The sequence below is a fragment of the Eptesicus fuscus genome, chromosome 17 (genome assembly GCF_027574615.1).
Source record: "Eptesicus fuscus isolate TK198812 chromosome 17, DD_ASM_mEF_20220401, whole genome shotgun sequence".
Classification (NCBI taxonomy): domain Eukaryota; kingdom Metazoa; phylum Chordata; class Mammalia; order Chiroptera; family Vespertilionidae; genus Eptesicus; species Eptesicus fuscus.
Genome location: NC_072489.1, coordinates 43331156 through 43541135, shown reverse-complemented (window position 1 = coordinate 43541135; position 209980 = coordinate 43331156). Strand labels below are relative to the sequence as shown.

At 40.4% G+C, this 209980-nt stretch overlaps 1 protein-coding gene and 1 long non-coding RNA gene across 6 annotated transcripts in view; one reads left to right on the top strand and one right to left on the bottom strand.

Moving 5' to 3' along the window:
• Nucleotides 1-17447: 17447 nt before the first annotated feature.
• Nucleotides 17448-181729, bottom strand: BTRC (beta-transducin repeat containing E3 ubiquitin protein ligase). 5 transcript variants are annotated; one of them, XM_054728656.1, is made up of 16 exons: nucleotides 181586-181729; nucleotides 132983-133090; nucleotides 91762-91839; nucleotides 75859-75948; nucleotides 54945-54983; nucleotides 40621-40852; nucleotides 37569-37755; nucleotides 33047-33143; nucleotides 32081-32218; nucleotides 31524-31642; nucleotides 29623-29872; nucleotides 29072-29190; nucleotides 27822-27932; nucleotides 26342-26420; nucleotides 19680-19872; nucleotides 17448-17782 (listed from the first exon to the last, which is right to left on the bottom strand). In XM_054728656.1, the coding sequence occupies exons 1-15, from the start codon at nucleotides 181631-181633 to the stop codon at nucleotides 19711-19713; spliced, it is 1857 nt and encodes a 618-aa protein (XP_054584631.1). In that variant the 5' UTR covers nucleotides 181634-181729; the 3' UTR covers nucleotides 17448-17782; nucleotides 19680-19710. The 5 variants fall into 5 exon arrangements, with proteins under 5 accessions (XP_054584631.1, XP_054584632.1, XP_054584633.1 ...); XM_054728657.1 differs by lacking the exons at nucleotides 54945-54983; nucleotides 181586-181729 and adding an exon at nucleotides 134421-134504; XM_054728658.1 differs by lacking the exons at nucleotides 54945-54983; nucleotides 91762-91839; nucleotides 181586-181729 and adding an exon at nucleotides 134421-134504.
• Nucleotides 181730-208280: 26551 nt separating this feature from the next.
• LOC114232543 (uncharacterized) overlaps nucleotides 208281-209980 on the top strand; it is a 6551-nt gene continuing 4851 nt past the window's right edge. Inside the window, exon 1 of the long non-coding RNA XR_003618618.2 lies at nucleotides 208281-208455. This is a non-coding gene — a long non-coding RNA (uncharacterized LOC114232543). The remainder of the gene's footprint in view (nucleotides 208456-209980) is intronic.

The window sequence follows — 209980 nt, the reverse complement described above, 5'->3', positions numbered from 1 at the left end:
TGTGAGAGGAACCTTTCAGCGATGATGCGGTGCTACTCCTGTGGTTATGTTACCTTCTACGGCAAAAGGGGAATGATCTGGGCAGGCCTGGCCTAATCACATCAGCCCTTCAAAAGCAGAGTTCTCTCTGGCCAGTAGCAGAAGGCGCAGTCAGGGAAATTCAGAGCACGAGGAGGATCCCCCTGCCTTTGCTGGCTTTGCCGATGGAGGAGGCCTTGTGCAAGAACCAGGGAGAGTCCCCAGGGAGCTGAGAGCAGCCCCAGCTGACAGCCAGCAAGTCCTACAACCACAGTGAACTGTATTCTGCCACCAACAAGAATGAGCCTGGAAGCTGATCTTCCCCAGAGCTTCCAGATAAGAGCTCCGCTCAGCCAACACCTTGATTTCAGCCCTGTGAGAACTTCAGAAGTGAATTCAGCTGCACCTGCTGGGACTTCTGACCTACAGAACTATCTATAATCATAAAAGGGAAGCATGCAGCCCTGGCCGGTTTGGCTCGGTGGATAGAGCATTGGCCTGCGGACTGAAAGGTCCCAGGTTCGATTCCGGTCAAGGGCATGTACCTTGGTTGCGGGCACATCCCCAGTAGGGGGTGTGCAGGAGGCAGCTGATCGATGTTTCTAACTCTCTATCCCTCTCCCTTCTTCTCTGTAAAAAATCAATAAAATATATTTTAAAAAAAGGGTAACATGCAAATCGACCGAACAGCGGATCAACCGGTTGCTATGACATGCACTGACCACGAGGGGGCAGACGCTCAATGCAGGAGCTGCCCCCTGGTGGTCAGTGTGCTCCCACAGGGGGAGCGCTGCTCAGCCATAAGCTGACGCCTCCACCACATCACTAAGGATGTCCGACTGCAGCGTAGGCCGCTCCCTAAGCCCTCAGTCGGACATCCCCTGAGGGCTCCTGGACTGCTAAAGGGCGCAGGCTGGGCTGAGGAACCCCCACCCCCACCCCCAGTGCACGAATGTCGTGCACCGGGCCTCTAGTGAGATAATAAATGGGTCTCGTTTTAAGGGGCACCTTCAGGGTCTGGCCCCGGAGTGAGGACCCAGAGGCCATGCCCTTCCTCTCCCAGCCAGGAAACAGTCCTGGAGCTCTGGGCAGCCCCAGCTTCCCACTCAGGGGCCAAGGACTGCAGTCCCCACGTCAGGGCTGAGAACCGATGTCCCCTACCTTAAAGGCCTCCCGAGCCTCCCCGACCCAAGTTCCTGTGGAAGCCACAGGCCCTGGTGATGGAGGCGGGCCCCAGGGAGATGGCCTGGAGGAACCCCACCTGCCGCCCTGCCAAGTGTATGGACTGCAGACTCCCCTCCAGAACCTGGCTCCACGGGCCAGAGAATGCTCTCCTGCCCTGGCTGGGTAGCTCAGTTGGTTAGAGCACCAACCCAATACACCAAGGTTGTGTCCCCCCACAGGACACATGCAAAAATCAACTACAGCAAATCCATGTCTCCGAGTCTCTGTCTCTCCCCGCTCCCCTCTAAAATCAATAAATAAAACAATTTTAAAGAAAATGGCTCTCCACTCCACGCTTCGAGTGTGTTTTTCTGGATCTCACTCCCTCCATCCCATAGGAAAGGCAAACGGGCCTCCCTGGGATGTGGAGTGGGGGTGGCTGCTCCGAAGCAGGGGGATGGTGGGACAGGGGAATGCCCCAGGGGGTATCCTCAGGGGCAGGGGAGTCCCCCTGAACGGGTATTTGGAGGCGGAGGCGGCCGCCAGCGGAGTGGGGCGGGTATTGAGGCCAATGAGCGCGTTTCCCGAAAGACGCCAGCAGAGGGCGCGCGAGGACCGGAGAAGAGGTCCGGCGGCTTGCTGGGGCGGGGGGTGGGGGTGCAGTAGAAGGGGCGGCCCGTGCGGCCGAGGAACCGTCCAGGGGGGCTTCTCCCGGAGCTCTGGGGGTGGGGAGTGGGGCTGGAAGGGTCCGGACTACGCTATGGCAATGCGGCCCCTCGCTCCTCTGCAGGAGGCGGCCCGGCCGATGGGGATGTGGCCCAGCGCGCCCCACCGCGGGGTGACCCTCCCCTTACCCAGTAGGGGAGCAGGGTCTGCGGATCCGGGACTGGAGATGTTGATGCTGAACCGAGTGGGACCCCTTTCCCAGACTCGCCTTTGGTCTGGACTCTGGGCTTCCGTTTTCCCCCGGGTGAGTTCTGCTCTTGTTCCTGGAAGCTCTAAATTGAGACCAGGTGGGGTGAAACGGCCCAAGGAGAGAAAACCGGTATTTCCCGTGTCCCTACCGCCTTCCCTCCTCAGCCTGGGACACGGAGCTTGGGGGAGGGGGTGGGGAAAGAGGGGAGAGGAGCAAAAAGTGAGTGACGGAGGGAAAGAAGCAATGGAAGGGGGGCGTGGAGGAGGAGGCCGGGGAGGCAGGTGGAGTGGGTGGGCCAGAAGAGGGACCCACCTCCCTCAGGGAAGCTCTCCTGAGATCGGGGCCATCAGCTCCCACTGTATCCTTGGAGCCATCACTCTGCCCAGGGCGCCCTCCAGCCGCCGTGATTTATGGCTGGGCCCGGCCCGGCGACCTTGGACGGATAACGAATGACGGGTCAATAACGCTACAGAAAGAGTGAACGGGGCGGGGAGGAGGGGCGCGGCCCGGTGGCCGGCTGCCCCTCCCGGCAGACGCCTTGCTGGCGGTTCCCCAGGGCTCCCAGCAGGTCCGAGGTGAGCGTTAGCGCAGCTGAAATAGTGGGCGAGGAGGCAGGGACCAGAACACACTGGAGAGACCCGCAGTGGATCCCAGGTGGGTGAGGGAGACAGGTGGGGTCCCGGGAAGTCTCCCTCCCATTCTGTACACGGGAGCAGGAAACGTCACACGTTGGGAAGTCTAAGTGAGCAGGTGGAGGCCCTCTCAGGCAGAAATAGAAACAATGGTGTTCGCTCCCCGCTTGTGCCCCTTCCACCAGGCTCCTACCCCCGCCTCCATCTCTGGAGGTGTCCTCGGCCTACCCCAAGCTACCTGCAGTCCTAGTGTTTACTTTAGCTGTGGGGCACCTCATATTTGCCCTGTGTCCCTACTGGCAGGTGGGTTGTGGGAGGTTTGGGGCCCGAGTCTCAACTCCTAGGTCGTCTGGCTCTACTGGGAGTGGGTCAGAGCCTCCGCATCCAGGTCTGCCACTCCCCTTCTTCAGGTCCCCTGGGTAGCCCCGGTCCCCAGTCTGTTTTCAGCACCCCAGGGAACCCAGAGTTGAGGGGAAGGAAGCAGCTCTTCTAATACCTGACTTGATGAACTATATCTCTAACAATCTCTGTTAGCATCAAGGTGCCTGTGTAAATGGCAAATGTGTTTCCATCTCGTCGTCCCATTTTGTGGATGAAGTTGAAGCTCAGAGAGGGACAGTCAGCAGAGGGAGGAGCTGAGGCTTGAGTTCAGATCCTCTTGATCCAAATCGCAGCTTCTCCTGCCCCATCAACCCAGGCTCCTGGGCTCCTCCCTCTGCAGGCTCATCCTTAACTCACGCCCAGCTTGGTCTGCAAAGGAGATACCCAATGCGGGGGCCACTAAGGCAAGGGCATGCTGACCTCAAAGTGGACACAGGTGACAGAACAACCCTGGAGCAGCGTGGGGCAGCGGTGGAGGCTAGAGCAGCGATTTTCAACCCTTTTCATCTCATGACGCACATAAACTAATCACTAAAATTCTGTGGCACACCAAAAAAATATATTTTTTGCCCATTTGACCACAAAAGGTATAATTTTGATTCATTTGCACCAGATGGCTATTGTGTTGGCTGTTGTCATTTTTAAAATTTGACAATCTAAGAGAAAACAGGTCAGTGCCCCTGACTAAATAGTCAGTTATTGCATGAATTAAAAATTCTTGTGGCACACAGGTTGAAAATTGCTGGGCTAGAGGAACATATTCAGGCATGCATGTACCCCTCCTGGTGGGTGACTGGATGCCCAGGGTGTCCATGTGTGGACTTGTGTATGCTCATTCACTCATGTATCACTTATTCCTTCAACAAACAGGTATTGAGTGGCAAGCATGTGCCATGCCCTGGGGATAAATGGGCAACACTGTGGAGCTTATATTCTAGCAAGGAGCGGACACAGGGTAGGTATGTTTTAGGGGGCACCCTCGTGGTGGGTAGCCTTGTGTAGACTCACCGCAGAGTAGAATCGAGCATGGCAGACATATATGTGAGGCCGCAGCTCCCACTCCGGGGATGGAGACACTGAATCCTCACCCATCACCTCAACGCCTCACTCCACATCCAAACTCTCACACACCCCTGGCCCCAGCCAAACGCACCATCCCCCTCCACCTGCTCCTTCTACCGTCTTCATCCGTGGGGAAACCTGAGAGATCCCAGGCTCCAGGGCTGCTACATAATGTTCAGGGCCCAGTGCCCAACGAAAACACAGGCTCCTTATTACAAGGTTGTACACAATTCCAAGGCAGCGTTAAGCCCAGCATAGGGCCCTTCTCATGCAGAGCCCCTGGGCCTCCACAGGTCACACAGCTGTGAGGTTGGCCCTGCCTGCCCCTCCCACAGGCTTATTTTCACATCCATCGCCCTCACGGTCTTCTCCTTTGCTAAGTCCAGGGCTAGCTCCCGCCTACTGCGTCTCTCCTGTGGGCCTGCCTCCTTCTGGCTCCGTAGCCTCCAGCCTCTTCCCTGGCCCCCACCTATCTGGGTCTCATTCCCATCACATTCACCCAGCGCCACTCTCCCGGACTCCCGGCTTCTTAGACTCGGCCCCAGACACGCCCTCTACTTTCCCATTTTCATACCCCTCCCTCATCATTCAGTTCCTCTGGAAAATTCACTCTTCCGTTAGCCACCAATTTTTCTGATTTTCCACTTGGAAATCTCACATCACAAACTATGTACTTGGGTCAGAGCACAAATCATCATCTGCCTTCACTCGGAGCCATTTGTCTGGTCTCTCTGGTAGACTTAAAATTCTAGGCGACAGGGATGGTGTCATATTCATCACTGTAACTCCACGGCACCTAGCTGACGTGCACGGTAGGGGCTCCGTTAATATTTGTTGATACAGCTGTTGGTGTCTTTTGTGTGTGGGGCCCTGAATTGTGTGCACAGAGCTGTGTGTAAAGGCTTGTGTCCACACACAAGCATTTCTGCTTATGTGTATACACATGATCCATGCATGTGCAGGCATGTTGGGAGCATCCATGTGCCCAGACATTACGTGGTTTCTATAGGCCCGCGCACAAATGGCAGGTGTCGGGGTATGCATGGCTCTGTGTGCTTGGATTTCTGTTGGTGGGTGTGCACCCAGATCTGGTGGCAGATGTATGCCCATGCATGGCGCAAACGCATGTGTCTGTGGTCCTGGGAGGCGGGGGTTGTGCCTGGACAGGAGCTGCAGGTGCACCGCGCAAGGACACAGGCGGCTGGCGCGTGTGCAGGCCATGTGTGTGCACAGCTGCGTGTCCTCGCCTCGGGCAAGCCGGACGCCCAGTGCGCCCCCTGCTCCTGCTGAGCTCGCCGCTTTGTTCCTCCGCTGCAGGCGGCTGCTTGGGCTCCAGGCTCCCGGCCTGGGCATCTTGGCCTGGCCCACCATGATTGGCGGCTGGGCCGGCAGCGCGGCTCCCTCCCGGGAGGGTGGAGCCTGATGGGCTCCCGTTACCGGCGCTAGGGGTAGGCGGGGGGGTTGGGGGGGGGGGCGCTAGGCCATCCATCTTCTGTTATTACAGCGTAATGGGGCTGCTCGGGCGCCCGCCCATTTGTCATCGGCCTCGTTCGCTGATAACGGGCATTTGTCATCACTTTCCTCTGCGCCAATGTCATCAGCGCGGCTGACAGGCGGGGGTGGGGGTGTCGCGTGCACGAGCACAGGCGCGCGCACAGGCAGGTGGGCCTGCTGGACAGCGCTCATGCCCGTGTAACAGGCCCCCGGAACCTGAGGGGCACGCTGAGCCCGGGACACATGTCCCCGCGTGTGGATCAAGGCTCTCTGGAGAGGGCCGCACATGCAGGCACACAGAACAGCCTCATCTGTCAAGCAGATATTCCCAGCTGGAGGCCTCTCCCCAGTTGAGGAGACGTGCACGGGGGGGGGGGGGGGGGGGGGGGGGGGGGCTGGTGATCGTGGCTAATGGCAGTTTGAGTGCAGGTGGCCCTCTGCCAGCTCCCTGTGTGCACACGTGTGGCATCAGCCACCAACATTTATTGAGGCCCCCCCCCCGCCCCGGCTCTACAGGCTTGTGTGTGACTGTGTGTCCCATCGGCAGTGTGGCAGCACAGGGACAACCAAATGGCCATACTCAGGCCTCCCACACCTCACAGACACAAGGACTTTGAGCAAAATGGCAGGGCTGGGTAGGGGGTTCTGGGGTGCGGATGGGTGGTGGTCCCCACAATGCCTTCCTCTCAACCCTCCAGAGACACTGTAGCCTGGGAGTCACCCTTCCACTCCTGGCCACACTCAGGCTCCGAGCCTAGACTGATCTGCAGCACGAGGGACTCAGGAAAGAGTCAAGAAAGAACTTCCTGCCTGGAAAGGGTGTGGGACAGGTTGGGGTAAGGACGGCGCCAGCAGCCAAGAGGGGAGCTTGGAGGGAGAGATCTCTCGTTCATGTCGGGGCTGCGTCGGGTACCCGCCCACTGGGGGGGGGGAGGATGATATGTCTTCCTGGTGCCGCCCTCTAACACATTCCCTTCAGGATGGCAGAGGGACTCCTTCACCCCACCCCATCTCTCCGGTCCCTGGTTGTCTTGGCACATATCAGCTGCTCAATAACTAACTGTTGAATGAATAAATGATTGAAGATAGGGGGTGTGGAGGAGGTGGGAGGTGTCTTCCTAGTCCCTCCCTTCCTCCCCCCAACTCCCTTCCTCACTGCTTTGCAGCCCCCCAAACTCCCCTTCTCCCTCAGCCTCTCCCTGCTGGGCTGAGGGAGAGGCTGGGGGAAGGTCCCCTGGCAGAGCAGGGCTTGCTTGTTCCTTGTAAATGAAGACCATAATTAACATTAAATTAAGGTAATACAAATGAAGGCAACATAGAGGCTGACAAGATGAGCGTTTGGGGAGGCAGTGGGGAGAAGTGATTCATATTTTTAATTTACTGTACGGATGGGCCGTGTGGCTGGGGAGCGGGCGGCTTGCGTGGAGGGGGTGTCGCCCCGTGATGTTTGCTGGGCTCCGAGTGAGCACACAATGACTATTAAACTCAACTGTCCATATAATGGGACAGATTCGACATGGCGCCCACCGGAGCACCAGGAGCCTGGCCGGCGGGCTGTAAATCCTGCCCACACAGTGCCCGCCTGCCACCTGCCCGTCCATCCTGGCTTGGCCCAGGCCTGGGGTCGGGCGGGCACAATCCCCAAAGGGCCCGAGAGTGGCCTTGGACCTGGAGAATCCGGGGGCCAGAGGGTCCAGGCTCTTTGCCCTGGCTGAGCAGTGTTGGGGGCACCGGAAGGTCAGGTCTTGATTGAGGTGGGGGTGAGATGGGCCCTCATACATCCCTCTCAGCCCAGGGTCTTGGTGGCAGGATGGGGCTGGAGCTCTGTGGCCCACATGTGGTCTGTCGAAGAGAAGACACCGGCGTCCAACCCCAAAGAGGGGGGCTAATGGTCCTTACCACCATGGCTCACACTTAGCAAGCACTTCTCGGCACCAACCCTGACCCGCGGAGTTCTCACAGCCGTCCAGGAGGGAGACGTTTCCCCCCACCTTACACCCAGGGAGCTGCCGCTGAGACAGGAGGTAATTTGGTCACAGAGCTTGTGAATGCCCATCCCATCCCACACCTCCAAACCCCAGAGCCTGGGCGACCCCTTGGTCCTGTAAATGTCACACGTGGATTGAAAGCCGGCACCCCAGGTGTCCCTCACCCGCCGAACCCTGAGGCCTCAGACCTGGAGCTCTCTGGGGACTCGGGGTGAACTGGGACACGGGCCTGCGCGCACGTCCTCCCACCCTCCCCTAGTCAGAAGGAAGGTGTCAACAAGTCCCAGGCAGGCCAGGAGGGACCCTTGCTTACTCACTCAGCACACGGAGCCGAAAGATGCGCGTCCCCGAGATGAGAGACGCAGTGTAATTTAGGGTTTGATATTATGAAAGTCTCACTGCTCTAAAACAGCGGGGCACTCGGTGCCTCATTAATAAAGGATAAACTCGGAGTCTATTTACAAGGCGCTTTTTGGGGTTATTTACTCTCCAATATACATATGTAATGTTGCGCATACTTACCGCTAGGTACAGCTCATCCTTCCCGCCTGGGCCCTGGAGTCACCCTGGGGAGGGGAGTCCTGTAGGATGGAGAGAGGGTCCCTGGGGAAGAGGGAATGCAGAGGGGGCTGCTCTGGGAGTGGGGAGGCTCCTGGGAGATGACAGGGCCCCATGGAGAGAGGGGAGTCCGAATTTTAGAGCTGGAAGGTAGCAAGGGCAGAGGATGCAGCTCACCCGTCTCCCCAGCCCTCCTCCATCCTTCCTCAAGCCCAGCCCCTTAAAGACAAGGTCCAGGCTAAACTCCCTGCTGAGCTCCAGGCCTCCCAGCCCCTCCAGCTGTTATCAGGTGAGGGCATGGTGGCCTCTCTTACCAGGGTCCCCGTCTGACCAGATCCTTCCCCTGCAGCTGCCAGCACCTCAGCCTGGCTCCTTCACATTCCGAACCGTGTCTCCGCGACTCTGCAGCCATCTCATCAGGTAGGGAAGGCACTGCTTTCATCTCCACTTTATAAATGAGGAAACCGAGACTTAGGTTAGGGAACTCACCCAATGTCACACAGCCAGCAGGTGCCAGGCTGGGCTTTTAAACCAGATGAAGGCTGCGGTTACCCCCGAAAGGTCTCCTTGAGGGCCTGGGCCTTGGTTGCCCATTCTGGCCCCTCTGCTCAGCATGGCCTCTGACCCGCCCATAGCCCCCACCGTCCCGCAGCAAGGCTCTCCCTGGCTGACCTCAGTTCACTCACTGAGTTGTTGGACACCCTCCACGTGCAAACTTGGGCCTGGACCTATGGGAATGGAGACCTTGGTCAGAGACCCTGGCGAGCTTTGGAGATAGGGCCACTCACCCATGCACCCCCCAATTTAGAGTTGTGAGGCTTTCTGAGCTTATCACTTCCTCAGATGAGGAGTGTATGGCCCAGGGCCCAGCCTGGGGGTGGTGACGCTGGCAGGTGTGTGAATGGGGCACCATCAATAAGCCCCTACCCCCACTACCAAAATCTGGTCAGTTTGGACCAAGGAGACACCTGGTGGCCACTAAGAGACCCGCAGCCTTTTTGCAGGGAGCCCTGGGGGGGTCTAAAAGGACATAATCACCCTGGGGATGGAGCTCATGGCTGTTCCAGGCCTCAGTGGGGGTGACCATGTTCTCTGTACCCTTCCCAACCTGAGAGCCCCGAGTTGGGGGAGAGCTGACCTGGAGAGTGCTGGACAGAGGGAGGCCGGCAAGCAGGAGGATCTGATCCATCATTGTTGGTGAACAATGAGCCGTCACCACCCTAATTAAAGATGTAATTACAGCAAATACATTCTGGGCTGAGAATGAATGACGGATGGCGGGAAGGCACCTTGTAGCCAGCAACCAGGAGATGCTGCCGCCTGAAGCTCCCCATTCCTAGTTGGGGAACCCTCCTGTCAACACTCATGCCCACCACCTCCCCATCCCACCCCACCCCCGCCCCTGAAGCTGGTTACAGGGTGTCCTGGTGCCTCCTGACAGGAACTGAAGCTGGAGCTGAGGGGCCAGGCAAGGGCCAGGGCAGGGTTTCTTGTTGGAGAAATGAGGGAGGGAAGGAGGCCCAGAGGCCAGAGGAAGAGGGCCTGGGCTGGTGTGTCTGTCAGGCAGGGGCAGGCCCAGCAAGGAGGGGGTATCTCTGTGAGAGCATCACTAGAGCACAAAACCATTTTCCAAAGCGCCCCTGCAAAGGCCAGAGGGACGGATGGCCATTGATCCTTGGGCCTGGAGAGAGACTGCAGGGCCAGGCTGAGGGACTCGTCCTATCAAGAGTAACCATAGCAGGGATCTGGTGGGCCATATCGGCTTTGTGTCTGGCCCAGGTTCTGGGGACTAGGTGGCGAGGGACTCTCCTAAGGTCTGATTTGTCCTGGGGGTCAGGGTACAGGGCGGGGGACTGGCCATTGAAGGGAATAGAGGTGGGTTCCTCCTACTGCCCTGGTGGCTGCTGTTCCCTCCTTCTGCAGGGAAGGCCCCCAGGCACCTCCTACCCCCCATCCCAACTCCTGCCCGGGACCCCCTCAAAGGTGTGGGCACTGGTTGCCCAGGGTTGCCCGGGTCTGGGACATCTTCCTCTATTTGGGATCTGCGCGTCTTCAAGGCCTCTTTGCCCTGGGCCCCACCCCCACTCATGCTCAGGGAATAGGAAACCCTGAGCACAGGGTCAGGTCACTCTGAGGCCAGCCCGAGTTGTGCCGGTCCCAGGGCCCAGGCATGAAGGCCTGCCCGGATGGGGAGCTTGGTGGCCTCAGCCTCTTGTTTCCACCTGCCACTGTGGCCCCTGGCCAGGGTCCTTCAGGGTGTGTGGGCTGACCCCCAGGGAGAGAGGGCTGGGTAGGGGGCGGTGGGGAGCCCAGGCAGAGGCAGAGGGGAGGGAGGGAAGGCCACTGACAGCAGAACAAATGCTTGTAATTTTATAACCAATCTCAGCGTGTCCATGGGGGGCCGTTTGTGCCTCCACTCAGGACCAATCAGCCTGACAGAGCTATGAGTCTGCCTGAGTGAATGTGAGCAGCTTCCCCCCCCAACACCACTTACTGCAATCTCATTACCCGCCCGCCCAGCCCAAGACCGACCAGAGCTGAGGGGCTGCAGGGAAGGGGACCCAGCCCACGTGGAGCAGCGCCTGGTCAGAGCCAGGGCTGGGCCTGGTGCCAGGCGGGCAGGGTGGGCAGGCCTTGGACATCAGGTCAGAGGGAGTGGGAGGCAGGCTCAAGACATTTATTTTGCACCCATTGGTTGCTGAGCTTGTAGGACGGGATAGGGCACATGCCCCTGCCCTCAAGGGGCTTGCAGTCCGCTAGGGGCAGGTGGAAAGGTTACAGAGGGACGGGCCCTGGGGAAGGTAGAGATGGAGAAGTGACAGGAGGGTGAAGAGGCTGAAGGACAAGAAAGGAAGGCAAGGAGGGCAGAGCCCCAGAGCAGAGCTGGCCCTGGGCAAGAGCAGGAAGGAGAGGGTAAGAAATCAAAGGAGAGGGAACCAGAGAAGCCCTGGGCAGAGGGATGCAGGCCATGGTAGAGAAATGCCCACCGAGGAGAGAAGAGGCCGGTTGGGAGGGGCTGGCGGCCAGTGGTGGATATTAAAGGACGGCCTTGCTGGATATCTGGCTCTGGGGATGGCTATGTGCCCATTAGTCTCTCTAATTGTCAAAAATCTAATTTAGTGTCTGGAGCCCAGGCCGGCCTCAGGTTAAATGGAGAGAGGCAGGCCTAGCCATAAATCTGCCCTCCCAGCCTGGGCTGGTGCTAATTCTGCAGTTAAGTGAGGGGGTGAGGAGGGCAGCAAGGTGGGACAGGGAGGGTTCTAGAGAGGGGTTATCTCTGACCCTGATGCCAGCCCCCTCTTGCTGTCATGGCCAGGCCCCCCTTTTGCTGGAGGAAGGGGACTGCCTGGGGCTCACTTGAACTAAGCAGGGGAAGTACCTCAAATGTGTGAGGAGCTCTGGAGTCTCAGGGTCCCCGAGACCCTCCTCCTCCTGAACCCACTGGGGTCTGCGGCCTAGGAGGGCTCAGCTCTTGGAAAAGGATTGTTAGGAAGGTCACGTTTCCTAATAACATTGTGAGCCTTTGGTGCGGGAAGGGACAAGGAGGTTCATACCATGTGACCAAGTGACCGGTCATCCTATTTACTAGGTGGCTGCTAGTGATGGGTTCAGACATGGGACCCGCGGGGCCATTCCTCAGTGGGGATAACAAACCCGACCCCCAGGGCACCACTAGGGCGGCTCAGACACCAAACAAGGTGTGTGGGGACAGAACAGCCCTCCCCTGCCGGGACGTGTGGCCTGAGGCAGGGGAGGGCTCTCCACCTGGGCTTGGTAATGACCTCACTCCCCTCAGAGATGCTAATTGAAAGCAAGGGGTGTGGTAGGCGCAGCGGGAAAGGTTGGGGGACTGAGAGGTTCCCTAAGAGGCTCTGCTTCCATGGGGGGAAGAAAACGATTTCTCCTGGCTGCAGCTCCATCTCACCAGGCACCCACCCGGCCTCTCCTGCTGCTAACGAAGTGCCTTTAATTAGCAGCCTAATAAAATGCTCTTAATTGGCAAGAGCCAATCAGAAAGAAGAGAGGTCTCCTCCCCTTCGTCATTGTCGATGGTGGCGCAGCTATAGGTTTCAGGGGGAGAGGGATTCCAGGCCTAGCCTGGCTTTGGGAAACGGTAACGTCAGGGCTGAGTCTTTCAGGGACGTACCCTCGACCCAGCCATCCTGGAGGAAGCTGCCACTGGGTTTGGTGAGACCGTAGACCCGCTGGCCCAGCCTCTGCTCAATACTGGCTCTGGGGCCCAGCTGGCGAGTACAGCTGGTTAGATGCTGAGCGGTCACTGCTGACTCCTCCCTCCCTGTCCTCAGTTGTTAGATCTTGGATGGTCTTGGGCAGTGTGGGGAGCGCCTGTTCTTGTGCAGGCTCCCCATGTGCAAACACGCTGGGTGCACCTGAGGCCCTGCTATGCCTTCAGCTCCAGCAGGGATAGCTCTGCACTGGGGCCCTGTGGCCTCACAGCCTGAGAATGCTGTCGTGACTGAAAGTCCAGAAGTAAAACAAGGATGGGTTTCTTGTGACTGCAGGAGGGGTGGAGAAGAGCGAGATGATGTGTAACCTCGTACCTACTTCCCCAGGTTTGGTTAAAGGAGAGAAGGCAGGTGGGTCTCTCCCAGATGGTCAGTGCCCCCTTTATTTTTACAGTGTGTTGGAGTCTCTGAAAATTGCGCCAGAGTAGTGAGCTCACCTATCTACAAGTCTTCCTATCCTCTCGGGAGGCAGAGAACTTAGCAGTCCTGGGTGTGGGTAGGGTTGTGGTAAGCTGAGAAGGCTATGGGGACCTGTACCCAAATTAGACATCAGTTTGGCTTCAATTTAATTTAACATGGAACATTAATTATATGCTAGAGGTCCCATATTTATTCACACCATTTGGCCCCGACTTCTCTCAATGTTGTTTTCTCGCACTCTTTCAATTTGTATATTGAAAAACTCACTGTCCTATTGATGTTAGGGCAAAGAGACAAGACACTTGGAAAATTCACTTTAATCTTATATTTGTAATTTAAGTTACTTTTTTCTGAACAGTTAAAAAAACCAAAACACACTATATTACCATGATTCTAGGTTGTGAACATATTGGTACATTGACTACACATCACCAAAACAGAATCACAAAAGTCAAAGCAGTCAGTACTTAGAGTCTAGAGAACAATGAGCAGAACCAACTGGAAGCTCTCAGGGAAGCTCACAATTGCTGCCAGGCCTGCCCCATGGCTAGAGTCCAGTGAACACCCCTCAGAACAGTCTGGGTTGGGCTCGAGTGATCATTGATTTGGGAAGGTGTTAGTTTCCTTGGTACCCAGAGGTCTAACCCTTCTCGTTTTTTTTCCTTCAAGAAGGGAAAGGGATAGAGGGGAGGTGATGCTTTAAAATGCTATTTACCGCACTCATCCTTACATGCACACACAACAAGTCAGGAGCTGAGCCAGCCAGCTGGGTGGGCTTAGAGCACATAGTTTAATGCCATCTGCCTCCAGGAAACTTTAGTACCTAATCATAGGTACTCAACTTCCAACAGAAAAGGTTTCAGGATATCAATGCATTAAGTTCCACTTGAAATCAGGTTGCCATAATCACGTTCTTTTGGGTTCTCTTCTCAGTCCCAATAATTTGGAAGTCCCAAATGAAGTACAAGTAAAAACAAGAAGCAGAACTCAGCCTTATTCCCCTAAGAGACGGCTGTGTGGATAGAGCCCAGGGAGGACTCAGCCTGCAGGCTCTGGGGCCCATGATAAAGTGAGTTACTCTGGGAGGGAAGAGAGGGAGGCAGGAGGAACAAGGGCACTTTTCATGTTCTTCAGCACTTGGAAAGTCTGCTGAACTCATCTAAATGGGGAAGGCGATCAGAAATGTGGATTTAAGTCAAATAGTAAACCTGATCATCAAAGAATGTGATGGTCACAGGTGGTGGGTATCTAAGCATCCCTTTTTCTCCCGAAAAGTACCTGGATTCCTCCATAATCAGGCTTGCAGCCTAGCCCCTAGGCCGGCACCCTTCGGGCGGGAAGGTATTACCTTCTAAGGTAAATGGAGGACACCAAGAAGGTCAATGATACCAATGTAATATAATTTAATTCTAGGAAAGAAAAATATGCCCTCATTATTTCCAATATTCCCCACCCCCTCCACCCCAAGCCTTTGTTTCCACACACAATCAAACGCTAGATAAGGACACCAACCCGTGTTCAGACCAGTGGGTACCAAGCGACGGCCAGGAGAAGAGTGCGTTTTCTTCTCTTCAGCTTCTGATTTTACAAAAAACAAAACAAAACAGCATTTTTCTTACTCAAGCAGAACGCAGAATGATTTAGGGGTCCCAGGGTCTTTTCCAGTTCAGAAACAAGTTATGAGGGCCAGACTTGATTATCTGTCAACAGTGTTTCAGAGAGGCCCTGTCTCTGGAGTTTCTGGCGAAGAGTCACCAGGATTTTGCCCAGGGACAGTGTAAAAGGCTTTCCATTCACAATCCACATCTGCTTTCAGACTGCACACAAGGAAGTGGAAGGATGTTCTCAGCGGTGGAAACACACACACGTGCAGCAAGGCATGCTGGTGTTGTCCAAGCAGCCCCAGTGGGAACGGAGCTCACCCGTGCCCACAGAGCTCCCAGGTGAGGGGCGTGCACACACTCCTTGCCCACCTGTGAAGGGGCTTCCTCCTGTCTTTAAGGAACATTTCTTTCAAACCACACCGAGATTCTAGTGAGAAGAGACTAATCTACAATGGAGACATCTCAGTTCAGAGCCCAGAGACACCCTCGGCTCCTTTCCTACCATTCCTTTAAATGTGTTGAGACTTTCTTTGTTTCTCTTTTTTAAAAAGGTCAAACTTTACATTTATTCTAGCCCAGTTGGGGATTAGTGATAATCAATTCCCACTGAAATCATGCAGAGATGGTAAGTGGGGTTTACTTTCTCTGGAAATGAACTTTTACTTACCTGATTATTTCTTCTACAATGAACTGGTAAATGACCCCCCGAGCTGAGGAATGTGACTGACTCAAGTTTTTCAGACCACTTAACTTCATTCCCATTTCCATCAGAGCGGAGGACAACTTGGGGCATATCCTCGACAGAGCTCACCGCTCCAGGCTGAAGGGCCCACCTCGATATCACTTCTGATGTATGGACAAGCTTCAGAACAGTCTTAAACACAATCTACCTTCAAGTGAACTTCGATGGGAGAGGAAAGCCCCGTGCACCAATGAATAGTCAACAGCTCTCACTTCAGAACAGCAGCATTTAACAGAAGGGCTAGGAAAGTTATGGCTATTGGACAATACTTTTAAACAGCTGAAAATCCATGCCTCTTTAATGCCTGAGCTATGTGTCTTTCAGGCTGATGGTCTTGTGCCTCATCCGTAGCAAAACCCTCAACCAATCAAAAAGGCATTAATAGTCAACACAATGGACAAGGAACCATGAGAAGCGACTAGATAGAAAACATCTCTCTGTAGAATGGGTAGTTGGGAAGGGAATTATTCTCAAAAAATATTTCCTAGGCAATGACATTATCATCACACTGGGAAATACCTTCTGAATATAACCTGGAACTAAAAGCTTAAAAGCACTCATAAAGCAGGAAAGAAAAATGCATATGCATAACCTGCCTCTTCATATGTAATAACAACATTCAGTCTGGGCACATTTTGGGAAGAGGACACCTTTTTACAAATCAGAGGGAAGATTGCTTTCTCTTGCCTTCCCCCTTTGCAGAACTGAAGGTGGCCTAGCTGTGAGGTTCCTTACAACTGGCTCCCATTCTGATGTTTTTTACAGCTGCCAGTTAAAAAGGGGCTTTCTTTTGCTCAACTGCTTTGATCAGGAATGGAAACAACAGGCCAGACAGCTCAGCCTCCAAGGGAAACCTGAGACTGTACCGTGGCCTCAGGGCTTGGGATGGGTGTGCCCATGCCACCAGAAATGGCTGGTGCAGGTCCACTCCCACCCCCAGGACACAAGCTGGGCACACGCTGGTCGTATTCCCTGTGCTCCAGGTTGGGTGGCACAGGTGCCTGCACCTGAATCCCACACAGCTGCCTTCCAAGTGGCCGGGTCAGCCTGGCCCTTGCTGAGGTCCATTTGTTTACATTATTAACTAACTCCCAGAGTTATTGGTTGGGGGAGAGTGGAGAGTAAAATATGACCAGGAGGAGGAAGAAAAGGAAAGAGAAGGCAGTTTCTGCCCAGTATTAAACCCTGTGTGCCAAACTTCACCCTGATCTGCTCTCTCTGGCAGCTTTGCCCTTTGAAAATACCAGGTTTGGGAAAAGCAAGAAGGTTGGTTCTGCAGTGCAAGGTTGAGATGACTAGCTTGATTTTTGGAAATGGTATTTACTGGCTTAAATGAAAAAGAAATAAACTTTTAATCCCTACCACCTCTTAAGCTACTCTGACGGTGGTCTTGGCAAAGATACAGGTGCCTGGGTGCTCACAGGCCCTGATGAGGAAATCTGAGATGGGAGATTATGCAGAGCGTACCAAGCGACTGGCTCCGGCCATTCCAAGCCTTCCTGTAGGCTGAGCCTTAGCAGTGATTTAAGATGAAGTACAATGCTTTTTATTACACATCTAATTGTTAATGAGAGGAAATGCAATCAGCAGCTCCTTTTCACACTCTACATGGAATCGAGGAGACTGCTGAGTCCAGAAAAGATGTGGCCATTGATGGAGCCCAGGAAATTTCGGCCCCCCTTTTTGGGGAGAGGGTGTTAGAAGAAGAGAGGAGAGTTGCAAATATGAAAGTACCATGTCTGAGAACCCATTATTGTCATATAGGGTCACTTGCAGCAAAAGCCTCGGTTTGAAATTTTAACTGAACAGCATTTAACTCTTCCAAGTGTTGCGTTTTCTAGCTGAGTTGCCTCATGCTAACTGATGACACTTTCTTCATCCTCGTTCTTCTCAGGTGGAGCAGAGAACAGTTGAAGGGGTGGAGGGAGGGGGAAGAGGGACAGAAACAGAGAAAAGAGATGGAGGAAAGAGGCCCAGATCGTCAAGTGTGCTCATTCTTCTTGTCTCTCTTTCTTGCCTCAGAGGCTATACAGGACCGCTGTCTCCTAAGCACAGTGGGGCTCGCTGAGCTTGCCAGGCGCTGGGCATTCCTGTAGTTCACGGGGAGACACTGGGTGCTGTCTGGCTTGAAGTTGTATCCCCCTCTCCCCTAGAAGTGGGTCTCTCCCAGCAGGCTATATAGGGAAACTAGTTCTTCTGCTTAACGGCAAAGCAAGAGAGATTCTGGCAAAACATTAAATATATTTATAAGTCATCTTTGTCTGGAACCAAATGAGGGAAAAACAGGTGCACAAGGGAAAGGAGGAGGGGAAGTGAGGTGAGGTTTAAAAGTTCTAATCATTCACGAAAGATAAAAGACATCTGATAGCAGCACGGAAGCAGTCAGCTGTGCTGAGTAGACCCTCCTGAGTCGACTGCAGACCACTGTGTCCCAACAGGAGTCTCAAAGCCCCACTCCTCGGCTAGTCCGGGGAAAGTGGGTAATATTTTGATTGTTACTGTTGTTGCTCATCCTGGTATTGGCAGATACGTTAAATACCGCAACTTTAATGAGTCCTGTGTGAAAACAGAGCAAATAATCATTAGTCCCTTTCCCTGTATTTCTCACTTGCTCTATGAGAAAAAGAACTAACTTAGCTGTCAAATAGGAGAAAGGCTCAGAGGTCCTTCGTAATGCCTGCTCTTGGCCTGTGCCAAGCAGGAGCTTCTGTTAAAGGCTACATGGCCTGTCTGAGGACTTGGCAGGGGGCTCAGTGGCACGTTCAGGGCCATAGCGCTTACACAGAGTGACTACAGTGGGTGTCTTCAGAGAGAGATGTGTAGGTGGTAGCTGGATATGTGGCTTGGAGACTAAGGCAGAGGTTGGGACTAGAGATACAAATTTGAGTGTCATCTACACTGAGATGAGAGCTGAAGCCTTGGGAAGAGACAAGGCAGCCGAAGAAGGGAGCTTAGATAAGGAAGAAAGGCCTGAGACAGACTCTTAGGGGATGTGTGTATATTTTAGGGGTGAGAGGGGAAGGAGACAAAAGCCATAAGAGCATCAGGAACAAAATGCCATAGAAAACTCAGGAGCAGAAAATTTTGGCAAAAGGAGGGGATAGATAACATGATTACAATATTAACACTAATAAACCACTTTTTACTAAGGACTTGTTAGGTGCTAGGCTCTGTGCCAAGCACTAAGAATTTTACATGTAACATTTCAATGCAATCCTCACAACAGCTCTGTGTACTATGTACTGCAACCCTCATTTTGAAAGTGAGGAGACGAAGGCCGTGGGAAGTACTTGCCCAGGGCACACAGCTACACTTCTCTCCAAGGCGTGCCTGTGGGACCTGGCTGAGGGCTGAGGGCTGAGGAGGCAGCCTGTCCTCTGTAGGAAGTGAGCACTGAAATGAGCCCAGCAGGGCACAGACCACCCCTCTCAGAAGAACCAGGCAAGAAGATGTGCAGAAAAGTGCTCAATGTGCACTTCTTCCACAAGCATCGAGGCAAGTGTGGGGAATGAGGAATCACAATGATGGCCAGGCCCCCAGCAGTACTGCAGTTTCCCCCAAACAACGATCACAATGTATGTGAATATACCACAAAACAGATAAAGATGAATTTTAGGATCTCTGCTTGCCTCCGAGGGAGGATGAAGACTTGAGTGGGAGAACATACGGAGTTCTCACCAACTCCAGAGCCACTTCCAAGGTCAAAAGACAGTTCATTTTTAGAGGAGGTGGGGAGTGGGGATAAGGATTTTAAAAAGCTACCCTTTTAAAACCAAATGACACTGACAGAGCTGTGAGAGGCCAGCACATTTCACCATGAGATTTCCCCACTGGTACATTAGACTACCTACTTGATTTAAAGGGTCTTTATTACAGGTACTGGTTTAATCTGGGAACTACAGAGCCACAGGCTTTTGAGTCATTACTCTTAGTTTTGAAACTGATTCAAATCGTTCTTTGGCAAGTTTTTTTGAATATTTATTTATATATTTATATATTTATTTATTTATTTTGAGAGAGAGCATTGATTTGTTGTTCCACTTATGTATGCATTCATTGGTTGATTCTTGTATGTGCCCTTACCGGGCTGACCTGGGATGGAACCTGTAACTAGGCGTATCTAGATGATGATCTAACCAACTGAGTTGCCCAGCCAAGGCTAAATCTCTTCCTTTCTGAACAATTCTATTAGACAACTGGGGCAGGAATTACTAGTTCTACAGCACAAGGGTCATCCAGATCTAATTCCAGGATCATCTAGAACTGAGGCTGGCTTCCTTGATGAAGGCAGCATCCAGTATGCAGCCCCGGCCCTGTCTCATGGTGGCAGCTTCCCTGCTTTACAGGACTTGGAGAGATAAAGGACGTGAGAAGGCTCCATGAGCTAGCAGCACCTTACAGCCAACATCCCATCTCCTACCCACAGTGCCATGCACACAGTTCTTTTTCATACCTGGGCAAGTATGAGGTCAGTGTATGATTATTTATCTGGAGATATAGGTGTATGTTCGAGAAGGGGAGCGGGGGGGTTCAGCTTGGGCAGTTGGATCATTTAGAAAGTCCCAGATGAGGATTGTATCATCGTGTGAACTACTGACAATCTGGAATTCATCAAACTGGAGTCGGAAAACTCTTCCAGAATGCTCCTAGAGAAGGAGAAACAAAAACTTATGAACTACTCAGAATCAAAAGGACAAATTCAGCAACATGTCAAAAGGAGTCTAGGAAAAAGTTATGTTATCCTGATAGGTAATTTTCTCTATCATTTAGCTATTTCAAGAACACAGAGAAAAAAACTTAATTTGAATTAAAGGCAGGATGAAAAAGTCAAATACTGGGCAGTTGATTTCATACATAATCAAAGCAATATTCACTAGAGCTGAGGCATGCCCAATCGTATGCTAGTTTCTCATTGCCAACTCTCCTAGGCTGAGCCTGAACCAGACCATTCCTCAGTGCTTCCCTGGCCTTATCCTCTCTCTGTACCTCTAGGATTCTTCTACAATTAGAGGCCGAGGACTGATAAGTAATAAGAAGTAGTGTGCTGGTAAGAGTTTATCAGCTAATTAACTCTCCCCAATTGTAAAAGCATCTGCACATTTTCATGGTGTAAATATTCCTACCCTGGCTCTAGCTGGTCTGGCTAAGTGGATAGAGCGTCGGCCTGTGGACCAAAGGGTCTCGGGTCCGATTCTGGTCAAGGGAATGTACCGTGGTTGCAGGCTCCTCCCCACCCGGGCCCTGGTCGGGGCTCGTGCAGCAGGCAACCAATCGATGTGTTTCTCTCACATCGATGTTTCTCTCTGTCTTTCCCTCTCTCTTCCACTCTCCCTAAAAATCAATGGAAAAATACCCTTGGGTGAGGATTAACAAACAAACAAACAAAAAACCCCACAAAAATTCATATCCTAGCCATTTTCAAGCTACCTATATGAGGCCAACCAGCTTGCAAAAATCATGATATTTAATATTTGAATCTCATAAGCAGTTATAAGTGCATTTTGTATACCATTGTAGTAACCACCATCCTGATTACTTCCAGTATCCCAAAAAGCACTCTCATGCCCCTTACAAAGTCGATATTACCTTCACCCCAATGCTGTCATCAATTCATTTTTCCTGTTCTTCGTTTCCTATAGATACACTCATAACAGCATGTATTCTTTTTGCCTGGTTTCTTTCATTCAACAGTGTAAGATTACTCTCTGTTATTGCATGCAATAGAAGTTCATTCTTTTTTTCATTTATTTATTACTGGTTGATATTTCATTATATGAACACACTATAACTTACCATCTCTTTTTTTTTAAAAATATATTTTATTGATTTTTTACAGAGAGGAAGAGAGAGGAATAGAAGAGTTAGAAACATCGATCAGCTGCCTCTTGCACACCCCCTACTGGGGATGTGCCCGCAACCAAGGTACATGCCCTTGACCGGAATCGAACCTGGGACCCTTAAGTCCACAGGCTGACGCTCTATCCACTGAGCCAAACCGGTTTCGGCTAACTTACCATCTCTTATGGTTAATAGGTTTTGACAAAAATTTGCAAAGGCAATTCAGCCTATACAAGGTTGATTATAGTTTTGGCTATTATAAATAAAGTTCCTATGAACATTTATGTACATGTCTTTTGATGGATATATGCACTCATTTCACCTAGGAGAACTGTATGTGTAGCTTTAGTAGATATGGTGAAGCAATTTTTAAAAAGTTGTGCCAATTTATATTCTCACCAGCCATGTATCAGAGTTCCAGTTGCTTCACATCTTCAACAAATTGATAGTCAATCTTTTAAATTTTAGCTATTTTGATAGATTTGTAGTATAGTGGTATTTTATTGGAGTTTTAATTAGCATTTTTCTTTATGAAGCTGAAATAGTTCCTCTCTATTTCTAGTTTGCTGAGAGTTTATCATGAATAGATGTTAGATTTTGCCAAATGCATCTATTGATATAGTCATGTGATTTTTCTTCTTTAACCTTTGATGTGATGGATTACATTAACTGGTTTCGGAATATTACACCTGCTTTTGCATAACTGGAATAAATCTTGATAATGATGTGTAATTCTTTTTATACACTGTTGGATTCAATCTCCTAATATTTTGTTGAATTTATCTTAATATAAGTTACTTCATTTTATTGAGATTTAAAAAATACTGAAATACCTTTAAAATAGTTTCAGAAATTTTCCTTATTGTGAAATCACTAAACATAAGGAGAGTAAAGATCACACTTAAATCTGAAACAAATGGTTTAAAATATTACCAAAAAATCCTACCTAATAAACTCATATTAGTTATGAAATTGTGTGTTTTATTTTCTTATAATATTTTTGTCTTGTTTTGGTATTGTGGTGATTCTGGCCTCCCAGAGTAAGTTAGGAAGTATTCACCGTGCTTATATCTTCTGAAAGAGATTGTGCAGAACTGGTATAAAGTCTTCCTCAAACATTTGGTAGAATTCACCCGTGAACCCATTTGGGCCTGGTGCTTTCCGTCCTGGAAGGTTATTAATTATTGCTTCAATTGCTTTAATACGTATAGGCCTATTCAGATTGTCTATATCTTCAGATGTGAGTTGTGGAAGATTATATCTTTCAAGGAATTTGTCCATTTCATCTAGGTTATCAAGTTTGGAGCATAGAGTTGTTCATAGTATTCCTTTATTATTATAATTTTAATGTTCATGAAATTTGTAGTGATGCAAAGTTGTGCTTAACATTCAAAAATCAATGTAATAACCAATTAACAGAATAAAGGTAAAAATATAAGATCATCTCAATGGATGCAAATAAAAACATTTAACAAAATCCAACATCTATTTCTAATAAACACTCTCAGCAATCGAGGAAGAAAAAGGAACTTCTAATACCCCTGATTTTATCTATGAAAAACCTAAAGCTAACACACACACATACACACACACAATGGTGAAAGACCAAATGCTTTTTCCCCAAGAGAAGGACATCCACTGTTAATTCTTTTGAACATTGTACTGAAGATCTTAGTCAGTACAATAAAACAAGAAAGAGAAATAAAGGTACACAGGTTGAAAAAGAAGTAAAAGTGTATTTGTACATACTTGCAATGAGCAATCCAGAAATTTCAAAATACTATTTACAATAGCATTAAAATATGACAAAAGACGTATGACCTTTAACATTGAAAGCTATAAAACATTTTTGAGAATTTTTTTAAAAGACCTAAACAAATAGAGAGATATACTGTATTCATGGATCAGAAGACTCAGTATTGTTAAGAAGTTACTTCTCTCCAAACAAAATTGATCTGGATTTAACACGATCCCAATGAAAATCTCAGCAGATTTCTTGGGTGGCGGTGGGGGGTAAAATTGGCAGATTCTAAAATACACATGAAAATTCAAAGGACCCCCAAAAAGTTTTAAAAGTACCAAGTTGAAGGACTTACACTACTTGCTTTCATGAGTTATTAAAAAGCTGCAGTAACCAAGTTAATATGATACTGGTATCAAAATAGACAAAAAGATCATTGGAACTGAATAGGCCCATAAGTAGACCCCCACATATATGGTTAACAGGTTTTGACAAAAATGTAAAGGCAATTCAGAGGAAAAAGGATAGTCTTGCATAAATAGTACTGGAACAACTGGCTATCCATGTGAACTTTGAACCATACCTTATTCCAGTGGTCGGCTAACTGTGGCTCGAGAGCCACATGCGGCTCGTGAGCCGAGGTTTGCTGTTCTGTTAACTAATGAGTCTGCCGACCACTGACCTAGACTCTCAATTCCAATAATTACAGGCTGTTGTTGTTCCTTGTGATTAAGCCCCTATCCAGTGGTCGGCAAAGTCATTAGTCAACAGAGCCGCAGTTTGCCGACCACTGCCTTATACCATCCACAAAAATTAACTCAAAACTCAATAAGAAACCCACTCAATTAAAAAATGGGCAAAAGATTCAAACAGACACTTCACCAAAATAGGTATCTGGATGGCAAGTAAACACATGAAATGATGCTCAACATTAATATTAGGAATATGCAAATTAAGACACAATGAGGTGCCACTGGACACTTAGAATGACTCAAATTAAAAAGACTGTACACTAAGTATTGGTGAAGATGTGGAGTAACTGCACTGTTGTATTGCAATGTTAAATGGTACAACTACTTTGGAAAATAGTTTGGCAGTTTCTAGAAATATTAAACATACATTTACCATATGATCTAGAAATTCTGCTCCTAGGATTTATCTGGGAGAAATGTAAGCATATGGTCACATAAAGATTTGCACATAATGTTTATAGAAACTTTATTTGTAATAGCCCACAACTGGAAACAATCCAAATTTTCATCAACTGGCAAGTGGATAAATTGTGGTATAACCATACAATGAAATACTACTTTGCAACGAACTACTGATTTACATCAACAACATAGGAGAATATAAAAATAATTAGGCTTAATGAAAAGAGGCAAAAAAAGAGTACATACTCTTTTTTTTATTCCATTAATTAAACCATAAAAAATGCAAACTAATCAATATTGACAAAAAGCAGATTAGTGGCTGCTTGGGGACTGGAGCAGGGGGAAATGGGCAGAATGGGAAGGGAGGATTACAAAGGGGGCATGAGGATACATTCTTTATCTTGGTTGAAGTGATAGTTTCGTTGGTATGTACATATGTTAAAATTCATTAAGTTGCATATTTTATTGTATGTCAATTATATTTCAATAAATCTCTTTTTAAAAATTTAAGACAACGCAATAAATGAGGACAAGATTTGAACAGACACTTCACAAAAGAACATGAAAAGATGTTCTACACCATTAGTTACCACAAAATGCAAATTAAAACTATAACCATTACACACTCATTCAAATGGCTATTAATTTAAAAAAACACACCGGATAATACTAGCCCTGGCCAGTGTGGCTCATTTGCTTGGGCATAGTCCCATGCAACGAAAAGTTGCTGGTTTGATTCCTGGTAGGGTGCATGCAGGAGGCAACGGACCAATGTTCATTAGCATCAACGTTTCTCTCTCTCTGGCTCTTCCTAAAAATCATTTAAAAAAATCTTAAAAAAACACACAAAACTGACAATAGTAAGTGCTATCAAGGATGTGGAAAAGTGGGACTCCCATACATTGTTAGTGGAAATGTAAAGTGGCATACATTTGCAAACTCCCAAAATGCCACTTTGGAAAATAGCTTAGTACTTCTTTTAAATTTAAACATACAATGACCATAGGACCCAGAAATTGCAGTTATAGGTATTTACCCAAGAAAAATGAAACAATATGTACATACAAAATCCTGCATGGGAATGTTTTCAGTATCACCAAAAGCTGGAAACATCCCAAATGTCCTTAAATTGGTGAGTGAATAAACAAATTGGTTCATCCGCACAATGGAATACTACCCAACAATAAAAAAGAACTTAGTACTAACACATGCAATAACATGGATGAATCTTAATGAAGTAAAAAGAGCCAAAGGCAAAAAGCTACATACTGTATGATTTAATTTATATGACATTCGTAAGACAATAAAACTACAGGGACAGAAATGAGATGAACAGTTGCTAGGGGTGATTCTAAGGGACACAATTTTGGGGAGATGATGGATATTTTCTATAATTTGATTGTGGTAGTTACACATCTGTAAAATTCATAGCAGTATGCTAAAAATGGACAAATTTTTCTGTATGTAAATTATACTTTAAAAAACTAGATCTAGATTAATTGTAAATGAATGAAAGTACACATTTTAAAAAAACATGTGTGAAACATGAAAGTAAAGCATGTATGGTACTGAAATGATGAGCTTTAAATCCAACAAGGAAGACAAAGAAACATCTCTCTCTTTCAGAGCAGAGAATACCTAAATGTTGAGCAAGGATTCAGAATACTGGGCCTTCAAATGCTTGCTCTCATCTTTTCCCTGAGTTGTGCAAAAGGCTGTCTTCTCTAGTGCCCCAGCTAATCTTTTTCTAATCGAAGCAGCTTTTATACTTGGAACATTTTCTAATCCAGGCCTTTGGCATGATAAAGAATTTAGTGCTTTTGAAGGTGATATAAGTTCTTTTTGAGTCACTTCTTCTTCCAAATGTCAAGATGTTCAGGCAAGGGAGTACACACAAAGAATAAAAAAGATGGGATTCAAGTTGCTGGAGGCAGCATGCCTTGAATAGGATGAAGAACTAAGGGGCTGACCAGGGGTTCACACAGACTCCCATGGCACTTTTTGTAGGCACAGGTGTGCAGGTCCTCAGATTCTGGACAGGTTCCAATTTGAGCAATTACGTTCCTTCTCCCTAAGTACCCCCTACTGTTTCTGGTGGATACAGAATTCTTATTCACTTCCTGTACTAAACTGATGTGGAGAGTTGCTGTGCAGCTGTTAAACAGCTGCCACATTTCTCTCCATATATAGTCTCTAAAGCACTTTTGGATGAAAGGCGCTATATAAACATATTTTATTGTCATGTATTGGCTGCCTTTCCACTTAGTAGTAGGTTTTGTGAGGTTCTAACTATCAAATCCAGATCTGTATTCCACAGCACATCAGTGTTTAATTTTTTCTCCTTCCTACCCCCCAACTTCCCTTAAACAATTAGACTCTTACCACAAGAGTCCGTAGACAAAGAGTCCCTGCAGGAGCACGGGGGTCCAAAGCAGCTACAAGATCCCACACTTTAATTTTCCTAGAGATCAAAAAGGGGACAAAAATCTTAATTAAAAGCAAAATTAAGGGAGCACAGGAAGAATAGCAAAACGTCATGGCAATAAGTATGTATGGTGACTATAGTTTATATAATAAATGCAGCTCACAGGAATATATAAAAACTTTTTTTGTTTTGGAGACTTGGTTCTTATATTCATTCTTGGTCTTAACAGGGAAAATATATGTAGTTAACCTAAAAACAAGAAACAGGTTAGCTTTAACCAAACTGATGAAGACAGTGAATGGCAAAGCTACACTATACTTTGGGGCTAAGAGAAGATCTTATACAGTAGGCCTCTTAATAACGTAACAGATGACTTAAACCTGTAAACCTGTAACTCTGAAGCATCTTTGTTTTGGTCAGTTTTAAGAATGGCACAGGTCACATGTACCAGAGGACTGGGGTCCATTTAAGAGTTCTGGAATTTATATTAAGAATCCTCATATTTTGATTTAAGTAAGAAAAGTTCAGCCCTTCTAAACTTTTAATTATAGGTCATGTTTCCTCATGATAAATTACACATAAAACCCACGAAAGGTGGATACAGATCAAAACCATGGGAATGAGAAAATGTAACCTTGGACCTAGCTGGAACATGTCATCACATCCTGAACAATTTCTCAAGGGTATGAGAGTGATGGTTGACCCAAAGCAGAAGTAGTAGGTCTGCTACACTTTCTGCTGCTTGAATTGTCTTAACATATCAGTATAGTCAATTCATACACTAAGATAATGTTAAGTTTCTGATATTTAAAAAGCTGCCAATATTCAAACTGTAGCTTTGTACCCTGACAAAAAGAAATGATAAAGAGGTCTTCATAAGTGAATATACTTTTTATAAGAATTTACTATGTGCTTAGCATTGCTAAACATGGGATCCATCCATATGAATGGATTCTATATTCACCGAAAATCAGACTGAATAAAATAAAAATTACTGAACTCATTGTAACTGAAATGCTAGAAGAAGCAAAGACAAGGGAACTGCACTTTTGGAAACATTCAAAGATATCAAAATTTAAGATCCGACCATATGAAGCCCCATAGATATGGCCCTCCAATGTTTTAGTTTTATAGTAAGTCACTATTTTATATGCATAACCTGTTATACTGGATTTGTCCAATTCTTTGCTTTATAGGGAAAAACAGAAAAATATATAACCAAAATCCCAAATATCAATAACAATCATGAGCAAAAAAGTGCAATTAATGGGAAGAATATTTTTGAAAGAGTAAACAAAGGAGAGGTGAATACATAAATTAGACACAAGGACTATTGTACTGGGTCCTTTCTGTGAAATCTATAATCTTTTAGACACAAGGAGAGGCTATATTTAACATCCTAAGGCAGGAGAGATTAAGATGTAGATACAAACTCACCCATCATAGGCCCCACTGACTATCCTTTTATTATCAAATCGAATACAGCGCACCAATTCCTCATGGCCTTCTAACACTCGTAAACATGCACCACATTCTATGTCCCATAATCTGGAAAAGAAAACTGAGTCAAGTGAATTTTCATATATTCATTCCTAAGCTTGGAATGTTATAATAATATACTTCAATGTTTTTTAAAACGTCCCCAAAATAAATCAACACCCATGCAAAAATGTACTGCTTTCAATGTAATTTATTTCCTTTCTGCCATATAACTCAGGTAGAAAAATGTATATTTTAAGTTCAAACATAGTATATAGTTTCAATGCTTTATATAATTTTGTAACCAGGGTCTCCAAGGCATAAAAAGGATGACTTCAATGCACATACCAGTAGTTGCCTGTGAAGGAAATGACCAAGCCAAGAAAAGCAATGCTTCCTGAAATCACCAATAAGAACGAGATGAAGAATGTCAGTGACATCCTGACCTCACAAAGCATGTCCACCTCTTTCCTGAGGACACTCTCTGTTTTCACCCATTGCAGGACAGTCTTTCTCATTTAATGGAAACGCCAAAGAAGTTCTCAAAAACTTTTATATGCTAATATACAAAAACTGTATGCTTTCAGACCAATCCAGATGGTTTCTAGGAATGATAATTTCATCCTCTTAGTACTTTGAAGGAATTGAGAGGATTGATAAATCATCCAAATACAATTTATATCTGTGTTGTTCATCTTTGTGACGGGAAAACACCAAAAATACTTCAATTAGTGGATTCTTTATAATTTCAGACTGGTAACTCCCTGGCCAATTATGCAATACCAAGAAAATAAAATGCACGCTTGCTAGCAGGTAAACAAATCTTGTTTCTTTTTTTTAGACCATGAGCAGACAGAAATGGCCTCTAGCTATTTATTAGCACTTTCCAACTGTAAACAGGTGAAATTTAAAGAGAAGGGCTTTCAACCTCAATCTGCTCATCTCTCTTGCCCACTTCCTCATTCAAGCAATACCTTTTAAATAGGTCTATCTGGTGATAAAACTATTATAGGAAGGAAATACATCAACAAAAGGATTTGCTGTGCTGCCTCTCTGCTTGGGGCAAACTTTTGACCTGCAAGAAGCTACAGAAAGAAAAAACATTTTATAATAAACACAACACAGTTGAAGATTTGTTTGAACTGTGCACAAACAAATGAATGGTAGGATAATACTGATCCCTTCTAGACAAGGCACCTGGTGCTCACCTGATAGTGTTGTCAGATGAACCACTAACGACCAGCCTGTCTCTGTACTGCAAACAGGCGATGCCACGTTTGTGTCCATTTAAGGTCCTCACAAATTCACAAGTACTAGTGTTCCATACCTGAAACAGAATATGGCATTTGGCAGTTGATTTGGTGCTCTCACTAGTAATATCTACGGCAAGTGGAGTCCTGGGGAGGCAAGGACTACTAAACCAAGTCAAGTTCTCAAGCCAATGACAAGTTTGATTCATGGTAATATAGGGCTAATTTGTAGCTTGTTGCTATCACATAAGGATTTCTCAAATTGATTTACTCTATGGTGTTAGTCTGGCCTTATAGACAAATTTTCTTGAACCTAAATTTACTCCTGCCCTTCTTACACTCACCGTTATTTATAGTACTAAAATACCTAACCAAAATTGTCACACAACTTAGCTCATTTATTACCTCTTTACTTAAATATTTAATTAGTCTACAGTGATGTTTTAATATGAAATAGTCCTTGATCAGGTTTTCACATGAATTCCCCTACTCTTAAGTTGGAAACTTACCTTTATAGTCCTATCTCCAGATGCAGAAACAATGTACTTGTCATCAAAGTCTACAACATTGACGGCAGCTCTGTGTCCGACTAGCACCCTCCGGAGGGTGATGTCAGTTGGGGAGGCCATATCCCATACAGCAATGGAACGGTCTTTGGAGCAGGTCACCATCATGCCATTATTGAAACGTAAGTGCAGAACTGCTTCACAATGATGAATCAACGTGTTTAGCATTTCACCTGTATTTACATCCCACACCCTGGAACAAACAACATTAAGAAGGCTATCTGAGATTTTGATGGTACTGATGCTACAATGTACTACCAATATTTGACCACTGTGCTTCCCACCTCTCCTACCCCACTTTCATACTAGTACTACACCCTACTCTTCTGCATTTTTAAAGTTGACCAGAGGTAAAGAATACTGATGGATCACAGGGAAGTGGTAGATAGAGGGCTGGGATAGGAGAGTAGGGAAAGCAAGAAGACAGGATGCTGCCAATGTGAAATGCTTAAAGACACACTACTTCAAATATGGGCATGTGTAGGGAGTAGGAATGAGGTAGCAGCCACCATCACCTACTAATTGGGCTCAGATCAAGATTATTATAAAACTTCAGAAATTCAATCTGATACCATTAATAAGATACATTTAAAACTGGGGATCTGATTAATAATAGCAGCATTATGTCCTATGGATAGCCCTCAGGAACTAGAACTGATATAGGTCAAGAAGCTTCTGCAACAGACTGATTTAATGCTATGGATTTGATCTTGATGTCCCTGAATCTAAGATTTTACCACACAAGTCAAGGCCCAATATTACTTAGACCTTAAGTCTAAGGCTCCACTTCTGAGCTTTGAATGGGGGTTGGCATCAAGAAGGGCCACCAACTGTAAACATGGGCTTCACAGTAGAGAATAGGACCCTTAGATAGCTTGAGAATTTTATGTGACGAGATATAGCATTTGGCTTTGATACTCTTATTTTTGTATATTTACTTTGGTTTTTGTAACACAAGTTATTCCTTTTTCCAGATTAACCCCCTTTTTCAGAAAATCATTTTTTCCCTTATCCTATAAATGATGTTAGCCTCTACAATGTTTCAGCTTCCTTGAGGCATTCCACATGCACCAATAAATGTTAAATGTCGATAACTGTAAGAAGTAAGTTTGCTATGCCTTTAAGTCAAAAGACAAGAAACAAGAACAGTCTTTTCTAATCACAGAGGATAACTGAGAATGGTAAACATTTAACTTCAGAGAATCTAACAATGCAGTTAACTGCTTCCCCCCCCCCTATTTTTAAAAAAGTTACTTCTGATGCATTATGTTTGCTAAATCCTTTAGCTTAAGGCAAAATTTCTAACAGAGGTTTCCAGCAGTGCTTCTGGTACCCAGAACTCAAACTACACTGGACTCCAGCAGCATAATGGCTGTGTCATCAAATTACTAATGCCTCTGGAAATTGAAGGCCCCTCCCTGAGTGAAGCTTGCAATTAAAAACTGCAGGGACAGCAGGGGAGGGGCTGGCAAAGAGAGAGCATTTCTCACCTGTACACATTTTAAAGGAGATAACACATGCCTACACTACAGTTATAACCCCGAAAGGAAGGCTTCATTTCATTCATGTCATTCCCTTGTGAGGTGGTTTTTGTAAGGAATGCAAGGTTTACCAAGTTTCTGTAATGGATGATTCCAGCAAATTAAAACAGAATGTGTAGTTTCCTAATTCAAGTTTTTTAGTTCTAGATTAACACAATGATGGGGGGAGCTGATGGTTTATTCTTCTTTAGTTATGAAGTTTTAGAATTGTGCTCATGCAGATACACACAGAATTACTATCTATGACAAAGACAGAGTGGATCTGATATTTCAGAGCTCAAAAAATCGTTTGAAATTTCCTACCTGACTGTAGAATCCGATGATCCAGTTATAATCACCCTCTCGTCATACTGGAGACATAGGACAGAACCCGTGTGGCCTGTGAGAATTCTCTTGCATTCCAACGTGCTTTTATCCCAGATCTAGGATGGCAAACAAGATCCTTTTGATCACTGTGATAATGGGGTGCTGCAGAGACTTGCTGGCTCTATTATGTGTTTGACACCCCCAAAGAATCAAAGCTCAGAGTAGTGTGGAATGCATTCTTTTCGCTAAGCACCTACATATATGTGGCTTCAGTACTAATGCAGACTTTATCCTTTTCATTAGGGAACAGGGATAGCCTATAATTATGTGAGGGCTAAGAGTAACAGCTTATTCAGTGAACTTCAAGAAGAGAATTTAACAACCCATTTATATGCTCTTCTTGAGGGAAGCAGGTGTCTGTCCTTTAAGGAACTGATTTTGGCTTTGGGACTAGAAACAACCTTCAATGCTCACTTACTTCCTGGAAATAAAACTTAGAATTTATGCTTTGGATTGCTTCTTCAGCTACTTTCCCACACCTGAAGAAATCTCACCTTGATAGTGTTGTCTCGAAGGCCGCTTACTATCTTTTGATCATCATACTGCAAACAGTAAACTCCTTTGCTTGTTTCACTTCGGCAGTGGATTCTCTGTAAACTATGTCTACCACATCTCCAATTAGATTCTATTGTCTGAGAAGAAGGAATGGTAAAGAGGCAGTAATTAGGAAAAGAACAGAACTAAACACTTATCTAACTTTCATGCAACCAATGACAAATGCTCAGTGCTTCACTCTATTGGCTATTTAAAACTTAAGGCAAACTAAAAATATGTTTTTTTCCTCTCTCTCTCTCCCTCTGTCTGTCTTTTCCCCTCCCTTCCACTTTCTCAACAGAAAAATATCCTTGGATGAGGATAAACAAACAAACAAACAAACGCCACTACTTAAAATTATAAAACATTTTTTCATTTGTGAAGTAATTAAAGATTTATTTTCTAGAACTTTTCATACAATTCATTCAATTAAATAATAAACCTGGTATAAAGAGACTGCTCACTGATAGAAGACAATCTGTGAACCACATGAAGTTATGTGCTCAGTGGGCTTCCTACATGGTGGTCATTTCTACCAGTGAATCTCCGTGGAGGCTCAATTGAGAAGATATCTGAATATCAGGTTAAGAGTGCAACTTTAGCAGTCTCACTGATATTATATGAAGACATTATAATCTCTCTCTCTCTCTCTCATCTATCTATCTATCTATCTATCTATCTATCTATCTATCTATCTATCCATCCATCCATCCATCCATCCATCCATCCATCTATCAGTAAATGACTTTTAAACACAAATCTTTGCCTGGCAATTTGCTATATTTTACCTACTCTATTCTCTTACAAAGAAATTGATTTTTAACTCACATCAATAAACCTTAATGGATTTGCAGTAACAATGCTGTTACTGAAGAATGTTGATTCTCTAGTATTTGGCAAATACCCAAATATACATAGATTCTTACCTCAATGTCTTGTATGATTTTAGGATAAAGTGCTCTATAAAAAGAGTTGGGAGGAGCATTCCCATCAGGAGGTTTGTTTTTGAATAAATACTGTCCCCTAAAAAAACACAAATATTTCATAATAAAAATCATAATATTATGCATTCACAAGGAGCTTCATATTTCTTCAAAGTGTTTTCACAATCATCATTCCATATAGTCTCCATAACTAGCCTGGAGAGGAATGAAGTTAAGTCTGGTTTCAGGAGTCCCACATCAAGGAGTAACTTTCTGGGCTCTAAGGAACTGGGCCAATATTGATTTGCTTTTGGGAAAAACATGATTTCCAGTGTAGAACATCGAGTATCAGGCCTTCAGGAATATTATAATGTCAATACTTAAATGAAATACATATAATCAGAATCCAACTATCGGTCTATTAGACCTCTGGAAAGACAGATTTATTGGCCTTATCTTTTGAAAATGTTATTCATGATGATATCTATGTACTTATCTTTGAACTACTAAGCACATGTTCCACAGCCTTTTTTTCACTGAGTAAAGCTGTGCTAGTCAGTGGAGCCTCGCATCATGGGCAGTAGGAATGCCTCTGTCACAAAGAACACTTTTTTTGTCTTCATTTATGGGGTTAAGGTTTGGTGGCAACTCAGGCACCCTGGTGATCAGTGTAGCTATGCTTGAAAGGAGCAATTCAGTTCATTTGCACAGAAAACAAAGGGATCACAGGAGTGTTCAGAAGCAGGTATGGAAGAAGATGAAAAGAAATGCCTAAAAGCACTGTGCTGTCAAGTCTAAAGCATGAAATTGACTTTCACAGGTGTGTTCCTGGCTATGTACATACATACACACATTTTACTGCCTTTCCTTGATTCCAGTGAGCAACATTTGTTAGCATCTCCTTCCTTATGACAGTACATCTTTGGAATGCTTATATCCCAAGCTAGATCTTTCTACAAAAAAAAAATCAGTAAATGGCAATCACTTCCTGCTGGGTAAAAAATTTAATTCCTTATCCTGAAGTTAAGAACCCACCAAACACGGTGTGGAAGCTAGTAAACCCCACTATGGGTGTACTAACTGCTGTTCTCACTGGCACTGTGCCTTGCAAAGTGGAGATAGGCAGAAATGCCTCTGAGTGTAATCCTGGCACTAGAGAAATCATGTTTTCTCTGGGCCAGTCATCTACTCCTCCCTCTATAGCTCCATTACAATATAATTAATTGTTCAATGTCTCTAGGAGCGCTTCTCTCCTGCCCTCTTCCTATTATACACCTTGAAAATTAGTTGAGAGAATTTCCTATCAGAAAGGTAGCTGCTGGCTCTGACTTCTGTGTTAATACGGAAAGGGAAATCTGCAATGGAGATACTAAAAAATAGTTTTAAGAAAGGGACAAATAGGAACAAGCAATAGGATACACCAACATAAAGAAAAGGGCAAACAAGATACACTGAAATAATTCTGGCTTTAAAAAGTTAAACTCTTCTCTAAACAATCTTATTCTAGCAACACACTGCAGACAAACAATAGATTCTGAATGAAGAAATTTTAAATCTGGTTAATAATTATAATTTAATAACTTCAACTCCAACATCCTTTAATGCGGTAGGAATCACTACATTAATTTTACAGATAAAGAAATCAAACATCAGGGAGGTTAAGAAACTTGCCCAATGTCACATAGCTAGTGAGTAGAGCTGAGGTTTGAATCTAAGTCTGACTTCAGATCCCATACTCTGAAATACTTTATTGTCTCTCAATGTCCACCATTCTTCAGAGATTCCTGTCCTCTTTTTAATCTCTGCAATTATACACAGGCATCCCAGGATTTCTTCATAATTCATGAAACTATTTCTATATCCTAAGGAAAGAGAAATTATATAAACCTGTGATCATTTTCTACTGCACCATAGTTACCATGGCTTGCTAAAGTATCTGAATTTCTTCAAATCAGAGGTGCAACAAAAAAGGGTGACTAGGTATTTAAAACTGGTTTCCCAGTCTATAAGTCAAAATCTTTTATGATGGAAGCTCTTTGACAACAGGTAACACTTTTATATGAAATGCCTAGTACCTCTGAGAGTGTGAGTACATGCTAAATGCTAAATATTAAATTCAGAATGTTTTCATAAAATGTGACCTGCTAATTAAGAAAATAGACTTTCCCCAAGTTGTCTTTTATTATACTTTTAAGAGTTAACCATTACTGAGCAGAGAGAGCACATTCAGTATTATTCAAGAGAGAAGATGGAGTTCACATAGGGTCAGACTATCTAATTCATTTAGATATAAATTACAACAGCAAAGCAGAAGTTAAACCCAAAGCTTTATTAGAAAACAGTATTTACTTATTTAAATATTTTTGGTTGGACGACATGGGCAAAACTATCAATGACAGCATTTGGGGGACTTGATTGACATAGTAGGCTTGGTAAGCTAACTTAAAGAATAAAATGAATAACTGACCATGCACTAAAATTTTTTGTTTTAAGTGGGGGAAGGACACTAACACAGGAAGAAAGGCAACATGTAAAAATAGAAGCAGCCACAGAAAGTCAAGGTGATACTGGAAGTGGAAAAAAACTTGTAATTTTATGGGGTTACATTAGGCTAAGATGACAAATGTGGCCCAAGACAAAGGAATATAATAGTCAGAACTCTGAAGGATACTCAAAAGAGCAGGAGTGGGTTCCTGTGGTTGAAGAGATAGGGGAAAGAGTGATAATTATAGTTGGATCCTGGATTATTTCTCAGTTATACCTTCACACACCCCTTTTAAAAAGCCCCAAAGCCAATTTTTCCAATGATCTTATATTTTTTTCCTGTATAATTAACATAACAGATCTTGCTGTTTAGTGTCAACTCTAAGCAAAATTGTTAAGACTATGTTGATTTTTGGTATTTTTACATGCATCTGCTCAAATCTGCCCGAATACTTCTTGTTCTCACTATCTTAAAAAAAAAAAAAAAGACTGTAAACTCCCAATGTCTGATAAAGGTTCACTATCCTTTATAGTCCAAATGGGACCAAAGTGTATTTTAACAGGGAACAAAACCTTTATAGCTATGGGGATGAATCTCTATAACGGAAATTTCAGGTCAGGAGTGATTTGGAGGAGAGTTTCTTTTCATTCCCTCCCCCCCTTGAGGGGCAGAGAAATAGTCCTAGCTGCCCTAAAATGTTCCCATGTAAGCAACTGCCTGCTCTATTTCTAAGGTTGGTCTTGGCACGCTTAACAAAATGATGAACTCTGAATACCATACAACTACATACTATTTTGTTTTTTACACTATAAGGAATTTATTTCCAAAGTATGGCATAAGTTATGAGACATAAGGTTTCTATTTTTCTATATAGTGAAATAAATGAGGATAGAAAAAATATTTGGGGAAGGAGAAATAATAGTATGCTTTCATTTATGCAATTTTTACATAGCCAAACAATTGCCTGGAATTTTCTCCCCTTTACTGAATTTGAGAGAAATATTAAAGTCTTCCTAATAGCCAGAATGACAGAACTCTCTTGCAGTACTTGGTATAAAATTTACAGGGCATTTTGTTTAGTATATACTAATTAATTTCAAAGGTAAAAGGGAGCCAATTATATTATAATGAAAATTGCTAAGAAAAGCTGATCCTTCATTTTTAATTGTTTTATATCTCTTTATGATCTAAGGTAAACAACTGATAAAATTCATTGCTCAGAATAATATCAAGCACACATATGCCTGCTGATGCATATCTATCAACTAAAATATTTAATGTCACTTTCATTTTATGGAAATATTCATAGCTGACTTTCTTATAGTGACATTCTAGAGACATCCTCTGAGAGCAAATTATATACAGAAGAATCTTCCAGAAGTTCTAACAAAATGGTACCATTACATTAAGAAAACAACAAAACTGATAAGTCTCAGACTGCTAACTATAAAATGCCTTAAAGAATTCAAGCTTAAGCAGTAAAATCTTGAAAAAATATGTCTTATGAAAAAATCATTGTTTATACCAAATTCCATTTTTCATTTTTCTGATGGCCATAGTTCTTATTCTAGTTGGGCATAAAAATAATTTTGATTACAAAGGCAATAAAATACCCCAGGCATGGGCTAAAGGCAAGAAACCTTCTAAAGGAGAAAATAATTATTTGTTCTGGATTGTTTTAGGGGAAAGTAGATCTGATGGCTTCTACGTGATTCAAAGTCATCTACTTGCCTTATAAATTGCCCCTCAGCCCTTTTTCAGAATACTGTTTCTGCCCAGAGAACAGAATGCTTTAAACAGGAAGGCTAGTCTGGTTTTTCGTTATTTTTTGCAAAGCAGTATTAACATATTATGTCATTTATGTGTGATTGGTCAGAAGAAAAACTGCCTAGTACATGAGCAACTATTCTACATTTTTTGCTATAAACCAGCAAAATCACTGTATTAAATGAGAAATGGTCTCACTGGTTCCCGACAACATTCCAATGAATGAGTGGCCAGGTCCTGAAGCTCTAATAGTAAGAAAGTTAAAAGGCTCACCATCCTCTTCGTTCTGCCAGGCCTCTCCACAGAGAATCTGTCCTGACCATTCTCTCGATGAGCTTTTTCCATAACATGCCATCAGATGTTACTCGGTACCATTCTTTGCACACAAGTTCAGCAGCACATAGTGATTTGGCATCCAGGTATGACAGAATGTTCTCAGCAATGTGATCCAAACCCCGAGCTTTTGGTGGGGGAAGGAGGCAAAGAAGAACATAGATGGTAAATGATTTTTTACAAAAGGTCTTTGAAACAAAACAGCGTTTATTCTGTTATGAAGGCACATCACTGTCCCTAGTGTGGTCCAGTTTCTTTTTCAAACAGAAACTTAGGTCAAATGAGTGTCAATAATTTTTCCATAAGGTTACAGAAATGAACAGTATTTTCTATCTTCCTTTAGATAAGGAAGTTAAAGCTAACATCCAGCAAACCCCCCAAGACATTAAAAATAAAAAGGATTCCAGAAAACAATTCACATCTATCTGTATGGATTTCAGCACTAGGGGATGTTCTATGGATGGCATCTCAAACTCTGTGATTCAGACCCCCCCAAATCTCTATATTAGGTCCATTTCTCATTCTGTTTCTATTACTGCTGCAGTTCCAAAGCTGTTCAGTAAAAGAAATATCCTTTAAATGTACTGGGGGAGAGGCACTAAGTCAGAATGTGCTGGCCTATAGAATTTTGGGCATGCAGAAAGGAGAGAAGAAGGAAATACAGATTTGGTATAGGAACATCCCAAGAGGAAAGACAGAAAGGAATGTTTAAGTTCAAGGATGAGTTTAATTTCAGATGTTTAAAGAAAACTATATTTGAGAATAGTTGCTGCTATAAAACCTAAATGACAGTACAAAAAAATGAAAATAATCCCAGACCAATAGATAACTTGGTTAGAATTTCAGAGACTATTTTGTAGGATGTACAGAGCAAAACACAGTGGAAGTAGATCTTGAGCTGAGTAAACTAGATGGGCTTCCCAATTAAAACTTTTCTACCACTCAAAGCCATACAGAGGCCTCAAGAGGAGCAGATCCTATAAAATAGGATGCTCTCACTAATAAACTTTTGGCTGCTGTTCTAATTCACAAGTGAGACAAAAACATTCAAAGTTCTTTCTTTTTACATGTTACATATCAAAAGTTTGCTAAAGACTTAAGTAGTACAGAAGGATTCCTTCAAACTTGACTCCCTTATGCACAAACTTAAACAGAACAGAATGCCATATTCCATCTTGTGGCTTTCCTCTGAATCATATGAAGACACACTTGGATGCCATTAGCAACAATCCAAATGTGTTTAAACATTATTGTAATTATAAAGATTGTATGGATATTATCACACTTTTCAGAAGATTTAGAAAAGAAAATGTCAAGTGGATCTTGTTTGGCTAGCATCACATTCATATATATATATATGTATATGTATTATTTTTAATCCTCATCTGAGGATATGTTCACTGATTTTAGAGACAGGAATAGGGGAGAGGGAGGGAGAATTGGAGGGAAGGAGGGAGGGAAAGGGAGAGGGAGAAACATCAGTTGCCTCCCATACAGGCCTCAAACTGGTAACCTCGGTATGTGTCCTGACAGGGAATCAAACCCAAAACCTTTTGTGTACAGGATGACACTCCAAGCAACTGAGTCACCAGGTCAGGGCAATCACATTTCATATTTAAGCATAAGCAGATGGAAGCACCCATCACCTCATTCTTATTAAAGGAACGTGATTATAAGCCAACTAAAATATAAAAATTAGCTCTTCATGCAAAATACAGTGATGGTGCAAATCCTGCATCTTTATACTGAAACTTTCTACACCATCAGAAGTTTCCAAAATCCATTCCTGTGCTTTTAATGGCTGCCATCAAATTGCTCCTGATCTTTCACAATGTCCCTATAATAAGTCTTTGGAAGTAATTTCACCTAACACTCCAAACAAACCCATTACATTAATGGATTACAGGCATTTTTTGAAGTAGTTTGGTTTACTAAATGTAGCCAGATGGTATAGGTTTATAAGTCAAAATGGCTGTAAAGCATTAGACTGATGATTTAATATCTTATAAAGTGGTCAGCAGATACACACCAGGAATCACTATTAGGTAAAGGGATACACTGGTCTAATCAACTCCTGTTCAATTCACAGTGGTATATACTTGAGATAGTGACATGTCTCAGTGAAGGGGGAGAGCACAGTACTGAGGTACACACAGGTTGTTCGCACAGAAAACTGCCTGTGGCTAAAACAAAATCCAATGAGTGAAGAGGGGGCAGAAATCTATTCTATTTAACAAAAGATACAAGTACAAATTCAGCTTTAAAATGGTTATTTCTAAGTTATAAACAGGCATTTCTTGTTTTAAAGGGCAATTTAAAATGCAACTTTAGAAAAACAAAAATTTTTTAAAGTTATAATTGGCAAAGATTAAGCAAGTGGTAATAAGCAGTTTTGGGGAGGGTGTAAGTTGGTATATTTTTCTTAAGAGGATTAGTTTGGTACATGTGATAAAAGCTTTAAAATGTTCATATGTGTGTATGTGTGTATATATGTATACAATAGGTATTTGATTACTGTGCACAGTGAGATTGTAAAGCCTGGAATTTACATATTTAATGTCACAGCAACGCTGTGGGGATACTCTTCTTTCTAAAATACTCAAAAATGTTTCTTATTCATTCCTACAATTTAAATATTCTATTGATAAACTCTCTTAGAAATCCAAAGCCAAGTATATATTAAAACTAAGATACATCTTAAACCAGATAATGCTTCAGAAAAGATGTTACTTGGACCAGTGGGTGGGTAAATAGGGTGAGTAAAAGAGCATGAGATAGGGAGAAGATAGGGAAAAGAGCAGTTTCTATCTCCAGAATTTGATATATATATATTTGGTATTTATACTCCAAGAAGGTATGATTAAAGGACTCAGTTTGTAAAAATGAAACCAAAAAAGACTTTTAAAAAGATGTATAGCTAAGATCCAGTACCATTACCATTGTAACATATCTTCCAGGCAAATTAACGGCTCACAAACACCCATAGACATACCTGGCAGAGCAGTTATGAAATCCCTCTGCAGCATAGGTTTAAGGTACGAGTTTATGTGCCCATGTTGGTAATGACACATTTGGGATATAAGATGTTCCACAAATTCCACTTGATCGGACTCTGACCACTGCTCAAAATATTTGACACACAGTTCCTTTTCCTTCTCATAGCTTGCCGAGAGTTTCCGTTGTTTGGGCACAATCATACTGGAAGTGCCATTGGCAAGTTTTGTCTGTAGAAAAGGTGGATTAAAAACACACACATAACAATAAGTATTGAAAATGAGGGAAATATATAATTTGTTGGTCTTGCATGCTATGTTATGTCTATAAGATAGAGCTCACTGTTACACTTAGTAATTGAATGTTTGTGAACAGTAATTACAATGAAAGACAGAAATACCATAGTAAGTTGGTACATTGGGAATATTCTGGATGAGTATGCATCCATTTCCAAAAGTTCATAGGAAGACATTATTTGGGGATATATATAGATGAAAACCAAAAGCTGAAAGCATGTTGTTACTATTACTAGCAAGCCAAAAAAGCTAATTTCCTTTTTCTTTTGCCAGGCAAAAAAATTTGGCCCTAATTCTGCAGAAAATGGTTCAACAGCAAAGCTTCTTGGATAAGAATAAGTAGAAAATGCAAGAAATGGCTTTGCAGTTAGAGCAGAAGTGGCACACAGCTCTGCACTGAGGTGCCGTAGGATGGAGGCCTGGTGAAAAGAACCATGAGCAAGTTCTGTCTTCACTTCTGTTGGGGATGTAGGCTGGGTTAGCTCCTTATTTTCATTCTTCCATTGATTTGTCCTATTCTCTTTAAGGCTTATATAAAACCTTTTTTTTTTCTGTTTTAAAATACATTAATTTATAATTTGCTTTTTCTTGTATATATCAGTTACTAAGTTACTAGACATTTATACAATCACCGACAACTTATTTTTCAATAGTCAAATAAGAAATCCTCCATACAAAGAAAGGCCAATGACTAATTTGAGACTATGGTACTTTGGAACTAATGCTCAAATAACATTTATATGCTTCATCTACCCTTCCTCCCCCCCAAAAAAATCCCATCTCCACTGTCATCAAAATTAAATGCCATAAAGTCTTTTTTTTTATTAATTGGTTCAGTCAATAAATATTAATTAAGCATTTACAACATGCCAAACATTGTCCTAGGTCCTAGGAATACAACACTGAACAAAAGTAACAGTCTATCATTGGGGGAACTTATATTCTAGTGTGTACAGCAAGTTAAAAACAACCAAATAAATAGAAAACATGTCTACAGTGCTATGAAGAAAACTAAAGCAGGATAGGGGATAGGCAAAATTATACGATGGTCCCAAGAAGCTTGGCTACTGATGTACACACATCTTTCAGTTTTTCAAACAAACATGTAGATACTGCTGTGATTTAATTAAGGTCCCAAATTAGTTGACCTTAAGGTTGGGAGGTTTACTCTGGTGGGTCTGATCTAATCCAATGAGCCCTGTAAAAGCAGAGCTGGTGGCAGAAGAGGAAGGAGACCATGTGGCAAGGAATGAAGGCAGCCTCTAAGAGCTGACAGCCAGTAAAGAAATGGGGATCTCAACCCTACAAAGGCAAGAAACTGAATTCTGCCAACAATAATGAGCGAAGAAGAGAATTTCCCCCCAGAGCCTCTGGATGAGAACTGGCCAACCCTTGATATATATTTTTTAATCCTCACCCAAGGATATTTTTTCCATTGATTTCCAGACTCACATATAGTCAGTTGATTTTTGAGAAAGGTACTAAGATAACTCAATCGGGAAAGGATAGACTTTTCAACAAATGATGCTGAAACAACTGGGTATCTGTTTAGAAAAATGAACTTGCTCTTTACTTTAGATCACAAACAAAAATTAACTTAAGTGGATTCTGGATTTATATGTAGAACTTCTAGAAAAATATATAAGAGGAAATCTTATTGCTATTTGGATAGGCATACATTTCATAGATAAATCAGTATGTGGTAAAATTTTAAACTTATAGTTTAAAAAAACCCAAGAAAATAAAAATTCAAATAATAAACTATGAAAAATATTCTCAATATATGTATTTGACAAAGGACTTGTATCTAAAATATATAAGGAACTCCCACAACTCAGTAAGAAAAAAAATAACTCTTTTTCTTTAAGACTTGGAGAGACACTTAAAAAAAGATCCAGGGATGGCCAGTAAGCACATGAACATCATTAGTGACTAGAAAACGCAAATTAAAATCACAAAACACCACTACAAACTTACTAGAAGGGCTAAAAGTAAAGAGACTGACCATACCAAGTATTGGCAAGAATGAGGAGCAATTGGGTCTCTCATACATTGCTGGCAGTAATGTTTACTGGTACAACCACTTCAGAAAAACCGGTTGACAGTTTCTTATAAAGTGAAACATACTTATTACATGAGCCAGCAATTCCACTCCTAGGTACTTATTCCCCCAAATGAAAACATATTTCCACACAAAACACTTGTACATGAATATTCATAGCTGCTTATTAATAAGAGTCCCAAACTGAAAGAATCCCACTGTCCATCAAGAGCTGAATTGATAAAGTTACAGATACACAAAATGACAAGGATAAATCTCAAAAACATGCTGAACAAAAGAAGCCAGGCACAAAAGAGTACATACTTTATGATTCTCTTTATATGAAACTCTAAGGACAACAAATCTAATTTATAATAATAAAAACAAATCAGTGGTAACATGGGGCTGAAAGTGGGGGTGGGACAGACTGAATTAAGGGCAGAAGAGTTTTGGGGGCAATGAAAATGTTCTACAGTTGTTACACAGGTATACTAGTATACAGTTGCCAAAATTCATCAAACTGTATACTTTCAATGGGTGTATTTTATTATATGTAAATTACCTTAATAAAATGGATTTCAAAGCTTCTAAGGATAGGGTATGTCTAAGGATAAATGCCACTGTAATATTAATTTGATTTGTAACGAAGATATTATATTTGTAGAGATAACAAAGGTAAAGGCCTTTGTTATCAACCCTCTTCCTTCTATCATTCTCTCATACAGATTTTTCTACTAATATCTGAAGTAAATGTAGCAAAATTTCAATTTGAGAGCCTTTAAAAATCCACAAGGGTACAGTGAAAAAGTTCACTTATTAAAAACCCAAAAGGTTGTATATTAGAGTGTATGGGAGAGAGGGTAATGGTTATTGGTGGCAATAGAATTGATTTGGCCTTCCCAACAAAAACCCAATGACTCAACCACTACTGTTCAAATGTCTAGGAAAGCTGACAAACAACCTCAGTTTAATGGTAACACTAACTTTCTGCCACCCCTGCACATCTCCTTTTCTGCTTTTCTGTTTACAATGAACAGTTATCTCCAAAAGAAAGAAGAAAGAAGCTGTCAGGAGACAAGCACACAAAATGAAAGAAAAGTATTTATATGATTGTCCACAGCTTAGTCCTCAAAGGCTAAGGGCTAGCATTCCCCACCCACGCCTCCTCCTCCCCACCCCCGAAGACATAGTACATGCATCACTTTCAAAATTACCATAAATTTCTCTGAAGCTGCCGTAAGGGCCAGGATAGAAAAATACACACTTGCAGACACCAACTGGTCTAACCAACACACCACTGTACTATTAAGTGTGCTGACTTTGCTACCTGTATAGGTTGGAGGACATAGCATGAACTGGCTAAACTTGATGCTAAAATGACAGATGTTTCTAATTTGCATGCAAAACCTTCTTTATTTAACCAATAAGAAGGGGCATGGTAAGTAGAGAAGGAAAATGTTCCAGACGTAGAACACTACTTGCAATTAGGAGAGCAAGGCCTAGGTAAAGAGTAATATTTACGACTAGAGAGATGCAAATGATATTTAAGGATTCTGTTTGGCTTTAAGAAGGGCTTTGAAGAAAGAATGGCATGAAACCCATAGTAGGGGGAAGAAGATATAATGATTAATAGGATGAAACAATGTAAGAATGAAATGGGCAAGGGTTGTGCTGGGGGTAAGGCTATATGTTTCTCTCATGAAACTTTAGAGTTATCAAGCAACCAACAACCATTTACTGAGTGACTACTCTGTTCTGGGCATTTTTCTAGGTGCTAGGGAAACTGTAGAGAAGAGGCATACAAAGTGTCTTTACCTTCTCTGGGGAAGGGTAGAGGCAGAATCCTATATAATAAAAGCCTAATATGCTAATTGACCAAACGGTGGAACAACTGGTTAGTGGGGGGCGGGGCTGGCAAGTGGGCAGTGTCAGGCCAGCCAAGGTGGGTACCAATGAGCAGAGGGAGGGGACTGCGATCAGGAGGTGGCGATGACTAGAGGCGGTGGAGGGGTGATGTGGGGGGGCAGGGCTGGCTGCTCGCCAGCTGGAGCCATGCCCCGATCGGCCCACTGGTTGCCTTCTGCAAAGGGAGGTCAGACTGCGGCTTAGGACCTCTCCCTGCGGGGAGCAGGCCTAAGCTGTTAGTCGGACATCCCCCAAGGGGTCCCGGACTGCAAGAGGGTGCAGGCTGGGCTGAGTACCCCCCTCCCCCTGAGTGCAAGAATTTTCGTGCACCAGGCCTCTAGTATATAATAAATATATTAATTCCAGAAACCAGTAAGTATTGTGAAGAAAACAAAAGATGGTACATTAAATAGGGAGTGAGTAGTACAGCATACTTTAACTGAGGTGGTCATGAAATGATGCTGAAGGCGATAACATATGAACTGAAATCTAAATGTAAGTCAGTCTTCTGAAGATCTGGGAAAAGGCCTTCCAAACAGAAGAAAGAGCAAATCGAAGCTGTGCTCAAGTGAAAGACAGAAAGAAGGCTAGTACAGCTGGGACAGTGAATGAGGGGGACACTGGTGGGAAATGAGGTTAGTGAGGTGGCCTGGGGCTAGATCATATAAGGCCTTCTGGGCCTCAGTAAGGAGTATGGATTTTATCCTAAGTGTAAAGGAGAGCCCCTGCCTGAGGTTTTGAAGTAGTCAAATATAATATCATCTGATTTATGCTTTAGAAATATTTACACTAGCTGCCACAGAGAAAATGGTGCTGAGGGATGGGAAGGTAGGAAGAGGATAACAAGAACAAGCTGTGAGAGCAGAGGCAGGAAGACTAATCAGAAGTCTGGTAAAATAATCCTGAAGTGGTGATAGTGGCTAAAATTAGAAAATTAGAAGAAAGGTATTTTACCCTCACAAGAGAGGAAGGAAGAGAGAGGGCCTGTTGAGAATATAAGTCCAGGTTATAATACCCATTTATTTCAGTAGAGCTATGTACTGATCCTTCAAATATTTAATCTGATACATTAACTTGAATGGGGATTGAACCCGGGTTCTTGCTCCTACAGGCAAGAGAAACAAGAGTCTTGAGGCAGAAGGGAGGATTTAAAAAAAAAAAAGTGTTTATTGATTCTAGAGAGAGAGGAAGGGAGAGGGAGACAGACAGAGAAACACCGATAAAAGAAACACAGATTGGTTCAGCTGCCTCTCACATGCCCGCCACGGGGGACCAAGCCCATCTGGTAACCTCTTGGTGCACAAGATGATGCCCAACCAACTGAGCCACACTGGCCAGGGCAGAAGGGAGGATTTTTAAAGGTCTATACTATACTCTCTATTGGCTATTGCCAGGCTTTATTTAGTTAAATAAGAATAAAAAAATACCGCCGAAACCGGTTTGGCTCAGTGGGTAGAGCCTCGGTCTGCGGACTGAAAGGTCCCAGGTTCGATTCCGGTCAAGGGCATGTACATTGGTTGCGGGCACATCCCTGGTAGGGGGTGTGCAGGAGGCAGCTGGTCAATGTTTCTCTCTCATCAATGTTTCTAGCTCTCTATCCCTCTCCTTTCTCCTCTGTAAAAAATCAATAAAATATATTAAAAAAAAAAGAATAAAAAAATACTGATTTTAAAGTTCTTTTTTCTATTGTTTTTCCTTGATTTATATGTAAAAAAAAAAGTTACATCTCTTTAAAAAAAAAAGTTAACATTGTCTTGGTTGAATTAAGAGGAAATGGTATAGTCAACATTTTGATTAGAATTGAAAGAAACAAGTAGGCACACCTCGTCATGAAGATGGTGATAGCAGGGAGGTCCAGAACAGTTCCACAACTCCTAAAGAGCCAGGGTGGAAAAGAAAAAGGGACCCAGAAGAGAGAGCCCATTAGCATTTTGGCATCTTTTAACAAGGAGATTTCAAGAGAAAAAGAATTTGTCCATAAATTGAACATGCCGAGTAAAACGTAAGGAATACTCAAAAGTGGGATAAAACTTTTAACATTCCAGTTTTCAGTTCTTAAAAACCCTTTAAAACTTTCAGTGACCAAAGAAGTAGTCCATTATCTTTCTGGGGTGAGAGTGCAAATGAAAAGAAAATGGAGGCTGTACATATAGATGGGATATACAGTTCAACCGAAGTAAACATAACATTTCACAGTGGGATTACTGCATTAATATTTTAACAGCTTCTACTAAATATGATTACATATTAGGTGAACTCATAAATATGTCAGATCTGATTAGTGAACATGGAAGACGGGAAGGGGCAGATTTGTCAGCAGAAGGAAAGTTTACATTATGAATCAGATTTCTAATAACCAACAAGAAAAAGCTTGCAATCACTTCAATTCTTTTAAATAAAACTCACTAGGAAATGAACTCACAAATGTACCAGTATAAATGATTATTTGAAGACTGGACATTTTTTTCTATTTACTAATTACAGGAAGAGTCGTATAAAAAAATTCATCAAGCCAAGCCATTTTTATTAGTTCTGAATTTTTGAGGTAAAGGGATAGGATAGTCACTTAACATTTTTAGGTTTCAAAACTGGGCTCTTCTTTCTGTAGTAGGTTCCCGCATGCAACTCTATAGCTTCCAGGGCGATAGGTTCTTTTGTTCTAAATCAAGAAACTCACAGCAGTTTAATTTACTGCTGCATTATTATAGCTACTAACTACGCACACCTCCAAGGCTAGTAAACCCAGTGATGTAGACAGTGCCACCTTAAAAGGATTTTTGGACGGGTCTTAGTAATGGGGAGGAAAAAAAAGGACATAATGTTTAATTATAAGAAATGATTGAAATAGGCACAGACATACCCCGGGTGCCTCTGCACTGCAGCAAGCTCTAAACTTGTTACCGTTAATGGTTTAAATTTCACTGTGCTAATCATTTCAGGACACAAGCCTTTCTTGATAATCTAATGAATTATTCCAACATCCTTCAGCAAAAAAAATCCTCCATGACAGCACTAATTACAAGACGTTTTCCCAGTGCTTATGTAAAATATGACAGAGCAGCAGCTTAGGGAATTGCAGAAAACTGCTTCTAATTTCCACTGAGAAACTGACAAACACCTCTCTTTCATCTCTCCCAGCTCTCAAGTAAGATTTAACTTTCTCATTTAGTTAATTACCGAGTGAGGCTCATCATTCCCCGGATCGGAGCGGCACGGAGCCTTTATCGTGTTAACTTGTGAACTTGATCGATGGCTGCTGCTAAAACTTAATAACTTCACCCCCTGGCAAATTGTAAGATAAATATAATAGGAGAAACTCTGACAGTAAAAACCTGCCAGAAATGAGCACTGTGTTTATGTTTCTTTGCAGGCAGCAAAAAAACAACCAACAGCTTATTACTGGTTGCGTGTTACTTATATTTAAAAGACTCCAGGCACTTAACTTCCTATGTACTGCTAAAACTTTGCTCATCAGATGGGGAAGAATGGGAAAATGCACCAGTGATGCAGATTTGGGGAAGTGAGGAAAGAAGGGGGTAGGACTGGGAGAAAAGTAAAGCAAGGGAACAAATATATTGTGTAAAATTTTTAAAAATGTCACGTTTATCATATAAAATGTCCAACCAGCATAAACAGGCATAAATTTTTTTTAAAAAATCTGGACTTCTAGGATACTATATGAACTATATCAGGTAGCAAAGCAAGAGAATTTCGCTCACTCAAATTTTTTCAATGACCCTAAGTTCATGCCTGAAGAATTCAATTAACTGCAGAATTCCTAGATCTCTTTTCAAAAACCCCTGCAGCTAGAAAACCATTCACTAACTACACCAGTTAACCCTTTCTGAACCAAGTACCCTACAGCTAGGAAATGCATAACTGTGTCTAGAACACGTCATCCAGTCTTATATTCACTTTCCACACCTAAGCTAGTCAAATGAGAAGGAAATAATCTGGAAGTTCTTTTTACCAAACTTGAATCTGAACTTGGAATTTTAACACTTACCTGTGGAAGAGTTCATATCATTGCCTAGGACAGTGATGGCGAACCTATGACATGCGTGTCAGCACTGACACGTGTAGCCATTTCTGATGACACGCGGCCGCTGAGGCGGCTGCATGCCGAGGATGAAACATTTGCAAAATAATGTTTTTTCCTCAAAGTGACACACTACCCGAGTTATGCTCAGTTTTCTGGCAAAGTTTGACACACCAAGCTCAAAAGGTTGCCCATCACTGGCCTAGGACATCATGAATTTTAGCAAGGACAACCGACAAGGTATAACAGTAATACAATGGCTGCTCACACATGCTAGTCCCCTCCCCTCCCAAGACTGATTAACTGGGCTGAAAACAAATCTATATATAAATTGCCAAGTCTGTCACACTGACCATCCTCATAGCATAGAAATATTATAGAAAAACAAAACACGAACTACATTTTGGTGAGGGTAGAGAAAGGCAGAAGAAGTCCTATAGGACTTAAGAGTTTAAGCCTACCTTGTGAGACAGTATTTAACATCCATTATTCGGTGTGAGAGCACCAACAGCTGAAGTCTGAGGGGCCACCATTTTGAAAGTTGAAAAGATTTGGACAAGTGAATATCAAAATGGCAAACCAAATTCATATTCACTGGAGGATCAAATCTTATTCCTCATTTTATTTTGTTTTTACTTTCATTAAATGAGGATCTATTGGGGTCAGGCACAGAAAGATCAAGTGATTTTTAAAACACAGCATTTATAATAGACACACTTTAGAAAATATGAAAAACACAAAAGCACGAAGAACATAAAAATTATCCATAATTTCCACCATCAACAAAATAAACAATGTTCACATGTTGGTGGGTATATATCTTTCTGGTCTTTAGAAAAATCATTAGTCACTTATTTGATATGGGGAGGATGTTTGTTATCTAGAGTATTCTTTGGCTCTAACACCAAATTAATCATAGCAGGCAAAATTAATCTCCTTTGCTGAACACCTCAGAAAAGTCAAGATCTGATCCTGGAAGATACAGAGTTATAGGTGATTGTGACTGTGGAAAGGAGGGGAAAGAAGAGGATGAAGAGGAGGAAGGAGAGAGGAGGAGAGAAAGAGGAGAGGAAGGTGAAGAGAAGAGGGGGAAGAAAGGAAAGGAAAGCAGAGTCAAGAGGGAGAGGAAGGAGGAGTAGAAAAGAAAAAGGAGTAACGAAAGTGACTGGGGGTGGGGTGAAGGAGAGCGTGGTGACTGGGGAGCGAGGTTAGGAGAGAGACTGAAAGGAGATGAGAAGGGGGAGAGAGAGAGATGAGGAGCTTGGGAAGAGGTGGAGGGATTAGGGGTGAGGTGGAAGAAGTGAGGGGGGAAAGAGTAAGTATAATCAAATGCAAAATGGACCTAGCATTAACAAGCTCATCTGCTCCAAGAAAAACAATATGCTGTTGGACAAACAGGTCCTCTCCTACACAATAAACAATAAACATCAAAAGGGAGAGGAGAGGAAGAACTATTTTCCTAAACCACTAAATGTTTCAGGCAAAGTAATGAAGTTTAATTGTCTGGACTCTGGTTGCTCTTTCTGTAAACTTCCTCGGATAGAGGTTGCTCATCTGAATGTTAAATAATGTTAATATTTCCAAAGTCAAATTTCTGTGATGAAGCAAGTTTAAACTAAGAGTCTTCTCCCTAACTCCTCCCTCACATCCTCCCTTTATTTTAGCATCAGAAAGTTAAGCTCTACCATAAATAACAGGAAATGATGGAAGCACTGGCTGCCAGAAGAAAACACAGAGACACACTTAAAGCACAATTAAAAACATGGGAAAAATATCAGTTTTAAATAAAAAGGAAGAACTACCTTCCCCCGCCTTTGTGCGCTAATGCTTACATTTTTGTGTCCAATAAAAAGGTTTCAATGACTTGGTAAAACTTGGTCCTGAAGAAAGCCTCTGATAAGCTATATCTAGAACCTAGATTATGAAAATATAAAGTTTTGGGGATAGGATCTCAAGAAGCCAACTCAGCTTTCTAGAAGAAATTCAACTCTTTCCAAATGCTTGTTAATGCATGTTAAATGCAGCAAGAAATAATCCTATGAGGCAGCAGCACAGGCCTCTCTTAGCTGCAGTGAATGAAGTAAATGACTTGTGACTTCGGGAAGTCTTGGTTATCTGCAGGTAAAACTTTAATAACCCTTGGAGCATCAAGGGACTAAAGACATTTCTCTCTGGAATAGCTGGGTAATTGTTTTCTTAATTTATCCAAAAAGCTTAGTTTGGATGCAGCATCTGTTTTTTTTTTAGCAGAGGTGATCAAGATAACTTGCTCAGACTCATATTAAGTTAGTTGCGTTCAGACAAAATTTTAAAATGCAGTTGTTACATAAAGTATATACTTTTTCTTAAAATGAAATTCTGGCTCTTGTGGTTTTTTTTTTAATGACAATGAAGCTCCATGTTAATGAGCTTAGTCAATGACTAAGACTAAATGCAGACACATAGGACTGCTTTACCATAGATGGATAAATATATTTCACATGAACACCTACAAGTTCCACATTGAAGACAGTCCTTCGAAGGAGTTATGTTTATGTAGTAGAATATCATAAACAAATAACACGGGAGTTTGGAGCCAAGTCTATCCCAGATCTGCCATTTACTTGAAGTGTGATCTTGGCTAAAGTTACTTAACCTCTCTGTGCCTCAATTACCTTATCTGTAAAATGGTGATTGTTACAATACTTACCTGGAAGGGTTGATGTTAGGATAAAAAAAATAACACATGAAACGGCATTTATAAGAATACCTGGCACATCGTAAGGGCATTAGCTGTCTTTATGCTTTTAACTAGATGTACATATTGCTGATTAAATGCAATGTTCTTTGCTTTGACAATAATTTTAGGTCCAGAAACCTTTACTTTTAAACTCTGAAGGACAAAGATTATGACGTAAGCCCTTTATGTCTATGTAAAAGCAGCTCAAAAATTGGTAAAATGAATTTTTAACCCAAACAAATATAAAAAGTGGATATTGCTTTTGGGGAGCGCAGTGGTAAATTGCCTTATGGTGTAAACATAATTGTAGTCCCCCTTCTCTCACCAATAAGGATGATCCTATCACTACATTGACACTTTGTTCATAAGAACTCTAACTTGGTAACCTTTAATCCACTGTTTTCTAAGGTTAGTTTGAAGTTTGAACACTTTTATATAGTAATAAAATATGTAAAATATTATCATGAAAAATTTAGGAACCAAAGTAAAACTAAACTTCCAAAAGGAATAATGCTTGATATTTAACAATTGGAGAAGACAGAAAAGAGCAAAAGAAAGACCTCAAAATGTATTACAATATGGAATAAAAGACATTTGAACTTCAATTTTTTTTTTTTTTACTTTCAAAGCAATTGACAAAACATATTCCTATAAAACTCAAAGTTATTGAGAGAAGAACAGTATGGAAATTATTAGAATGGTCACAAGACTCTCAATGTATTGCTGGTTTCTACCGAAGAGCTAACGTCCTGTAGGTACAGAGTACAGTTTGCTTCCTTCAGACTCTGTAGCTTGCTTTAGTAATCAGCAAAGAGAGCTGGGGCAGAAACCAGACTAAAATTTTAGCTGTCACCAGCATCCATTCTCCTTTCTCTCAAAAACTGGCAGAAAAACTATGAACTTGTAATTTTGTCTGAAGGTTATTTACATTTCCCTCACATGGGTACTATTTTTATGGAGTTCCATGGGCCAGAGATTGGCAGATTTTTGGTGTTTCTGAGGGAAGACTGAATTTTGAGAGTTACAAAAATTTTTCTTTTTCAGAATGGGACCAACTCCCACCAGGGATTTTTGTGTGTATTTACTGGGAGGGAAGGTGTGATAAAAAAATAAAAATCGGGAAGACACTTACTTTCATAATATACTTGATTTAGAAATAGGGATTGTATTCTGCCTTTGCAGAATTTGGCTTTCTTAAAGCATAAAATGGTTTATATAAAGACATTTCCTGGTTTACTAACCAACCTTTTTACTTCCCTTGGGTGTAGCCTAAGCTCACATAAAGGACTAAAAATATGAAACTCAAGGGTAGCAATTTTTTCCCATGAAATTTTTCTACTAGTATGTGTCAAATGTTCTGTTTCTATTTAAGAAATACATAGAGAAATTTGATGATTTGGAAGCAAACCACTATGAAAAAGTTTTCTTGTAGTTGACAAACATGTAAATAGTCCCAAAACAAAAATGAGGCAGCATGATGGCCCGATCCTATCACTAATTAGCTACATGATCTTGGTCAGGTCTTTACTACCATGAGCTGTCATCTGTAAAATGAGTGGGTAGAGGGGATAATTTGTGGCTTAGTCTGGCTTTTATATTTTGAGTCTATGATTCAGTTCCAGGGTATATTAAAAGAGCTGAGCAAAAAAATTTAAAAATTGAGACTCAGGCTTTACATTTTCTTATTAAAAAAACTAACATATTAAGAGTTTAAGGATACATCTCAAGTAAAAAGAAAAATATTTGTCATAATATTATTTGGGTAAGCAATATATTTTCAAAATTCCAAGAATAAGTCAAACATTTCTGCAACAATTGAGTCTTTTATGCAAATAAATGCTATTATTCTGAGTGACAGGTACACAGGTAACATCATTATTCTGACTTTTTGATATGCTAAAAATATTCCATAATTAAGAATTTAACATTCTAGACCTGGCCAGTAGCTTAGTTAGTTAGAGCATCATCCTGAAACACCAACGTTGTGGGTTCGATCCTGGTCAGGGGACATACAGGAATCAACCAGTGAATGCATAAATAGGTGGAGCACAGCAGATGGATGTTTCTCTCCTCTCTCTTTCAAATCAATAAAAAAATTTAAAAGAAAAAACAAATTTAAAACTTATCAGTGTTAACCTTTTCAGGGTTGACACTTGGATCTGGAGACCTAATAATGTCTTCTTGAAGTTTTCTGTGTTTCAATTTGCCTCATTTCTTTCATATCTACTCTCTTGTTTTTCCCCATCCATCTTTCTTCATAGTTCCCAGTATTTAAGGGAACATTTTCTAGAAAAATGCCAATAAATGAATATCTCTTTATTAAAAATCCTTTTACTTCACACGATGGCAAAAAAATTATATCAATTTAATACACCAACTTGTCTTATTTAGGGCCAAATCAAAGCAGTATGGCTGCATGAAAAGTCTGCAAATAGATATGAAAAGCCTACTGGGATCCTCTTAAAGCTTTATCAAGGTTATAGTGGTCATGATCAGATGGCTGCTGTTCTCTGCCAATTTAATTCTCAGCACTATAGACCATAGTATGCTGTATCTTAGAGACTTTTTCTTTCAGATTCCAAAGGCCAATGAGTGGCCTCAGGTCAAGGTAGCATATTAGCTATTGTAATAGATAAATGAGTATGGAAATAACTGGAGCTCAATTTCCATTTGAAAAATTAAGTTTGATTGAAATTTACAAACAGAATTTGTGACTTCAACTTCCATGATGATAGTATTTTTTGATAGTGAGCCATCTAATGGGCCTACATTGTAAGTAAGTAAAGCTGGAAGAATGGGCTGATATTAGAATGGACTTAGACTAAGAGAGCAGCAATGACAATGTGGGGTGGGGTTGGGTGGCAGACAGAATCAAGACATTTTGGAGGACACAGTCTTAGAGATAATAGCTAGGAGGCTGGGCATTACTTATGAAGTAAAATAAATTATTGTTTTAAAGGTAGTACACTGCATAGTGTCAGACAAGCCCAGTTCAAGCTCTGTCTGTAATGTACAAACTATGTAAGCTAGTTCTCTGTAAGCCTCAATACTTTTTCACATAAAAAAAGGGATAATACCACCTATTCCCCATGGTTATTAAAAGAAATAACAGATTATATATAAATTGCTACGCACATTAAGTCTGGCACATAAATGCTCTAAAAAGGTAGCTCTTATTGTTTGCTATATGTAGTAACCATTACAGCAATTCCAGTCGTATTAGGACCTGCCTACCAAACTCTGAAACTGAGGTTTTAACAGAAATTTCTTACCAAATTCCCCAAGAGGAATTATTAATTTTAGTATTTTAAAATATACTAACTTGTTGGGCCACCATTAGCTGATGTGACTGGAGATAGAACTGTGAAGAAAGAAAGAAATAATTTAAGATGTGAATAGATTGTAGGAGCAGCCCAGTAAGCCAAGGCTCGAAGGCTCTGGGCAAAATCGAAGGAAACTACAATTAAGGAATTTTTCCGAATACTGAGTTATCTCACAAATCTATTAGAACTTTCTATGTACAAGTGCTACACTAGGCAATGCAAAGGTCACAGAGATGGTAAATATTGACAAGTTGACTCTAAAATTTATATGGAAATGCAAATGGCCAGGAATAACCAAGGTAATATTAAAGAATAACAACAAAACTGGAGGGCGTACTATCAGAAGTCCAGATTTGACAAAAACCATATACATATATGGCCATATAATTTATGACAAAGAAAACAATCCAGTACAGAGGGAAATACATACTTTAATAAATAGAGCTGGGTCAACTGAGTATCACATTAAGAACAACAACAACAATAAAAACTTCTCACCTGTACCTAACATCACACACAAAAATCAAATGGATTGTAGAAAAACATGTGAAAGGTAAAAATAATAAAAATTTAAGAAGAAAATGTAAGAGAATATCTTCATGACACTGGGGTCGACACAGATTTTTTTAAAATATATTTTTTATTGTTTAGACACAGATTTCTTAAGTAGAATGTTAAAATATTAATTATATATGAAAAAGATTGATAAATTGGAATAAAATTAAGAACCTCTGTTCATCAATAGATCTCATTTAAAAAGTACAAAGGTGAGCCAGAGTAGGAGAAAATATGTTTAACACACATATCAGACAAAGGATTTGTACTAAATTCATTAAAAAACTACAAATCATTAAGAAAAATACATAAAACCCAGTAGAGAAATGGCAAAAGACTTCAAATTTAAATGGTCAAACAACATATAAAAAGATGCTCAATTTAAAAAAAAGAAAAAAAAAGATCCTCAATTTTAAGTGTTAAGGGAAATGTAAATTATATTAACACTACTGACCTGTACACTTAAAAATGGTTAACACTATAAGTTTTGTTATATGTCAAAAAACCCCAAATAAACTATAATGTGATATGGGTGCTACCCAACACCAGAATACTACAAAGAAAAAGCCAGACAAATGTTGGTTAATGAGGAAAAGGAACAACAGAACTCTCATTCACTGCTGGATAGAGTATAAATTGGTAACACCAGTTTGGAAATTCCAATTCCCTTCCTAGTTACATACCCAATACCCAATAGAATATATGTATTCATTGTACATATTCACCAAAAGACACATACAAAATTTTTATAGTTATCAAAATCTGAAAGGAACCTAAATGTTCATCTATAGTAAAATGAATAAATACATTTGGTATCCTATATAATAAAAGCGTAGTATGCAAATTGTCCCCTCAACCGGAGTTCTTCTGGGAGTTTGACCATGGGGCGGGCTGGCCAGGGGAAGGGAGAGAGGCCCCAGTACTGGCAGGCGGCCGGGGGGGAAGGAAGGGAGTACAAGGCCGGTAGCCACTAGGGACCCGACCAGTGCATGAATTTCGTGCACTAGGCCTCTAGTATTCATATAATGAAATACTGCACGAGATGAGAATTAAAAAAAAGCACAACTATCCTATCTAATAAAAGAGTAATATGCAAATTGACCATACCTAGGCTACACACAGGACAGGCCCACCAGCCAATCAGGAGCGAGTATGCAAATTAACCCAACCAAGATGGCTGCAGCCACGGAGAGAGCAGGAGGCTTGGGTTTCCCCGGCAATGGAGGAAGCCAAGCTCTCTGCCTGCCCTGGCCTGCCTTGGCCTCCACTTAAGGCTACAAAGTTTCAATTATCTAACCTAATAATACCCAAACATGCAAATTGACTGCACCTTCGCTACGCCCACAGCCAATCAGAACGAACAAGATGGCGGTTAATTTGCATATGCGGGTGCTGAGCAGCCTGAGTCTGTAACCGTCCTCCGGACCCAGGCTGCTCAGAGCCTGTAGGCCTGTGCTTAGGTCCTGAGCAGCCTGGGTCCCATAAACATCCTCCGGACCCAGGCGGGATCGCTTAGGTCCTGAGCCGCGGGGACCCCAGAACTCCCCCTGGCCACTGGGAGGCTTGGTGGGCGGGAACATTCCCGCGTCGCCACAGCGACGCGGGAATGTTTCCACCCCCAAACACGTGCAGCAGTCTGGGGTCTGGGACCTAAAGCCGCTCAGAGCCTGTAGGCCCGCGCTTAGGTCCTGAGTGGCAGGGGCTCCAGAACGCCCCCTGGCCACTGAGAGCCTTGGCGGGGCGGGAACATTCCCGTGTCCCCATAGCGACGCGGGAATGTTTCCGCCCCCAAACACTTGCAGCAGTCTGGGGTCTGGGAAACATCCTTCAGACCCAAGCCTCTCAGATCCTGTAAGCCTGCGCTTAGGTCCTGAGCAGCCTGGGTCCCATAAACATCCTCCGGACCCAGGCGAATCAGAGCCTGTAGGCCCGCGCTTAGGTCCTGAGCGGCAGGGTCCCAGAATGCCCCCTGGCCACTTGGAGCCTAAGGGTTCAGGCGCCAAGGGGCTGGGTCCCGCAAACATCCTCAGGACCCAGGCCAGTCCAAGCCTGAAGGCCCCTTGCTTAGGTCCTGAGTGGCAGGGTTCCCAGAACGCCCCCTGGCCACTTTGAGCCTATAGGTGCAGGAGCCAAGGGGCTGGGGGCGGGGCGGGGTGGAAACATCCCCTGTCACCATTGTGCCCCCAGCCGCTTGGGAATGCTCCAGCACCAAGAGGTAGTTTGGGTCCACGCCCCCAGCCTGGCGCACATGATGGGGGGCTGGCTGCTGGCCTCTGGGGTGTGTGGAGACCCTTGGGGGCCACCACTGCGTGCGGCCCAGGGGTCCCTGCATGCCCCCCAGCCTGGTGCCCATGGTCAGGGCTCATACAGGAGGCAACCAATCAAAGTGTCCCTCTCACATTGATGTTTCTCTCTGTCTCTCCCTCTCTCTTCCACACTCTAAAAATCAATGGGAACATACCCTCAGGTGAGGATTAAAAAAAAAAAAAAAAGCATATCCTATGAAAGACACATCTTGAAAATGCCTAAAGAAAGTTGTCATTTTTTCTTGGTGAAGGGACTGGAGTCCGTGTTGATGAAAACACCTTCGTGGCTGTGGTGACTGGTAGTGGCTGCAGCAGTGGGGTGATGGGGCCGGTGCCTTCCCCTGATCAGCCCAGTTGCCTCCCACAAAGGAGAGTGGGGAGCGGGCCTAAGCCATCAGTAGGACATCCCCTGAGGGCACCCAGTATGTGAGAGGGGGCAGGTTGGGCTGAGGGACCCTTAACCCCAGTGCACGAATTTCGTGCACCGGGCCCCTAGTAGAAGATAAATAAATCCCAACAAAAATGGCAGCAGCCACGGAGCTGGAGAGAGCAGGAGGCTTGGCTCCGCTCAAGGCTACAAAGTTTCAATTATAGAAGATAAATAAATCCCAGATACCAGGGCCTCTGCTTGGGTCGCCGGGGGGCGTGGCCAGCCTGCAAACCACCACAGGCCCCTCACCCAGGCTGCCCCACGCCCCAAGAGAACCCCCACCCTGATCCGGGACACCCTTCAGGGCAAACCAGCCGCCCCCACCCGTGCACCAGGCCTCTATCCTAGCTAATCCTCCTATCTAATAAAAGAATAATATGCAAATTGACCGTCACTCCATCACACAAGATGGCTGCCCTCATGTGGTCAAAGATGACTGACCCCATGTGGACACAAGATGGCCACCACAAGATGGCCAGCAGGGGAGAGCAGTTGGGAGGGACCAGGTCTGCAAGGGAGGGCAGTTGTGGGTGATCAGGCCAGCAGGGGAGGGCAGTTGGGAGGGACCAGGCCTGCAAGGGAGGGCAGTTGGGGGAGATCAAGCCTGCAGGGAAGGGCAGTTAGGAGTGACCAGGCCGGCAGAGGAGGGAAGTTGGGGGCAACCGGGCCTGCAGGGAAGGGCAGTTGGGGGGGTGGGGGGGACCCAGGCCTGCAGGGGAGAGCAGTTGGGGGGGGGACCAGGCCTGCAGGGGAGGGCAGTTAGGGGTGAGCAGGCCTGCAGGGGAGGGCAGTTAGGGGCAAACAGGCTGGCAGGGGAGCAGTTAGGCATCCATCAGTGGTTAGGGGGTGATCAGGCTAGCAGGCAGAAGCGGTTAGAGGCAATCAGGAAGGCAGGCAGGCGAACAGTTGGGAGCCAGCAGTCCTGGATTGTGAGAGGGATCCCAGATTGGAGAGGGTGCAGGCTGGCCTGAGGGACACACACACCCCCATGCACGAAATTTGTGCACCGGGCCTCTAGTATACAATATGACTCTTAAAACATTGCGCTGAGTGAAGTAAGTCAAACAGTAAATAATGTATGATTCCACTTATATGAGGTTCAAAACAGGCAAAACTAATGTATGATGTTAGAAGTGAGGATAATGGTTACCATCCTTGGGAGGGGAGTGACAAAGAGGGCAGGAGTAGGCTTTTGGAACATTCTTTTACTTTTCTTCCTTCTTTCTTTTAAAAAGAATCATGGTGGTGATTACATAGGTGTGTTCACTTTGTGAAAGTTCAGAGTCAAATTCATGGTCTCCTGAATAACTATTAGAAGGAGATGATTATATTCATAGAAAGAGAGAAAAGGGTGAATAAAGTCCTGTTTGGTAACAGAGAGTCCTAACCCTTATTTTCCGATATAAAAGAAAGAGGAAGTTCTAATAAAAACGATTTAAATTTCTACCAGGGAACAGCATTAGCCTCTGTCTTCAATTGCGACCCTACGGCCACATACAGACAATTGTTCCCATATGCCACTGCTCTGAACAAGGTTAGAGCTCCCTCTAGCACTTTTAACTAAGGAAACACCACAGGCCCTTATAGAGCTGACACATTTTGGTGCTGCCCATGGTTAAATGCAATATGGCTATTTTTATTTTTAATTTGCTTTAATTGTTGCTATGATATGAATAATTAATAGGCTGCCTAAGCCAGTTTTATAAAGTTCACAATACAGAAAACCAGGAGAAAAACATCTACTTAGATAGGAGGCTTAAAAATGGTTGTAACTGTTATAATATTAGAGCATTTGGAATATTTATTCATGATTTGTGGCAACATTATGTCTCACCAACAAAGAAACAAGCGCTTCCTACAAAAAAATTCTTTAGGTCTTCATCTATTTTTCTCTACATGGCTTCGTAACAATTGTACCTATAGTACTGGATAAGAACAAAGTAGGTCAGTGTTAGGAGAACCTTGCTCTTTGGTGGAAGAGAAAGTTTTGGCTTTAAAAACTTAACCTAGTTCCATCCATTCTAAACAAGTATTTATTAACATTAAATAACCTCCTGGAAAACAGAGGCCTATTCAAATTGAAGCCTGTATTCTTTTCCCATGCTTGTAAACTTCCCCTCTCCACTGACACCATAACCATTTGAAATTATATCGATGCTTCCACTCAGCAATGTCTATTTCATATTTGGGGATAGCCAGAAAGTATAAGGTAGACATTATGTTGTAATCCTATGCAATCCAGGCAGAATTTGAGCAGGCTCTAAAAGTCAATGATTGTAAATAAAACCATCTGGGAATGCAGTCAGAAATAAAATGGGCTTCGTTTCTTACTCTTCTCCACCCTGAAAGAAACACTGCTTTTGAAGACTCTTGTTAAAATTAGTACAAATATAAAATTAGCTATAATTAATCAAGGAGAGAGAATGAGAGAATGAAAAAGAAGAGAATGTAGAGTCACCTTAAAAGTTCATTTTAGTGAAAACTATTACATTACTCATTATTCTGCATTCTAATTTTAAAAAATATTTTTTGAGTTATAATATAAAACAAGCATTTCCTATCAACCTGTTTTTAGCATATAGATCCCTCAAAAAGTGTGACCATAATTAAAACTTGAGCAGTTTCTAAGGGAAATTTATACCATTGCTTTTTTTTTTAGCATTCTAAATGGAGATTAATACAAATCAGTACAATATCCTCTCTCATGCTCTGGTTACACACAGTCATCCCTCTGCCACAGAGAGAAGTACACCATGGCCTGGCCTGTGATGCTCAGTGGTAGAGCGTCGACCCAAGAGGTGCATGCACCAAGAGGTCACCAGTTCGATTCCCAGTCAGGCATATGCCTAGGTTGCTGGCTCAATCCTGGTGGGGGCCATGCAGGTGGCAGCCGATAGATATTTCTCTCTCATTGATATTTCTATATCTCTCCCTTCCTATCTCTCTAAAAATCAATAAAAGAAAACAATAAAAAATAAAAGAAGTACACCATGAACATTAGTCCTGGATCTTTCCTGCACATACAACAAAATCATGATGCCCAGTTACCACTTAGATTGGTTTTGCATCATGTCTGCTGGTCACATTAACACAGCCACATTCATTTCAAGGGCAGCTCAAACTAGGAGTAAAATATTGTCTGAAAACAGTTATTCATTAACCTACTGAGAGCCTCAATCATGAATTGTATTTTTCCTAAGACAGGATTCACTACTGCTCCTCTTTCAATTCACCTAGTATCTGTTGGGAGCCGTATATCATGAACTAGAACAAGAATGACAGATCTAAATTAACATGACAGAAAAGCTCTTTGATGCTGCCTCTTGGTTTCTCCACTTCACTCTCTTCTGTGGCATCCAAAGGCTTCAGAACCCTGGCATTAATTAAGCAACAGTTTTATTACACACAATCAAACCCTGAAAAGAAAAACCTAACAGACAGAAGAAGAGAGTACAAGGTTCAATTAACTGTTTTACTTTTTTGTGGTTGCTAATTGAGGTATTTTTAATTTTTATCACCTCACATGGAATGTTGCAAAGGAAAATACTGTAAGTGCAAGAGAAGACAATAAGCCTAAAATATATTACTGTATCATGATTTTATATAACCAATTTACATACTTCTATATTTTCCAAATCCTGGCTACATGTTAACAAATTGTTAACATATAATAGGCACCATAGAGAACTTTTTTAGATAAAACCCCCCCCCCTTTGCTACATCTACACTAATTTCTATATACTAAAATTTACAAAATACAGTGGTTGAAAGCACAGGCCCTGGGGCTAGTCTGCGTTCAAATTCCAGTTCTGCAATATACCTTGGGCAAGTTGCTTGATCTCTCTGAGTCCTATTTTATTAGTATTAATTGACAATCAACAGCAACCTAAACAGCTAACTCAAAAAAATCCTATATAATAAAAGGCCAATATGCAAATCAACCAAATGGTGAAATGACGAGTTGCTATGATGCACACTGACCACCAGGGGGCAGACACTCAATGCAGGAGCTGCCCCCTGGTGGTCAGTGCGCTCCCACACAGGGAGCACCACTCAGCCAGAAGCTGAGCTCACCGCTGGCAAGTGTAGTGGCGGTGGCAGGAGCCTCTCCTGCCTCCGTGGCAGCGCTAAGAATGTCTGACTGCTGGCTTAGGCCCGCTTCGTGGGGAGCGGACCTAAGCCAGCAGTGGACCTAAGCTGGCAGTCGGACATCCCCCAAGAGCTCCTGGACTGCGAGAGGGCACAGGCCAGGCTGAGGGAACCCCCCAAGTGCACAAATTTCATGCACTGAGCCTCTAGTAGTTATATAAAGCTTTGCTTAGTATGTACCCTTATTGCATGTTGCCATGTTATAATGTTGAGATAGTGACTCCAATAGAGCACCAGGCTACATGTATTCAAGTTTACATTACTCAGTAACCAAACCTTTGAAAAACATCCCATATCCAAAAAAAAATGTATCACTGCAAGTAAAATGTACTGTGATCTGGATACATGTAATGTCTACACCTGCTCCTTATCATTTATAACAAAATATTAAAAAAGCTATAATTCTTGGATTTAATTTCAGAACCTTTAAGTATTACCCAGAGAAAAAGCTAAAGAAAACTCTTTGACTTATCAATTTTAAAGTCTAAAATGACACTATATTAATCCTACCAAAATTATGTACATAACGAACATATATATCAGGATTCAGGGAGACCGATTGTTTTTTTTTAAGTTCCCTAATTAAACTGTCAGGTTTGTAAGTATGCCAATCACAAGAATAAGAGAAAATAGCCTGGCTAGTGTGGTTCAGTGGTTGAGCATCGACCCATGAACCAGGAGGTTGGGGTTGAATTCCCGGTCAGAGCACATGCTCAGGTTGTGGGCTCAATCCCCAGTAGCGGGCGTGCAGGAGGTAGCCCATCAGCGATTCTCTCTCATCATTGATGTTTCTCTTTCTCCATCTCTCTGAAATATATATACATATATTTCAAAGAAAGAATAAGAGAAAATATACAAATTGAAAGTGAACCTCACACATCGATGTAAATAAAGCCACTCTTTAGGTTGCCCATTAATCCACAAGTGGCATATTCATCTTATTTACAGTATTATACCCCCTGCCATGATATTCCATTACAGAGTCACGCTACACACTCCATAGTTAACACTGTAGGAACCATCTCTTTTTAAACATGGATTTTTTTTCCTCCGTTTCCCTTTGGCTTGCTTCCCAGGTTTAAAAAAACAACTTTATAATTTAATTTCTAATGCTATTAGATATTAGTAAGAAAATGTGGATAAAGTTAAACAAGTGATGTCTGAAATATAAAACATAATTAAATTTATATTCAATCTTTTAGAAAGATTTCAGTATTACTGTTTGTCATGGTCTTAGTGTTCCATGTGAGCAAGTGCTCCTTACATATTTTTATAAGCCTGAACATGAAGTTTATGTTAACCTTAAATATCAAAAACTTCTATTCTTCCCATTAGAGAATATCCAGGGAAGTTTTTACACACACACACACACACACACACACACACACACACACACACACACATATTCATTTTTGTTTTCATTTGCTTTTGATGAACCTAATTCTTCTTAACTACTCACTCCTGTCCCAAGCCTCCTCTCTCCTATTTGAAACAGGATCTCAAGGTCCAAGTATTAACCCTCATAATGTTTTCACAATCACTAAACTATATAGAAACATGCACTAAACTGTGAAAATATTTACTGAAGTTCAATCAGAGCCTGGGCTTTGAAGCCTTAAGGGATATTTTTTAAACTGACAAAATTAATTACTAAGCTTAACCAGGAAAAGTAAATTTTTTATTGTAAAAGGCCTGCCAATGTATGCTTACATTGTAAATCCTAACTCAAACATTAGGATAAGATCTGTATTCAATAACAACTTATAAAACAACTGGAGGCCTGGTGCACAAAAATCGTGCACTGGGAGGTGGAGGGGGGCGGTGTCCCTCAGCCTGGCCTGTGCCCTCTTGCAGTCTGAGAGCCCACGGGGAGCGGGCCTAAGCCATCAGTGGGACATCTAGTGCTGCTGCAGAGGCAGAAGAGGCTCCTGCCACCACCGCTGCGCTCACCAGCTGTGAGCCTGGCTTCTGGCTGAGCGGTGCTCCCACCACACTGACCACCAGGGGGCAGCTCCTGCGTTGAGCGTCTGCCCCCTGATGGTCAGTGCATGTCATAGCAACCAGTCGTTCTGCCGTTCGGTTGATTTGCATATTAGCCTTTTATTATATAGAATTACTAAGGTCTGAATCAGCACTTTGAACAGTATTGGCACTCATATCATTCCACTTATTTTACATGTAGAACAATGGAACACAGAGCCATGAAACCATCTCAGATCCTTTAAGGCAGGGGTGGGGAACCTTATTTGGACATTTAGAACATCATTTGAGGGCTCTACAAAATTATCAACTTAAAAATTAGCCTGCTATGTTTGGTCAAACATTTAATTAACTCACCCCTAATGCCTTGGTAAGGCCAGACCAAATTATTTCTCACGGAATGCACCCTTCCACCCTTATTTAAAGTTCTTATGTATGGAACCAATTGAATTTCGGAGGCCTTTATAATCCTTTCTAAGTGCCCTTCCCTCCCACCCCCCACCCCAATTTTTAGTTTGGAAATATATTCCTATATAAGGAATTGAAAAATGTCCATTTTTGTGTATGTGTTTCTTCAGGGGCTTTTATCTTCCCCCCTCTCCCCCCCCCCCCGGTTTTGTACTACTCAAAGTTTGAGGTATAGAGAGAATACGTTAATATTTATTGCCTCTATGTTTAGGCACTATAGTGCTAGCTATGTGGTATATTTCAATCCTTACATAAACCTGATAAGATGGATATTACCCTTATTTTACAGATAAGGCCCACAAGCTGGATGTTCCTCACCCCTGCTTTAAGGCCTCTGTTATAAGGTAGGTGATTATTACTGAGTAAGTCTTTAAAGTAGAATCACTGAGTAGGTAATCCAAAATAGAGATAATTAAGTTTTCTGAATATAGTACTTGGCTCAGTTCAGTCAGAACAAGATATTTTATAAGCAGTAGAAGGAGGGAGGGCAAAAGGCTGGAGGGATAGAAATAATATTTGTTAGACATCAATAATGCTATAGGGATCAAATGGAGAAAAGCTATAGGTGCTTCTTAGTGTGAGACCTGGTATAATGGTAGGAGAGATACACAGGTCCTCCAAATACTATCTGAAAGGCAACTGGGTATAGGAGAGCAAAGGACTCTGAAGTCAGACAGATTTGAGTTCAAAACATGACTCTACAACTTAAGAGATATGAAAACTTGGAAAAAGGTTTAATTTCTCTAAGCTTCAGGTTCCTTATCTGTAAAGTAATGGTAATATCCATCTTATCAGATTTATGTAAGGATTGAAATACACCACATAGCCTAAACACAAAGGCAATAAATATTAACGTATTCTCTCTATACGTCAAACTTTGAGTAGTACAAAACTGGAAAAAAAAAAAAAAGATAAAAGCCCTTGAAGAAACACACACACAAAAATGGACATTTTTCAATTCCTTATATAGGAATATATTTCCAAACTAAAAATTGGGGTGGGGGGTGGGAGGGAAGGGCACTTAGAAAGGATTATAATGGACTCCAAAATTCAATTGGTTCCATACATAAGAACTTTAAATAAGGGGGTAAGGGTGCATTCCAAAGACTAGACTAATAAAAATTTCTCTAAAGTGAACCCTATTGATGAGGTTAGGGATTAGTAGAATTTAAAATGACTTGGTAACTCTAGCTCTGTCAGGAAATAAAAAAAGAAGTTTCTTGGTCATTCAGCCAGTTAGACATTTCTGTAATTACTAATATAAACCAAAAAGATGCACTCAAAAAAAAGTGATGTCTTTTTAAAAAAAATATTTTTTTTTTATTGAGTTTAGAGAGGAAGGAAGAGGGAGAGAGAGAGAGAGAAACATCAATGATGAGAGAGAATCATTGATTGGCTGACTCCTGCACGCCCCTTACTGGGATCGAGCCCACAACCCAGGTAGATGCCCTTGACCAGAATCAAACCTGAGACCCTTCAGTCCGTAGGCTGATGCCCTATCCACTGAGCCAAGTCGGCTAGGGCAAAAGTGATGTCTTTTAACACTGATCTTAAGAAGTAAATCTTACCAAAAAAGAACTCTATAACAAGAACAAATATTGGGAAGATCACTAAATCAAATGGAATTCCAGAATCATAGGAAAAAGGGAAAAATACAATTTTTTGGTAGAAACTTGGTATAGAGTAGAATAGTCATTTGAATACATAGCTCATTTAAATTCAACAGTCATTTGAATTCATGTCTAGTAAGCTGAGTCATGACACAAGAATAAAATTTAACATATATGGATCCTGAGCTCATGGGTACTAAAAAGTTCAAAAGAAGAGCTCGGGTTTCACAAGCTTTGTAAGCGATCTATTTATACCATATAACTAAGAACATATTTATTCATGGATAGCTTATAAGCCCAGGCTGCTGAGACTGTCAAACTAGGAGAGAGGAGAATGAAAAGTCACAAAAATCCATAAAACTATAAGAATAAAAGTCTCTCTTCCAGATATCATGCAAAATTCTAACAAGTGGCCTTTAAAACATTAATATGCACAATAACACCATTTTCTTAAAGAATGGGGGTGGAAATTCCTAGACTATTTAGTATTAAATCACTGATCCTAAAATACTGATACATATCAGTCTAAATAAATATGTGCAGTAAAAGCTCACTATCAGTAATAAATAAATAAATAAATAAATAAATAATGTTTCTGACAGAATTCTGAAAGCTATACTAAAGATTTTGTGTGTGTGTGTGTGTGAGAGAGAGAGAGAGAGATGGGTCCTAGGGGGAAGTAAAGTGCTTTTGTTCTGAGTTTTGCATAGAGGTATAATATCAGGTATAATTTATTCCATAAATACAGTATTTTAGGGCTACAAGGCTAGAATCACCATTATTATATTTATATTATAAAAAAGTCTTATTAACTATAATGAGAAAAGATCATCTTACATTTAACCTGCGTACTGATAACTGATTTTTATTTACTAACTAGAGGCCCAATGCACAAAATTCGTGAAAGAGTAGGTCTTCCTTCCCCCCAATGCCGGCACCGGCTTCCCTCCAGCCCCGGCTTCGTCTGGAAGGACATCTGGAATGTCATCCGGTCTAATTAGCATATTACCCTTTTATTATTATAGATTATTATTATAGATACTTTAAATAAATGCTTAAGTCCATTAACAGTTAATATCAAGAAAACAAATTTACTTGTATATCTTTGGAAGATACCTGGATTCATTTACTAGCCTATTAGTTGCTTTTACAGGAAGCCAATAAGCTTAAGGTATAAAGACTAAAATACCTCAAATCATGATGGACTTATATACTTTCCCAAAGTTATACCTTACTAAAGAAGGCCCAGAAAACTGATATGGTAGAGAAAATTTGGCTCATTAATGTCTTCAATAGCCTTCTGCCATATTTTCCAATATTATAGGGATGATTAACAAGGTTACAATTTTAGTATAACTGAGTGTTAAATGGATGAATCAGTCTTTAGTCATAGTTATTGCATAGATTTTCCCTCTCTTCCTCCTATAAACACCATTCATTGATATTCAATTCTCAATTACATAAATTAAAATAACACAGCCCCTAATATTGAGGTCAACAGCATAGGGGGAACCTCCCCTCCACCCCGAAAATTTCTTAATAAACAGTATTAGGAAAGGAACACAATTTAAATATGCTGTAGCTTACTTGCCTGGATTTTGTTCCTCTTTTAAGCAACTCAAAACGTGACAGGAGTTGCTCCAAACCAGAAAACCCTCATGCTACTTGCAACTAAATTGGAGGGGTAGGTAGTGGTAGGCTGACAAGGCAGACCTTTTAAAATTTTTTTTTTTTGTTACCCAATTTTTTTAAAAAATATATATTTTATTGATTTTTTACAGAGAGGAATGGAGAGGGAGAGTTAGAAACATCGATGAGAGAGGAACATCGATCAGCTGCCCCCTGCACACCTCCTACTGGGGATGTGCCCACAACCAAGGTACATGCCCTTGACCAGAATCGAACCTGGGACCCTTCAGTCCACAGGCCAACGCTCTATCCACTGAGCCAAACTGGTTAGGCTACCCAATTTTTTAAAAAAATTCAAAAGTTAAAACCCAGAATGGAATGCCAAAAAAGTGTGCTAGTAATCAAAATCCTAACTGACCCATGATAGAATGACAGTCTAAAGATCATCAACCATATTTGTGACACTACTTTGGGAAGTAGGCAGTATTTTTTAGCCTGTGAACCAACTCTAGAGTGGAAACACAATGCCTGTAGACTGCAAGAAAAGTGTGATGTTAAAACCCACAGATTTTCCCTCTTTTTCAGGAATTGTGCCTGGCATTGTGCAGCTGTGGTGCTGCCTTCCTCACTCCCTCCGTTTCCAGTCTGCTAATTAAAAGGTTGATCACAGAACAATGCTCTTCTCATTAATTTCAGTGTTCTGATTGGAGAGAATCCTTGCTTACCCCACCTGATCTTTTCATACAGCTGAAGTTAATGTGACAGGAGCCCGAAGATGGATTATCTGCTGCCATATTGCCCATCGCCTCCAATCAGGAGCTATCTGTGTAAACTGATTGTTCTAATTTGCTCTCATTATTTTTACAATATCAGGAGAAAATAACGCACACAGCTCACTGTCAAAGCCATGAAAATCAGCCATTAGTTAAACCCAGACACTGAGTGGCTTTATTAGAGGTACTGCAGTTTATTGATGCAGCTCTCGTCAAACAAGGCAGCATTTGCTTCAGAAGGAAATGTTTACACTGAAAGTAAATATTCATTGTAATAATACCCACAGCAATATGCTATTTTGAAGAATCCTGTTCTTATTTCAAAAGCTTGGCTCTGACATAAATTAACAACAACGAAGAGTTGGGTTGGCATAAGAAAGTAGATAGCATTTAATGCACTCAGTTGCATGAAAACCTGTTTATTAACTAAAATCTCTGAGTACTCTCCACATCCTAGAACTCATAAAGAAATTGTGTTCTGTGACAACAAATGCCAATCAATTAATAATGGAAGTTCCATTTTCTCCACACAACAAATATTTTTACCCCCCAAAATTTACAACTTAGGAATCAAAATTATTTCTGTGATAATCATACAGGTATAGTTTTAAACAAAAAACTGTATTCTCATACAATGTAGTGTTCAACAAGAAGAAATACTAATCCTAGTATCATATACATTCACAATATATTTCAGAAGTAGAAAATAAGCAGTGTGTAAAGCCAGCTAAACGAACAAGCTGGGTTTTAAAACTCTTCAGTAAGAGACGGTTTCTTAAAGCAGAAGACAGAACTCTCCAGAAAGGTTTGATATTCAATGAGATAATTATCTTTAAAAAATGTGTCTTGGGCACAAAGAAACTATATTTTCCTGTTATAAAGAAAATGCTAAACTCTAGAAGAAAATAGATTTAAACTTCGTATTTCAAGGCTTGCTTGGCTATGAACATTTTGTAAAAATGTTACCTAACTGCTGCCTGAACAGCATTTTGGAAGGCTGGAGGAGGGTAAAATAAAAGAAACAGATGCCTTTTAAATATAGGAATTTAATCCACACGCTCCCCCCTTTAGTATTAGAAGGAAACATGGCTTCCTCCAGTTTTCTTTCTACACTAAGATTCGTAGGTAATGTGAAGGCAAGAGTATGCCCTTCTTGCTGCTCCCCTTTTAATGGCCACTTTTCTTTTTTCTAAGAAACATGTGCCATGCTTTCTCCTTAAAATTCCTGCACTAAAAGACTGCACCATACTGCACTCTGCAAAACGTGCTGATGGCGCCAATTACAAGCCCCCAGCCGAACGCTCCAGCCCCCACCATTCGGGCAGATTTATGCGGACTCTTGCCGACGTTATTACAAGTCAGAGTTTATTGGGAAATTGTTACATTATGCGGAGTGTCTAACAAATTGCTTATGCTGCTATAATTGGATTACAACAGCCGCTTGCTCCCACCGGTAAGATTAGGCAAGTAGGACTCCTGCCGATCTCTGAGCGTTAGCAGTAATTTTATTTGCCTTGCCTCTCTCTTTCCTAACAACATGCCTCTCTCCCTGCCAGCTGTCTGCTGAAAAGGCACAGGCTTGTTCCTTGGCCCTAACAATGCAATTACAGCCCTGCAGATCGCACTGTTTGTGCATTAAGTACAGAGCCAAAACGAGGCGAATTGATCGTTTGACTTTTGGAGAAGCCATGTGATCTCTCCGTGTGGGTGATCTGACATGCATCAGCAGGCAATATTGCAGTCAATTCTTGAGGAAGAACTTTCTTCCTTCACCCCTCTCTCCCCTAACCTTCCCTTTTTCACTGAGGAAGACTCTGACTGGGCTAATCTCATGCTAATCTAGATCAATCCACAAAGACAAACTCAATCTTATTAGCTCCCTGGCTAGAAAGAAATGCGAATAGGTTCTAGCATCTTGAAGCATCTCAGTCAGATATATCAGTGGTTCCCAACAGTTGAACCACTGCTGCTATCTTAAAAAAAGGTTCATAAAGAGTTCAAGGAGGAAAAAAAGTTCACAGAAACACTATAATTAAAAAAAATAAAAAACTACAGAAAGTTTTAGATTTGGGCAAATAAAACTGCCTTGGAAAGGCTTTGTTATAAGCTCTGTCTTATAGTCAAGGGGCCATCAGGAAATCAGCACTGACACCCGTGTCCTGCCTTTCTCCGAAGATCTGCTCTGCTGAAAGATGCTGGCGGCCAACGTGCAGAATCAATGAAGCTGACTTCAGGCTTAAAAACAGCCAGACTGATCTCCACTCAGCACAGAGTTTTAAACATGTTTTGTCAACCACTTTCAGTTTCTTGTTTCTTTCTCTTGTATGTTTAACAATAAATGCAGGTAGCAAGGAGACTATGCAAGCAGTTACTCCGACTCTCAAGCATAATTCACGAAGACTCTCACTGGGGTCTGGACTTTTTAAAAAAACAAACAAACACTCTTGAAATGGTAGAAAGTGACTTCGAATTTTACCAATTTTAATATAGACCAGGATTCCTATTTAAACTTTCCTCTCCAATGGCATATTCCTAAAGGGTTCATAAAGCTGATTACACAACAAATGTGCAGTCAATCTGCGGATCCCTTTTGCGCCCTTTGTATTCCTAAGTAGCATACACATCCAGAAGTTTATGTATACTTGTATCCTTAATCTGACAAACACACAAGCTCTTGTTTGTAACAATGGCCCTTGATTCTGTTATTACTTCAAAAGTGAACTTGGAAAAGCCACTCTACTAGTATTTCTCAGAACCTCTCTGTAACCACCCACATCATTAACACCCATTATTCATAAGAACACTTGAAGATGAAAGGGAAAATATTACTTCTAAACTTTATTCCTGCCTTAGGAATAAGCCAAATGTGTAACACGTTACACTTCAGAGTTTTTCCAACCACATTGGCCTCAATGATATGGTTACATTTAAATACATTCTCTAAAAGCTAATTGTTAGACCCAACAGAGGAACCTGTGCAAAGAATGGACCATCTAATGTGCTACTTGAGGAACAGTATATATTAAAGAAGCCTGTTAACACGTAGTTTAAAACTCAAAAGAAACTCTGAACAGCTGAAATGCCTTATAAATAGTACAGACCCAGAGGAAGTGCAAACGTCTGCATTGTGAATTGTAGATCTTAATTACCGACAATGGCTGGTACAGCAAGTAGCACGGAAAAAAAGTGAAACAGTTGCACTGTTCATGGTTGGCAATAATTCTTCAGGAAAATATTTACTATCAATCAGTTATGAGAAAAGGGACTCTGTGCTCGTAAAACAGCACGTTGCTTCTCATACCAGGACCATTTTGCTTCAGCATAATCTGAATTTAAACAGCTTGTTTCCTGCGGATATAATTTTGGAAATAAATAAAACAAGTCTTCTATCAAAATCTGGAGTAAGTGGAAAGGAACATCACATTTTTCTGTCTCAGTCAGTTACAAACAGATTATTAGTCTCAAGTAAAAAACAATAACAACAAACAACAACAACTATAATAGAGAACACATCTACAAAGGACTACTGAAGTGGCTTATTTTCCAAACATAGAGGCAGTACTTCTTCCTACCTGGACAGAAATCTAGGTAGATATGTTCAAACAACTCAATTTTAACTGTGTATGTGTGTATAAGGGTAAATTAGAGAAATACCTGAAATCAAACTTTTCAGTAATATTTTTAAAAAGTTCAATTAAAAGATAACAAACGATTAGTGCTCTTCATTTTTCCAGTTAGTTTTCTTTATCAATTAAAAAGCATCATGAAGGTTGACAATTAGGTACAATGTAATTATTGATTTTAAACACTAAGTTGGCAGTCAATAATGACTGTCCATTTAAAGGTACAATAAATACAAAGCTCATCATGTTCCAATCACAAATCTCATAAAATACAGGGTTATAATTATTAAGAAGGAAGAAAATAAGACATTTCAGTGCCTCCAAATATTACCTGGATTAAGTTATACTGATAAAATGACCCCTCCTTCATTTTTATTTTTAAACTAGAGGCCCAATGCACGAAATTTGTGCAAGAGTAGGCCTTCCTTCCCCTGGCTGCCGGCACTGGCTTCCCTTTGGCACCTGGGACCTGGGTTTTCCTGTGGCTGCCGGCAGGCACCTGGGACCTGGGTTTCTCTCGCAGCCCTGGCTTTGTTCGGAAGGTTGTCCAGAAGGACGTCTGGTCTAATTAGCATACTACACTTTTATTATTATAGATCTTTTTTAGGCATCATTCTTCAAGTTAGAGATTCAGAAGATTATTATTAACCTAGGGTGACTGTAGTTTGTCTTACAAATTTGTGGGGGCATTTTGTATTCTAAATAGGGCCAATGGGTTTCTTTCCATAGACCTATTGTAAAACACTTATTGTAAGGTATTTCCAGCAATGAAAAGTCATATACAATGCGCTATAAGTGGTCCGAACATAACAACATTGCTATTTTTAAGGGAATAACTGGTAGTAAAGTTTTCTCTAAAACTCATATAAACAGTTTTCAATAGTAAGGTTTTAGACTTTAATTACCATCTCCATCTAAATCAAAGTCACTCCTATAAGAATTGACTGCTTTGAACTAGAGCCCCAAATGGTTGATATCACTGTATTATAGTTGCTCTCACATGGAGATGGCTGGACAGTCAAGGCCACTTTGGAGTACAATCTGAGTCAACAGACACTTGTACCAACTTAAAAACCATGCAGCCATATCAAGTGTAGCAGATGAAACTATTCCATTAAGGGCTAAAGGTGAAGAATAGGAAAAAGGGACAAGCTTGCAGACCTACAAAAATAGTACCAAGTCATTATTTTTCAAAGGTCAAGCAATAAATGAGGCCAGCAGAAATAGTACAGAATCATGATATACTATAACATGTAAATGAAAAAGGGAAAATTCTTCCCTTATTCCCATGTTGTTGGTACCTCACTGAAGGCTGTTGCAAAAAGAATAGAATTCAGCTACATGTTTTTATTTGCCATTGATCAATAGTTTATTTAGCTCAACTCTGAAGAAATGAACCAGAAGACAGCCCATGAGCCAATAAAAGGAATGATAAGCCTTAGCTGGTTTGGCTCAGTGGATAGAGCATCGGCCCGTGGACTGAAAGGTCCCGGGTTCGATTCCGGTCAAGGGCACATGCCTAGGTTGTGGGCTCGATCTCCAGTGTGGGGTGTGCAGGAGGCAGCCAATCAATGATTCTCTCTCATCACTGATGTTTCTATCTCTCCCTTCCTCTCTCTGAAATCAATAAAATATGTATATGGAACCAGAAAGTTAGGTGGGTTCCAATAGAAAATGATAAAATCATTATTCAATTAGGGTATTTAAGGAATCAATGAAAGGATATAGATGTCAGAATAACGTTAAAATAAGCAAGAATGGGATGAGAGGGTCACCATCTGGGAGCAAAGGAAACAGACTGATGAGCAGCAATGAGCAAACTTAATTCCTCACCCAAGAGCATAGAAGAAATTATGTCATTGTGCCAGATGCCAGAAGATTTCTAACCATGCACCACTTAAGTAGAGAGTGGGAGAGAAAAAACACACACACCACATCATACAGACACATAACAAAATAACTACATAGTTTTAGAGATCCTGGTTTACAAAGTATGGAGAAAACAAAAAAGGACAGATGTTCTCTTGGCCAGCTCTCAATGAAACTCATTAAAATTGTCACCTTGTCCTTGGGTCGGTGCTCATGTTAAGATTTTACCTTGGTTAGCCAGAAGTCACCCACTTGAGATAAAACTGAGAGCAGTGTGGCCAAAAAGGAGATAGATTATTTTTAAAGTCCCAAATAATTGGTCCCCCATCTCAATGTACAAATGCTAGGTATAACATAGGATCAATTAGCACTTGCTGGCTGTTACTAAGTGACTGAAACATGAAATATATAAATATAATTTATAATATTCATATTTTACAGTAAGTCATTAAGACAGTCTAGTTTAAGAGACACTTAAATGACTAAATATCTTTTTTAAACTATAATTTTAAATAAATTCTGACATTTCTTATATGGATCATTTCCATTGATTATATTTTCTATTATATATTTTCAGTTGACAAAATACTGCATGTTTTAAGAAATAAAATAAAAATAATAAAAAATATTGCTGTCCTTTGATTTTTGTAGCAAAGGATGATACCAGCCCTAGCTCTAATAATAACAGTAAGTAATTAAGAGCCTAATTATATAATACAATAGATTAAACTTAAAGTAGTTAAAATTGAGAATGTTGTAACAGTGCCAAAACAGTTATTGAAGGCAGTAAGTTTGCAGATATGCAAAGTAAAAGTCTAGAAACAAAGCCCATACTGGAATTTTACTTATTCTTGGAATAATCAAAATGGATGATATCTAAATTTAGGTCAAAGCTCCTGAGTAATTAAAGATACTTAGAAAATTTGAGTCATAGTTATATGATTATTAGATTGTAAAATCTCTAATATGTAAGATTATTTTTTTGTATCTAGTCTACAGATATGGCACATTTATACATAAGAGGTAGCTCATATGCATGATTTAAATATACCTGTCCACGCAGATCAAGATCACCAAAAGGAATATTTCTACCATTAAGCCACTTAATAAATAACAATAATGATATAATAATTGGATTTTCTATAGCATATTTCACAATCCTTGCAATGGTGTACATTATTCTTAATTATACTTAGAAGCCATGAACAAACATAAAAATAATTTGTATAATTTCTTACATAAAACTTTACTTTTTTGTTACAATCCATAGCTAGTGCTAAGCAACAAATATGATTTAGACTAAAGTGTGACCAGAATACATAATCAAAAAATTCTGTTGCAATTAAAGAGCTGGAGATTCCAACTTGTAATCTAATTTGGATAAAATGATGCTTGCTATATTCTTTTTAAAATATACTAGTAAAATCCTGTAATAAACTTTATAGCAATAATTAGTGAAGACCTCTATAGATAATGCATTGTTATGAAGTAGTATAATATATATTGAGTAATATTACTTACTTTGGCCACACAATTTTCAGTCTTCATAGCAGTGCTTGCTAGACATACTGTTTCTTGGTTTAAGCAGAGTCTGGCACAGCTGTTATAAGTCTGTAAAGAAAGGTGTGGGTTTTTTTTGAAACAGGTTTAAATATTAAAATATCATCATATACAGTTTTTAAATTCTGCCCTATTTCTCAAAATCAATACACAAATAGATCCTATATGTAAATTCCAGATTTATGAGTACTGAGGGACAAGGAAGACAGGGGAAAACCCAGGAGAGCCATTGATGTCCCCAAAGTATGTGAGCAGCAGTGGTTCACTATATGTATGGAATGTAGGGGTGTTACTTATTGAAAAATGGGTAAAGGACTTGTGAATACATATTTCTCCAAAGAAAATATACAAATGGCCAACAAGCACATGAAAAGATAGATGGTCAACATCACTAATAATTAGGGCAATGCAAAGCAAAACTATAATAAGATACCACTTCACACCCATTAGGATAAATATTAGTAAAACAACAACATCCAAAACAAAAACCCACAGAAAACAAGAGTGGGCAAGGATGTGGAGAAATTGGAACCATTATGCACTCACTGTCAATGGAAATGTAAAATGGTACAGCCATTGTGGAAAACAGTATGGTGTTAAACAATTAAAAATAGAAGTACCATATGATCCAATAATACCACTTTTGGGTATATACCCCAAAGAATTAAAATAATCCTGAAGATACTAGTATACTGTATTTGTATGTAGTGCTCATAACAGGATTATTCACAATAGCTAAAATGTGGAAGCAGCCTCATTGTACATTGATAGGTTACACCAGGCGTCCTCAAACTATGGCTCGCGGGCCACATGCGGGTGTTTTTGCCGTTTTGTTTTGTTTTTTTTACTTCAAAATAAGATATGTGCAGTGTGCATAGGAATTTGTTCATAGTTTTTTTTAAACTATAGTCTGGCCCTCCAACGGTCTGAGGGACAATGAACTGGCCCCCTGTTTAAAAAGTTTGAGGACCCCTGGGTTACACCTTAACCATTAAGGGATAAGCAAAATGTGGTATATATACACAATGAAATACTATTAACCCTTTGTACTCGCTTGCTTTTTTCTCGATTCCTTTATTCTACTCGGGATTTAATTTTTTAAATACCCCAGATTTTACAAAGTGCAGCAGAATAAAAAACTGGAGTTTTTTTTCATACAAACTTATTTATTTGGATTTTTTTATATTTCAAATTATTGATACATTCAAAGAGTAATTTTAATCTCTGTAATCTGCTAACCATGTTGAGTCACACTCGACATCCGAGTGCAAAAGGTTAAGCCTTAAAAAGGAAGGGAAATTATGACACATCATATATAATAAAAGGGTAATATGCAAATAGATCGAATGGCAGAACCACCGAACAACCAATCAAAGCGTAATATGCTAATGATATGCTAAGGCTGCTCAACCGCTCACTATGACATGCACTAATCACCAGGGGCCAGATGGCTGGTGAGCGCCAGCCTCTTCCGTTCAGGACTGATTGGGCGCAAGCCCGCGGCAGGCACAGTGGGGCTGGGATGAGCAGGAGCAGCAGGTAGGAGCTGCAGGCGGCATTGGACTGCGGGTTTTGGCCAGATCCCTGCAGGCCACCCAGAGGGACCCCACCTGTGCACGAATTCATGCACTGGACCTCTAGTACTATATAACATGGATGAATCTTGAGGACATTATGCTAAGTGAAGTAAGTCCATTACAAAAATATAAATACTATAATAGTTCCACTTAGAGATTTAGAGTAGTCAAACTCATAAGAGACAGAAGTAGAATAGTGGTTGCCAGGACCTGGGAGAAGAGGGAAATGGGGAGTTATTGTTTAACAGGTACAGAGTTTCAATTTTACAAGGTGAAAAGAGTTATGGTGATGGTTACACACAATGTGAATGTATTTAATACCACTGAACTGTACATTTTAAAATGACTAACATGGTAAATGTTATGTTACATGTATTTTACCACACTTAAAAAGTACAACAATTAAAAAGAAAACTGGTTGTACTTTATGGTAAGCAAACATTATTAACAACTGGCCAATATATTAATAAAAATATTTCCCCCTTTTTTTTTATTTTGTTACTGATGGTACAAATCACGGTCCTCAAATTTTAGCATGCATGAGAATAATCTGGTGATGATTGTTAAAACACAGATTACTTGGCCCCATCCCCAGAGCTTCTGAAAATTTGCATTATTAACAAGTTCCCAGCTGATGTTAATGCCACTAGTCTAGGAACACTCCGAGAACTACTGGTATAAATATGTGTGTTGAAATTAAAGAGAAAAATCTGGAGATTGATTTCTTATGTGAATGTCTTACATAACTACAGAACATTTATCAAAACTAAGGAATTAACGAGGTACAATATAAAAAACTTGAGTTTTCCCACTTTTCCCACTAATGCCCCTTTTCTATTTGGAATCCAAGCCAAGATTCCACATTGCATTCAGTTGTCATATTTCCTTAACCTCCTCTAATCGGTTACAATTTCTCATCTTTCATGACTGTCACATCTAAAGAGTACTGATTAATTAATCTATGGAACATCCCTCAGTTAAGGTCTCATGTTTTCTCATGATCAGATTGAACTTATACATTACTAGGAAGGAAAGCACAGAGGTGATGTGCCTGTCTCAATGCATCAAGTCAGGAGATATGTTGATGAATATTTCTAGTGATGTTAGCCTTGATCACTTGCCTAAGATTGTGTCTGCCAAGATTCCCAATTGTAAGCTTATTTTTTTCTTCCTTCAGAAATTACTAAATATTGGGGGAAATACTTTGAGACTACGCAAATATTATTTTCTGCTTCAGCTTTGCTCGCTAATTTTAGCATCCATTGCTAGATCTTGCACCTATGGTGATTTTTACTGTGGTGTTCTATTGGTAATTTTTAAATTTCTCCCTTTCCTTCTACATTTATTAACTGGAATTTTTCTGTAAGGAAGACCTATGACTTCTTTGCCAATTTACTTACATATTTATTCATTTATTTATATCAGCAATGGTTGCATAGGTATCCTATATAATAAAGAGGTAATATGCAAATGGTTGTTACGCCGTGACATGTAACGACCTATCACCAGAAGGGCGGGGCAGCAAGCTACAAGTGGGGAAGAGCTACAGGAGGGCGGGGCAGTGAGCTACGAGCCACAGAGAGCTACAGGAGTGCTGGGCAGCGAGCTAGGAGCCGCAGAGAACTACAGGAGGGCTGGGCAGCGAGCTAGGAGCCGCAGAGAGCTACAGGAGGGCTGGGCAGTGAGCTACGGAGAGCTACAGGAGGGTGGGGCAGCGAGCTACCAGCAGTGGAGAGCTACAGGAGGGCGGGACAGCGAGCTACATGCAGCGGAGAGCTACAGTGGCGGTGGGCAGGGCGGCCAGCTGAGGCAAGCGGCAGCGAGCTACTCGCATATGGATTCGTGCACAGGGCCACTAGTTTTAAATAATTCATTTTTGGTCAATTATCATTCTTTGGAAAGAGAATAGGTAGACAAAAATAAAATATAAAAAACAGAAAAAAATTATAAAATTGGTTTCCAGTTAAACAAGTTAAATTTTTAAAAAGGTATCCACTTAACTGTTGTATTCTTAAATTATTTAATTTGAAATTATTTTAAAACATATTTTAAAAGAATCAACTGGATCATTTGACATTAGTGTATAGGACCTCTAGTACATTTATATTTTGGGATCAGGGTTCAGTACTTCTTTTGCAACTATTAATACCACAAACATTTACTATTCCTATACAGACAACATAGAATTTTTAAAAACTAAACTGTGTTTTAAAAAGACATTTATGCAATAATTGGTATATACTGAATAAAATAAAACTTTAAGCCAAAAAATTCTGGCTCCAACAATGGTAGAAATGTTTTGTTTAAATTAACCCTCTTGATATAATAATTATAAACCATAGAAAAATATTTTAAAATAGCTACATTAAAGGCAGGAGGTTGACCTAAAGTAGGCAGAAACTGGGGGGAGGAGTGGACTGACCTTGAAAGAGGGTAACCACTCTGGTGAGATCCATGTTTATGTGCTTTTCCCTAAGGGTACTACTACTCAGGAGTCCACTTGGTGCAGGGTGACTAAAATTCAACTAGAAAGCCACAGTCTATTGGCTTGAGATGTCAGAGGGTAGAGTTCAGGGCTACCATAGTGGCTGGAAAATGAGAAGAGAAATCATAGAAAATAGAAAGAGCTATGGACAGGGAAGCAGCATCAAAACATGCATACAAGTTCCCCTCAAATCCATGGCTAACCCCAAGCTACACACATGAGTGGGAGACTCCAAGCATTCCAATGGAAAGTAACAGCTGGAAGACTAAAAGATCTGAGCAGAGATTCTAGCTGCTGCCCATGAGCGGAGACAAGAGTTTATAATTTGATTCCTACTCAGTTAGAGGGGCTTAATGAGCACCTCAAACTTTCCACTGAAAACTCAGAAAACCCCCACATTGAGACTAAAGAATAAATCTTAGGACTAAGCGATCTTCTTTAGGACTAATGCAAAATCAAAACACATCTGTCCCTAATGGACACAAAAATCAGACTCTATGAAGTCGCAATTACGAGCCAGAAAGTTAATCAGAGGGAGATAAAAGAATCCATAGTCTCTGCTATGTACCATTTATAATGCTCATTATATAATAAAAAAAAACTTCTGTATATGAGAAGCAGATAAATGGAACCCATAGTCAAGAGAAAAAGGAACAAACAGAATACGACCATGAGAGGACCTAGTTGTAGAAATTAGTACATATAGGCTCTGCAGAAGCTATAATAAATACGTCCAACAACTTAAATAAGAAATATGATTACAACGAAAATTTTCAGATGAAAAACTTCACCAGAAAAATTAAAACCTGAAATGAACCAAATAAAAATTCTATAATTGAGAAGTATATTATCTAAAATTAAAAATTTACTGGATGAGTTTAAAAGCAGACTGGAGATGGCAGAAGAAAAGGTCTATGAAATTTAAGACTGATCAATTGAAATGATCTAAACTGAAGAACAGGGAGAGAAAAAGAAAAAAACAATAAACAGAATTTCAGTCATCTGTTGGGCAATTTTCAATGATCTAACAACATATATTCACTTGGAGACTCAGAAGAAAGGTGAGAATGGGGCACAAAAAAATTATAAAAATAGTGACCAAATAGTTCTCTAATTTGGTGAACACCATTGGATTACTGATCTAAGATCAGCAAACCTCAAAGAGATTAAAAACAAAGAAAATATAACTTAGATCCAACACAGTAAAAACTGCTGACAACCACAAAGACAAAATCTTGAAGCAGCCAAAGGAAAAAGGGGATTCTGCATATATGAAAGCATATAAATAGTGGCAGACTTTTCACCATAAACAAGGAGGGCTAAAAGATAAGGAACAACACTTTTAAAGTGCTGAAAGGAAAGAAATCTCAAACCAGGTTTCTTTTTTATAGATTTCAGAGAGGAAGGAAGAGGAAGAGAGAGAGAGAAATATCAATGATGAGAGAGAATCATTGATCGGCTGCCTCCTGCACACCCCCTACTGAGATCAAGTCCGAAACCCAGGCATGTGCCCTTGACTGGAATCGAACCTGGGACCCTTCAGTCCGCAGGCTGATGCTCTATCCACTTAGCCAAACTGGCTAGGGCTCAGGTTTCTTACTATTAGAAAAAATAATTACAAATATGAAAAGGAAGAAATCTAGAATAAACTGTGGTGTTAGATTAGAATTAGAGGCATTAATGTGAACTCATGGTTTTAAAAAATATAAATATACTAGTAGCCCTGCGCACGAATCCGTGCACCAATAGCTCTCTGAGGGGCCTGGTCGCTCCGTGCCTGCTGTCCAAAGGCTCTCTGTGGCCCAGAGGCCCATCCGCGGCCGGGCAGGGAATGCTTGCCTTATTGCCGCAGCGACAAAGCAAGCATTCCACCAGGCCGCTCATGCTGCCCACTCTCAGTGGCCGCCCCCCCCGGGACTGGAGGACTCCAGCGGGGCTGAGAGGACTGGGCACCACCATCTTCTGGCTATGGGTGCCGCCAGCTTTGTGACGGAGTGATGGTTAATTTGCATATTGCCCTTTTATTAGATAGGGTGTGTAAAATAAAGTTAATGTTTCAATCTTGGCTTCTCACTAAAAAGAAACATAGTGCTCCCCCAAGCAATGGCTGAATCCAGGATTGAACAGGGAAAATACAAGATGAATCTGGAAATATTCAAGGAACAATGGAGATATGTCAGGGAAAAAGCATCAAAGCATGGAATAATCTGAGTATTAAAATAAAAGATATTAACCCTTTGCACTCGCTTGCTTTTTTCTCGATTCCTTTATTCTACTCGGGATTTAATTTTTTAAATACCCCAGATTTTACAAAGCGCAGCAGAATAAAAAACTGGAGTTTCTTTTCGTACAAACTTATTTATTTAATGTAAGAAAAGCCCAAATAAAGGAGGAGGGATGGAGGGAGGGAAGGGATGGGCTACCGATGCTAACCGTGTCGAGTCACACTCGACATCCGAGTGCAAAAGGTTAACAGATTGCAAAGTGTTATACATTTCTTAAAATATACAAATTATCCAAACTGACATAAGAAACAGAAAATTTTAATAGCACTAAAAATTGAAATTGTTATTAAAAATCATTCCACACAAATTTTGAAATATTTAATTTTTTCCACCACAAGAAAACACACAAAACTACTGGCCTAAATGGTTTCACTGGCTAATTCTATTAAATATTAAGAAAGAAATAACACCAAGATCATACACAAACACTTTTAGAAAATGGAGGAGGAGGGGAAGACTTCCAAACTCAACTCTGACACCAAAATCTGACACCTCTCCCACCCCCCAAAAGAAAGCTAGCTATTTCTCATGAACACAGACACAAAAATTCTAACTGAAGTCAATTAATGTAATTCACCATATTAACAGAATAAAAGGGGGGGAAGCACTTGACAAAATTAAACATACATTCATAATTTTAATAAAACCACAGCAAGGTAGAAATAAAAGGGAACTTTACTCAAAAGGAAACTCAATCCCATTAAAGAAATCTAAAAAAATTCAACTAACATCAGAGTCAATGTCTCTCTAAGAGTGGGAACAAGGCAAAGATGTCCTCTTACCACACCTATTCAACATTCAAATAAAGCAAGAAAAAGAAATAAAATACCTATAAGTTGGAAAAGAAATGAAACTGTCTTCATTTACATAACAGGAGACAAGGTCGACAGTCAAAAATCAACTGTATCTATAATAAGCAACAAGCAGAATGAAAAAAAATTTACAATGGCATTGAAAAACTTTTGCTAAATTGATTCTAAAATTTAAATATAAATGCAAAGTATCTAGAATAGCCAAAATAATAAAAATATGGAAGACTCACACTGCCCAATTTTAAGACATATTGAAGCTAAAATAGTCAAGACAGTGTTATACACAGTCTAGACACAACCACTGCAGGCCTCACTCTATATAGCACCTGTCAGCAAAAAGGTAACTTTTCCCCCCAAATATTTTTCATCTGCCATTGGATGAATCCACAGATGCGGAACCTGTGAATATGGAGGGCTGACTCTATCTGTTATAAGAGCAGGCACCTCTAAAAACAGAGGAACAGAGGATCCTGCCCTGGCCGGTGTGGCTCAGCTGGTTGAAAGTCATCTCATGAACTAGAGGGTTGCGGGTTCAATTCCAGTCAAGGTTCGATCTCAACTTGGATGTTTCTTTCTCAACATTCTCCCTCCCTCCCTCCCTCCCTTTCTCCCCCCACCCCTCAAATCAATGAGCACATCTTTGGGTGAGGATTTAATAAAACAAAAATAGAGGAACCTGAATTCATCCTCTATATCACGCAGGGACTTGGAGTAGGAGTAGGTCAGAGCCTCAGTGGCTATCACCCTTTGCTCTGCATCCAACAGCAGCCTCTTTTCTCGGAGGTTCAGAAATAAGATGTCTATAGACAACTATACAGGCTTTTCAACAATGGTGCCCAAACAACTGGATAAAAAAGCATGGGGATGTTTTCATCTTTGTTATTACAAGCAAAATGAAGCTAACTGCAAAAATAAAAAGTAGAAAGCATGGGGAAAATAATGAATCCCAAATTTACTTCACAACATACATCAAAATTAACTTGAGATGGACCATAGACTTAAAGGTAAAAGCTAAAACTTACAAAGCTTCTAGAAGAATATATTCAGTCATAGGGTAAGAATTGGTAGATGGACTTCATTAAAAAATTAGAAACTTATCAAAAAAACACCACAAATAAACAGGCAAGACACAGGCTGTGAGAAAATATTCAGAACACATCTAGCACTCGATACAGTTTAGTTCTGCAACTCAATAAGACAGACAAACCCATTTGTTCAAATGGCAAACAACTTAAGATACATCACAAAAGAAAATATGTGAATAGCCAATAAGCACATAAAAATTATTAAACACATGCTCACTGAAAAGGCTTTATAAGAACATTCATAGCAACTTCATTTATAAAAATGGAAATTGTCCATCAAAAGAATAAAAAATAAACTGTATTATACTTATTTAATGGAAATACTATATAACAAGAGAATTACTGCTATACACAGCAGCAAAGATGAATCACATATATACTTCGTAAACCAGACCCCCCAAAAAGTATGTTATTATTACATGAAATTCTAGAAAAGGCAAAACTAATGTATGGCAGTGAGCTGACCATATTTGATTCATTGGGTTTGGGGAAGTTGTCTGGGAAGGAGACCAAGGAAACTTTCCTGGGTAATGAAAGTGTTCTGTAGCATGATTGGAGTAGTGGTTACATGGTGGATAGACTTATCAAAAATTAATTGACTTATGCAATTAATATTTACATAATTCACTGTATGAAAATTTTATTTCAATAAAAATATAAAAGTAATCAGTTAATGTATTAGGGGAATAATACCAGAGGTTTATCCAGTTAATTAATAAAAATATTATGCTATATTTTGGGGGCGGGAGTAACAGCAGGTAGAAAACTGATTTGTTTTCCTACAAAATTACTTTTCTCCTTGGAAATGAGTATACCACACTCAGGGGAACATTAGATAGATTCAGGAAACCTATTCTAGGTTTATAGAAGTTTCCAGAATAAGGCTATATATGGGTTTTTATTTTCTAGACATTCCATCTGTAAAATGGGTATATGACCTTGTTTAGCTCCCAATGAAGTTACATAGATTAGTAAAGTAAAACTTGTCACAGTCCTTAGATCACTTTGGCATAAGAAGGCTAAACAATTCAATATTTTACACTCACTATTTTACTACTGTAAGACTCCCTCCAGGCTATAATTAAACTAGTGAGTGTAATAGCCACAAGCAAGATAGGTTCTGTCCCCATGCAACATTTGAAAAGGTAGCTTCACCGCTGAACCAGAGGCAGAGGGTTTTGCGTTGGAGTACTTTAATATGTTTTTATATTGCATATAAGGCACATAAGCGTAAACCAGTAAGATGCCTTGCTGAAAACTACCTTTGTGAAAGCAGGCTGTAATTCTGAACAAGTTTTCAATTTTCAGACTGCTGCTAGGGTAAAACATTTTAAAGAGTTTAATTTTTTACAATGGATTCAATGACACAGGATTATCTAACAAAGTAATGGCTAATCAATAGAAGGTTTAGTTGTCAGGTGAAACATATAACACACTAAAAGGGATTGATTGCCAGACTTCTCCTTATTTACTAGAAGGTATATATTTAAAATGACACAAACTTGTTACTAGGCTGCATTCTTTTAACCTTGCAAAAAGCTGCTTAAGAAATCTGTTCAGCAGCCCTATAGCAAAACAAGATATAGTATAATGAAAATGGCTAGTGATTGGGGGGTAGGGAAGAGGGAGACAGGGACTATCAGATATATGGTAACATCAAATCAAGTCCCCAGCAAGAATATGGGTCAGAAAAGGCAAACTACAAAGCGACATCTAAGAAAGCTGGAATTAGGCTTTAAAAATGTCACACAGATCTACTGAATCTCATCCAATAGATGCAAAGCTATATCTGCTCTCATTCCATGTTGCTCTTAGGGCAGATTTTTAAGGGTTTATACAACTGGGCACAATAGGCTACCCTCCCACCCCATTTTCTTTTCTTTTTAATGGTACATCCAGCTTTAGCACTGAACACAGAATGAATTGGACCCATATGAACTTCAATCAGCATATAAGCTGTTTCCTTTATAATTTATTCACAATATCTCAAGTCTCTATATGAAAATACAATTTTTATGGTCATTGCAACCCAGGAGTTCAATAATATTTTTTCTACTAAGTCACTGATTACATAATTTATCAAAGCATGATTACACTGAAATAAAACAAAACACCAACCCCCTATATAGTTTTCCTTCCTCAAAGTAATTTTAAGAAAGCTGATTATTAAATTGCTGCTTTTTAAAGAAGGGTTTTTGGAGCTAGACACAAATTGCCAAACCATATTTTTTTTTAAAAAAAAGTTATTAGACTCTGAAGGATTCAGCTGAAGTGGGAAGTTAAATAAACAAATCACTTCATCAGACTTGGAAAGATCACTTTTGTCTTACTTAAGAGACCTACATTAATTACCTTTAAGGTCTTTTACATGAACTGTTTAAAATAAATACAATTGATTTATTTATTTCAAATGAGGTGCTTCTTCCAAAGTATTAAATAATGTCTACAAATGCAAAAGCATTTTTATAAATAGGTAATTAAAACAGATGACTAAAATTAAGTCAAGCTGCAAAACATTACCCAGGATGCACTATGATTTTTTTTTAATAAACATCTCAGGCAATTTTTCCCCATCCAAAGCCCAAAGCACCTCAGGAAAAAAAAATACACAAAAAAACGGAGGTAGGAAGTTTCACAGGGGGAAAAAACACATATATAATGAAATAATGCCAAACCCCAAACTAAAGTATTTACAAGATAGTCCCTTAAGCATAGTTTGTCACATTACAATTACACCTTGCCCACTGCCAAGTCAAATGCTTACTATTGCCACTAGGGGGAGAAATGTCTTAACACAAAGCAACTGGCAGATAGAGAATGGGTTTTCTTGAGCAATTATCAGAACAAAGCTCCCTTGGCTGTGTGTACCTTCTAATTACTCAACACAATTAAAATGACTAACCTAAAACAAATAGAAAAAAACCCCTGCCTGCCTGATATCAGGGACTTCATTAAACCTTTCCCTCATCAATCAAATCAGAAAGAAGGGAATGAAATCATATACAAGCATTACAGAGCTATTAAAGGAAGTAAATCGGTGAGTTTGTTTTTAAAGAAAGAAAAGAAGTGGCTCTCTTGAAAAAAGAAATGTCATGGTATTCACCCATCTGGATGCTGCTTGAAAACAAATTGTCCTCTAAAGAGCAGAAATACAGTATGTTTTCTCTCAGTTCACTGGCTTATGAATTACTTTTTGTTGTTGTTGTTGTTTTGTTAATACACACTATAATGTCATTTTCTGTGTCAGTGATGTACTTTATCCTCCTATTCATCCAACTGTATAAAGGAGCTATGCCAATCACTTCCATGCTTATGCTGGATGTTTTCACTTTAAGTTCTTCACTGCTTTTTTTGTGGGATCACCTCCAAGGTAATGTTTAGAACATAGTAATTTGGGGAGGGGGGTTGTGATAGGCAAGGAAAACAGCTACTTACTCCTTTTAAAGACTTATGTAGTTCCTTTGATAAGGCCCAGTCATTAACAGAAGATGACAACAGAGTCATTTTTCTTTTAGCTGACAATTGTGACATTTTTCCAACAGTGTGCAAGGTGTTGAAAACCTGGCAGCTGTTACCTCCTGGGATGAAGATACTTTTTTATCCTCCCTTGACAGTTTAACTCAGTGGGTCAGCACCTTTAAAGACTGCAAAGTATCCTTGAAGAGGATGGAAGCTTGAATTACTGCTCCCTCCCTAATCAATGTAAACCCTCACTGCAGGTGAAGTCTCCATCTATAGAGGTGCATGGGGGAGGAAAATGTAATGCCCTGAGCCAGATGGTTTTTATCTTGTTTTGAAAGAATAAAGGAACAAGCTAACAAGGGAGACAGCTACTTTGTTAGCTTCTTGGCCTCTCTCATGGCTTTGCATCCCCAGGGTTCCAGCTACACAAGAGAAAGAATACAGAAAAACGTAAACACTTAAAGAAATATAACTAGAGGGCTGGCATCATGCTGCTTTCAAAGCATTGAGAGAGCTCTACTCAATGCTTTATTTATCACTGCCCACGTTCTCAGGATGGTAAGTGGACACATACACAAAGGGAATGGGGGATGGGGGAAGGATTAGACAGAGGTCACAATTTACTCAATTACAAGAAAGGCAGGGCTGACAGATCCTATTAGCACCAATGTGAAGCAAAGAAGGAGTTGCATGTTGTAAGGCTACATTTTAAAAAAGTAATGAGCACTTTCATGTATCCTCCCAGGCCTTTGCCCTTGTTTGCAGATATGAATAAAAGCTATAAAAACAGTTGCTATGGTTTCCTTGGCTTCACATTTTAGGAATAAAAGTAGAAAAAGAATTGTAGCTACTCTGTACATCCTTTAAGTAAAAGTTCACGCTTTACTTAGTGCCAAGAGGTAAGATTATTCTGAAACTTAGAAAATTAAAAGGATACATTGCTTTTCCCTGCCTCACACATCTCTCTCCCCAACTCTGCTGCCTTCTGATGTTGGAAATGAAATGGAAAAGCAGGTACAAAAAATGACTGAGTGGTGCAGGAAGCAGTGTCTCCTGCCTTTCTCCTTCAATATTTTCCTTTTCTGCTAATGTCTTTTGTCAGGTTTGGAATTATGATTATGGTGGCCTCACAATCAAGCCAAGAAGTGTTCTATTCTTCTCTATATTTTGAAAAATTTGTAAAAGACTGGTATTATTTATTCCTTAAATGTTTGATAGAATTCACCAGTGAAACCATATGGGCCTTTCGATAGTTAATTAAATTTCTTTCACAGACATGGGGCTATTCCAATTTTGTTTCACCTTGTGTTGGTTTCAGCAAATTGTATTTTTTAAGGAATTTGCCCATTTCATCTAAGTTGCCAAATTTTTGGTTTAAAGTTGTTTATTCCATTATTCTTTTAATGTCTGTAAGATCTGTAATAACCCCTTTTTCAGCTCCTACAATAATTAAATAACTCCAGATTAACACATAGTGGTCATGTCGTATCAACAATGGTAAAATCGTACTTTAGAATAATATGTGTAAACTATAAAATTAGTTTAAAATATTACTAAACTTGTTAGAATGTAACTGAGCATTTTAAAATCAATGGTGAAAGAGTTCCTGAAATCCCATTAAAAATATCTGCAAAAGAATTTCACATTAAGGGATTGGCCTACAAGCAAATCCTACTTACACCAATACTATGTAAGAGGCAGCCTTAGCTCCTTTTTATCTACATAATTTTACTAACGCAGGAGTGGGGGTAACACAAGCAAATGACACTTCATTATTGTCATATGCAATAGAGAAAAGAGAGTTTAAACCGCTTATATAGTATGGCCTATATTTTAAAAAATCAACAGTGGGGTAATCAAGTTCAGGGCAGTCTTGGACAGCTGCCCTGTGACCCACTTCTATTGACCCCTGATATTCATCACTCTTCCCTAAGATTGAGAGGGCAAGCTCCTAGGGAGTGACCACCACAATAGACAGACACAAGCCAACAGTAATCTGGTTCGAGCAAAAAACCAGATGGCACTGCAATAAATTTACAAATCTGCATTCATGGGGCTGTTAAAACACCCAGCAGCTAAGACTCCGCGGGCCCCAGGAGGATCTCCTACTTCCCTGTTTCTAAAGGCCATTTCTCTTTCCAAGAACACTGAGTTCATGCTCTTCACAAAGAGAATGGAGATAAAACCCTTTACAAAGAAAGGGGGTGGGGAGAGCCTCATGACCTAAATAATCTCCAGAGCTTGGACCTCAACACTGACAGTATCAGAAAAATCATTTTGGAGCACTAGGAGGGAGAAAAAGACAAAAATGGCTAAATTAAAGTGGAGTGAACCTGCTAAAAAGCAATGAAAACAAAACAACATTACATTTCTTTCAAATATTGCACACAACAGATCTTGCAAGTAGAAAATGATTTAATAATGTATGCATTTATTTTTAAAATGAATAGATTAGTCCCATGTGTGACCTGCTGGTCCATCTGTATGTGCTGGACTTAATAGGCACGATTCTCTCTCTTGCTTCAGTTTGAAGTATGAGAGAGATAAATTTAGTTTAATTTTCAACAGATCAGCCTATCCATTTTCCAAATGGACCATCTGGATCAGCCTATTAAAATTAATTTATAACTTTGCAGAGTGAAAATTCGTTTGTTAGCTTAAATAAAGTTGCCAAAACTTTCTGTCATGTCATTGTTTGCTGACAGTTGTTTATCTCCAAATTTATCTTATTCAATATTGCTCTAAATATTGAATATCGTTATTTATTTACATTTACAGATCAGGTGTTTATCTCAAAATAAAGGTGTAACATACAGCAAATAAAAATGAGTGTCACAGTTTCAAGTACCTTTCCCCTAAATTAACACTGTATACAAACTGGAGTCAGAGGGCAGAAGTAGAAACATTTTGACAACAGAGATCTGGGTTTCAAATTACTGACTAGCTAAATAAGCCATCCTATTTCTTTAAGCCTCCATTTTCTTTATCAATCAATAAGAAATAACTAACAACTTTACAGGATTATTATGATTAAATGAATATGAGGTTCATGGTGGTTACTCAACAAATATTAGATATTTTTCCTAGAATAATGCCATAAATGCAAGTAAATTAAAATTATTCTTACTAGACTTCTGGTGATCATCTTGTCCAATGTTATATTAAAAAATGAATAGATGGGATAATTTTTCAATTAAAAAAATACAAAAAAAGATGTCACATGTCAAAAAAAATAAATGAATAGGTGTTATACCTATTCTCTGACAACACTGTAAGAATTTGTTTTTGTTGCCATTGGGAGATTGAAGATGTTAGAAGTTGCTGCTACAGGCAGTTGAGAAGAACAAATATTTTTGACCAAATTTTTTTAACATTTTAATTTTTTTAAAAAAGCACTATGGAATTGAACTTTCAAAGAACTTTCAATGTGTTATATGCGGAGAGTGTGAGGACAGTGGTGAGTAAAAGAGTTTTTTAAAGTTGTCATCAATAATGGCCTTTATGTCTAGGAAGGCAAACAAATATTGATCAGATTAGAAGAAGCTAACTCACTATAGGCAGATTCCCTTCTGATTATTAATTTTTTTTAATGTATGGAGAATCTTAAAGGGGAAATAAAGTTTAAAGGCAACTATTCTGCTATCTGCACTTAAGAAGCATTTCAAGTTATTTTTCCTAAAAAAGAAACATTTCCTTTGATTTTGTTTTCACTACTGGTAAGCAATTGTATTCCTAAGATATATACTATATAGTTTTAATCCTCACCTGAGGATATATTTATTGGTTTTAGAAAGAGAAGGAAGAGGGAGAGGGAGAGGAGGAGGGATAGGGAGAGAGAGAGAGGGAGAGGAGAAACATTGATGTGAGAGAGAAGCGTCCACTGGCTGCCTCCTGTATGAACCCTGGCCCAGGATGGAACCTGCAGTCTTCTTGGTGTATGGGATGACACCTCTACCAACAGAGCTACACAGTTGGGATATCTAGGATATTTTTAAAGACTGGGAAAACAATGTTACCTGATTGAAATTGGTGGCTATAGCCACACCAACTTCAAAGAACTCTTAATTTAAGCTCCCATGATTAATGAATGGCAAATTAAGGGTTTCCTGTCTTTTGTTTAGTTGTTGATAACCTTTTAAGTAAGACTGAATTTCATACCTGTCTAAGTGAATTCTTCTCTGGTATTATCTTCCTAGGGGGTTCGCCATTATTACAGTCTTCTCTCTCTGAGGAATTCTGCGAAAGAAAGTAAGCTTTAATTCACTTCTCATTATCTTCAATCTTATTCTGCGGGAGTAAACTAAATTACATTTCTAATCCTGTAAGCTAGGTACCATGTATACTTATGCATTTGTTTATTTGAAGATTTATATACATTCAGACATACACTTATGTAAAAGAAAACATATGCCCATGTATATAAATATGTATGTTGGGGTCTAGGTGGAAAGTATTTTATATATATTTAAGCACTGCCCAGCAGATCATATTCATTAGAAGTCTGGTTTATTGCTCTTTGAAAATGCAGGTTGACACTGGGCACAAGAAAACTCCAGTCTACACTTAGCTCACAAAAACTTAAACCATCACTGTTATCTTCATTTGTAAATAGTTTTAAACTATAGTAAATGTTTGGTAGGTACAAGTTCTCAAAGTCTGGACCCTAAAAAGTAGTTCTTTCTCTTCCTTCTCTTCTCAGATTTGATTTTCTTTATTAAAAATAGCATAGTACTTAGCTCAAAACAATTTAACTAGTAGTTTAGGATCAGAGTCCATTCTTGCTACTATCAATTCAAATAGTAGCTAGAAGACCCTAAAATGTCAATGAAATTTTTAAATACTTAAAAAGAGGGGGGTAAAAGACAAGTTCACTTGACAGCAAGTTTAGAATTCTAAATATCAACAGTGTGAAAACAATCCATGGAAAAAAATATTTGCAAATAATATATCTGATAAAGGATCAATATCCTGAATATATAGAGAAACTGTAAAACTCAACAACCAACAATAACAAACAAACAACCCAATTAAAAAATAGGCAAAAGACTTGAATAGACATTTCCCTAAAAAAGATATACAAATGGCCAAAAAGCACATGAAAAGATGTTCAACATCACTAATCATTTTGGAAATGCAAATCAAAACTACAAGGAAACATCGCCTCACAAAACTACAAGGCTACTATCAAACAAAGAAAAACAGAATGGTGAGGATGTTGAGAAATTGGAACTCTTACGCACTCTTGGTATATAAAATGGTACTTTTTTGGAAATATACTGCTCTGGAAAACAGTATGGTGGTTCCTCAAAAAATTAAAAGTAGAGTAACCATATGATCCAACAATTCTATTTTTGGGTATATGTACCCTAAAAAACTGAAAACAGAGTCTTGAAGAGATATTTGTACATCTGTGTTCATAGCAGCATTATTCACAATAGCTAAAATATGGAAGCAATCCAAATATCCATGGATGGATGAAGGGATAAGCAAAATGTGGTATACATACACGATGGAATAGTATTCAGCCTTAAAAAGGAAGGAGATTCTGACACATACTATGACATGGATGAACCTTGAGAACATTATGCTAAGCCAGTCACAAAAAAGATAAATATTGTATGATTAGACTTATATGAGATACTTAGAATAGTCAAAATCATAGAGACAAAAAGTAGAATGGTGTTTGCCAGGGAATGGGAGAAGGGGTGAATAGACAGTTATTATTTAATTATAGAAAATTTCAATTTTACAAAATAAAAAAGTTATGAAGATGTACGGGTGCCAGAAGCCAATTCCAGCATGTCATAATTGCAAGAGTTTCATCGAAAGGTTGATGGAACTTGGAGACTCAACAAGGGCTGAGTCACATATTATTGCCTGTTGGAATGGCTAAAGGCATTTCCCCAAACCTGAAAAGGATGATTGTTTGCTGCCAGACAGCTCAGGGCATCTTAATCTACATGTTACTGCCTCCTACTGGCCAAACTCCTGAACAGCCACAAGCAATTCCCCAATCTGACAATGGATTCTGTCCCTAACCCTACCCTTTGAAGTGTATATTTCCACCTTGCCTTAGGACAAATTATGTTAATAAAAAGCAAGGGGTCCTGAGACAAGGAGAACTTGGTTTCTTCAGCGAAGCTCCTCTGCCCCTCCAAATGCCTTTCAAAATTAGGTTTCCTCTCTGGATACTTATTTAATTTATGCACAGCTCCTTCTCCAGGTTTCCTGAACCCTTCTAGATGCTGGATCAAGACCCCCGTCATTATTTGGGGGTAATGAATGTATTCAATACCACTGAACCATTCACTTAAATGTGGTTAAAAAGGTAAATTTTATATTATGTGTATTTTACCACAATAAAAAATAATTGAAAAAAATCTGGTAATCAACACATATAAACCACTATCTGTAAGGCAAAATACAGAAAATCCAAACAGGTATTATTTGGATTCTATTTTCCACAATTACATTTATAATGTTAATATTTTAAAATTAGCAGTTGGGCCTGGCTGGTATGGCTCAGTGGTTGAGCATCAACCTATGAACCAGGAGGTCACAGTTCAATTCCTGGATTGCAGGCTCAATCCCCAGTAGGGGGCATGGAAGAGGCAGCCGATCAGTGATTCTCTCTCATCATTGATGCTTCTATCTCTTTTTCCCTCTTCCTTCCTCTCTGAAATCAATAAACATAGATTTAAAAAAAAGAAAATTTATAGTTGATATATTCGTTATATTACATATATTCATCACATTCTAAGTGGTGAGTGACTTTATTTTTAGATCTATCAATTCTTTCCTGCACACGAGTTTACCTGAAAATTTTCATATAGGTATGAAATCATTAGTACAATATAGGATCATAGCTGTATTTTAAACTTAGATATTAGTTATACTTTTTCAGTTTGTATCAAATATTTTTAAAGACATTAAAGGATAAATAGCACATATTTTATATATATATATGATTTAAAGGCCCTTGCACCGCTGTGGCTAATATCTGTGGGTGCTTCATGCGCTACTGTTAGTTTGCTTGATAGGCCAATACTGATCCTTTGTACACTGTTGAAACTAAGGTGTTCATTTTGGACAGAAGTCTCTTGTGAGGTTTAACTTGATATTTATATTTGTGATGGTCACTTTAAGGTAAAGGTCCCTAAAATTAAGACAAAGAAAAAAAAACATGCTATGGTACAAACGAGGGACAGATAATAACCAAAGAGTTCTAAGTGCTTTTCTCCCTGTTTTGAAAAAAGGACTATCTACCCAAAAAATGAGGAAGAGATATAGTTAATGACTATTATGCATTCCAAATAAGGAAACTAGCAATATATACCATTATAAGAGAATCAAAGAAGGGCAAAGGTCAATTTGTATAAAGGCATACCTAGTCTTATTACAAAATGAAAGCAAGACACTCCACCAGCAAAAGATTATGGCTTGTTTTACAGAGATACTCACTATTATGGTGGCCTGGAATCAAATCCGCAATATGTTTGAAGTATGCCTATACTCACTTTATTGCGACGGCCTGGAATTGAACCCGCAATATCTCCAAGTATGCCTGTATTAAACTTTTTTTTTTTTTTTAAGTATAGATCACTGTTTTAAATACTAAAATTAAATGTCTTATATAATAAAAACTTAAGCCAGTATTCAATTATAACTGTATTCAATTAAGCCAGTATTCAATTATAACTGTATTCAATTAAGCCAGTATTCAATTATAAACTTATAATTTACAAGTAACTATTCCCTAGATCATGAAGTTGTACCTTTCTTTAAATAAAATACCTTTTCAGATAATCAAAACCTGTTTAATTCAATGTAAGAGCCCATATTTCAAAATGAATTATGTTTTGTTAAAATGTCATTATAATAAACTTGGAAGCCTAATTACTTTTTGGTGGAAGTTTGTTATATTAAAGATATTATAAATCACATTTTTATTCTATATGTGCTTGGGATGAAACAAAATTGATGGTAAACTCTCTATACTAAATTACACATTGAAAAATAGTGATCTGACCCTGGCCAGGATGACTTAGTGCAGTGGTTCTCAACCTTTCTAATGCCGCGACCCTTTAATACAGTTCCTCATGTTGTGGTGACCCCCAACCATAAAATTATTTTCGTTGCTACTTCATAACTGTAATTTTGCTACTGTTAATGAATCGTAATGTAAATATCTGTGTTTTCCGATGGTCTTAGGCGACCCTGCTAGCGGTTCTCAACCTGTGGGTCGAGATAGTGAAGAGATGAAAAGCTGTACAGTCTTGAGGGTGTTGGTATACATGAAATGGCCATGTATGCCTAAGTGGTCACCTCTGGTTCTCAAAGCCTGTGCACTCTCCAACATCACCCAGAAGAGTTCAGCAGCACAGTTATTCCTTGTATATTTAACTATGATGCATCCTAATAAGCAATGTTCACAACAGCCCTGGGTCATCAAGCTAAACTATGTTCAATAAGTTCTATTTAAAGGTAACTAATTAATGCAAGCAAGACTCATCACACAAATTAGCAGGTGAAAGACAAATAACAGTATAGTTACATAATGCCAAAATATTTTTCCAGAAGATATTTAATGATTACAAAAGTAAAAGCAGTAACCACACAGTGGAGAGATCTGGTAGATACCACCTCTGAATATGATGTACTGAGAACACATTGCCATATGAGATAACCTTGCCAAAAACACACAACCTCAATATGATCATGAGAAAACATCAGACAAAACCAAATTGAGGGAAAAACTATAAAGTCTGTACTTAACAAAAAATGCCAAGGTCATTAATTCAAAGAAAGACTAAGGAATGGTTGGTTTCAAGTTAAAGGAAACTAAAGAGACATGACAACTGAATGCAACTTGTGATCTGAGATTATTTTGGGGGGCTGAAACAAAATTGATGGTAAACTCTTCTATACTGAATTATACAGTGAAAAATAGTGACCTGAGCTAACAGGATGAGTAGTTACCATTTAGCCGATATCCACAATTTTATTTCTCCTTACCCTTTATTTTATTTTGACACAACTTCTGAGCAGGTATCCTATATAATAAAAGCCTAATATGCTAAGTGTCCGGTCGTCTGTTCAACCAATCAAAGCGTAATATGCTAATGACTAGAGGCCTGGTGCACAAAATTTGTGCACCAGGGAGAGGGGGTGTCCCTCAACCCAACCTGCATCCTCTCCAATCTGGGAGCCCTCAATTTTGTTTCATCCCTCTAGTAATCCGGGACCTCTGGCTCCTAACCGCTCACCTGCCTGCCTGCCCTAACCACTCTGCCTGCCTGATCCCCCTAACTGCTCTCCCCTGCTGGCCTGATCCCCCTAATTGCCCTCCCCTGACGGCCTGATCCCCCTAACTGCCCTCCCCTGCTGGCCTGGTCACCCCTAACTGCCCTCCCCTGCCAACCTGGTCACCCCTAACTGCCCTCCCCTGCCAACCTGGTCACCCCTATTAACTTTTTAAAAAAATCTTATCCCCTTCACACACAATTGTATTTGACTTCCTTATTGGCTTCTCCCTCACACAATTTTTCTCTCTCCTTTATGTAACACTGTTTCCTACTGACTCATCATTTATAAACTTTTCTTTCCTCCTTATTTCCTACTTCTGTTCCATCATCCTTCTTCCCATATTTCTCCTACCCTCCCTCCCTGCCCACATTCCTTCTTTCCTTTATCTTTACCCCTGTCCTCCCTCCCCTTTTCCTTCCTTCCCACCTTAATTTTTTTCTTCACTTCCTCCCTCGGATCTGCTTTGCTCCCTCCCCCATTTCTTCCTTCTTCCCATTCTCCTTTTAAGCTCTACTGGCTCCCCTTTAAAACCTTTCTTCCCTCCCTCTTTCTCTCTCATCCTACCTTTCCCATACATTCTTCTCTACTTATTTCCACTGTTTTAATATCTATCTACCTGCCTAATTATTCACTATCATTTATCTTTTTTTTTTCTGACTCATGCTTTTAAAATCTGTCCCCAGTACACAACTATACTTGATTTTCATTATAACTCCTACAGTTCACTCATACATCCTCTTTCCTTCTTTAACTCTGCTCTCTACTGACTCCTTTATAAAGTTCTTCCCTCCCTCCTTCCCTTCTTCCCCACCCTCCCTCACTCTTTTTTTTTTTTTTATATATATTTCTTTATTGATTTCAGAGAGGAATGGAGAGGGAGAGATAGAAACATCAATGATGAGAATCATGGATCGGCTGCCTCCTGCATGTCCCCCTACTGGGGATCGAGCCCACAACCCGGGCATGTGCCCTTGACTGGAATCGAACCTGGAACCTTTCAGTCCACAGGCTGACGCTCTATCCACTGAGCCAAACCGGCTAGGGCCTCCCTCACTCTTTTACTCTTTTTACAGGCTAATTAAAAATTCTCTGCTCATAGTCCTGTCTTAGTACTGACTTCTTTCCTCTCTGGGACCTGTAGCCGCCTCTGTTTGGGCATTTGGGCCCCTCTCACACTGGCTTTGATGGACCGAGTGACGATGCAGCTGTGTCTTGCCTACCAAAGGCCGTGCCTCCCCCCCTCCGAGTCAGGGAAGGGTCCCATTGGGCCGGGGCCAGCGTCCAATGTGGGGACTGCTGTGTTACATGCGCACGTGTGCATTCGTGTGCGCACGAGGCTTTTCTCCTGTTGAGTGCCAAAGGGGGTGGGGGGACATAGAGGCCTTTCCCGCCCCCCAGCGTGCCCGCTCCCACGCCTCAAGTGGCTCTCTGTCCTCTCCCGTCTGGAATTCACAGGCATGGTTGGAATCCGGCTTGTCCTCCGGGGGTGTTCTGCCCAGGATGCGAGCCCCTGTCCGGGCAGATGAATGGATGGACGGCTGGAGAAAGCCAAGGGCGACTTCCCTGTGGTGTGAGGGTCGCCTGTTGTCTCGACGGTGGCGGGGCCGGGGCCGCATGGCGGGAGGAGGCTTCGAGGTTGTGCACTTGGGAGGACTGACCGGTGTCCTTGGCGTCGCGAGGCCTGTGTGTCTGTGACAGTGAGATCACTGCGTTGTTTACCCAGTGGCCCGTCCAGGTCTGGTGCCTTACCTCGACATCCACTCTCTGTCGTCGCACCCTGGCCCTTCCTTCGTGTTGGGTCCACACCCTCTCAATTTGTGTGCGCAACCCCTCTCAGGGGTCACTGCTGATGCGTGCACCCCCAGGTTGGCATCTTCCGACTGTGCCCCGAGAACCAGCCTTCTGCCATGCGGATGTCGCCCCTCGGCCCCCTCCCACCTCGAGGGGAGGGGGTTGGTGGCATCTCTGGGCAGAGTGCTCTCGGATGGGACACGGTGTTGCGGGGGTGTTTGTCGGGCACATGCACTCGGGAGAAAAAGGAATCAGGCGCTGGGGGCAGGGAAGTGAGCTTCACATAAGTACCCCTGCTGCACACCCAGCCTCCTGCTGGTCTGTCAGTATGCAAATTGGTCGTTACTGTGACACCATTAGGACCAATTTGCATATCACCTCTTTATTATATAGATATGCTAAAGCCACTCAACTGCTCGCTATGACATGCACTGACCACCAGGAGGCAGACGTTCTGACCAGTAGGTTAGCTTGCTGATGGGCTGGCCGATCGGGACTGAGCGAGATGAGCTGGACACGCCCTGGAGACCTCCCACGGTCCCTCCCCGGCTGGCCAACCTCCTACGTCCCTCCCCTGCACCAGTAGGGTCCCTGGACTGTGCTCTCTTGCAATCTGGAACCCCTCAAGGGATGTCGAAGAGCCAGTTTCAGCCCGATCCCACAGGCCAGGCTGAGGGACCCCAATGGTGCACGAATTCGTGCACCAGGCCTCTATTATGACATAATGATATAAATGATACTATTGGAACTGGAAACTTTTGAAAAAGTATTTAGATAAGCTAATATCATTGTATCGATGTTAATTTCCTAATTATTTCCCCACTTTTAAAATTTACATACAGAAAAAATCGTTCTTTTTTTGGTGCATACTTCTGAGGTTTAACAAAAGCATACAATTGTGTAACTTCTGCCACAATTAAGATGTAAAGCAGTTTCACTTCCCAAATTCTCTTGCACTGCCCTTTTATAGTCAACCCTTTTCTCCAGTAATTACTTATTTTTTGTCTCAATTGCCTTTTCTAAAATGACATAAAATGGAACCATATAGTATATAATTTTTTGAGGCTTTCTTTCTTCACTTAGCATAATATATTTGAGATTCATCTGTGTTGTTGCATATATCAGTAGTTCTTTTCATTGCCAACTAGTATCTTTTTCCATTGCCAACTAGTATCATTGTATGAATGTACCACATTTGTTTATACATTCAATTTCCTGATTATAATAATTTGTACTGTGATTACTTAAAAGAATGTGCTTGCCCTGGCCAGTGTGGCTCAATTGCTTGGAGCATTGTCCCGTACACTGAAAGATCTTGGTTTGATTCCTCATCAGGCTCTTACCTAGGTTTCCAGTTTGACACGCAGTCAGAGTGGGAATGGCAGGCAGAGGCAGCCAAATGATCGATGTTTCTCTCTCTAAAAAGACATTACTACCCTGCTCAAAAACCTTTTATAGCTCTGTCACCTATAAGATAAGTCCAACCTTAGTGTAGCATCCACAATCTGGCCCACTTACCTTTCCATCAAAGTCTCTTGACCATTTACATGACATTATCATTCTCCAAAATAAGAAAAACAACTCTATACTTTGCTAGTTCTAGTCCTTTGACATGTAATAGCCTTCTTTTCTCATCTCTTTATTTACTAAAACCCTGATTCAAGAGTCAACTGACATGATACCTTTTCTGAGAAGTCTATGCTTATGTCCTGCCTGCCCCTCCCGTTCTACGTAGCCACAGTTGAAATTAATTACTCTGAATTAGCATTTTATTTCTATTTTGGCACTTACTCTTTATATTCTACTAGAGGCCTGGTACATGGATTCGTGCACGGGTGGGGGTCCCCTCAGCCTGGCCTGCAACCTCTCGCAATCCAGGACCCCTCGGGGGATGTCCAGCTGCCAGTTTAGGCCCAATCCTGTAGCAGTGCTTGAAGCAGCAGGAGGCTGGGGAGAAGCCCAAGCCGAGCAGCGCCAAGCTTGGCACTCAGCGCTCTCTCACTGCAACCTTAGCACTGCCACCGCTGCTGTGCTTGCCAGCCATGAGCCCAGCTTCTGGCTGAGTGGTGCTCCCGCTGTGGGAACACACTGACCACTAGGGGACATCTCCTGCATTGAGCGTCTGCCCCCTGGTGATCAGTGCGCATCATAGCAACTAGTCGTTCTAGTTGTTCCAGGGTCGTTTAGGCTTTTATATATATACTAGAGGCCTGGTGCACAAAAATTCATGCACTCGGGGTGGGTGGCTCCCTTAGCCTGGCCTGCGCCCTCTTGCAGTCCGGGACCCCTTGGGGGATGTCCACCTGCTGGGTTAGGCCCGCTTCCCGGGGCATCAGGCCTAAGCTGGTAGTCAGACATCCCTTTGGCAGCCTGGGAGCCCACGGGGGATGTCCAAATAACGGCTTAGGCCCGCTCCCCCCGGGAAATGGGCCTAAGCTGTTAGTCAACTTTAGCACTGCCAAGGAGGCAGGAGAGGCTCCTGCCACCGCTGCTGCACTGGCCAGCCATGAGCCAGCTCCTGCACTGAGCGTCTGCCCCCTGGTGTCAGTGCATGTCATAGCGACTGTTTGTTCCGCCATTATGGTCAATTTGCATATTATTCTTTTACTAGAGGCCCGGTGCACGAAATTCGTGCACGGGGGCGTGTGTCCCTCAGCCCAGCCTGCACCCTCTCCAATCTGGGACCCCTCTAGGGATGTCCGACTGCCCATTTAGGCCCTACCGGGATCGGGCCTAAACGGGCAGTCGGACATCCCTCTCACAATCCAGGACCGCTGGCTCCCAACTGCTCACCTGCCTGCCTTTCTGATTGCCCCTAACCGCTTCTGCCTGACAGCCTGATTGATGCCTAACTGCTCCCCTGCCAGCCTGTTTGCCCCTAACTGCCCTCCCCTGCAGGCCTGGTCACCCCTAACTGCCCTCCCCTGCAGACCTGTGTCCCCCCCACCTGCCCTTCCCTGCAGGCCCGGTCACCTCCAACTTCCCTCCTCTGCCGGCCTGGTCACCCCTAACTGCCCTCCCTTGCAGGCTTAATCGCCCCCAACTGTCCTCCCTTGCAGGCCTGGTCCCTCCCAACTGCCCTCCCCTGCTGGCCATCTTGTGTCCACATGGGGGCAGCCATCTTTGACCACATTGGGGCAGCCATCTTGTGTGTTGGAGTGATGATCAATTTTCATATTACTCTTTTATTAGATAGGATAGAGGCCTGGTGCATGAGTGGGGGCCAGCTGGTTTGCCCTGAAGGGTGTCCCAGATCAGAATGGGGGTTCCCTTGGGGCGTGGGGCAGCCTGGGCGAGGGGTCTGTGGTGGTTTGTAGGCCAGCCATGCCCCCCGGCGACCCAAGCGGAGGCCTTGGTATCTGGGATTTATTTATCTTCTATAATTGAAACTTTGTAGCCTTGAGCAGAGCCAAGCCTCCTGCTTGCTCCGTGGCTGCAGCCATTTTTGTTGGGATTTATTTATCTTCTATAATTGAAACTTTGTAGCCTTGAGCGGAGGAGGCCAAGACAGGCCAGGGCTGCAGAAGATTAGCTTCCTCCATCGCTGGGGGCAACTCAAGCCTCCTGCTCTCTCCAGCTCCGTGGCTGCCGCCATTTTTGTTGGGATTTATCTATCTTCTATAATTGAAACTTTGTAGCCTTGAGTGGAGGCCTGGGCCTGTCAGTGTGCGGAAAGCTTGGCTTCCTCCACTGCCGGGGAAACCCAAGCCTCCTGCTCACTCAGTGGCTGCAACCATCTTGGTTGGGTTAATTTGCATACTTGCTCCTGATTGGCTGGTGGGCGTGGCTTGTGGGCGTAACAGAGTGATGGTTAATTTGCATATTGTTCTTTTATTAGATAGGATTATATATGATGATAGATCTTGCTATGTTATATTTCTACATGAATGAGCTGCTCCCCCACTCCACCCCACCCTACACTGTAAGTTCTTTTAGGGCAGGACCAGCTTCTTTTTCATCTTTATTTTCCAGTGTCTCAGCACAAAGCTTGAGAATATAATGTGAGTTTTAAAATGTTTGTTGGATTAAATACTATTGATAGATTAATCTTTCTTAAATACCACTACCATCGTGGTGGCCCTTTTTTCCTCAAAAACTTTTAGTGGCTCATGGTTTCTATAAAATCATATATGAAGTTCTGGGCCTGGTTTTCAAGACCTTCCAGAATTTCTGCTGCATTACATTGTTACTTCCCTCAACATACATTTTCTGACCGAGTTAAAGCAAGTCTCTTCATAGTCTCATAAATATGTGATATGATCTTGAAACTTTTAAGCTGGAAGAACCTTTAATTCTAATCTAGTTCACTCTACAATTATAAATACAAGAAAATTATTTAATCTATTCAAGTCCTACCCATACTTAAAATGTATTTCAACTGTTACCTCTAAAAAACCATAAAATTACTCCATTTTACTCTACTGGAAATTCCTTAACATTTTTATCTTGGTCCACACAATTTGACACTTTGTTAGATAAATGTTTGCATGTTATGCTAACTATCCCTAAAATTGAAAACTGGGCAAAGTCTTTGTGGCTCCCTCTATCTCCCAACACATTAGATAATATATAGATAATAATAAGGGCTTAAAAAATAATCGAAACCCTATACCACACTGTCCAGCTAGCTTTAAAAATTATTTTCATAGCAGAGAAACTTCAAACTGACAGCCCAACTACAGTCCTACCATACCACCACTTATAATGCCAGTATATTAATTTAGAGCATGAGTTAGCAAGCTCCTGCTTTAAATAAAGTTGTTTCTTTTTTGCAAATAAAGTTTTATAGAAACTTAGCCACTTCATTCATTTGTCTTCTGTCTATGGCTGCTTTCACATTATAATGGCAGAAGTGAGTAGCATGACAGAGATCCTATGGCCCATAAAGCCTCAAATGTTTATTATCTGGTTCTTTATGGATAAAGTTTGCAGACTCTTGACTAAGAAGGAAAAGTTCTTCTGTGGATAAGCAAAGCATTACTAACTTTTCAGAGTCTAGAATAAGAAGTTAGAGAGGGTCTGAAAGTAGCAAACAGCAGTTTCATGACTGGGGCAATATTCTCCATGATCTAGTAAGTGGCTTATTTACTGTTTTCAGTTATCTATTTGAACACACACTCCTGATGACATGGATAATTAAGAGTTGATTATATAATCAAATGAAAAACTAAACTAATTTACACAGAGACGAAAAGTCAAGCCACTCAAAATGACTTATAATAATCTTTGAGTAAGCATCTTGCTTAAGGTTGGATGGTGCACCAGAGCCTCAGCCTGTTTGAACAGACATCTATTATAAATGAAATAACTAGCTCTCAAACTAAAAGTAACATTCTCCACCTATGCAACATTTTTCATTGGGAGAATTCAAAGGACTCTGTAACCAGGGAAATTATATCATTTTAGCCAAGCAGGTAAATTGTGGTGAATTATAACTCAGATTATAAACACATTTTAAAAATTGAATCATTTGTTCATTATCATGTTAAATGAAAACCCACATGAAAAAAACACCTTGAGACCAATTTCTAATAGCTAGTTGTAAACATCATGGAGTGGGCTTTGACTGGTAAATTAGTAATTGGATTAGTATTTTCCCTAATAGCTTATTATATAATTTGGAGCTAATTATAACCTTAATATATGTTTTACAGTTTTCAAAAGTAGAAACAATTATACTTCTACAAGGTTAAATCGTAATTTAGCTACATAAAAATCATTCAAGATCTTCAATGAAAAATGACATAAATAAAACACTCTGTGCATATATATGTGTGTTCAAAAAATTTTTAAATTAATCCTCTAGGGTACAATAGGGAAAACTTAGGCCACTTAAGTTCAGAAGCTGACTGAAAAATCCTACTCAAGAACCAGTTTTAGGGAGGGCCTCATAAAATAATGTTTTCAGGCATGTTTTCATGAACACTGCTTCTCCAGCATGTTTATCATTTGACATACTCTATTAAACCACAACCATATCAAAGCCTCCCTAAAGTGTTAAACTTCAAGATCCACCAGTTAAAGCTTTCAAGAAGTGATATTTTTTTAGTAATACACCAACTGAAGCACAGATATAATGGAAAGCACTCTCAGGGACAACCAAACACACAGTACTTTCATTAGTACTATTTTACTCTCTATGACAGAAGTAAAAAAAAATGCCAAGTAGGATTTCCCCCCCACTATACACTGTCCGACACTAATTATAAAATACTACAGATGCAACCTTTCTCAAAATGCAAAGGGATTGTGTATATTTGCAAAGAACAACTATTTTTTATGCTTCCAAATTCTTAATCCTGTTGGAGCTGTCAGTGGGGGTTAATGGAAGCCTTGGATAGGAGAATTCCAATCTGGTTGGCAGATGGATAGGTTGGTTATAGCTGCATAACTATGTCTTGCCTGCAGGCACAATTCAGAACACTGTTAAAGCAATATAAAGTCTCTGTCAAGCTGAACCATTTGGATCAGTAGCAAGGAGAAATAATAATAAAAAAGAAGTTCATTTCTGGGCCTTGTGCATTTATGCTAGTATGCAGAAACTGATTAATTGTCATAGTGTGCTGGTCTTCTATACCTCAGATTTCTACTTCTGGAGTAGGTTTTGCATGCTAATATAATCATTCTCCCTCTTGAGACATTAGCAAATAATCAAATGAAAAACAGGATCATAATTTACTGAGATTCAAGCAATTCTCTATGCAAATTTGACTTGTTATTGCTGCTGCCTCGTTAATCTGAATGCCTTTGACAAACTCCTTTGATTTATGAACTCGTGACAACTCCAATGTGTATATATTTTGCTAGATTGACATTATCATTAAGAGTGGGTGGACTGAGCTCACATGAATGGCTGATTTTATTCGCTGGTGTCTGCTGCTCAACAGCTGAGCATCTCCTCCTCACAAAGCCCCTGAGCGTCAGGCTCTTCCCATCTTCCCATCCATTCATCATCTCGATGTTAATTGGCCCAGGCTTTAAGCAAATTTTCAACACGATTTAAAGGCACGATGACACTGATTACTGACCCTCTGCCATACGGTGCCTATTGATTAACCTGACAGAGATGATGAGCTTGAGGGAAACTAGGTGTGTGGGGACCTCAGGGGAAAAAATATATTGTCTATTCAGGCAAACACTTGTCATTACCTCACAAGCCAGAATTTGCACAGCACACATTCTTAAAACACACTTCTGCTTCAACACCTACAGCTAGTGCAGAAAGTGCTTTCTGTATTCAGAGATATTACAGATATGTCATGTCAAAGCACATGACACGTTCAGTATTTAGAAGAACTCCCCAGATAGATGGCTACCTTTCAACCAATTATGCTTGTGCTGGCTGATGTATTTTAGGTTAAATTCAAAGAAAGTGCTGGGTGGCCTGGTAGTATTGTCTCATATCAGAAAATAATTAGAATAGGAAAACAAACTAGGTTCTTGAAATTAGAGAAAGGAAGAAAGAAAGGAGTAAAATTGTCTGCTGCCATTCCACCACTACTATAATAAGCTGCTATTCTATCATTATTAAAATAAGAGGTACTCTTAACATTGTTTTAATTTAATTATACAAATTATATTTTCTGTTCTTTAAATACTGCTTACCTGATTCCAACTGTCAAACTATAAACTATATTTTCAAATTATATTTTCTGTTTTTTTTTTTTATATATTTTTATTGAGGTATTATATGTGTACATATCTTACTATTACCCCCCCACCCATTTTCTGTTCTTTAAATACTGCTATCTTATTCCAATTGTCAAACCACTCCTGGCACAGAAATTACCAATAACAGTATATTTAAAAATAAGCTAAGTAACAGTTAAGTCTAAACAAACATACCCCTTAAATTCTTGCTTGCCATTTTCAACAACTGCTGTACAAACTTACTTAGGGAAATTGTGCAGGACATTTGAAGTTAAGCTTCATGAGAAAACTAATAAATGTTTCTTATTCAAGGAAAAATATGAAAGCTCATAATTAATAGTTACTGAACATACACATTAGTAACAAACAAAAATATGCTTTAAGATATTACAATATCTGCGAATTTACACAAGCAAAGCCATGCAGCACAGTCTCAGGGATCAGTCAAAAACCATCTTTAGATAGGCAAGGTTATTTAAAACAAAGCTAACAAAATATGCTCCCTATGGCCACACATATCACCTTGTTTACTTACGAGTCCTGGGGGGACAGCCAATATACAATTTTAAACACGAAGATTTTGGAGCAGCACTAACAGTTATTTCAAAGCTAAAATAACAGAAAACTGAACAACACCCCGGCTGTAGTCCCTATTACAGTGACATGGGCTGTTAATGTAAGAGATCAAATGTTTTCCAAGTCAAACAGCATTGGTGCCTGTTATACTGGAACATGTAGCTTACTCCCTAAAAGCCTGCCTCCTGCTCTTTTAAGATAAACAAGCTCAAGTACTGAGATACTCTGATAAGGGGGATGGAAGAGACAAGCTGCACCAGAGTGACAAGGCAAGGGCATGAAGAGCAGCATTGCTTTTGTTAACTTTTAAGTTACAGAATATATCACAATACAGCATTTTAATATTTCATCATTAAAAGCATAGCTGTAGGTGGGGGAGACGGAGGAGGGCATATGGTGATGGTAGGAGACTTGACTTGGGGTGGTGAACACACAATACAGTGTACAGATTATGTGTTGTGGAATTGTGCACCTGAAACCTGTATAATTTTATTAATCAGTGTCACTCCATTGAATTCAATAAAAAGAAAAAAGTATAGCTGTAGGAGAAGGACAAATTTCTACCAATAAATATAGGGACAAAAAAAAGGTAAAACTAATCTCTGCTTTGAGAATAGGATATTACACAGCTGTCTGAACACATTCAGCCTTGTGACTTCTTAATCAAAGATTTGAACATCAACTTAGCAATAACTCCGAGTATATAAGAGTTTGTAATTATGTTAATATGCTCCATATCAAAAGTTATAGTCCATTTAAACTCTAAAGGTTTTCTGACTCTAAAAGGCTTAATTTTAAAAACAAACAAAAATACTTCATAACTTGCCCTTTCAAGTAGATTTTGTTTTACATTTTATTCTGCTTAACATCCCAATGAAGTCATCAAACAGCACCTATTTATAACGATGTGGGTTAATATTTTTAAAATCCCAATTGGCTTGCAAATGGGGCATTTATATACTACTGTAGGTTGTTTTTCTTGACAGAACTGAGATGACTATCATTCGTTCAGGGGGAAAAATGAGTTTCATGCCTATGTTTTCACTGTTTAAAATAAAATGGCAGTATACAAAGTAGTTAACCTGAATAACAGGAATAAAAATTCATCAGGGGAAACTGGGATAGAAATACATACATAATAAAAATTCCCCTATCATGTGAATCTATATAAATCTTTTTTTTTGCCTTCAAATCTACATATACCTTAAATAATTTTTTTCCTTTTTCAAGATATAATCTTTATAATTAAGTATTTAGGGCAGATCCTTTCATGCAACAATTTTCTAGTGGCCATATTTACACAATATTTCTTCCAGAGATCCTCTGCATATAGTTTTGTGTAAATTAAGATGCAAACATTTGCTTCTACTAATAAGGACATCTGGTTATTTTTGTAACTCAAAGACATCTGCATTCTGTGGATCCTCTTGATTTCTCAAAATCAAGAACTATAGAACCCTTAGGACATATGCCTAAATCCTTTCTCTCTGCAGAATAGTTATTTCTGTCATCTTTGTTCCTGATATTTTTCTGCTTTTAAATGATTTTCATCATCTTGGATATCTTCCTTCTTTGGTATTCCAATTTTATTGCAATCAACAATACTATGAAAGAAATGTAAGGCTCCTATAAGTTGATAAACTAATATTCCCCAAATGTCTACCCACTTTGAAATGAAAATAAAATCGTCTCACGTAAATAAGTAAATTTCTGAAAACAAGATTGGTCTAGGTTAAGATGTGTGTTTAGGTATATATTTCTACTATGAATGTTCCCTTATTTAATCACTCTGGTTTTTTTCTTATTATTATTTACTTATGCTCTACACCTTTATAATATTGTATGTCAACTGTAATTGAAAAATTAAAAAATTATTTAAAAATCATTTCAACCAAGTAAAAAATACTCTATAGAATTATTGTCCTATAAATTTTCCCACTAATTAGACAGTCTTAATGAATTTTCAGGTCTTTAAAATTATAAATACCACTTCCTCTCATTGATTCATAAACTTCTGGTTCTTAAAGGAAAAAAAAAAAAATAATGTGGTCCAACAAAGTTCTTGAAGGGTAAAGAATAACATTTTATGCCCTAGCTGGTTTGGCTCAGTGGATAGAGTGTCGGCCCATGGACGGAAGGTCCCAGATTCGATTCTGATCAAGGGCATGTTCCTGGGTTGCAGGCTCAATCCTGGCCCTGGTCTGGGTGTGCTGGAGGCAACCAATTGATGTGTCTCTCTCACACTGATGTTTCTCTATCTCTGTCTCTCCCCATCCCTTCCACACTCTCTAAAAATCAATGGAGCCCTACCTAGCTGGTTTGGCTCAGTGGATAGCGCATTGGCCTGCCGACTGAGGGGTCCCAGGTTCAATTCTAGTCAAGGGCACATGCCTGGGTTGAAGGCTTGGTTTCCAGCAGGAGGCGAGCAGGAGGCAGCCAATCAATGATTCTCTCTCATCATTGATGTTTCTATCTCTCTCTCCCTCTCTGAAATCAATAAAAATATATTTAAAAATCAATGGAAAAATATCCTCTGGTGAGGATTAAAAAAAAAAAGAATAACAATTTATCAATAAAAAAATCAAACATCACATTTTGCTTTATATCCCTTGCTTTCCTCTTCAAATTCCAAGTACACTAACTATACCCCTTATTCACGATACTTGAGTTTAAGCTATATCTTTTGTTTTTATTGTAAATTCTGCTTTCTCATATTTTGCTCATCACCACTACAAAAATTTTAAAAAGTACAATGAGGGAAAGTATGTTTTTAAACAGAAAACAGCTAATATAATGCACACTGACTGCATTCTCATAGGTCTCTAAGTAGCCAGACATCAAAGTAGAATTGGCTTAAAAGATTTAAAATTTAAGTGAAAAGGCTTCTATTTCTGAAGGGTCAAAGGTTATAAACACCAATTAATGTCTTCAGTTTTGCATATGTTAATATTGCCCAACATCAAAATGAAAATAAAACCAAACAGATTAGCTTAAGATTTCTACCAGAAATAGTTTAATAAATTTGTTTGGGAACATGGTTAATTTTACTGCCCCAGGGATAGACAACCCTGTAGGTTTGTTTTTTTCTAAAACAATGAAAATGGTTTCTTAAATGATGTGTTTGTGTATTATCCTAACTAAATTATTTCTCTTAAGCCTATGATCTTAAATTATTAGAACACTAGAGAATGGTTATATACCTTTAATTTTCCATTTTTGCTAAGTATACAGAATTTTGTTTGTGCATTTCTGTCAAATTCTACAAATAGTTTGATTATGGTGTGTTCACTTTCTCCACCATAACTGTTCTTAATCTAAAGAATAATAAGAAATCTACATTATTTTCTTTTCTCAGAATTATTTGATAAATCACTACAGTTACAAAAAGCAAGTTTTACTATCATTTAGCAAGAATAAAGAGTTTTCTTTGGAAATATGGGTGATTTTTTTGTTGACTAAAGAAAAAAAGTGAGAAACATTAATTCACATGTTCTAGATTTATTTTGTCCTGGGTCAGCATCTCAATTTTAAAGTGGCCTTTTTATTTAAATGTTTTAGCTTGATTATTATTTGAATAAATAATGATTAGACAATTTAAACTGGGCTAATTTTACTCAATGATCTTTTTAAATCTGTTATTGGTATCATCAATAGCATTATGTGTTATGGAAAAAAATTGCTTCACTAATTTCAGAGTTTGGTAATGGTGATTTGTTTGACAGATCTCAAACACTAGTTTTAATACCATAATACTTGTTCTTATAGTACCGAACCTGTGAATACCATACCATCATAGCCAACTTTGGTATTAAAGTTTGTTTTGCCACAAGTCCCTTTTGTGAAGACCAATGTACCTCTTGCTCCTGCAGACAATGAAGGAAAGTTGACTTCAAAACCAGTTGCCTATCACTGACTGCTGTACAAAGGACATTCAAGGTAGTGGTCGGTAAAGAAAGTACAGCCATTTCTAAATGCCTGTAGTTTCCAGCTTCTCCTTTCCTTCTGGGTGGAATGAAGTCTGCAAGCACTGACTGGTGGGTCATTCAACCCACGAGGGCCTGGAAAGGTTTCAAGAATAAGAGAGGTCATGTAATTGCCAAAAGAGCATTAGCCACTCAATCATAATGGATAATTAAATGACCTACATGATTCCTGAAATAGCTGCTCTATATTTGGTCTATTACTTACGTCCCTCAAGATAAGCTACTCATCTGGTCTGCCTTGACCCGCAAAAGTCCAACCTGTGCCTGAAAATCAACTGTATGCTTCCATTGCTTTGTAAACCCTCCACCCCTGCCACACACACACACACACACACACACACACACACACACACACGTAGTCATGCCCCAGACTATGCTTTCAAGAGGACACACATAAAAAAATCAATCTTGTATCCTTCTCCCTATTGTGCTCTCTGGAATACAAATGACTAAAGCAAAGAAAAAAAAATTAGTAAATTCCTGGTTTAGATCTTTGGGGGATAGAAGGAAGAAACATAAGAACTACAAAGAAGGAAAGTCATGATAAAAATTTTGAAATTTTGCTCAATATGCCTCCAAAGAATTTTACATTTGATTATAAAGCTAGCCAGGGATTTTTTTTTGTGGGCAGCGAGTCATTAAAACTCCAATTGCCTGGACTGCATTTTTGATGGTGTGGGCCATTAGATCTTTCCTGGCCTAGTTTTTTAGTCCATACAGAAAGCAAACTGCCTCTCAACAAAATGAAATATACATTAAACTAATTGTTTATATAATAGCAGTAGAAAAAGCAACAAGAATCTAAATATGCTTCACATTTTTATCTAAGTAGTTAAACAATCTCACTGTAATATTTGATCAGAAATACAACCAAATAGAAGCCAGCTGCATGAAATAGCAAAAATGTAATGAAGAATATGCTTCTTTAGGAGAAAAAGGTCTGCCTGTGGCCACAGAGGTTGTTGCACATCAAGCAAACACTACTGAGAGAAGCAAGACACAAGTAAGCAAAGACAACTCTACAATAATAGCAAGGGACAAGGGATATGAGGGACAAAAGAGCTCACATTTAGAATACCTTGGAGGCTAGTATGATTTTTCCGTTTCCACAGGAAATTATGTAGCTTGAGGCTACTGACTACCTTGATATTTTACTAGTACCTGAATGGCTTATTAAACTTAGAACATATCTTTTTTAGTTAACTTCTGGGCAGGGAGGGGGTTAGAGGGAGAGAAAAAGAACAAAATGTACTTAAATGCTGAATTTTTTCTCCAGGCTGAATGCCTTTCATCCAATAAGACATTCAAAGCAGTGACCCAGCAAATGGATTGAAAAAGCAATCTTCCGTCCCAGTGCCACATTATCATTCCTATTCAGTATTCTCCATGAGATATCTCAATCAGCTGTGTGTAAGTGACAACGCAGCCCGTTGCTGGGTTAATTAAACATTTGACTTTAACACCCTCCCCGTCATTAAGCAAATAAAAACAGATAATTCAAACTGCACTTCATCCTCAGGGTACACAACACACATGTCAAAATTAAGAGAGTCCAAGGCCTCTGGGGAATTCTGTTGGGGCTATAATCAGTTTAAATCTTATCTGGTTTATCAATTATTCTATTGATTAAACCAAAGCGGTTATACACAACTCCTCTGCCACATGGGATTGATGTCAGCAGAGCAAGAAAATAACTCCAGGAGGTTCCAAACTGATTTAAAAAGAGATCAACAGACAGACCAATAATAGTCGATTATTACATAGCAGTGATACATATACTGAAGAGTTGATTCTTAGTTTCAGGTGGGTGAAGTGAACTGTTTCCAATCACTATGTCCCTCCTGCTATACCTTATGTTGGCTTGAGCAAATTTATATCATGGAAGACCCACGTATTTTCTACCGATTTAAACATGCTCAGCAGTTAAAATATTTCATAGATACGGACCCTAAACTGTAACAGAGAAAAATCTCAAACAAGGAAAACAATTTTTTTCTAATCTTTTTACCTGTCTGCAGGTGACCAGGAACATGCAGGGATGAAATGGGGCATACTTGAGAGTTGATTTCTTAAATATATATCATCACCCAGCTATTCCAGTATCCTAAAATACTATATTCTTGAAGAAAGAGAATCTAAGAAATAAATGCCTTACCATAGATACAGAATGATGACTCCTTTTATTAATTCCAAAGGCAAACATCTTCAAAACCATTAATAACAGTGAATAGAGCTGTAAGCTGCATCTTCAAATGAAATGTTGATATCCAAAAAATAACATACAGAGTTTCTACTGGATTTTTAAAAACACAATTTAGTTATTCTCCTACCCAATTCATTATATAATATCCCTTATATATCCAGAATCCTATCACCTCAAGGCTATGCCCTACTATATGTGAGAAAAGCACTAATAAAACCTACTAACAAAAAGGGGTGGGAGTGGGGGGCAGAGTAGATTACTCCATGCCTGAAATTTGTGTACTCATAGATGCTCTTCAGAAATAAAATTTGTTCACTGTTATGTTGGCACCACATGTGCAATCAACCATAATTTAACTTCTCTCCTTCAGATTTTTTGTTTGCAGGCAGACTAAGAAACCTGCATTAGCATGCTGTTTCTATGTTCACCACTAGAAATACTGAGGGTGCTATTTGTAATTGTATTCTTTTTAAGAGGTTTGTTCTCTGCAGCTGTTTTCTGCTTGCAGTGTATTTTGTGTAATCAGCACATCATCATAAATACATTGGCTGTTCCCCTGAGGGTAGCTGTCAGTGTTTAATTTACAGAACAACCTGGCCAATGTGAATTTTAACACTATAGCACTATGGCAAGAAGTTACCACACTCTGTGAAAAACAGGTTTCTATGAATTTTTATATCAAGGGCTGGTCTCAGGACAATTTAGGTTCTAGAAATAGACTGTTTAAAGAAGCACTTTATACCTACTATGCAATGGACTCTTTTCCATTTATAGCTTTAGAAGAAGCCCTCAACTAACTACCAAACCACAAGTGGGCACTACCAATTCTGAAGACAAGGACTGAAAAAAACTATGATCACCAGCAGGAGGCTCTGTAATAAATGTTACCAGTCTTTTTAAGCTAATGTAAAGCTATCAAAAACAAAAACAAAAAACACTGCTCCCTTAGAAGGTGTGTAAAGGCAGAAGGGAAAATATTTTAAGAGACAGACTAGTCTGAAATACGTGTATCACTCTTCTTGCTGAGATGAGCTATATCTGATATGAACGTAAGTATATTGCTTCCTTAGGGCTGCTATGAAGTCAGAACTCTAGCTCAATGAATGGGAAAAATACATGAAACTGATGGTTATTCACATAGTAGTACATAGGCTCTCAATAATATCTAATAAGTAACTATAAGCTCCTTGAGGACAGGGTCTCTTAATTTATGTCCAATATTTTGTACAGTACTGGGAACACAGAAGGTACTCTATATATGAATTAAGTGGAATTGTGGCTAATTGTGAATGGCAATGTTATTTGTAAGGCTTTTGGATCTACATGGTGTCAAAATGCATTTTCAGTCAGTAAAATGCCCTTAAAGCTTATCTAAAGAATACATATCATATATTTTAGTGATTTTAATCTAAGCTATTTGTAAAGAAACCTAAGTAGCTCAATCTTGCAATAAAAAGCAAACTAGCCTAGCCCGGCTGAATGACTCGGTTGAACGTTGTCCAGTACATCAAAAAGTTGCAGGTTCAATCCCCATTTAATGGATAATTAATCACATTCTTTTTTCTTAAATTTAGAATTACAAAAACACATCCTGGGATTTTTAAAACTAATGTTTCTTTCACACATTGACGTTTTTCCCTCTTTTGCTTCCTCTATCTATAAAAACCAATCAAATTATCCTCCAGTGAGAATAAAAAATTTTTTTCAAGCTAGCTTACAAGATATTGAAATATTCAAATGTAGATTTTTTATTTTAATAATAAAGATTACATAGAAGAGATTAAAACTTTTTTTAGACCTTATATTTGTGTCTTTCATATGACAAGACTGAAAGAGATCATTTTAAATGCTCAAAAAGGTAACCATTAGCACTTTTCCATTGTTGAAGTGGTATTACATGCACACATAAACATTTTATAAAGCAAGTGATTATACACATATATTTTTCTGTTAAGGGCTATTTTTATAAGTTAGAATGCCTAGAGTTAAACTGAATCAAAATATATTTATGCTGAGTCCTCCTCAGTGTATTTGCTTTTACTTTTCAAATTGTAAAGAATTCTATTTTTATGTTTTACAAAAATTATTAAATTGTGACTAACAGATTTTTTCGGAAAAAAAAGAAAATTACCTACATGCTCAGAGGATTTCAATTACCCACATTTGTGGTAAAGTTAAATTTTAAACAACTAACTGGATTTGCAGAATTTGCTCTAGTACATCCATAATTAAAATATTTTTTCTATAACAATTTTTAAAATTTTAGGCAAGTATAATCATGTATAGCAAAATTTGATAACACTCTTAAATTGACTCACCTCAGTATTTTGACAACCAGAAATAAATTTTCTTTAAGAACATAAATCCTATATCATTCTTTCTTCCTGTGACGCTAAGACATTTCATAAAGGTAATTCTTTTTTACATTTGTCATATGAAATGCAAAATGAGAAAAAACATGATCCATTGACTCATTTGGGTTTATTTTCACCAATTAAATTAGAGGTTAGAAGTTTTTAATTGAGTTGAATGTTTGCAACTTCGTACTTCATAAAATAGTATGCCTAATAAAACATATCTTAATTTTTAATGAATAATTAATCACATTCTTTTTTCTTAAATTTAGAATTACAAAAACACATCCTGGGATTTTTAAAACTAAACTGGATAGGGTTAGACTAAGGTTACACTAGATCAGATGACTGCATTCTTTCTTCCCTGGAGACCATGTAGTAGTTCCATAGGCTGCCATTAGATAGCAGCACAGTACATACCATCAGTCATATCTCCCACACTCTCAGGTTAAGTTTGGGATTGAACCCGGACACACAAAACACACACACACACACACACACACACACACACACACACACACACACACACACACACAGATTCTAATTCAATTAGTGCAGTCGGCAACTCAGAAAAGAGTAATTCAATTAGTGCATTGTGGAGCTCTACAATATCTCTAAGCAGATGTTCACCATCTTCAGGAACTCGCGCTAGGTTTAAAATACCTGTACCACTCAGATATGCCACTACATTATGTCATTTGTCAAGGTGCTTACATATGCTTTTCTGGCTTCAAAGAAAAGGTGAAGAAACAAATTCAGTCCAAGTTCCTAGAGATTTTTCCATCATCTACATCAAAGAAGAATGTGAAACTTTAGGCTGCAGTAATTAAATTATATAATCCAAGTTATGTTCAATAAGATGTATCACTTATTCTAAACTATTACACACGTTTGCAGCACTGCCTTTAGTTATGCATGCCATATTGTAATGAGGACACTGTCAAGGTGGAATACATTCACAAGGAAGGACAATCAGAATGATATCCTACATGAATATAGATTATGAAAATGGCAGGAATGATTACTAATATTTTCCAAAGAATGACTAACAGAACCAGGAGTATTCACTCTGGGAACAGAAAATATGTTTATAAGCAACATGGTAGCTATCCTCAAACATGAATATACGAAAAAGAAGACAATTACTACAAAAGGCAGAACTAGAATCAGTATGCGAGCAAAACAGTTTGATTCCTTCTTAAGGGAAAACTTTCTAATTGAACCAAGAGTAAAGAAAACAAGATGACTCAAAGAAGTTCAGCTTGCCAAAAATGGTCGTGATCAAGCATAGATTAGAAGAACCCCTGCAAAGAAAACTTCTTAAAGAATTCCTGTATGTGACTAGATGGGCTTCATGTCTCTTCCAATGCTGAAATTCTATGGTTCTATAAATGTACTGATTTTTGCTCATGAGGCAAGCCTGGACTTTAACCATTTGCCTGCCATAAGTGTCTATAGACCAACTTTAAAATCATTTTTTCATGAGAATTTTCAATTGAAAATATTCAAGAACACCCAAATTCTGAGTAATATATTTATTTTTGTAATATTCATTAAAAATTGACTTTTTAAATTAAATTCAAAATATCATGGCATGTGGGGATGGCTTCCGTTTTGGATGCATGGCAGTTAACTGGTTAATAACGCTAATCATTATTATGGAGGTGTGGCTATATAAAAATACGGGCTGTGAGGCATTTTCATAGTAGTTGATGCATTAATAATACACTGGGGGAAGAAGAAATTTTGTAGTTTCTCTGTGTTAAGGTTTAGGAGATTCCATAAATGTACATATGCCTACCTAGTCTTATTTTTTAGATAAACACTTGCACTTTTATTCTTGCAAGATTGAAAAAAAATGGTTTGTTTCAGAAAATCAGCCAATGAGAAATCAATTTCTAGAAGAATGATTTCCACAGGTTGAGAACCGCTAGTAGGGTCGCCTAAGACCATCGGAAAACACAGATATTTACATTACGATTCATTAACAGTAGCAATATTACAGTTATGAAGTAGCAACGAAAATAATTTTATGGTTGGGGGTCACCACAACATGAGGAACTGTATTAAAGGGTCGCGGCATTAGAAAGGTTGAGAACCACTGAAAGGCAACAGTAATTAATTCTCCATAACCCCCGCCTTTGGTCTTTCTTTCTGTTCACTGTATTTTGTAAACAAGGACATAATTCTGAGTACAAAGGAGCAGGATATTATTTTAAAAATACACTGTCTTCTCTTTCCAACATGACCTCAAAGCAGGGAATTAAGAAATGTCAGGAATGATTACCAAGATTTTTGCACTGCATTTCACTAAAATGATAGAGAATAGCAACTGCCTTTCACATTTGCAGAGGGAGAGGGCTAAGCTAAATAGCTGTCCTTTAAAACTATCAATAAGAGTTTAATTCAAGTACTTTAAAAATATTTTTATTGATTTCAGAGAGGGAGACGGATAGAGAGATAGAAACATCAATGATGAGAGAGAATCATTGATTGACTGACTCCTGCCCACACCTTACTGGGGGTGGGAGGGATCGAGCACGCAACCCAAGCCTGTGTCCTTGGCTGGAATCAAACCTGGGACCTTTTAGTCCACAGGCTGACGCTCTATCCACTGAGCCAAACCAGCTAGGGCTAATGCAAGTATTTTTAACACAAACTTCTACTTTTTCATACTCCAGAAGAATTGCAAAATGTCATTCTCACTCAAAACATTACTTGTAAGGTCTATGCCCCAAATGGATCAAAGCACCCATCTAACAATAGTGCTGCTTTCTTAGAAAAAAGAAAAATTTTTAAATATAAAATATTTATTGTTTTAAGATGATTGCAACTTAATAGCAATAGAAAACTCGTTCTAGTACTAGAAAATATTTTCAATCCGTATGCCATTAAGCTATAGTAATACAAACATAACGGTTCTTCCATGTATAATAATAAAAGTGTAATATGCTAATTAGACCAGATGTCCTTCTGGACAAAGCCACGGCGGGAGTGAGGCAGAGGCGGCCTCTGAGCGGGTGGGGGCCGAGCCCCTTGCACGAATTTTGTGCATCGGACCTCTAGTATTTACCTATTCATCAAATTTACTACAAATACAAATTTTTCACATTTTATAAAAAGTTATTTTCTTGCCAAAATTTTTAGTCTTTCATAACGAACCACTTGCCAAAGACATTGGGTAATTAGAGAAATAAATAACATGGCTGTTTATTTGACGGCAATACTGCATATAGTAGGCTATCAGTCTAACAAACTATGTCACTCATCTTTACCTACCACTGCCTTCCTAATTTCCTGTCTCCACAAAAACAGACCAGAACCTAAGCTGATTCTTCCTTACAATATGGTGTTCTATAAACTCCAATAACAATGTACTAACCCAATGTTGGTCTCCTTTTGCCCACACCTCACAGCTTGCATTTATGTTCCAGTGTTAAGTTTATTTGGCTCCATCAGCACCACTTCTCTTTAACATTGTCCCTTTTCATGCATTAAGGCAACTACTTCCAGCCCTATCAATGAAAGCAGACAAATGGGGGAGAAAGGAATGAACTGCAAACACCTCAAACAAGAAAGGTTGCTTAAAAAACCAAGTGTCACACTCTGACAGTTCAATATTTCATAGCCAATACAAGGAATGTGCAACGACACTGCAACTTTAAATCTTTTCCTCTATGTCAGTCTCTCTTTCTCTCATTGTAATGCCAAAGGGAACAGCAATCAGAGTAGAGATGTTCAACGTGATAGAGGTCAGGACACCATCGGATCAACGTACCAGAAACACGACCTTGTTTATTTTTTTTCCACAGTATTATTGTTTACAGGGTGCTTTGCTCGTGTACCTTGTGGTTCTTAGCTAAAAGATGAAATTACAGCCCAGGATGAAGCACTCAGGCACACATCCAATTTGTGTTTCCATCTCAGAAAACAAAAAGCTTCTAAGGCCCTCAGGCTGCCATTCAAACTTGGAGGCTGACATTTTTAACAGCATGAACCAGAGACTGGCAGAGAGAATGATCTAATGCATTTCTGACTTGTCAATCAAAGATCTCACCTCTGCTGTCTTGTAAACAGTTGGGGGCCATCTAACTACATTCATAAACCTAGGGAGAGCTTACTGCCAGCTGGGATGCTGGAGCCACATGCTCTGGCTTCTATTCACCAAAATCGTGATTCAGTTTTATAATCTCACTGTAAATAGTCCATAGGCACGTTTCCAGGACTACTGGAATAGAACCAGAGTAGGGAATACAAAAGAGATTTTGGTCAAATATGGCGTTATTTTCAAGCTGTTGGAATCCTGTACCCATTTTATCCTCATTTTACCAATTCCTCCCAAAGGATTGCACTATGCTGCAAATGAAATGCTAAAAAATTAATGGCCTGCCAATTTAAAAATCTGGGAGAAATATACTAATATTTTACTAGAAATTTCCCTTATGTTTTATTACTGGGGGCGGGGGGGAGAGGGCGGGGGAGAGACAGACAGGCACTCCTCAAAACACAGTTCATACCAAGCATAGAAACTACAATGAACAATAGCAACTATATTTTAGTAAAACTAATCATGCACTTTCTTTCAAATATAAAACTTCCCATGCTCATATACAAAAGCTCTGTATTTACTAGTTTGAAATAGTACAATATATATTTGTGTGTGTGTTTTTAACATGAAAACAAAATGAGCACTTATCCCTCTCTTCTTTCCTTTCTGTTTATGACCTTTAACACACACACACACACACACACACACACACACACACACACACTCCAATCAGGCTAAGACTTGAACTTTTTGCTAAAGAACATAAATGAAAATGAATATAGTCTTTTTAATGTCAATTTTACAGGGCACAGAATTCCAATTTAATTCATACCAAGCTACAGATACTAGGTTTGCAACAAAGGTCTCGAGGATTTAAATGGTACACCTGAGAACTTTAAAAAGCAGATGACAGATAACCCAGCAGGGGAAAGACACACTGCAAAATCCTGTTTCATGATGATGTACTACATCCTAGGCCCAAATATCTATTTCAAAATATAATAGACTTGGTCTCCAGAGGACTGGAACAGAGAATATAGAAAAGCTCAAAGCTACTCAACATCACTCTCAGGGAAAAAAAACTAAACTCATGGGTATCACCTCCCAATAGTAAAGTATTACAATTCGTAGAGGCCTATGTAGCTAAACAAGAGATTCTTCGTCCCCGTCTGCCCCATAGTGAGGTCGTTGTAAATAACCTGGGTTTTCTCTTCATGAAAAATGAACCAAAAGAGTTTCCTTAGTGCTGCCTATCTATCAAGATTCCAAATCTTGATAGTCCATATAAAATACCAAGTCTAGAAACTAAAAAAAGGAAGGACAGCAACATAATAAAACACCACCACATAAAGCACAACAATAGTGAAAGAGGGTACAAATGGCGGTAGTAGTCCCAAAACAACCAAAGTGGGTGATTCCTGAATAGCACAGAAAGAACTCCTTTGGTACTTTGGCACCTACTCAGTCCCAAGATGGCAATGACAAGAAGGTAATCATGGACTATAAAGAGACTGATATGTACCTATCCAGAAAATACAGGTGCATCTTAACTGCCCACAGCAAGAATTTATCTGGTAAGGGTAGTGCATCCCATCACGCTTAGAGTTTTCATCAATTCCATTCTTCCAGTCTGTGCTTCTTACACTGGGGCAACTCTAGACCTCCTGGGATAGTTGTACTCTCTTCCTTCTGCCATTAGTGATCATGTTGAAGTTAGGGCAATTAGGAAAATCCAATATTATTCAACATAAACAAAAGCAATAAGTATTTGCAGTGTGAAGAGTTTAATTTCTCAGATTCATCAGGAAAAATACAAAAAAAATTGAGGATATCTGATAATCTCACAATAAGATGATTTGCTTACTCTATAAACATTAAACAATGTTGCACATTAACCCTATAAACATTACCTACATCACAGACATGTCAAAATAGTCAGCAATAGAGGGATCTATTATTACAAAACTCAAGAAATAAAGATTATTTAAATAACCAAATAGGCATCTTGGAACACAAATAATTATGTCATTTCTCCAAGACAGACTACTGTCTTTCCAGGATAATGCAGTAAACTCAGGTCATCTCTACTTTTCTTGTTGAAATGTATATAAAAGTTGAAAAGCTACAAGCTGCACAATAAATTTCAATGTTAGTTGATACATTTAAAAATCCAGCCCAACTGGTGTGGCTCAGTAGTTGAGCTTCGACCTATGAACCAACCAGGAGGTCATAGTTCAATTCCGGTCAGGGCACATGCTCAGGTTGCAGGCTCGATCCCCAATGTGGGGTGTGCAGGAGGCAGCCGATCCATGATTCTCTCATCACTGATGTTTCTATTTCTCTCTCCCTCTCCCTTCCGCTCTGAAATCAATTAAAAAATTATTTTTAAAAGTCCATAATTATATTTTCTCTTTAAGAAGCAATCTTCAATAATGTATTTCCAAAATTTTGTAAAAGTACTTTAATTTTGTACCTAATCAAGACTAAAGGGTCACTTTCAGTGTGCCTAAAGATTTCCTTCTTTTCTCTACACTGTTATCACTACTATCATCATTTTAATTTTCCCAGTATCTATTCTTTTATGGAATAAGGGTAAAATGCAATAAAATAGTCAAATAATTGCACAAATGTACACTGCTGTGAAGATAAAGAGGTTGACATCATTGAAACTGAGCTGAACTGTTAGCTGGCTTGCAGTGCCACTATTTTAATAGCTTGAAATGTGCATTTGTTCATCAACAAGAGTCCAAATTCAGCATATAAAATCCAATTCACAGGGGATCATCATGGTGTGAGTTGCATGTAAGCCAAATGTATAAAATTTGAAGACTGTCCGTAAAATCAGACTCAGCATGTTTTCCTTTTTTCCATGTAAATGTGTGGATTTTTGAATAATTGTTTAAGTATGACTTTTTCTGAATACAGAACATTTTTGTGTATGTATATGCAGGTACTATCAACAATCCAATGTTTTCTCTCCTCCCATCCCACATATGTTAGTTGATGATTTAATTCAAATTATCTAAGTCCATTAATTCATTTACTCAGCAAGAATTCATAAAGCACACACTCTGTATCAAGCACTGTACTTTTTTAAAAATATATATATTTTATTAATTTTTTACAGAGAGGAAGAGAGAGGGATAGAGAGTTAGAAACATTGATCAGCTGCCTCTTGCACACCCCCTACTGGGGATGTGCCCGCAACCAAGGTACATGCCCTTGACCGGAATCGAACCTAGGACCCTTGAGTCCGCAGGCTGACGCTCTATCCACTGAGCCAAACCGGTTTCGGCTCAAGCACTGTACTTGACACTGGAAATATAAAGTGACCAAAATATAATCCTACTCTCAAGGAACTCACAGTCTGGGGAATGATTAGAATAGCTATCAGTGCTATTACAAAGGTATCCATTACATGTCCTGAGTACAGATTCTCTGACTAGGTTAAGAAGGAAAGGGAAAAGATCAGTGAGGGCTTTTATTCTCAAGGTAAAACAATTTGAGCTGAATCATGGAGATAATTAGAATTAGCCAAATAGATAAAGTTGGGAGGCAGAATGTGGGGGAGGATAGATGTTTTTAGTAGGGTTTTCCAACTAGGGAGAACAGGATATGCAAAGACACAGATGTATGAGAGAACACAACACCTTAGGAGAACTGGTGTTGAAATGGCTAAGAACTACATTAGAGGGGAATGGTAGTAAACCACTCAATTACTATACCAAGTTCAAACTTTATCCAAATTACAAACGTATGAGCAACTAGCCATGAGATAAAGAGTGACCAAATCAATGTAACCACCAGTAAATGAATTTGGACAAGAATATGGTATTTGGTAGTCCTCCCTTATTCGAGGAGGATATGTTCCAAGATCCCAGTGGATGTCTGAAACTGCAGATAGTGCTGAACCCTATATATACTATATTTTTCCTATACATATATAACTGAGATAAAGTTTAATTTATGTTAGGATCAGTAAGAGATTAACAATGACTAATAATAAAATTGAAAAATTATAATAATACTAGAGGCCCAGTGCAAGAATTTGTGCAAGGTGGGGTCCCTCTGGGTGGCCTGCAGGGATCGGGCCGAAACCCGCAGTCCAGTCCAACACCGCCTGCTGCTCCTGCTCATCCCAGCCCCAATGTGCCTGCGGCGGGCTCATGCCCAATCAGTCCCAATCAGGAGAAGCTCGCACTGCCACAGCAGTGCTCACCAGCCATTAGCCCTGCGTCTGGCACCCTCCCAAGGGGGGTGGCCTATGAGATCAGGCTGAAACCGGCTGTCTGACATCCCCCGAGGGGTCCCAGATTACAAGAGGGCACAGGTCAGTGCACGATCAGGCTGGGAAAGGACCACGGAAGGGCTCCAGGGCGTGTCCGGCCCATCTCGCTCAGTCCCGATTGGCCAGACCCCAGCAGCAAGCTAACCTACCAGTCGGAGCATCTGCCCTTGGTAGTCAGCGCATGTCATAGCGAATGGTCAACCAGTTGACTGTCTGCCCCTTGGTGGTCAGTGTACATCATAGTGAGTGGTTGAGCAGCCTTAGCATATTAGCATATTATGCTTTGATTGGTTGTTCGGTTGTTCTGCCATTTGGTCTATTTGCATATTACCCTTTTATTATATAGGAATACTGTAATAAAAGTTATGTGAATATGGCACCTCTCTCAAAATACCTGGAGTTTTCCACTTAATATTTTCAGACTACAGTTAACTGTGGGTAACTGAAACCACAGAAAGTGAAACCAAAGACAAGGGAGGACTACTGTAATTGAAATTCAAAAAGTATCAGTATCAATAAAACGGTAATGCCTAGAAGGACATTTAAATTATTTCCTTTCTTCTTTCTATGTCTCTGTATTTTCTACAATATTAAATGTTTAATTTTTATATTTTATAAGAAAATGATAATACTAAAAATATATTTAAATAAACTATACTTATCTGGGTATGTCTCTGTGTGTACATGCATGCATGGATGGATAAGTAATTCCAAATTGAAGGACACTAACATATTGATAATTACCTTAAAGTGAAAGGATTATGGGTGATACTTTCTTATTTATTTACCAAATAATTTACATATTTCATAATAAACAATTTGTTTTATACCCAGGAGAAAATGTGGGGTTTTTTCCCCCTCCCAAAACAAAAAACATTTTGCTTTGTCACTATATTCAAACTCCTAATGTAAAGGGTGTAGGTAGGATAAATATAGGTCAAATGTCAACATATGTACAAAAAAGAACTGAAGTTTTACACAGAAATTGTGCTACACTGTGATTATCTATATACCTTATATATATAAAAGGCTAATATGGAAAGTGTCCCCTCAGGAGTTTGACAGGGAGACCAGGAGTTCGATCGCTTGTTATGATGTGCGCTGACCACCAGGGGGCGGCACAGAATGAAGGAAGGCCCCGGCCCTGATCAACCCTGATTGCCAGCCAGGCCTAGGGACCCTACCCGTGCACAAATTTCATGCACCGGGCCTCTAGTTTATATACAACAGGGAGACTCACACTCATCAGCTATCTCATTTTTGTCATGGGATAATTTTTCTTATGGTTTTTTTATAATAAGATTTACATGTTAATTTATACTCAATTTGATCATTCATATTTCCCTAAAACCTCCAATATATGGTGAAGTCTTATGTACATACATACATAGATTCTGAATAATGCTTAATTCTCCCAGTATTATTGTATTTAACATTTTACTTAGTAGATGGTAAGATTTAGTAGACTTCTAAATGTTCTTGAACAATAAAATACATTATGTCTCCTGACATCTACCTTCAGCAACTTTAACTTTGACAAGGGACTCTAGCTAATGTTAAAATATTATATGGTACATTTAGCTCAAGATTTCCCTAAAAGGACTAGCTATTCTTGACACATAAAATATATTAAGGTCATATAAATCTACTTTTCTTTAAAAAAAAAATTTTTTTTTTAAATTTCTTTCAGAGAGGAAGGAAGAGAGAGAGAAAGACAGAAACATCAATGATGAGAATCATAGACTGGCTGCCTCCCTACACACCCCCTACTGGTGATCAAGCCCACAACCCCAAGCATATGCCCTGACTGGGAATTGAGCCCTGACCTCAACTACTGAGTCACTCCTGCTAGGCTACTTATCTTCTTATTGTTAGAATTTCTCTTTCCTTTCAATGTGTATAGAAAATAAAGGATCTTAATTACTCTATTTTTAAGCACTTTCTCTCTACTGATCATTGTCATTTAATATTATAGATTATAAGATCACCATTTGCTAAGGATGAGCAAGTGATTCCACAAAATACATCTACTGTTAATCAACAGACATCCTCTTAACCACCCATATACTTTACAGGACAAACCAATGCAATGATGAAAATGAAAATATGTATAAACTAAACATGTCCTCATTAAATCTACTTAAACAATATTTTCAGCATCTTCTGTCACTAGTTTAAAGTGTGTGGGATAAAATAATAATCAGTTAAACTGTCTCAATGTTGACATTTCCATCTGAGTAACTGAGCATAATCCAACAAATTCAACAGCTCCATGGCACTTCCTTTTCTACTGCCATAAAATTTTGACTTCATAAGATGCTTCAAACTTCCTAAAAGAATGATATTATTTCAAGGGGGGGGGGGGAATGTCATGAAACTATTACTAAATCACTTCCTTAAACATATTTGGCAATACTGGTAAATGAATATTCCTACTGGGGCACCTCCTTGACTGTCTTTTATTTTTAATAATATATTTTTATTGATTTCAGAGAGGAAGAAGAAGAGGAAGAGAGAGAAACATCAATGATGAGAGATAATCATTGATTGGCTAGCTCCTGCACACCCCCCACTGGGGATTGAGCCTGCAATCTGGGACGCTCAACCACTAAGCCATACCAGTTTGGCCTTAACTGTCTCTTTAAAAGTTAAAAGTACAGCCCGGAGGGCAAGGCTCAGTGGTTGAGTGTGGACCCATGAACCAGGAAGTCACAGTTCAATTCCTGGTCATGGCATGTGCCTGGTTTGTGGGCTTGATCCCTAGTGTGGGGCGTGCAGGAGACAGCCGATCAGTGATTATCTCTCATCAGTGTTTCTCTCTCTCTCTCTCCCTCTCCCTTTCCCTCTCTGAAATCAATAAAAATACATTTAAAATAAAGAAAGAAAGAAAAAAAAATTAACTCTGACCCAGCAATTCCACTCTTAGGTATTTACCCAAGAGAAATAAAAACACATGTCCACAAAAAGACTTGTATAAAGTAGCTTCTTTCCATAGTAGACAAAAAAATGGAAATAATCCAAATATCTATGAATAGATGGAGATAAACAAATTGTGATATATTAATGGGAGATATTCAGCACTAGAAAGGGATTACTAAAAAACACTGCAAAATGGATAAATCTAAAAAACATTATGTTGAGCAAAAGAATACAGACAAAAAAGAATGTGTACTATATGAGTGCATATATGTGAAGTTCAAGAACAGGCAAAATTAATCTTTGTTGACAAATCAGAACAGTATTTGCATATGCGGGTGGGTAGCCATTGGATGGAGGTACAAAGGAACTTTCTCAATTATGGAAATGTCCTTTATCTTGAGAATGAGATTACACAAATGTATGCATATGTCAAACTCATCCAAAGTACACTTAGGATCTGTGTACTTCACTGTATATAAATTTTACATACACAAAAATCTAATCCTATATAATAAAGAGCTAACATACTAATTAGACCAAACAGCAGAACGACCATCCGGAGGACCTTCCAGACGAAGCCAGAGCTGCGAGGGCTGAGGCAGCCAGGGCTGCGAGGGCTGAGCCCCTTGCACGAATTTTGTGCATCGGGCCTCTAGTAATAAAATAAAACCCAAACCAGAAGGATGCAATTCTACTAAGATTGTTATAGTTCTAGCAGTGGGAACAGGAAAGACTAGATTTAAATTCTGTATCTGCCATTAACCAACCAGCAGTATTGAGCACCTGAGCACACTGAACCTAACATAGAACAAATTTTGGAATAATAGAATAAAAATATCATGTATGCCTATTTCTTCCATTTTTGCTACATACACATAATGGATCTCTCTGAAGATAAGAAAAGAAAACTAAACATTCATACTTATAGTAATGTTGGGAAAAGCAAAATTTTTCATCAATACCTGAGCCAAGAATAGGCTTCCCTGTGATACAGAATTCCACTGTAAGGAATGAAAAATGTAAGATTTTATTTAATAGGATACTGTTTTATACTAAGATGAAAAACAGTATTTGCTGGAAGCTTCCAAATCTAGTCTTCTGTACATTCTTTCTAATAATATAAAACCCAATAATCTGCCAGGCATTATTCTAAGGACTTAATATAAATCAACTAATTTAATTCTAACAACAATTCTATAAGAGATCCTATTATCATCCCCAATGTAATTAAAAGGAAACTGGTGCATAGAGAGTTCAAGTACTTGCCCAGGGTCATACCTAGATAGAGACAGGCTCAAACCTCAAGCAGTCTGGTACCAGGGCCCATGCTCTTAACCACTGTACCAAACCCTGGCCTCTGGGCTTCTTTTCTAAGATATTTCTTAAGTATCTCTTTTCTGTCTGTACCACACAATCTCACTCTTGCAATATAATTCAAGGACCATACACTCAAATATATTCCTGAATTTTCCAGTAAAATCTCTAAGTCAACCTTTCTTCAAATATATTCTAGAAGTAGCATCTTATAAGAGGATTCAACAAATTTTTTAAAATATACATTTGTTGACTTTTGATTAAAACCAGAGACAACCCTGACAGTGACAGTGAATTTGTTCAGAATTCTTAGATTCAAGATTGCTTTAGACCACATGAACTTTTGGATTTTTCTTGATATCTTGGTTCTAAGACAGATGATGTTAACTTGTATAATTTTTAATTGCATACATAATCTTTACCATTTACCTAGTAGAGTTAAAACCATCAGCATTTATTGAGTCCAAACTACTAAAAGAGTATGGTGGAGGTCAATGGATAAGTGTAAGAATTCTGCTTTCAAGGCATTTTCTATTTCTAGCACAACATTTCTCATTATTACACTAGGAATGTATTAATTATCTAGGGTCTACTGAATTCCCATTCCACATCCCAGGGTCGGAAGAGGTATCGGGTGGCAACATAGTAGAGTCTCACTGTGGTTTTAATTTGCATTTCCTTGATGACTAAAAATATTGAGCATCTTTTCATATGCTTATTTGCCATTTGTATATCTTTTTGGTAATATATCCATTCAAATTTTTTGCTAATTAATTACCCATTATTTTATTGGGTAGTTTATCTTACTACTGTATTGTAAGAGTTCTTTATATACATATTCTGAACAAGTCTTTTTATCAGAAATGTGTTTTACAAATGTTTTCTCCCAGTCAGTGCCTTACCTGTTTGTCTTCTAAACAGTGTCTTTTGAAAAGCAGAGGTTTTAAATTGTGTTAAGTCCAATTTACCATTGATTTCTTTAAGGCTTATGTTTTTTGTGTTTTATCAAAAAAATCTTTTGCCTAACCCAAAGCCACAATGATTATTTCCCCTCCCTCATTTTCTTCTGTTAGTTTTATAATCTTAGCTCATATTTAGGTCTATGATCTAATCTATGGTATAGTGTAACAGTTGAGGGTCATTATTTTGCACTTAGGTGACCAATTGTTCCAGCATGATTTGCTGAGAAGACTGAGACCAATTCATTTTAATATAACAGAATATAAGTTCAGCCAGACAATTTCAGATTTTATACTGCAACTAATCATTTAGCAATTACAACTACCTGAAAAGGTATTAAAATACCTCTCCCTTTTGTGTGAGGCTAGATTTTCTTCATATATTTCAACCAAGACACTACATCACAACCGACTGAATGCAGAAGCAGAAATGAGAATCCAGCTATCTTTTATTAATCTAGACATTAAAGAGATTTATAAATAGCATTGTAATACAATGCATCTTAATTAATGTTTTAAAAAGTTATTTTTATAAAAATATTTTATTTGAATATATAATGGGTTTATTATAGCTATTTTTAATAAATTAATAAATTAATATTTAATTTTTTTCTCAGTTGTAATTTTGAGCATAGTAGCTATCAATAGATATAAGCAACATAGACAAAAGCACTTGGGGTCCTCAATAATTTTAAGAATGCAAGTAATGCATCTAAATGCCTATAGGCCAAACTTGTGTTTAAATCCTTTCAACAACTCACTACTCTTCTTAGCATCAAGACAAATCCTGCATGATCAAGATTCTCCATTCTCCTAATTCTCTGATACAACAGTCTTTTTTCAGTTGTCTTTAAATATACCAACTTCCATCAGTTCTCAGGGCCTTTGCACTGCCTCTTCCTTAGACTGAAATGTTCCCCCCTTGTCCCCTTTCCCTAATTAATTCCTTGTCAAACATTGATTACCTGAACATCCTTATACCCACCCTCAGATTAAATCAGGTTCCTCTTTTATATATTCCATGGCTTCCTGCATATTTCCTTCATAGATTTATCACTTTGGGAGATTAGTTTTAGGATTATGTGATTTAATAGCTCTCTCGTAGTAAAATCCTATATAATAAAAGCCTAATATGCTAAGTGCCCAGTCATCCGTTAAACCAATCAAAGTGTAATATGCTAATGATATGCTAAGGCCACTCAACCACACGCTATGACATGCACTGACCACCAGGAGCAGACAGTCAACAGGTGGACCAGTCGCTATGATGTGCATTGACCACCAAGGGGCAGACACTCCGACTGGTAGGTTAGCTTGCTACTGGGGTCCAGCTGATTGGGACTGAGGGAGATGGGCCGGACACACCCTGGAGCCCTCCTGCAGTCCCTCCCTGGCTGGCCAACTTCCCACGTCCCTCCCTGGCCCCAATCATGTACCGGTGGGATCCCTCGACCTGGCCTGCCCCCTCTTGCAATTCAGGACTCCTTGGGGGATGTTGGAGAGCTGGTTTCGACCCAATCTCGCACGCCAGGCCAAGGGACTCCATTGGTGCACAAATTCGTGCACCGGGCCTCTAGTATAAATATAATAATCCTATATACCAGTGATGGGCAACCTTTTGAGCTTGGTGTGACAAACTTCGCTAAAAAACTGAGCATAACTCGGGTAGTGTGTCACTTTGAGGAAAAAACATCATTTTGCAAATGTTTCATCCTCAGGAGCAGCAAATGTTTCATCCTCGGCATGTGGCCGCCTCAGCGGCCGCGTGTCACCAGAAATGGCTACGCGTATCAGTGCTGACACGCATGTCATAGGTTCGCCATCACTGCTATATACAAAACTACTAAATAAAATTTTGCCTATGTGTTGCAGTATTTTTCCAAGATCAATAGTTATCATCAGGTCGTCAAAGTAGTCCCTAACCTATGTGTAGTGGAAAATTACCCTTATCCAAAGAGAGTTCTGGCCTTTGACCTTGGCTACTGGAAGGTGGTATCTAGGCCCCTGGAACTTCTTACCTAAAAGGAGTGTTTTTTCTTGCCTGAGGCCTTTGGCCATTGGACATATGTGATTCATGATGGGGGCTTTGTGCCACACTTTAGCAGTTCCAATCCTGTGAGGAAATGGAGACTAAAAGCATTAGTATGATTGACAGGAGGGGCTAAAGACTAAAGGTCAGTATGTGGGCAGTTTGTAATTGAATCCGAATAAAAACTCTGAACACCAAAGGCTTGGGTGAGTTTCCTTGGTTGACAACATCCTATGTATTGTCACATAATGTGGCCTGAAAGCAGTAATGCCATCCACAACTCCATGGGGAGAGGATGACAGAAAGTTCTACATTTGGACCACTCCAGATTTTGCCTATATATTTCCTCTTTTGGCTAATTTTAACCTGTATCTTCTTCCTGTAATAAGACGTAAATATAATAGTTTTCAGTGAGTTCCGTGAGTGTTTTCTGGTGAATTGTCAAACCTGAGGGTGGTAGTGGGAGCTCCTAACCCTGAAACTGGTGTCTCAAGTGAGGGCAGTCTTTTAGGAACTATTCTTGCAGACAGCAGTTTGGTTAAACTCATTGCAACCCCCCCGGCCCCCCCCCCCAAAAGATTAAAAACCAATAAACTAAAGTTTCTTGAGAGCAGAAACTTTATTAATATAATACAATGTAAAAAATATAAGATATTTGAAACAATTGATATTATCAGGATATCAATATTCTGTAACAATAGCAATAATGCTAATGATGATGTTAAAAACAGCAACCATTTATTGCATATCCTTACTATAGTCTTCATTTACAGATGAGGAACATGAGGATTAAATGACTTCTCAAGACCATATCACTAGTGACAGACAGTATGCAAGCCCTGATTTAACTAATTTTAAAGCCTATATACTTTACTATATTACTATACTCAAAAGACAAGCAAAGGAACTTTAATATTATATTTTGCAAAGGACAATTAGAAATATATAGCATTATCATCACTAAAATAGTATCATTAAAGACTAGCAACTGTTAGCACTGTTCAGGAGTGTGGAATACTTAAGTTCCCCTCTTTTAACTAAGACTTAGTTATAAGCATTCTGATACTTACTTAAGCATATCTTTGAAATTCTTCTACATAAAATATAAGCTACATAGGTTAAAAACAAATAAAAACACTAATTGGTTGTGTATCAAATGCTAAACACAAATTCCAAATACCTGAGGTGGATAGATAACACTTCTGCCAAGAAAACCGCCAAATATGGTATGTTAACCTGTAAACAAAGGGGCACCAAGCTCTTCTATTTTCCTCTACAAATTTTCCCACTCCCTTTCTCTATGGTTCTCTCTCACGTCCTAGAAATGTCTCAATGGCCTCTAAGAAAGGCTGAAGAGAACTAGAATCTGTTGGTCCGTGCAAGATCAGTTTGACTGTCTCAAGCTGAATACTGTACTCAAAAGTCTTAAAGGCCTTTCTACCTTGAAACTAGACCTGCTAAAATATAAGCAAACACAGTTCTTATAAAAAAAAAGTATACATATATTTATAGTAGTATAGTAACTAGGAGACACTCTGACAGAGCACTGTATATTTTTGATAATCATAAAAAGGTATTTGAGCAACTGGCTATAAGTGATTTATTATATTACTTATCTTTATGTAGGTCCAGAGCAAACATTACATATCAAATGCTATTTGTTGAGATTACTTTAAAATTCACTATCATACTTCTGCTAGATATGAAAACCAATAGTGAAAAGTTGTGCTATGTCAACTTTGACAAATCAATCATGATAATAAAAATGTCTTAAGAGTGGATCAATCTGGATCTACATTAGAAATTAATCATTAAAGAGTACCGAGTGACGTGAAATAAAGACAATATGAAGGAGAAAAGGTGAACATAAGTAAAGCAAGGAAAAGAAGGAGAGACACACTCATGAATTAGACACACACACTGAAGCCCGCCAATAACCCACAGAGACAGAGAAAGTACCTGGAAAGCTGTGAGTGCGCCAGTCCCTGGGTTATACAGGCATCGCAGCGAAGGCATGCTGTCCGCCAGGCTGGAACAGCCCAGCCACAGAGACCTGGGCATAGAGCACTGCAGAGAGAGGACAACTATGAGATGGGACAGTATGAGACAGGATGGTACAGATTACAGGAATTTTCAAGGCTTGGCTGAATGCAATATTCCAGTTGTAGCTGCCCTTTATGATAGAAACATCTTCAAGAAAATACTACTTATTAGTTCTAACCCCCAAAGAGAGACTCAAAAGGAGCACTAATTGCCAAAAAGCAAGGGGAGAAAGGTTATAGGTCAAAAACAAAATATGTAGTAAAACTTTTTGTCTCTGCTCTTCTCTGTATAAGTGTAAAGGAAATCCAATTCTTAACCTAATTAATCAATTCTTTTCCTCTATGCATCTCAACTCATCTCCCATAAATTCATCACAGGGTGAAATCTTGTGCAGACTAAGCAAAAAAAGAAATAGTTCATGTTAGCATTTCAATATTAGGAATGGTAAATTAGAAAACAAAATACCAAGGAAAATTAAAGTGCTTTACTTTTAGAAGAAAATGTATTATCCTCCAGCTTTGACAGCAACTCTGTAGAGTTTGCATATGTTTTATGTATCTTGTTAATCTGCTATTCATTAACCAAAATGCATAGTTACCATAGCAGTTGCCTCTTCATCTTTCCAGATAGATTAAAAGGGGGGGGGGGGGGGGGGGGAGGGCAAAAAACAACCCAAACAGAAGGGAATACAGCAGCAAAGAAAGAAGGAGGAAGAAAGAGAGAGAAAAAACGAAAAAGAGAACCCCAAATGCTGCTGGTAGTAAAACCTTCTAAGCAAAACTGTGTGTGTGAAAGTAAATATACATATAGTGTATTTAGTATCGAAATAAGATAGAAATTATGATTTCTAGTAATATTAATGAAACAGTGTTATTGTTATTGCTCCTATAGCTTTACAAAACACATTATTTTTTAGAAGTTTAATATTCTTCAATTTTCTCTAAAAGTATCCCAGGCTGAAGTTTTGTTCATCAACTTGGGTACTATTACAGTCTAGTAATCCTAAAAAATTTAAATACCCAATAATAGCACATATAAAAACAGGAATACATATTTTAAAATACAGCAGTTGATGCACATAATACTAACCTTTATAAGTTTGGAAATATTAAATATCATTATGGGGCTTTTTTCTTCTTAAAATACTCTAGTTGCAAGAATTAATGTTAGTATTAAAATATAGTATTCATTATTCACACTATCTATAACTGACATAACAATAGTAAGGACACCAAAAAATGATGTGGTCTTTCAGATCATTACTTCCTTATCTTATAATTTAGATGACTGATGCCCAAGTATTTATCCATGATCATGAATTTAGAAAGTAGAGAAGTAGGAACTAGAATCCTACCCTATTGCTTCTTAGTGCAGAACTCTTCCTCCTGACTCCATCCAACCACAGGTCATAAAGTGGAGACATCAGACTTCAAAGAAGGGTATCTGCTAAAGATATCACCAGATAACATACCAACCAAAACAGCTAAACTGCTTTGAACTCCTACAACAATCTCCTAACACTGTTCACTGTTTCCAATGTTTCTTTACCTCAAGCTACAATCCATTTTACAAACAGCACCTAAATAGAATAACTGTGTTCACTTTGTTATTATGTCACTCTGGTCAATAATTCATAAAAGCTCCCTGTATCTATTGTATAAAATCCAAGCACTCTATTAATCTGACCTTTCCCCACTGCCTGTATTAATTCACCTTCTCTGTCCTTCCAATTGGCCTAGCACTCTAATTAACTACCTTGACATTTTTTCAAATCCCTATCTTATCCCCTTACCTTTGACTCGGGAGCATTAAGTTCTTCACTAAAGTAATTTTTGTGAGTAAATAAAATTAAATATTTCTAAGTAATGTTTCAGTCATTTATTCAACAAGTATTTACTGAGCATCTTCCTTGTACTCAGCACTGTTCTAGGCAGAAGGATAGAGCAATGAACAAGAGAGACAAAAATTCTTTATATTAAAGTGACACTCTCGAACCGGAGGAACCAAGATGGCAGCAAAGTTAAACAACTAAACTGCCACCTCGCACAACAATTTCAAAACTACAACTAAAAGACAAAACGTCTACCACCCAGAACCACGGGAAAGCTGGCTGAGTGGAAGATTTACAACTAAGAAGAGAAAGGAGCACAAACGCTGAAAAGCTGAGGTACGGTGGCGCACGAATTGGGCTGGTGACGGGCGACGGGGCGTGCGGCTTTTCTTCAACCCAAAGGGAGACAAGCTCCTGATCACTCTGAAATCCAGTTTCTGGGGACACGCGGGGGACCCAGACACCTACGGGGAGAAGCTGGACTCTCGGCCATCGGGTCAGAAAATGAGAGTGACTTTTTTGCAGAGGTGCGCCCAGCAATCATTGTTTACTGCGCTGGAGCGAGGGACGCAGGGACTTGGAAACGCGGAAAGGCAGAGACGGCTGACGGCAGCCATCGCCGTTTGCCACGCCCTAGCCTAGTGACACCCTGAGACCCTGCCCCGCACATTCTACAAACTCACCCAGGCTCCACACAGAGGCTTGTGCTTATAAATGGCCTGTTCTGCGGCAGCTTAACCAAATTAACTGCAGCTCCAGTCAGACTGCTCCAAAACCGCCCAAGCAAAGAGAAGAAAACTGTAGTTCTTGCTGTAGCTCCTGCTGGGGGTCTCAGACAGTAGCTCACCTGCACCCCATTGGAGATCCAGACACTAGTGTATCTAGTGGTCAGTGTGAGACGACACCAGATTTCAACCACTCTCATAAGGGACACATTCAAGAGGCAAACTCAGTGAGCACCAAAGCCCTACTGGAACAAGTCCTGCCCCATAAATGTGTCTCCAGCACAGCAATTCTTCTGTTATAGACACAGCGGGTCCTCACAGCCAATTGGCTTGGAGGTCAATTCCTCCCAGTGATACCAACAACAATCAAGACTTAACTACAACAAGGCTATACACACAAACCACAAAGGGGTACACCAAGAGTGTCCACCTCAGGTAACTGGGAGGCTGACCCGTTGAACCAATAGGACACCTAGTACACAAAGCTACCCTACCAACTCAGGGAAGCAGCGAAAATGAGGAGGCAAGGAAACAGATCCCAAACGAAAGAAATGGAGGAGAACAAACGAATGGACATAGAGTTCAAAACCACAGTTATAAGGTTTTTCAAGAATTTCATGGAAAAGGCCGATAAATTTAATGAGACCCTCGAGGATATGAAAAAGGACCAACTAGAAATTAAACATACACTGACTGAAATAAAAAATATTATACAGAGACCCAACAGCAGACTAGAGGAATGCAAGAATCAACTCAAAGATTTGGAATACAAAGAGGCAAAGGACACTCCACCAGAGAAGCAAGAAGAGAAGAGAATTCAGAAAGTTGAAGATAGTGTAAGAAGCCTCTGGGACAACTTCAAGCGAACCAACATCAGAATTATGGGGGTGCCAGAAGGAGAGAGAGAGCAAGATGCTGAAAACCTATTTGAAGAAATAATGACAGAAAACTTCCCCCACCTGGTGAAAGAAATAGACTTACAAGTCCAGGAAGCACACAGAACCCCAAACAAAAGGAATCCAAAGAGGACCACACCAAGACACATCATAATTAAAATGCCAAGGGCAAAAGACAAAGAGAGAATCTTACAAGCAGCAAGAGAAAAATAGTTAGTTACCTATAAGGGAGCACCCATACGATTGTCAGCTGATTTCTCAACAGAAACTATGCAGGCCAGAAGGGAGTGGCAAGAATATTCAAAGTGATGAATAGCAAGAACCTACAACCAAGACTACTCTACCCAGCAAAGTTATCATTCAGAATTGAAGGGCAGATAAAGAGCTTCACAGATAAGAAAAAGCTAAAGGAGTTCATCACCACCAAACCAGTATTATATAAAATGCTGAAAGGTATTCTTTAAGAAGAGGAAGAAGAAGAAAAAAGTAAAGAAAAATTATGAACAACAAATACATATCTATCAACAAGTGAATCTAAAAGTCAAGTGAATTTAAAATCTGAGGAACAGAATAAACTGGTGAACATAATAGAATCAGAGGCATAGAATAGGAGTGGACTGATAATTCTCAGGGGGAAAGGGGTGTCTGTGTGGGGGGTACGGGAAGAGACTGGACACAAATCATACACCTATGGATAAGGACAGTGGGGGGTAGGTAGGGGGAGGGTGGGAACCGGGTGGTGGGGAGATATGGGGGGAAAAGGAACAATTGTAATAATCTGAACAATAAAGATTTATTAAATTTAAAAAAAAAATAAAGTGACACTCTCTCAACCTTCAATTCTTTCATATTTAAATTCCTTAATGTAAAAGAAATTTGTTGTTAGTAAGTTTCTCTCATTGTTAATGAGAGACAATATACACATTATTAAGCAATTACTTCTGTGTGTGCTAGATAGAAGAAAGTCTCATTCTGAAGGAGGGACTGAATTTGAGAAAAGAGGAAGAGGGAGAAGATTATACAAAAAGGGAGAATAAAATACAAAAGAAGAAAAGGAAAATAATGAAGTAGGCACTGGAAGGTAACCTGTCACTCCTCCCCATTCTCTTCTCAAGAGGAAGATGGCTCAAACACTTCTAGCCATACTGAAGCCACCTGCATGATCTTCTCTTTTTTATTAAAATATGCATATTTACTTGTATTTGTGAATGTTCCTTTATAAGTTTTTAAGGCATTCATCTTTTAAATGTTTGTCTCCTTCATTTTATATTAGATCCCGTGTTATTTTTGTAGTATGTACTTGCTTAATTATCTGACTTTCCTTGCTGTAACTCATTCTAATATTCTCCTTCATCCAGTCATCTCTATCTTCCATCAAAACTCCTAACTAAGAATCTGAAAGGGCTTATCCCATACCCTTGAACTAAAATTTCAAATTAAAATTATAATTAATAATGAGCCACATATACCCAGGAAAGCCACTAGATATACTGGTGTGATTTCTAAAATAGCATTAACTTGTAAATACCACACAGAGGATACATTCCCGATTATTACAAGACAACTGGTGTGGATATAAAAACTGTACTTGAATATAGTCAAATCTACACATTACCATAAGATTTTATATATTATAGCTCAATTTCATAACCAATTTTCAAATTGGTTTGTATTGTAACAAATTAATCTTACCCCTACTGGTAAATGCTACTTTAAAACATTGAGGAAAAAATATAATTACAAAATTAATGGGATAGGGTATAACTTCTACATCTTTTTTCCTTCTATCTTCACATGTAGGAGCATTTTCTATAGAAGGGAAAAATCAAAGGAAATTTGGTCAATAAGTAACTGAGTGGAAAGGGTTGCCATTGTGGTTACTATTCCTATGTATTTTATATACAAGGTGGGGCAAACATAGGTTTACAGTTGTGAGCACGAGAAACATAGTTTATTCTTGTTTTATTATTATTATTGTTTTCCATATGAATAACTGTAAACCTACATTTGCCCCACCCTATATTTCAGAACCATCCTGATTGGTTAATTTCTGATAAAGATGTAGGTTTGGCTCAGTGGACAGACCGTTGGCCTGTAGACCAAAGGGTCCCAGGTTCAATTCTGGTCAAAGGCACATACCTCAGTTGTGGGGTCCTCCCTGGCCTGGGCCCTAGTCAGGGCACCTGAAGGAGGCAACCAATCGATGTGTTTCTCTCACATAGATGTTTCTCTGTCTTTCCCTCTCTCTTCCACTCTCCCTAAAAATCAATGGAAAAATATCCTCGGTGAGGATTAACCAAAAAAAAAAAAAAAAAAAGTAAAACGTTCTCTGTCCTTCAATTTTAATAAATAATCCCCTTTAAAATACCCAGAAAGTATACACAGTTTTCTACTTAAAATTTGGGCTGAAAAAGTTTGTTTCTCATTGCAAATTATATTTAAACTAGAGGCCCAGTGCATGATTGAATCATGCACGTGTAGGGTCCCCTACACGCTTTCACTTTTGATGCGGGGGAGCTGGGTGCCTGTCTGCTGGTGCACCAGGCCTTTCGGAAGCCTCTGGTGCGGCCTAGGCTTCCGAAAGGCCTGGTGCCGGAGCGGACAGGCACCCAGCTCCCACACTTTCGCTTTCGATCGCGGGGGAGCTGGGTGCCTGTCCGCTGGTGCACCAGGCCTTTCAGAAGCCTCCGGCTCGGTGGAGGCTTCTGAAAGGCCTGGTGCCGGAGCAGACAGGCACCCAGCCACCCTGCTTTTGATGGTCCACAGCGGGACGTGAGCTCGCTGCCCCAGAGACCCCTTGTGTTCCGCAGCACAGCCATGGCGCAGACGCTGAGCTCGCACCGCTGCTGGCGACTCGAGCTCAGCGTCCCGCTGGCCCAATCGGCTACCCCGGCCACCCTGAGTCCCGCCCCCTGCGCCTCCCGCTGGCCCAATCGTGGGCATAGCGGAGTGATGGTAATTTACATATTACCATTTTATTAGGTAGGATTCCTAAGGATTTATAAACCAAAAAAAATTTTTTTAATTAAAAAAAAAAAAGCAGGTTCTAAAGTAAGCTGCAATCCAGCAACTACATTCTCATGTTTAAATATTTAACTTCTATTAACTGTTAAAGAACGTGTGAATTCCTTAAATGTTTCTCCTATGCAATCTCAAAAGTTATCACAAAGTTTGGATCATACATGTAGCCCCCATCCTACACAAATCCAGCTATATACAGCACACACTGGCTTCTTCAGCTCATTTTCCACTTAACTTCACCCCAATTAACTCTCTTTTGCAAAATCAAAGAAAGCTGAAGAATATAATTATGTATTACAACTGACATGTTACCCAACTGAATGAGTTTACCACCTTTTAAAAAGTATACACAGCATTTTTGAAATGGTGGAACTTGTTTTCTACTTCTTGAAAGAATGAGGAGAATGAAATATTGTGACAAAGGTCTTCCAGTGCTTCAAGGAGAATGTAGTATCTAGTGCCCATCAGGTTCAACAGCAGGAATTCATTTTCACAGAGAACACTAAAAACCTTGACTCCTCCCTCTACTTGGCTGCCTGGGGAGAAGGCACAGTTCCTCTGCACTGATAAAGGGCCCTGCAGGCAAAGGGCTGGCCTCAGCATTTACTATATGAAAGCTGAATGACAAAATCTCCTAAATTCAGGTCCCTGTTGGTCAACTTTTAGGAGTAATAGAAGCTATAATAATCAACAATAAAAAGATTGCTGCAGTGAGAGTTTATGTATCCTTAAGCCATGGAATAGAAGAATTCCCTTTTCACTACTATATCAACTAAAAAATTCAGGCCAAGAGAACTACAGTATTCCATAAGCCATGTAATACATTCAGATTTTACCTATACAAATTCAATAATTGCCTCTTAAGAATTCCAATTTAGTTCACTCACTTTAAAAATGAAACTCCTACCTGTCATAGAGGATAATCATAGCTGCACCTTATTGCACAGGTTGTGGTACAATTAAAATCAAGGATCTAAAAATCTCAAGTACAAAAGAAAAAAAAATGTCAAGTGTCATCAGCGGGGTTACCAACAGCAGGGTTCCATGAATGCCACTTGCATTTCAAAATGTTCTGGAAAGGCATTATGAACTGCAGACCATAGAATCAATAAATCCATCAATCAAATTTATTTTTTTTCTTTTCCAAAAAATTGTATTTAATTTATTGGGGTGACATTGGTTAATAAAAACAGGTTTCAGGTGTACAATTCTATAATACATCATCTGTATAGTATCATGTGTTCACTACCCAAAGTCAAGTCTCCTTCCGTCACCATTTACTGCCCCTTTACCCTCTTCTACCGCCCTCAACCACCCTTCATCAATAAAATTTATAGTTCATTACCAGAATGAACACAGATAGAGTACAAAGACAGAACCAAAATTGATCAGGCAAAAAGTGTTCACCAGATATTGTGCTAGAATCTTTAAATACATTATTTCACTTAATCATTACAACCCTGTCAAAGAGTTATTAAAATCTTCACTTTAATGGGAGAATAAACTCAAAATCAGAAAAGTTACAGTGACTAAATGGCAATGGCAGAAATAAGACCCAAATGTGTTAGTCTCTCAAAATCCATAGATTCACCACTACAAAGACCTGTTCTCAAGTAGTTTACACTCTATTTTAAGAAGATAAGTTAACTAACACAAATAATAACTACAAGGAAATGTATTAAACTGTGTTAGTCAAAAGGTGCTATAAAAGTTTAATTAAAATTTTTAATTTTTTGAAAAGTACAGACACAAGGTTTCATTTTATTGTAAGACTTGTTACTGTATACAATTAAATATGTGTTTGCCTCCTTTGCCAGACTGTATTCCTCAGAGATATGAGTCATAGCTTACCTTTTTAAAAATCTCCAGTATCTGGCCATAGTAGATGCTCAATAAATGTGTGCTTAAAGGTAAGAGATCAGTGAGAGCTACATACCACAGAAGAAATAAAAGTATTTTTTGGTTTATAGAACAGTGAGCAAATGGATAAAATAACATTGGTTACTTTACTGTGACTGATCTTACTAGATTGGAAAGTGCATATATTGGATAAAGCTTTCACAAGTCACCATCTTACTCATCTGTCAAACAATCTAATAAGGTAAATAAGATACAGAGAGGTTAAATAAATTACTAAAAGTTGATGGGTAGCTAGCATGTGGGAAAAATGGGATTCAAAGCTAGATACTCTGATAACCTATGATAGTGCCACATAAAAATGACACTTAAAAAGTTAGACATGGCACTGGCCAGTGTAAATCAGTGGTTAGGGCGTTGGCCAGTACATTGAAGGGTCTCGGGTTCGATTCCCGGTCAAGGGCATCAAACATAACTGGATTGCAGGTTTAATCCCTAGACCCGGTTGGGGTGAGTGCAAAAGGCAACCGATGGATGTCTCTCTGTTTCTCCCCCATCCCTTCCACTCTCTAAAAATCAATGGTGAGGATTAAAAACAAAAAACAAACAAACAAAAAAAGGAGCTGTGTCAGCAACAGGAGATGAATTATATAGGACTAAATAGGGGCAGATCAAACACTGAGGATAATGAGAGCAAGGTTTATCATAATCAGAGAAGAGTTACAAATACAGTAAGAAAACTAGAATGAATACCATGCTGCTAAACTAAAACAGAAGATATTGTTGTGAACTCAAAGCTTACTGTATAAATAGAGACAGAAATCTAGGTAAATGATGTACACACATACAAACATCTCTATCGTTAAGAAGACCCTGTAACAAACAGGAACACCGTAATAGCAATGAGTACATTTAATGATTCAAAATCACTCTCCACTAGCAGAGTACCAGAGCTCCTTAGAACAATGGCTGATTCCCGGGCTTAGGCAGGGAAAATGTAAGTTACACTTAGAATACCTTCTTGTGGTACTCAGAGTAATGGAGACATGGCCAACATGAAAGGCTCTCACAGGCTAAATCTGGGACAGATGGAAAATCAAAATAAATAATGATAATAATCTATATATATATATAAAAGGCTAATATGCAAAATGTCCCTGCAGGAGTTCGACCAGGAGTTCTATCACTTGCTATTATGTGAGCTGACCACCAGGGGGTGGTGCAGAACGAAGGAAGGCCCCAGCTGGCAGCTGGGAAAGGGAGGCCCTGGCCAGTAGCTGGAAGGCCCCGATCAGCCCTGATTGCCAGGCAGGCCTAGGGACCCTACCTGTGCCCGAATTTCATGCACTGGACCTCTATAGATTATAACTGTGGCAGGCAAACTCTAACATGAACCCCTCCCATTGATAACCCCACCTCCTGGTATTTATAATCTTTGTGTAATCCCACCCCAGTGCTTATAGGTTCATAAAATTGTAACTTCAATTTTGCTAACAGATTCTATTGCCTTCTTGTCTTGCATATTTTATGATGCAAGTAGTCATATGGGAGAGGTTCTGTGGCAAGGAACTGAGGGTGGCCTTCAGCTGACAGCTAGCTAGGAATTGAGGCTCTCAGTCCAACAGCCCTTGAGAAAAAGGAATTCTGCCCAAAACAATGTAAACTTGGAAGTGAACTTTCCCCAATCAAGCCTTCAAATGAGACCTCAGCCCTAGCCAACACCCTGATTACAGCCTTGTAAGAGATCTTGAAGAAGAGAACACAGGTTAGATATGCCCAGACTTCTGACCCAAAGAAACTGTAAGATAATAATGTGTATTATATGTTATTTTAAGCCACTACATTTGTGGTATTTTGGTATGCAGAAAAAGATAATACAATAAACCACTAGATAAAGTAGATAATCCATCACTCTATTAATGGTATAAAGAATAAACTGAAAGTTAAGTTTGATAAGGAATATGATACCTGAATAGTCTCAAAATATCTCCCCACATAATACTTATTACAAAGGAGAAAACAGTAACTTTATAATGGAAAAATGTGGCTGACATTGTTTTTTCAGATATATTTTTATTGATTTCAGAGGAAGGAAGTGAGACGGGGGGGAGCGATAGAAACATCAATGATGAAAGAGAATCACTGATTGGCTGCCTCCTGCACACTTCTCACTGGAAATTGAGTCCCCAATCCAGGCATGTGCCCTGACTGGGAATCAAACTGACATCCTGATTCATGGGTTGATGCTCAACCACTGAGTCACACCAGCTGGGCCTGGCTGACATCTTAGTCAAATGATCAGCATCACCAATAATGAAACAAATTAAAATAATGTGTCACCTAACAGAATGCAATACAAAAAATACAGCATCACCTCTGTGATACTCCTGCCAAAGATACATAACCTGCATCCAATCATAAGAAAACATCAGAAAAACCCACATTAAAATGCAATCTGCAAAATAACTGGCCTGTAATTCTCAAAAATGTCAATGTCATGAAAGTCAAGGAAAGACTATCCCAGACTGAAGGAGACTAAAGAGACATGACAACTAACTGCAACATGTGACTGTGGACTAGGTCCTTTGCTATAAAGGACCTTTATTAGGATTGCTAGAAAAAGTTGAATGGAGTCTATGGGTTAGTTGGCAGTCGTGTATCTATTAATTTTCTTGTTTTTGATGGTTTTATTGGGTTGTATAGGAGAATGTTCCTGTTTGCACACACAACAAAGAATTTAGGAGTGATATCTCATGCAGTGTCTTACTCCAAATGATTCATGGGGAAAATGTTAACTGCGTTTTATTTGCAACTATTCTGTAAGCTTGAGAATGTTTAAAAATAATATGAAAAATTAATTAATGAAAAAATATATTGGGGTTTTCGATTTTACTATGATGTGATAATTTTTTTTTAATGTTTATTGATTTTAGAGAGAGAAAGGAAGAGAAACATCGATGAGCAAGAATCATTGATCAGTTGCCTCCTGTAGTTGCCTACTGGGGACTGAGCCTGCAACCTGGGCATATGCCCTAACCGGGACCTCTTGGTACATGCGAAGACACTCAACCAACTGAGGCACACCGGCCAGGGTAGATGTAGTAACTGTTATCAGACTAAATTTCATGCAGAAAAAGATAACTATAAAATATGAATAAAATATAGAAACTATTTGAAGGCTAATGCAGCCAAGACTTGAGCAGCCAAAATCCTGACGTTCTATACACAATTTCCCCCTGAGGCATTTGCTGAGACAGGTTTTACATGCAGAGTTGGATGCTGAAAAATAAAGTCTGAAGCATATTTCAGCAATTTCATGGTGCTAAGGAGCCAAAAGTTGGAGCATAGAGCCCATCAAAAATAAGGTGCCCAAGTTAAAAAAAATTTTTTTTAGCCCTCGCAGGTTGCTCAGTGGTTAGAGCATTGGCCCACAGACTAGAGGGTTGCAGGTTCAATTCCAATCAAGGACACGTACCTCTGTTGCAGGCTCAATCCCCGGCCCTAGTCAGAATATATGCAGGAAGCAACTAATGGATGTGTTTCTTTCACATTGATGTTTCTCTTTCTGTGTCTCCCCGCTCCCTTCCACTCTCTCTAAAAAATCAATGGGAAAAATATCCTTGGGTGAGTATTAACAATAACAACAATAAAAAAGAATAGCTTAGAAACAGACCAAGTGAGAATTAGTGAACAGGAAGAAAGGTCAGTAGAATTATGAGGGAGCTATAAGCTCAACAACTCCTTGGACCCACAAAGAGCTGAGGAACTTTTCTGTTCTGACCAGCCAGACTGCAGAAGTCTAATTTAACACTTCAGATATTCAGTAGAAACCCCATAAAGCTCACATTTCACTGGTATGGATATACTACACTAGTATAAAGGTTACACAGTAATCTACCTAGTAAAGCTTAAAATCAATTCATAGCAGCATTAAGTTGATCTGCAAGAAACTTAACTGCTGGCTGAAATAAACAATATTCTTTTAAAAAGATAATAAAATACAAATATTGAATAATGCAACTTTCACAATGTCTAAATCTAAAATTACTAGGTAACAGTAAAATGTGACCCATAATCAGAAGGAATATCAGTCAATAGAAGCAGATCCATAAATGACAGAGATAATGAAATTAGCAGACCAAAATTAAAATAGCTATTAGAATAGCATATATTAGTAAAGAAAACTGTAGAATATAAAAAATAAATGAAATGAAACTTCCAGAAAAGAAAAATACAGTCTGAAATAATAATTTTCTGAGGTGGGATTAACAGTTGATTAAACACTGTAAAAAAAAGATCAATGAACTTGAAGAAATAACAATATGCAAAACAAAGCACTAAGAGAAAAAAGACTGGGGAAAAACTAAAATGCTTCAGTGACCAACAGGAAATAATTTTTAAAATTTTTTAATTTATTGATTTTTAGAGAGGGGGGAGGGAGGGAGGGAGGGAAAAAGAGAGGGAGGGAGGGAGGGGAGGAAAGAGAGAGAAACATTAATTTGTTGTTCCACTTATTTATGCAGTCACTGGTTGATTTTTATATGTTCCCTGACCAAGGATCAAACTCACAGGGCCTAAATTGTTCATATCAGAATTGTTAATTTTATGTTATGTGAATTTCACCTAAACAAATATTTTTAAAGTGCATATTGTACTCTTCAGAGCAGCCACTAAAACAAAGGTACCTCATAAGCCAACAGAGAAGATGAAATGGAATACTAAAATATAACCTAAAAGAGAGCAGGACAATTTCAAACAAAAGCAGAAAAGAATAGTTGGGACAAATGGAAACAAAATGGTAGATTTAAACTTAACCATACTAAATGTAAACAATCTAAATATAAATGGTCTAAACCTACATTTTCTAATATAGTGATCACTAGTCACATGTAGATACTGAGCATGCTAATCCAGATTGAGATGTGCTTAATTATAAAATCACATTGGATTTTGTACTTAATATCTCAATAACTTTATATAGATTACGTTTTAATTGATACTTAAAATACCTGAATAAAATAAAAAGCACTATGAAAATTTCAAGTTTCTTTTTTTAATGTGATTATAAGAACATTTTATTTTAAATATATTTTTATTGATTTCAGAGAGGAAGGGAGAGGGAGAGAGATGGAAACATCTATGATGAGAGAGAATCACTGATTGGCTACCTCCGGTATGCCCCCTACTGGTGATCGAGCCCACAAACATAACATTTCTGTTGGACAATACAAGCCCAAACATTGGGACACAGATTGTTAGACTGAATTAAAAAGTAAGACACAACTATATATATTAACATATACAGATAAAAGTAAAAGCTTGAAAAAGATATCATAAAAGGTTATAAGAAAACTGAAATGGCTACATTAACATCGAAGTACACTTCTGGACAAGGAATATTAACAGGAATAAAGAGGACCTCTTCACAATGATAAAGAGGTCAATTCATTAAGAACTACAGTCCTAAAAGTGTATCCTACCTAATCCTACCTAATAAAAGGGTAATATGCAAATAACCATCACTCCGCTACACCCACGATTGGGCCGGTGGGAGGCTGGGGGGCGGGACTCGGGGTGGCCTCTCAACGGCCGCCGCTGAGGGGGGACCGATGGGGCCGAGGGGGGACCAATGGGGCCAGCGGGAGGCGCGGTGGGAGCGGCGGCGGCGCCTAGTCCCGCCCCTCAGCATTCGCGGGTCGGAGTGGTGGCGGCGACCGGGTCCCTCCTATCACTGAGGGACCTGGGTGGTGGCGGCGCCCCAATTGCAGATGGCGGCGTGGGGCCCGGCAGCTCCCGTCCCACGCTGCCGCCGCCGCCTCTGGGGTCCAAGCCCCCACCCTGAAAGAAGGCGGAAGGAAAACTGGTGCCAGTAGCCAGGTAAAGGAAGGTCTATTGCACGATTCTTCGTGCAAAGGGCCTCTAGTGTATTAATAAAATTTCAAAATATAACAAGCAAAATAAATAGAAAAAGGACAAATCTACAATCATAACTTGAAATTTAACACACCTCACTCAGTTACTTGACAGAATAAGCAAAAAATAATTGAAGAGCACAATTAATGAACTTGACCTAATGACTTATCTAGAATATTGTACCCAACAACTGCAGTTGTTTTCAAGCACACTTGCTACACTTAACAAAACAGAGCTTAAAAGTAACAACAAATTTCAAAGGACTAAACTTGTGAACATGTTGTTAATGAGCTATAAATTAGTATCAAAAAGCAATTAGAGGCCTGACCAGCATGCTCAGTTGTTAAGCATCCACCTATGAATCAGGAGGTCACATTCTATTCCTGGTGGGGCACATGCCCAGGTTGCAGGCTGGGACTCTAGTGCGGGGCGTGAAGGAGGCAGTCGATCAATGATTCTCTCTCATCGCTGATGTTTCAATATCTCTCTCTCTCTCTCTCTCTCTCTCTCTCTCTCTCTCTCTCTCTCTCACCCCTCTTCTCTGAAATCAATATATATGTATATGAATATGGATATATACATATATGTTTGTTTTTAACAGATAATAAAAAAAAGCAAATAGAAGGGATTCTGGTTCCAGTTAGGAAAGAATAAGCACACTCCCTCCTCTATCTTCCTCTAAATACAACTACTAAAAATGGACAGAATGCAAGGTGCAGCTATTCGAGTACTCTGAAAAGTTAACAGCAGTGGGTGGTTTGTGGACAAAGACTTCAACACTACACTGAACCAACAATAAATTTACCATATTTTTAAAAATTCTTTCTGTATCTACCAGCCTACACTCCAGCATTAAACCCAAAAGTAGATACCAGTGTAAGACAAAGAGAGATCCAGGAGAAGCCCTCTAGTTCTAGCCCAAGGAATGCAGAAGTATCCTAATACACAGAGAATGGTGAAAATCTTCCATTTTCCTTTCTTTTAGTTCTCTTTATTTTCTCTAAAAATCCCATGATGAAAGCCACTGTAGAAGTAGGAGGGGCCCATAGGAGCCAAAAGCTCTGAAGAAAACTCCCTTTGATCAGAGGAATTGTGATTCTAAAAGGCTGAGGCAAAACTTCATTGCTTTTTTTCCCTCTCTATCCTCTTATCATTTATCCCCAGATGCAGTAACTATTCATGTAGAGCAGGTTAAATAAGGGTCCAGCTGGCTGGCTGGAAGACGGAAAAAGGGAGTGGCAGGGAACTAAATAGTACTGGGGAGATAGTGGAGAGGGAGGAACTCAGGAGGGGAAGCCCATAAAGTGGTTTATGAACTCCTATGCTCACCCACAAGCTTCACATATGTGGATATGACCCAAAGAAGCAAGCCAAAGACTTTGAGAACTGAACTACACGATAGATTTCCATCTAGATCTGAGACTGGTCACTGGGTGGCGCACACATGGAACAAATTTCAATAGCATTGCAAAGGCTTTAAAAGTGGAATAGACATTAAAACTACAATCCCACAGAAGTCTATTTGAACTTGTAGGTTGAACTCAACTGGATTGAGAGCCTGATAAAACAAAAACATCAATATTTTCAATATGATTTAAACAAAACTCAGTCCTACAATATTAAAAATTTCCAGGATACAATCCAAATATTGCTTTGCAATAAAGAGGAGGGAATCTCAACTCACATCAGCAGATGCCAATACCAAACTGACACAGATGTTGGAATTACCTTTAGAGACAACAATTTTAAAGTAACTAGCATAAAACATTCCAATAACTCAGGACAAACACTCTTGATAGAGATGGAAAGATAGAAAGTCTGACTGAAGAAACAACAGATACAATGAAGAACTAAAGGGAAATTTAAGAACTGAAAGCAGCCCTAGCCAGTTTGGTTCAGTGGATAGAGTATCGGCCTGAGGATTGAAAGGCACATACCTTGGTTGTAGGCTCAATCCCAGTTCTGGTTGGGGTGCATGCAGGAGGCAAACAATCAATGTGTCTCTCTCACATTGATGTTTCTCTTCCCCTCCCTTCTGCTCTCTCTAAAATCAATGGAAAAATATCCTTGGGCGAGGATTAACAAAAAAACAAACAATAAAAAAGAACTGAAATTTAAAAACTCATTAGGTGGATTCTAAGTGGAAAGGAGATGACAGACCAATATGCCTTATGATTATATAAGCAAAACTCCTAAACAAAAGATGAGCAAATAAAACCCAGTAACATATAAAAAGGATTATGTACCATGACCAAGTAGGATTTATCCCAGGAATGCAAGGGTGCTGCCTTGAGATCTCAAGGTGTTCCAAAGTCAGCTCCATGTCTTTGCGGTACCTGACTGCACATCGTCCCCTTTAGTTCCAAGAGCTATCTCTAATCTCTTAAAATAGTTGCCCCTTCTGGCTTAAGGGAGAATGAGGCAATCTGTTACTTGAAACCAATAGTACTTGAAGACAGAAATATAATTCTAAAATGAGTATTATCCCCAGAGTAGCCACCACAGAAACCTACACTTATTCCAAAATGCCATTGATATTTGGGGAAAATTTTTAATTTAAGCCTTCAAAAATAAGAATCTGAATTAACTTTATGAGAACTAAATGAGCCCCTGCCTTTAAGGAGATTATAACCTAGTAGAAAAATTAGATGTAAAGGTTTAGCCACCACGTTAACATTTATAATCATTGGAAAACACTAGATAAATAAGAATTAAAAAGTAAAACATCACTAGTTTGATGTCATTATTGTTAAACTACATAAACACACTATTCTTATAATCTCTAGATTCCTAGTCCACTGTTGTACACAGCAGAAGAGTTCAAGAAATCCCTGGTGAAATGAACTATTGAATTAGCATGACAACTGAGAGGAAGTATGACACTAATCCAGGAGTTAAGACATCAGGTTCTTGTGCCCTGGTTGGGTGGCTGAGGGTTGGAATGTTATCCATACACCGAAAGATTTTGGGTTCAATTCCCATCAGGGCACACACCTAGGTTACAGGTTCGATCCCCAGTTGTGGTGCATACAGGAGGCAACCAGCAGCTCTCTCCTTCTCTCTAAACATGTCCTTGGGTAGAGGACTAAAAATAACAAAACAAAACACATTAGGTTCTCATGCAGACTTGTCCTCAAACCAATTCTAAGATCTTCAGCAGTTCTATGCAACTCAGCTTCTTCAATGGTAAAATGGAGTAGATTAAAATATTTCTAACAGTACCTTACAGCAATAGTAATTCTGTGAATTACTCCATCTATAATACTTCTAATATGGATTTTTGTATAGAATTATTAGTTTCACCACAAAATCTGAACTAAAGGGATGGAAATCCCTTTAAACAAAAGTGAAGGGGGAGAAGAGGAAGCAACTCCTGATGCTTATTTAGAATGATTAAAATTCAAATTTGGCTGCTGTCTAAAATAAATTTTATTTATTATTATGTATTAAGTATGCAATTAGTCAAATATAATACTCTGATAAACTAGAATTTTGAACAAACAAATGCTTTAAAATTCTAATAACTATGCATAAGCAGTAAATTATTCTTACTTGAATTTCTACTGCTGTGTAGCACAGGGTTACTAAGTACGTAATTACATAACAGAGCCACCCAACTTCCAGAGGAGCCATTCCAGTGAATTGTGTAAATAATATGCTTTAAAAAAACATAACCTCCTCACATATGAATTTAGATTTACCAGATATGGAGTAGCTGCATACCTGTGAGACTAGAACACAGTCTTAAAAAGGCCTTCCTAATTATGAATTTACCAGAGAGACCAGAATGACCCAAAGCAAATTAATACATAGACGTTTTTTCATAACTTTCTACAAAAACATTTTCACTACTCTGCTTCAGTAGAGAAAACAAAAGATCTTAAAACTTACTGGCTTGAGATAACTCCAGAATACAAGACTATGACCACTTTTTCTTAATTACCAAATACTTGTGTTTTATTTTCTTTCATTTGTATCAATATAATAAGTTCTAAATATTTGGTCATGGCCGATTTTTACTGTAAGATTGTTGAATTTGGAAAGAACAATTCTTTTTTTTAAAAAATCATATAAAATATTCAACATTAGCAGGCAGCAGGGCATAATAATATGTATATGACACATGTTTTCTGTTCCAAAAAAAGTCATTTTTAATACCCATCTATAGGAAAGGAACCAACTTAGTAAACAAATTTATGCATAAAGCCAGGTGGTATCTTTATTCTCCCCATAACAGAACAAAATGTAAAGATATTCACTTACATTTTCTTTGCTCCATTATTAAAAATCACCTTATGCTAAGTAAAGAGAATTCCTGGATTTCTGAAGTTCTCATTTTTCTTGGTAAGAGTAAAACTGCAATTATCTTAGATTAGGTTTTACAAATTCAATCTCCTATACCTTTACCTAAAAGACCTTTTAAATCATGCCACAAAGAAATTATTTGGTTATACTGGAATTTCACTTTATTAAAATCAAGTCAAATCCCATTGCAATAAGCTCTAAGGAACTGTCTAAATTCTTTTTATTGCCCTAGAATTTACTGCATTAAATATTATTTGAAATAAGTAGGCCACCAGCTGAGGCCTGGGAATTGTGGGGTTACACAACAATTTTTGATGTGGGTTTGGCCTACACACAAATTTCAAAAGATCACGGTCTCAATGGCAGGATTAGGCTTTATGTATTTCTGAAAAGGGAGGGAGGGAGAGTAAAAGGGAGAGAAAGGGAGGTGAAGGAAAAAGAAGAAGAGAAAGGAAGAGAAGAGAGAAAAAGAAAAGAAAGCTTGGTTATAACTAGAGGGGTAAATAGAAGTTGAAGCCGTTTCCCATTTTGATTAAAGGCATTGGCAACACTCCCCCGTCTCCCCTCCAGTATGGATTCACACGTTTGTTCATAGCAGTTAGTATGACTCAACAGAAGCCAGTGTCATGTTAGCAATCCACATATTAAAGCAAGCTAGCTGCCATATGAGGGATCAGAGTTCTTATCCCTCACTTCATAGGCTAAAAAACAACAACAAAAGAAGCCATAGAATAAAATCCTTTGATTGGGAGGTAGGGGGAAAGGAGACAAATCCTCACTTTAGACTTCTATACAAATTTGTTTGCTCTAGCAATGAGTTTAAAAGTGAGAGCTATCTGGAGCTTTCTCCTTAACTGAGAGGGAAATTCTGCTCATGAAAGGATCCCCTTTATTTCAAGGACTGCAAACCAAGTATCCCAGCCCTCTTGGGTACTCCTTAATTTAACTTTTGTGTAGGAGTAGAGAAAAGAAAATTACTTGCTCATTAGAAGAGAACAAATGACTACATAAATAAATGGAACCATAGTATATCTAACTTCCCGGGCACCACAGACCAGCAGAGAATAAACTCATTTTCAGCAGTGTGTTTACTTCACTATTTGCAAATGGCTGGCTGATTGGCAGCTACAATATATGAAATAAATAACCATTTCAAAGATCAAGTGTCATGTTCCCTGGTAAGTAACAAAAATGAACACTATCTGCCCTCCCCATGTAGTTTATGGAATCTAGCAGGAGAATAGGTTTATTGGCTATTTGATTGCTTGATATGTTGTGAGGATATTTTCTGTGATGGTGTGGTTATTATTTAGGTTAGATAAGAAATTCTCCTTTCTCTCAGGACATCAGTATTAAGAGTCACATATTCACAAGAAGGATCCAAAATGAATATTTCTAAAGCAAGTGAAATGTGACAAGAATCTGTGAAATAGGGAGTGGTGATGACTATATCTAATAAATTTTTTTCTTCCAAGAAAATCAAGTACCCGATCATTCAATTTATCACAAGCCAAGATGATAAACTAGTAAATGTACACAACCTGATGATACTGCCCACTTGTAGACACCAGTCTAAAAATCAGTGCATCAGATTTTAATATAAAACATTTTCACAGATTACAAACTAGCCTTAAAAACTGTTCCAAGATAAGTTAGAAAAAAAGGAGATTCAAATCCATGCAGTTATATCCCAGTGGTGCTACAACATCTAGGCACAACAGGATGGTCAGCTTTCATTTGCAAACTCCTTCACAAAATGTTAGCTAACTTGTTCATAGAATTTTTGAAGTATTTGCTGGGTATTTGAACCATTTAAGAGCTCAAGTATGTCTGATCTAAGGCACATGAGTCAGATACGACCTACTACTACTAAACAGAAAGGAATGACTATTTTACAAATCTTTCAAAATAAACTAAAATTTTTAGTTCTCCCTTCTCTTCCCCCATATCTTTCTGCTTTTTAAAAAGAGGTTTCGCCCTGGCCGGTGTGGCTCAATTAGTTGAGCATTGTCCCTTGCTTCGAAAGGTAGCTGGTTCAGTTCCCAGTCAGGGCACACACCCAAGATGTGGTTTCCTGGTTGGGGTGTGTACAGGAGGTGGGCAATCGGTGTTTTCTCTCACAATGGTATTTTTCTTTCTTTCCTCTCTCTCTCTAAAATATAATAAAGAAAAACGTATTTTAAAAAGAGGTTTCTTGCCTATCTATATATATAAAATGCTAATATGCGAAGTGTCCCCTCAGGAGTTCAACTGGGAGACTGGGAGTCAATCGCTTGCTATGACGTGCCCTGACCACCAGGGGGCGACGCAGAACGAAGGGAGGCCCCAGCCGGCAGCCAGAAGGTCCCAATTGGCCCTGATCCAGCCAGGCCTAGGGACCCTACCCGTGCATGAATTTCATGCACCGGGCCTATATAAAAGGACAGTTTTATAGTGCCTATATAAAAGCACAGTTTTTGGTTAGTCAGACAAAATTGGGCAATGTTTAAAGTGAGGAGCCTATTTATGAAACTTACATTTAAATCAACACTAATATTTGGATTTTGACTTAAACTATTCAACAATTACTTTAAAACACTGTTCTTATGGTCAGTTAATATTATCTCTCATAGCTGATTTATATTTGCACCATAGTTTTCAACTATAACACAAGGACATTAAATATAAAAACCTCTACTAAAAGGCAGAAGAGTAATGGCATTAGTGTACTCATGCTCTGGTAGTGATCAACTATTTGCAATTAATGTGGAAGAAAATATGAGAATTTCAACGCCACAGTTTTTAGAAAAACTCCTCATTTTTATGGCTATTTATAGCATGTGTCCAGTCTTGCAGAACTCCATCTTCCTCCACCTCATTTGTAACATAAACTGTTCTTAAATCACTTTAATACATTGTTAGAGATACTTCTTTTACACAGTACCTACCAAGCAGCAGATCAATACTCTAATACAAAGATGCTGATTTCATTACCACAAAAACCTGTGCAAGCAGCCAGATGCTGAACAAAGAGTACCGCTTTCATCAGATTTATTCCTAACATGTCTGCACTCCACTGGGATGAAATATTTTGCTATGGTGGGCAAGTAGAAGTTAAGAGAAAAAAAATAATGGCACTTAAAATAACAACTAAGAAGCTTTGATTACAGAGAAAGTTTGAAAGATATGGCTAAAATAAATTTCTTCACACCTACTTGAATGCTTATCATTTGTCATCAAATCCATCTGTTCATCTGCAATCATAATGTTGCCCTTAATGCTTTCATAAACTGCCATGACATTAGGTGTTTTTGTTGCAATTCAACAGTTAAGACGAAAATAATACAGAAAGAGGTTGTGGAAATAAAGCATTGGGTGAGAATTGGGGGGAGGGAGGGAGGAAAACATGCTACTATTCTTTTAAATATATTTTCAGTAACAAAATTTTGTAACTTCAATTTCTTTCTAAATTTATTACCAAAAAAATCTATCTTTATTTACAAGATTTTCATATAGTTATTACATTTTCCTTTCCTTCATACCATCATTATGATCTGAGGCAATAAAATTGAGTTGAAATATAATTAGAAAGGACAGAAATCTGTCTACATATATGCAGTGGTACTAGCAACTTGCAGTGCCAGAGGGACTTAACTTTTGTCTAAAACCAATTCTCTCTGCCTTTTCTTACACTATTTACTTTCAATGGACTAAAGCTGCAATACATCCTTTCTAGACCAGCTTTAATCATTTTCACAACTATGGTTGCTATGACAACAGGATGCAGTTTATCTGTGCTGTTTTCATTTTCCCCATTTGAGTTGCCATAACAACACAATCATTCTGCCTTTCTCCAATATGTAACAACTTTTTTTTAGGTCTGTATTCTTAAGGACACCGGATTACCCCAGGAATAAAGTAAATAATAGAATTTATATAAGAATTTATTTAAATAATATGATAACCAATTTTAAAATATTTTGAGGGAAGAGTTATTTTGATAGGGACTTCACACAAAAACAAACATTTTTTAAAAACCTGGTATCTGCTAAAATCTAAAGACTGATTGATTTTTGTACAAACCTCCCCAAGCAAAAGACAGCAATACCATCATGATTAGGAGCTGTGGGAAAGAGTCCATTAATACCTGTCCAAAGTAGAATTAAAAATGAAGATAGCTCAGTGGTTGAGCATCAACCTACGAACCAGGAGGTCACAGTTCGATTCCAGGTCAGGGCACATGCCCGGGTTGGGGGCTCAATCCCCACTAGGGGGTGTGCAGGAGGCAGCCGATCAATGATTCTCTCTCATCATTGATGTTTCTATCTGTCTCCCCCTCTCTCTCCCTTCCTCTCTGAAATCAACAAAAATATGTAATTTTTTAAAATGAAGATAGTTCTATCCTACACTGCTGTGGTACTCCAACATCATTTGTTAGAAATACCACATCCAAGATTAGTGGGTTTTATACTAGGTAAACTCCATTTGAATATCTTTACCTTTTATTCAAGGTTTTTCATAGTAGTAGAATCCTATAGAAGTTTATACAGTTCAAAATTTTTATAGTATAAAGTGAGTATAAAAATTCACATTCATAGAAAAGATAAAAGAAAAGCATTTATTGTTGTAAACTAGCAGTATAAAAGCTAAAAAATATTTTGGTTTCAGGATCACCATATCCATTAGTAGGACCATCATGTTGAGACATGAAAGCTAAAAAAAACAACACAATTCTTACAAGCATTTGTTTTACCACTATGTGCTATAACAGGACTTTGTATATGCAAAATGTTATCTTAATTTAAGAGCTTAAATCACTAAGGTCAGATCTTTTAGCCCTTTGATCAGTTGATAAAGATACATTAAAAACCTCTCCCACTGTACAAATACCCATATACATATACATATTTATTGCTTACAAACAAAACATGGAAATATTACTATCTGATGAGAAAATATTACTAAATCCCCGTAGTTCCCTACAGACATACAAAAGATTATTTATAAATATTGTAGTATTTTTACAAGATAGAACTAATTTTTACATATTAATATAACAAGCACATTTTAATTTTAGTCACAGCTGAGATAATTTAATAAATTTTGTGGCTGCAATGAACTGAAAAATATGACTTATTTAACCAAACCTAGGGATCAAAAGAAAACTTAAGGTGTTTTAAAATACAAACATTTTCTTTTTTTTTTTTTAATATATTTTATTGATTTTTTACAGAGAGGAAGAGAGAGGGATAGAGAGTTAGAAACATCAATCAGCTGCCTCTTGCACACCCCCTACTGGGGATGTGCCCGCAACCAAGGTACATGCCCTTGACCGGAATCGAACCTGGGACCCTTGAGTCCGCAGGCCGACGTTCTATCCACTGAGCCAAACCGGTTTCGGCCAAACATTTTCTTAAGTTCACTTTTTTAGAGAGAAAAATCCACTAGTATTCCAAATTCTGAAATAAAAAATTTTAAAATTTGTATTTTTGCCACTTTTTAAAAAGAATGTAAGAAGACAGGGTCTGCAATAAGGAACTCAAAGGCAATGATAATGAAAATAAAACAGCTGGAGCAAAAGGGTGGTTACACTACTTAGATGAAGGGTTGAGAGGGGGAACAGCAGCACAGAGGGTATTGAAAGAAAAGGAGAGAGACTAGGACTATTGTGATTCAAAACCTAGGCCCTTACATCAAAATTAAACCAACAAACTGGGCTAAAATTGTATACAAAAGCCCAATTCTCACCAACCCTGCTTTCACCTTTCCTTAGTTTGTTGTATTGGTAGCGGACCTCAGGAAAATCCCAAATTTGCACTGACTTCTAAATTAACTGAAGCTAGTAGGTCCTAGGCAAGATGAGGCAATTTTATTACAGTACAATAATGTGAATTTAGGTACTAATGCCGTAGGAATCATGCAATTCTCAAAACTGGATTTCTGTGAGGCATTCTGACAGGACTGGATTATTTGTGCATGTGTAGCCTAGCATTTTTGGTAACAGCTATGACTCATCCAGAATACCCCTTAAAAGAGAGCCTCTGACTTCATCTAAGGGGCAGTCAGCTGTGAGGCAACATGCATTCAGATGTGCTACTGCTGTTAAACCTACTGAAACTCACAGGTGAAATTGCTATTCCTGCCCTGATCTAACATGTCTAGCCACATATTCCATAGGGACTTGCAAGCTACTGGGACAAGCCCTTACCACTCTTACCAAGAGTGTTATACCCTGGTCCAAAGTGGTAAGAATTTTAACCCTTACTCTCTCTGGGTGAGGGCCTTACTTCTTTCTCCTCTTTGTTCCTAAGGTAAGAGTTTGCTTTGTTTTGTTTGTTAGTTTGTTTTTAATTTGTTTATTTTAATTGATTTAGAGAGAGGCAGGGAGAGGGATAGAGAGAGAGAAACATTGGTGAGAGAGATATATCGATGAGCTGCCTCTTGCACATCCCCACTGAGGATCAAGCCTGCAACCCAGGGATATGCCCTGACTGAGAATGGAACCATATTCACTGAACCACACTGGCTGGGCAGTTGGTTCATTTTTAAAAGGAAGGAATCAGCCTGGCTAGTATGGCTCAGTGGTCCATAGTTCAATTCCTGATTCTGGGACAGGGCACATGCCTGGGTTGCAGGTTCGATCCCCAGTAGGGGGCATGCAGGAGGCAGCCAATAAGTGATTCTCTCTCACTGATGTTTCTATCTCTCTCTCCCTCTCCCTTCCTCTCTGAAATCAATAAAAATATATTGAAGAAATAAAATAAAAATAAAAGAAGAATTCATATTCTATGATCCAAACAAGGTCTTTTGCCCAAAGTGTACTACTGATCTCAAATGATCATGAACCACTATATCTTGAACAAGTTAAGTAGATGAACAGCATTCCCAGTGTTGATACCTTAAGAAAATGAAGAAAAAGAGATGATAAATGTTTCCCAGTCCTCCCAGAACTGCAGGTATAAATAACTGAACATGCTGACAGTGTTTAAGGTTGACCTTGATAGAAAATTCCCAATGCTCTTGGTGTAAAGTGTACTCACTGGGGTAAATGGACCTTGGTGGGCATTTGCTTGGTTATACTATTTCTTTGGTAAAACTGATAAAAAGCAGATGTAAATAAGTATTTACTAAAGAAATAGTATAACCAAGCAAATAGTATAACAAATCAAAGGATTTAAGTGTGTCCATCCATACATCCCTGACAAATAAAATTCCATCATCAAAGACAGGAATAAGTTGTGGTTGCTTGCCTGGGTAGTTAGGGGAATGAGAAAATTAAAAACAGGACATTTCAGTAGGATTTTTGATAACTACCACCCAAGCCATTTCTGTACAAATCTTGACACTACCAAATAACATAATCAAAATTTCATTAGCTCCTCAAAATGACATTTTATGATGAAGCTCAGACTTATTAAAAGTCATAACTAGTTATGGTGGAATGATAATTATAAAAAAACAAAATATTTTAATTAAAATACATTACATAACAACATTAAAATAAGGCTACATAAGAGTCTTAACCTAGGATCTATGGATAGAATAAAGGTACAACTGAATCTCTTGAAGCTGTGTATAAAATATATGTGCATGTGCATGTGCATGTGCATGTATGGGGAAAAGATCTCATGACATACAAAAGATTTTCAATGAGGTCATAAAAAAAGTTTATAAAGCCTTAAATTAGATAATCCCTTCTGACTCTAAAACCTATAACCCAACACAAATTCGGTGACATTTTACTTAAGGCAAATAAACGGACCCACCTATTAAAGAAATAGAACTTTGCCTCCTTCTGACTCATTATATTTTCTCTTAATCCAAGTCCAGTAAAAGTCAGTCTTACTTTAAAATAAAAATTTTTTTAACTTCATGGCTTCAAGTAAACCATTAAAAATTCAGTTCAATAGTACCCTCCAATTTCAAAATCTGTATCTTGCCCTCAGTTTATCATCTTACTTTTTAAGCCTCTCTAAACACTCAAATAATATATTCTATTTATCAATAAAAAGAGAATCTGTTCTTTGGTCTGTCCACCAGGCATCACTCTTTCTAGATTCTGAGTACATTTTCATATCAATTAAAAATAAGATCTTGCCCAGCTGGAATGGTTCAGTGGTTGATCGTCGACCTATGAGGTCCCGGTTCGATTCCCAGTCAGGGCACTTGCCTGGTTACGGGCTCGATCCCCAGTGTGTGTGTGTATGTGGGGGAGGGAGGGTGTAGGAGGCAGCTGATCAATGATTCTTTCTCATCATTGATGTTTCTATCTCTCTCTATTCCTCTCCCTTCATCTCTGAAATAAATAAAAAATATATTTTAAAAAAACAAGATCTCACTCTTTCCTACAGCTTTATGTAATTACTAGTAATTGGGGCTGTTAATCCAGATTCATCAATCCCCAAACCTTTGAAAAAAACTATTAGTCAACTCCTAGTCTGGCCAAAATTTGGTGACTAATTCCTACCTCATAAATATTTTTTTTAAATACACAGACAAAACTTACTAATGAGAACTATAATTTACCACCAACTACTCATAAGAAATTATAGCTCTGCTGACTGGCAAGTAATTTGCAAAAACAGACCAGTTTAGCTGCATAAAATAAATATCCACCTGCCCATACTAGCACTAATCAAGGCGTGAAATTGAGCTTTTTATTCAGAAGGAAATAACTGCTTCAAGGCTGTGATTTAGTCTGGAAAGCAAATATTAAGGTCATCCTTTTCTCTCTGATGTTTATAGTATTTCTAATGGGAGAAGCAAGGCAGGAGGGCTAACTGGCCAAATTCTGTAGAAGCAAAAATATCTCTATGACATAACAAATGTGCCACTTGCTTAACTATGTGCCACTTGCTTAACTACTTACACAGATTGAAGAGAACCAAGTTGCTGGGATGTATGCAGAGATCACTTAAGTAGTGAAAGCCCAAACTGACCACTGTGAACATCCAATTTGGTCAAAACTAAGGGATCAGCATTTCATTAAGTGAGGTAAAGAAAATTCAACAAATATATATGCCATGATAAGTTTTAAAATAGCCTATAGCCATTTTCATTAAAACAGTCAATTTTGGATTAGCCAGGTTAATGAGATCTTATTCAGTAATTTAGCCAATTCCCAAATTGTTACATTTGTCAAAATCAACTAATACAAACATCAACTTATTCCACTATACTATATCCACACTACTCATGTCTACCAGAGAAAGCAAACAAATGGAAAAGAGCCCAAATAACATAAGCAAGATATTGCCTTAAAAGACTACGAAAAGCCACAGTAGTTCTCAAACTGTGGTCCCAGAACCAGCAGCGTCACCTGGAAACTAGTCAGAATGCACATTTTCAGGCCTCACCCAGGCATACTGAAGGTAAACGTAGACCTCACCGCACACCCACCCCCCAATATTCCCCCCGCCCTGGGGACTTCTGACAGTGTTTACTACTACAAACCCTTACATCCTAAATTCAATTCTTTAGGCAGCTCTAACAATGTTTTCCACTAAAGATAAAAATTATAAAGCATATAACTTGCAAATCAGAATGTAAAAAAATGCATTTTAATTAGTCTAAGCTCAAAATCAAAAAGAAAAATAATAAAATCTACACAATGTTTTCCCCAAATCAGAAACAGTCATCATTTTGATGGAGAAACAAAAAATGATTTAGACCTGCCTAAAAATAAATGGGCAGATTTTAAAACTATTACAAAAGAATCATCACCAAAACATGCTAAAAACTAGTGGAATAAACAATGTTGGGAAACAAGATATTTAGAGTTCCCAAGTTTCGCTCCACTGCACACTTATTAATTATAAATATACCTTTACAATAGAGAAATCTAGTGAACACAACCTTAATAAAACAATCAAACAGTATCACCAATAAAGGAACAAATTGACAAGATATATCTTCTGATGTAATGCTCTAAGAAACCATGACATATATTCCTGCCAAATTTTTTTAACCTGAATTTAATCATGGAGAAACAATCATACAAATCCAAATGAGAGATGTTCTGTAAAACTAGCCTGGACTCTTCAAAAATGTCAATTTCATAAATAAAAAGACTAGGATACTGGTGTAAATTAAAGGAGGCTAAAGAGATCTAAATAGATATATAACATGTAATTGGATTGAGCATTTTTTAAAAAGCTGTAAAGGATATTACTGTGACAATTGGGGAAATTTAAATATGGACTACATATTAAATAAAAATATTATCACTGTTAAATTTCCTGAGTGGGATCTTGCATTGTGGTTATAAAAGACAATGCTTTTGTTCTTAGGAAATCCATGCTGAAGCAGAGGTGAAATATCATGATGCTTGCAACTCTCAAATGATTTAGAAAGAAAAGTATAACTATAGAGAAAAAATCAAATGTGGAAAAATGTTAACAATTGGCCAATCCAGGTGAGCAGTATATGACTAACCATTATGCTTTTCTCACAATTTTTCAGTAGATCTGAAAAAAGATGGATATTATCCATATCCCTCTTCAAAAGTAACTTAACCTCTCTGTGCTTCAGTTTCCACATTTGGAAATCAGAGGTAATGATACACCTAAGGTGAGAGGACCAAATGAGTTCATATATATAGACTGCCTAGACTCCTACCTGGGACATACTGAGTTATGTGTTTGCTGCTCTTACTATTGTTGTTTTATTATTACTACTTCTTCCACCACGCAAGGTCAGAGAGATTAAAAAAAAAAAAAAAAGCTTTGATGTTCACAGTCCTATATAATATCCAAAATATTTTCACTATTTATAATTTCACTTAGTCCTCACAAACTCTTTAAAGTAGGAAGAGGATGAGAAAAATTAGACTCAGAGCAGTTAAGTAACTTAACCAATGCTTTGTGACTTTTAGAAAGTAGTGTAAGTAGAAAGAGAACCAGGTCTTGTTTTCACAATGGCACAATGTAAAATTTACATTCTAATCTAAATAATTACAAGGTATTTCAAAGAAAACAGGTAGAACTCCTGTATTGTCATTTATAGACAAAAGAAGTTATCACTAGTCTATTCAGCAAAACAGATGTCACTTTACAGAGCTTTGGTATTTTTCTTAAATACCCTTGAAAACAAGGATCAGAAAATATGAACTCTTATAAAAAGGGATTTATTGTATTTTTATAGCTTATTACATACCTTGTAACAATCATTTTGCTAAATGTGAATGTCAGTTTTATTTTCGGTCCCTTTTTCCTGGCTATTTACAAGCTTTGTAAGAACCGTTCCTTAATTAAGTCTAAACATAGTTTTATATAAATGGATTCCTGGAAATAAAACGTTCAGACTTAAGAAATGATTGTTACAGAGACTGTAACAGGCCGTAAAAAAGAAATGCCACTTTAAACAAAGATTTCTCATTTTAATTAAAAAGATAATCATCAGAACATTCTTACACTTAACAGAACCATTTAAAGAAGCTTCTTTGGGGGGAAAAATATATAGTATCTTATACAGGCTTCCATGTACAACTTATATTTAAATCAAAGTCTCAGTTGATCATATAGTATGAATTCTTATATAGTATACCTATACTTTAATGATATATTACAAGAAACAAGTCCAAATGAAATAAACATCATTTCTAATTCTTTTTAACATGAATGCTTTCAAAAGGTTATATTTTTCCACAAGATATTGGTAAAACACATTTAAGAATACTTAAGAAATACTTTTTAATGCTGTTGGGATGTGTTGGCTAAAAGGACTGTATCCATATAATAAAAAATGACAAACCTAAATAGTTTCTCAACTCTGATAAAACCTCATAAAAAAAATCTTTTTTATTTTCAAAACGCCATACCTGGATATGACTGGAGGGTGTGAAAAATCTTTAGAAGCATGATTTGATAAGGCAGGATTCTTTTTGATTAATTCATTTGACTAAATTTTAAACTGTCCATTTTTAATTCATATAATATAAAATTTGTAAAGTTCAACAGAATCCAAAGGAAAATGATGTAGACCTTATAAGCTGTCATTACAATTAATTGCAATTTGAAAAACAGATGCACCAATGTTCTTCTACTTAAGTCACCTTTTCTAAATTACACTGAACACTAAATCTGAGTCATCACTTGACAGTCTATTTCTATAGCAATATATTACTAGACATTGTCTCAATTCCCAGCAAAACAAGTTATAATTGGGAGGCTATTTCCTAACTGAAAATTTGATAACAAAAAAAGTACTGGCATGCCTAACAACATCAAAACAAAGATTCAATAACTATAAACCTCTACAGCCATTAAAAGTAAGAAAATTACATTCCAGCTTCATAAAATGGAAGTAACATACCAATGATCATGATTATGTGTTCAAAGTGTAAAAAAAAAACAAGCACAACTCTTCCATATTAACTCAAGCTACTAACCAACAAAAATAAACACTAAACATTTATTTAGCAATCATTTGGTTTGCTTCATATAATACAGACTGCTGCTTGGGATAATTTATGAAGGAGGGAGAAGTAGAAGGGGGCCAAACAAATATATTACTCAAAGAATGCCCTCCTTTCCTTATCTAAATCCTTTCCCTGAATAAGCAAGTTATTCAAAATCATACCACTGACGTATGCTACCAGGAATAGGCAATCAGTAAATAGCTGATTATGATCATGATGATCATGAGTGTTTCTCACTTAATTTGTTTATTTTTAAAAATTATAGGATAACCAGATATTTTTCTTTTCCATTGGCCTATCTTCTCAGTTTATTAAAAGCCACAAGTGTTCTACATAAGAGCAAAGGCCACCAGAAAAAAAAAAATACTCTTAAGTCACTCTTCAATCTCAATGTCACAGGGTTTACTTGAAACTTTGTAGATCGGTTTCAGAGTACCTCACACTTCACTGAAAACCCATGAACATTCATTAGTACGAACTCTTTTTTAATATATTCACAAAGTCTTCCATAGAATGTTAAATTTTAGACATATCATTCTGATGATCACTCTTCTGATGATTACTTTTTGTTTGATTTCAACAGATAAGATCATCAAGAACTGAGGCATGCACTAGGGAAATGCAGATTAAAACTGTAATAAAATAATACTTTATACCTATTAGGATGGCTAAAATAAAAAAATACTGACAATCCCAAATGCTAGCAAGGATGCAAAGCAGCTAAAACTCTCATACACTGCTTGTGGGAATGCAAAATGGTACAGCCACTCTGGAAAAGTTTGGCAATTTCTTATAAAGTTAAACATAAACTTACCATATGACCCAGCAATTCCCCTCCTGGGTATTTACCCTAGAGAAATGAAAATTTTATGTTCATACAAAACCTATACACAAGTATTTACAGCAGCGCTATTTATAATCACCAAAAACTGGAAACAACCCAAATGGATAAACAATATGTGATACAATCCATACAACTAAGGAATAAAAAGGAGTAGACTATTGATACATTCAACAATTTGGATGAAAACTATCTAAAAGGTATTATGCTGGCCCAGCCAGTGTTGCTCAGGGGTTGAGCATTGACCTATGAACCAGGAGGTCACGGTTCGATTCCTGGTCAGGGCACATGCACAGGTTGCAGGCTTGGTCCCCAATGGAGGGAGTGCAGGAGGCAGCTGATAACTCTCTCATCACTGATGTTTCTCTCTCCCTCACCCTTTCTCTCTGAAATAAAAATATTTTTTAAAAAGGTATTATGGCCGAGGCTGGTTTGGCTCAGTGGATAGAGTGTCGGCCTGCGGACTCAAGGGTCCCAGGTTCGATTCCAGTCAAGGGCATGTACCTTGGTTGCGGGCACATCCCAGTGGGGGGTGTGCAGGAGGCAGCTGATCGATGTTTCTCTCTCATCGATGTTTCTAACTCTATCCCTCTCTCTTCCTCTCTATAAAAAATCAATAAAATATATTAAAAAAAAGGTATTATGCTGAGTCAAATCAGTCAGTAGCAAAAGATTACATATTGTATGATTCCATTTATATGACATTCTCAAAAATAAAAAACTAAAGGGAGGGTGAATCTATCACAGTTCTTAGAAATTAGGGATAGGGGGATAGTACAAGGGAGTTTAGGGAAGTGGGGGCGGGGGGAGCGGGGAGGGAGTGATGAAATTGTTCTATATCCTGACTGAGGCAGTGGCTACATGAATCTATATACTAGGTGTACTGGTTAAAAATGCGGATTTTTTTCAATAGATGGAGTTATATATATGTTGCTATACATGCGATTTGATATGTATGCTATTTTGTTGTATTGCTCCTTCAGATTACCACTTGTTCCGATCGATGGCACCAGCACTTTCTGAGCAGCACTTCAAAACGTACAAAGAAGTGGACAATTGGGTCTCTGAATGGTCTGCCTCAAAACAAGAAAAGTTCTATTGAGACGGTATCCACAAATTACCTGAAAGATGGGGGAACTGTGTACCTAGCGATGGACATTACTTTGGATAAAGCATTTTTGATGTTTCTCTTGAAATTAGTGTTTTCTTTGGATTACAAAATCTGAATTATTAACCAGTTAATAGTTAATCTGTATTATTAACAGGTTAAGAGTTAATCCTCATTTTTAACCGGTTAATAGCTAATCCGCATTATTAACCGGTTAACAGTTAATCCGAATTATTAACCGGTTCATAATTAATCCACATTATAATAATGCAGATTTTGTAATCCAAAGAAAACACTATAATTTCAAGAGAAACATCAAAAGTGCTTTATCCAAAGTAATGTCCATCACTAGCTACACATTTCCCCCATCCTTCAGGTAATTTGTGGATACCATCCCAATAGAACTGTTCTTGTTTTGAGGCAGACCATTCAGAGACCCAATTTTCCACTTCTTCGTATGTTTTGAAGTGCTGCTCAGAAAGTGTGTGTGCCATCTATCAGAACAAGTGGTAATCTGAAGGAGTAATACAAAATAAGCACATATATAAAACTGCATATATATCAACATATATGTAATTCCATATATTGAAAAAATCCACATTATTAACCGGTACACCTAGTTTACAGGGGTGGGCAAAGTAGGTGTGGTTTTTTTAAATCCTTACCCAAGTATGTTTCACTGATTTTTTTTTTAGAGAGAGAGGAAGGAGGGAGAGAGAAAATTCAATCAGCTGCCCCCCTTACTGACCAAGGGTCAAACCCAAAATCTAAGTATGTGCCCCATTGAGGAATCAAACTCCACCCTCCCCCACACCGAAGCCTTTTTTGGTGTATGGAGTGACACTCAACCAACAAACCACCCAGCTGGGCAAAAGCAGGTTTACAGATGCATTGTGCTATTCTTTTGAGTTAATAAAGCTATTGTAATCACCATAACCTACATGTCTTTTTCCATACAAACAACCTACTTTTGGCCACCCCTGTACATATGTTAATATTCTAGACCTATATACTAAAAAAAAGTTAATTTTACTGGATGTTAATTTAAAAAAAAGAACTAAGACCAAAACCTTGCATATGGCAGGCATGAATCAATATATGATTAAATGGTAAAATGAAATAGAGGTGGAATGCCTATTCAATAAACCTTAGGAGTCTGGATGAATTATTTTTTTAGAGTTCTGTTATACAAAACTCACCACTACATGTTTATGGCCTAGAAAGCACCTTCAGCCCTAGCTGGTTTGGCTCAGTGGACAGAGCATTGGCCTGCGGACTAAAGGGTCCCGGGTTCGATTCCGGTCAAGGGCACATGCCTGGGTTGCAGGCTCGATCCCCAGTGTGGGCTGTGCAAGAGGCAGCCAATCAATGTTTCTCTCTCATCATTGATGTTTCTATCTCTCTCCCCCTTTCCCTTCCTCTCTGAAATCAATAAAAAAAAGAAAGCACCTTCACATATACCTCTTTTAATTATATCAAATTACATCTTCCTCTATTTTGAAGATGCTCTGGCTGATCCAAGGAAGAAAGATAAAAGACTTGAGGTCAGAGAGCCAAGGCTATGTGTCTGTCCTTTGAGGTCAGCATGAGGCCCTTGCTTAAAAGAACAATTCCAGTCATGTAATTGTAGAAGAGACTAATCTTTCATCATAACTTTCCCTACCATTCAGTTATGCCTGTTGCTTTAAGCAACACTTCCATGATTCCTCGAACTTCTTCCTTTATTTCTTGACATTATTTCTACATAGAGATCTAGAAAACAACTGCTGAGGTAGACTGTTGTCATTTACTTTTACATATGTGATAGGGTCATAGAATCCTATATAATAAAAGGCTAATGTGCAAATTGACCGAACAGCAGAACGACCAGTCGCTATGATGTGCACTGACCACCAGGGGGCAGACAGTCAATGCAGGAGCTGCCCCCTGGTGGTCAGCGCCGCTCAGCCAGAGCCTTCCTGCCTCCACAGCAGTCGGACATCCCCCAAGGAGTCCCGGACTGTGAGAGGGCATAGGCCGGGTTGAGGGACATCCCCTCCTCAGTGCATGAATGTCGTGCACCGGGCCTCTAGTATTAACAATAAAATGTTAGACCTATCCACAACATTTTCATAGGACCAGGAAGGACTACCAGTTGTAATGTGATATAATTATAGAATACCTAGAGTGGTCATATTTGGGGATGTTGCCATTTTTCTTCTACTAAATATACCTCTTATAAATGGCATATCTTGCTTATTTTTCTGCCCCCCTCCATAGTTCACCAATTTCTCTAGCTGCAAACACTTGGCCCCCAGAAGTAAATTCTTTTTAGAAACCAAATTATTACAAATCAGCTGGAATTTGAAGAGATCCCAAGCCTCTGGCATAAGGTTTGTCACTCTGCCTTCACTCTTTTTCAGCATTATCCTATCTAATAAAAGGGTAATATGCAAATTGACCATCACTCCAACACACAAGATGGCTGCCCCCGTGTGGTCACAAGATGGCCACCACAAGATGGCCAGCAGGGGAGGGCAGTTGGGAGGGACCAGGCCTGCAAGGGAGGGCAGTGGGGGCAATCAAGCCTGCAGGGGAGGGCAGTTAGGGGTGACCAGGCCGGCAGAGGAGGGAAGTTGGGCGTGACCAGGCCTGCAGGGAAGGGCTGTTTGGGAGGACCAGGGCCTGCAGGGAAGGGCAGTTGGAGGGGACCTGGACCTGCAGGGGAGAGCAGTTGCGGGGGACCAGGCCTGCAGGGGAGGGCAGTTGGGGGCAATCAGGCTGTCAGGGGAGTGGTTAGGGGGTGATCAGGCTGGCAGGCAGAAGCGGTTAGGGGCAATCAGGAAGGCAAGCAGGCAAGCAGTTGGGAGCCAGCAGTCCTGGATTGTGAGAGGGATGTCCGACTGCCCGTTTAGGCCCGATCCTACCTGGATCGGGCCTAAACGGGCAGTCGGACATCCCTTGAGGGGTCCCAGATTGGAGAGGGTGCAGGCTGGGCTGAGGGACACACCCCTCCCCGTGCACGAATTTCGTGCACCGGGCCTCTAGTTGAGATATAATTGATATTGTGCAAGTTTAAGGTGTACAACATGTTGATTTAATAAGTATATATTGCAAGATTATTAGCACCTGACTTCACTTCTGATTCCAGTTAACTCAACTCCTTTTTACTCTGTTCCCCATGTACAAGGTTCTAGCCACAATGTTTCCCCGACTCACTCTATGTTGGTACACTGGCCAGGACACAGTGGACTAGACATTTTGTCAAAGTGTGATCAGAGAAGTATCTGCATCAGAAACACTGAGATGTTCGTTAAGCATGCAGATTCTTGAAGCCTACCAAATTTAGTGGAGGAAGAGTTGCAAATCTGCAGTATGTATTAACATGCTCTCCAATAATTCTTATGCATAGTAAAGTATAGGACTACTGTAGTGGGCACTAATAAGTATAGGTTAGATGAATGAATGAATTGAATGAATGAATTCTTTCGTTCCTTGCTGGGTATTCCAGTTCCAGTTATGAGCACAAATTTGAAACATGGGCTTTGCCACCTGTTTTTAGAACTCAGTGGTGCTGTCTGCCTATCTGGATCTCCCTGGAATATCTGCACACAGACTCCTAATCACTATCTCCCTCTAAAAGTATATCCTGCCCTTGCTAAACTTCCATGACTGCACAAATCTGGTTGGGTTGCCAGTAGACACTGTGTTCCATCTGTCTGGCTAATTTTCCTCTCAGCTCCTAGACACATCCAAGCACTTGGCCTACCTCAGTGACTATGTAAAGGCTCTGTAGGTTTGTGCCCCCTGATCTTGATAAAACAGTGTCCCTAGTACAATAGACAGTGATTATGAAATTACTCAAAAACCAAATGTAATGTTTAGATTAATTCTGAGCTTTCTATCACATAGGAATTTGAGTAGAGCTGGTCCCGAGAATTTCCGTTTAGCATATGCTCTAGGTGAGTAAATTTTTTAACCTCTTATTATGGATACGTTTATATATAAGTATGGAATGGTATAAAATGAATCACCATCACTCGGTTTTTTCTTTTTCCTTTTATTTAAAATTTAGTCTTCTTATTAAAGTTAAGAACTATCCCAACACCTTTACTTACCAAATACTCATTTTCCCATATGTACTACTATTGCAACCTTCCCTTTCACTAAATGGTCACAATGCCTGACAACAGCCATATTCTAGTCTTCTCTTTTCTCTTTTTCTTCATTTCTCCTCTCCTACTTCAAGCAAATCTTATTCATTCTATCTCTATTTATATGAGACTAGAGGCCGAGTGCATAAAATTTGTGCACTCGGGCGGGGGGGGGGGGGGGCGGGGTGTCCCTCAGCCTGGTCTGTGCCCTCTTAAAGTCCGGAAGCCCTTCGGGGATGTCTAACTGATGGCTTAGGTCTGCTCCCACCCCCTGTGGGAGTGCACTGACCACGAGGGGGCAGCTCCTGCATTGAGTGTCTGCCCCCTGGTGGTCAGTGCAAGCCATAGCGACCAGTCGTTCCGCTGTTCAGCTGATTTCCATATTAGCCTTTTATTATATAGAATATTTAAAGTACTCAGATTCACAGAAATAAAGTAGAATGAATGTTGGTCTAGGGAGAGAGAGGAAACTGGAGAGTTGTTTCATAAGTACAGAGTATCAGTTTTGAAAGAAGAAAAACCTGTATTCAGTTTAGTTAAGGCTAAACAAAACAGGTGTCTAAAAGAGATGGAGTAGTAGAATCAGCAGTGATCTACTGAGGATGTCAGAGCCCTCCCCTAGAAGAATAAAGAGGATGTCCATACAGGAATATGGCAGCTTTGTAGCCCTGCACAGGATGCTGGAATCCAAATAGAGTGAGGAAAGCAACCCAGTGCAGGGTATCAGAGCCTGAAGTGAGAAGGATGTTCAAATAGGGTAGTAGCATGATATGGGATTTTGGAGGCTAAGTAAGGTGACAAAGGCACCCACATGGTGGGTGTCAGAAACAGCAGCAACAGGAGAGATTGGTCATATACAGGGGGACTGATTAAGAAAATATGTTGAGGATAATGAGAGCCAACTTACAGTCAGAAAAAAAGGAGTTACAATGCCCTAGCTAATTGGCTCAGTTGGTTGGAGCATCTTCCCATACACCAAAGGGCTGCAGGTTAAATTCCTGATCAGGGAACATATTTAGGTTGAGAGTTTGATCCACAGTCCGGGTGTGAACGCAACTGATCGAAATTTCTCTCTCTCTTTTTCTCTCTCTCCTCCTTCCACTCTCTCTAAAAAACCAAAAATACAAATCAATAAAAACATATCCTGGAGTGAGGATTTAAAAAAGAAAAAGAGAGAGAGAACCAAGATAGCGGCATAGGTGAACACCCACAATCACATCAAAATTACAACTAAAATACTAAACAACCATCATTCAGAATCTCCTGAAAGCTGGCTGAATGAATGTCCTACAACTAGAGAAGTAAAGAAGAAAGTACATTAAGACTGGTAGGAGAGGCAGAGGCATGGAAGAGGCAGGTTGTTTTTTTTTAATCAGGAGGGATACCTCAGCTGCAGAGGCCCCCTGTGAGGAGCAAAGGGTCCCAGCCCCACACCAGACCCCCAGCTCAGGGTTCCAGAGCTGGGAAAAGAAGTCTCCGTAATTTGGGGCTGTAAAAACCAGCAGGGATTGTGGCTGAGTGACACAGAGGCTGCTGGAGACTCAGGCAGTCACTCTTAAAGGGCTGGCACATGAACTTACTTGGACCTGATCCCTCTGGCCAGGCTCCAGCGCCAGGGCGGCAGCTTAAAAAGAACCAAGGAAATTCGGGGAGAAACTGAATTGTCTGGCATCAGGGCAAGAACTTGGGGGTGGCTTTCTCCCAGAGAGGGGTGTTTGCAGTGGTCACTGTTCCTATGCTGAGACCTCCCCCTTTGCAGAGCTAACTGGCAGCCATATCTGAATCTCCATCAGCCTGGCTCATACTGTTCACTCTACTCTGGAGATTCCCTGAGACCTGCCCCATCCAATTTGCAGCAGCTTTTCCATATGAATGGCATGTCCTGGCTTAGGCTTCAGACTGCTAAAATCTCTCAACAAGCAGCAGCAGTCGTCAGTGTGCCACAAACCTATCAATAAAAGGCCCAAGACCAGGCACTACCACCAGCCTGCCTTGATTCAAAGCTTGGCCTTGCCTGGCCACTTACAAGGACAATACAAGTAGCATCCATCTGCAGACCTCTCTGTAGCTCCTGCTGGATGGCCCCAGGCAGTGGCTGACTTTGCACCTCCCAGGAGGCCCCAGAGCCAGTGCACCTTGTGGACAGCTTCAGACCATACCAGATTATAACTCTACACATCCATAAGTGACATATTCAAGGGGCTGACTCAGTAAGTACCAAAGCCCCTCTGAGGCAATTCCTGCTCTAGAGGGGTGTCTCCTACACAGCAGCTCTTCCACTGTAGTTGCAGCTGGTCCTCACAGCTAATTGGCCTACAGGTCAATTCTTCCCAGTGACACCAACAGCAATCAAGGCTCAACTACAACAAGACTGTGTTCACAGCCTACACAGGGGTGCACCTAGAGCAGTGATGGGCAACCTTTTGAGCTTGGTGTGTCAAACTTCGCCAAAAAACTGAGCATAACTCGGGTAGTGTGTCACTTTGAGGAAAAAACTAACTCCAAGACTCTAGTCGCAAATGTTTCATCCTCAGGAGCAGCAAATGTTTCATCCTCGGCATGCGGCCGCGTGTCATCAGAAATGGCTACGCGTGTCAGTGCTGACACGTGTGTCATAGGTTTGCCATCACTGACCTAGAGTGTCCAGCTCAGGTAACTGAGGAATCTGAACCACTGGGTCCTACAGGACACCTACTACACAAGGCCACTCTATCAATTTGAGGAGACATAGCAGCTCTTCCTAACACATAGAAACAAACACAGGGAAGCAGCCAAAATGCAGAGCAAAGAAACATGTCACAAATGAAAGAAATGGAAGCAAGCAAACTATTGGATACAGAGTTAAAAACAATCGTTAAAAGGTTGCTCAGAGACTTAATGAGAGTTTCAAGGGACTTAATGAGACTTTAAAAGATATTGAGGAGAATTTCAAAGACATGAAAAAAGACCAGTCAGAAATTAAGCATACACTAATTCAGTGGTTCTCAACCTTTCTAATGCCGTGACTCTTTAATACAGTTCCTCATGTTGTGGTGACCCCCAACTGTAAAATTATTTTCGTTGCTACTTCATAACTGTAATTTTGCTACTGTTATGAATCGTAATGTAAATATCTGTGTTTTCCGATGGTCTTAGTCTCGACCCACAGGTTGAGAACCGCTAGCAGGGTTGCCTAAGACCATCGGAAAACACAGATATTTACATTACCATTCCAAACAGTAGCAAAATTACAGTTATGAAGTAGCAACGAAAATTACAGTTATGAAGTAGCAGCCTAGCTCAGTGGTTAAGCGCTGACCTGGTTGATTCCTGATCAGAGCACATGCTCAGGTTGTGGGTTCAATCTCCAGTGTGGGGTGTGCAGGAGGCAGCCAAACAATGATTCTCTCTCATCATTGATGTTTCTATCTCTTTCTTCCTCTCTTTTCCTCTCTCTTCCTCTCATAAATCAATAAAAATGTATTTTTTTAAAAAGAGAAAGAAGAAAAAGATAAAAAATATGAACAATAAAATGCCAATACATATCTATCAATAATTGAATCTCGAATCTAAAAATCAGAATAAACGAACAACTAATCTAATGAACAAAATTAACTGATGAACAAAATAGAATCAGAGGCATGGAAACATGGAACAGACTGATGAATCTCAGAGGGAAGGGGGTTGGGCAGGAAGAGATTAACCAAAGACCTTATATGCATACTACTGTCCCAGTGCACGGATTTGTGTACATTGAAAGGAAATTAACTAGAAGAAATATTTTAATGTCGCTATTCCCCCTTTCTCTATAATAGAAGTGTCAACCAAAGTTACGACTGACAATGACAGATCAAAACACATGCGTGCGACTGGCACCAGCGAGAGCTTTATATGTATAAACTTTCTTAATTAGACCTGCTTTCTGATTTAGCTAAACTTTTCCAGCCCAGTGAAGCACCCCAACTTCTCTTTCAGGTAATTGTCAGCAACACAGCAGTAAATATGAACACGAAGGAGATTATTACTGTAGATCACACAGGGCAAACAAAGGGTAAATATTTAACTGTATTTTAAGTGTTTGACTACATTCTGCACAGTGAGAAAACCTGAAGTCATTTTTCAAGTTCCACCATGTCTTACTTCTTTTCAGTAGGGTCAAGTTTCTAAACTTTCTAAATCTCCGTTTTCTGGCTAATGAAAAGAAAATAGGATTCCACCGAGTCTCCTATCTACTCCAGGACTTCTGTGAGGGTCAAATGAGATGAGGCATGTGAAAACGCTTCACAAACATTTGGTTAAATTGTAAAATGTTTGCACCTGACCATAAAGCAAGTTGGGTTCCTGGGCTGAAGAAACTCCAAGGAGGCTAGTTGCTAGGGAGAGGAAGCTGGGTGTTGCTACATGACATCATTAACCAGCGCCCACAGCAACCGTTTCCAGGCTGGGCTGGGCTGTGGGCCACACTTTGCGCCATGGGATCTTGGCAGCATTGGCTGTGATTTCGTGGGGTGTTGCTCCGGGGTTGTGGCGCGGCCTGTGTCCCACTTGGGGGAAGCCGAGTGTTGGTTTATTGGCACCAGGTCCATGGTGCCATTTATTTTTAAATGGCCAGTGAGAGTCATGGCAGCTCCTACATTGAGCATCTGCACCCTGGTGGTCAGTGCGTGTCATAGCTACCAGTCGGATGGATGGACACTTAGCCTTTTATATATAGAGATATCATTACCTATGGATACAGACAATAGAGTGGTGAAAGCTTGGGGCAGGGCATGAACCAGGTGGAGTGAGGCAATCGGGGGGGGGAAGAAAAGAGGATATCTGTAATACTCTCAACAATAAAGATTTTTTTAAAATAAAGAAAAAGAAGTTACAATTATAAAAGGAAACTATTGAGTGAACCCTGTGGTATTAGACTAGAATTGGAGATATGAGTGTGAATTCATGGTTTTAAATAAATATTTAGATAATATTAAAAGGGTGACATAAATGTACATGTGTGTATATATGTGTGTGTATGTGTTTACATGCACATATATTTCCGACCCCTGTCCACTGAGAGGTCCAGGGAGCAATGATAGCCCAATAGCAATGAGCACACCTGACATCCAGATCTTGACTTCTAAATATCATTTTCTACTAAAAGAAACCAGGGCTCCATGGAGAACTTACTGATTCCAGAACCAGGGCAAAAAGGTACAAGATGAATATCTTCTTTTACCAGAAAAGAAGAAAATGCTCAAAGAATGATAAGAATACATCAAAACAACAAAGGGAGCAGCTTGAAAGTACTCTCAGTAGCCAAAGAGGGAACAATTTAATCATCAAAATAAATAACTACAGTATTGGATTATTACCCATCAAATAAAAAACAGGAGTTCAGCCGAAACCAGTTTGGCTCAGTGGATAGAGCGTCAGCCTGTGGACTAAAAGGTCCCAGGTTCGATTCCGGTCAAGGGCATGTACCTTGGTTCCGGGCATATCCCCAGTAGGGGTTGTGCAGGAGGCAGCTGATCGATGTTTCTCTCTCATCGATGTTTCTAACTCTCTATCCCTCTCTCTTCCTCTCTGTAAAAAATCAATAAAATATATTAAAAACAAAACAAAACAGGAGTTCAAAAATTCACTCTGCTATAATTTAAAATCTGATGAATAGAAAGTTACATGGTTTCAAAGTACCTTCCCATAAAATACTACAAGGAGAAAAACATTAATTTTAAAGAAACTGAATAAAAATCATGTGCCACCTGATAAGAGGCAATAAGTAAAACACAGCATCACCTCTGTGGTATTTCTATAAAAAAATATATAATCTGAATCTAACCATGAAACATTATCAGATAAATCAAAATTGAGGAACCACTTTACAAAATAACCAGCCTATAATCTTTAAAAGTGCCATAGTCATGAAAGTCAAAGAAAGATTAAGGAACTGTTCTAGATTGAAGGAGACTAAGGAGACAAGACAACTCAATTCAATGCATCGTTCTGGATTGCATCCTTTTGTTTTAAAGAACATTACTGGCCCGTCCTGTGCAGCTCAGTGGTTGAGCATAGACCTATGAACCAGGAGGTCATGGTTCAATTCCTGATCAGAGCACATACCTCTCTCTATTTTTCCCTTCCTCTATGCAATCAATAAAAATACATTTTAAATTAATAAATAAGTTTTTGATTCCTAGAGAGAGTGAAAGGTAGGAAAGAGGAGAAGGGAGAGAGAGACAGAGAGAAACATCCTATAAGAGAGACACATGAACTGGTTGCCTCCCACATGGGAGGAATAGGAACCCTTGACTGGAAATCGAACCTGCAACCCTTTGGTCCTTGGTCTGAGGCAAGGGCTAACTTGGTTTCTTTAAGCTACTAAATTTTGGTTGGTTTGTTACACAGCAAGTTACCTTTTATACTGTTTCCTTATCTATCAATTGTATTAAAAATTCTTTTAGCCTTAGCTGGTTTGGCTCAGTGAATAGAGCATCAGCCTGTGGACTCAAGGGTCCCAGGTTCGATTCCAGTCAAGGGCACATGCCCCGGTTGTGGGCTCAATCCCCAGTAGGGGGCATCCAGGAGGCAGCCAATCAATGATTCTCTCTCATCATTAATTTTTCTAACTCTCTCTCCCTCTCCCTTCCTCTCTGTAATCAATAAAAATATATATATTTTTTTCTTTTATATGACCTACTTGAGAGGCCCATTGCATGAATTCGTGCACTGGTGGGATCCCTCTGTGTGGCCTGCAGGGATCAAACCAAAACCCGCAGTCCAGCTGCCTGTAGCTCCTACCTGCCGCTCGCGCTCATCCCGGCCCCACTGTGCCTGCTGTGGGCTCCCGCCCAATCAGTCCCAATCGGGAGAGGCTCACCAGCCGCAGCAGTGCTCACCAGCCACGAGCCCTGCATTTGGCGCCCTCTCAAGGGGAGTGGCCTGCGGGATCGGGCTGAAACTGGCTCTCCAACATCCCCCAAGGGGTCCTGGATTGCTAAAGGGCACAGGCCAGGGTGAGGGACCCCACTGGTGCACGATGGGGCCGGGGAGGAACCAAGAAAGGGCTCCAGGGCATGTCCGGCTCATCTCACTAGTCCTGATTGGCCAGACCCCAGCAGCAAGCTAACCTACTGGTCGGAGCATCTGCCCCATGGTGGTCAGTGCATGTCATAGCGAGCGGTTGAGCAGCCTTAGCATATCATTAGCATATTACACTTTGATTGTTTGTTTGGCAGTTCGGTCTATTTGCATATTACCCTTTTATTATATAGGATTATATCATCCAAGTTTCAAATGTTTCCCCAATTCTAAGATTCTGGGACTAGCTTATCCTGTCCATTTTCTAAATTCATCCCTCAATGTATCTTTCCATTATATATATCTTTAAGCATACTTTAATAGCTGATAACTCACTTAATTTTTACTCCTTTTCTGGTTTAACTGATTTGAAATAATTTATAGTCAAGTCAGAGTAAGCTTTGAACAAATAAAATTTATCCTAAAATGCCACTGTTTTTAATGGGGATACATAAAAGATAAAAGTTTACAATACAAAAGCGGCAACAGTAGACAAATTGGGGCGCACAAATACTGAATGAAATGACTCTTGATGTTTGTGATTCCATTGTTTCTCATTATCAGCAGTGCCTAGACCAAAATGGTCATCAGTTTAAAAACAGGCATTGATAATTTATTCATTTCTTTAGGTTCTTTTAAATTTTGAAAATGAACTATATGTTAATAAACACTGACTTTATAATCATTCAAAGTGTATATACATTTTGTGTGTGTGTGTGTTTGCGTGTTTGTGTACAATGGCACTGGCCCTGGCCAGGTAGCTCAGTTGGTTAATGTCATCCCCATTCACCAAGGTTGTGGGTTCAGGGCACCTATAAGAAGCAACTGATGAATGCATAATTAAGTAGAATAACAAATCCATATGTGTGCATGTGTGTGTGTGTGTGTGTGTGTATGTGTCTCTCTCATATCAATAAATAAAAATAAAATAAAATGGTGCCTACATTCCCTCAATTATTATTCATTTCTCTTCTAAGGTCCTCTTCCAGTTCCCGTTTATCTTTTCTGCAGAATTATAATTTTGTTGACCAAGGAAGTATATAGGTTCTTTAATGTAAACTACTGCTTTAATATCATTTGTTTCTAGAAGTTAAACTATTCTTCACAAGTATCCAAGGGTAAACTTTAAGTCTAGACCATGTGTGAATTATGATCAATTCTGAATTACCAGTCTCATTAATAAGATTTCATTGTAAAATTCCTAATTGAAGCACTACATTAATGTGGTAATGAGAAAATTTCATAAAATACCCATTTCATTTTGGCATTTTTTAAAAAATGTATTTTATTGATTTTTTACAGAGAGGAAGGGAGAGGGATAGAGAGCTAGAAACATCGATGAGAGAGAACATCGACCAGCTGCCTCCTGCACACCCACCACCGGGGATGTGCCCGCAACCAATGTATATGCCCTTGACCGGAATCGAACCTGGGACCCTTCAGTCCGCAGACCGATGCTCTATCCACTGAGCCAAACCGGTTTCAGCTCATTTTGGCATTTTAAACAAATTACATTTTCTTAAACTATGGAAACCAGGGCATCCATACAAAAATTATCATTCATAATTTACAATTGAGGAAAGGGTAAGGCCAAAACAAAGCCAAATACTATACAAAATTTTCAACTTGATTAAAAGGATAGCCCTTCCATGTGTATGTACTGTGCTCTAGTCACTTGGTGCAAATACAAATAAAATGTCTTCCTATCTCAAAACTGATTCTGAGTAGAAAGGAGGGAGGTCGGGAAGAGATTAACCAAAGAACTTACATGCATATATGTATAGCCCAAGGATTCAGACAACAAAGAGGTGAAGGCCTGGGGTGGGGGAGGCAGGAGCAGAGTGAAGGGGAGCAAAAAGGGGGTAAATGGGGGACATCTGTAATGCTCTCAACAATAAAAATAATTTTTAAAAAATTGACTGAGTAAACAGACATGTTATGGCAGGGTAAGTGGAACCATAGGCAAGTTGTGGCTTACATTCATAATAAGACTGTGACTGAGCTGAAAAAGAATACCAAATCTCTAATTCTGCATTCTCTGCTTCAGTTATTAAGGTCATTCTTGGTGACCCTCTTCCAGTTGGCCTTCTCTCAAACAGGCAGTCAAAAATGAAAGTAACTAAAATTAAAGAAAAAAATTAGCTTCTCCCCATAGTAACTGATTCAACATCTAATAATGTGTGATGCTCTAAAAGCTGCAAACTACTACATGGCCATCTCCAGGTCCACTTTAACTCAATCAGGAGACCATTATTGAAACATAACTCATTGGTACAAAGCAGAGATCAAGTAGTTGAAAATTTTCCCAGGCTGAGGTCTAATGGGGAGTAAAGATGATGATTTCATAATGTCTCTTTATGATCTGTAAATAATACTATTCTATAAATCTGACATAAATGTCAAGATTAGGATTAAGTCAACCTCTAAGTAGGAAAACAAAAATAAGCAGCTGCCAATTCTCTAACTTAAATCTAGAAGTTCACTATAGACATAAAGCAACGTCCTTTTACTTCTAAGTACAAAAAATTTTCAAAATCTTGTCTTAATATTTTAGATTTCAACATTGGGAAGAAATTCAAGAATCCTCTTCTTCAAAATTAAATTTTGTTAATGATACACTCAAACTTTAGTTATGTGTTTTTGAAAGCACTAATACAAAATGAAACCAAATTTTAGTAAATTTGACCAGTCTCTGGAAATGTATTCTTGTAACAGGGCCTTTTAAAACCCAAATTCAATTACGTTAGTGTCCATGTTTATTTATGTTTGTTTTGATATTTCAGGCAAAGACATAAAATAAGAAAAAACAAAAATAAATTTTGGGACATGGCTGGTGTTCTCAATAGTTAGAGCGCCATCAACCCGAGTATGGAAGGGTTGTGAATTTGATTCCTAGTCAAGGGCATGTACCTAGATTGCAGGTTTGATCCCACTCCCTGTGTGGAACTTGCGGGAGGCAATGAATGGATGTTTCTTTCTCTCTCTCTCTTTGTCTCTCCCTCCTCCCTCTCTGCCTTCCTCCCTCCACTTTCTCTAAAAAAATCAATGAAAAACATATCCTCGGGTGAGGATTAACAAAAAATAATTTAAAAATCAATAAATAAAATTTGGAGTGACAGGTTACAATTACTTCTGAAAAAGGAAGACTTGACTGCAAATATCAATGTCCCTAAGGCCACCTGTTAAGATGGAAGGCTATGCATCCCATCATTCTTTATCTGTAACCACAAAGTCTGGTTTTACACCTAGGATATACAAGAAGCATCAGATTAAAAAGCATCAAATATCAGACTATACAAAATTGTCAAACATAAGCGTAGAAGAAAAGCAAGATACAAAGTGAACAAACTAGGCTCCAAAGGACTTAAACACACCCACAAAATTCAATCTAAGCCCATACTGTGCTTCAACCTAAAACTTAGGAGTAACCACCAATCCTGACATCTCCCATTACCTACCCCCTTTTATCTCCTGAATTTCTCCACTGATCTCATCACTTCTTACAGATCTTGTGATTCTCATCTCCACGGCCTTTCCTTTCCCAGAAAGTGACACAGTACCTGGCCCCCACATTTCACTATCTCTAATTTAGCACTAACTTTTGCTTTGTTTTACCCTCTTAGATATTAATTTTGTCCCCAATCTCAGGTAGCCAGTTTTCCTGGCCAGTTCAACCTCATCCTTACCACATCGACCCTCTCCTTTCAAAGTAGAGTGTGAATACCTTTTTCTGACATTTGTTAATTCTGGCTCATAGTCAACACCCTCTTCCTTTCCCAGGGGCTGTCACCATAGCCCCAGTCCTTATTCTCCTAAGTAAGGCCTCTTTCTTTCCGGAGTTTGTCAACATTAGTTTGGCCAACCTGGGGTTTTATCTTGAAGGTAAGGGCTCTCTCAATCCCCTCATTTTACAAAACCACAATTCTCCCACCAGCCCTGGCTTTCCTCCACCCTTAGATCCATCCCCAGACAGCCCTGCCGGTGCCCCTCCCTCTAACATCTTTCCTCCCACTCTCCCGTGCTCCCCTTCCTCACTCTGAATGCGCCTCTTCTCCCGGCCTTACCCGTAACCCTGACACTGGGAAGGCCCTGCCAGCGGCCAAACCGCGACTCTCCTCCGGGCTCCCTCCGCTCTTCAGTAACTGTCCCCACGCCCCTTTCCCTCCAGGGCCCCACGCGCCGCCCAGAGCCCCCTCCCCGAATAATCTCCCGCTGTCACGGGTCCCTCATCCACAAGATGGCGGAGCTGCTGCCCCCACCCCCGGGTCCTCTTCGCACCCCCCTCCCGCCGCCCAGGAGCTCCGGTCCCGTCCCTTCAGCAGCCCCCGCCGCTGGCCTCGGCCCAGAACCCCTGTGCCCCCCTCCTCTGGCGGACGGGCGGCCCAGGCCCGAGCCTCAGCGACGGCGCCAACGCCACAGCCTCCACCGTTCCCCGGCCTGCACCTTCTCCTCACCATAAACTTGAGCGCTTTTTCCTGCAGCACCGCCTCGGCCGGGTCCATAATCTCCGAGGGCCCCTGGGTCTGCACTCCGCCAGGGCCGCCCCCTTGATGCCAGACCGCAGCCAACGCAGCGCCCAGATCCCGCCTCCTCTTCCTTCCCCCCGCCCTCTCTCACCTCTCTGGCACCCGCCAGGGGGCCGGGGAGGCTCGGCTGATTCATGCGCCTGCGTGAGCCCGCGGGCTCGCTGGAGTTGTAGTTCTGGAGCTTCCCGCAGCGAAATGCGCGGCCACACTGCGAACTGCAACTCCCGCGGTGCACTGCGGCGGGGGTCGCGGCGCCGGTAAGCCAAATCCAGACATCTCGCCTTCAATTCGCGATAATCAGCTGATGGGAATCGTAGTTCACAGCCTCTACGGGCTGGAAAGCGGGAGGGGCACGGTGTCTCCTTAGTTACCGAGCGACGCCAGTGGCGGCTTGCCTGGCATTTGATATCAAGATGGCGACCAGTGCCTCACCTGTAGCCCAAATAGTGGAAAAAACTGTGAGAGGACCTAGAGTTTCTAGGACCTCCGTAACTGTGGTTTTAGAGAACTGGATATACCCCCAAATTTCATATCTCTGATGTCTGCGGGATGAATTTCAACCCAGAAACGCTGGGCCTATGAGCGCCTGGCAGCAGTTAACAGACCAATGCAGAATGTCAAGGTCCTCCAAGCTATCTCCCCACACTTCTCCCAAAGATCTTATTTTCCCCCACAGCAAGTCAGGGCCCGGTAGAACTCGGTTCTGAAAATTCTTGAGTGTTTAGTACTCACAAAATTGGCTTGCTGCTGCTAACCCTGAGATGTAAGCCTTGCATTAAAGGTCAAACAAATACTTATCAAAGGCTTTCAATCATGGACTATAATGGCCACCCAGCAAATAAAGTATGTAAGTATTTAGTTTAGCCTTGAAAGGGACAGTACAAGTTTATTTTGAAAATTGGGTATACCCTAGATGGGAAAAAACCCTAGCATTTGGGCTGAAAGTGATAGGCTTGTACAAAATATCTGAATTTTTTAAATAAGTGAATTGGGGAAATGCCTTTTTACTTAGAAGAAAAAAATTCAGTGTAAACTATTTTATTTGCTCATTCAACAACAGTAACCACAAAATCTTGTGCAGCCATCATCCGAAGAAATGGGATTCATTAGTTAGTGAACATGATAGACCCAGTCTTGTGGAGCCTACATTTCTAGTATGGTTATACTTTATCCTAGTCATCATCCCTATGTCCACAGAACTCAGAACTATACCTACTATATAACAGGCTTTCAGTTAATAAAAAGTTTGCTCTTGAAGTAAAACAATAATCCTACACAAGTGCAAAATGGGGAAGACTTAAAACTCATTCATATGAAAACTACCTGGAGGTGTTCATAGGACTAAGTCAGTATGGACGTGGTTGCCTAAAAAGATAAGGAGTCCTAGGCAGCTTGAAGAATGATGTCTGGAGAATAGAGGCTTATGGTCTTACTCTGTTTTGAAATACTCAGACCACACCTGGAGTGCTTTGTTCATTTATGGGCACCGTGTTCTACAAATATCACATATAGGAGCAGAGCCAGGGGCAGGATAAACAAGAGAGAAAATATTGGTGGATGCTTACTTTGAAAACAAAAAAGAACACTTAGAAATAACATGACAACTAATTCAAGTATTTGAAAGTATTGAAAGGTAGGCATATATTCGTAACACCACAAGGCAAACTAGGACCAATGGGTGGGATAATAATTATGATCATGATCATATCAGCTATCACTTTATTAACTCTTTATGCCAGGTACTGTGCTAGACATTTTACATTCATAATATCTAATATTCATAGTAATTATGTAAAACAGGTATTATCTGTAATATACAGCTGAAATGAATAACACAGATAGATGATAACTTGATCAAGTCATGCAGCAAATTACATAGTTAAGATTCTAACTCAATTCTGCTTGATTCCCCTGTGTATTTTCACTGAATCACACTGCAGTGACATAGGACTCAGACTCTGAGTTTTCTAGTAATCAGATCTGTCCTGACAAAGGAATGAACTGCCCCACCCCTGAAAACATAGAGAGACAGGATGACCATCTGTCAGGGGTATTGTTTCACTTTATTTTCCAGAGAGAAGTATGAAAATATTGCCTGATGAAGCTGGCAGTCAGTGACAGTCCTCACTTTGCCCAGCCATGTTGAGGTGAGGATTAGTAAAGCAAACACCAGTTTTTGTTTCGAAGCCCAACCAGATAGACAGTTCCTATACGTATGAATTGAAATTGAGCTGGCAGGGGCTGGGTACAGAAAGGGTAAATCCTCTTTCTTAAAAATTGACCTCTCATGGTCAGGCAAACTGAGAAATCCAAATGTGAGTCCCCTTATATCCAACACTAGAGGCCCCATGCATGAAATTCATGCATGGGGGGGGGGGGGGGGAAGAGGGGAAGAAGGGGTTCCCCTCAGCCCAGCCTGCACCCTCTCCAATCTGGGACCCCTTGGGGGATGTCCAGGATTGGGCCTAAACCGGCAGTCAGACATCCCTCTCACAATCCGGGACCGCTGGCTCCTAACTGCTCACCTGCCTGCCTGCCTGATCGCCTCTAACTGCTCCCCCTGCTGGCCTGGTCGCCCCTAACTGCCCCCCCCCCCCCCGCCTGCCTGGTTACCCCTCACTGCACCCTCTGCCAGCCTGGTCACCCCCACCTGCCCCCCCCCCCCCCCCCCCCCCCGCCCACTGGCGTGGTCGCCCCACACAGCCTGCTGTTCAGTCATTTGGTCGTCCCTCACTAACACCCCTGCCGGCCTGGTCGCCCCACGCAGCCTGCTGTTCGGTTGTCTGTCCGGTTGTTTCGGTCGTGACAGCCCCAGGCTTTTTATATATTAGGATAGTTTAGGAAAGTTCACTGGACTATAAGTTAAGAGGCCTGGTTCTAGCCTATTGTTTCTCCACTTAATTAGTTGACTTTGGGCAATTAACTGAACATCTCTGGTCCTCTCTTTTGTCATCTGGAAAACAAAGGTCTCTGCCAACTCTAAAATGAGTACACCTGTGAGCCTACTTGTGGCGTGTGCTCAACGAGATTACTAAATCATTAGAACCTTTAAAGCTCCACTTTACTGGAAAACTGGATTTCTAGCATGAGAAGTCATAGCTATTACTGGACTTAATTTCTTCCCCTAACTGCCTGGTTTAAGGCCACTCTGACTCAACCTTGTCTATTAGTGTCTGTATTCAGCTAGTAATCTATCAAAATGTCTCTTGTCAACCTCCACTGGCAATGCTAGCCTGTTCCAGACTACTTTCATCTATGTTGCTTAGTTCACTACAGTATTCACCACTGGTCCAGTTCTCTAACTTCAGGCTCTCTCCACCCACCTCATCTGACTTCACTTTCATCACACTCTTTTTTGCTCAATCCTTTTGTGGCTCTCTTACATACTTTATCATTGTTTAAATTCCTTTGTCTGGCTTTCCAGACCTTCAAAATCTTATCCAATACTCTCTCTCTCCAGCCTTACTTCCCACTTTGCTTTGCTCCCTCCAATCAGACCTTTCTCCTACTCCACCTGCTCAGCACACTTCTCTCCCTCCTGGCCTTAGCTTGTGGGAGTCATTTTGTCATTCTAGAAAGCTTCCCTTTCCCTCTCCTCCCTACTCATCTTTCAAATGATTTAAATCTTACTTTTAAAAAATAGTTACTAGTAATATATTTGCCTTTATTTTATGGATTTTAGAGAAAGGAAGGGAGAGAAAGAGAGAGAGAGAGAAATGTCAATGTGAGAGAAACATCGATTGGGCTGGGGGCAAACCAGCAACCTGGGTATGTGCCCTGACCAGGAATCAAAACCACAGCCTTTCAGTTTATGGGATGATGCTCCAACAGAGCCACACTGGCCAGGGCTATATTTGCTTTTTAGCATTATAGCCCACTCTCTTTTCTCTCTCCCCATAGAAAATGTTTATATTTTTGTTTGTCTGGTTCTTGCAAAGTAAATATTGTTTTGTATGCTACATTTTTTGTGTGTGCTACACTTTTATCACAAATATAATATTGTTTTATATATCTCATTATGTTTCATACTTTTTGCACCCAGTACCTATATGGTTTGTAGAAATACTTATGTTGCTATGTGTATATTTAACCTGCTGCTTCTAATTGCTCAATAATAGTCTGATGGTTTGTATCCCCCACATTCTACCTATCTACTCTCTCAGCAAAGCCTTCAGTTCCCAATCACCACCAACAACACTGCAGGGAGCAATCTCCTATATGCCCCTGAGAGACTATCTTTGAGAATATATATCTAAAATCATACTTGCTGTTTTATAGGCTATTAAGGATACTTAATTGAACTATGTAGTGTCAAACTGCAGTACAGAAAAACCACAGCAGTCTGTACTTCCATCACACCTGCCATTATTGCTCAAGTTGAGGGAATCTAATCAGTTCACTATTCATAATGTAAAATTATACATTTTACCTTCTCTAGGCAACACCTAACCCACAAGATTCATGCCTCTCTTTAAATACACGACTCTGCTCTTCTAACCCCCATCTCTGTAGTGTGTGCTTATAACGCATAGCAAGCTGGAGTAAGAAATATTTCACACATGCCTGCACTTTTTTCTCATCCCATGGCATTCCCTCTCCTGTACCTGGTGGGGTTCTCAACTCTGATTGCACATACTTGATAAGAGTCATTTGAGGAGCTTTATAAGAATATTTATGCCCAAGCTCTCTCCCCACCTCAGGTATTTTGATTTAATAGATCTGTAGTAGACACCTTGCAATGGTAATTTTAAAAGATCCCCTCATAATTCTAATCTGCAGCCAAATTTGAGGCCACTGCCTTGGAGTTTAAATGCCCAGTGCCTTCTTGCTGACCTCTGGCTATCCAGAGTCCCCTCCATGCCTAACTTGCCTTCCAAAGAATTACTCTTCACCACCACAACCCCCTTCGTCTCCCCACCACTCCCCACCCCCACCCCCCTACTTCCACCCCCCCCAAAAAAAAACTCTATTTTCCAAGAACAGCCAATCAAAGCTCAGGGTTGAACAGAAGTGAAGAGATTAACTGATTAAAAAGCCATCAACTATTTGAATATCTGACAGGCTTAACTCTAGGGTCAAGAGGTCTAGTGGAGGTGGGAAAGGTTATTTGTATTTCAGTTAGCAGGAGAGATACTATTTTAGTTGGGGACTAAATAAAAAGTTTATCCCCCTTTTCCTTACTTTGTCCTCATAAAAGCTCAAGAGTCAGTTCTCTACTCTGAAAATTTACTGACCTTATTGGGGCTCTGTGTTCTTGTGCCTAAGTAGATGGAGTCATTATTAATAGTGAACTGTGATCCAGATTAGATTCCCTCAACAGATGCTTCCACTGACACAGGCCAAGGCCATCCTTATCTGGATAGAGCAGTCAGTCCCCTTTAGGGCAGCTTCGGGATGGGGTGGGTTGATGGTGGGGCCACCAGAAAGAGTCTTCCAGGCAAAGGTAACTGCATTTTTGATGATGCATTCTGAGGATCAAAACAAGGCTAGTGTGACCTTAGGGGAATAGTGGCACTAGATGAGACTGCAGAGGACAATAGCATAGGGCTCTAATGGCAAGTCGTTATTTAGCACACACTGGTCAAGTGAACCAGCTGACAAGATATCCTTTCTAACTGGGGTCAGTGTCTGTGCCTTACCAGCTAAAAATATATATATTGATTTTCACCCTTCCTTATGGGCTAAATTGAGGAATTTTTACTTTATCCTGAGGGCTATAAGAAACTACTGAAAATTTTTAAGCAGGGCTACAGCATGGTCAGATTTGTATTTTTAGAAAATCACTTATGGCTGCAGGCTGGGAGAAGGATTATGAGCTTTCTGAAATCTTTCTGAGAGATGATGGAGGCCTGATGAAGGAGGTGAGAAAAACAGAAAGTAGTTAGATTCCAAAGATACTGAGGGGATAAAATCTGTAGGATTGGTGATTGATTAGATATGTCCTGGATGGTGTCAAAGGAATGTGTCAAAGATGACTTCTAGACATCTGGCTCAGGAAGAAGGATGAATGAGAAGCGCTATTTTTTGAGACAGGAAACACAGTAGAAGGAAGAGGTGATAGGAGGATCATCAGTTCTTTCTTGGACATTTTGCTCCAAGGTGCCTTTGAGACTTCCACATGGGTTCAGATGTTGAGGAAACAGTTGGATATTTGGAGCTGAAGCTGGAGAGAAAGGCCTGGGCTGCAGATAGGGATCTTCAGCATATAGGTGGTCATTGAAGCTCCCAGGAAAGGATTTACCAAGCAGTGTAAAGAGCAACAGGTCTAAGATAGAATCCCGAATAAACATAAGATTTACAGGGTGAGCAGAAGAAGAGGAGCCAGCAAAGGATCCCAAGAAGAAGTGACCAGAGAGACAGGAGGAAAGAAAGTCTGGCAAGTGTGGCTCATGGTGGGAGACAGATGCCATACTTCAGTGAGTTAAAAAAGGAAGGCGAGGAAATTAAGACTGTTGAGTCTCTCTCTCTCTCTCTCTCTCTCTCTCTCTCTCTCTCTCTCTCTCTCTCTCGATTTTTAAAAAATTATTTTTCCTACATTTTGTTTTGATTTTTTTAGAGAGAGGAAGGGAGAGAGAGAAAGACAGACAGACATCATTAAGCCATTTCCCACACCCACCCCAACCAGTGATCTAACTGCAACCCGGGTATGTGCCCTGACCTGGAATCGAACCGCTTCCTGGTATACCAGAGGCTCCAACCAACTTAGCCACACCATCCAGGGCTGTTGAGTCTCTTCTTACAAAACATGTGTCTGTCAAGGGAAGGAGGAGACAGTGGTTAGAAGTAGAAGTTGGGGGTCTTGGGAAAGTGTTTATCATTATGTTTGAAAGCAGGGAGACTTTAGTTCAAAGGAAACTAAAGAGGCATGACAACTAAATGCAATGACTGATCTCTGATTGGGCCCTGGAACGACATGCATACACATACATAGATACAAAGAAGACAAAATAGCTATAAAAGATATTAGTGAAACAATCTGGGGAAAATTCAATATGGATTGCTTACTAGATAATATATCAATGTTAAAGTTCCTCAGTGTGATAATTGTATTGTGAGAATAAGAGAATTAGAGAATGTCTTTGTTCTAAGGAGATAAAGTGTTTAGGGTGAAATGTTATGATGCCTGCAACTAACTCTCAAATGGTTTAGGGGAGTGGGGAAGTATGTGTGTGTGTGTGTGTGTGTGTGTGTGTGTGTGTGTGTAGAAAGAGAGGAGAAAGGAGGGAGAGAACTGAAGTTAATATGATAAAATGTTAATAATTGGTGGATTTAGGTGAAGTACTATGGTTATTCATTGTACCCTTCTTAAAACCTTTCTGAGACTTAGAAATTTCCAAAGTAAAAACTTGGGGAGTAAAAAGAAGTGAGAAACTTGAGCATATTTAAAAGGATCATTAGAGAGAGAAAGGTTGAAAATAAAAGCAAGAGACAGGACATGATTATGGAACCAGGTCCTGAGAAGATAAGACAGAATGAATCCAGATGGAGGGATTAGCTGCCAGTGACACAGAGGAAGGAAGAGAGTATGGATGCAAAAGCAGGTTAGGTATAGAGTTGGAGGAGAAAGGTTGAGGAAATCCCTTTCTAATGGATGTTAGAAGAGACAACTAGCAATCTCTGCCACACAAATGAGATTTTTGCATTTTCTGCTCTTCTAGATTATGTTTATGCTCTTTCGTTCATTAACACAAACAATCAAAAAGTCGTTTTCCTTAAATTAAATTAATGTTGTTCTAGACCAGTGGTTCTCAGTGGAGACAATTTGTCCCCAGAGGACACTTAGCAATATCTGTGCTCCAGGCCTGCAGCAGAAGGACACAGGATACTTCCTCCTCTTTAAGGATATTCTAGAAGTTCAATAAAGCAGTTCTACTATATCTCATTAGTAACTGTGTGACCTTGGGCAAGTTACTTAACTTCTCTATGCCTCATCAGCAAAATGGGGACCATAATAGCTCTTATCTCATTGGGCTGCTCTGAGAATTCATACAAACTCATTAGAACATTTCCTGGCACATAGTAAGTACTCAATAAATGTTAGCAATTAATAGCTCTAAATTTCACATAATTTGCATATATCATCAAGATGGGCTCAGTTTGCACCTTCTCCTTCCTGAACAATTTGGTCTTAAAACTATTATGTAGGGTAGAACAAGGTTAATGTCTATGCAGAGAGGTGGTCTGACATGGGCTGTTGAAGCTCATGTAGTGTGGTAAGGGCATCTATGTATAGGAAGAAGCTCACATGGGAAACTGGATATATATATATATATATATATATATATATATATATATATATATATACACACACACACACACACACACACACACACACACATTCCCTAGCTCTGCCCACTGAGAGGGAAGGCCTTGAAGCAGCAATACCCAATAGCAATTAGCATTCAGATCTTAGATTCTAAATACAGTACCCATTTTCCACTAAAAAAGAATCAGTGTTCCTTGGAGAAATGGATGATTCCAGGACTGGGACAAGGAAAGTACATGATGAACCTACAACATTTTGTGCCAGAACACAGAAAGAATGCTGCAAAGAATAATGGGGATATGTCAAAGGAATTCATTGTTTCACCTTCCAAAATACTCAATGATTTAAAAAACAAAGAGTATCTTCACAGGGGAGAAGCCTAGTAGATATAACTTTAATCAAGTGATCAAAGTGAACATCATCAAGAATGGGCAAATTGAAATTTGTATGTCCCTGCCTGGCCAGTGTGGTTCAGTGGTTGAGTGTCGACCCATGAACCAGGAGGTCTGGTTCAATTCTGGGTCAGGGCACATGCTCGTGTTTCGGGCTTGTTCCCCAGTGGGGAATGTGCGGGAGGCAGCTGATCTATGATATTTCTCTCTCATTGATGTTTCTATCTCTCTATCCCTCGCCCATCCTCTCTCTCTAAAAATCAATTTTTAAAAATATCTAAAACTTAAAAAAAAAAATGTGTCCCTGATAGAATGCAATGAGAAGAACACAGATATTCTGGTGGCTACCTTGAAGATGACACCCAATAATTCTTGCCTCCAGGTGTTCACATCCCTCCTTTATTGACTAGGGCTGATGTGTGTAACCAATAATATGTTATAGAAATGATGGAAGGTGACTCCCAAGGGCATGTATAGAAGACAGTGTGTTTTCTGCCTTACATGGACTGCTTGCTTTGGGGGAAATAAGCTGCTATGTTGTGAGGAATCTCAGGCAGCCTTACAGAGAGGTCCACATGGCAAGGAACTGAGGCCTTTGCCAACAGTCAGCACCAAATAGTCAGTGACATGAGTGAGCCACCTTGGAGCAGATCCAACAGCCCCAGATAAGCCTTCAGATGACTATACTCCCAGCAACACCTTGAGCATACTCTCATGAGACTGTGTAGAACACTAAACTGTTCCTGATTCCTGACCCATGTGAGATAATAAATGTTTATTATTGTTTTAAACTGTTAAGTTTTGGGGTTATTTGTTATGCAGCAATAATAGCTAACTAACACAAATTCTCTTACAGGTAGTCTAACCCCAGAGCTTAAATGCAGTGACTATCTCATTAATTAATAGTAGTACCCAAATCAGAAACCTTTATTCAAACAGGTAAAAATAGTATTATTTTGGCTATAAGATATATACTTTATATGTTTGCTGCATGATTTTCTCAGTTTGAAAGATTAATCAGCCTTTTGTGCTGACAATACTATCTTTCCCATGATTTCTTTGCTTAGGTTTGTTAGGCACTATTTGACCAATAGTATTTACCACACTTAATTTTATAGACTTTATGCAGGTTCTTTTCTCTCTAACTCACCTTTGTCCAGATCCCATCACTACCATTCCTTCAAGTTGATGATTTCCTTCTCTATTTGGCTGCTCTCGTTTTCCAGATATTTGCATTCTCTGAAGCTATTTTTCATGTGGTTCCCCTTACCTCTCAAAGATGCCATTTGAGGAAGAGGCCATTGGGGTCAGGTAAGAGAATGGCCCTGCCTTCAAGAAGCTTTGTGTTTTGTAAGGAAAACAAAACATAAAAATGTATACTAACCAGGGCTCTCTTGGCAAGAGTATGGTCCTATATCAGTCAGTCAAACTTGATTAATTTGAGGAGGGCTTAATTAAGGGCCTATTTGCAAAGTGTGGGCAGGATTTAGGGAAGCCAACAGGGGTAATGCATACCGTGGGCTAGCAACACTGGGAAGCCATACCACTCCTGGGCCGAAGGGTTGAGGGGAAGGAGTGGTTACCAGATCCAGAGACGGGAGCTATTGTCAGACGGCCACTTGACAAAAGCTATGGCCTTCAAAAGGGGATACGGCCTTTTCTCAGTAACTCAACAGGGAAGGATCTGGAAGGATTTATACCCCAACATCACTCTCCTTCTGTCCTCTAATCTTCTTATATCTCCTGCTAGCCAAATAAACAGAAGTCAGAGGGCAAGATACAGTCCATATGGATTATTTCCCAAAGTCCAGACAGGATGAAAAAGGACAGTGTCTCTGGAAGGAAAAATGGAAGATTTCAGCATGGGACCAGCTTAGGTTTGAATAAGATCTGGAATCTGGACAGCCCTGCAGGTCAGGACAGATCATTTAGGGAGACCCCCGGGGAAAATTCAGGGGGACTTTCAGCTGGAAGGAGCTTCCATATGAGGCATATTAGTCAGTAGGCAAACAGAGAGAGGAAGGGAGAGGAAGAGAAGTAGAAGAGAAACATCAATGATGAGAGAGAATCATTGATCGGCAGCCTCCTGCATGCCCACTACTGGGGATCGAGCCCACAACCGGGGCATGTGCCCTGACCAGGAATGGAACAGTGACCTCATGGTTCATAGATCAATGCTCAACCACGAAGGCTGGGCCCAACAACCACTCTTGAATCCTCAGATCTCTTTGTGATTGTAACATTTTTATTCAAGTCATCAGTAGTAGGTGAGAATTTGAATGGTTCACAGCCAAACCCTTTGGGGCACAGACTGTGCTGACCCCTCCCTTCAATGCCAGGGGTATCCATGACAGTGTTACCATGGGAACAAAGCAGTGTATGGGGCTAAAACCACTGATGAGACTTCTTGATTCTAAACCTGTGAGTTCCTGAACAGAGCTCCTCTGTGATTCTCTCAGTGATAACTGTGAGAAACCAGAGAAAGGAGACAACTCAGAGGCTTCCTGCAGACCTAGTTCAGGGACACCTCCATTGAGGACAAACTGAGGGTTGATTCAAAGTGAAAGTGGATAAGTCCTACTCAAACATTTCTCAGCATTATCACCCGAAAAAAAAAAATCGAAGTGCAAGTTCACATTCTTTCACACTTTTCCCCTCTTCTCTACCTCACTAAGCAGTCAGGGTTTGTGTTGCTGAACCTTTCTTATGCTGCAAGAGAGAAAGTGGTAGATTGCTCTATAAGTGGAGGCAGGCAGGGTAGGAAGCTTCTGATGGAAAAGAAGAGATTCTAAAGGTGGGAGGAGGGGCTGAAGAGAGGACACCAAAGTCAGAGGAGAAAGGAAAGATTTCTCCCTGAGCCAAGGTATGTTCTACCTCAGGGCCTTAGTCCCTGCTATTTACACTTTTACCTAAGCTACTTTTTTTCTCCTCTCCTGGTTGGTCCTCTCCTCCATCAGGCAGCAGAGCCCCCAGGTAGTCCTCTCTGAGCATCCATCACAATTTATATTTATTGTTTAATAACTTGTGTTTCATTTGTCTACCTCATGAGACTGTAAATGCCATCAAAGCAGAACCCTGGTATACCTTGTTCATCATTACCCACCCAGCACCTAATGTGGTAGGTGCTCAGTGAATACACTGTTTGTGAAAGGAATGCAAGAAAGGGAAGAAGGGAGAGAGATTTGGGTGGGAAAAGCTTCTATAAGGAAAGGTCTTTAAGGAGTTATGTACTGTGCAATTTCCTTTTATGTTGCCCCTTTAAGAAACTAAATTACTCTTCAGTACTATTTTGAGTCAAATTTGTGGTTAAAAAAACACACACCAGAGACTTTATGCTGACTACACTGGTATATACACTTTGAAAAAATGTCATTGAGCTGTAGATGGCCCAGGTGACTGACTACCTGTGTGATTCCAATGTGACTCCTGAATGACCAATGTGATTCCCACGTAAATGGCACATGATCCCATGTGACCTTGACATGCCTCCTACATGATTTCAATGTGAGGGCTCATAACACGCACATGACCCCACATGACCCATGTGACCCCACCTGACTTCCAGTTCATCTTTTATTTTAAATTCTTTCTGTTTATGTTATTTATTTACTTCTAGGTGCCAAAATTCTCTTCTGAGCATCTCAGAACTATTTCTGAGGAAGGTTTAGCCAATGCTACTGCTCATCACGTTTATAGTTCCCTTCTAAGGATTCCAAAAGTTGCTGAAGCAGAATCTCCTAATTGCATATGAAAAATTATTCTGTGTACTTTTCTGTATGTATATTGTACTTAAATAAAAATTACATTAAAAAAAGAAAGAAGGAAAGAAACCATGCAAGCTCAGGGGTGTAAAACACAAGTACAGGTGAGGAGTGGAAGGGAAAGTATATATGACAGTGGGGACCAGGGTGAATTAGAACAAAGACAGGAACAGGAAATGTAGTTGGCATGTATGAAAGACTGGAGAAATCAGGGGGAGTGGAGGTGAGGCCTGCCTAGGATCAGGTTAGTGACCTGGAAGCCATGGTGTGAGTTTGGGTTTATACAGAAACTATTTGAGGGCAGTGTTCATAATTTATCACAATGGTTTCCCAATTTTTGGTGCATAATAATCATCTGCAGAGCTTGTCAAACAGCACACTCATGAAACCCATGTTCAGAGATTCGGATCAGGAAGATTGGGTGGGGCCCATGAACCTACATTTTAACAAGCTTCCCAGATTATTTCGTTTAAAAGATTGTCCTCTGGCTGTAACTTGAGAAATGTAGAACAGTCCCTCACTCTCCTATTTGGCTCAGGATCCTGGGTTCCTGTTAGCTATTTTGATGAAGATCAAACATAGTATCAAGGTGAGCCGGACTCTGAGGCTGGGTATCCTGGTTCTACCTTAGATCAGAATTTAGATCCTGCTATGGAAAGACACCTTTTGTACCTAGAATTGTTTGGCAGTTCTCATTGATTCTATAGTTTCGAGCAAAGGCTCTGGAACCAAAACCTGGGTTTAGTTACTTAACTTCTCTAGGCCTCAGTTTCTTCAGCTATAAAAGTCAAATAGGGATGGATAACAGTATCTACTTTATAGGATTATTGTGAGGATTAAATAAGTTACTGAGTAAAAGCGCTTACCACAGTGCCTGGCACATGGTAAGCTTTCATTAAATGATAACAATTCATTTTCCCTTCCTCCTGTTGTCTGCTTCTCCAACACTGAGTAATAGAAATAACTGGAGAAGGAATTGGGCCTTAGCTTTTCGACGTGGTCCAAAACATCCTGGAGCCTCCTGCCCTCCCCAGCGCCAGGGCAGCCGGGAAGGAAGAAGTCTGGCCTCCATATTCTGTCAGCATCTGTGTGGGAGTTTTCCATTAAGACTCTTGGTCTTTCCCACCCCAAAATTTTATTAGTAATAGGTCTAATTTATTTTAGGCCCTGGATTTGTGACTCCAAATTAGTTGATGAGTTGAAATAGTTGTGCCTCATGAGAATATAGGTCTCCTTATCCTGGATTTTCTCTAGCAGGAGATTGAGAAATCAGTGGAAACCAGGAAAATTCCTCAGAGGTGGCAGGAGGGCAAGAGTCAGGATTTTCATGTTCTAAAAAAATTTTTTTTTTAGGAGCAAAGCCAGCAACCATTCCTCATCACCCCTGCACCCGTGAGGCTCGGGTGATAATGCTCCATTGTGCTAGCACTCACAGGCTGGGCCTGATGATCAGGCAATGGCTGGACAATCACTCAACTGTGGGACAATCCTCCCTTCCCACAGCAGGACTTCAGCTAGCAGATCTGGCAGTTTATTGGTCAATATTATTTGTTGTTAGCTTAATTTGTAGGAAAATAGAAAAGTGTAATGCTCAGCCATGAAACCCTTAAGGCTGGCTAATCTTTTTGGATTGTAACCCATGTAATTTTATTAGCTGATCCCATCTTGATTATAATATGCAGAGCCCTGGAAAAATTGCCGAAGGTTCCAAGTCATGGTCTACACAGGGAACAGACAGGCTTCATCCTCTGCATTTTTCTGCCACGGAGAGAAAAAGGGCAGAGGGGGCTGAACTGGAAGAACTGGGCGTGAGATACCACTGGGGAGAGGAATGCAGTCTCCAGGACAGATACAGAAATGATCCCGGCAACCTCATTGGGAGAGGGGGTAGGCCACGCCCGGGTTAGGTTTTGTGCCTTATACGCTGGAGGCGCTCAGGCCCAGCAGTGTGCTGCAATGAGAACATCTGAGTAAGGGCATAGCTCGGACTTAGGCTTCAGTAGAGACAAACCCATGGGGCCAAAGAAAACACACGTTCATTCTATCACAATGATTTCTTATGATTCTTTGAAGAGTCCCTCTTCTTCAGTTTATAATGAAAGCATGGCAGCACCAGGAATCAGAATTCTATCTATAATTGAGAATTTGAAGTGTGTAAAGGATGCCTTTAACAGTCTCTGGTCCTCTCTGGACTTTGATCTTCTGCACCAGAGAATGGGAAACAGACATTCTCATCCATTCCACTGCCCCTTTCTTAGCTTTGACATATGAGGGGACCTCCTTTTCTGCACTGGCATCTTCAGAGAAGAAAGGGGCTTTGCCTTCTCTTTGGTGCCTCTAAATACCCAATCCAGCAATGAGCCCTTTTTACTTTTTATTTATTTATTTTTAAAATATATTTTATTGATTTTTTTTACAGAGAGGAAGGGAGAGGGATAGAGAGTTAGAAACATCGATGAGAGAGAAACATCAATCAGCTGCCTCCTGCACACCTCCCACTGGGAATGTGCCCACAACCAAGGTACATGCCCTTGACTGGAATCGAACCCGGGACCCTTCAGTCCGCAGGCCGACGCTCTATCCACTGAGCCAAACCGGCTAGGGCTACTTTTTATTTTTTTTTAAATATATTTTTATTAATTTCAGAGAGGAAGGGAGAAGGGAAGAGAGATAGAAACATTAATGATGAGAATCATTCATCGGCTGCCTCCTGCATGCCCCGCACTGGGGATCGAGCCCACAACCCGGGCATGTGCCCTTGACCGGAATTGAACCTGGGATCCTTCAGTCTCCAGGCTGACGAATGAGCCCTTTTTAAAGGGTGAAGTTGGGGGCCAGAAATACTGGGGTTCTACTGACATTTGAGTGATGCCTTTGACCTCCAAGCATATACCCTGGCAAATGAGACAACAGCCTATTCTAGACAAACAGGGAGCCTAGAGGCAGCATGTGAGCTTTTATTATTTTTTTTCCTTAGCCATTTTATGAATATAAATATTTAGTGCATGGTGTTTTGCAGAATTAAATCTCTGAGCCTAGATTAGCCTGGTAATATCATTATGTAGATGCCAGGGACGAGCTACCTGTGACTGCTGTGTGTCTTCTCATTCAGAGATGCCTGTGATGACTTGATGCACTTGCATTTGCCAGGGCAGTCATTAATTGCATATGAAACAGTTGGTGTTTGGCTTTAAGGGAAGCTGATTGGGTCAGTCACCAAGTGTTTGGCTCAATGATCTACAGCTGGCTCTTTACTCCTGCACTCCTGCTTTCTTTTCAAAGCATTCTCACTCAGTGTTTTTGGGACCCCCTGAGGAAGAGGCTGTGAAACATAGGGGGTTTTAATCTGTGTTTTCCTTTGGGCATTCTAGCTTTAATTTTAATATTTTGGATAATAAAGAATGATTTTAAATTAAATTTGCGAGTCTGCCATCTGTGATTGTTTGGACTTTTTCCTCCTCTCTGGCGGGTTTTTTTTACTTAATTCTTTCTGAACGTTACAGGAGTGGGCTGAGAGCGGGAGAAGCAAGGGCCAGCAGAGTAGGTCAACCTGAGGAACTCAGAGAAATGAGAAAAGGCTTTGAATTCTGGCCTTTGGCCCTGGGGGTGGGGTGGGGGGTGGTTGATGGAAACAACTTGATGCCCTGAGTCAAAATCACAAAAGTTAACTCGGATGTAATCGCAGCTTCCTGTCAGCTCCTCTTGATTTGCTTTGAGGAAGTAATTTGCCAAGGTTATGCCTCAGTTTGCCCATCTATTAGAGAGAAGAAGTGACTTTCCCATTGGAGGTGCTACTGCAGTTTTGCCACCGTTCTTCATTTGTGAACAACTCTTCATCGGAACCCAAGGCATTGTCATTATCCACCAGGGGATTAAAAGGGTCTGAGGGCTTATGTGTGTTTCTAGATATAAAGCTAAATCCAAAAATCTCTACCTAGAAATATGTCCTTAATCTTGTCAGCGAATCCAGGAAGAAGAATTTCCTACCCTTCCATGGGAAGTGAGGGCACATCATCATCATCACTGCAGACCATGGCATTAATGAGTCAGACAGATAGCGCCACTGAACACACAGACAAATGCTGAGCGAATGCCAGAATAAAATGAAGAAGCACCTGCCAGCAGAGGGGTTGGTGTGATGAGTGCTTAGCTAGGGAAGAGGGGGGTGGGGGAGTGGAGGCTTACAGGGCAAAGCAAGTAACTCCCTCTCCTCTATTCAGTGAAATGAGTCTTCTCGGAGGGGTTCAATTTTGCATTTGGGGGAAGAGAGAGTTCAAGGAGCAGTGCGGGCAGAATATTCCTGGCAGGGCACTTGGGCCACCTGAGCAGACACCTTAGACAGAGGAGAGTGCAGAGATCAGGGCCTGGGAAGCTAAGAGGGTGAGTAGAAGGAGATAGGTAGGGGACAGAGAAAAGTCAAGGGTGAAGAAAGCCACTTTAAATGTTCTCTGGAACCAGAATGGGATATAAATAAAATTCCAGGAAGCTCCTGGAGCCTGAAGTTGTGTGTAGGTTAGAGGCTTTGTTAGCATCAGAATAGATTTCCTTTGTATCTGCTCATTTCCCAGTTTCCCCTCCCTCCCTCCAAATTCTGATTTTGTCTAATGAGGGTGGGGCTCCCAGGCACCTTCATACACAGAGAAGGGCCAAAACCATTGCTGCACAGGTCAGACAGCAAAGGTTCATGTAATGACCTTGAAAGTCAGGGAGGCAATATCCATGGCTCTGAGCAGGAGGGAAGCTCAGGTAAATAAGTATTTATCACATTTTTAAGACCTCAAATATGCATCCTTTGTCCCACATGACTCCTAGTCTAAAAGATAAGCTTGGAATCTCAATCAATCTCTCTCTCTCTCTCTCTCTCTCTCTCTCTCTCTCTCTCTCTCTCTCTCTCTCACACACACACACACACACACACACTCACGCACACACACTCACCCACATAGAGACACACACATTCTGTCCTTCCTCCTCTTCCTCTCTCCTCTCTAAAATCCCTAGTTCTCCTAAATACAACCTTAGTATCCCCACAATAGTAGAAGACAACCCCAACAAGTGCCTGTGAAAAAAGCCTTTAAGACTCATGAATATTTAGCTCGTCCTCATGTAAAATATATGACTTTGTGTAAGGATCAGGCGAACGAGGTGCATGATTTTTTTCTGATTTATGGGCCTGGAGACGGATTATTCATAGCAGAGCAGCTGTGTGGAAAGATTCATCCGCTGCAAAATGTGATTGTACATCAGGCAGTGTGTGGGAACGGAGCTATGACTAATGGCTGCTTTACATATAAATGAGAAGGTTTGTGCTAGGAACTGTAAAAAAATACAATCACTCAGCTGACGGGCAGGCTCCTTATCGTGGGTGCAGGAGAGGGACCACAGGAAAGGCAGGCAAATGAATGCCTCACCCCCAAAAGCTGAGCCAGGTCGGGGTGAGAGTCAGGGAGCAGCAGGAAATGAGATGGAGGGAATTTGGAGAAGCAGCCAACTCTCCGGATGTGGCTGTAGTCAGTGTCTGTATTTGTAACTCCATCTTCCAGGCCCCACTGTGACCTCTGAGAGCCTGTCAGGGCAGAGATGTGGCCCAACAGAAGTGGCCGCATTGCCAACACATCCAGGGTGATGATCGGGCCCTGAACTCTTCAGAGCTTGGTGTTGGGCTGCTGAAGATTCAGGTCCAGTTCAGAAGTTAACACATGATTCATTTAGGGAAACCTCCGAAGAGAAAAATTGCATGAACCTGAGATTTCCCTCTGCCACTCCTCACGTCTCTCCTCGTTTTCCCCCGTTCATCTCTCTCCTCTCTTGTAGCTGAGACAGGCTGTCTAGACATTGCAGATGTGGACAGATGTTGGGTCTGTAATTTATAACAACGGCCTCCAGAAGGCAATTCCAATTTGTTTCGGTAAGGCTTTGAGTTACAGGCAGAAAAAATATCCTGTAAATACCGTTGACTTACATGGTAACTACACCAAGGGTTTACTTAGTGAACAATCACTAACTACAGCATAATTACATATCCCTGCCGATTACCAGGAAATTTAATGACACCAAGCAGGTAATGACCACCAAACCAAATTTCTGGCTTTAGATGGGCCTGGAGAGCAAGGAGACTGAGCCATATTTAACAGGAATTTATGCCCATCTATTCAAGTCATCAATTAGTCTCCCTTTTGAGGGCCTTTCATTTTTATCCACACGCTAGACATCCTCTCACCGTCATACTGAACTCCAAGGAGGTTGGATGCTGATTGTTGCTTTCTGCTGATACAGTTTTAAACCATCTAATATCTGTAGGCACTCACAAAGCCCTCAGACAAGCCAGGAGGCTGGAAAATTATTTTCGCTGTTATCATAGCAGGTCACACACTTAGCAGCAGGGCTGAGCTGCACTGACCTACTCTCACTCTGCTCTGCTGGCCGATGACTGAACAGCTGTCCTGGCCAGCAGTGAAAAGGACTGGCCCACCCAAGGCCAAACTAATCCTCCTGGAAACTATATTCTGATCTGGTAATTATGATGGAAAATGGAAAGGTGAATTTCTATAATAGTTTTTTTTTAAGAAATTCAGGATGATTCATATTATCTATCATCTGGGGTGGTGTATGTGAAGGGGGAACAGGAGGCTACTATTAAGATTAATACACGGAAAAGTTAAGTGATCTGGATAAGATCAGAGTCTGATGGTAGCAGAAGCCAAATTTGCACTTGGGATCTGCCATCCCTGAGAACTCTGACCAGTTGGTCCCTCTGGGTTTAGGGGATCAGAGCTGGCCAGCAGCTGGGGAGCTCAGGCTTCCCTGGATATATAAGGTTGCAGCTGAAATAGCCATCAGGGTATCATGTATGTCAGTCTGGGGGAAGGGGAGAGAGGACTGGGAATAAAGGAGATAGGAAAGTGTGGAAATCAAATAAACACATTGACAGGATTGGATTCCAATTTTTAATCCGTCTCCAACCTCTTCTAGTTTATTTGTTCCATAAAATTTTCCATCCCCCTCCTGCCTGCCCAAAGACAATCAAGCAAAACTTAATCTCAATACACCTCTAGGCACAGACTCTTGGGTTTCCACAGACCCAGAAAAGAATATCTGATGCCAATGTAAGGACAGATATTGTCTGGAGAATTTTGACTCCTTGCTACAATTGTGTTCTCCCTCTCTCATTTCTCCCCTCCCCTGCTCCTGCTTACTGAATGCTCTGTATCCATCCAACTTCAATGATATCTTGCTTCACCTGAAGAAGTGGGTCTGGTTTAGAATGTCAGCTCCTGGCAGAGCCACAAAACCAATCACTAGCTAAGAGGGTAGGTCACTTGGGCCAAAAGAAGTACGTTAGGATTATCAGGTGTCCTGACTGAAACTGCTCTTCTCTGGTGGGTATTGGCCAGTGGGGACTGACCTCAGAAAAAAAGGTGTCAGCAGCAGAAGGATGGGTTTAGGAAACAATCTGTGTCTCAGAAGTTTAAGGTTTTGGATGCAATGTCTAAAGAGACTCCTGAGACTTATTTTATGGGGTTTAAAAAATAGGAGTCCTCTCTGCCTGGGGTGTGTGAGACTTTTGTCCTACTGAGAGATATAGATGACAATGGCCTGGAGCCCTCTAACCCCAGGAGATCCTTGTGAGTGCACCAAGCCTCACATAGCTCCCTGGCAGGAATGGATATGGGTACTTGTACGTCCAAACCTAGAAGGGCTGTGGGGAGAAGGAGGGACGCCCTCTGGTCAGGGAGGATGAATGAGCTATAATAATGTTAATAGCTAACATGAATTGAGAGATGACTATATGCCAGGAATATATTATCTCTTTGATGATATATCTATGCATTAGCTCTTTGATAAAGAGAAAGTTACCCACTTCCAGGGAGTAGAACGTTTCTCAAAATAAGAAGAAGCACATGGTACACAGTCCAACTCTGTGGCCTGCCAGCATTAGCTGGAAGGTCACGTATAGTTTCTAGGAGTGGAGGATAAAAGCAAGAGGAAAAGGAAACTACAGGGACACGTATCCATACATATCTGTGGGGAGGGAACTTCAGGGTGCAGACTCAGGTGTCTGCATACACAGAATATAAACCACTGGGATATGAGAGAGCTAATGAAAGAATGAGTTTATTGATACATGTGTAAACATACTGGAACACATGTCAACATACCATGCACACATGGATATACTGTATATCATGTGGTAAGTAAATATCCCTGAATTCATGATAAAGAACCACATATCTTAGGCACAAAGGACATATTACAAGATGTGGCTGATTCTATACACGGGACTGATTTTCCATCGCCCAGAAGACTCCTTCCCAGACTTCTTGATAAGCTAACCCAAGCCTGGGGTGTTGGAAGAAGGACAGAGTAGGATTGGGAAGGGTTTGCCTTATAGGCATCTCCCCAGATGGTCTTCCCTAAACCCAATCTTCCTGCCCTGGCCAGGCCTGGGGTCTGAGGTGTCACATACATCTGTGGGAAGGTTGTAGGTGGAAAGATGAGGGGCCGGGTTAGGGGGAAGCATGGATCCTGAATCAAACCTCTGGTTATTTCTCTAATTCTGACCAGACCCTGAGAGTCCAAAAATAGTTTCCTGAAATAGATAGTAGAAAGATCAGGGGCTTTGAAGCCAGAAAGTCTAGGTTTGATTCCTGTCCTCTCTACTTATTAGCTTCTCATTTATTCATTCACTCAGTAAATATTTATTGAGCATCTATTGTGGGCCAGGTGTATGACCTTTTCTGAGCAAGCTATTTAAATTCAGTTTGCATAAGTTTCTTCATCTATAAAACAGGGATAATAATACTGAGATGTCACAGTTGTGAGGATTACATGAGACTAAGTGCTTGACACATAGTTGATTCTCAATTAATGCTTCTTGTGATGATCACTAGCAAGAGAATTCCAATGATGGCTCTTTTAATAAAGTCCTTTTCTTTTGCTAATTTTCCCCCAAAGGTGGCTGAGCTATATCTGGGGGAAACTTAGGAGGAACTTGTATGGCCCTAGAAGGCCAGCATGTCTCAGAGGTGACCCTGATGGAGGGCCCTGGGCTGCGGCTCCTCTCTGGAGGGAAGCAGCACAGGACAGGCTTAGCACCACAGTGGCCTTATTTGCTTGTCTGTCTCCCTCCCTGGACTGTGAGAGGGCAAGGACTCAAGGACTGTGTCTTCACTTGTCTAGCATTGTGGCCACAGTGTTTCTGACAGTGCCTGGTACACAGGAGGCATTCAGTTCATGTTTGATGAATGAATGAAAGAAGGAAGGATCAGGGTTTCTAATGGTTGTGCAGCCTCCTCATTCCTTCAATGAATATTTACCAAGCACCTACAGTGTCCTCGGGGACTGTACCAAGTGCTGGAGATATAATGGGGAGCAAAATGGACATGGCCCCTGCCCTCATGGAGCTCAGAGTCCAGTGGAGAATACGAGCTGTAACGAAATCATCACAAAAGGAAACATATCCTTACAATGTGTGGTCTGTCTCCTAAAAGGAAGTAAATGATGCTAAAACAGCACACCAAGGAGAACTAACAGAAGCTTGCCCCGGGATGCAACATGTCAGCTGACATCTGAAGTGGGAGCAGGAGTTGAGGCCATGCTGGGGTGGAGTCTTCCAAGGACAGGAAACCCTATGTGCACAGCCCCAGTGGCTGTTAGAACACAGCACAGGAAACGGCCAATATGGCTGGAGAACAATTTCCAATTGGGAAAGTGGAGCAGAGAAGTTAGAGATGGGTTCTGGTCTTTATCCTAAGAGCAAGGGGACACCATCACAGTTTTTCAAGTTGAGTGACATGGCCACTACCTGACTGAGTTGGGGTGGCAAGAGGACACATGGAGAGACCAGTCAGGAGGGTATTGAGTTAGCTAAGCAACACATGGTGTGGCCTTGGTCTCGGGTAGCAGAGATAGAAAAAGATGAGTGAGAAACTTTAGAGTGGAGGTGAAAGGGCTCTCTGATGGTCGGGTCCTGCAGTGTCAGATGAGGGAGCAGAAGGACCCATGAATAATTCCTAGGTTTGTAGAACTTGCTCCTAGTGTCTGTCACCTCTATAAAAGGTCTCCTTTCCTGTCCTCGGGAGAGTTTGGTTCCGATCGCCTTCAGATGTGGATAGATTTCCACTTCCAGAGACTGAGAGAGACTTCCAGGGGCCCCACGGTATCTGACACTACCTAGAGAGTCATTTTCCCAACCAAGGCCCTTGCCACTTCAGCACTCATTTATCCTCCTAAACTCACCCAAACCCAAACACGCATATTCTCAGACTCTCTGGCTCCCCAGACTTACACAGACTTTCAAATGCTCCCTCCAGACCACTTCAACCTAGCCTTATTTATCCTGGCATCCCCAAAGCCCTCCATGCCCCCCATTCCCACTCCTCTCTCCACCCTGCCCCAGCCCCTGCCTCCCTCTGCCTCCACTTCACCCTATTAAGAAACAACAACTCCCCAGAACCCCTGCCCCTGGCTGCTGCTTCCTGAGCCCCGCCCTCCCTCCCTCCTCCTGCTCCTCTCCCTGACAGATGCCTCAGAGCCCCGGGCCGCAGTTAAGGTGACGAGATGCAGCAATTCTTTATGAACATTTCATTCCTGCTCGCTACACGACGTAAATTAGATGGTGTGTTACATTCGGGCAATAAGAGAGATATGTCACCACGACGCTGGCCCATTGGATGGAGAGGGTAATCCTGCCGTGAATTTCATTACTGCTTTTATATAGACAGAATTAGCTCGGTGACAGCGAGCCTGATTGTCTTTCACTAGGGGTTTGGCGAAGAGCTGAAAGGATTTCACCCTGATGTGCACACTACTGAGTGACCCCGCTCACCAGCGGCTCCGCTGATTGCTTTGCACCTTGCAGACCCGCGATTGGCTCAGCCTCTCCACCGGCTCGCCTCCCTCCCTGGTCCCCATCCCTCCCCGCCTGGCTTTTTCTTGAAGCAAGAAGAAAGGAGACCTAATGGAGGAGTCACAAGGTCATGAAGGGAAATATGCAAGTGGGGAGGGGCAAGGTGGCAGAGTTTTAAAAAACAGCAACAAAATTCCGTTCTGATCAGAGTCTCCTGGATAGAAGCTGTGGCCACTCAGTCTTGCCCTCCCCCCCCCCCCCCCCCCCCAGAAAAGGGAGAAGGGCCTGGTCCCAGGGGCATGTGCCCATTGCCCTCGGGGCAAAAGAGGAACTGGGTAGGGGCTGGTAGGTCCTCTGAGTCTCCCTAACAGAGACTCCAGAGCTGCCCTTAGGTTCCTATCCCTTTGCCTCTTGCATCTCTGGGTCCTTTCCCGGTGGCAGCTCAGCTCTTCCCCGCCTTCTAGCCAGGGACTCTGGAGAGAAATGAAAGCAACAACCATTGTCACTCCCAGCCTGTGGACCTAGCAATTGCAATGTGAAGGTGAGGGAGGGGCATGGATTCCCGTTACTTCATTTCCCACACTCATCTGCTCATGTTATGGCCCCCACCCCACCCCAAATGTACATAACACTCTTCAGTAACTTCCAAAATCCTTAATAGGACACCTAGATGGCCCAGCCCAGCAGCCTGCAAGCAAGCCCAGACTTCAGTTTGTTTCTGTGGGAGTGGCTGGTTCTGAGAGAGCCAACCTCATCCCTATTCTCTTGGCCTCCACCTTGATATTTCTCACCTTCTGTCACCTTATCCACACCTTCCCTCCCCTCTGTCAATCCCTCAGCAAGTGTCTTCTACCAGGCCTTCCCCAGGCAGCTGGTTGCCCCTGAGGCTGGCCAAGGACATCATGGCTGGACCCCTGTTGACGGCTCTACCCCCTTCCAGAAGCTCCCAAGGGTTCCATTCCTTGGGGGCTTTGGGGCCAGCATCAAACAGACAGAATAATCTCCTCAAGGCCCCTTATCTTTTGGTCAATCCGACACATCTGTCAGGAAAATTTCTCTAGTGACCCAGATCAGCCAGCTTTGAGGCCTCTGAGCTGAAAGGGATTAAGGCCATAGTTTCCACTTTCCAAAAGGGGAGGAGGCTCCCTGGACCTTGGTAGAACTGGCAAAGGCCTGGCACAGGGTCTCTGTAGCCTGACTCTCTTACGGGGATAATGCACTGAGATTCCCTACTCAACTCCCCACCCACGGCAACCTCGGCTCAAACTGCCTGTCCTCCATGGAGCCCAGGTCAAGGGTTCCCTTAATGACTTATTCAGGCAGTCACACTGGATGAGTTTTACACAAAGCCCTTCCCTGTGAAGCCAAAACTAAGTCTTCGATGCTGAAACTTTCATTCTGCTTGCATGATAGCTGTATGACGAGGCAGGTCATCACATCCCTCTGAACTCCAACCTCCTCATCTTCAAAAGGAGAGTGACAATTGTTGTGGTGGGGGCCACGGTGAATGCCGGCTCCCCTCAGTACGGAAGGACGGAAGGATGTTCCCCAGCTGTTGTCCTGACCTGTCAGGCTTTGTTGGATTTGTCTCTGCTGCAGAGGGCTGCCTTGCCTAAGGCCATGCCCCTTTCCCTGGGCAGCCAGAACCTCTCCCCAACTCCAACTGTTCAAAAGGGCCATCCCAGCCCTACAGCCCCACTTGTGGTTGGCTAAGACCTTTTGTGAGACTATAGCACAGCCCACCTTTTCCCTCTGGCCAGTCTGTCCTTCTAGTTCCTCCCCTTGCTCTTGGTGATGATCCCAAGGGCATGTCCCCATATAGCTCTTGCATAATACTCTTTATCTCAGCGTCTGCTTCCAGACCCAACCTGCAGACAATGCCTGCCCTACCTACCAGTTGGGCTGCTGTGAGGATGTTTTGTAAAGTAACATGCAGTGAAAAGAATAGCTGCTGCTGTTTATCATCATAATCATCATCGTTGTCCTCTTCACTGTCTTCACAGCAGGGCCTGCCCAGCTGGTGTGATGTTTAGCATACTCTGGTCAGGAAGTCCAGTAAATGAATGCCCGGCCTTCTTTTTCTTCTAAGGACAAAGTTCGTTGCGTTCTGCCTTTTATCCTCTGGTTAAAATGACCTTCCCAAATTGGCCAGACTACCCGTCAGGAAGTCCAGCCATGGTCTCAAAGATGATGATGCTCTAACCAACTGAGCTACCTGGCCAGCCCTAAGGCAGCAATTTTCAACTGGTGTGCCAAAAAATTTTAAAACATGCAATATCTGACTATTTAGTCAGGGTACTGACCTCTTTTCCCTTAGCTTGTCAAATAAAAAAAAATGACAACAGCCAAACACAACAATAGACATCCAGTGTGAATGCCCTATCTTGAACCATAAGTATATAGGTAATATAATAGAGTTGAATCTTATTGGTCATGTTGCATAATCAGGTTTTATCTGATTGGTTAATTCTTGGTATCAAAAATCCTTATGTACAAGTATAGGCACCTGATTTTTTAAAAAGTCACTCTGGAGCAAAAAGGGTAGGTTATTATTATTTATTGTTGTTGTTGTTCTTGTAAATCAATAAAAATTATACCTATTTTTTTGGTGTGCTGCAGAATTTTAGTAATTAGTTTATGTGTAACTAATCATGAGATGAACAAGGTTGAAAATCGCTGATCTAGGGGTTCAAAGTTCTGGGTTCTGTTACCCACATCTTATTCTCTGCTCCAAGAATAAATGAGCTAAGTACCCATTGGATGATCTCTCCTACACTCTCAGGATGCATTCCTACCTGGGCTCCTTACCCCTTAACTTAAAACATGTACTTTCCCCCCATGGGCTACAGCATCTAGCCTTAGGAGGAGGGGGAGCAACAGGTCTCAAGTGAGGCCTGAGAACAGGGTCTCTTCCCCTTTGAGCCAAGGCTTCCTTCTGTACCTTGTTTCTAAGTCCCCAAAATAAAAATAAAAAAGCCAAGGATCCCTCTTTCCTAGAAGATAGGGAGGGGCATGGGCAATGGTCTCCTACTACTGTTACCCTTCTGTGTGTGCTCACACTGTCCACTACTGGGCCCACAGCCTTGTCAGCATTTTGGAGTGGACTTGCAGATAGGACACTGCCAGGTGAATCAGATCTACCACCCAGTACCCACTCTTGGACCCTAATCTAGAACCTGTGCTCCTCAGGGATGCAGTTTCTGCATCTCTTCTGGAGCTTTCCCTGCAAGGTTGAAGACCCTGAGTAGGAAGCCAGAAATGTGGGGAATGGAGCTTTCTCACCCCACCCCCATCCTGACATCACAGCCCTCGCTTGCTGACACTAATTGGTTGCCCCGGAAACAAGTTCCTTAAAGTGCATGATGACTTGAAGTGGTGGGAGGAGTCAGCCCTGCCACAGAGAGTCCACAGAGGCCCTCAGAATCAAGCAGGGCTGCCCCGAGGCTGGACTACCTTCTGCTAGTACACATGCCTTGCACCCAAGAAGGAAAGTTTACCAGCTCAGGAAAATGACCCAGGACTGCACAAAGGTAATCCTAATTCACCAATGCTATTATTTCCCACTTTATCTGGGAGTCTGTCTTATCTTTGAGTGGGGAGATCTTGCTGCAAAGTCAGAGGTAGTCCAAAGCAGGAAAAGTCAGTATCAGAGGTGATGTGGGCCCCTCTTTTCAAGTCTCAGATTGGCTCATCTCTTCTAATCTCTCTCTCTCTCTCTCTCTCTCTCTCTCTCTCTCTCTCTCTCTCTCTCTCTCTCTCCTTACCACTTACTTATTCTAGAGCTTAAATATTCTTTCAGTCATTAATTCAAAAAGTATTGATGAGTCTCTGGCATGTTGTAGACCCTGTGCCAGGCCCTAGGGATAAAGCCAGGAGCTGATAGGTCCCTGCCTTTATGGAGCTTACTGTCAATATCTTACACCGTGTCTTTCTATACTCACATGCTCATCTCTTTAATAACTATCTCTGGGTTTTCTTTTTTCATTCTAGTTCCCCAAATGTGGTGAGCTATCTGGTTGCTGGTAGGGTGGAAAGCAGTTTGCCTGTTACCCGCTTCTACCCATGGGCTTTCTAAGAGCCTGTTAATGTACATCCATTCTGGACCCTAAACTCAAAGATTTGGGGAACCTTCCATGTTACTCTATTGCTTCCAGCACCAGCCCTCTAAGAACCCAGGATTTTTCCATTCTCTTTCAAGGCCAATGAGCAGAAGAATGGATGGGACTTGAGAGTGGGAGCAGAAAGGTGTGTCCAGTGTACGCTGGAGCACATGCCCGGGCACCAGATACAGGGCTGTGCTTTCATACATCTTTGTCCTGCTGCCACACATGTGCACTTATGTTGGCCAGTATTTGTGATTTCTCCCAAATTGGCCAGTAAGGGGGAGAACATGTGTGTATTTCCACTTATGAGCGTGAGTGAACATGTGTTCAGGGGAAGGGAAATTTTAGGGGTATTGTCTCTATGTGTGTTTTTTCCAAATGCTTGGCTTTTTTCAAAATGGCTTAGAGCACTACTGTCATTTATGGGGTTTAAAATGTCAGAACAGGGCCCGAGGGGAGGCAGGGGAGATTAAACTGCAAACAGTGAAGGTTATAGATGACGTTTCTGATAGGCTGACAGGCGGACTCAAATGATGCCGCAAGTTAGCAATCATTTAAACACACACACACACACACACACACACACACACACACACACACACCAGATCATCTCTCCATATTTTAATGGCATATTCTGAAGGCTAAAAACATAAAAGGCCATCTTTAGAAAACCGCAGCTCTGCTTTCAGAACTCAGCCAGTAGCTGTCCGGGATGTGTGTGTGTGAACACATGTGCTTATTTGTATTATAGTGTCTGTATTGGTTAATTCCACCTCACTTGTATATAATTGCCCTATTTAATTAACAAAATAGATCACATCCAGCAACCTACCTGAGCATCACAACAACTTATATAAAGGCAGAGTCAAGATTACTACCCCCACTTTACAGATATAAGAAAACTGAGGCTCCAAGAGGTTGCCCGAGACCAACCAGCTAGGAAATGACAAAG

Bases quoted from the DNA above. Each gene is read 5' to 3' on its own strand.
- BTRC (XM_054728656.1), bottom strand. From the start codon at position 181,633: ATGGACCCGGCCGAGGCGGTGCTGCAGGAAAAAGCGCTCAAGTTTATG. The intron at 54,984-75,858 runs GTAAGTAATATT...CTTTCTTCACAG, and splicing joins CTGAAAATTGTGTGGCCAAA to TTCTATCTCCAGTCACATCA. The intron at 29,191-29,622 runs GTAAGTTTCCAA...ATTCTGTTTCAG, and splicing joins CTGGAGATAGGACTATAAAG to GTATGGAACACTAGTACTTG.